We start from the raw sequence: 245,103 nt of genomic DNA on the forward strand, positions 1-245,103 counted from the left end.
TATATCACAGAATTATTATGAGAAACTAATGAGATTATATAGGTAAAATGTTACTGAATAACAGTAATAATAAATGGGAAGCCTGGTGGTAAAGTGGATAGAGTGCTGGATGTAGGGAAGACTCATCTTCTTGAGTTCAAACATGGCCTCAGACCCTAATTAGATATGTGATCCTGGGTAAGTCATATAATCCTATTTGCTTCATCTTCCTTATCTATGAGTTGAGATGGAGAAGGAAGTGGGAAGCTACTTCAATATTTTTGTCAAGAAAACCCCAGATGCAGTTGCAAGAGTCAGATACAACTGATACAACTGAACTGAGAGCTTATATTTATGTAATTCTTTAAAGTTTGCAAAGTGCTTTACAATTATTATCTCATTTTATCCTCCCAAAAATCTTTGGGAGGGGATGGGCTATTTTTACCCCATTTTAAAGATGAGGAAACTGGGGTAAATAGAGGTTAAGTGGCTTGTTCAAGGTCACAAAGCTAATTCATGTCTGAAATGATTTGAATACAGTTTTCCCAGGCTTCAGGTTCAGTACTCTACTCACTTTACAATCTAACAATAACAATTTCAATGGAAATGTAACTGAAGAAAATGTATTGCTACCTGCTTTACTGCTGTGCCTTAAACTCTACTGGGTCTTTCCTTCTGATTTAGAGCTGAAACCTCCTGTATATATTATCTCTTATTAGTATGTGAGCTCCTTAAGAACAGAATCTCTTTTGCTTTTCTCTTTGTATCCCCAGGTCCTAGGATAGATAGATTTATAGATAGAGAGATAATACTTTATCTTTTATATATACATATAAGGGTATTTATGCATTTATACACACAGAGTACTTTTCAAACCTTAAAGCACTATGTAAATGTTAGTTATTATTGTTATTAAATAGAAACGATCTGGTCCTGTTCCCCTTATTTTTCAGACATATAAGTTAAGATAGAAAGAGGTAAGTGAGTTTATTGTTTTATAAATAAAAGAGTCAGGATTTGAACCTAGATTCTAAATGAATTCAAGGCTCGACACTGCACAATGTTGAAAGCTCAGACTAGGTCATCAAGATGTAAGTGAGTCCCGATCTCTAATCCAAACTGGTTTCAAAATCCTTCGATCCTCTTCATGTTTGGTCAATATGGGCTAATATTCTGGTGAACCACCTTGTGAATCAATATAGGGCAATATAGATCATCACTTTTTAATGAAGCTGACCCAGACCCAGTATTTCTAGATTTAAAAAAAAAATCACCAGGATCAAAGGTCTGATGAACTTCTACAAAATGTTTTACAAATATTATCTCACTTTGTTTTCACAATGACACTGAGAAGTAAGTACTGTTATTATTTGCATTTTATAGATGAGGAAACTGAGGCCGTCAGAGGTGAAGTGATTTGCTCAGGTTCTTGCAGATATTAAGTGTCTGAAACTGGTTTTGAAGTCAAGTCTTCCTGACTCCAGATCCAGTATTCTACCCATTGTACCCCCTAGCTACTGCTATATTTCTATGATCTGATCTGCTCTTGACCCATGAAAATTATATCACATACTTATGGTACTTCATGGTATGTAGAATATTTACCTTAGTGAAGTGGAATAAAATGTGTGGATATTACTATTCCCATTTTACAGATAAGAGTACAGAGGCTTAGAGGAGTTAAGTGACTTGTTCTAGGTCCCACAATTAGAGAGCATTGAAGTCACACCATCTCAAACCTAGCTCTTCTGACTCCAAATTAGTCCTATTACACCATGCTTTCAAGAAAATATGGTCTTATGGAAGTGTTAGTTTATGCTATTCCCTGAAGGTTCTGGGATATCCTTGATGACAGGTTTAAGGGTCTTAGTTAAAATGAAAATCTTTCAGATATTCTTGAAAAGAACCTATTTTGCATTAGCACTTATGAAAAAAGAGCTCTATTAACTGCATTATCCCACTGACAGTAGAATATCTAGAAAGGCCAAAACAAATAGCTCCAGATCTCCTTTTGCCTCAAGGAAGAGCCAGGCAAGCCTTCATTTCTACCTAGGGTTAGTGCTTATCAGAAACAATGGACTAAATCTATAATTTCACTGCTGTGAGTTTTAACATATGTAGGATTTTCCTTGTGGCCACAGAAAGTGGAAACCTCTTTGAAGCTAGATGGGAAACAGAAGGAAGATCTGAACACACCAACATAGAGTTGAACCTTTTTTTCCCCCTCCATAATGACCTTTGGTTTTCATTTTTCTGACAGTTCTACTCCATTCTAAGAGTGTGGCATGCCAGAGATATACTTTAGTCATTTAATTAAATGAATTAAACCAAATTTTCCTTTGAAAATTTTATGACTATGATTAAGATAATTAGAAACACCTAGAGCTGACAGGAAGCCAGGATTAAGGGAAAATGCTTTGGAAGGCCTCACTCTCCATAGCTGGATTACTTTATCAATATTGAGAGGCAGCTGCAGGTTGTAGAAAAAGCTCTAGTATTTAGAATCAGATGAATTAGGTTGGAGTCCCAGTTCAGACTGGGGAGCTGTGTGGTCTTGGAAAAGTTTCTTAACCTGTCTGAGGCTCATTTTCCTCATCTGTGAAATGTCAGTATTTTTCCTTGTACTACATACCTCAATATTGTGGGAAATGCTTTTAAATCTTAAAGCTCTAACGTATTGTTAACTATTATTACTAGTGCATTTTGGGAAATTTTCTTTTTGCTAAGCTATGTTATTACATTATCGGGATGTTATCCACAAGTTTTATAAAATTAGAATGCTAGCTTTTGGGGAAAGTGGGGCATCACAGAATCTCAGATTGGAAAGAGACCTTAGAGACTATTAATCCCAAGAATTCTTGTTCAAGAATACTCTCTTTAACAGTCCTTCCATATACTCACCCAGCCTTCAATCAATCAATCAACAAGCATTTATTAAGTTTTGATTGTGTGCTTAGGTTAAGTTCTGAGGAAACAAGACCAAAACAGTTCCTGTCCTCAAAAGGCTTTTTTTTTTTTTTTAATGGGCTTACTTTTTATGAGAGGAGGGGGAACCACATGTAAATATAGAGGCATATACAAAAAAATATGATAGATAAAAGTTGTTTGGAGGGAAAAATACTGACATCTAGGGAGACAAGGAAAGAATTCATGTAGAATATGGCACCTGAGTTGAGTTTTGAAAGAAATTGAGTAATGATTGGAAGGCTATGGAAGTAAAGGGCATTCTAAGGGTGAAGAACAGCTGATGTGAAGGCAGAGATAGGAGACAAGTTTGGCTAGAACTTAGTATTTATGAAGGTAAATTGTATAAAATAATGTTGAAAATGTAGATTGCAACCATATCGTGAAGATTCCTAAAGTTCAAACAAAAGTGCATATTTTACCCATATCATTACTTGTACGTGATATTTTATCTTCTTCCTCTGTGCTCCTCAGATGTCCCCTATGCTTGGAATGCATTCTTTCTTCACCTCTGCTTCTCTGAATCCCTATTTTCCTTCAGGGTTTAGCTTAATTACCACTTTTACAAAGTTCTTTTACAAAGAACCATTCCTATTTCCCCCAATTAACAGTATTTTCCTTCCAAAATCATCTTGCATCTGTTTTATGTCTGCTTGTTCATACGTGTACATGTTGTCTTTCCTCTCTAGAAATCAATCTCCTTAAGGACAGAGATTGTTTCATTTTTGTTTTTATATTTATATTTTATTTATATATATTTGTTATATATATAACATAAAATATTATATTTATATTTTATATTTATATTAATATTAAAACAAAATATGTTTTGTTTTTATATTATACAAAAATATTTTGTATTTATATTATACATAAATATATAAATTTTATATGAATTTATATATATTTTTATATTATATATGAAATGTTTTATATATAATATAAAAATATATATTTCTTTTTATATTTGTAGGTTCTAGCAAAATGTCTGACACATAGTGGATATATAATAGATGTTTGTTGTTGTTGATAGATCTTAGAGGTACAATTGGTTTTTAATGAATAGGGAATAAAATGGTCATATCCATGCCTTGGGAAAAGCAGAGAGGATGGTTTGGAATAGGCAGAGATTTGAGGCCCAGAAACCAATCAGGTAGTTGTAATATTCTTAAGTGACACCCAATGAGGGCCTAAACTAGGTTGACCTCCATATTATGAAGAAATGAAGACAGATGTGAGAGAGATTAGGGAGGTAGAAATGATAAGATTTGGCAACTGATTTAACATGTGATGAGCAAAGACAAAGATAACCCCTAATTTGAGAACTTGGGCAATTGGGAGCATATCAACATTCTCAAAAGAACTAGGCAAGTTCAGAAGAGAAAAGGGTTATGTTTGGGATATTCTGTTTTGGACAAGAGCCCACTATTTACTCAGTCAACCTATCCCACTTTTGGATGGCTTTTATAGGAGTGATGTCTTTATATTGTGCCTATATGTACTTCTCTAAAATGTCTAATTATTACTCCTAGTTTTTCCCTTCAAAAGTAGTCTAATTTGTCACCTTCTTGTTAGGAATAGGACTAGTCCTGTGATTTCACTGACATCAGTAACTTCTGGAGTAGGAAACTCTCTATATCAATTTATATAAATGACACCTCTATAATTTATGGTCTTGGTGCCCAGAGCACTGACAGGCTAGGGTTAAATGACTCGTCTAAGGTCATTGTTGACATATGTCCAAAGTGGGATGGCTACTCAGGTCTTCCTAGTTGTGAGGCCAGCTCTCTGTCCACTATACAACACTGCCTCCCACTCAAATGTCCTTCAAATACTTGGAAACAATTAAAATGCCAGCATAAGTCTCATCTTTTCAAAAGTATACAAACCCAATTCTTTACTAGTTCATGCTTGACTTGGTCTAAAGCTAAGGCCCTTACCATCCTAGTTGTTCTCTTCTGAATGCCCTCCAACTTCTCAATGCCATTGCTAAAATGGGCTGCTATTAACTGAATGTGGTCTGACCAGAGCAGAGAACAATAGTAGCATGTCTCATTCATGGGCTGCTATGCCATCCTTAATACAGTCTAAGGTCTTGTTAGCTTTTTTTTTTCTTTGCAGACATATCACTCTATGGATTCACACTGGGCTTGCAGGCCACTAAAAACCCTATACCTTTTCCAGGTGAATAGTTTTTTTTAGTTTTGCTTCCCCTTTTTAATATTTGTAAAGTTGATTTTTTGAAACTAAGTGTAGAACTTCATTCCTAAGAAATGTAAAATTGCTAGACCACTTATAATTCTACTTTCACAATTATATAAAAGGATAAATGTAATACGTATGTATTGGGTTTGTCAATAAGATGGCAGTTCTGGGTTAATAAATAGAATACTGACATTAGTCAATAAATCTGACCCTTTGTCTCTCTTCTTCCACTAACTTGCTATGTAACCTTAGATAAATTACTTTACTTTTCCAGGCCCCAATTTTGCTTTTCTAAAATGAAAGGGTCACTTGGTGTCTCTAAGGAAAGCTTCTGCCACAGAGCAGATTTTCTAGGGCATTGAAAGGGACTGAATTTGGGCTCCCTCAAATTAGGGGCAAATGAAGTACCTTTTAAGAAGACTTTCCCTTCTCTCCAGGGACACAAACCAAAATGCTTTGGGTCTAAAATGCTTTTTGATCATGGATTTCCAACTGTTTATACCCCCAGAATTTCAAAAGAATCCCCAACAAAATTCCAAGTAATGAGTTTATTGTGGCTCTTTTTTTACTGACTTTAATAAGCAGCCCCTGATGACCAAACTCATTTGCAGAGTGTGCTGTCGTATTGTCCCCATGTTCTATTGTCTGAATCAACTGTCTCTGAGTTGTCAGGGCAGAATCTAAGGATTACCAAGTTATTCCTTGCTTTGGTTTTCCTGTTTTGAGATCCCCTTGGACCTGTCTCACATCAGTATCTTGCCTCAACTTCTCCTAAGTATAGTTTTTGAGAAATATTTGGTCTGTATCATTGTTTTGTTTGAGGTATGGTAAAGTATTTTTGTTAAAGTTCTTGTTAAGTTGTATTCACCCCATCCATACTGGGTCACTTCTGTCTGTGTCCCTGTGTACACGTGTGTATGTGTGTGCGTGCTTGTATGTATGATTCTTTTTAACCCTTTCTGTTTTTTAAAGGAAAATTTGAAAATAGACCCCAACTCTTAATATATTTTTTCTTAGTAAATTCTTTTCTCATTGGAATTAAAGGGAGAAAGGAAACCATTTTGCATTGTTTTTATTTATACAGTACATATAAAAGACACTGTTCAAAATAAATAAATAAAATAAAATGAGAGGGCCAGACTAAATGATTAAGATATCTTCTAAGCTGTAGCATTCTCTGACTCTGTATTCAGGTTTTTCTGAGGGGTGTAGGATACCTTCTAATTTCCTCCTGGGAAAGTCCAAGTCCATATCATTGCTTGTACTGCCATCTCTCAGTCACTAACTATTTCTCCCCACTTCTAAACCTTATTCAACTTTTCTCTGGGTCTTTGGCATTGAAGGGGAAATAAATGAGTTATTCAAATCTTCAGCCATTGAGTAATAAGGCAATATTGAAAAAATGCAAGCAGCAATTTCATAACTGACATTTGGAGTACATCAAGGTCATCACATCAGTAAGAACATGATTAATTTTTTTTCTTATTGAAGGTCAAAGAACCAATATTTTCTCAGTTGATTCATTTAGGGACCCAACCACCTGGCTTCTGACTTTATATGCACAGCTCCCCAGAGGATAGTGACTTTTACTTTCCAACAGATTCTTTTCCATTGATTTGACTGGCTACAGATTTATTCCTCTGAAAATAAGGAATATCTTTAATCTTGCATGTCATTTTTTCTTGGCTTGAATTTTCCTACAAGTTTTCTAATTTATCTCTTTAAATATTTCATGGTAACCATTTATAAGAGTTAATATTATGCTACCTCATTCATATAAGAATCTTAAGAGTGCTTTTTACAATATTATTTGATTACAAATAATACAAATAATAATTACATGATGAAGGAAGGGAGAGGGCAAATACAGAATCAAGTCTTATCTTACTTGAGGATAAACTGAATATAGGCAAACTAAGCTATTAGTATCTTAGGAGGCAAATTAAGAACAATACCTTGAATCCCTGACTTTTGTTCCCTGGAAAAGTATTGAATTTGCCCTGAGCCCTTTACACTCTTCTGGAAGCTGTCTGGAATCTGTGACATGAGGGAAGGTTTGAGAGATCTTTGGAAAGAAGACTAACAGATACAGTGTTTGCCAGAGAGTTCCCATTTTCAACTTGGTGATAACTTTGTCAAGGTTTCTCCAAATGAATGCAAATCTGCTGTCTTGAATTCCTCTGAGGTTATTTTGCAAATGTACTTTGGCTCATTCTTGATGCCTTGGGGGTGAAACTGCTGTACACATATGCAAATAAGATACCTTAAAAGTTGTTACCTTCAATTTATGGATGTCTCCTGAAAAATATGTTGGCTATTTGGTGATTGAAGAAATAGACTATGTGTTATCTGAATTGTCTTCCCCATTGGGTTATACATGAAAATAGTCTATTTATTTTCCCAAAATAAGAAAGGATACTTTGAGAAGTAGAAACTGCTTTCTTTTTTTTAAAATTAAGTTTAATTAATTAATTAAGAATATTTTTCCATGGTCACATGATTCATGTTCTTTCCCTCCCCTTCTTCCATCCCCTCCCATAGCTGATGAGCAATTCCACTGGGTTTTACATGTGTCCTTGTTCCAAACCTATTTCTTTATTATTAATATTTGCACTAGGGTGATCTTTTAGAGCCTACATCCCCAATTATATCCCCATTGAACCATGTGATCAAGCAAAAACTGCTCTTTCACTAGAGGTCTTCTAGTAGGGGATGAAGGACAATTTGTTGGGTGTTTTTTGAGGATTCTTTGGGGAATGTAGGCTGGAAGAGAAAAGCTCTAAGTCCCCTTCTAACACTGAAAAAAATATTTTTTTGGAAAAAATCACTCTAAAACAGTAATGAAGTCTACATTATTGTATTAGGTAGTATTGATCAAAATGGTCATGCTATGTCTTTGTCTTAAGATAGGAATCATTTCATCAAATAATTTCATCCATTAGTTCTCACAACTAGCAGTTTAGTTCCCATTCTTCCCTCCATCCCCATTAGACTTGATGAAAATGCTATACAAAACAAATAGATTAGTTCTTGTCTACAGGCAATTCTCACAGCTGCAAAAGATAATTAAATGGGTCGTTTCATTTTGAAAAAACCATCAGCATTTCAACACAGGGACCCAGAAAATCTACTGGACTTCGAATGAAAACCATTACCAATAGACATTTTTCAGACAGACATATTTCGTAATCATCCTGCCTATTTAGTACAAATGGTTATGATGATCTTTTTTGGCTCCCCAAGGACCTTTAAATCTGTCAGTCTTTAGCAATGCTGTACTTATGATGTGAAAATTAAAAAGTGTTATTATTTTAAATACATAGAATTATCTTCTAAAATTGCTCCTTATGTTCTTTAAAATGGAGGCATTATCTGGTTAACAGCAAATCACCAATGTCTAAACCATAGTGGCTTCTTTGGGTCCACCCCAATTTTATTCTGTATCATTTTTAGAGGTTTTTAGAAGGAATGAATAATCTGGTATAGGTTATATAGTGGGAGATTTAATATCATGTGATTGTGCATTTCACAAATAGCAGTGAATATTAGGAGGGAAGAGTAAAAGCCTTCCTTTCAAATGTTAACCTTTATGAAAGTGAATGTCATTTGCAAGGAAGTTTATAATAATGCTTTAAATTTTCTTAAAATGAGTTGAAGTGAAGTATTAAGGGTCTAAAATTTATTTTTTGATTTTTCATTTTAAACAACATGTATTGGACTTGATTCTTCACACAGTACTTTATAAATAATAGGAACTTAATAAATGCCTGTTGATAAATTACTATTGAATTGCATTGGGCATTGAGAGGAAAGGAGCTTTCTTCTAACCTCCTGGCATATTTTCCCTATAAGCCAGGTTAGTTTGTTAGATTCCCCCATTTAACTTATGTAGCTATCAGGAGAGTGCAACACAAAGCAGTACAAATTGTCTTTTTGAGACAATTCAATTCTTTTGAGCCATGATCAAGTGTTGACTTGAGAAAGGTATGTGGCACTGAAGTCATGTCAAAGTTTTGAAGACTGCTCCCATGGAATACGAGGTCTGACAGGTTCTAACATGCTGGAAAATCTTCAGGTATAGGCTGGGCTCCAGATTTAGGCTAGTTGTGTCAATATTGACATTATCAATATAAACAAAACCAGAAGAAAGAGAGGTGTGGCTCATGGGAAGTATGACTCAGGATTGTCTTTGAATAGGCAAATGAAAGAATTGATGGAATTACTTATTGCATCCAAAGGCAGTAAAAACTAATTTCATGGAACATTTGGTCATCATGCATTTCTATGCCCGTGATAAGTATTTTAAAACAGGATCACTTTAAAAACAACTTTTTTTGCACCAACATAATATAAAGAACTACAAATGACTCTCCAAGTAAAATCAGAATATACTTTGATACTTAGCAACATTAGTATAAAGGTAGGAATAGATGAAAATGGCAAGAAATTTATTGGAAAGAATGACTTGGGAATAAAGATTGTGAGAAGTCAAAGATTTCTAGGCTAAACAATTATCAGGAGGTAGACATGACAAGTGCAAAAGACAAAATAGATTTAAAAGTCATTCCTGAAACAATTATCTGTATATAATCAGACCACAGTCTTGTTAGAGTACAGATCAAAATTACTTCAAAAATAGAAGAAAGAATGAAATTTTTAAAAAAGAGGTATGGAATGCAATAGAAGCAACTCAATTATGATATCTTCAAATGTTATTGATTGATAATGGAAAATAATAAAGGATATAGCACAAACTTTAATAATAATTTCATCAAGAAGTTTAATATAAATCCATTGCCATAGCAAAGAGAGCAAGAGTCTAAAAAGCACCTTAGACAGCAATCACTTGACATATTTGCCAAGTAGAGAGATATGGCAACCAAAAACAACACTAGGTTGCAATGTAAACTCATTTGAAAATTTTTATGGGAAAGGATGATGGACAATTATGAGTAGTATTGCCTCATAACACAGAGAAGTAATGGAGAATAAAACCAATTTTAAGAAGCCTTGGTAATAAGAGACCAAATTAGAAAAAGTCTTCCCAAAGGCTTTTAGGGATAAAAATGGAAGAACAAATAAGAAAAATGAAAGAAAAAAACAACTTGTGAATATTTTTCTTTATTATAATGTTTTTTCAACATCAAATATACTATTGCTACTGCACTTGAATTCTAATTTCACAGTTTTGGATGAGATTGAAACAATATACACATACAAAGATGGAAAAAGCATTTGGATTATATCAAAAGTACATAGAGGAGATCAGTATTAGAGGTGACACAATGGTATCTGAATCATGGCCATATGCAAAGGGGATGGGGAAGCTCTCAGATCTTAATCATAACAGAAAAAGACCACTGAGAGAACTCCAACTTTTGTCCTTTATACTTCCTTTCCTATCTATATAAATGCTTTATGGGAATAATGAATGCACACATCAAGGTCATTAGTAGAGAAAAAGTAAGCATTCACAAGATATATTCCACTGTAGAATGCATCTTTACATTCTATAACAGAATGACATAGAGATTACAGTTATGAAAAGGCATTCAACTCAGAAGAGCACAATACTACTTTAAAATGCTCTCTTTCAACAAGGTGTCTCCCATTCATACACCAGAATCATTCAGGATTTCTTGACAAATACTACAAAGATAACTGTGTTTGACTACCTGCTGCTCGGGTGATGCATAAAACTTCCAGTTTTTTCCTTTGGTTGTTTTTTTTAACATATGGACAGATAATACAAATGAACCAAGCTGGGTCCAGAATATATAGAAGGAAGAGAGTGAGTTGGACTGCCTTCAGAAAATTGCAAAGCTCCTTTAATGACTCCCATAACTTCTTTCAGAGACAAAGGTCCCTATTTTTAATACCAATATTTTTACCAATGTTTTTATGTTGCTGTGAGTTGTGGAACACTAGTGTCCAAAGAATTTAAAATGAGTATCATACATGGAGAAACGGAGTGATAAGGGTGTGGTGAGTGTGAGCAGGCTGTGACATATAATAAAGAACTTCCAAGAACTGGAGTAAAGGATGTCATTAGGGACATGTATAATCAAAAAAAGAAGTATTGGTTATATGACAAGAGAAAGAGATAACAAATAGATCAGATATCCTCCAGATGTTAAGAGAAAGTAAAGAAGACCTCTGGCACATTGGGTAAGCCTTTTGTGGCTAACATGTGATGACATGGACAAGAACTTCCCATGTTAGCGATGCAAACTGTTAGCATTACTTCATTGCCTCTAGCCTAATATGCCCTTAATAAATGTTCATTGATTGATTGATCCTCAATTTCTTTATTTGTAATATCAAAGGATTGCAATAAATGACCTCTAAAGACCTTCCTTTCTAGCTCTGAACTTATGATCCAACTGTTGCCTGATTTCTTTAAGGCACTTATTCTTCAGGTGCATCGTAATTGTTGTCTTTATGGTTTTATCTACCCAGCATTTACCCTATCTATTTTGCTTCTCACAATCCACAAGTCCCCTATTTACCTTTTATTGGGGTATGAGGGGTGAGTTATGGACTTTTCCATATATTTGTATTATTTTCACCTCTGACATGAAGTATTAGAGTAAGTTCCTTGAGAGGAAGAATTAATTTAATCTGTCCATCCCTGCTATATTATCTTACATTTCTTCTTCCTTTTGTGGCTAAATCTCTACTGTTATCCCATATCTTCTTTTTGTGGCCACACTCCTTGAGAAGGCCACTTATAATTGGCACTTCTATTTCCTTTCCTTTCATATTCTTTCTAACTTTCTGTAGTCTGGCTTCCGACTTTATCATTTAACCAAAAATAGTCTCTCCAAAGTTACCAGTGTTCTCTGTGCCTTTGTGTCCCTGTCTGTCTGTCTGTCTGTCTCTTTCTCTTTCTCTCACCCCTCCCTGTGCCTCCCCCCAACCATTATCTTTTGCCCTATGATGGATGGTAAGTATTGGTCCCAAGGCAGAAAAGTGATAAAGGGTAGGCATTTAAGTTAAATGACTTGCTGCGGATCACATAGCCAGGAAGTGTCTAAGGCCATATTTTAATCCAGGACTTCCCATCTCCTGGTCCACCTCTTTATCCACTGAGATACCTAGATGCCCTGACTAATGATTTCTTAATGGCCAAATTTAATGATTTCCTCTTATTTATCATTTTTATATCGACCTCTCTGTAGCCTTTGATTCTGTTAATAACCCACTTCTCCATAATACCCTCTTTCTAGGTTTTATGACACTGTTCTCTGCTGTTTCTCCTTCTGTCTGACTACTCCTCAGACTGCTTTACTTGGATCTTTATCAAATTTTTACCCACTGTTCATGGAGGGCCCCTAAGTCTTTTTCGTAGATTTTTTCCTCTTTTCTTTCTCTACTATCTAGTTTGTTCATTTCATAAATTCCAGTGGATGCAAGAGTCCTTTCAATGCATCAGAGAGTTCTCAACTAGTTGAGAACTAACTTTTCCCCTCAGTTCTAGTCTCACTCTTCTAATAGTTTATTGAATGTCTTGAACTGAGTGTCACATAGACATCTTAAACTTAATATGTCCAAAATTGAACTTTTTATCTTATATTCCCCAAACTTTCCCCTTTTCCTAACTTCCTTATTATAAACAAGGAAACCACCATCCGATGCTCAGTTACCCAGGTAGCCAGGTGCTATCTTAATTCTTCACTCTCTCTCACCTTTATATTCTATCTGTTGCCAATATCTACCAATTTTATCTTTATAGCATCTCTCATCTATGACCCCTCTGACACATATACACACATACCTCTCTTCTAACATGTCTGCTACTCTCTTTCAGGCATTTATCATCTCATGCCTGAACTATTTTAATAGTTTTCTGGTAGGTCTCCCTGCCTCAAGTCTCTCCCCTCTTCAATTCCTCCTCCATATAGTTAGCAAATAGATCTTTTCTAAAGCAAAGTCTGACCAAGTTATACCACCTCACCCCTTTCAATAAACTCCAATGACATGTTGTTTCCTCAAGGATGCAATATAAAATTCTTTATTTGACTTTTAAAGTGTTTTGTAAACTGGTGACCTCCTTTTTAGTCTTTTTATACAATATATCCCTTCATGTACTCTGTGACTCAGTGACATTGGTCCACTGGTTATTCCTCAGACATGACACTACATTTCCCAATTCTGAGCATTTTCGCTGTCTATTCCTCATTCCTGGAATGCTCTCTTTCAAATCCACCTCCTCAATTCCCTGACATCCTTTAAGTTACAACTAAAATCCCACCTTCCATAAGAAGCCTTCCTCACTCTCCCATAAGGCTAGTTCCTTCCCTCAAAGACTATCTCCAACACATCCTGTCCATATCTTGTTTGTACATAGTCATTTATATGTTGTTTTCACCATTAGAATGAGAGCTACTTGAGAATAAGGACAATTTTGTTCTTTATTTGTACTTCCAACACTTAGCATAGTACCTAACACACAATAGATACTTAAGAAATGTTGTCATTTAAAAAAATTTGTTTTAAACCTTTACTTTCTGCCTTGGGATTAATACTGGGTATTAAAGGCAGAAGAGTAGTAAGGGCTAGGCAGAAGGGCTAAGTGACTTGCCCAGGGTCACACAGCTAGAGAGTGTCTGAGGTCAGCTTTGAACCCAGGACCTCCTGTCTCTGGTCCTGGTTCTCAATCCACTGAGCTACCTAGCTGTCCCCTTGAGTTGTCTTTTTATCAAACTCTGACTGATCTCCAAATCCCTGTGTATAGTCCAGATTTTACAATAAATATCTTAACTTATTAACTTTAAAAATATTTTTGATCACTGTACTTCAATAAAAATGATTACCTTTGTATTCCTATGCATCTTATTTTATACATTTAAAAACATTTTCAATGACATGAACCATAGGCTTCCGCAGACTGTCAAAGGAGATTATGACACAAAAAAGCTTAATTATGTTAATTATATTTTGTCATCAATAACAATGGGTTGATACCAGATTCAACCAATTTTCCTTTTTTGCCTTTGTTTTGCTTTCTATCCATAGTGCCTTGCCCTCTACCTAGTATGCTGGGTTATCAAATACTTAATAAATGATAATTAAATTGCATTGGAATCTGAAAATGGAAGGAGGAGAGGAGTAGAAGGGGGAGAAACTGAAGAGGTTTATATAGAAGATGAGACTTTTGACTGAAACTTTAAGAAAGTCAGGGAATATAGAAGGAAGAGATGAGAAAGGAGAGCATTTCAGGCATGTGAGACAATGAGCAAAAGGACCCACAGGAACAGAAAAGATGCTAGTGTCACTGATTTTAATATATTTGCATGTATATGTGATGGGGATTGGGCCAGCATAGAGCTTATAAAGTGTAAGAAGACTGGCAAAATAGAATGAGATTTTTAAAAAGGACTTAAAAGCACTTTTATGTTCCTGTTATGTGCTAGAGACTGTCAGGTGCTAAGGATACCAAAAAAAGTGAGGCAATCCCATTTCACCCAGACCAATGGAAACTTATATTCTACTCTAGAAGCATGATTGGAGCACTAAATGAAAACCACCAATTTTAATATATTCTCGACTCTTATTTTATTTCAGGTTTTGTGGATTTGACACTCCATGATCAGGTCCATCTTCTAGAATGTGCCTGGTTAGAGATCCTCATGATTGGCCTTGTTTGGCGCTCCATGGAACATCCAGGAAAACTTTTGTTTGCTCCTAACCTATTGCTGGACAGGTGAGTACTCTGGCTACTTCACACTGGTTCATGTAGCCTGCCCTTCTCGTATCAGCCTTTGTTCATGAATACTTCAGGAAAGCCAAAAACTATTTTTTTTTGTTTTATTCCTTTTATAGTTTTTGATGTGCTTATTCCAGTTTTCATAAGAAGCTAATGACCAAAAACAGACTTTTAAAGAAAGTTATCAGGTATCCAGATCATACTGATCACTAAGCCAGCATATTTTCGTGAAGTTTTCTGCCTCCACGGCCATGTGGTCTCTTATTCAGATGATGAATCACCCTCAGCTTAATTCGAATAAGTTTTAACTTTTCTTGTGTCCAAACCACTAAAATCTCTTTGTTTTCCCTCTCTAGTTTCCTGGAGGGTTGGACTCTGAGATTCCTTGCAGCTCTAAGCTTCTATGAATCTCTCTGTTTCCTTTAGAACATTCAGAATTCTATTTCAACAGACCCTCTGTTGTGAGCGAGCTGGTCTGGTATGTATAAACCCCCAACTCAGAAACAGATTGTCTACGACTGATTCATTTCATCAGGTTCCTTGTGAACATGCATTGCATGACAGGGGAAAGGCGATAATCTTTCTGACTGTTTCTGGCCTCCTAGAAATAGATGTCCCTCTGCCCCAGCTCACTCCTCAAACCCAAAAACTATATATTGGCCCCTTTCCCCATTAATATTGAGGGGAGCGTTGCTGTAGACCTCCACAAATAGGACCATTACCCTATCCTTAGCTAGGCTCTGCCACTGTTTCCTTGAAGTTTGGAGATGGCAATTATTCCAGCGGAGCAGAAGCTCTAGTAGATTTTTACCGACCTAAAAAGTGGTCTAGTGTAGGCTCAGAGATGAGCTGCCTATCAATTTTCCAAGGATCAACCTGGCCAAGTCAGAGAGTCTTATCGGGCTGGTCACAATTAAGATGACTTTTTTTAGCCAGAGCAACTTTTAGATATCTTTCTCTTATTTGTAGAAGAATGACAAACTTAATTAGTTTGAGTACCCCCATTGCTAAAGACAAAGATTCTAGAAGTATTAAAGTGTAAGGGTTTCTTAAGCATGGTATATTGGATAGAGAGCTGACCATGAAGCCAAGAAGAATTAGATACAAGTATAGCCTCTGACATTCTGGCTGTGTGACCTGGCAAGTCCCTTAACATTTCTAAGCCCCAGGCAGTTCTCTAAGTCTATTTTGTTGTTTAGTAGTTTTTTCAGTCATGTCTGACTCTCTGTGGCCCCATTTGGGGTTTTCTTGGCAAAGATGCTGCAGTAGTTTGCCATTTTCCTCTCCAATTCATCTTACAAATGAAGGACTGAGACAAACGGGGTTAAGTGACTTGCCCAGGGTTATACAGTGTCTGAGGCCAAATTTAAAATCAGGAAAATGAGCCTTCCTGACTACAGCTCTGGCACTCTATTCACTGTTCCACTTAGCTGCCCTCAGGAGGCTATAAGTTGCCCTCTTATACAATAATGTACAAAAATTAAGATACCTGCATGCTTTGAAAAGGGAGAATTTTCTCATTTGGGGACTTCCCTATACCATTTATTCTCATCCTTTCTGGTCTTGGGATCCTTCTTTGCACTCTTAAAAATTATTGAGGACCTGAAAGAGTTTTTGTTGATGTAGGTATATCTAACAATAGTTGATATATTAAAAATGAAAATGTCTTAATATTACTAAGAAAAGAGTTTTGGCCTCATGAATCCCACAAAAGTATCTTAAAGACCCCCAGGATTTCCTGGACGATACTTAAAGAACCCTTGCCCTGTATCAATGAAGGTACAAGTTCAATACTTTTCCCTACTCTTTTTTGTTACCATTTTAAAGATAAATAGCATAGTATAATATGTAACACAACAATAATATAAATACATATGATTTTTTAAAAATACATAATCAATTATAATAACTATGCTTATCAAAGAGAAACAAATTCTCATATTAGCTATATCCAAGAATCTGTCTCATTCTTTTTCTTTCCCTCCTACACCTCTCCCTTCCCTAAGAAGGCAGGCAATGATATAGGTTGTACAGATAATATCATATAATACATATTTCCCTGTTCATCATGTTGTGAAACAATGCATGTATTACTTATGCTACGGAAAAATTCATGAGATAAGGTATCAACTGAATTTTACAAACTTTAGAATACATTGTAAATAAGAATCATACAATTTTTTATAAGTCATTATCACCCCCATCGTCATCATCTTTGTGCCTTTACGGTTTTTTCGGTCACAATTTAGAGTAATGAAGTTTTGACATCTTTCTATCTGCTGCTCATGTCAAATTGCTACATAAACGTATTGTTAAATGACCCAGTCAACAAAAAATGTATTACGTCCTGCTATCTTTTAGGTATTCTGGTTAACTCTGGGGACACTAAATAAAAAATGAAGTAGTACCAGCCCTTGCGGTGCTTATAGACTTGCAGAGGAGACAATAAATAAAATGTTGAGAGCAATGTAGGAAGTGCAGCTTTGCCCACATTGTCAATAAATGTTGGAGTTTTGGATTGCTGCTCTAATAACTGCTAGAAAAAACTACCTGTTTACTTCATGGACATCAGAACAATTGTTCTTCCAAAGAGCCATCTCATTATGTCTCTGGGTGTCCTGTTCAGTCTGCAGATGCTCTTTTTCAGCAATCAAAAGACCATGCTGGAATCTGCAATCCCTTGTGTCTCTCTCTATCTCCCATCAACCATGCTTACTTCATTATATTTCAGCTTGCTAGACTGCATCCCAGACATCAATTGTCTACACATGCCCAGGGCCCTGGAGTCCTCATAGGCAGATGGATTTATACTTGTTGTGAAAAAGCTTAGTTACACATTCTCTTTATAATGTTAGATAATTCATTTTTAGTTGTAGCTCCCAGGTGAACATGGGAGCCTGCTCAAGAAGCTGATGGTTATATCTATAGAATGTCTTAAAGTCTTCGTGCATCACAACTTTGTGGTCAAGTCAACAAGCATTTATTAATCGTCTGCTATGCGCCAGGCACTGTGTGTTAAGCACTGGGGATACAAAGCAAAAACAGACCCTGCCCTTAAAGAAGTCTAATAGGGGAGACAATGTGCAGACAACTAGGTTACAAACAAGATATATACAGAATAAATTAGAATCTTCTCAGAAGGAAAAGGCACAGGCTTAAGGAAGATAGGAAAGGTTTCTTGTAAAAGAAGAAATTTTAGTCGGGATCTGAAGAACCTTGTAAAAGGAAAGACCTTCTCCTTCTGCCAATCTTTAGAAATTTATTTCTGTCTAGATCTTGAAACAGCAGCTAGTTCTCCACTTACCAGATGTCCAAAGGATTCGCTTAATACTTTTTTATGTAAACATTTGGTCAATAAAAAAATTGTATTTATATTTCTCTATATGCAATCCCTAAACACAAACACATATTACTCTCTTCTTTGTAACAAAAATAATTATTAGCATTAGCTTTTATCTTTTTTTTGTCTCATATCTCTGTGTGAGTGTGCTGCCCAGGTGACAGAATTTGAGGAGCCATTCATTTCTTTTGTAAATAAAGCCTTTGATTATATAAATGACATGTATAAGTCAGTCTTCACATTTCTGACCATGTATAGTCTCTTTTTTAAAAATTTTTTCTTGTTTCCCAGTCCTTAGCAAGTGGGTGCTTAATAAATGTTTATTGAATTGAATTGAAATTGAAGCTTTTGTCCAACAACTTTCAAAATTATTAAACATTTTATATTAACTATTTTATATTTTATATATTAAACAAAATTATCACACTAAATACTGACTGTAAATACATATTATCTGTAACAGGATTATATATAGGTACTGACTAAAGGGTTGATAATGCAAATTCAAAAGGGTCATGATAGAAAAAATATAAAAGCAATGATATGCTAGATATAATATATATTCAACATAATTACATTATGGGATGCTGAACTGATTAAGCATTTTAAGGTATAGACCAAATCTGTAGTATAGGTATTACTAGCTTATTAAGCCAAACATTCACAAAATAGCAAACTTGAAGAACAATTGAAGGAGAGGGAATAAAGTATATCCTTTTTATTGTTACCATGCTCTTTTAAAAACTTCCCCTTGTTGGAAGTCATCAATGATTAGCTATACCTGAAAATTTTTGTCTTGTTCTGCACCTCTCTTCTTAGACAGAAAAGGCATGGGAGAGTCGAGATGGAGAAGTGAGAGTCAAAATTCTTTTCTTTGTTCCTACACAGCTTTTTCTACAATGACCTATAAAGCATGCCATACTGAATTCTGATTTGGAAAACTAAGAAGAAATCACAGTCAGTTATTTTTTCTTCCCAGGAGAGCTTTGTAAAATAGACAGAGAAATCTAAGGGTGCTAGAGTAGGAGCTGATCAGAGATCCAGTGCATCAGTGGGCTGTGGCAGCCATGTATATAGTATCTTATATTTATTCTTATGGACACCCTTTCAAAGAACAACAATTATATCTTTGCATTTGAGAACTGATAGCATTATCTAGACTAGTCTACCATTATTTTTTTACAGGTTAGGAAAATGAAGCCTAGAGAATTTAAATAATTTCCTCGAGTTCATATAATTAATGGAAGAGCCAGAACTAAAACTCTTCTTCTCTGATTTCCATTGTTATGGTTATTTCCACTATTCTAGATTGCCACTATCTTATTGATCTGTAGTGTATCTAGGTAAGCCATGCTCAATTCTTCATGACCCCTTTTGAGGTTTTCTAGGCAAGAATACTGGAATGGTTTGCTCTTTTCTTTTCCAGCCCATTTTATAGGGAGAGCAAGAACTAAGGCAATCAGAGTCACACAACTAGTTAAGTGACTAATGTCAGATTTGAACCCAGGACCTTCCTTTTCTGGAGTCACTAGCTAGCCCTTTAATACCATGTTTTAGAATCTTGATGAGAATAAAAGGCAAGTTCACTAACATATGATTCTTTTTCTCCATTCTTTTCCATTTTTGAGAAGGGGTACATTTGCCTTTTTTTCTAATCCTACAGGAACTTTCTTATTCTTCATGTTCATTCACAGATCACTGACTCAGCAAACACATCTGCAAATTTATTCAGTACCTTACGATGTATTTCATCTGAACTAAGAGACTTGAACTCAATAACGAGAGCTAAATACTCTTTTCCTATTTTCTTGTTTACCTTGAATATCAGTTCACTATTTACTATTTTTGTTCTATCCTGTCCAGTCAAAAGGTCATTCTCTTTGGCAAAGAAAATAAGAAACTAAATGAGAAATAAGCAACTTAGCTTTCTCTCCATAATTGATTGTTTTCATCCTATCTTTCCCAAATAGATGCCTTGTCTCTTCTTTCTTTCTCCTTTCCCCCCTTTAGTATTGCTAAAAAACTCAAAACATCAAAAGAAATTCTTTCTTTATTACCCTGCCAACTCCAGCTCAATTTTGGATTTTTTGCAGTGACATGCCACAGGTTTATATTTACATTCTATTATGTACATTGTCTTCTGTACATCTCTCTTTTTTAACTTTTAAGATTCATTTTATTAGTGTCTTTAGTCTTTATATCATATTGATCCCATCTCAGGTCAAACCTATTCTTGTGAAAAAAGAAAAATTGTTGAACAAAAGCATTTGACTCAGAAGCACCTGACAATGTAGAGAATATTATGTCCTGGTAAGTATCCTACTCACTTCTCTGCCATAAAGAAAGAATTTTATTTCATGATCTCTTCACCAGGGTCAGCAAAGTGGTACAATGTAGAGAGGGCTGGATCTGGAGTTAGAAAAACTCATCTTCCTAAGCTCAAATTTGGCCTCCTAACACTTACTAGCTATGTGACCCTGGGCAAGTCACTGTAAAAAAGAGCTAAAGAAGGAAATGGCATACCACTCTAATATCTCTACCGAGAAAACCCAAAATAGGGTCATGAAGAATTGGACACTATTGAAAATAATTGAACAACAGTGAATCTCTTTACCAAGACCTTCATTTATTTTAAAAAATTATTTAATTTCAACTTGCTTCTAAAAAAATTCTTTCCCTTATACTTAAAAATAACCTTTACCTCCAGTCATTTCATTTATTTCTCTTCTAGTTTTGCTCTCCTTCATTTCATATAAATCTCAAATTTTGTGAATTTTTCATAGTCATCAACTCTCCATAAAATATAGAAAAGGGATTACAGAATGAGATTATATCATGGAACATTTAAATATGTTGCAAGTATGTCAAATAGATGCAAACCAAGTGTTATTGAGAGGTTTATGAATACATGCTTCAGACCTAACTATTCTGACTCATACTGACCATAAATACCTCTGATGGTCTACAGTACAACATAATGGATAGGGAGCTATATTCTGAATCAGGAAGTCCCGAGTTCAATTTCTGCCTCTTAAACATAATGGCTGTAGGATACTAGACAGCTCTCTAAGACTGTAAAGTACAGAATAATTGCTGGTCTACGTTGGTAGAGAGAGTTTCCTCATTGGGAATACTTGATTCCAATTGAAATTGTAGGTCGGAACATAAGTAGAGCCCATTTTCCAAAATGAACAATTAGTGACTGAGTATGGGCTTCTATAATGCCATGCTTAAAAAAAAGAATAATATGGAATTGGACTTACTTGTTTTCTATTATTCTCTTTTATTCTCTGTGTACCTGGTTTATATGGAGATCATGCCCTTCCTAGCATTTTAGGACTACAGGCTACAATTTCATTCAGGCTGAAGTACATCAGTGAGCTAGATGATGGACATTATGCTGAGTTTTCTGCTTTTCTTTCAAAAATCCTTATGAATTTGGTAGTTTTGAAAACCCACGGTATTTCCTTGATTCTTTATTTTAAGGGAATTGTCATGCAGATGTCCTACTTTGAAACTCTAACCATGTTTTTCAGGAAGTCAAGGGTTTTCCCACTCTTACAGGCTGGGATACTGCTTTGAACACTGATGTTAAGTCTAGTTGTCCCCTCCACTTGAAAGAAGTCCTTACAATTGTTTAGGGAGGAGGAAATGTGAGAGGCAGATGGAAACTCTGGTCCTCTTAACCAAGTTTGCATTCTTTATGGAAACTGCTGTCTCTTTGAATGTGATCTCCTGTGGGCAAAGAATAGTTTATTATATTATACTTGTACCTACTGGATCTGGCACAGTGTCTTGTATATGCAGTTGTGTATCAAATCCTTGTTGGACTAAATTGACCTAAAAGGATCCACTTCAGGAGCAAATAGAATTTCCTTTGGATTTCAGTCAGCTGCTTGTTTCCTTTTTACCTCCTCTTAGATATATTTACACGGCCATAAGATGGAAGAGTTTGCCCTCTCATCTCACTTTTAGTCACTGAAATGAGTTTTAATAACACAGAAATTACAGCATGTAAAGGTCTCTCTCTCTCTCTCTCTCTCTCTCTCTCTCTCTCTCTCTCTCTCTCTCTCTCTCTCTCTCTCTCTCTCTCCTCTGCAAGTTCCTTGAGGGTAGGGGTTATATAGTACCTAGCCCAGCACCAAGCACACAGTAGGTATAAATGTTTGTTGAAATATTTATTGATTTATAAGACATTTGCACTGCTTTCCTTTTTCTTTCCCTTGTACCCATTTAGACAGTTTTTGTCTGATATATTCCCCAGCAACCACTCATCATGAACTTGACTCTCCAGTTCATAATTTTCATAGAATCCTAGCTTTTCATTCTAGAAGGGGACCTTAGCGGGCAGCCAGTCCAATTTCCTCATCTTAAAATTGAAGTGAGACCCAGACAAGTTAAGTAACTTAGCCAAAGTCACACAGTTAATATTAACAGAGGCAAGATTAAAATTTGGAACCTCTAATTCTAAAGACATTAGGCTTTCTATTGAACTATACTACCTTTCTTGGTAAATATACTCAAGTATAATTTTATATGAGTTTCACTTTTTTTGTTATGCTTATCCTGCTCACAATTCTGAGGTTTTCTATATATCCTTCAACAATGAGTTATAAGCATTTACTGTATCTACATTTCTTTGAAAACTGAGGCTTTAGGAGTCTTTGTGAGGTATGAACAAAGGAGTACATTCATTTTGTGTGTCTGTATGTGTATTTGTATGTAAGAGGGGGGTTGAAACTATCTCACTTTGCTCTGGTTTCTCGACTGGATGAAAAGACATTTTGACTGGATCAAATAATCAGACCTGAATATGAACAGGGCCTATATATCTTCTTGAAACATTAAAAAAGTTTTGGCACCTAGTCAAGGTTACAGAGTCAAATGAAGTGGTTTCCACCCCATGCTTACATGTGTTAATATGAAGAAAGCATAGGAGAAAGAGAATCCATGTGAAATTAATCAGGAAAAGAAGAAAAATAATTTTGAGTTAGTCAAATCCCTCTTCAACTTACCTCTTAATACTAGCCTTTCATCGTTTGGTGTACTTTGGCACTGGCAAACACAAAATATTTTCTCTGCATAGACTAGAAATGTATCCCTTCTCTCCAAGTTGTCTAAATGCTCATGATGGAAAAATATAGGAGGAAACAGAAGCAAAAGTGTTCATGATGTCTCTTTTCTTGTGGGATCTCCTAGCTGCTACAGAAATAAAATTTATAGTGGTTGGAAGGCAAATGCCATTTTTGAGGAAACCATCTAAATTGCCTGTTCAGTAAGACCATCCAGTTTCCAAGGGACTGTCTCCTTCTACATTGCTGGCACCATCAGCACTAACAAATTCTGAGAAATATTTGTGGATTGCCCAATGGAGCCAAAGCCTCTCTCTACATTGCCCTTAGCTCTCAGAGGAAACACTGGTCATCCAATCAAAAAGCAGAGACTGATTTGACAAGCAGAATGTCCTCTTCACCACAGTCTCTGGCCAGTGTTGCTAATGCAGCTCTTTCCATAGCCCTCCCCATCATGAGGCAAGTTCCTGGACTCTGCCTGCAGGAAATACTCTTGGACGACAGAAACATCTTTTACTTGTAAGAATGGAATAGTAATAAGTTTCTGCCTTAGGAGAAAAACAGGTTGTTGTAGCCGAGAGAGCATTTCTTCTGCCTTTCAAATAATATTCTTTTTCCTGATAACAAGTTCATTTTTTACTGGAAAGTAATGTTTTCTAGATATATGAGCATTTTTACTTAAAGTTTACCTTTGGGGGCGGTTTCCTGAGGCATTAAAGATAAAAATATTCAAATGACAAGATTCTTCAACAACACTTATTTCATTAAACTTTCAATCCGTGATCTTTTTTTTTTTAATGTAAAAGAATTATGTGTAGAATTCTTTTCAGGTTTATAGCAGAAGATTCTAAGGCTCTATATGGCTGTGATAAAAAGCTCATGAATACAGTGTAAAATAAATTAGCATTTATTAAGCTCTCACTATGTATTAGGCACTGTGCCAGGAGCTGGCAAAACAATGACAAAAATACAACACTCCTAGCCCCTGTGCTTGGCATATGTAAGTTCATCAAAATTAAATACATATATAATGATCTCTGAGTCAAGTCAACAAGTATTTATTAAACATCTACTATGTGCCAGATACTACACTAAGTGCCAGGGAAACAAAGAAAGACACAGATTTTCCCTATACTCAAAGACCTCACAATTTAATGAGAAAGACAATATGAAAACAACTATATATGAACAAATTAAGTAAAAATAGGTATTTAGAAGTGGCTACTAGGAGCTGGAGGAATATAGAAAGTGGTATTTGGGTTAAATGTTATAAGGAACTCAGAATTCTAAGATCCTTCCAAGAGGTAAAAGGTGAAGGTAGAAAGGGATCAGGGTTTGAAGATTTTTAAAAACCAAACAAATGATTTTATATTTGATCTTGGAAGTAAAGGGGAATCACTGGAGTTTATCAAATGGGGATGAGGTGACATCGAGCAGTGCTTTTTTATATATAAATTTTGGGGTGTGTAAAATGATACCTTCCCTCATGTGAGGAGGAGAGGGGAGAGAGGGAGATACCTGGGAACTTTAATGTAACAAATAAATAATTGAATGAAGTGTTAAAAAAAAAGTCAAGGTTAGTATGATGTGAATTTCAGATATAAGGAACAACCAGGGCAAAGGTCTAGACACAAGTGATAGAGTGAGTAAAAAAAAAGTCAGTTTTAGGACAGGATGAGGAGAAATGTATAATAAGCCTGGAAAGAGGGTTTGGGGACAGGTTGTGAAGGTCGTAATTCACAAACCGAAGTTTATATGTGGTTCTTCAGGAAATATGGAGTAGCTGGAATTTATTAAATAGGAAAATGACACAGTCAGAGCTGTGAAAGAAAACCCCTAATCTCTTGACTAGCTACCACTATGGGTAGGATCAGAATTTTGGTATCTTCCCAAAACAGTCCTGGAAACATATTTGATAATTGTTTGGGTCATCCATTTCCATTGGCTTTACTGTCTTTACATGTGAGTCAGGACAATATGTATGACAGGTAAATTTTGAAACTATTTTCCCATGTTTGGAAATTAAATCCCTTTGTATAATATCATACATAGGAATGTTACTCAACTCAAAGCCCATTAGTCTGTTACACTCTCCTTATTGGAGAAGATAAAAAGACAGGTTTCTTCCACTCCCACCAACTCCACCCTTGTACTGGGCACGTATTCAACTATAATAATTTAGAACAGGAGTTACAGGAAGATTCACATCTTTACTATAATGCATGAAGAATAACACAAAATAAATACGTATATGCCATGACAAAGAGAATTTTCAGAAATTGAAAGGATGTGCAGTTGAACAAAGTTTTATTTAGAAATGTCCTTTAAATGCACTCCTCCGGTATACTGTCTTTCCAAGTTTGTACCATATTGAAACAAATACTAATTTGTGCTTGCCTTGTACAGTGAATATGAAACTAGAGATTGCAAAGGAGCAAAATTGTAGTAAAAAAGGAGGAGTCGGCCTAAATGTCTAATTGAAGTCATGATATAAATTAGTATAGGAGCTTTGGGAAAATTTGGTTTGGTTAATAAACAAATCAAGCTAATCTTTGCGAGTCTCCTATTGGATAACCCCCCCCCCAAAAGTACTTGGAAAGAGGTAGGTCATTTTTTCAAAATCAAGAGTTTTCTTGACAAGTCCTAAAATTCAGTCTATAAATAATATATTTGATATATATCTCCATAAGAGTAAAAGCTGTTATCTCAGCTAAAGAATTAATGTTATTTAGGAGGTTATTTGAATTTTTTAAATATTTTAATTAACTCCATATTAGTATTTAATATTTTCTATATCTTTTTTCCTATATATCAAATGAAAATTAATGGGGCAGCTAGGTGGCTCTGTGAATAGAAAGTCAGAGCTAAAGACAGGGGATCCTGGATTGAAATCTGGCCCCAGATATTCCCTAGCTATGTGATCCTGGGCAAGTCACTGTTTGCTAGCCCTTCTTATTCTTATGCCTTGTAGTTATTGCTTAGTATTGATTCTATGACAAAAATGAGGGATTGTTTTTTTTTTTTAGAGAACATTAATTGAATTGATCTATCTAAAATATGGGCTAAATATGATAGTAGGCAAAAGCTAGTTTAAGAACATCTTAATGTATATTAGCATGCTATTCAGAGACAACTAAGTCCTGCTCTGTCCTCTCATCACCTTCATTTTACCTCTTTTGAACAGAGCTAAGTCCACTCTAGTTCATATTAGAAGAGTAGTCATTTATTTTAGGTCTCTTAACAATCGAGGGAAGCAGCCATTCCTTCTATACAAGCAGACTCTGTAACACACTTTCCTGATCACTGTTTCAAAATGTGGTCATTAAAGTATTATGACTCTATGAGTACATTTCCAATTCCCCACTATGACTTCAGAGGAAGAGCTACTCAACTTAGCACTGATGCTCTGGTTCCCTACTCATCTGTCCTTGGTTTCTCTCGTCTCCCCATCCATGTCTCTCCTAGTCCAACCTCTGTCCCAACCACGAGTACTCAGTGCTTACCCCTGAACCACTCTGCTGAATTCAGGTCAGCACCATCCACCCTCCCGGCTGGTTTCCCTCAGCTACATTCCTATAGACTTTCCCGTAGCATTATTTTGTCTAACATCCTGTTTTCTTGGAAACGATGAACCAAGTTAGTCGGGGTGCATCTGTACCTCACTTCATGAATTTTTCAAGGTGATATCCAGTCTGTGCTGATTTAGATAGGCATCTGTTCCTTTTGGATATAGCTTCATGCTGATTTGCCAGATTTGTTATATATTGTCCATTTTAATTTTATCTTTCTCATTTTCTGGCAAGAGAGAGGTTCAGTTTGAAGATTTGCACCTGCTTCATCCTCAGCACTTACATATTGGGAATGACCCCTTGCTCCTAAACTATTACTTTTAATTTGTCTCCCCAAAAGAAGTTTCTAAAATATGTGATTATGAAAGTAAGAACATTTGGCTCATCAGCACCAACCAGGGAAATCATCAAAGAGTTTAGCACACACACTAGATTAGCAAAAAGAAGATTCTAGACTTTGAAACACTGGCAATATTATGAGCTCATCTTGTATAGCCATTTTCCCATTATCACGACGTCTGGTTGGCTTGAATGAAGTAAAGTCAAGATGTTTATTTCCTTTGCTTATTACAAGTTAAAACTATCATTCAGTGTTATGGTTATGGGGTCCTGAGATCTGGAATGAAGTTCTCATTCCTAGTTTGGCATGACTGATTTGTTTTCCCTTAGGCTCTCTGCATTAATAGAAAGGAAAATATTAATCTTCGAAGGCATCGGTTTATTAATTATACCAATTCTCCTCTCCCTTGCAGAGGCAATAATAAGTATGTCAAAATGTATGCAATTTCAATCATTGTCTTTATGTTGTGAGGGACAGCACTTCCCACTTCTATTCTTAAGTGCTGTGATTCTTTCTTACTAGGACCATTGCAGAGAGGGGAACCACAGTACCTAGCTCCCTGGCAGCAACTTGAAACAAAAGCTCAGAAATCTCTCTTCTACTTATATCCCCCCAAGAGGTCAAAGACAGAAAAAAGGTCCAATGTACTTCAAAATACATATAATGATAATTTTTGCTGTAGCAAAACAAAGAAACAAAGTGTGCTATATGAATGGAGAATAGCTAAATCTATCAATCAAGCAATAAGGATTTAATTATCACATGCTATGTGCCAGATACTATGCTAGGCATTGGACAAATTTTCATATACTGATGTAATGGAATGTTATTTAGTCCTCAGAAATGTTGAATATGAGAAATTCAGAGAAACAGAAAGAATTTTTGAACTGACACAATAAATTAAGCATAACTGGAAAACAATATACATAGCTATAATAATACAAACAAAAAATACTAAAATGAATCATGTGTAAGTGTAATAACCAGTTTGGGTCCTGAATAAGAGATAAAGAAATGTTTCTTTCATTGGAGAGTTAAGAGATTCTTAGGTGAGAGTATTGCCTAAACTGTCAGATGCACTTTCTGGGTCATTCTGGGTCAATAATTGCTTTTATTTTTTATGCAGGAACGTTCATTTGGTGGTGGTAGATAGTGGTTACAGAGAGTATATCTGCAAACGACTGTGATATTTTAAAAAAGGGATCAATAAAACTTAAAACTAAATGGATAATTGAGATCAGGAGGCCATTTGGGCAAACCAAAGTCAGAGTTCTAGAGACAGGTGCTAAGGGAAATGATCATTTGGTATTCCTTGAGTCCCTGCTCATGTGAGACTGTTTCTGTCTATTGAAGGTAGCACACATTCTTCCAAAGGAGGAAAAGGAGGGAAGAGCATTTATTTCATTCTCTGGATGCCACTAAGCTACCCTGGGAAATTTGAGAGGGAGGTGAAATGAGGCTCTTTAAAAACTGTATTTCTGAGGAGTAGAATCAATTCAAGGGAAGTTCAAAATGGAAAATATGAAGAATTATCCTGTTTTTAAAAATTATAAAATAAAAACTGTGTATAAAATTATTCATTCAACAATTGAGTATTTATTAATGAAGCAAGTTTATTTTGCACTTCATCCAAAGTTAGTTTCTGAAGTACTGAATAACCTTTTATAATGTAATTCCATAGCATGAAGGGTACTCAGGGATGTTCAAATAGAGAATGAAATTGAGGAAGATGAGGAGCTTACTTATTTAAAGATTGATATCTTTTATTTTTACATTGTATTAATTTCTAATATATCTCTCTTCTCTCTCCTACTATCAAAGTCATCCCTTTTTAAAAGTAAATAAATCAAAAGGATTTAGAAAGAAAGAGGTGTGTGTGTGTGGGGGAGGGAAACAGTTTGGGAAAATCAACAAATACAACTAACATGCCTGATAGTATAAGCAATATTCTACTATATGCAAAGTTCCCCTACCTTTGCAACGAATGGATGGAAGTACATTTTTAAAAAAATGTCTCCAAGCCTGGTCATTATAATTTCATGCATTATTTTATTTTATTATTCTTTTTGTTTACATTGTTGTGGCCCCATTGTTTATATCTTTTCCTATCTCTGCCTACTTCATTCTTTATCCATTCATAGAAGCTTCACCTTGCTTGGCAGAATTTTTTTATATTTATCCTTTCTTATAGTTCAACAATATTCTATTACTTGAATGTACCACATATGTTTTGCCATTTGCCAATCAGCCAGTGCCTACCATGTTTTTCAGTTTTTGTTTCTCATGGGGGGGGTGAAAATGCTGTTATGAATATTTTGCTATACATGGAACCTTTCCTTATAGCTTAAAGATCCTTAAAGCATATGTCTAACATTAAAAACACTGAAAAGAGACATATTAGTTACCTTGTTGGCATAATTTCAAATTGCTTTCCAAAGTGGTTGAACCAATTCATAGCTCTAAAAAAAGTATTTGAATGTGACTGTTTTCTCACAGTTCCTCCAGCATTGAATCTTTCCATCTTTTGTCATTTACCTTTTGGAAGATTTTTAGGTAAGACCTCAGAGTTGTTGTGATGTGTTTTTCTCTGTCAAAGTTATTATTTGTAGTTCTTATTTTGAAAACATTGTGTCCCTATCCTTTGATCCATTTGGCAGCAGGTGTCAATCTTAAGCATTTCTGTTAGTTTTTTATGTATCTTAGGTTATCAGACAATTATTAGAAATATTCAATGTAAGGATTTTTTCCTCAGCATAACTTCCCTTTTCATCATAGTCACATTGATTTGTTTCTTTAAAGTGTTCATATATATGTATATTTGTGTGTGTATGTGTATGTACATATATATGTGTATATATGTCTTGAGTATATCATGGTAAATTGAGTCTCAGATTTAAAAAATTTTATAGCAATTTTGAATGAAATTATCTTTCTCTATTATTTCTTCCTGAATTTTTATATGGAAATATGAATTTTTAAATTTCTTTTTTATAATGCAACTTTATTATAGCTTTTAAATGGGCTTAGTTTATTCATCCTCTGGGGTTTTCTAAGTAAATCAGAATGTCATATGCAAATAGGAAAAATTTTGTCTCCCACTTGCAAATATTTATGCCTTTAATTTCTTTATCTTGCATTATTAATTCACTAGGATTTAAAAATCATGACAAATATAATTTTATTAAAAATAAGTAAATAAAAGAAAAAATTTTAAAAGAAAAGGCAGAAGCAAATCTAGGCCCAAACTGCCAGAAAATTTTATCTACTTTAACTGCAATACCTGTTTTGCAATAGATGATTCAGAAATAAAATGTGTACAAGAAAAAAATCACAACAAATATTAACAATTATTTCAATATTTATTTATAAAACTTCTACATTTTCCCCATTGCAAATAATGCTAGTTTTTTATTTCAGTTATAAAGGCTTTTATTATATTAAAATGGTCCTTTTGTGGCTGCACTTTTCAGAGCTTTTAGGATAAATGACCAAGTTGTACTTTTTAAGCAGCCAATTTACATGTATTTTCTAGGAGTTACCAAAATCAGGAAAGACCACAAGGAGATATTGTTAGTTTTGAAGGAAATTATTTTAAGGTGTAGAAGAAGTTTATTTCAAGCATGGGAGATAGTAATTGAAAGACCTAGAGATGAAGTGTCTTAGATGGACAAGAATAAGAAGGCCTGTTTGACTTGACCTTAGTGTATGGGAAGAAGAAGAAGGTATAAGCAGGCTCAAAAGGTAGCTTGGAATTAAGTTTTGAAGGGCTTCAAATGACAAAGAGAAGTTGATATTTGATTCTAGAGGCAAAAGAAGGATCACTAAAAAGTTTATTGAAAAGATTAGTGATATGGTCAAACTCTGTGCTTTAGGAAAATCACTTTTTCAGATTTTGGGATGATGATCTGGTCAGGGGAAAGACTTGAGGAAAGGAAAATGATGACCAAGTTAGAAGTGATAAAAGCCTTTTAAAACAGAGTGGCATCTAGGTGAGTAGATAGAAGGCACATGGAAGAGAACTTGTGGAAGTAGAAATGACAAGACTTGGTAACCAGGAGGTGGGGGAAGAGTAGGGGACAGAGAGAGAAAAAGGGAATGAGAAAGAGAGGGGGTGGAGGGGAGAGAAAGCCATAATACTGATCCTTAGAGTATGCCCACAGTTATGTGTGATGACCCACCATGATTTCTCAACATCTATTGCAGTTTTAGTTGTTTTTAATATGTAGTCTTACTATGTAGTCTTAGTTGTTTTTAATAAGAATAATTATTTTTCTAACATTGGACTAACTTCATATTCTAGGAATAAATCAAACTTAGTTAAAGTGAAAAATTGATATTAGAATAAATTTGTTGCTGCAGTTTTTGTCTGTAAGATATTATTTAAATGTTGCTATCAGTATTCACTGATGACATTGGTTCAGTTCTCTTTCTTTTCTTTATCCTTCCCTCTTTTAGATAGTACCATTTTTTGGTCACATAAAAGAAGACTGGTAGGGTATCTTCTTTCTTACTTTTTGAGAATAATTTGTCTATTACAGTTCTTGATTAATTTTTAATGTTTGATTGGGACAGCCAAATGGCACAGTGGCATGATTAGAGTATGATCAAAATGACTAAACAACAACAGTTTGAATTCTCCTATAACTCTGTACCCTCTATTTAGAAGTTCTTTATGACTCAGTTGATTTCATTTTCAAATTTGGATTAACATTTCTTTTAAGTGTTGTTAAATTTGGAATTTTTTACTTATGTAGGTAATTATCTATTTCTTCTGATTTAATTTGTTCTTTTTTATAAACTTAATTCTCTTCCTCCTCCTTCTCCTCTTTTTCCTTCTGCTTCTTCTCCTCCTCCTTCTCATTTTCTTCCTCCCCTTTTTCCTCCTCCTCTTCCTCTCATCTGTGCACACACATGCACTTTCTTGGGTTAAATAGTTTGTGTACATTTAGGAATAGCTCTACATAATAGGGTTACCTTTACTTTATGATCCTAAAAGCTAATTATTGTTGCTAGTTTTTTACTCCAAAGTCATATGTTTTTATGAATATAGGGAACTCCTACATGCCTAGCTTCCCTTTATAAATGCTGCTTTAGAGTAGGGATGGGCAAACAAAGACTCAATGGTCAAGTTCAACATGACATCTATTTTTATATGACTTTCAAGCAAAAATGGTTTTATATTTAAATAGTTCTAAATCAAAAGAAGGATATTTTGTGACAAGTGAAAAACAAAATTCAGATATCATTGTCCACAAAGAAAGCTTTATTGGAACACAGCCATGATCATTTGTTTACATATTGTCTATGGCTGCTTCCTCATTATGATAGCAGAGTTGAGTAGCTGTGACAGAGACTGTATGCAGCATGCTTCCAACTGTTGATCAAAAATCACAGTGACACAGTTATAACTGAACAGCATTCCAAGTACTATGTTTCATGACATTTAAAAACATTACCAGCACATACTCATCATTTCAAAACAAGAAAAGTGGACCTCAAATGTCACCATTTTAAGGCACAATGAAATATGGATTATTTGGTTATTGAATTAGATGGCTAAGGATTATGCAATGACATTTTATCTGTGCTAAAAGACACAATATATGTCAGCATTACTAGACTAAGCACTCATCACAATTTTCCAAACTCATAGGAAAATAATTGCCAGAATACTTAGAAAAATTAAAACCAAAATGTTTCATCATAGCAGAATTTCTTGAGAAAAATATGAATTAAAAAAACTGTAATCAAAATAAGTTTCTAAGTGGCTTATTTGTTAAACCAGGCAAAGTAAATCTTACTGAAGTTAAATTAATTAAACTGTATTTGATTACAGCAGCAGAATAAAAGTGTCCAGAGAAAATAAGTTTGTTTAAAACTATTAGGCTTTTGGTTCAATTAAACTCATATGTTCATGGATTTTTATTAGTATTTGACAGTACCTGTCCTATGAAAGGACATTTTCAAAGGTGAAATACATATTTTTGTTTATTCATCAACATTAAGAGATGAACATTTATAATTGATTTTGAAAATGGGGAAAACTAATTTTACCCCTAATTTTAAAAAATGCTCTCCCCCCAAAATATTCATTCACTTCATTTGTAGACATATATTACAAAAATTAATGCTCAATTGTATTATTATGTTTTCAATTTCACAAATAAAAATTTTGTTGAAATTTGTTTTTATCTCATTATGTAAGTATTTACCTAATATCCCTGATTTTTGCCTCAGCCTGAAAAGTCTAAAACTTTTACTATCTGGCCCTTTACAGAAAAAAGTTTGCCAACCCTTGTCTTAGAGAGTTGCTTGTAGCCCACAGAAGTTCAGTGACTTGCCCAAAGGCATAGAGCCAGTATGTTTCAGAAAAGGAACCTCCTTAATCCAAAGCAAAACTTTCTCTATGTCATATTTCCATGTCCCTCAGACTAATTTTATCACATTTAAATGTATAATCATTGATAGAAGCATTTTGATAAATACCTTTAAAATTCTGAAAATAATTTGCTGTCTCTATAAATAAACTTTTAGGACTACTGGTATTATAGTAAATTATTTTTAAAATTCAATTTAACTTTATTATCTTTCAAGTTTATATTGATATTTGAGTTTAGTTTTTAAATTTTCTCCTACCTCTAACCTCCTGTAAAAATGCCATTTTTATGTCTCTTATGATAACATGATTCTATCTTATATTTTAAATATTAGCTGTATCTTATCTCCCCTTCTAGAAAGTGAGTGTAACCGGGGGCAGCTGGGTAGCTCATTGGATTGAGAGCCAGGCCTAGAGACAGGAGGTCCTGGGTTTAAATCTGGCCTCAGACACTTCCCAGCTGTGTGACCTTGAGCAAGTCACTTGACCCCCATTGCCTTAAAAAAATAATGAAATTTTAAAAAAAAGTGAGTGTAAGCAAAATCCCATACCAATATACTTTAGGTCTTGAATTATAGGTTACATGAAAAAATGGGTATAACCAAAGTCCCAGACCAATGGACTTTGGAATTTGGGTTATAGGTTACATAAAGAATAATAATAGTTAGCATTTGCATGGAACTTTAAGGTTTTCAGAGTCTTTTACATATATTTTCTCATTCAGTACTCTAAACAACCTTGTGAAGTAGGTAGCATTCTTCCCATTTTACAAATGAGAAAATTGAGGCTCATGGAGGTTAAGAGACTTGCTCAGGGTCTCACATGTATTTAGTGTCCCAGGTAGAAGGTAAACTCAGGTCTTCCAAACTCTGAGTCTAACACTATCCATTCTGCTACTACTTGCCCTCAAAATGAATGGCTATGTCAACTCTGCCTATAATATAGCACCTAATACCATGCCTTATTGAACCTCCTAAATGTCTACAATCACTTTTTAAAAATTAACCTAAGTATACACTCTGGAGAAAAAAAATTAGATGAAAGATACCTATTTTTTTAGAAACTATGTTATGTATTTGGGTTCATCCCACAAAGCCAGTCCTTTAGTACCTATATCTTGGATAGACATTGATGATGGACAATGAACTGAGCTCAGAATTAAGTAGGAGAAACAGTTAACTGTTGTATTGCATTTAGGAAACTGCATGATGCTATTAGTGATTCCAAATTTCTTAAAGCAAATGAAATAAATCTTTTTTAAGCATTAGTAATCTTCCAGCAATGGCATATAATAATAAATTGTCAAATTCTACTATCTCTGAAAAATCAAAGTTGCAGATTATCGTATCCCAAAGAACAAGTAGGCTTTGATGAAGCATTGATCAATTCAACAATTTTGTAATTAACTGAAAGATCTATTGGTAATGATTGCTCCTCTAAAATGAGGAAACTCATAAGGAAGAAAGCACAAGTCTCTCTATAATTCTTTAGAAATAAGTGTTCATTTACATGTGTCATGCATTTAAGATAATTATCTTACGATATTTAAATGCAAGGATGCAATTAAAGATATTACATACTTAAATATGCAATAACTAATGACCAAAACTACTTAGAAATGGAAAAATGTTAACATCCCTAGTTAAAGCAAGAAAAATGGATCTACCCAAATGCAGACAAGATGCCAAGTTTCTGTTGTTGTTTACCAAGATATAAATTCAGAGCCTCTTTATAAACAAGCAAAAGATAATGACCCTACCTCCTTGCCCATCACCAGCCAACACGGCAGCCTGTATTGCCTTAAGTTATCTCAATTGTGAAATGGAAATACTTGTTGAGGGTGAGGGCACTCACTGCTGCATTTAGAGATTGTATGTTCAAGTAAACAGAATTGAAATCTTTCAGTAAGAGTCATGGGCCCAATCCTTGAAATGGATGTTTGTCGAGTTTTCTATGGAATGTAATTGCAATGCAGTAATAAGACTCAAAAGCATTTCAATACAGTAACAGGCCCAAGAGAAACTTGGCATTTCAAGAGCTTCATTAGTTCTCTGCAGACTGATGCACTCGATGAAGTTAAAGTAGGAGCCTTGTTTACCTTGCTTCAGAATTACTTCTGAAGTTTAGGGGGTTTTCTGAGTGCAAGATGGAGCCCTCAGGAATAGACCAGGGAGAAACTGAGAGGTAGAGAAAAATATTTTTCTAAAAGCTTACCATTGGGTTCAATTTGTACTTATGGGCTTGTTTCCTTGGCAATAATATGAAGTACCAATCACTGATGAAATAGTAGGATTTCATCTCAGTCCCCCTTATTTTTGCTTCTCAAATAAGCCATTGGTAAATTAGCACAATGGTAGTTATTTATTCTCGGTCATACTTTTTGTCATGTTGCTCTTTAAATCTACTGTCAGGAGATCTAGAAATGCCATGAACTGAAACTTTGGGAATGATTTATCAATACAAAGAAAGGCACCAAAAACAACAGCCCTTTAAAATTAGGACAATCAAGGAGGTCCATCTTACAGAGAAGGTAGCTAAAATAGCTTTTTATTTTCTCTTTTGCTATAAATGTCAAATCTTGAAATCATAAAAGCTAAAATATTCCGAAGTCAGACAAGGGTAAAACTATAAACAAACATCAGACACTGAAAATCACATGGACACCACTGAAACCTCATTTGTAATGGTGACTAATAAATAATTTATTTACTTAACTCTTTTTTTGTTTTCTTTTCTTTTTAAACAAATACTTATAAGCTCCTTACATTCTCTAAGGTTAGATTTGAGTAAGGATAAAATACAAAATAATGAATTGTGTGTATGTGTTTAAGCATATCATTATGAAAATATATAATGCGTACCTTTTGAAAGTTACTGTAACAGAAGAGAATATTCCTGATTCCTTTAATTCCAAATTAAGTGCTCTTTTGAGTTAGGGAAAAGTGGCCTGCAAATAAGGATACTAGACAGTTAGTATAGTCACTGATATTTTTTAAGAAGCTGAGTCAGTGAGAAGAATGGTCTATACAGTCCTGAAAGATTTATGATAGAGAATGCTATCCATCTCTTGAGAAAGAACTGTTGGAGTCAAATGGATATGCAACAAAGCATACTATCTTTCACAGTAGTGTATTTATGGTTTTATTTGGGGGGTTTTATTTTGAATGAGTTTGCAATTACAACAATGACCAATATGAAATTGTGTTTTGCATTAGAATTTAAAAGAAAGAAAAAGAATATTCCATAAAGAATAAGTAAAAATCTGTTCAGAGAGTCCCAGGAGGCCTGGGAAAAAATCATCTTGCAAGACAGAGAAACTGAGAGCCAGAACCATTTACTATCAAAATTTTTGTAACATCAGAGCTATGACACATTATGATCTCTAGTCCTGCTTAGACCTGGGAGATCATAAATCATGGAAGGGATGCTGTCTGTCACTGGCTTTTCATGGCACATCCAAACACATTAACACATCATGGTGTGGGTTAAAGCTGGTGACATGGAGAATAAAAACTACTCACAATCAGTACCTTACAGTTTCCAGATATTTTTCATGCAACAATGCAAAAATCTTCTGATGCAGGGAATACAAAAATAATCATTTCTATTCCTTAGATGAGGAAAATGATTACTCACAGAGATCATATTGACTTGTGTGTGATGGCATAGCTTTGAAGATATTCAAGTTGTAACATGGGCCTACATCCCCTGATTACAAGCCAAATTCTCTTTCCACTAGGCCAGAATCCTTAGGATCTACACTACACAACTGACCTCAGGGTTCATTCAATACTTGAGCTCCATGTTATGCAAATAATGAATAAGTACCACAGCATTTTATTACATTTTTAGCTTGTGATTTAAGAATAACTACAACTACAACTGAGACCTTCCCATGAAAGAGATGATAATAAAAAGATTGCAAATTTGTGATACCTCAAATAAATTTTTGCATTGTCAAGGGTGATTTAAAAGAATCATGAACAAATATTTCTTAAACAAAATGTGCAGACTTCTCACTAGTTTCCTCATATGTAAAATTAAAAGATGTTTGAGTTCTCTTCTGTCTCTAAAATTCCCTGGTTATATGATTCAGATACATTTCTGAACTAGATACTTATATCCCTAGCATCCCTCTAATACACAGTCTTGTGATCCTATTAACAAAAAGAAATGAGGTAGATTTGGCATAACTTATTGTCACCACTTTTATTGGATCCTAATAACTACTTCCTGTTTCTCATATTTGCAAACCATTGACTTAATAATCCATAAAATTGTGTTGGGGGCCACTGTCAAACTCACCAGCTGCTTCTGGAACCTACCTTCTTCCTTTAAAAAAAATGATAACATTTTACTTATCTCCAAACTTCTGTTCTCCTATCCCCATTATTTGATGGTATCTTAGTAGAGGAAAAAGCACAGTAGGTTCAGAAGAATCTAGGTGGCACCTACTTACTAGAGTTAATGTGAGAATTAAATGAGATTTGTAAAACAGTATAGTCCCAGTCACATCACAGAAGCTTAAATGTTTATTTGTTTTTCCCTCCCTCACTTGCTTCCTTGCTTTGTTCCTTCTTTCCTTCCCTCCCTCTCTCCTTCCTTCCTTCTTTCCTTTTTTCCTTCTTTTCTTCCCTTATCCCATCAAACTAGAATCAAATTAAGTTTCTGATTCTGGTGGCAAAATGTTCAAGGGCACAGATAAGCCTCATCACCAGCAGGCTGGCCTTTTAATCATGAGTCCTTTGAAGATTTTTGACAGTCCTTGGCTATTTTGAATGCAAAATGTCATGGATACTTTTTTTCAAGGTTCTTGGTTCTTATACTTCATTAATCAGTTCTCTATTAAATTCAGAATTGAATTAAATTAAGAATAAGTGTTTCCTTCATTCATTGTTTTCTCATCTTGTTATGAGATGGTATTGATGAAAAAGCAACTAGGGAATCTGTTAATCTGCTCTTAATAGAGTGAGTTCTCTGTTAAATTCTCAGGATTTGGTCTTATTATCATCTGATATGTAAACTCTTGTACCGGCTTTGTAATCTGTACAATGAAGTCATTGTTCATATCTTCCATCAGACCAGGCTGTCTGTAATATACTTCTATAATGATATCAGTACTGTGTTTCTCCATATATCCTCAAGGTCCCTGCATCTACCATGTTTGACTTACATGGTCATGTACAAATTTCCTTCTCTGAATCTTGTTTTAGAACAAAATATTCATGTCAGATGCATTCTACCAAACCTTTATAATACTTATGAGTTTTTAATCATTTTTTTGGATAATGTTTCAAACACATTTGCCTGTTACCTCTACTTTCATCATCATCCGTATACAAACTCTAAATCACAGCAAAGAAAGTCATTTGTAGAATGAAGTATTATTTGGAGGATAAGAGTTGAAGGGATTGACTTAGCATGGGCAAACCTAGTATCTGGAGAAGTATCGAGGTTATGAAGACAACAATATAAGAAGTGTTCCAAACAGAATATATAGAGAAAAATGATCAGTTGGATGATAAGGAAGCTCTCTTGGGGCCCAGTGGTTACTATACAATGGAGTAGAAAATAGAGTTTGATGGTTTTTGCATATAGTATAAATTAAGAAAAATAATTCTAGGATTTATTTTACTTAATGTGGTCATATTGGACTATGAAGATCAGCATAGAGTAAGTTCAAACCTCTTCTTTTGACTCATAAGGCAGGAATATTACAATGCCTGGGTGCTTGAGGTACCCCAAACTGCTCCTCTTTTCATCATAGATCTCCTCTGTACCAAAAGATGGAGATCCTCATAAGTATAAAGTATATTAGTCTGTAGTTCTATTCAACAACTAGTAAGCTGCTCAAGCCCAAGTGCCATCATTCCATGTTTCCTTCCCTTTTCCCTTAAACAACTCCGAATTCCTGCTACTCATTATTTCTACCTGGTTAGGCACATTTCCCCCCTCCTTTCTAGTCTTTTTACACAGTATTGCCCTCCATGTACTCTGCTTTCCATACTACAGTAACACTCACTTCTGGTGTTCTATAATGCAACACGCTTATTACCCAACTTTGTATATTTCCACTGGCTTCCCCCATGCTTGAAATTCTTTCTTCCCCCATCACTACCTCCTTAATTTCATAGCCTCCTTCGAGTCTCAAACTAAAATTCCACCTTCAGCAAAAAGCCTTTTTTTATTCCTTGTTAATGCTTATGGTTTCCCTCTAAGATTATCTCCAATTAATTTTGTATATATCATGTTTATACATAATTCTTTGCATTATTATCTTCCCATTAGACTGAGCTCCTTGATAGCAGGCATCATGTTTGTCTTTTTCCCCCCAGTGTTTAATACAGTTCCTGAACATGATAAGTATTTAATAAAAACTTGTAGACTTGACTTTATAACACCTTCCATGCTCTTTGCATTGCTTGCATAGATATTATCCCAGTTCAGGCCATAATCATATCTCATATAGTCTATGGTAACAGCCTTCCAATTGTTCTCCAATATCTCCTTTTCCCTACTCTCCAATTAGTTCTTTCCCCAACTGTAAAATAGTTCCCCAAAGGAACAAGTCAGTCAGTTAGTCAATGAGCATTTACTAAATGCCTAGTATGTGACAGGCACTATTCTAAGCAGTGGGTATAGAGGAAAGCAGATCTCTGTTCCCAAGGAGCTCACAATCTAATGGAGGAGGCAATAAGCCAATATAAGCCAATATATATAAATGAGCTATATACAGGATAAATAGGAAATAATTAACAAAGGAAAAGCACTAGAATTAAAAAGAATTGGGAAATGCTTCCTAAAAAAGGTGGGATTTTTAGTTAGGACTTCAGGAAAGTAAAGAGGCAAAGATGAGGAGGGAAAACATTTCATGCTTGGGAGATAAAACAGAGAAGATTATTACCACAGAGAGAACAGCAAGTAGATTGTCTCATTGGTTTGAAGGGATGTGATAAAGAGTAAGATCGAAGAACACTAGAAATGTAGAAGGATTCTGAGTTATGAAGGCTTTAGGATGCCAAACAGAGGATTTTGTATTAATCCAGGAGGGATCCCTTAGAGTTTATTCAGTACAGGAGTGACATACTCAGAGTTTCACTTTGGGAAAGTTTGGTGGTTGAATGAAGGATGCTTTAGACTGGGGAGAGACCTGAGGCTGTCTATTGCAATAGGTCAGGCATGAGATGATGGACCGCACCAGAGTGGTGGTACTGTCAGAAAATAGAAGGGGAATATTGAAGTCATGTTGAAAAGATGAAATCAACAGGCCTTGATCACGGATTGGATATAGAGAAGGGGTGAGAGATAGTAAGGTATTAAAGATGATACCTAGGTTGTGAGCTTAGAGGATTGGGAAGATGGTATTGCCCTCTGTAGTAAGAGGGAAAGATAATGAGTTCAGTTTTGGACATACTGGTTCACCAGAAAGTCAAGGTGGGGAAAAGAGGAAATAATGGCTAATGGAGGGGAAGTGATCTTGGAGAGAACTGAAAGATCAAGGGATTAGAGGCTACAGAGCTGATGAAGTAGGGTTTGGCATGAGAAAGATGACAAATTTGAAGGGAAAAAAAAACCCAAACTTGGTTGCCTCCCATAATTCAAGTTAAGAATTGCAGATTACCTCTGATTGAGTCATTTCTCATGGAACAGCTTAAAAACTGACTATATCATGGAAAATGGCATGTATATTGGATACCATTCCAGTTGATATAAAGGAAAGTGCTGCTGGGATAAAGGAAGATGGTTTTGCTCATGCTATTTTCATTTCACCATATTGAGTTACTTGCATGACTTGGCACAGGGCTTGTGTCACTATTGGTTTTTTAAAAAAACCTTTTGGGTTTCAAAGTCTAAAAAGCTTTTATAAACGCAGTAATCAATCATCCCAATAACTACAAACATATATTTATTACCTAGAAGCAAAATAGTCTTAAAACTCCTTTAATGAAAAAAATCATGATTCCAATTGCCTTGAAAACAATCTGAATTATGCTGAAAAAATGAAAACATGAAGATTTCTAGGTCTGCTAATATTTACATGTCACAAGGTGATTAAAATAGCATATATTGACCCTACCTTTGGAGAATACTGAATATTTAAAAGGAAGGAACAAACCCCTTCATTTCTCTTCATTCATTTCCAAAGCCAGTGTTGCTACTACATTTTCAAAGTAGTCTCTTATTTGCCCTCTCTCTTCTCCCTCTCCTCTTTTCTATGTTTACCTTCTCCTCTCTTCTTTTTTCCAATCCTTTATCATCTCCTATTCTTTTCCCTTGTTTACTTTTCCCACTCCTCCCTATTCTCCAGTCTTCCTCTCTCTGCCTTTCTTTTTGCATCATTCTCCCTTGTCTTCATATGATTTTGCCTGTTATCTCTGTCTCTGTCTCTAGTGCTGTCTATCTCTGTTTCTGTCTTTGTTTTTTTCTCACTGTGCTTTTTTTTTGGTACATGAGATAAAACTTGATATCTAGAATTATTAAGAAATAAATACAGGACTTTTTTTTATTTCCCTTTCATTTCAACTGGGAATCTATGTAAGAAATCACCCTTGATAATAAGCTAATGCTATTTTCTTCTAGAGACTTAAATTTTTTTTCTTGTTATAAGGTGGTTTATGAAAGATGGATATAAGAGCTTAATGGATAATAATTGTCTTGTTTTTATTTTCTTTACTTTTTATTTTGTTTATATAGAATATTCCCATAAAATTCATTTTGTATCTTTTCCATGGAGGAAAGACTAAGCTATGTTTTTTGCAATGACCAAACACCTAGGGGAAAAATAAGATATTCAGTTATTCATTTATTGTCCTCCTTTTACCTACCTAGTCTAGTCAAGTATCAGGACACTTTGAAACATCTGAATGACTGATTGATTTTTTCCCCTTTGCATTTGGATGTTTTAGCATTCTGTAGGCAATTTCCCACACTGCCATTAGTCCATTTTTCTCCCTGGGAATTATAGAGATGGAGATAGATTCTACTGCGAAATTTTATTCATTAAATTGAACAAAGAAATAAATTTTTGTGGCAATGCAGAATATCCTCTATCTTTGGCAAAGGATTCTAACCCAGGAAAAGTTTATGTTCTGCACATTCTAAGACAAGTTGCTATGGCATTGAACTCTAACCTCTTTTCTGATACTTTAGCAAAGAAAAGTACAGAAAAAGAACATGGGTTAAGAATTACTCCTCTATTTGAAAACATTCTTTGGCTCACCAAACCTTTTGACCAATACTCTCCTAATGTGAGAAAAATAGGCAGCAAGGATTCCCTAGACTGTGGCTCCTCTTTTCCCAGTGGTTTACAATGTGATCTATAGCCTAATAAAGGTAATCTAACAGCATGTGATCCTGTTTTTGGAACTAAAACCCTGAAGTTCTTTCAGGCAAGGTCAAAGCAATGTTCCCTGTGTAATTCCTGCTACAACCATCTGTACCAGCGGAAACAAATAGGGCTAAAAATCCTTCTGGAGTTAGTAATGAATTTATCCATGAGTCCTTTGGAGCCTGTATCTAGAAAGATAGCTCATAGCAAACCCCGAGGGGCAGAGGGCTATGTCATGCCTGTGACCATTTGCAGTTGAGTGGAAGCGGAATGGAAAGGAATCTTTGAAGTAAAGGATGTTCATAAGATATGGGTTCATAGGCTAGAATGGGATTAGAATGGGGATAGACATGAATATACCTGGAAGTCAACGTGCCCTGGCCTCCACATATTTCTAGGCTAAGGAGGTCTCTGAAACAAAGAGATTTTTCTCTTAGTGATAATGATATCTTACATTTTTATAACACTCCAGGTTAGGAAAAGGTGTTTTTTTTTTTCGTGCCTATCATTTCATTTGTTCCTTAGAATTCAGAAGTATTTCATTTGAGCCCATCTGCTCAGTGAGGTAGATAAAGCTGATACAGGTACAGAGAGTTTAAGCCAAGTCAAAACCCTTTCATTAGGTATCAGCTTCTGTGATAAATACTGATTAAACAAAGAAAGAAGGGGGAGGAAACAACAGCCACCATCATTCCCTGCTCTCAAGGAGCTCACAGTCTAATCAGAAAGACAACATGCAAACAACTACGTAATGTCTGTAAACACATGTACACGCAGGTACACATATGTCTATGCATGTGTGTAAACACATATACACCCAACACACACATATATGCACACATGTGTACAAATACACACACACACACACACACACACACACACACACACACACACACACACACACACACCCTGATGCACTGGTGAAAGAGAGCTGAAAAAAAGCCAGAGAAGCCACGGGGCAGAGAGATGAGAAGGAAAAACATGCTTGACAAGTGGAGAGACAGCTGGAGGGCAGTGTGATGCAATGGAAAGGAAAGAAGTACCTGACGACATATTAGCTAGGTGACCTTGGACTACCAACTTTCCTTCTCTGAGCTTCTCTGAGCTTCTCTGACCCTTTATCTGAAGGGACTGGACCTAGATTGTCTGTGAAGTCTCATCTAGTTTTAAATTCTATAATTCAGTTATGTGCCTCGGGTCACCCCAATAATCCCAATGTGTGGGATTGCCCCTAGGAAAGCTTCCTTTTTTCTCCCTCCTCAGAAAACATGCATTCTTTAATTCAAAGAAGACAATCCAGATGGACATCATTTGCATTGTTTCTTATGTAAAAAGTCAATTTAAAGAGAGATTTCATCCCATAATACATTCCATGATGTTGCTAAACCAAGATAAGAAGGAAACATTTACTCCCATAGGTGTATTCTGCTCAAACTCTTCAATAAGGTCTCCTTGACTTGGAATATGCCTTCTGAGAACTTTACATTTCAAAAATACTGTCTAAATTGCTCAGTGCATTTACTCCCCAAACTCCTAGTACAGATAGCGCCGGTTTCATTGTCACTGCCAATCTCCTCTGGGTAATGGACCAAAAGTCATTTCCACTCGAGTGCAGTTCCTCCTTCTAAATGAATCATACATCTTGATTTTTTAATCTTTTTTTCTCAGAATAAGTGTTCTCAGAATATACTATAAATGGTACTCCTGGCATTTCCTTAAAATCTTTCATTTTGGGGTAATTTCTTCTATCTTTTCCTCTACTTCCCCACATCAATACTACTAATAGGTTTATCAAATTGGGAGGGCAATGTTACGGGTTACTTTGTTTTCTTTTGATCATCTAATTTCTTTCATGTTAACTGTATATTATGTTGCCCCAGTATATAAGCTCAGAGTTACACATGCCTGCCTCCCACTGGGGGTCTGTTACAAAAAGATAAGACACAGCATTTTGGGGGAAGGTTGGGAATGGAAGGAAAAGAGTTCGCATTGTTGGAAAATCTTAGCTTAAAATTCGTGGTTGTTACTTTCACAAATACCTCTCTTAAACTTCAAAACTCCCGACAATATTAGTTGTCATTCAGAGTAGTATTCTTGGAGGAAAGGTTTTTTTAATTTCAATTTGAAGAGGAAGGACCTAATGTACCCAATTTCATTTACCTAAGAAATTGTCCTAGTTATTAACTCTTTAATGGACTTGATCACAAACTATCTGTTTCTTTTTTATACTTTTTTATTTTATATTTTTGCAGATAAAATGTAGATACAATTTTAATAAACCTTCTGACATTTTGTGATCCATATTCTTCCCCACCTTTCCCCACTCCCTGAGACAGCAAGTATTATGATATAGGTTATATGTATGTTATCATGTAATACATATTATTTCTATTTGTCATGTTGTGAAAGAAGACACATATCACTTATACTAGAGAAAATACATGAAGGTAGTGAAGTAAAAAATGGTATGTTTCAGTCCTCATTTGGACTCCAGTATTTCCTTCTATGTCAGTGGGTAACCTCTACCATCATGAGTTATTGCTGTTACTGTGTGTGTTGTTCTCCTGGTTCTGTTCACTACATTTTTATCACTTCGTATAAGACTTTCTAGGCTTATTTGTGACTGTCCTGTTCGTCATTTCTTATGACACAATAGTATTCCATTACAATCATGTACCGCAACTTCTTCAGCTATTTGCTTTCAGTTTCCAATTCTTTGCCACCACAAAAAGAGCTGCCACAAGTATTTTTGTACACATAGATCCTTTTCACCTATCTGCTCTCTTTGAGAACCAGACAGTAGTGGTACTGCTGTGTCAAAGGGTATGTATAGTTTTATAGCCCTTTGGGGCGAGATTGTGCCAAATTGCTCTCCAGAATGGTTGAATCAGTTTACAGCCCTATCAATAGTGTATCAATAACAAATATTAATAAATGTCTAATAATAAAAAAATAGTGTATCAATGTCTCAATTTTCCCACATCCCCTCCAACATTGATCATTTTCCTTTTTTTTTGGTCACATTAGCCAGTCTGATATAAAACAACCTCAGAGTTGTTTTAATTTACATTTCTCTAATTAATAGTGATTTGTAATATTTTTTCATTTGACTAAAGATAATTTTAAATGTTTTGCTTAAGAACTTCCTCTTCTTATCCTTTGATCATTCATCAGTTAAGGAATGCCTTATATTCTTAATTTGATTCAGTTCTCTATACATTTGAGAAATGAAACCTTTGTCAGAGATAATTGCTATAAATTTTTTCCCCATTTTGTTACAAACCATGTATTGTTACTTTAGATGAAATCTCACCAGGGCAGAACACAATTACTATTGTAGGTACTATCACTTCCTTTCTTTTTGATATTGTGTCTCTTTCAATGTGGCTTAAAGTCATATTAATTTCATCAGTTACCAGATTACATTGTGGATTAATATTGAAATTTCAGTTCATTAAAATCCACAGATATTTTTTAGAAATGCTTCCCAGTCACATATTCCTGTATTTTACTTGTCAAAGGATGGCAGCATAATCCAGTGGAAAAGGCAAGAGATTTGGTGTTAGAGGAATTAAATTTGAATCCAAGCTCTTTCACTCATTGCCCATGGGATATTGGACAAGTCATTTAACTCCACTGGACCTCAAGTTCCTTCTCTGTAAAATGAGGGGATTGGTTTCAATTACTATTACAGACAGAGCTTTACATATCTAAACCTGAAGTGTTTTTGTTTTTGGAACTGAAGTATAAGAGTTTACATTTCTTCCAACAATATTTAATTTTATTAGATTTAGAACTATGGTTAAGGCTGTCCTTTAGGATCCTGGCTCCTGTCATCTGGTGTGTTAGCTACTTTTTCCAACTTCGTGTCATTTGCAAATTTCATAAGCATACCATTTATGTATTCACTTAAGTCACTGATTTAAAATGTCCCACAACACAAGGCCAAGGACAAATCCCTGAAGGAGTATTGGAATCTTCTTCCCTCTTTTGTTGATAGGGCCCTTTGGATCTCATCATTCAAGTGGTCAAAGGGTAAAAAGTCCCTATTCATATTGTGGCATATCTCCCTCTTAAGTCACCCCTCATATCCCTGGGGTCAGAGTAGAAGGAGTTGTACAAAAAGCTCATGATGATTTGGCTTCTCCACTGTAGTCCTCCACTAATAGCTCCTCTTGTGGAAGTGCCTCTGAGTTCTCCATAGTTAGGTCAGAGGAGTGTGAGTTAATGGAAGATTTCACCATTTTGGAAAGACCTGAGGTATAGGATGATCATTTGTCTGCTGCCTAAGACCAGTCCCGCTAAGTTTGAGAAGCTTGTCAGTGATTTCAGATGATCCTTATTTTTCAAAAACAAGTCAACAAACATTTATTAAGCAATTACTATTTGCTGCTTAACCACTTTGAGCCCTGAAATTATTATCAAAGGGGTAAATGGATTATGATGGAGGTAACTATTCACACTGACTTAGTTGAGTAGCTTTAAACTACAGTGACATAAACTCAGTAACCTATAATAATACATTCTATTATATATTTATACTAATTTCAATTAAAGCAAATTAAAGCATAGAGAATCATATAGTCTAGTATAAGGAATAAGGTGGGAGAATTGGAGTCAAGGAGAGCAGGGTTGAGATTCCATCTCAAATACTTACTAACTGTGTGACTCAGGACTTAACTCTTTGTGCCTCAGTTTCCACATCTATAAAATAAAGGGGTTGTACTTATTGACCTCTAAGATGTCCATATATGATCCTCTGATTTATTCTACCATGACATCCTCTTTTCCATTCTCCTTTATCTGAAGAGAAGCACAAGATATTAGAACTGGACCTGAACATAATGATCATCTCTTCCATAACCCTCATTTTATTTTATTTTTTTTTAATTTTTATTTTGAATATTTTCCCATAGTTACATATTTCATGGTCTTTCCCTCTTCCCCAAGCCCCCTTAACTCCCCTTAGCCGACACACAATTCCACTGGGCATAACCTTCATTTTTAGAGATAGAGAAACAAGCCCTAGAGATGTAAAATAACTTGTTCCAAGTCATACAACTAATGACATATTTCAGCAGTTCTTATAATCATGCAACTATTGGTGGTCCCAGTTTACTTCAAATGGTAGTGGTGGGAGTGAGTACAAATGGAGACAGGGGTGAGAAGAGTTGACTCCAAAGAGCTAGAGGTCTGAAAATGTATAGATTTTATATAGCACCGCAGCTACCAATATTTGCAACATTTTTTTTATCCAAATAAATTATGTATTCTCTTTTTGCCACTCTCCCCGTTTTTCTCAACCTTCTGTTTACTATAATCCTTTTATACAAAGAATTGGTCTCTCATGTCTTCATTTATCTTTTTGTAAGATGCATTTTCCAAGAGGTATAAGTGTAGGTGTCATCTGCAACCACTTTCTGGACCTCTTGATATCCTATATAGAGTAATAGGTACCTGAATGCTTCTGAAAAACAGACAAACTGACTTGCTTTCTGTAGAGGAGAAACTTTTAGTACGTGCGTGCCAAGAGTGAATGCTCCTTCAAATTCTGTTCTTTGGGTGTTCTACCTTCACTTAAGACTAAATCAACTATATTTGAGAGGATAAGTAGTAGAACAAGATTCCCCCACAAGGGGATTTTGAGAGTCTCTGAAAATCAGACTGATAAAATACTTGGACGAGTTAATCATTCCAGGCTGTCACGTCTCACAGTAGGAGTTAGAGGCTGGGGCTGCTTGGTAAACCTCTGTTCTTCTGATCTGTGACTGAAACAGTGTTTCCTTTAAAAATAAATCTTGTTTTTCTGTGCCCCATGTGTTTCACAGCCACAGAAGCAACTCCTAAGTTGAGACCTATCTCGTCTTATTATAGTATTGTTATCTCAAGTTCCTCAATAATTGTCTCCTTTCCAAAGCTGTTGATTAAATCATTTCATCTAACACCCTGTTAAATACTTTATTCCTGGTTGAGTCTGGAAATGGGATCTGGGTATTAAATCAGTGGACTTTCAAGAAAGGGAAGTTCTGGCAGTTGCAACATATATCTTCTGGGTGATTTTGCTGTGTCAAACAAATAAGTATTTATTGAGCCCTCCAAAAGGTGCATGGCACTCAAAAAGACTTAGGTTAGTGTACCAACCTCTCACCAACTCGAATATCAATTTTATCACTTTGTGTGTCAAGCATCACCTAAAATGAGGGAGAAGGGCCTGCAGGCACTATGCAATGGAACCACTTGACTCAGCAGCCAGGCTGCTAATGGTTGAACACTCATATAACTTGAATTTTTTAGAGTAAATCTCTTTTAGAGAGGGAAAGAACCTTGGAGTGAAGACAAAGACTTGGTTGGGTGGGTCTTTAGACTATCTTTGAATTTTGCTTAGTGATATAGTGGGTCTAATTTTAAGAGGTGGAGAGTAAATGGTTTATCTACTATTATTAATAATAACTAATATTAACAAATTGCTTACTATGTGCCAGGCATTGTGTTAAGCATATATTATCTTATTTGATCCTCTCAACAACCCTGCAAGGTAGGTGCTATTATCATCCCCATTTTACAGATGAGGAAACTGGGGCAAACAGAGGATAAATACCTTGCCATGGGTCACACAAACAGGAATAGGAATCTCCTAAGGCCAAATTTTAACTCGGGTCTTCCTGACTCCAGGCCTAGGATTCCATTCAATGCATTACATAGATGTTTTTAGACTATTGTGACAATTTAGCAAATTATAGGGACGGCTAGGTGGTTCCGTGGATAGAGCACCAGGCCTGAATTCAAATCTAGCCTCAGATACTTACTAGCTAGGTGACTTCTAGCAAATCACTTAACCCTTTTGCCCCAGTTTCCTCATCTTTAAAATGAGCTTGAGAAGTAGTAAATGGCAAGCCATGTCAGTATCTTTGCCAAGAAAATCTCAAATAGGGTCACAAAGAGTCAGACACAACTGAAAAATAACTAAACAACAACAATAAAACAAATTATAATTCAACAGCCCTGAATGCTTTTCTCAAGAACCATACATTTTCTAAATCCTTGGGTATCTTTCTCCTCCCTTGATGGTAGGGTTGGATATATTATTTACTATACTATAAAGACCAATAGCAGATTGAAAGGATGAGAGGACAATCAGATCAAGTCCTGATTTTACCAAGAATTGGTTGTGTGACCTTTGGCAAGTTATTTAAATTCTCCAAACCTGAGTAAAATGAGAGAATAGGTCTAGATGCTGTTTATGTTCCATTCTAGGTCTGGATTCATGATAATGTGTGTACTGATCCCTCCAAAAAGAAGTGACTCTACTTTCTTCATCTTCCATTCCTCTTTTTTTGACCTTTCTACTTATTTGTGGAAGTCTAATGAAAATAATAGTTAAATGAGTACTTGTCCATCCCGACCCCACCTCCCAATATTGACCTGCTATTCCACTAGATTGTAAGCTCTCTTGAAGGCAAAGATTGTGTTGTTTTTCATCTGTGTATCCCAAGTCTCTACCACAGAATCGGGGCACATGGCAGATGTTTAACAAGTATTTGCTGGGTTCATTAAAATAATTGAGGACTGAAGAATTAGGAGTGAGGCCAAAGCCCAGAGGTTTTAACATGATAACATCCCTCAGGGCATAGACTACTTGGCATTTCATGTTTTTCAAAACCTTTCTTTACACTGTGGGCACTTAACATGTGCTAAACCTTCTTAACAATAAAGCCAGTGAAAAACAAAAAAGAAGAAGACTGGGGGAAACCAACTTCTGAAGAAAATGAAAAAAATGGCTCCTCATGGGGAAAATGACAGAATATTCAAAAGGGATCAGAAGAAAGGGTGGTTATTAAGATACTACTTTCTCAGTTTCTAAACTGAACTTTTGCTCACAGCAGGTGAATGATGGTTTCCTCCTACACTTAAACTTCCTCCCCTGCCGGTGTACAGTCTGTTAAGTAAACAGAGACTTTATACTGAGAAAGGAACATTTCTCTATTTTGGCTATGAGTTGTTATTTTTAAAGCTTCATTCTCCAAGCCCCATCCTTGTTTATTTTTTTCACTAGAAAGAAAAATTGCTACTTGTAAAAAAATCAAATGCATTGTGTGCTCTCTCAACACGAAAGGCTACCTCACTATTGAGAGTGACCATCTTTACTAAGTGACCAGCTATTGGATATTTTCTCACATTTCTCAACCTATCTGTGCCCCAGATAATTCTTGTTAATATCTGCATTCAGTTTTATAATCAAAGCAAAATTCAGAGTTAAGAAACCTTTTCTGGCAATTTTAGGCAAGGAACCACACTTGGATTAAATTACCTGAAAAAAACAACAACAAATTTGTACTATTAAAAACAATCTGAATTTGAAAAAGTTAAATTAAAAATGGTATGACGCATATCACATATTGAGATCTAATCAAATCTACATGGGCTAGGAGAAATAAACCAGATCTTCCCATTACAATTCTTTCTTCACATTAAATGTGAGACATTGTTGATCAGCTATAGCTTGATTAAAGCCAATATCTTACTGTTTTTGTATGATTTTTGTTTATGTATGAAATCTGTCATTTTGTTGATATAGAACAGCGATGGCAAACCTTTTACAAAATGCATGTGAGCTGCCCCTTAACCCCAGTCAGGGGAAGGAGGAAGTGCTCCCATTGGGCTGCTGGGCAGAGGGGCTGGTCATGTGAAAAATCACCAGAGCAGCCCTTTCCAGCATACTGCCATAGGTTCACCAACACGGATATAGAAGAACTCTCAGAGTAGAAACCTTTTTACCAATGGAACAATTTATAACATCAGAAAGGTGCTTGGGGAAACTGAGGCAATCTTTTTAGACTTTCCTAGCTTATTCTCTATCTAATTCACCCTTAACAAACCTTTTCATCCCTTCTCAAATCTCCAATGACTCCCTCCAGCTTCCTCTCAGTGATAATCTCATCTCAAATTTTACTGAAAAAATTAAGGACATTCTCTGGGAGCTCCTTCTTTTCCTCTCTTCCCATCTCACATCTCTCAAATTCTTTTGCTCCTATTTACTTCTCTATCCCTATCTCACATGAAAAGGTAACCCTTTTCCTTGTCAATGCAAACATTTTTACATGTACAAATGATGCCATTTTGTCCCTTCTTCTCCAGAAGTGGCCACTATATCATCCCTATTCTCTGACCACTCTTCTCTTTCTACTGATTGTTTCACTATTGCCTAAAAGCGTGTTCAGGTTCCCCCAATCCTCAAAAAGCTCTCACTTTAATCTATCCATCTCTTCTAGTTACTCTCCCATGTCTCTCCTCCGTTTTGTGGTTAAATACCTTGATAAAGTCATTTACAGTTAGTTCCTCCATTTCCTTTCTTTTCATTCTTTTATCTCTCTCAGGTCTGATTTCTGATCTCATCATTCAACTGAAAACCCTTTCTCCAAAGTTATTAATAATCTTCAAATCTCCAAATTTAATAGCCTCTTTTCAACATAATCTTTTATAATCTCTCTATGGTAATTGATCCTGTCAATCACTCTCTTCTCCTTGATGTACTCTTCTCTCAGTGTTTTTATGATGTTACTTTCTCCTAGTTCTCCTCCTATCTCTCTGACTACTTCTTCACAATATCTTTTGCTAGATCTTCATCCAGATAGCCCTCCTGGTCTCTTTAGGCTGGAACCCCTTCATTTTTCCTTGAATTCTTTTTCATCATTTCATCCTCTAAAGTACTTTACCATCTCCAGAGGTTCAATTATCATCTCTATGCTAATGATTCCCACACATACCTCTCTAGCTCTAACCTCCTGACCTTAAGTCTTGCATCTCCAACTACCTATTGGACATCTTAAATTGTATTTCCCATAAGCATCTTAAATGCAGAATGTTCGTATCTGAACTCACTCTCTTTTCCCTCAAATCATGCCCTCTTTCTAACTTTCCTTTTACTATTGAGAGCACTATGTTCTCTCAGTCATGCAGGCTTGTAACCTCTCTAACTTCTTCTACTCCATTCTTTATTCTTTATCATGACCCTGTCCCCACCCACGCCAGTCTGTTGCCAAGTCCATATAATTCTTTCTTCATATGCTTTCTATAAATCCTGCCCCTCTCTTCTCTGATACTGCCAACACTCTGGTTTAGAGCCTTATCACTTCATACTTTCTTTGCCTTAAGTCTCAGCTTTCTTTAATCCGTCTGCCACTCAGATGTCAAATAAATCATCCTAAATCACAGGTTTGGCATGTTTACACTCCAATCCCCATCTTAATAAACTTCAGTGATTCCCTATTACCTCTAAGCTCACATATGAAATCTTCTATCTGGCTTTTAAATTCCTTCTAAACCTGGGTTCTTCCTACCTCTCCAATTTTCTTATATCTTATTATCCTCCAAGCCTGTTTTGATCTAGTGATACTATCCTCTCTGCTCTTCCTCATAGAAGGTACTCTTTATCACTTCTGGGTTTTTCACCTAGAATCCTCAATCCCTGGAATTTTTTCTCCATCATCTCTATCAGCTTCTCTGACTTCTTTCCCTATAAAATGAGGACATTAGACTCAATGACCTCCAAAGTTGTGGCTTAAGAAAAAAAAATCCTTAGTTCCATTTCTGAGATGTCATATAAATACATGTTTCCTATGGCTACGATACTCTGTCATGAAATAATATTGCTAACAGACAGAAATTTCTTCTTCCCTTTGAACTTTGCTAACAGCATGAGGGAAATAATGAAAAGCAAGTCCTTTAAAGCCCCAGAGTTTACTTCCACAGTTGACTGACAGAATGAGACAAGCTATACTCTTCATTGAGACCATAAAGGGCAGAGTTGATCATCAGTTACCTTCATCCAGTGGTCAATGACAATAGCGATGTTAGCAAATTGTTCTCATTCTTCTAAGATTGTTTTTATAAATCTGTTGTTCTCTCTTATTGTGTTTAGGAAAATTTCCTAATTCAAATCGGTGTAGCTCTAATTCACCTCCTTTAATTTTTTTCTAGGATTTGAAAATATCTTTTTTCTTTTAATTGATAATTAGAAGCCTTTGTTGGTATCTTTACTTCTAATACTCAAATGATACTAAGGGAAGAATAGATCACACTTCTGACTTCTAACATAGATTTTAATTCAATTCTCTTCTGGGAATATAGATCTACAATGTAGCTCTATTTTTGTTTTCACAGGAACCAAGGGAAATGTGTGGAAGGTATGGTGGAGATCTTTGACATGTTGCTGGCTACATCCTCTCGCTTTCGAATGATGAATCTCCAGGGGGAAGAGTTTGTGTGCCTCAAGTCCATCATCTTACTTAATTCTGGTGAGTTGGTGATATGGGGAATAGAGAGTGCCAAGTTGAAGAAAGACAGCTGTCTTTGTTGCATTTTTCAACCAGACATAGTACACCCACTTGAAGGGGGAAGTGGTTTAAATTGAAAGAAGCAGCTAACTACTTCTTATCCGAATTGACTCAAAGAAATTGAAGTTGTACTAGTCATATCCAAGGAGTCAAATGGGCATTGAAGTACTGAAGAAAACAGATTCCTTTTTGTCAGAAAGATTACTACCCTTTTTTCAGCTATCAACAAAAAATTTTTTATGGGTACACATCATATATACTTTTGCAAAGTGCAGAGTTGATGATCCCATTAGGAAATGATGGACCACTGCAAGCACTCAGTCATAAAGAAAGGAGCATATTTGAGAGTGACAACAGTCTTGCTCAAAAATGTCGGGATGAGAAGCCTAGCTGGATTATAAAGAGGGCATTAGAAGGAACCAGAGCCTAAAACACTGGAATGCAGTGAATTGGTCCAGCTAACAGGAGTGTTTTTCATTTTGTCTATGGAGTCTAATTCCATGGTCCCCTCCTATTTATTCATTTTAGAAAGCTTAGCTAAGAGCGGCATCTGTTTTTTTTTTCCTTTTTTTTTTATGCTGAGACTGGCTGATATATAAAGAGTCATTCTAGGTCACACAGATGGAATCTACAGCTCAGCCCAAATTAGTGTTCAGGCTCCTCCCAAATCCTGATCTTTGGATGTAAGCACTAGAAACAATGACAGCCTCTAGAACATGAAAACCAACAGCTATTTATAAAATATAATATAAAAAATCCACCTCTTGGTTATGTATGCATCTCGCCCCCATGAATACCTCAAGAATGTCCTGTTTTGGGTTCCTTAAATCCGAATCAATTAATTTTTTGCCTCCTTTGCCAAAACCCACGGATCTATGGATTCCATCCATAAAGCTGTGGAGAAAGTACATGTAGCTCTTTCCAACCTGACATCTTTTTTGATGTTTTATAGCTTTCTGATCAATATCAATCCTTTCCTATCTTCCCTGAGCCATTTTCGAATGGAAGCAAAATAATTTTCCACTTCTCCTCACTGCCAATGCTAGTAGCCTACATCACTCAGTGGTTATCATGGCAATCACACTCACTTATCAACTGATAAATGGAAATCTACGCTATTACCTTAGCTGAGGCATGAAATACTGGACCAAAGTTACATGGGTAAAAAAAAAAAATCTACTCTATACTAAGGAAGTGATTACCACTTGATTCAAGTTTCTGGTTCCACTCACATACATTGTGATTTTCATTTTGATCATTTGTCCTGCATATTGAAGGGTCCAGATCCCACAATTGCTTTTTAGTGGGATGAGAGTTCTGGGAGCAGTGCCATTCGGCTAGACAGTGCCAGGTCTTGAACCTGCTCCTTCTTAGATGGAGAGCCTGGCAAATACTGATAGGTTCTGAGTGGGCAATCTGGCTAACTTGAGTGAAAGCAGGCTTTTTTCAGGTGTTGGGCTTTCTCCCCCCACTCCTCCCATTAACCAGGAAATAATACTCAGATAGGTAATGAAATTATCCAGGACTGGCCAATCAATGCTAGCTTATGTTCTGGTCTTGGGGAATCAAAAGAATGGATCAGAATCAATCTAGTCTTTTGCCTGCACTGTTGTTTTGTTCACATGAAAGGTTTTCATTTCATTTCATTTTAATGCTGAATAAGAAAACGAGTTATTTGCTATCAGGAGATCAGATTGTATTTGTTTTGGAGCTACACAAAGTCTAGATTTTTAAAAAGCAATTCTTTATGTTTTTCTAAATTTAAAAAAAAAAGAAATGCCAAAGCAAAGGCTTTGCTAAACTCAGAATCATTGATCACAACTAGATTTGGAATTAACCTTACTGTCTTCTTATACAAGTCAAGGCTTCTTCATTCTTGCTAATCTTATTCCATTATCCATTCATTTCCCATTTCTTTGGTGCCACTCTGAGAGAATGCTGGAACTCCTCTGAGCTTCACTTGTGGTCCTCTAGAGGGATCAAAAGCCTGCTTTCAAGATATAAGACACTGTACATTGAGAAATTTTAAAAAATACATCACTGAGATACCAAGGCAACAGCTTGTCTCTCACAGCAAGGGCAATGCTGCTATTTCACTAGCTCAATAACAAAACAGGATCTATCCCTCTAGCCCCATAAAAAGTGAAACGAACCTTACCACTACAAAAACTTACCCTATAAAACTGAGCTATGATTTAAAAGAGTAGATTTTCTATTAAGTAACCAAGTATTGCTCCAAGTGCCCCATGCTGTTCCTGAAAATCAAGGTTAAGAAGAATAAGTATATGAATGACACAGGCAACTTACATGGTGTGGGACTCCTTTTCGGAGGAAAGAAAGAGTCAATGAAAGGTTAGGATAATCAACACTAGTTTTCTCACCTCCAGAAATGGAAAATTATAAGAACAAACATAATTAAGGAAAGAAGGCAAGGAGATCAGGGGTCTGATCCAGGAACACTAAAGGCAGGCACCTGAGATGGATCTGAGGAGTAGCCATCCTATATGCATACCTGGCAGAAACCACAAGAGAAAGGAAACAGGAAACTGGGACTTGAATATGCTGCCCAAACTCTCCAAATATAACAGACTTAGATTTCTCTGTGAGTTGCTATGACCACTCTGTGAGAATTTCATTTTGCTTTATTTATATTGGCTTTAACTTTGAATTAGAGGAGAAGAGATATCCTAGAATTAGTTTTCCTGAAAAGCAAGAAGATCCCTCAAATACCCAATGCATTAGGGCTAAGTTTATTAATCAGGGAAAGGACCCATCATGGCTTGATTGTGCTGTTGGGGAAAATAATTTAATTAATTACCCCGCCTTCCAAAACCAATTTTCGTCCACTGTGTGACCCAACCCTTCACTTTTCTTCCTTTCTAAGTAACAAAGCTTTTCCTGATTAGGCCTGAGATATATTCACTGACCTTTTACTAAGAAGGAAATTAATACATCCAAAAATTGCCCATAATATTTTTAGATAGCTCTACTTGTTAGAATGTCAAAGAGTCCATCAACTAATAAACATTTATTAAAGTCCTAATGTGTATTGGATGCTAGATATGAAGACAAAAGTGAAATGGGCCTTCTCTTCAATATGCTTACATCCTATCTAGAAACACAACATATACTTTCAAAAGGACATAAGAGATATTTAAATTTTCCAAGGGTAATTTGGATGGGAGAAAAGCACTAGATCCAGAAAGACTTTATTGTAGATAGTGTTACTTGAACTGAATTTCAAAGGCAATTGGGACTTTTAGGGGGTAGAAGAGAAGATAAAATGCATTTTTCACACAGAAGGTAGACTAGAAAAGGCAGAGATGGAGTGCCATGTCTGAGGAGTAGCAATAATATTTCTAAGTCTGGATTGTAAAGTGTATGAAGCAGAGAGATACATAAAATGAGGGGGAAAGAAATTAGAGCCGAGTTGTATAGGGCTTAAAATATCGAGCAAATGAATTTGTATATGAATCTAGGGATACTGAGAGCCATATTCTAATGGCAACTGTACATTAGTCTCTTTGTATCTTCTGCATATTTCTCCCAAATACTAATTTTATCCTCGTATGGAATGACTTTGAGTCCCCTAAGCATCCTTATCACCCTCCTCTACATGCTCTCCAGATTATCATTGCCCTTCTTCAAATGACTATTCAGAAGTAAATCCAGGATTCCAACAGTTTCTGATCAGGGCAGGTGCCAGTGGGTCTATCGCCTCACTACTCCTAAGATTCTCTGTTATGTATAGGCTAAGGTTGCATTAGCTTTTTTTGGCTGTAATATCAGACATTGACTTATTTCGACCTCATATTTACCTATAATCCTTACATCTTTTTCAGACTCACTGCTATTAAGGTGGTCAGTTTATTGATGGGCCCATCTCCTATTGATTTACCTCTCCATAATTCTAGGAAAGATATTGGAAAATAGGTTTAATTAGGCGTGATTGGATTGTGACCCGCATCATTTGATGGAACTTCCAAATCAATGGATCACGGATCCATTTGGTATAAAACCTATTTCTAGAACTACATGGAAGCACAGACTCTCAGAGTTAGAAGGGACCTCAGGGGCTACCTAGTTTAACATGTATCCAAATAAAATTTCTCTGTACAACTTACCTAATAAGAGATCATCCAGCCTTTATGAAGCACTATTTCCTGAGACAAGCCAAATTCCCTTTGGGACTACTCTAACTGCTTGGGATGTCCTGCTAGCAAGACCAAATTTTCCTTTTTGCAACTTTTGCTACTTACTTTCAGTTTTGTCCCAAAGATCAAGTAGAATAAAAAAAGTGTTCTTCCATGTTTTAGTCCTTTATATACAGAAAGCTATTCTGTCTCTCTTCTCCAAGTGTTCTCCAAGATTCTCTTTGGTTCTTTCAAATGATCCTGATTTGGCATTATCTCAACGTTCTTTATTGTCTGGATTCTTTCCAGCTTGTCAATGTCTTTATCAAAGGGTAGTATTGAGAATCTAATGTAATATTCAATAAATTATCTGACCAGAGTTGAATATAGTGAGACTCACCTTCCTACTTCTGGACACTATTTTCCCCTTTAGATCAACTAAGACTGACAATCCTTAGTACAGTGCCTAGAACATAATAGATACATAATAAATGTTAGCTAACTAATATTAGTTTTCTGCATTATTCTATCCCAGTAAATTTACACTGAGCATATTGCTTCTCATGCTTGCCAGAGACATTATATTCTCCTTCCTAGATTTATTCCATTTACTCTCCATTTATTCTCTGACTGTATAAATCAGAAAATTAATCTGATGATTTAGAAAGGAAGTGCCAACTATTTAGAACCCCTTGGCTTTGTCAAGATCAAGTCATGTAAAACTAATTTCATTTTTTAGATAGAATTATTGAAATATTAGATCAAAGGACTGCTTTAAGTCTAGACTACCTAAATTTCAGCAAGGCAATTAATTGATAGTTTCTCTTTATGAACAAAATGGGAGAATTGCCTTTTTTGGACAAAATGGGCTTGATTATAATGGAGTGTGTGTGTGTGTGTGTGTGTGTGTGTGTGTGTGTGTGTGTGTGTGTGTGTGTGAGCTGTTGCCAGGAAATGATAGCTATCTTTTAAATATTTGAAAAACTGTTATATGGAAGAAGGATTAGACTTATTCTACCTGGCCTCAGAAGGAAGAAGTAGGAAACAATGGGTAAAGTGGTAAAAAGATAACTTTAGACTGGGAAAAACTTCCTAACTTATAGCTTTCTAAAAGTGGAATGGGCTAACTTAAGAAACAATATCTTTACCAACCAAACATCTTCATCCAGAGGCTGGATAACCACATTTTAGGTATATTATGAAGGGAATTCCTATTTTTGTATGGTTGTCACGATCACTAAGATTTCTTCCAATTTAGAGATTCTGTGATTCTGCTTGCTTTCTTTTTCTCCATCTGTCTCTCTCTGTGAATATAGTAGTAAGAAAATATTGTAGACATATTCCTATATCTAGAAATTGAGAACATTCCTTAATATAGTATCTTACAAATATGCAAAACAGCTGGCCACTAGCCAATCTTTTGGATTGGGGGAAGGACAAGACCTTTCTGGAGCTGAGCAGTCATGGTCAAAGCTAGAAAAAGGAAACATAAACTGAAAAACCAGTCCATGTCTTCACCATCATGCCAAGACTGAAAGACTGAGATGGGCAAGAAGCCTGGGTCCTGGGCAAAGATTCAGGTCTGAGAGAGTTTGGAGGAGATTAGGAAGTTGGGTAGTTGACTATACATCTGAAACAACCTGATCTTCAGAAACTTTAGCCTTTTTATTATAGCAAATTGTTTTCCCTGGGAAGAACAACCACAGCCACCTTCTGACTCAGCCACTTCCATTATGCTATTGGCACCATTCCTCCTCTCCATAGTACCATGGGTCCATGTGTTGTGGAAGGATTTACCAATTCTGGGGCATAAATAATATTCACTGACTCCTATTTCCTCTCCTAGTTTCCAAACCACAACCATTCCCCTTACTATTAAAATTATTCTCATCACATCCATGAATCAGAGGTAACCTGAAAAAAACTTGTCTTTCTGTCATTATGGACAGAGTTTGTTGCAGGAAACAATCATAGAGTATGAAATAAGGAGGATAGGTTTAGCTGATAAACCACTAGGTAGATGGGTAGTATACCCATTGCCTTATCTGCCAGTTATAGGAGTGACTTTTGGCATGGAAGCAATAGGAGGATAATTTAATTTGATCCTCCTTGAAAGGGAAGATTCCATGATTGTATGTTCTTATGGCTTGTAGAGCGAGTCACAAATTAGCTGGGAGCTCTTCCAGGTAATCAGTGATTACTACCAGGGAACTGTAGTGCATAGGATGAATGATAGAAAAGTCCTTGACTGGAACCCTAATTCAAATAGAAGTATGTGCTCCAGTTGGTCAGATGGCCTAATTATCTTGAAAGGAGGTAGCAGAGTCAAGATATGATGTTCCTGGATTCAATTTAGGTGTTCTTTATGCCTGTCTCCTGGACCTTCTTCTTTACTCCCTCTGGACTGCTTCATTTGTAAATCTTATAAACCCCTCCCATCTTCCTTATTACTATAAAGGTCAAACCATTATTCTAATCCCCTAGACCAGTGATGGGCAAACTATGGCCAGCAGGCCAGATGTAGTCCCCTGAAATGTTCTATCTGGCCATGCCATTATTCCTAATCTGATGAATACAATTAGTAGGATACAATACATTGAAACTTCAAAAGGGTTGCCTTAGAAAGAGACTGACAGATGTGCATTTCCTTACTTTGGCCCCCTCTTTAAAAAGTTTGCCCATCACTGATATAGACTATTAAACTGAGTCGTCCTGGATTCCTCACTCTCTCTCCTCCCCCAAATCCCTTTGCAACATTTCTCAAATATGCTGCCATTGCTGCCACTCTAGTAAAGGACTTATCACCTCACCCCTTGATCATTGCAATACTTTGCTGGTGGGTTGGCCTGCCTCAAGTCTCTTCCCACTCAAATCCATTCTTCATTAGGCCACTAAAGTGATTTCCCTAAAAGGTAGGACTACTATTTCACCTCTTATTCAATGAATTCCAGTGGCTAATAATAATAAATTACCTGGAAGGCAGGTGGTGTAGTAAAGTGTTATTTTTAGAGTCAGGGAGTCTTGAATTTGAATTCTATGTAGACATTTACTATCTGAATGACCTTAGCCAACTTACTCAACTATTCTCTGCCTCAGTTTCTCCATCTGTAAAATGTAGGTAATAATAGTACCACCTTGGTAGGCTTTAGAAGGTAAACAAGGATGAGTTGAAAATTCAGATTAATTTTTTACCAGAATGACTGTTAAATGCTAAGACTCAAGGGTTGAGACAAGTATGAACAATAGGTTATAGAAACAAATTCAGATCTGGAAGAGTCTGTTCTGTGAAAAATATAACAAAAATAATTACTTATACAGTGCTTTGGGTTTGAAAAGTGCTTTAAAATTTTTTTAACATCTGATTGAGAGCATCTTTGATTCATTGAAAGCATTGCACATTTTTTGTGCCCATTACAATGGGTATAATCCAGTCTATTTTCCTCTCCTACTTATATCTGGATTGCTCATATAATTAGTAACTCTCCAAGATATGTATGAACTCAATGGCATAATTCCATCCAACTACATGTTATGGGCAATAAGCACTTTTCATCCACTTTGTTTTTCTTGTTTGGATGTCTGATTTCTTTTGAATCAATTTGGATCTTATTGGAAGGATCCTATAGTGACTTCTATTTAAGACAATCAGTGCAATGTTAACCACAGACAAGAACAACTTTAGAATCTCTCTTCTACTTCAATTTTTATTCATATATTCTTTATGACAATAAAAAAAAACCTCTTTTGCAAGCAGGTGTCTTCCTGCTTTGTATCTTCTTTGATGTTGATAATCAGCCACTTGTTGAACAAATTTATCTCCATGGTTACTTGTATCTTGGAATCTTGAATTATCTTAACATTTGCATAGAGATGTCTTGTTTCAGAAAAGCCTTAAAGAAGATCAAAGGACTCCACTGTGATTGTTGATGAGGATAAATTCCATAAAAAATACCAGATTATTTACTTCTTTCATGTCAATTTGTTGACTTTCTTTTAGTTTCATGGCCGTGCCCAATTTTCAGACCCCAAAGCTGGGTGCATGGTTTTCCTCATAAGAAATGAGGCTTCCAACTAATGAAATGGCAGATCTCAGATTTCTGTCCATTTTTTCATTTCACTTTATTAAAAGAGTCAATCATGTCATTTTGCTCCCTGGCTGAAAACACAAGATATCAGACCAATAAAATCCATTTTTGGTTTTTATTCCTGTTCACAATAGGCCAGATTCTGGCAAGAAACAGCATTTGTTTAAGGTTTAATTATAACCAGCTTTCATCACAAAGAATATTTCCTCTTTCCAGAGCTGAACTCTTTGACCTCCCTCTTTATTATTAGACCAGTTACTTAGAGCATTTATATTTTTAAGTTTTCATAAGGCAGTGATTCAAAAAGCCCCTATATTTAGACCAAAGAACATTTTTAAAAGCACACTGACTATAAACATAGTTCAGCTGCAGCAGCATCACTCAGAAAGAGAGCGGTTAATTCTCATCAGTTTAAAGAATCTGGGAGGAACAGGGCTTAGAACTCACAAATGGGCACAGTCAGGTAGGACTGCTATTGTCAGAGGAATAGAGAATTAAAAAAATTATTATTATATTATCAGTTGAGTTTTCTGTAATCCAAGCATCCTCTGTAAATACACTGCTTGTTGTCATTATTTTCTATTTAAATGGCACTTCATATTTATTAAGTGCTTCACAGTCATTTTGTTTCTTTTCCATGGCCTGACTCAATAAGAAGCAAATTAGACACTCAAATCTTTGCTACGTGATCTTAATCAAATTCTTGCATTCAATTATCAGCCTAGTTTTCCTAACTTAATTTCCTTCTCTAAAAATCTACTGCGGCAAACTCACTCTAATTTAAAATTGAGGTCAAAAACTGTTCTGAATGAAGCTGCTTATTGTCAATGGTGGGTTGTTGAGGAAACTGATAAGGGTCCTTGCACCTCTGAAGTTCCATGATTCTGAAATTCTGTAATAGCAACAACATGTTAGCCAGGCTTCAATATATGAGATGATTCTCAACTTCATACTTTTTCTCTGAACTCTTTTAGTGTTGCTAAGAAACTCAGAAAGCCTTGGATGTGGCCTCAGATGCCCTGAGTCTACTGGATATTGTTCCAAGAAGGGGTCCTTGGGAATTGTAGCCAAAGCTAGAAGCTCATACCTTTTGGAATGTGAGGGGGATCTCATCTTGCTCAAATAAAAGAAACTTCTACCATGAATCTAATAATTGGGATTTCTTTTGCAACCTAAAGAGCATTAATTAAAAACTTGGCATTAATTACATATAAAACAGTGTTAGGTTCTGTGAATAAAAAGGTAAAATAAGATATCTTTTGTCCCCCGGAAGCTTTAACAGTCTAATGAGGAATTTATACTCTGCGATAGAATGTAAGCTCCTTGAGAGAAGGCATCTTTCTTTATCTTTGTATCCTCAATGCCTAGTATAATGCCTAGTATATAGTAGGTGTTTAATAAGTGTTTGTGGATTGATTGACTGGTTTTATATATATATATATTTTTTTTTTCTGGGAGCAGAGCTACTGAAATCATGAAATCATGGTGAGTGGTTTCCAAAAAGAACCAGGGCCCTGATTCTCCCCCATATCTAGATTCGAGGACCATTTCTCTAACCTCATACTTGGCCATTCTCTCATGTGTATTAAATTAATAATATTGTCTCTATTTTCAAATTATAAAAGAAAGGTTAAGTAACCTAAGCCTTTACTCTACTTTGGGAGTCAAAGTAGAGAATGGTCACAAAATTCACTGTCTTAATCCTTAAACCAGGCATGCATATATCCTTCTCATCTGCAGACTGGGGTCAGCTAACTGTAAGTGACAAATATATATATTTTCCCATATACCCATTCCCAGAAAGAAAATCATCTACTACAGAACTGAATATAACTGAACCATGAACCAGGACTCAGAATGAACTGCACTGTTTTCTTTAACCTTGATCTTAACTGAACCTAAATAGTACTTTTATCTTAACTGAAGTTTTCCCTCTTAAAACAAACAGTAAACCAGTCCAAACCAGAATAGAATTTATGCATTTTTTAAAACTATTAAAATGGTACTTCAGAATAGGCTAGTGCATTTTCTAAAAGCATTATGCTGGACCATCAAAATCATCCCCAAACCAGGCCTGAAAAGCTATTTCATTCCAGAGTCTCCTGCCGGTACAACTCCCAGGCTCACAACCTTTCTCAACATTTCTGAAACTGTGGTTTCCCTCGATTTGTTACTATTAGGTAACAGAAGGGAAAGAAGGGAGCAAGGAGCATGACTTTCCTCTGTTTCTTCCCACCCACTACAGTAACTCCATTGCACACAAACCTAAATTTTTGAGCTTATTCCAGCTTCTTTCCTTAGGGAGCTAGTGACTAATCTTTGGTTGATTAATTTTCAAGATGCCTTGAGTCACAATGTCTCTCAGTTTCTGCTTCATGTCTGCCTTTTAGGTGTTATTTTCCTAACCTTCTTCGGTGATAATGTCCTATTGGATCAAGTGATTATATCCAAATGATATCCTTTTATTCACCCCTTGACCTTGCTCTAAATACAAGAGCAAAGCATAGGCTTAATTTTTTTTCAGTTAATATTATATTGGATTGCAAGAGAATATGTGCTTGAATTATTTTTTTAAACCCTTAACTTCCGTCTTGGACTCAATACTGTGTATTGGCTCCAAGGCAGAAGAGTGGTAAGGGTAGGCAATGGGGGTCAAGTGACTTGCCCAGGGTCACACAGCTGGGAAGTGACTGAGGCCAAATTTGAACCTAGGACCTCCCTTCTCTAGGCCTGACTCTCATTCCACTGAGCTACCCAGCTGCCCCCTTGAATTATTTATTTATTTATTTGTTTGTTTTTAGTTTAGTTTGTGAAGGATTTTCAGAGGAAGAGGAATGAAATGGGAATCTTTACAAGGTTATTATGCTGCTTACACAAAATCATTTTCACAAATCATGTAGGCTCTACTTTTAGTTATTTGACCATTAGACAAATCATCTTATTAGTGTGGCCATTTGTTTTCTACTAATGGTTTATAAATACTTCAGGTTTTATGAGTGCCTTGGTGATCATAGTGTAGTATCTACATTTGAGTCCATAAGCAATGTTTGCACAGATGTTGTTTATCTACCATGGTTCCAATTGTTCCCATGATATGGTTTTTATAAAAACATTTTTTACAAAAGAAAAGAAAGAAAAAGCCTTTAGGTCAAACAACTAAAAGTGTATATTTCTTTAACCTTTATAGCTTGAATGTTCAGGTGACCCTTGGAATTTTGGTGGTTCTACCTCAGGAATGATCTCTTAAAAACGTTTATGAAAATTATCATTTACTTATTTTAATTCATTAAAAAAAGTAAACAAAATCTTTGCATTATGAACAGTATTATCTAATAAGAAGCTTAACACGCCCCTCAAAAAACATCAAGCAGTGCCCACATATGGTTTCAAATATGATAGCTAAATGTCTTCAGGGTTATGGATATAACATTTAATTAATTTTCCCATAACACAAAACAAAATGTGCGAATGGGAGAAAGATGAAAGCACCATATTATAGGTTCACAACTGGAGACCAAAGGTGCACAACTTAGTTTTGAAAACAATGTTGCTGCTAAAAAGATTAGCTATAACCATTTGCAGGTTCTTCTAAACCTGACACTAACAGTTTCAGCAAAAGCAAAAGTGAGGTAGCTCTGAAACTTAGAAAGCAAAATTAATCAACCTCTTCAGAGGTGAGACTTTATAACCTATCATTTAGCTTTAGAAAAGTATGACTCTATTGGAGTGCCCCATGGCCCTTATGTTGGTTGCTATTTCTCCAAGTATCTTGGTGAAATTATAAATTCCCTTGAAACCTTGAGTTCCATGATCTCACTTTGTATTTTGTCCAAATGTCAGTCTTTCTTCCTTTTTTAAAAACTTGTAATTTGTAGATTTCTATACACCTTCATTTTTTTAGTCTTTTCTTTTCTTTTCTTTCCTTTTCTTTCCTTTCCTTTCCTTTCCTTTCCTTTCCTTTCCTTTCCTTTCCTTTCCTTTCCTTTTCTTTTTTAAACCCTTACCTTCCGTCTTGAGTCAATACTGTGTATTGGCTCCAAGGCAGAAGATTGGTAAGGGTAGGCAATGGGGGTCAAGTGACTTGCCCAGGGTCACACAGCTGGGAAGTGACTGAGGCAAAGTTTGAACCTAGGACCTCCCATCTCTAGGCCTGGCTCTCAATCCACTGAGCTGCCCAGCTGCCCCCATTTTTAGTCTTTTCTTGATAATTTCACTTATTTACTTTCATTGTGCTTTAGGGTTTTTTTTCAAGTCAAATAATCTCTTCCCCTGTCCCCCTGACCCTTGTAAGTACACCTCAAATGACTACGTTCTGTTTACTGTTAGCTTTTTAAAAACTGATTATTAGATTCAAGTTTTTAGGATATGTCATTTTAGATTGTAGCTTTAGCTTTTTGCTTTTTGGAACCTGTTATTTCTTTCCATTCTGTGGTTTCTTTTAAGAAATATGGTGCCATTTTTGCTATTTTTCCTTCATATTTGAAGGTCTTTTTCCTGCCATGATGCAAAATCTGTTCCTTGTCAATAAAATTGTTAAATTTAAGCACTACATGTATTGGAATTTGAAGCACCAAGTTCTTTTCTAGCAGTAGTCAGTGTGTTCTATTCACTTCTTTGTTATCTACATGTAGAACTTCTGGAAAATGTTTTTATGTATTTCCTGTATTATGAGTTGCAGTTTATTATTGTCGTTGTTGTTTTGCCTTGTTCTTTTTTGGAGACCTATAATCCTTAAGTTATCCCTGTGCATCTGCTTTGAAAGACAGTTACTTTGACTTTCATGGAATTCATATGCAGGTTTTTTTTAAACCTTGCCTTACATCTTAAAATCAATACAGTATATTGGTTCCAAGGCAAAAGAGTAGTAAGAGCTAGGCAATGAGGGTTAAGTGACTTTCTCAGGGTCACACAGCTAGGAAATGTCTGAGTCAAGATTTAAACCCAGGACCTCCTGTCTCTAGGCCTGGCTCTCAGTCCACTGAGCCACCCAGCTACCTCTGTGATATGTATTCTTTTAATGTTGTTGTCTTTTGTTTCTTTTATTCCAATTTTTCTTCCAGTTCAGTATCTTGTGTCCTAAATCTACTTATCTCCTTTGTATTTCTTTAGATATATTATCATGAATTCAGTAATAGATTTAGTTTTTCCTAGCCTGCTAATTGTGTTTTGTAATTCTGTACTGTGTTAAGCTTTAGTTTCTGACTTCAATTCATTCTGAACTTCTTCCTTATTAAGATTTATTTCTCTTTTGAGATTTTTTGAGATTTCTTATTATTGTCCCATGACTGAGATATGGGAATAGAGGGTGATGATGACAGTTTCATCCATGGGATTCTCTCTTTCATTAGGTATTAATTGTTCACTTTCCTATAAACAATTTAAAATAATGCATCAAATTGAGTTCAGGAGTGATAAGAGTCAACAAAAGTCAGAATGAGATATTTTTCAAGCTGAAGACAATTTAACAAGTTAAAAAAGAGGTTTATGACACCAGGTTAAGAGCTAGCCCTGAGCACAGAACACACTGTGTGTGCCAATGTCAATAGCAGGCTTTGAGGTGGTTCCTACAGTGGCATCAATAGCTTTGGAAGTTCTCAACACAACAACAGAAAAGAAGTCAAACACATAATCAAAAGGATATTATAGGGTAATCCTAGCTGGCACTGGGTACAGGACACTGTGGCATTGCATATACTCAGTTCTTGGTTGCAGTTCCAGGGCAAAAAGGAGTGCTAGCACTTGTGATAGAAAGGAAACAGAGAGCCTGATCATGGTACCATGGCAGAAAGGAGAAGCAACAAGGAAGCAAGAACTCTGGTCACCTTTCAAAGGCAGAGAAGAGTGTGTCTTGTCACTCAAAAGGGAGTAGGAGCTCTAGTCAAAGTTCCAAGGAGGAAAGGAACATTAGAGATTGTGTCCAGAGGAGATTAAGGGTCTTATACATCATGCTATGGCCAAGAGAAGAGCTAGCACTTCCAACTATAGGATAGTAGATCTCTTCCTGGAAAAAAAAATCTGAGTGCATGTCAATAGAGCAGTGACTACACCTCTCCTTGCATCATACCCCAAACTTAAAGACCTCCAGAACTAGCTCTGAAAAAAAAGTAGCAAATAAAAACTTGAAGTTTGAGGCAGTGCCCCCTCCATCCAAGGAAAGGAATCCAACTTTAACATAAAGTTACAAGTCAAGAAATAGGCTGGCAAAATGAGCAAACAACAACAACAACAAAAAGAACCTGACCATCAAAAGCAATTGTTGGTGACAGGGAAGATCAAAAACTGAGTACAATTCTTTTGGAGGAAAAATGGAGTTTTGTTGAAGTGGATCATTTTTAAACTTTCCTGAAGAAAAGACAAGAGTTGGAAAAAAATTGACATTCAAATATAAGACTTAAGTGGGTAAATATGAAAGATTAATCATAAGGAATTTAATATAATTAAACATTATATTCCTAGACAGGGATATTTTTGTAACTTCTAAAAATTAATGATGAAATGGTCTCAAAAAATTAAGGGATGAGAAAGAGGGATTCACTGAGGGAAAAGTGAAGGAGGAGGAATGGGAAGAATTATCTCACATAAAATAGCCATAATAGCAAAAGCTTTTACAAAAAAAGGAGAAAATAATGGGAGGTAGAGTCACAGATAATGCTTGAACCTTACTCTCAACAGAATAACACATATAATATATTTTAGGACTCTATCTTACTCAAATAGAGAAGTAGGAGAAGAAGAGAAGAAGAGAAAAAAGGGGTTGATAGAAGGGAGGGTGGATTAAAAGAGGCAGTGCTTACTGATAGTGCATACTGACTAAGAAAAAAAGACTTTTGAGAGAGAGAAGGAAAAAAATCGGGTGAAAGGAAATACCCAAATAATCACCATAACTATAAATGTGAATGGGGCAAACTCACCTATAAAAAAAAAGCAGATAGCAGAATTAAATAAAAACCAGGACCCAACAATATATCATTTATGAGAAACACATCTGAAGCAGAAAGATATACAGAGTAAAGGTAAAGGACCAGAGCAGAATCTATTATGCTTCGGTTAAGGCAAAAAAGGCATGTGTAGCAATCATGATCTCAGACAAATCAAAAACAAAAATAAACCTAATGAAAAAGAAATAAGCAGGGGAATTACATTTTGCTTAAAGGTATTATAGACAATAAAGTGATATCCATACTAAACATATATTCACTAAATGGAATAGTATCCAACTTATTAAAGGAAACATTAAATGAGTTACAGGAGAAAATAGATAGTAAAATGATATTAGTAGAGTACTTCAAATTTTCCTTTCTCCAAATTAGATAAATCTAACGACAAAATAAATAAGAAAAAACATAAAGGAAATGAATAGACTTTTATAAAAGTTAGATTTGATAGATCATGGAAAAAATGAATGGGAATAGCAAGGAAACATTTTTGTTAGATGTACATGGCATCTTCACAAAAATTACTATGAAAGCATAAAAAATTCACAAACCAATGCAGAAAAACAGAAAAATTAAATAAATTATTTTCAAATAACAATGTAATAAAAATTACATCCAGTAAAGAGCCATGAAATATAGATTAAAAATTAACTGGAAACTAAATAATTTAAACCTAGCAAATGAGTCAAAGAAGAAATCAAAGAAATAATCATTTATTTCATTAAAGAGAATGACAACAATAAGATTATAAATAGCCTCATTTCTCCAATATGACTCCATTTAAGTATATGTATATGTATTATACATATACATATATATATGTATTTGAGACAAATTCCCAAGTCATTTCCCAACTGATAAATGGCCAAAGCATATGAACAAGCAGTTTTCAGAAGAAGAAATGAAAGCTATCTATAGTTATATGAAAAAATGTTCTAAATCACTATTTATTTGAGAATTGCAAATTAAAACAACTCTAACGAATCACTTCATACCTATCAGATTGGCTAATATGGCAGAAAATAAATATGATAAATTTTGGAGGGGATATGGAAAAATTGGGACACTAATGCATTATTGATAGAGTTGAACACTGATCCAACCTTTCTGAAAAATAATTTGGAACTATGCCCAAAGCATTATAAAACTGGGCATACCCTTTGATTCAGCAGTACCTGTAATAGCCTTGTATCTCAAAGAGATCAAATAAAAAGTTAAGAGACTTATTGGTGAGAAAAAATTATAGCAGCTTTTTGTGGTGGCAAAGAATTGGAAATTGAGGAGACACTCATCAATTGATGACTAACTGAACAGTTTATGGCACAGAATTGTGAAGGATATACTATTTATAATATTATTGTGGTCTAAGAAATTATAAGCAGAATGGTTTCAGAAAAACCTCAGAAGACTTATATGACCTGGTGCAAACTGAAGTGAGCAGAGCCAGGAAAACACTGAACATTGATAGTAATATTGTATGATAATCAACTGTAAATAACTTAGCTTTTCTAAGAGATTTCCAAATTTCATCTTGGGATGAAAATGGCTTTCTACCTCAAAAGAGAGTATTGATGGAGTCTGAGTGCTGATTGAAGCATGATTTTAAAATTTCCTTTATTTTTCTTTCTTTTCCTTCAAAATGGCTAATCCAGAGACATATTTTGGATGATTTTACATTTATTATTAATATCACGTTTCTTGACTTCTCAATGGATGGAAGAAAGATAATTTTGAACTCAAAAAAATTTTTAATAAATGTTAAAAATAAATAAATAATAAGGCTGAAAAAAGAAAGAAATTATTTATGACTTTGGAATATCTTTTATGATGACTTATACATATTTCTGTTTCTCCATAGTACATGCCAGAACTACAAGTTACTCTAAGCATTTTTTAATTGTTAACTGCTTTATAGATGGCAGACATATTATAAAAAGAGAAACTGTGATGATATTGCTTCAACAATGCTACTTTTATCTACCATAACCTATTTTTACAGATTCAACAATCAATAAAGCATTAACAGTCAAAGGAATGAAAAGAATATTGAGAGGTCACACAGATTTCTTCATCTCACCTCCAATCTTACTAGTTTTGGAAGATAGGGGAAAGAATACTACTAAAGGTTTTCTTTAATATCTCTGTAGAAGTCCTTACACCCTCACTTCCACAATGCATTTTACTGTTTCAGGAACCTTTTGGTTGGTAAGTTCTCCTCAAGATCTATGTTAAATACTTCAATGCTACCTCTTACAAATTTATGATTTTATGCTAAGAATGGATTAAGATGAGCTAATCACCACCAGCCAGTATATATAATTCTTCTTTGAATTTGTTTTAAATTTCTATCTAATGTTGTAGGAGGCATAACCCAAGAAACTTTGATATATTTGTGATCACAAATGTTTAGGATATTAGACTTTTGTTATTTTATTTGAATTTTAGTTATAATCAGGAAGCATTATTATCCCTACTGTAATCTTTCAACCAAAAAAAATGGAAACGTGGGACAATGTGGCCACAGAAATGAATACAAAAGAGATAAGTACTAACCTTGGAAGGTATACCTGTCTTTTTCATCACCAGCTATTACTGATAGATTTTAACCAGTTCTCATAAACATGACAATGTGAAGGAGTTTCATTCAGTTGGATAAACTTTACACTTTTTACTCTTCTTGGGGAGGGTAGTAGACTAAGCAAATACTTACATAGGAGTTTAAGGGAGAGCCAGAAAAGAAACAACGTTGGTTTTCCTTTTTACCTAGAAATACCAACAAATCCATTCACCTTGGGTCCAGATAAATACTCGTCAGATATATCAAGTTGTGCAATCAATAGCTGCCTTCCAACTATTTTTCTTCTGTAGAAATGACTCAGATTTTCAAATGGCTCAGCCAGCCATGAAGAGAGAAAGAGGATTTCTCTCCCACTTTCCTTATGTCATACAGAGAAGCATTTGGACACGGACTTGTCCATGTTAAGTTAATTTTTTGTTCATTAAGATCGTAAGTTTGAAAATACTTTCAAACATGACAAATTTCAACCATTTGCTTAACAGAAGATAATAAACTAATGTTTATTGCTTGTTATTCCTAGACAGGTTGCTGCTGTTCAAAAATATCAGAGGTGGTAATTACTGGGAAGCAATGGGACATTTTAGTATCTATTTTAGATAATCAAATCACATTATTAGCATTTAAGACCAGTATGGAGATATGTATTCTGAGTCAGTTGGAGTCAAGAAATGTACTATTTGGCTCTTAGAACACTCAGTGGCTTTCATGAAAAAAAATTATTCCAAACTTTTAAATTTCATTGAATCAGAAACATATGGTTTCACTAGCAATCTGTACAAGAAGGATTCCAGTGGGTAAGTAATGGTGCCAGGCTGAACAGAATGATCATATCCCAGTATTGTATTGTGGTAACAGTACCAATCTCTGGTTCAAGTCACCATTGCTTAAGACCACTTAAAAGAGAGCCTAGAAGCTGCCATGAAATCTACATGTTATTGAGTTATGCAACCAGAATGGAAAACCAAAACAATATGATAATAGCTCATTTTCTAAGCTTAAGGCCAAATTCAAAGATGGCTGCTTCATATTTCAGGTGAAGAGTTACTAGGAAACTCTAGTATTAAAAATTTCCTCTAGCTACTTCTTTCTTGGCTCATCCACTAACCCATTCAAGAAAAGATAAACCAATTCCTGAAAGGTACAGAGCAATTCTTGTGAATCATTTAGAAATATTTGGATTTGTGCTTTTGAATAAGAGAAAATTAAATACTCAGATGGTTCTGGTCTTGTCTTTTTTGTCCTTTAAACTCATGGGTTACTTCCAAGGCAGTTAGTGTTTTGAATGAAAGACTAGCAAACTAAGAGATGACTATGTAGTCTCTAGATCATAATTCCTATGAGAAAAATCTAGTATTATTGTCCTTTGGGAAGGGAAAACATTTCAGAAAAAATTTAATATGTGGCCTTTGACCATCTCAAAGCAAAATAAGTTAATGAAGAAAAATAAAGATATTTGGTGGAGTAATTTTCCCTCTAAGGATTATTATAGTTGCATCCTAAATATGTTAATGTATTGTTTCTTCATTGTTATTTTCTATTACATAATTATTATTTCTGTGATTTGTTCCTCGACCCACTTATTATTTAGGATTTTGTAGAGACTTCATTTTGTTCCATGCTTTGTTTGTATTCCCTGAACACAAACTTTTTATTATATCATGGTCTACAAAAGATATGTTTACTAAGTCTGCATTTTTACATTTGTTTCCAATATCTCTGTCATAATAAATAGTTAATTAAAAAAAATAGATATTTGGTGGAAGCAGTCAGTAAGCTGAAAAATATTCTCTGCCTTCTCATTTCTGGCAGCTAGGTGGTACAGTAAAAAGTGTGCTGAGTCTGGAGTTAGGAAGACCTGAGTTCAATTACATCCTCATTCTCTTATTAGCTATATTAGCTTGGGCAAATCAATTAACCTCTATTTGCCTCAATTTCTTCATTGGTAAAATAATAACAACTACCTTCCATAGTTATGAAATGAAATAATAAGTGTAAAGTACTAGCCAGTGCCTGGCACATAGTCACTACTATATAATAATAATTTTAAAATAAAATATATAAAAGAAATAATAATGTATTAATTATAATTATTATTACAAAGGAGAAACTATAGGCCCCAAATTCTTTTTTGTCAAAAAAGATATGTTAAAAACAGAAGTAGCAAGGTTGTTTATGTAAGATTAAAATCAATATCCTATAACTCTAATTATTATATTTTATAAGATTTATTAATAATCACTTGAAGTAGAGGAAATAGAAAGAACAAAAGTAAAAGCCTGAATAAAGAGAAATTTTCCCAACCATATTAGTGGGGGAAGAAAGAGCAAGGGTGAGGTTACAGAAACTTTTATCTCCAAAATGTAAGGACTTAAAGTGAGGATGAAAGTTGGATTCTGGGAAATGGAGTCCTAGGGTAAAAAATTCTAATTGATTTAAGAATGTGTGAAGATTTTTTTCAGAAGAGCATACATGGAAAGTTCTCCTAAACTTAACACTGGAATCACAAACTTCTTGGATTCAGTGAGGAAGAAATATAACTACATCCATTTTTCTCTCCAGCTACACTCCAGTGCTTATTCTATCTAGTTACTTAGCTTCCACCAAACTAAAGATCCATCTCTATTACATCTTGCCACTGCTCTTTTTGAAGAGATGTCAATATTTCCTTAGAATGAGATAAAATTCGCCATGTTCTTCAGGGCTAGTTAGACAATATCAAAAAACATTGATGAAAACTGGAGAAAGGAACAGGTAAGCTTTTGACAATGGTCTCCTCAGGAGAAACTCCAAACGATAAAGTGAATGGTATAGAGAAGGCAAGATCTGATGACACTTTTAAAAAAAGTTAACCTTCCATGAGAAATGATATTAATCAAAATCATAATACAGTATGTCCCAAAAGTCAGTATAGTTTTCAGTCTTAACTTCATAAAGATAAATGCTACAAAATTATGAAAACAATTTTCAAAAGGTTAATTAGTTTTAAAATTAATTCTTCCTCAAAATTGACTATAAACATCTTATGTCATACATGTCTTTCTTATCAATTTTTGAACTTTGTAAAATGTTTTATCTGCTGCTTCTTAGGACTGAAAAGATTGCATTTGTGAATCTTAGTCTTAAGATCATCCCAAGAATGTGCTTATGATATATAAACAATAGTGTTATATTATCATAAGAGAAAAAAACTAAGAGATAAATCAATTGGTTGAAGTAGTGAAGTAAGAAGACCTCCTCTACCAATTCATTGACCTGGGAAAGTATTATGTAGAGACTGTTATACACACAATGTCTAATGTTATTGTGTTCTGTATTGTTAAAATTAAAAATAGGTTCTTCATAGAATTAAATAAATATAAACAAAATTCGAATAAACTTTCAAATGATATTTTTATAAGCTTATAGCATTTATAATTCTAAAATATTAAAACTTCAAAATGCACAGAGAATTTTGGGTTATTAGATATATGTATATATAATTTCTCTACCTTTTCTATCACCATTTTAATAAGTCAAGTTGAAGTCATTGCCATTATACATAGTGTGCTCTTCCTATTTTTATTCTTTTATCTTATGTGATATTGATTTTTGCTTTTGTTCATTAACTAGCATCAATAGTTTGACTGCATATAGTATCTAATTCTGATAGGAATTCCACATCAGGAACCAATTCTTCCTAACTGTTAAAGAAGGGTCAATTTTGTAGAATGGTGAGGGTGATGTGATTTGGTGCTTTTCATCCACAGAACCCTCCAACTTTCTCTTGAAAATAAATATATGTATATATATATATATATGTACACATATATATTTATATACATATATATGACATGAAGTTTTGAGATAGTCTACAATGAATCAAGAAGCACTTATTAAGTATTAAGTATGCTCCAGTCACTATTCTAGGTGCTGGAGATTAAAAAAAAAGTCAGGGGTGGAGGGGAAAGAAAAAGAAACAGTCCTCTCATGCAAGGAATATATATATCATTTGAAAAGAAATAAACATATGCACAGCATAAATATTTTTAATAAAAGTATGGATGATAAGGAAGTGAATTACAGGTTTGGGGGAACAACTGCTCAGAAATGAGACATGGAATATTATATTTGAGGAATTGTAAGTGAGTCAATGTGGCTAAAACAGAGTGTGTATATAGAAATGATTTCTAATTATCCTGGAAATGAAGGCTGAAGCCAGACTGTTAAGGGCTTTATCTCTTTCATTTCCAATATCTGAACCATATTATTCAACACACTTCCTGCCACCCATCCCTGTGCCCATCTTAGGACATTGAAATCATTATGTATTGGCTTTGATTTGGAAGGTTTCATCTGCATTACACGTTGGGTTCTTCATAGAAGTGCTTTATCACTCTATCTTCTATAATATAAAATGATTCATAAGCTACAATGATCTTTATAGTAGTCTTTTTAAAAAAATTATACTCATCCTGAACATTACAAGATGAAATGACCAATGTCTTAAGAAATACTGCAACATTTTGACCTAATGTGTACCATAAAACAAGTACTTCCAGCCCCTCTGTCTAGTCACTTCATGGAGAATTTATTAGTCATCCTTCCATTTTGCTAAAACTTCCTTTTGTTTCTTGGTTTCATATATCACAAGAATGTCCAAATTAATGTGGCTCAGTTCCATTAATATTTCATTTTTTGTCATTGGAAATAGGGTTACATCAGAAGTGCCAACTATAAAGTTAGTATTCATTGAACTGTATGATTCTTAGTGCCCACTGATTTTTTCCTATCACTCCGCCACTGGCTCTGAATCTCATTCCCTTTTGTGACAGATCATGTGTTGAGTGCCATAGTTGAGAGAAATAGAGATATTATTTGTCTTACTATCTATCAAGCTATTCTTTTGAGTAAGATGGAGAGATGTGGGCTATGTAGCAATATAGCTAGTTGGATTCAAAACTAGTTTCAAAAGCTGATCCAATGAAAAATCACTGGTGGCTCATTGTAATCTTGAAAATAGATTTCTAGTGAAGAGCTAGAAATCGGACCTGGTCTGGTACTATTTACTATTTTAACCAGTGATTTAGATAAGGGGATAAATGGAATGCTTATCAGATTTCCAGGTGGCACAAAGCTAAGAAGGATAGCTAAAACATTAAATGATGGAGTCAGGATTTTAAAAGGTCTTGATGATTTCAAATGGTGGGCCCATCTGACTTTTGAGCAAATCACTTAATCTCTGTGGGTGTCAATTTCTTCATTTGCAAATTAAGTGATTTGGACTAGACAACCTTGGAGATATCTTCATGCTCTAAGTCTATGACTCTAAAAATGAATTTGAATAGGGGTTAAAGTATTACATTTGGGTCCAACAAATCAGCTTTACAAATTTGATAGATATTGTTAGACAACAACTGTTGATCTGAAAAAGATGTAAAAGTAGCAATGGACTGCAAGCTCAAAATAAGTAAAGAAAGTGATAACTTACAAAAACAAGGTTGTGTAATATTAAGCTGAATTAAGAGACATAAAGTACACAAATTAGTTAGGGGATAGTCCAATTGTGCCCTGTTCTTGCCAGCCCACATCTGAAGAAATATATCCCATTCTGGTAACCATGTATTAAGAAGGACACTGAAAAGCTAACAAGTTTTCGAGAAAAATGAACATGATGGTAAAGGGCCTCAAGTTCACATTTTAAATATCTTTATAAAAGTTATATTTTTTTCACATTACATTTGATACACTTTTAATAATTATTTTCTGAAATTTGTGATTCATGTTCTCTCCATCCCCTTACCTTTCCCCTCCCTAAAGTGGCAGATAATATGTTATAGTTGTACATGTGCAATGTACATGTGCAATCATGCATGCTGTAAAAGATGACATATCACTTATACTAAAGAAAAATTCACGAAGAAAATAAAATGAAAAATGGTATCTTCAGTTTGCATTCAGACACTCTCAATTCTTTCTGTGGCAGTGGATAGTCCTTTTCATTATGAGTTCCTTGGGGTTGTCTTGGATCCTTGCATTGCTGATAGATTCACAGTTGTTCATCGTACATTATTGCTGTTACTTTGTACAATGTTCTCCTGGTTCTACTTGCTTCATTTTGCATCATTTCACATCTCTCCTGTTGCTTTGTGTGTGTGATTGTTCTGTTTGTCATTTCCTTTGGTATATCAGTATTTCATTTGCAATCATATACCACAACTTGTTCTGTCATGCCCAAATTGATGGATGTTGCTTTGGTTTCCAATTCTTTGCTACCATGAAAAAGAACTGCTATAAATATTGTGGTACAAATAGATCTTTCCCCCCTTTATTTTTGATTTCTTGAGTATACAGACTATTGCTGGGTCAAAGTGGGAAGTATTTTATTAAAGGGATTATTCCTTAAGTATGACTTCAAATAGATGATTTCTAAGGTTACTTCCAATTCTGAGATTTGGTGAAGTAGAAGGCAGTTGTTATAAGACTTTCCCATTATTTAATGGATTACCTTAGCCAAAAAATAGAAGTGACCTAAGTTTTAACCTACTATTTGATGATTCTCTCCATATTTAACTTGGTCAGGCTTCTTACAACAACCTCAGTTTGGTACTAGAATCATGATTGGTGTTTAGGAGACTTTGCCAAGGCTTGTGCTGCCATAACTTTTGAAAATCTAACTTAGGGTCACCTCCACAGCAGGAATCAGAATAGGATTTTATGGAGCCTATTTAAATACTTTACCATTTACATAACTATCCCACTGCTCAGGTTAATATAAACATTCCCCACTCCCTATCCTCATGTGCTTTTAGACTTTGAGTAATAATTCTGCTATCTATAAAGATTCAGAAAGCAGAGAAAAAGCAAGAGACTGGGATCATTTCCATTTGGGAGGTCCATGTGGTTTCACTCTATGTTAACGTCCACCACTGGACCTTGTCCTCTAGAACTAACAGATCATTTCTAAATCTCTCAGCTTTGGCTGCAATGTTCAAGATATGTCAAAGCTCAGGCATGCCAGCAATACTTCAGAAGTGGATAATGACATGCAGATTTTTTTCCTTGCTGCTTCAGAACAGCAGCCTGAGTTGCCAAAGTTTACTTTGTTGACTGAATATGTCTTAGGGCTCTCACTGTATAAGGGCTGGCATAAGTTAGGGGAAATAAGTATATTGATGCAGAGTGAGTAAAACAACTGAGACATGGAAATTGCCAGCAGCCTGTTTTGCTCTTATTTATTAACACTTACTGACAGAATAACTGCAATATTCTGGGAATTTTGAAGATTTGATTGTTTCTTTAACATGGTTCCATGGAGCTGAGGGTGGCAGAGGGGCATGACTGGTGAGCTTTTTTTTTTTTTTTGGCCAGACAACTCACAAATATGATGACTGGTCAACAGCTGGAGGTTCAACAAGATTGAAGAAAGTAGATGTTACATGAAGTATATTTATAAGGCATGAAAATATCTTTTGATAAGAACAAATTGATAATAATCTTAGCTAACATTTCTATAGAGCTTTAAGTCTGCAAAGCACTATGTATATATTATTTCTTGAACTTCACAATGACCTTGTGATGTTGAAAAGCTATACTTGTGCCAGAGTAGGACAACAAAAAATGCATCTTTTTCCTGAGAAAGTCTGAATTTAATGAGTCAGTGAAGAAAAACTATTTCTTCAAAATGCTGAGACTTTTCTTCAAAAAGAAGTACTTTCACTTAAATATAAAAAAGACAGATGGATAGGTAGTAGCAACATATAGCAACATACATAGGTAAATCCCTAGATGAATAGATACATAGATGGAGAGATGAAGGGAAGGACAGAAAGAGGGAAGGATAGACAAAGAGACAAACAAAGAAACAGACTAGTCTCTGTTCATCTGCATAAGAGAAAGCTCCAGTGCCAGAAGTCACAATGCCAAATCTTGCACTTGCATTGAAAGGAAGCACTGTGAAATGTTTGCACTCAGAATGTGCAAGTCAGGATAGTGGGCTACAGAGTTCTCACATTAAGGGTAAACAAACAGAAGGAACCACTCCTAACCGCTTCCAAGCAATTTTGTGTGAGCAAAATAGCACTGGACTTTGAGACAGAAGTCCAAATTCTGGGTTCAAATTTTGTCCTTTCCACTATCTCGTTATTGCTTGGCAACTTGAAGATATAAAGATAAAAAATTGTACAGTACCTGATTTCAAGAAACTTACAATATAATGGTTATTTATGTTGAAATCAATAAAATAAATAAATCAATGAAAAAAATGTGACTCCCCTTAGGAGCAGAGAAAGTCAGTATAGCATTATTGATAGAGTACTAGAATTCAAGTGAAGCAGATCTCAATTTAAATCTCATCTTACACATTTATTAGCTGTGTGACTATGGGCAAGTCATAACATTTCTGAGAATTTCCTTATCCATAAAATGGGCACAATAATCAGCAAAGATTATATCTACCCTTATTAGATCTTATCATTCCTTCAAATTATCACCCTATATTTCTTCTCCCTTTCATATCAAAATTAATTTAAAAAAAAAGTTCGCTTGTACATATTGTCTCCAATTCATATCCTCATTCACTTTTCAAACTTTTGTAATCTGGTTTCTGGCCACATGTCATTACTCAACTGAAACTGCTATCTCCAAAGTTCCCAGTAATCTCTTACTTTCCAAATCCAATACTTTTCTTGACTATGCTATTAACTACCATCTCTTTATGGATACCACTCTCATTTTTAGCTTTTGATAATGTCACTGTTCTATTTTAGTTTTCTTTTTTGGCTAATTATTCATCAGTCTCCTTTACTGGTTCATTATACTTCTTATATTCCAACTCTAGAGATACAGCAAAGTCCTATCCTCAGCCTTTTCTCCTTACCTCCCTCCTTCCATTTCATCTCTGTCACCTCGTCTCCCCATCAGCAACAGCAGCATTCATGGACTTATTATTATTTCTATGCAAATGACTCCCAAATCTAAATATTTAGTCACAAACTCTCTTCTGGATTCCTTGTATGTCCTTTGTATGATAAGACCTAGTGAATGAGAGAGACAACAGGTAAGTGGTAGGAACTAATAGTAAGATTACTGTCAGAGTTTCTCTTGACACCCAGCTCATTCCTGATGTAAGACAACTGGGAAACTGAGGGAGTGTTGTGTCATCACACTGGCCATGGGGGTATAGATTAAAAAGAGAAATAGTAAGAGGTGGAGTCAATAAGCAGTTTGGCAATGAACTTCATTTATTCCCCATTACGATCTTCCTTCACCATCCATCATCTATAAAAACCATGGACTATTATAAAATTCTCCAAAAATTGACCTATTTTCTATATTTTTACTAGTAGGCTAAATTTGATAAAAATTCCTTCTCCATAAACTGAATCAGAAAATTATAGTCAATTCTTTTGTCTCTCATCATTTGTCTAGTGCAGTGGTTCCCAAACTTTTTTGACCTACCACCCCCTTTCCAGAAAAAAAATATTACTTAGCCCCCTGGAAATTAATTGTTTTTAAATTTTGATAGCAATTAATAGGAAAGATAAATGCACCTGTGGCCATCGCTGTCTCCCTGGATCACTGCAGCACCCACCAGGGGGCGATAGCGCCCACTTTGGGAATCACTGGTCTATTGCTTTCTCATTATAGATTTGATATAGAAGAGAAACTGAAGAACTTGGAGGCAGAAAAAATTGAATTAAAATTTTGCCATATAAGTATGAATATGTTGATATGCATAAGTATAAACAGAGCTATACATACATTCACATGCACACACATATGTGTAGATGTATATACACATGTATATGTACTGACATGTATGTGGTTACTTTTATGTGCTTAACTGTATGCTTGTGTATTTGTATATGAATACATACACATATGTATGTGTTTATCTCTCAATTTCTATCTCTGTCTCTGTGTTTCTCTCTTTCTCCACTAGTCATGTGTCCCTAAGCAAAAGATTTAACCTTTCTGAGACTCAGTTAGCTTGTTTCTAAAGTGGACATAATAATAGCAGCTACTGTACCTTACAGGGTACTTGTATGATTCAAATCAGATAATGTATGTAAAATTCATTGACTAAATGTCAGGTACTTTTATAATTTTAGGTTAGTGGATCTTTGGGCACCAAATGGAAATATTATTGAACTGCACCTTACTGGCTTTCTAGTCATTCACTACCTGTGTGACCTAGGACAAGTTCACAGACCTCTTATCCTCAGTTTTTTTCATTTGTAAAATGAGGGATTGTACTAGATCACTGTTATCAAATTCAAATAGAAATGAATTCCTGGGGTAAGCTGCATTTTGACATAGAAAATCTCAAATTAACATTATCAGCATTTTATTGGGCTTTTATTTTCAGTTTATTCGGTTTCAGGACACTCAGGAGTTTTGCTGTGCCATGGCACAGAGGTAGTGAGTTGGATACCCCTGTGCTAGATGACACCTGATATCTTTTATTCCTATGATTCAAAAGTCATGTTATTCTATTGACCTTAGAGATCTTTACTTTGCATGTGATAGTTGCTGAGGGGTTTCATTTTCAAGATTATTTTTCATTTTAGGTAATAGTATCTTATTTATGATGGATTCCTATCAGAAGAGTAGGTGTTTTTCCTTTATCTGACCTACAGGTTATGGTGCTTTATGACCATAATATTTCAGTTTAACAGCAGTTACAAAATGAGAGATAGAAGAGGCAAGCTTAGGTGGAAAGTGAATGTCTTTAACATAATAGGCACCCAATAAATTTGCTGATTAAATAGTTGATTAACTAAAGGAGGCAAGTAGATTCTTTGAAGCACATAGTTTGGAGAAAAATAAAATTGCTTTCTAACATTCTTCTCTGTATCAAATACTATGTACAACTCTAATATATTGAATATGCCAACCATTATCCAAATAGTCTTGGTGAGATTAGGGGATCCTAAAGAGGAAGGAACACCTTTAGACCATATAGGAATTCACAGGTTCTGAGCTTCCTACTGATCTGAAATTGTGAGTAATTTATAAGGAATCAGTATGGCTCCATATAACAGGGAATTGTACCACTCCAATTTCTCCAAAATTATCTTCTGAGGTAGGAACTGATTTGTCATAGAGAATTCATTGTGGAGGATATATGCCTCAAGTGGTTACTTTAAAAGACTGTTGAAGCATTGCTATATTTTTACAAATTCCAAAAGCAAGGTTATTCTTGCAAGTAGAGCAGTATGAACCTATATAAGTTTTGGAGGAGGAAAATAACAAAGAGAACTTCTTGACTAGAGAAGAGGGTGTGATTAAAAATGAGAGCTATTAGGTAGGATTGACTAGTTGAAGCAGAGTTTATATGAGCTTCCCTACTTCCTTTGGGTTGCATCCATCCTGCCTTAAACAGATGATTTTTTATCCTCCCTAACACCTTCCTACCTATTAGTCTTTATCAGATAATATATGGCTTATATTGTCTTTATGGTCTTAAGGTATATGGTTTACCAAAAGAACCTTGCTTAAGATATTTAGGATTTTCTAGCATGATAAGGGCTATTTGCATTTCCCTTTGGGGATTTTTACAGAAATGTTTACTTTCAAATCTAATTGCTTCAGAGGGAACTCTAGGCTTTCTTGTTTCCATGGGAGGAAGGGCTGGGATAATGCTATTTACTTTATTTTTATATTCCTCTCTCTGAAGAGATACATCAAAACTGTCTGAAAATCTTAAGATACTTTCTCATTTGAGGGAGATTTAGAAAGAAGAGAATTTAAATCTTTTTTTTGAAAATAAAATAAAACTGAATTTTAAAGAAAAAGATGAGACTTCTAATCAACTTGGTGACCAATCATGATTTCAGAGGACTGGTGGAGTAGTGTGCCTCTCTGAGTATGGCAGTGAGGTGGTAGATTATAGGTGTAGAATGAGACACACACTTTCAGATATGGTCAAAGTAGTGATTTGCTTCACTTGATTGTAGTTATTTGTTATAAGGAAAGGTTCTTTGGGATGATGAAAAGTCACTGGAAAATAATAATAATTAAAAAAAGAACCAAAATAAAATAAAAAAGGAAAGAAAAACAATAAAATTTAGATATTTCTGCTATTGAAATTTGTTGTTGTTTATTCTCTTTGTGACCCCATTTGGGATTTTCTTGGCAGATTCAAGATTGCTTTGTCATTTCTTATCCAGCTCATTTTTCAGATGAGGAAACTAAGGCAAATAGGTTTAAATGACTTGCCCAGGGTCAAATAGTAAGTGTCCAAAGTTGGATTTGAACTCATGAAAATGAATCTTCCAATTTCAAGACTAATGCTCTCTTCACTATGCCACCTGCTGCCTGCTATTGATATTTAAATATTTATCCAGCTATTCTGAAAAGTATCATATCTTAGTAGATAGTAAAAAAAACTGGAGTTCATGTCCTACCTCTGATCTATACTAACTGAGTAACTCCAAGCAAGTCACTTAATCATAAGTCACAGTATTCTAGATAACTCTAAAATGATAAGAAAAAGAGTTTCTTTACTGGGAATTCCCGATGCCAATGAATTCACAACAGGTCTAAGCCTCTTCTCTAGCCTATTCAATTATTTTATATGCTATTTATCTACTTAACTCTTATTATGATTCTATCTTATGGAAATAAACTGTTCTTGGGTTGCTGAAGGTTATTTAGTCCAAATATAAGCTTTAGCTGGTTCTGTCAATCCAGGATGTTTTTTAGAAGAGGCCCAACAAGGGACTGTATTTATTTTATCATAGGACCAGTAGCCAGGTACAGAAAGGCTTAATCACCAAAAGGGGGTCACCATGGGAAACATTTTTTCAGACATAGCAAATCAAAAAGATCATATGTGTAGTGTGGATTTTAGAGGCAAAGTACTTGGGTTTGAATCTTAGACCTTCAATTTACTTTCTGTGACATATTCTGATTGAGCCACTTCATCTCTCCTTGCCCCCTTGCCTCAATTTCCTAATGTATAAAATGAAGGGCTTGAATCCCAGCCTCTAAGTTTTAACTTAAAAATAATATGATTGTCACCACATTTTTGAACTTTAATTTCCTCATCTTTTATAATATAAATATAATATAAATATAAAATATATTTTATTATATCTATAATATAACATACAATATAATATAAATATTAAATATTAATATAAACAAAATATAAAATAATGTAAATATAATATAATATAAAATAAAAATATAAAAATAAAATTACCAAATTGGACTTAATGACTTTGAAGGTCACTTTTACCTTTACTTCCATGATCCAATAAGGTGTGGAGTAGTTGCATCCAAGCCAATGAAATCACAAAGACATAAAGTATTCACCAGCAAGTATTAATTTGTAAGTAGAATAATCTAAAAGCCTTCCTAATATTATCACTAATATTATTTAATATAGTATTAGAAATTATAGCAATAGCAATAAGAAAAGAAACAAATTGAAAGAATCTTAGAATGGGTAAAGTAGTAATAAAATAATCTTTTTGCATATTATATAATGGCAGATAAAGAAAATCCTAGCCATTTAACTTTTTAATAAGATTTTATTTATAAAATAATTTATTTAAAATTTTATTTATAAAATAAACTCACATAAATCATCAACATTTTTATTAATCAATAGCAAAGACCTTCAAGAAAAGACAGTGGCATCTATTTAAAATAACCACAGATGAGATCCTAGCTTTTGGGACAAGAACTCACTATTTGACAAAAACTGCTGAGAAATTGGAAAATAGTACAGGAGAGATTAGATTTAGATCAATATCTCACACCCTATACCAAGACAAATTCAGAATGGGTAAATGACTTAAGTATAAAGAGGGAGATTACAAGTAAATTAGGTGAAAAAAGAAAAATGTGTACTATATAAATTTCAGCAACCCAAAGAATAGTATACCTATTAGATCTATGGGACTGATACAACTGTGGCACAATTGAATGCAACGAACTTCTTTACTAGTAGCAATGCAATGATTATGAGAAAGAAGGCTATCCACATCCACAGAAAGAACTGTAGGAGTAGAAATGCAGAAGAAAAAGATTTGATTGATCATGTGGTTCAATGGGTACATGATTGGGGATTTTGGCTTTAAATGATCACTATTGCAAATATTAATAATATGGAAATGGGTTTTGAACAATGATACATGTATAACCCAGTGGAATTGCTTGTCAGCTCCAGGAGGGGGAAGGAGAGAGGGAAAGAATATGAATCATGTAATCATGGGAAAATATTCAAATTAATTAAAAATAATAATAATAAAATAAAATGACTATAGACAGCCTAAAATACCTCAGAGTATACTAGCCAAAACAATCCTAGGAACTACATGAACATAATTATAAAACACTTTTTGCCAGCAGATAAAGTCAAATTTAAATATTTGGAGAAATAGCAGTTGCTCATGGGTGGTTAGAGCCAATGTAATTAAAATAATAATTCTACTTAAATTAATCAACTTATTTAATGTCATCCCAATTAAATTCCAAAACAATATTTTATTGAGCTAGAAAAAATAACAAGAATTATTTAGAAGAACAAAAGATCAAAAATATCAAATGAATTAATGAAGGAAGGAGATCTCCCAGTACCAGATTTTAAACTGTTTTATAAAGCAGTACTTATCAAAACTATCTGGCACAAGATAAGAAATAGAAAGGTAGATCATTGGAACAGCCTAGATATATAACAAACAGTAGTAAAATATTATAGTATCCTTGTATTGGACAAAAATATAAATCCAAATTTTGGGGATAAGAATCCACTATTTGCTAAAAATTGCTACAACAATTGTTTTGTATTTGTATTCTGCCAAATAAGTTATTTGGCAGAAACTAAGTATAGACCAATAACTTACACAATTCACTAAGATAAGATCAAAACAGATACATTGCCCAGACATAAAAGGAGATATCATTAGCAAAGTGGAAGAATAGGGAACATAATACCTATCAGGTTTTTGTATAGGAAGGCAATTTATGAGTAAAAATGATGGAAAACTTTGTGAGATATAAAATGGATAATTTTGATTACATTAAATCAAAAAGGTTTTGTAGAAACAAAATTTGCATAGCCGAGATTAGAAGGAAAGCAGAAAATTGGGGGGAGGGGGCAAGAATTTATATACAATTTCTCAAATAGAGGTCTCATATCTGAAATACATAAAGAACTGTCAAATTTACAAGAATAAGAGCCTTCCCCCAATTGATAAGTGGTCAAAAGATGAGTACAGATGGTTTTTGGTTAAAGAAATCAAAGCTATATATAGATATATAAAAAATGTTCGAAATCACTACTGATTGGAGAATGCAAATCAAAACAATTCTTTGATCTCATCTTACACCTATCAGATTGACTCAAATGAAAAAAAGGGCAAAATGACAAATGTTACATGAGATGTGGGAAAATAGGGTCACTAATACAATATTGGTGAGCTGTTATCCAACCATTTTGGAAAGTAATTTGGAATTATGCCCAGAGAATTTTAAAACTGTGTATATCAGGCAGCTGGGTAGCTCAGTGGAGTGAGAGTCAGGCCTAGAGACAGGAGGTCCTAGGTTCAAACCTGGCCTCAGCCACTTCCCAGCTGTGTGACCCTGGGCAAGTCACTTGACCCCCATTGCCCACCCTTACCAATCTTCCATCTATAAGACAATACACAGAAGTTAAAGGGCTTAAAAAAAAAAAACCTTAAAAAAAAAAAAACTGTGTATATCCTTAGACCCAGCAACACAATTTCTGGGTTTGTTTCCCAAGGAGATCAGGGCAAAAAGAAAAGAACCTATATGTTCTAAAATATTTATAGCAGTTTCTCTTTTTAGTGGCAATTGGAAATTAAGAGAATGTTCATCAAGTGGAGAATGACTGAACAAATTGTGGTATATGATTTTGATGGAATACGAATAAGCAGTAATAAATGATGAGCAGGTTAATTTTTTTGAAAGACCTACATGAATAATGAAAAGTGAAATGAGGAGAACCAAGAGAATATAATATATAGCAACAGAATCAATATTTGAAGAATGACTTGTGAATATTCACCTCTAGAGAAAGACCTGTTAAAAAGAAATACTTAAAGGCATAATTTATATATACATTTTGGGTGATATCTTCCACTGTGTGGGGAGGAGTTGAGAGACATGGGAATAATTCTATTAAAATAAATAAATACATAAGTAGATCTACCAACTATATATATACATCTTTATATACATAAAGATCAATAGAACAATGACTACCAGGATGTAAATGGAAATAACAGGAAAAAATAAAATCAAACTGACCCCTGTATAATTATGATGACCAATTACCCAGAGGAGAAATAAACAAATGTACCTTCCTCCTTTTTTATCAAGTTTGAGATGTTATTGGTATAGAACATTGAGAATATTGTCAAGCCCTTTTGGTGTGTTGATTAGCTTTGCTAATAGGTTTCGTTGTTTCTCCCTGTCTTTTTTTCAAGTAGTGGCTTACCAGATAGGGAAGGGAGGAGGGATATTTTTGGAAATGAAGGTGAAATAAAAACAAAAGAAATCAACGACAATTTTAAAATAAAAATCTTAATTTAAGTACCTTTAACCAACCCATGATCTCACATTCTGTTGGATTTTTGTCTTTCTTTTCTTCTAGGAGTGTATACATTTCTTTCCAGCACTTTGAAGTCCTTGGAAGAAAAAGACCACATTCACAGAGTCTTGGATAAGATCACAGACACTTTGATTCACCTGATGGCCAAAGCTGGGCTCTCTTTGCAACAACAGCACAGACGCCTGGCTCAGCTCCTCCTGATCCTGTCTCACATCAGGCACATGAGGTGAGACACCTTCATGGGCTGCTATTCACTGTATTGATATTAATTGCAAAACTAAAATCTTTCCTCCACTTTTTCCCTTGCTAAAAGGCAAGTAGGTAGTGCCATGGATAGAACACTGGACTTGGAATCAGGAAGACTCTTCTTCCTGAGTTAAAATCCAGTCTTAGACTCTTACTAGCTGTGTGACCTTGTGCAAGTTATTTAACTCTGTATGCCTCAATCCCTCATCTATAGAAGGAAAGTAGTCTAAAGAAGGAAATGGCAAAAAAATTCTAGTATTTATACCAAGAAAACCCCCAAATTGGGTCACAAATGGTCAGATACAACTGAAATGATTGAACAAGAAAAAAAGCAAGAGGATACTGCTTTTGGCATGGTTTGTCTTTGCTAGTCTGATATGTTGATCTGTAGTTGAATTGTAGGAAGCCTATTAAGTTGCCAAAAATCCTGTATTTCCATATCTTCCTTTATGTTGAAGCATAAATATCATACTGAAGTATCAATATCATAGTGGAATCAGACACCCAACAATTATTTACTAAGAGTTTGCACTGGAGATACTAAAAAGATAGAAATGTTCCTATCCTGATTCTAAGGCCAGTTGTCTAGCCACTATAATCTTTTATCTCCTTATTATCTCTAAGGTCAAATATAAACTTCTTGTTCAATAGCCGAAGTACTTCACAACCAAAATCCAATCTTCATTTCTAGTCTTGTTCTATTTTTCTCCCTTTTAGCACTCAACTATAAAGACAAAGTGGCTACACATACCTGTTCTTTTCTCCAATGCATCATCTCCTTTCCTCTTTCTTGTGTTATCTCTCTAGTTTCCTTCTTTATGGAACACTTCCTAAATGAGGTCTTTTTTAATCCCACCAGGTATCAGTCCCTTTCTCTATCACCATCTTTTTTTTCCTTTCCTTTCTTCCTTCCTTCTTGCCTTCCTTTCTTCCTTCCTTCATTTTTCCTTCCTTCCTTCCTTCCTTCCTTCCTTCCTTCCTTCCTTCCTTCCTTCCTTCCTTCCTTCCTTCCTTCCTTTTTTCTGTAATTAGTCTATATATATTCACATAGGCATATGTCTTTTGTGATAGGAGGAAAGTTCTTTTATGGGAGGCATTGTTTTGTATCTTTATTGCCAAGCACAGTGCTGATTACATAAGAGGCACTTAGTAAATATTTGATGATTGATCCTGGATATAGTGGCCAATAAAGTTGCCCGGCCTGATGTTAACCAGATTCTGAAAGTGCAATTGCTGTGAGAACACTCCTCTTCCAATGACCTTGACCATGCATTTGTCCCTCTTTCCTATTTTTACAACTTACATGTCACTGCTGCACTTCAGGAAGTCCTAGAATAGTCATTCTACTGACATCATACTGACATACTGACAGAAGGAAGCCCTATTTCATCAAAATAAAATATAGTGTATATCTGAAGGTGGTAGTGCCCAGTTTTAAGCCCCAGGTCTAATAAATGTTCCTCTTAGAGTTCCCAGAGAATGAATTGGGTACAACTTAAGTGAGTGAATATTCCAACTGATCAGAAGCGAGTAAGATACTTTATTACTTCATAGACTCCAGGAAAGCTAAAGTATTTCATCAGTAATGTGGGAAATATTTATATATATTTTTGAAGCACCAAGAGGAAAATATCCTAGAATAATAACTTCTTTCCCCCCTTCCAGAGACTGTAGAAAAGAGGCAAAGACTTGTGTGTTTGATTGCCCTCAGAAAAGTCAGAAAACATTATTTATGCCTCAACTTTTGGTAACCTTCCTGCCATTTAGATTTTTAGCTCCTTGGAGGCTAAGACCATGTTGTAAACATCTTTATAACTTCCACAGTGCTTAACATAGTACTTTGCAAATAGTAGGTGCTCAAAAAAAGTGTTGAATAAATGACATTCCACTTAAACCCTGAAGTCCTGTCCTGAGCTGTGACTTAAGGAAAAAATGGAATCTACCATCAATGCTTACAACTATGCAATGGGAGCAAATTCTCTATTCATTCCCAAAGCATTCGTGAGAGAGGAAAGACAGCCAGTTGAAATCCAAGAGGTTAAAGTAATCAATCTTAGTAAACTCCCATTTACTTAAATGCTTTCTTCAGAAAAATGATATAAAGAAGCTCCTGGAAATATCATTTCCCCATTTTACTGATTTAACAGAGGCTCAGAAAGATGATTTAATTCTGGTGGCCACAGTTTAGGAAGATCCATTGTCTATCTGGAGTGCATAAAGGAGAGTAACAAAGATGGTGAAGAGATTAAAGCCAATGTTATTTAACAATTAGTCCAAAGAAATGTAGATAATTTTCTTAGAGTAGGCTAACAATATGGCTGTCTTCAAGTGTTACCACATGCCATGTTGGTGTTACCACATGAGAGAGAGATTATCCAGAGTTTGTTCTACTTGGCCTTAGGGAGTTAAAATGGTTGCAATGGGTGGAAACTGGAGAGACAGATTTTAGGTTAATGTGGCAATTTCTAACAAGTAGAATTATTGAAAAATTGAATAAACAATCTCAAAAGGTCATGGGTTCTCTCTCCCTCACTTGAAGTTTTAAAGTAAGCCATTTATTAGGGATATTACAGAAGTGATTACTGTTGATTCAGCCACTCTGAGTGTGAGGACCCTTCTTTAAAATCAAAAAATTTCACAGCCTTCCACTAATAAGAAATGTACTATTCATATTTGTTGTGAATAATGACAAAATGTCCCTTTATTTATTTTAGTAAGATTTAGTAAGATTTTAGTAAGATTTAGAATTTAGTAAGATTTTGAAATGAAGTTGCATTTTATTTTACAGTAGCATCTACATACATTTGAAAAAAAAGAGTAATATTCTTTCACAACATGGTAAAAATGGAAATGTATATTATATAATAATACATCTACAACCTATATCAAATTATCTGCCCTCCTGGGGAAGGAGGAGAAATGGGATGGAGAGAGAACATGGATCATAGAATATCAGAAAGTGATTATTAAAAATTGTATTGACATGTGTAATCTGGAAAATGTTTAAAAATAGTAATATTTCTAGGCATGTATAATCAGGAATATTTGCTTTTTAAAATATTCATCATACAAATGGATGTCCCCTATATATCTTTGGGGAAGTTATTTAGTATCCCTGGATCTCAGCTTCCTCAGCTGTAAAGGAGGGGTTTGACTACATGGTTTCTGAAGTGTCTTCCAATTCTTAGTCAATGAAGGTATATTTTGCAACAAGTCCAGCAAGTTTGGATTTAATAATAGTCTGGAGGATACTAGACTGGACTAAATGACCTCTGAGGTCCATATTAATTCTAAGGAAATGCCTATGGTTCACAGAAGTTAGGGAAAGAGAAGGCTCTGGTTTCTTCAGTACACATTTCTAACCGGTGAATCCCTGTTTATTTTTCTTCTCTTGATAAAGAGTATTAAAGGGGGATAGAATGGATAGGGGGAATAGGATTGGAACTAAATGTTTTCTTCCCAAACCTGCCTGTTGAGACATTGACCCCAGCCTTAAAGAAAGTACATTCTTTTTTTCCTTACACTAAAATAGACCTATAGTATAAACCATATATTTTTTCTTTGTCTTCTAGAAGGCCAACATCTTCAATGCTGTTAATATCTTTCTAGAACTTTTAGAATTAGAGAATAAACTTGGGTCTTCATTGGTATAGGTAACTACTAGTTGAGGAAACTTCCCTTACCAATGGAGACTGGCATTTTTTCTTCAACTATTAGTCTCAGAGAGTTGCTTGGGAAACAGAAGTTTAAGTGATTTGCCCAGGGTCACACAGCCAGTATGTGCCAGAGTCAGATCTGGAAATCATCTCCTTGACTTCAAGGCTATGTTGTCTCCCTTGACCATCTTAAAAGATGCCTAATTAGTTGGTTACATGATTTAGACTTGTACTTTACATGTAACGTTTATTCATTCCAAATTCAGGCAAAGGGATTATGGAGTCAGGAAACATGGGTTTGTAAAATTGCCAGCATTCTATGAAAAGCCACAAACTACCATCACTTACAGGAAATGTTTAAAGCTTTAAATGTTATGATATGAGAGAAAATGAAATAGCATTTTGATGTCCATCTAACCTATAAAATATATTGGGTTACAACTTGACCCCTATCATATGCTGTTTCTCTAAAGGCTTATACTAAATTTAACCTGACTGTGAATGGAATCCATTAGCTTTTACCAGGAAGAAAGCTGCAAGGCCCAGAAGGCATTTGACAATACTTTAATTAAAATGACAAAACAAAACAATTTAGGAAATTGAATTTAGGCCCAAGTGGTGTTAACGGTTTGGTTCTACTTTTCAAAGGCACTTCTCTAGTTCCTTGCTGGATTTCTGACAACTAAGGATGCATACACTTTCTGCTCTATTATCTTGATGCTATTCACCAGAGACCTCTAAACACTAGCTATAGAAGATTTTTAGTTGGATTTCTTTTGTGGGGAAAGAGATAAAGTAAGGGGAGTAGAAAGGGGGTGGCAATTTATTGATTATGTTTTATTACAAGATGTTTTATTTTTCTCTCATAGCAATTTAATAATGGAATATCATGAAGTAAAAAAAAATATTGCACTGCTACTATGTACAAGCACAGTTAGGTATGGGAGATACATGGAGAAAAGCTGTACGATCACTATTCTCGACAAACTCACACTGATTATGGGAGACAACAGAAAGAGAAGATGGAAGGAGCTCATTTGTAATGACTTGGCTCCCGGAATAAACTCAGAGAGTTTCTTATTGAATTGGATGATTAATCATAGCAATTGTAAAATTCATTTTGAGTCTTGTCCCTCTTAAGAAACAAAATAAGAAAAAAGAAGTCATTATATATGTCTATTGCTTGGGTGTACAAATACAGACAAAAAAGAAAGATAGTCCCTTCGCTTCAGTATTTTAAATTCTAATGAGCAAAAATAATACTTAAAAGGGATTTGAAAAGCAGGAAGGAAAGGTAAAAGAAAGGGATGGTACCTAGAAGGTCAAGGTAAAAAAGTAGTCCTAGGAATTTAAGAACTGTGCTTGGTTTGAAGACCGACTAGTAGAGTTAACCTTGGCTTTCTTTTTTCTACTCTTGGCTAGCTGGTCTATAGCAAATGCTAAATAAAATGCTTTTTGATTCATTGATTAATTGATCTGGACCTTTGCTGGGCTAAACTCATCCCCATCAATTTGTCTTCCTGTGAACCGATAGCAACAAAGGTATGGAGCACCTGTACAGCATGAAGTGCAAGAATGTGGTTCCACTCTATGACCTGCTCCTGGAGATGCTGGATGCCCACCGCTTACACGCACCAGGGAACAGAGGATCTGCCCCCATGGACGAAGACAACCAGAACCAGCTAGCCACTGCGTCAACTTCATCGCATTCCTTGCAAACCTATTATATCACAAGGGATGAGGAGAGTTTCCCCACCACAATCTAAAAGCTCTTGAGTCCCAAATCCCATGAGGTCCTGAGAATCCCAGCAGCATAATACCTACTTCATGCATCACTTAAGCTGAATAACGTCACACAAACACACTCCAGTATGCATCCATCACCAGTGATTTTGAATATCAGTGGCCATTCATTCGCTTGCTACCATTCTCAACAGCAAAATTCAGTTGTTGCAAATAAGCCAACAGGGATTCCAGGGCCAAGTTACTTGTAATTTTTTGCAATGGCTCTTTTTACCCCCTTTGCTGCATTAATTAGCTTAAGGATTCCTGTAGCTCTTCACGACTGAGCTCAGCCTAAGAGCTGGGTCTCAATGGGCCCTTTGCTTTAAAGCCATGTTGAAACCCTGACCTAGGAGGTAGGCAGGTAACAGTTCTGTTAACACATGCCTTTTGTTGGCTGGCTCTAAGAAAGAATAACTTACACAAATTTCAGCTAGTTTCTTTAATTGCTGGCTTAGGAAAGGATAGGTCATGGGTTAGTTATAACCTACTCTTGTATTCCTATAGAACTGTATCATTTTTATTAAAGTCATATTCTACAGCTTTTGCTCTATTGCATGGTGATAGTAAAACGTTCCTGTGATTATCTGTTTGTTTCCACTGTAGCAATACAAGATGCATCCAGTCTTATATGTTGATCCTCGTTGCCAAAGCTCTTTGGGCTTAATGTATCAGATGCTTAGGCTCGCTGAGAACTGCATCATTGAAGAGAGTGTTTTAGAGGATACATAAATTGCATTTGAGGCAGTGGTCTCTGGTTAATTCATGCTTACCATTGCCAAAAGTTAAATAAAGGGAAGTTTGTTCCAGTTGAACCCCCATGCACATACTAAACTCCCCTCCTCCCTTTTTTTGTTTTTGTTTTTTATTTTGAGGAGTCTGAACCTTCTTAATGGCTTTTAATGAAATCAGTGGGAGGACCTGCCTTGGTATGGGGAGTCTCATTGACTGGTTAGAGAGCTTCATGTGAACATTTTTGATTTTATGAATATCAAAAATCTTCTCTCATGTCGATTATCCTCTAGCAGTATATGAGGCTCCATAGAAAGTACAATGACTCATTTAGTCTGAAGACATCTAGCTAACAACTGGCAACAAAACAAAACAAAACAAAACAAACAAACAAAAAATTACATCCAGGCATTAAAAGGTTCCAGGAGAGAAAGATGGAGAAACAGAAAAGCATGGAAGAGATTGGGCTGAACCGCTGCACCTGCTTGGTGTTCCTCAGCCACACATGCAATGGTTTTCTGAGTTCAAACCCAGCTCTAGGGTTGCCCAGTCACTAGTGAGCAAATTCATTGTCCCTTACATTTCTCCCATGTTTTCCTTAGGCAGGCTCAGCTTGGGTCATAGTGGTTTTGTGTTGTCCAGACAAGCAACGTTGGGCTTGCTGTGTCCCCAGAATGCTTAGCCCGCTAGGACTGTATCAAGTTAGTGCTTTAATGCTCATGGAATCAGGCTGTAGGCTTAGATGCCTCAGGCGAGATCATTTGGGAAAGGGTGGGATGGCTGGCTAAAACTTTATCAAATTATATTTTCTTGTTTATTTCCCAGAGCTCAGCCTAGAAAAAGTCTTCTCCATGGCCCACTTTGTTTCATAAGCCAAGAATATGAAGTTAGCCCAGGGCCACAGGAATCCTTCTAATTAAACTAAAAAAGAAATGGTCTCCCAACCTTAGGACAGCCACTCCAGGAACTGTTCCCTTGGCAGTCTGCAGCATGAGGGATTTTGATTTCACAACAAATAGGACACACATGGGCCCAGGGCACTAAGGAAAACATTTGCTGTTGTTAGCCACCTTCTTCCCCAATGGGTCTGGAGCCTAAGATTCAAAACAAGACTGAGAGGTGACTTGGCAAATCACAACTAGGATCAGATGCTTGGGATTCTCATCATATGTAATATATAAAGCAAATCAAATGTTTTCATTTCCAGGCACCCAGTATGAGCCATGATGGAAGTGTTGGGAAATGGGAGAGGGACAAAACAATGTTGATTTTTGGTATATGTGCATTTAACTCTCTGGGCAATTTTACTTGTCTATATCACTAATTTGTTCAAAAATATTTTTTTCTTTTTTTCTTTTTTTGTCATTTTGTTGGGGGGGGGGAAATGCACCTTATATAGTGTAATATATTTTTTAAATTGCATCACTTGCTTATCAGACGATTGAATGTAGCGATTGTGTTTTAGATTTTGGTTGACTGGGTTACCATGTAAAAAACCAACCAACAAAATGTTTAGCTCTTAGATACTCTTCAAGCTACCTTATCATGTACACCGTCATTTAAGGCCTGGTGATTGTTCATCTACATAAGGATCACATTTCATATCAACTTTTATATCCATAGTAGACAAAAGCAGCATGAATCTAGGTGCCTATTGCTGAAAATGGGAAGATGGTCAATCTCATGTAGCAAAGCATAGACCTGAGAAGGAAGACTATTCAGGGCAGCTAATTTTGCTTTTACCAAAATATTAGTACTGATATTTGTGGACAGTAGCCATTGGGATGATGGATTCTTTTTAATGTTTATACTTGGGTTTCCTTTTTAAAAAAACACCAAAAAACAAAAACAAATACAAAAAAAAACACAAAAAAAAAACGTCGCCCTAGGACTATAGATGACTTAATTCCAGCTGAAACCAAACAAAATTGAGTGGAGGATTTTACTTAGCTCATCCAAAGAGTTTGTATTCATGTCAAGATCCCACTAAGCTCAAGACAGGAAGAAAACATTGAATGGACTCAATAGTAGCCTGCTCTATATGAGTCTTGAACAATTTTAGACATTTCTTCCTGGCCTTTACCGAAATGGCAATGAGTGAGTGATTGACATTAGCTTAGACAGCTCTTCCTTTTTCAGGCATGTGCTGGAGATCCATCATTAGTAGTTTCCTTTCTGGGAAAATTAAAGATGGAAAGGTAGGATCTACTTCTTCATTTCCTTTTGGAGGACAATACAAAGATTGTCAATTGCCTAATGCTTTTTAGGGTAGATTAGTAAAATGCATATTAAGGATCTGCCATTAAAACTCTGACCCATAAACTACATGCAGATAACCTGCTCAAATGAGCAATCACTTAGAAAATGGTAGTTTTAAGGCTTTTAGAAATAGGGAATGAAGAACATGACTTGCTTCAGGCCTAAATAGGCGAGCCATTTTCTAAAGAAATAAAGCTAAAGTAGGAGACGGACCACATTTTCTTTTAATCACAGTCTAGCTATGGACTTAATGGAGTATCATACAGTAACAAGGGAGTATAAATAAGTCAAATCTAATATTCATTATTCATTGCAAAAGCCAGCCCCTGAGGAAAAGCACTCTCAGATTTGATTTCCCTGATCCACTTTTAAAGAAAGCTAAAGCTTGTGTCGTTAGGTAAGTGAAAAGAGAAAACACACACACATTTATGATTCAGTTTTAAATACAGCAATGTGACATTGTTTCCCCCCAGTTTTATTTTGTTTGGAAAGAGTTGGTTTGTGGGAAGGATAGCTCTTAAAATGAAATTGCTATTCATTGGAATGGCAATGATGTAAAAACCATTGGTCTAAAGAACCAAATGACATTTATTTATTTAGGATTTATACTATGCCCACTTCCAAAAAGGATTTGAGGCAGCATCACTTGAGAGGAACAATTCAAAACCATTTTCCATTCATAACAATTTTCCCAACTCTGAGGTGTCTATTCAGGGCCTGCTCATCCTCTGAAAGTGAGATTAGGTGGCTGTGGATGCTGTGAACAATGTGTTATCTATCCACTGGCAAATTTGCAAAGGGAAAGCCTTTTTAAAAAAATCAGTATGGTCATTGTATGCCTTTACTCGTTGATCATCATTCTATTTTGTCCTGGGAGCTGGATGCATATATCCCTGGATATTTTCTTTGCCAACATCCCAGAAATTTAACACATTTTCAACTGGAGTCAAATGACTTAAATTGTGGGTACCAAATATCCATTTTTCCATTATTGCAATTTTCTTCTGTTTTCTAGCTGCATTTCTGTCTTAATTAAAACTGTGGACTATTTTTAAGTCTGAAGGTTATTTTCTAAGTGATCGCTGCCTTTATTAAGCATTTCAATTTTGCACTCTTTCAGAGATTAAAGAAAAAAGTTTCTATTATCTTTTTTGCATCCAAATGTGCCTGAATTTTTAAAATATGTAAATGCTGCCATGTTCCAAGCCCATCTTCAGTGTGTATGTGCTGCACAGCAGGCACCTGGAAAACCAACACACAATCCCCTCTAGAAACCAGGTGCCACAAACAACCGACCCCTCTGTGAGTGAAGAGAGGTCATTGGTCATAGAGACTTGAATTAACAAGCGACTTTATGCCAGTCTATGTACCCTCACAGCTTCAGATAGCGATGCTTTTTTTGGTGTGCTCTACATAATCTTTCCTTGTAGAGCCTTTGTTTTATGGGAGGAGGCTCAGCTGTCATGATGTGTTGGCTGGATTATTCTGCTTTTTCGCTGATGCATACTGTTTTTTGATGTAATTTTGTTTCGTTGCTGCCTTGCTTTGTTAAATGAAACACACATGTAAACCTCTTTTGCACCTTTAAGAAGTAAAGAATTTGGTGGGGTACCCGAGAACTTGTAGACAATTTTCTCAACCTCTTTGATGTTCAAATAAACAATTAAACAAAAGCAGTTTAGTTTGGTTTGCACTTGCTCTCTTTCTTGCTAAAAGCTCAACCCTGCTCTTTTTCCCCTTGCTACTACAAAGCTATACCCAGACCAAACCCTAGTTTCTAATGAGTAAGAACTACTAATTGTCTCAGCTATGCTTTTGGTGTGATGGAATTTGGGAAGAGGATTCTAGAATATTACAATCCGGTGAGGCAAGAAATTGGGAGTGATGTGGGAAACAAGTGGTTCAGTCCATAAAGTTTTCCATCATAATCCTTTCTTTTACTTCCTTTTTTCCACATATATTTATCAAGCTTCAGGTTGCCTTGTTGTGGCTTCTTTTCTTCTTCAGAGCTCCCTTTGATAATTCACATTATTAAATTAATTTAAATTTGTTAATTTAATTTTTTGGATTCTCTCAGATAATAATCAATTAAACTATCATTTATACAGCCCTTCAATGTTTGCGAAGTGCTTTATACATATTATTTCATTTGAATTTCACATCAATCAATGCTGTGAGGTAGGTGCTATTATTATCCCTGTTTTACAGATGAGAAAATAAAGGCTGGGAAAGGTGAATTGACTGCCCGGGATTATTAACTGATAAATATCTGACACTATATTCAACTTCAAGTCTTCTACTTTGCTTCTATAGCCCTGTCTTCCTGGGATAGTCCTGGGTTAATACACCTGAGGAATAGATTTACACATATTTTCATGGAATTGGCTTCACTGTTATGTAGGACTTAGATCTTTTTGAGACTTGATGGAAATCTCCCCCTAAAGTAGCTTTTCAGTTTGACCAGGAAATAAAGTACTTAAGAACTTTATCACTATTAGAGCAGTGAAAAGTTACATATATTGTAAAAAGGAAGGATGCTAAATAAGATGGAATGATATAAAAGCAAACAAACAAACAAGGGATGGGAAAGAGGAAAAAGAGAGATATTAGGGGTAAACCATTTCTCATTAAGAGCCACATAAGAAGCAAATACAATGGAGAAAATGGGGGAAGTGGGGAGCGGCTGGCTATGATTGAACATTACTTTCATCAAAATTAGCTCAATGTGGGAATAAAGCTCACACTCAGTCAACTATAGAAAAATATCTTACACTATCTGGAAGTATAAGAGTAAGAATAAAGGAAAATTGAGGTGACGGGGGCAGGAATGACTAAAAAGGATAATGGATTGAGGGAGGCAGTCATCAAAAATAAAACATCTATGAACAGGGAAAGGTTAAAAAGAGAGAGAAAGGAGAGTCAACGGGGGAGGGGGAGAATAGGATGGAGGGAAACAATTATTAATCACAACTGAATGTGAACGGGATGAACTCACCCATATAATGGAAAAGGATAGTAGAGTGGATTAAAAACCAAAATCCTATAATATGCTGTCTACAAGAAATACATTTAAAGCAAGAAGACAGACACAGACTAAAAGTAAGGGGCTGGAGCAAAATCTACTATTTACTATGCCTCAGCTTATTTTTTAAAAAGCAGGTGTAGCAATCATGATCTCAGTTAAAAGTAAAAGTAAAAATCAATCTAATTGTAAGAGATAAGGATGGAAATTACATCATGATAAAAGGTACCATGAACAAAGAAATAACATCAATATAAAATAGTTTGACCTGGATGAGTAGTGTAAACATCATCTTTGTTGAAGCATATTTACTTCTGGATCTCAGGAACCATATATACAACCTCCTGGTGAAAGCTCAAGAATTCGACATTTCTAATTGACAATGATTAGATTTAATTCAGAACTTAATTTCTATATTTGATGCCCCTTTCATCACGTGTGGGGTAACCCTATAAAATAAATGTCTTATTATTTTAACTTAATTAAAGGAGTATAGACATCTTTGGGAATTGTATGTTTAGAATTGTCTATTACTTATACATCCTTTGCTTGTCTTTCTGGTCGATGGGGTTTTCAATTCAATAGGTGCCTACCTAAAGCAGCTAGGAGATATAGCTGAAGATCAGGGCTCAAACGATGAAAAAACTTTCTTAGTACTCTAACAACAGGAAAAGGGCAATGAGACACACCAAGAGAGATCCAAAGCCTTTGAAAAGTTACTTCCCCTCTGCAAATTTCCTAAGCTATAAAATGAGGAGCCAGGATTAAATGATCTCTAAAATCACTTTCAGCACTAAACCAGCTAAAAAGTTAATATGGTCTTGGATTGTATTAAGTTGTAGCTTCTAGGAATAAAGAGATGATTAGAATAGCTATATTCTGTCCTGGCCAGATGGTATCAGTTAGCAAAATCAATGATAATCTCTTTAAAAATGATAAACAATGACAACCAAGATGATGAAAGCACTTGAATTTATGTCATATGAAGATTGATTTTTAAAACTGGGGGTGCTCAGTTAAGGAAGAAAAGACTGGGGGTTAATGGGTGGGGTGAAATGGGAGAATGATAGCTCTTTTCAAGTGAGTGAGTGCTCTTTCTGATCAGAGGGCCTGAGCTTGAAACCTGGCTGTGACATTATGTGTAAATTTGAACATTTTACTTAACTTCCCTGAGAGCCAGCTTCTTTAAGTATAAAATGAAGGATTATATTAGATGAGAAGTGTCAAATACACTGTCTGTGGGCTACCATGTGCAACCAATAGTAATTTCCAGTGTGATCCAAACCATATTAAAATATAAAACTACAATAAAATATAAATGATATGTGGTTTTCTAAGTCAATGTATTGCCTACAGGGATCTTTATGTATGGTTTAATGGTCCCCATTTTCTATTTGGTGCAGTTAGGTGGCACAGTGAATAGAGTACCAGGCCTGGAGTCAAAAAGACTCATCTTCCTGAGTTCAAATCTGACCTCAGATGCTTACTAGCTGTGTTGCCATGGGCAAGTCACCTAACTCTGTATGCCTCAGTTTCCTCATCTGTAAAATGATCTGGAGAAAGAAATTGCAAACCACTCCATTATCTCTGCCAAGGAACCTCCAAATGGGGTCCTGAAGAGTCAGACGCAACTGAAAAAATGACTGAACAACAATTTCTATTTGATTTCTAATTAAATGATCTCTAAAGTTACTTTTCACCTCTAATCCTTTAATCTTAAAATAATCCTAAATAATTTACGGATTGTTAAGTATTAAAAAGATTCATGGGTGCTCTTAAATGCTAAGCACATAGGTTAGAATATCATGCCAGTAGTAGGAATTCAGAAGAAGGGATCACAGAAAAGCAATGCAATGTTGGAAGTATGGTGTTAAATTTGAAATATTAAATAAAAGGTAAAACAAGACAAAAACATCCAAAGCTATAAGTAGCGGGGATTCAGAACTTCATATGCAAACTAATTTTTCTGTCCTTTGTAAAAAGAAATGTTCATGTTTGTTGATGGTTGTCAAATTCATAATGATGTAAAGAAAAAATTTAAAAGGGAAATAGTACCAGCTAATTTAGACTACTTAAACTTTGTGGTATGATCAATGCTTCAATGTTTCGTCAGTAGGGTAGAAAATGGGATGGGATGATTAAATCATGGAGCTCAATTTTTATATGACTTGAAAATTGTCTCTGGAAGGTAGTTCTTCAGGAGTTCCAACTTGTTGGAAGCAAAGATAGCCCTGTTTGAATAAGCACATAGCCTGCCATAATAACTACATCAAAAGATAACATGTACTTGGGTATGTAAATTCCAGTAAATTTTTTTCTTCTCCCCAAGATCATTTTTCTTGGGTTACAGTCACACTGAATTTACACAATTGGCACTTTTCAATCAGTCTATGCTATAGAACAGTGATGGGGAACCTTTTAGATATAGAGTGCCAGGTCCTGCCCCTACCCCATTCCCAGACCAAGTGCCATGCCCCTCCCCTCCACCACATTCTGGGTGTCCACCCCTCTTACCCCAGAGAAGGGAGGGAGGAAATGCTCCCATTGGACTGCTTGGGCAAGGGGCAGATGAAGTGAGGAATGTCCTCAGCGAATGTAGAGAGGGGTAGGGGAGTGGCCAATGTGCTCTGCTCCCCTCTGGCTCTGCCACCTGTGAGCTGCCCACCTTACCCACTGTGTTCTCCCATTGGGCTAGTGGGCAGAGTGGCAAATGATGTGAAAAAATATCCTTAGGCACCATGTAGAGGAGGAGGGGAACTGCCCAAGTCCCTCTGCCTTTCTAGTAATGGACTCTGGGGGGTGGAGAGGAACAGCCATGTGCCCACAGAGAACTCTCTGTGTGCCATCTTTGGCAACCATGCAGTAGGTTCGTCATCACTGCTCTAGAAGATGACCTACTCCCATCAGTTGAGTAGCTTTTGAAACAAAGAAATAAGTGAGCTAGAAGATGTGATCTAGCCTAACCTCTACTTTAGGGTAAACTATGGCCAGTTATCTTAGATAGAAGAAAAGGTTTACCATTCTCAACCTCATTGCCCTGTTTGCTCTTTAATTAATCATCAGGTTTGGGTTACAACAAAGTGATAAAGGAGAAAGGGAATCAATTAACACTATTTAGTAGTAAGTATTTATTAACCCAGACTAGAACCAGGTATGTCCTGAGAGACAAAGAGGAAGAAGAGTCCATGGAATGAGGCAATAGAAGTACATATTATTCAACTGCTAAACTGAATAGTATACACATTTTGTGTCCACATTCTAGATGTCTCTAAGTTAGGAAAAAAAAACAAACAAACAACACAACACACTTAGGCACTAAGGGGCCACAAGCAACTCTTGGTTCTCTTAGTTACCCTGTAAGACCTTTTCTAGTTCTCACTCCCTTCCCCTTCCCTGCCAGGTCCCTGTCAATAGTATGGAAATGAAATGAAGGAAGATTTTTGTATGTGCCTTGGCAGAGAACGTGGCTCTATTTTAGGCACTGATGTTAAGGTTTTGAACTCATTAACAACTGTGCCAGGATCAGAGCTTGGTGACACTTTAGGCATGTATCTCCTCAGCTCCCAGTCCTCTCCTAACCTCAACATGTACTCAACAACAAAAAAGAAAACTGAGAAGAAAGAGAGATTTTAGTCCACAATCGTGATATTCATTCATTCTCTGCAAATCATAGGAGCGAAGTCATAAGATTTAGACTTCATAAGGACTCTAGCGATCATCTAATCCAGACATTCTTAACCTGGGGTCTACGAATTTCCTCCCCCTAGAAATGTGAACCTGGATGGGGAAATAGACATTTTTATTTCAATGTATAATTGATCAAGGGAGATAATGACAGAAAAAAAAGAATGTTATCAATCCCCTCATCTAATTTAATAGTGACTTCTCTAAGGTCACAGTATTTAGACTCAAACCACAATTCTTTGCGCCTGCTATGAAAACCATGACAGATCAATAACACCACTAGTTAGGACAAAAAGGAAATGAGGCTGGGAACTCATAAGCATTTACTGTACTTTTTCAATACCTCAAAGATCCATAATTCCATTATCATGTTTTCCTCCACTAACAGCAACCCATATCATGTCTATAACCAGGGAGATAGTCTTTAGGCTTTGAAACCAAAAATTCATCATCTCTGACTGCTGCCAATGTGGAGATAAGCAGCTCCAAACTTAGCTAGGATGATCCTTACACTAGGAGCATGCTTAATGGCTTTTCCAGCTTGGTTTAGCTCTTCCAAAGCTTGTGTTCTGTGACAATGGCCTTCAAGGACCCAAAGTCTAGCATATACTACTATTGGGCACTGGAGCTTTCGTCATAGACTTAGAGCTGGAAGGAACTTTAGAGGTCATTAAATTTGACTTCTTTATTTTACATGAGGGGTATGATAGTAAATATTTAACAATAACATACTCTCTAGGGTGAGCCAAGGTGTGCTTGGAAATAACTAATAAATGTCTAAGAAAAAAAATAACCAAAACAACATACATAAGTTTAATTTTAAGTTTAATCTGAATTATTAACATTTTCTTTATTAATTTTTAAAGTCTAGACAATCAGCAAAACAGTAAATTAGGGTCTGATTTGTAACAGTTACCTTTCTGATCTCACTGAAAATTTAACATTTCTGATCTCATTTTAACACACTCTTAAAACTGAAGGCCAGCAAGATTAAGCAATTTGCCCAGAGACACACAGCTAGTAAAGTATTTGAGGTGAGATATGAACCCAGAGTTTCTTAATTTAAGGTATCTTCTCTACACCAGAGGTGTCAAACACATGCAGGTTCACGACACTCTCAACTGTTGCTGGAACTGGATTAAAATGTAATTGGGAAATATTTGACACAATAAATAAAAAAAACAATAGAACACAGATAACACTAACATAAATATCTGTTGCCTGCAGAGATCCTTATGTATAATTTAGTGACTTCCATTTTTCCTTTGAATTTAACACCAGGGCACTGCATGCCACCATGTTTTCAAATATATACTTGAAAATACCTGTGGTCATCTATAAGCATTCATGTGTATATACATATGATAAATGCAGACATATGTGATAATGTAGTACAGATATATATGTATACATACATACTTATCTATAGATGTATAAATAGATAGATACATAAGTAAATAGATAAATGGGGTTAGACAACCTTCATGAAATTCACTGAACAAAAACTCTGGCCAGAATGTTTGGGGGAGTTTCCCAGGGAAGTTGGTTCTCTTCAAAGGATTACTGCTTTACACCTCTCTCTCTATTGGACAGATGGCTGCAAGGACTCTTGAGGTGGTCAGGGTTGATTTTCTACTTGTCTGATCCTCATTTAGGGAATGCAGTTACTGTCATAAGATGCCTTTTCATTAGGAAATCAGGTTTACAAACCAGTAAACATGTTCACGGATACCAGAAACCTTGACCTTCTTTCCAACACCGATAGACTCCTCGTTGAGAGCTTGGCCTTTAAAAATCTAAAAGAAATGCATCCCGCTAGAATCCCCACCAAGTATAATCCAGAGATAATGGGGAGAAAGGAAAAGGGACAACCTCAAGGAAAGGAAGGAAAAAAAAATGTGCATTGTCCCTGATTTCGCTTCAGCCGCTCTGCCTGAAATGGGAATCCCTCCCCAAGCTGTGTGCTGGAGCTCTGACCCAACTTGAAGGAGCTGAGTCGTGGTGAAATCAATTCTCACCATCCCTCTTCACCACATGTGCCCCAGTCCTCATCTATGGCAGCCTCTGGGGCTCGTGCAGGGAGAACGAGGACTTTTCTCCCAACTGGAGTGAGAGGGCCACCTTCAGTCTTTACTGGGAGCAGGCTTTGCCTCCTTCTTGAACACAAATTACACTCCTTGAGACACTGTTTTCAAGCCTATAGTTTAAAGTAGGCAGTTTGTGAGAGTTTCACTTCTTGAAAACAAATAGACAGATCAATCCTAGGAAAATAAAGGGTGGGAAAAGCTTGCCCTGGATTGGTTGGCAGAGCGTGGGAGGAGGAGTTCCGGTTTCCTTGTCCTACAGTGACTACAGTTTCAAGGTCTCTTAGTGCAGCACAGCAAATAAATGCATACCGAGAGCTGATGCCTTTGTATTTGGGAGGTGAGCAGGGCTTAAGGCTTGGAGAAGATGCAGTAGAGGGGCTCCCTTCATCTAGAAGTTCCTCATGTTAGAGAAATCACAGGGCCGGCCCCTATTTCTAATTTCATTGTCATGATTTTACCCTCTCTTAGCTTCTCTAATCCTAACTGCCTGAATGGTACACTGGGACACATTTCTTAGGAGCCACTAGAATCAATGAATACAAAGGAGCGGCAAGTAGGGCTTGAGCATAGGCAATTTTCAGCTTTGTAACTTGTAACACCAGGAAGTCCATTCTGGGAAGTGAGGAGGGCTCTTCCTCTAAGAGAAGCTCCAACCATTTCAAATCTAGTCATACTGAGAGTTATGCCTGATGAACAATGGGAGGAATAATTCTTAAAATAAGTAGCTTTTAGTCTTTTTTTAACTTCTTGTTCTTATGTCAGTTTTTTTCTTCCTTTTTTCTCAACTCAAACACAAATCTATTTAGGAAAATCATAGGGATGCTTAAAGCAGGGACAGGGAAGCCTAGAGATGCAGCACATCTCAGCGTACATCTTAGAGAAGTCACTAAAATGAATTTTAACTAGAGACAAACCAAGAAGAACATTAGTAAATCTGAGCAACTGTTCTTCTAAAGTATTTCCTAGGGCTTCCATCTATTCCCTTCTCTTTGCCCCCTCCCTTTACCTATTCTAGAGCCTCCATAGGACAATAGAAATTGCAATGAAAGGCAATGTTGCTCCTATGGTTCTAAGGCTCTAAGGCAGTGAGTGGGAGGTAGAAGGGAGACACCAAAAAACAAAAAAACAAAAAAAAAACCCAACAGATTGAGGCACTAGATAGAGATCGACAAAAATTGAAGAGAAAGAATGAGAGAGATAGAGAGATAATAGGCTAGCATAAGATGGGGGGGGTGGGGAAGAGTGAGACTATGAGATGAGGAGAGGAGAGAACATGAGAGGAGGGGAAGAGATGTAAGGGGAGAAGAGAGGAGAGGAGAGGAAAGGAGAAGAGAGGAGAGGCACCTTAAGACCTTCTCTAGTTTTCACTTATCTTCTCCCTTCCCAGCCAAGTCCATGGGGGAGAAAATGAGTGACTAATAAAAGATAGTGAGATCTCTTGTGAGCTATAATGCAACTCTGTTAAGCATGAGGAATCTCATCCGGGAAGATGAAGAAGCTGGTTAGGACTTGCAGTCTTCCCCCCCCCCCCCAAACTATGAAGGTCAGGGTGAAAACTGATCAGCTTCCCTAGTATTTTAACCTGTTACCTAATACAGGGGCAAGAAGGATGCAGAATTTGAGGGCTATAAATTCTTGTCAGATGAAGGAAATGCTTTCGTAGGCTGTGCCATGAAATCTTAAATTTACTGCAACAGGTAGTCAATCATGACGAGGTCACAGTGAGGCTGCTGAATATTAATATCCACACTCACAGATGTGTATGCCCAGGTCCTGTTGGACACATTCTTGAAGCTGTTCCTGCTCTGACAAAGGGAAGCAGCCAAACCCACTGCCAAGATCAATTAGAGGTGCCAGATACCCTGAAACTCACAGCTACAATTACAGCTACTAGGGACAAAATTTATTACCTAGCCTCCCTACCTCTCCTGGATGCCCTTCCCTGGGAGGGGCTGCTAACAGCCAGGGAATGGCATTCTCCTTCTTACCCATAGATTTTTCAGCAATAAATATTGCTCTCTGGGAGAGAAGGGTGAGCAGCCAGACCTAAAGCTGTGGAAGAATTTCAGAGGATCATTGTAGATCATGGGATTTTCTATTCAGACTTAGAAGGGGTGCGGAGATCATTGGTTCCCATGTCTATATTTTACAAATGCTGAAACTAAGGTCTAATGCCAGTTCAAGAAGGGTTAAGATGAAACTAAGGTCTAATGCCAGTTCAAGAAGGGTTAAGATGAAAACAAAATAATCATTGCCTCCGACAGTTTGAACTTGAACTCATATTCTTTGACTCTGCATTAGTTGTATTTCTTCATCTCAGGAAAACAACTATCCATCTAGGTTTGGATGGAAATGAATATAAATAATTTTGGGGGGATTTGGGGAGGTACAAGGGAAGGTGCCCTGGATTTGGAGTCAAAGGTCCTGGATTTGAATCTTGGTTCCAGATAGAGCTTCACAGTTGGTTATTTAACCTGTCTGAGTTCAGTTTTCTGATCTGTAAAATAGGGAGGGAGGGAAATGGAAAAGACATATCTTTAAAGTTCCTTTCAGTAGTATAATCTATGATCCTATGAGATCCTGTGACTCTGTGACATCGTCTCAATTTAGCTTCTCCCAGTTTTGGTGCTGCCCCAAATAGAATAGAGAATTCTGTAGAAGAAAGGGAAGAGTTTGAATTTGAGTCCTCTTTAGCTCTCTTTCAGGGCAAAAAAAAACAATAGCCAATCATAATGTAAGTGAAATCCCAGACTGACATTCTCAGCATTCTTTCTTTTCTTTCTTTCTTTTTTCCCTTCCTTCCTTCCTTCCTTCCTTCCTTCCTTCCTTCCTTCTTTCCTTCCTTCCTTCCTTCCTTCCTTCCTTCCTTCCTTCCTTCCTTCCTTCCTTTCTCTCTCTCTCTTTCTTTCTCTCTCTCTTTCTTTCTTTCTTTCTTTCTTTCTTTCTTTCTTTCTTTCTTTCTTTCTTTCTAACTCTTACTTCTGCTTTAGAATTGATATTAAGTATTAAGACAGAAGAGCATTAAGGGCTAATCCAATGGGATTAAATGACATGCCCATCATCACATAGCTAAGAAGTGTCTGAGACCAGATTTGAACCCAGGTTTTCTTGACTCCAGGCCTGAAGTTTCATCCACTGAGCCACTTAATTGCCCCCTCGGTATTATTTCAATGAGCAAAGGGCCATCAACATTGAATGTGGTCTCTCTGAAGTTACCTTGAATTAGGCATACTTCTAGTCCCAGAGCCATCATCTAAGAAAAATATTGTTTTGAAACTCACATGTCTGAACAGTATGCTGCCTCATTCCCCCATGCTACAGATATCTCCCCTTAAGAAGATTCTATTTGGCTCTAGTTTCCCTGGGAATTTCCTGAGACATGGAAGCAGACACTGAACCATTTGTTTCTGAGAAATTTCTGCTTTATCAGAGGTGCTAAGAATCTCTTGGGACTAGGTTGTTTGTGTGTATGCATGTGTGTCAACTACGAGTTCCACATAGTTTCCAGCATCAGAGGGCAAGCAGGAGAGAGGACTTGTCAACAGGCAGTTAGAATTCTATGCAATATCTGCATGTGCCAGGAAAATCAGTCCTTCAGATGAGAAGTCTTACTTCCAAATGGTCACCAGACAGCCAGTCGTATTAAATGAAAATATTATCATTATACAGAAGGGTAGCGAGATTACTTCCCCCCCCCCCCAGATTAGAGGAGTGTGAGGAGAGAAGGGAAAAGAAAAGATGGGTGAAAATATACTATTTTCCCAGTAAAATCCCAAATATTTGCTTAAGAAGAGCCCCATAAAAGCAATTTTCTGGCAACTTTTATAGTGGAAAGAACCCTGAATTTGGAGTTGAAGATCTGGCCAAGTTTTGGCCCTACCATTTATTAGCTGTGTAATCTCGGGAAAATCACTTAACTTGTGAATCTCATCTGTTAAATTGATATCTGAATGACCTTTTTCTCAGGGCTGCTTTGGGGATCTGATGAGATGGGATGGGTAAAAACATGGTCGACTTCAAGTGTGTTATATAAATTGTATAAATGTGTTATTGTCATAACCTTTGGAACCTGTGAAACTGATTTTGGCATCCCTTTGTCATAAGTACATCCTCCCTCTTTGCACAGCCATGGAGTGATATGGTTCTCAGAAGACACAGGCAGTGGCCCAAACTCATTCCCTTTGGGAGAATGACTTTCTTGCTAAGGTGGCTTAGTCATGCACAGAATATGGGCCAGATGTGCACAGCCTGTTAAAGGAGGAAGTGAATCATATTTCCCAACATTCGTAAATAGGTAAAATCAGCTAGAGGTGCAGGGGATAGAGTGCTGGGTCTAGCAGACTCATCTTCCTGAAGTCAAATCTAGACTAAGACATTTACTAGCCGTATGTCCCTGGGCAAATCATTTAATCTTGCTTGCCTTAGTTTCCTCATCTGTCAAGTGTGCTGGAGAGCTATCTTTGTTAAGAAAACCCCAAATGGGGTAATGAAGGGTCATACGTGACCGAAAAGACTGAAAAACAGCAACAACAAAATCAGATTAAAGATTACTGTCAAAAGGGGGATGGATGAAGAGATCCCAAAGACAATGTTCATCTAAGAAAAAGGATATTTTGAGGATATGAGGGGATTTTTACCAAATTAATCAGGGCAGAGCTAGGAGAGCGATGGATTTCAGATTTTATTTTTAAAGAACAGCTGGTGAAACCAGTTTTCCCTTTTTCTCCCCCACCCTGAGGCACTTTCCAGCATCTCCCAAGTTCAAAGACTAAAACATTGGCCCTCACTTTCATTACCTGAGTAAATCAACAGACCGGCTGGAGGCCTGAGACAAAAGTACTGTGGTAATGGGTCAACAGGGTGAATAAATCAACCATGCCTCAGGCCACTATAGCCAGTGAGTGCCCATATTTGAGGGTTTTTTGCTGCTTGGTCACTTGACCCAGGCCTTTGCTGTGGCCATCCAGTTACCTGAACTAGCCAAGGACCAGAGTCTTCCCAGAGACTGCTTAGCGCCTTCCTTTTCCCTGTCAGTTAACAAAATCAAATGAGGAGCATGGCTAAGAACTTGGTCAGAGCAACCATTGCTTAGCCATGTCTTTTTGTCCCTTGACTAGCAAATTCTGTTCTCCTCTACACATTCCTGTGATTTAGTCAGTTGGGTATCCAGGCAAACTTGCTTTGTCTGTGCATTGACTCCCTGATCCCTCATACCAATTCCTTTTAGACCTGCCTTTCCCAAGTTCCTAAGCCCTACTTGGCTTGACCTCTGCATCATTCCCTCTGGTTGTTGTTGTTGTTACTGTTCAATCGCATCTTTGTGACCAATTTAGGGTTTTCTTGGCAAAGATGCTAGAGTGAGTTAACATTTTCTTCTCCAGCTCATTTTACACATGAGGAAACTGAGGTAAATAGGGTTAAGTGACTTGCCCAGGATCACACACAGCTAGTAACTCAGGTCTTCCTGACTCCAGGCCCAGCGCTCTATCCATTATGCCACTTACTTGCCCATATCCTATGGAACCCCATTCTATTGTTAACAAATTGCACTTTTATATTTTAATTCTATCTAATTCACTACCTAAATCTATTTCACTATCATCCTCTCTAGTAATAGATACACCTTTTCCCAGTGCCTCCATTAGACCATGAGGGGCAGGCTTACTTCTTACTTCTAACTACTATTTTTTGGTCTTTTATCTTTTGACATCACTCTCTCCTTTGAAGTTCATTCCAATGGTCTAGGACAGGTCAACATGGGGCAAAGGTTCTTAAAAACTATTTTTGTGATATGAACCTCTTTAGTAGCCTGGTGAAATCTATGGAGCTTTTCGAATGTTTTTAAATGCATAAAATGAAATGCATAAGATTGCCAAGAAAACCAATTATGTTAAAATATAGTTGTCAAAATATCTAAAATCAAGATTATAAACTCTGGGTAAAGAAGTCTTGCCCTAGTCAGATTCTGGTGACATTTACTGATTGGTTACCATCATTTCCTTCTCTTCTCTCAAAGAACTCAGTACTAAAATAATTTCCTTTCCAATGTTTGCTTTCAGAATTAGAGACTTCACTAAGGAAAATCATGAAGAACAGATAAATTTAAAACTAGAAAAAATCTAATACATCCATTCCATATTTCCCATGTTTATGTCATCGTCATTTTTATCTCTTACTTGAGCCTCTTGCTATTACTTGTACCTTCACCTCATCTACATAAAGGTATGGTCCTACTCTTGATCTTGCCACTACCCCTAACTTTTAGACCTCCATAACCCAGAAATCCAAAAATCATCTCTATTATCTCTTATACCCTGCCATTTCCCTACCTACCTTACTGCTCTCAAACCTTTTTTTTAATCTTTATCATATTTTCATCCTTCTCTTCTTTCCTCGTCCACCCTTCTCTTGCCTTGAACTCTCTCTTTTGTAAACTTGTTCCTATAGCTAAAGTCTTTGTTCTCTCCTCTACCCTTAAATCCCTTGCTGTCTTGTCCTGTGGATACTTTTCCTTTTCCCTGATTGACGAGTATCTCCCTCAGCAGAAAATTTGGACTTTTACTTTTCCAAGAAAATCAAGGGGAAAGCATACCAGATTTCAAGCTGTACCATAAAGCAACAATCGTCAAATAATCTGGTACTGGCTAAGAAATAGAATGGTGAATCAATGGAATAGATTAGATACACAATATACGAAGGTATATGATCTTAGTAATCTTGTGTTTGATAAACTCAAAGACCACAGCTTTTGGGATAAGTACTCGCTATTTGACAAAAACTGCTGGGAAAACTGGAAAACAATGTAGCAGAAACTAGGTATAGGGCAATATCTCACACCCTACAAAGGCAAAATGGGTATATGATTTTTGATATCATAAGTAAAGTAAGGGAACATAGCTGCATTACCTGGCAGATCTATGGAGAAAGGAAGACTTTATGACCAAACATGAGAGAGAGAGCATTATAAGACGTAAAATGAATAATTTTGATTACATTAAATTTAAAAGCTTTCATACAAAACAAAACCAATGAAACTTAAATTAGAAGGGAAACAACAAACTGGGGAAAATTTTAAACCAATTTATCAGATAAAGGTTTCATTCCTCAAATATATAGAGAACTAAGTCAAATTTATAAGAATACAAGTCATTCTCCAAATGACAAATGGGATATGAAAAAGCAATTTTCAGTTAGAGAAATCAGAACTATTGATAATCATATGAAAAAGCTCTAAATCACTCTTGGTTAGAGAAATACAAATTTAAACAACTCTGAGGTACCACCTCACATCTATCATATTGGTTAATATGACAGTAAAGGAAAGTAATAAATGTTGGAGGGGATGTGGCAAAATTGGGACACTAATGCATTGTTAGTGGAATTGTAAACTGATCCAACCATTCTGGAGGGCAATTTGGAACTATGCCCAAAGGGCTATAAAACTGTGCATACCCTTTGATACTGTAATACCATGACTGGTATTCCAAAGAGATTACTAAAAAGGGCAAAAGACCTACTTGCACAAAAACATTTATAGCTGCTCTTTTTGTGGTGGCAAAAAACTGGAAATTAAGGGGATGTCCATAAATTGGGGAATGACTGAACACATTATGGTACATATTGGTGATACAATACTATTGTTCTATAAGGAATGATAAAAAGTATGATTTCAGAAAAAGTTGGAAAGATCTACATGAACTGATTCAGAGCAAAATAAGCAGAACCAGGAAAACATTGTACACAGTAACAGAAATTTGTGGGATTATCAACTACAAAAAATTTAACTATTCTCAGCCATACAATGATCTGGGACAATTCTGAAGGATTTATGAAAAAGAATGTTACCTACCTCCAGAGAAAACTGTTTGAGTCAGGTACAGATCAAAGCGGTTTTGGTTTTATGTGAGTATTCTCTTATAATAATGGCCAATATGGAAGTGTGTTTCATATGATAATACACATAATAATATTAATAATAATAATGCAGATCAAATTTCTTACCATCTCTAAGAGGGGGGAGGGAGACAATTTGGATCTTATAATTTTGGAAAATATATGTTGGAAATTTTTATTATATGTAAGGTAGAAGATAAAATATCTTTGAAGAAAAACAAAAAGAAAACTGAGGCTATCTACTTTGTGTTCTACCTTTCCCTTAATTTTATAATTCAAATGGCCTTAACATCATCCCTCATTTTCTCCATCTTTGTGCCAGTATATAAGGAAATCTTGGGAAAACCTACCAGAGAATTGCACTCTTTAAGAGATTGCCCCTTCAATCATCCTTTCTTAGCACTAATCTTCAGTCTTTCTATCTAAGGGTTCCTTTTCTTCTGCTTACAAACATGCTGAAATCTCCTCCAGTTTATAAAAATACTTTCTCTTGAAATTGTCATCATCTCAAACTATCTGTATTCTCCTTTTCTCTCAGAAGAACCCCTAGAAAAGCTATCTATATTTTTTGTCTCTATGCCCTTATCTCCTGTTCATTCCTCAAGTTCTTGTGATCTATCTTTTGGTCCCACAACTTAACTAAACTTTTCTTTACAAGGTCAAAAATTGATCTTTTAATTGCTAAACCAAGTAATTATTCCCTAGATCTCATCCTTCTTGCAATGCTTGAAAGTATTGATTACTTACCCAAATTTTCCCCCAACCCCTTCCAATTGCTCTCTCCTCCCTGGGTTGTCAAAGCACCAATCCTTCCTTAGTTCTCTTTTTATGTTCCTGACATCCTTCTTAGTTTCCTTTCCAGTGTTCTCTCTATCTCACTTTTTCTGCATAGGTTTAGTCCAGGGCTTCATTTTTAGTCCTTTTCTCTTTTCTTTCTACACTACACTTCACTTTGCTAGGTCATCTCAATAGTTCCTATGGGTTAAACTATCATCTTAGTGCAGGTGCTTCCTGAATCTCCATATCTACTCTAATCTCTCTCCTGAACTCCATCATTAACTGCTTGTTGAATATCTCTACCTAAAGGACTCAAAGGTAGCTCAAACTCAGTATGCTAAAAGCAATCATTGTCTTTTCCCCTAAATCCATCGTGTTTCTCAACTTCCTAATTTCTGCCAAAAGTACTATCATCTATCTAAGCCACCAAGTACACAAATTCAGGGTTATCCTTTGTTCTTTATTCTTCCTCAATCCCTCACATCCAGTCAATTGTTTGATCTTGTCAATTCTGCACATACAGTGTGTTTCATATTGATTTCCTTTTTTCTTCTTTTCTGGTTTCCACCCTAGTTCAGTCCCTCATCATTTCTGGATGATTTCAATAGCTGGACAATTTCAATAACACATTAATGTTAATGTTAACTGGATTCTTTCCTTCAAGTGTCTCTCCCTCCAATATATCTTTGACACATCACCCGTTTACCCCCAACTGATTTCATGTAAGTGAATCATGAAAGCTGTTGTCTATCCAAACTAGCCAACTTGAGAACAGGAATCATCTTATTCTTTGTATTTCCATCACCAGCAGCCAGTGCTACGACTGTTGATTAAGTATGACTGATTGATCAATATATAAATCATATCTACCCAAGAGAATGTATTTTGAGAGTATACACTACCTAATATTTGTCTTTCTATCCCCATTAGCTAAGCCAATGCCTCAAAAGTAGTAGAAAACAATACCTAATATTTATATAGCACATACTCTATAACGGGAACTGTGCTAAGTGCTTTACAATTCTCTCATTTGTTCCTCACCACAACTCTTATCCTCATTTTTACAGATGAGGAAACTGAGGCAAAGAGTTAAATGACTTGCCCAATGTCACACAATTTCTATGTGTTGAAGACTAGATTTTAAATTACATCTTCCTAATTCCAACCCCAGCACTCTATTTACTGCACTACATACCTGATTAGTGGGCACTTAATAAAAACTTTGTGAGTATAACTGAAAAGGATGGTCTGAGAGAGTTTGTTATTCACACAGCCGGGAACTGTTTTCTCATTTTATGTTGGCAAAGAAAATGGTTGCATGTTTTCCCAGAGGAGTATGGGAGTGGGAAGTTTGGGGGAAAGGAGAATATTGGATGGAGTTTGGCATATAGGGAAGTGTGTTTCTCTCCTACAGACTTTTTTTTTTAATTGTCACTCTTGGGCTTTCTCTTATAGGCACATTCAACTTTCTTGTATTCTAAGGGCTTTCAAAAAAAAGCTGTCAGAACTCAAGTTGGAGAGCTAGGGAATGGGGAGGGAGAGAAAAGCTTTGAGGAGAATCATGATGCTCCTCCACTAGCCCAAATGCTTTAGGCAATGATTTTTCAATTCCAAAGTAGGGAGGAGGTCTTAATGGCCTACAGTTCAATCCCCTGCCTTTACCAACCATCCAAAAGAGACAAAACCAAGAGATCTCACTTTTAGAATTTTCCTTCATTCACATTTCATCCCAAGCTAAACAATTTTTGCTGCAGAGCTACCCTGAATCCTACCTGTAGTCATTTCATCCCTGAAGCTTTCAGTTTCAGAAGCCTAGGTACAGTTTGTTATACCTCAGCTTTGGACAGTTTTCAGGGCTGACAATGAAAGATTATTCCTCAAAAACATTTCTTACTTTAATAACTAAATAGTTAAGAGAAGTTGAAAGGGGAAAGATATCTTCCATCAGAATATGATAATACATTTAATATAATGGTACACTTAATTGCCCCTTCCTAATTTCTCTAATTAGGTGTTCTCTACTTTTTTTCAGCCTGTATACTCTCCTCTAGGTTTAGTCCACCTTCTAGTGGCCCAAGAACCCCCAATTACATTATCAGATTCCAAGTCCTAGTGGAGAAAAATTCCTTAGTATAAGCCCCTCATTTTTTACATAAGAAAGCTTAAAGAGGTGAATATCTTATTCCAAGTCACAGATTCCTTTAGTTGAAGAGGAGTGGTATGATTAGCTGAATTAGTTGGAGGAGTGGTAGGATCTGAAACCAGGCAGACCTTCTGGTTTTAAATTCTATTTGCATTTCATCATATTTCATATGATGTTTTCCATCATACTACTCTCTCTAATCTCTGGACACTGTTGGTGGGGTTCAAAACAAGATAAAAACAACTCATTCATAGGTATTCTCCGGGCCCAGATGCCAAGTCCAAGTTTTTTCTCCCCCCAGAGGCTATTTAAACAAAACACTATGACCTCCCAGGAAAACACAAACTAATCAACCCTTTTCAATCTTACTAAACTCTTTAATGTAAACTCTGAGAACATTTGCAATTCTCTCCAGCTTGTCATGGGCAGAGAATGAAGAGGAGGAGGTGAGGTGGAAACAGAGTTAAATTTTCGGAATCATTCCCATTCCCATCCATTCTGATTATATAGAGGCTCTCGCCTTTGGTACTTGGAGGCCAATTTTTGCACAGTAACTACCAGTTATCCAACTATATCAATTAAAGATATATAATCCAAGTTATACCTTACCCCTACAAATGCCATTTATGCTTAATATGGATATTGCTTCCATGTAATCTAGATATTCTATTACTTGCCATTTGTTCTATGATAGCAGGCTATGAATCCATCTACCTAAAATTCTTCCTTTTTTACTCAATAAGTGGTTGTTGTTGGTTTTTTTTTTTGTGGTGACAAAGAACTGGAAACTAAGGATGCTATCCATAAATTGGAGAATGGCTGAACAAATTGTGGTATATGAATTTAATGGAACATTATTGTGCTCTAATAGATGATGAAAGGAATGGTTTCAGAGAAATCTGGGAAGACTTGTATGAACTAGTGCTGGCTTTTCCATTTTAGCCTTTCTTCAAACACTCCCTTTGTTACTATTATCTTTTTATAGAAAACATGAAGATTTGGGGTTTACTATTACTTTGATTTTGGGGAAATTAGCTACAATGATGTCTTCTTACAAAGAAATAACTTTCTGTGCTAAAACATACTTTCCGGTAGACCTTTTGATCCTACCTATATTTTTCTTGTTATACAACCATTTTCCACTTTCTAACACCATTTTTTTCTAGATTTGAAAATATTTTGGTACCAAAAATCCCAAATGGTTCCTTCTTCCTCTGGGTTTTAAATTGTTTTTCCATTTTAAACCCTTTTATGATGCCTGTTTTATTTCTCTGAACTACTGAGAAGCAATGTCTTATTCAATTGATCTTACCTGTTAGATCAGTGGTTCCCAAAATTTTTTGTCCTACTGCCCCCTTTCCAGAAAAAATATTACTTAGTGCCCCTGGAAACTAATTTTTAAAATGTTAATATCAATTAATTTTTAAAATTTTAATAGCAATTAATAGGAAAGATAAATGCACCTGTGGCCATCACCATTCCCCCGGATTGCTGCAGCATCCGCCAGGGGGAGGTGTTGCCCACTTTGGGAATCACTGTGTTAGCTCATTTCTCTGGCCCTCTCTTCCATTTTTTCTTTTATTCACTTGGATTTTTACCTCAGGTCATATAATATTTTCTCTTCATATTAACTGTGCTGGAAATGAGTTCATAGTTGGTGGCCATCAGTTTTCCTTCTTCAGCCAAATGCTTTATCAGTTCCAGAAAGCACTTTGATGAAAATGAAATCGTCCCTATCCTTCCACAATGCCAGAATACTGCTGTGCACATGTATTTAACTCTCTTGAACTGCCTTCCCCTCAGTGTATCCAGTTAGGTGGGTAGGTCTCTGGATATCTCATTCCCATCTATGCTCTATAAATCACTAGTGATTCCCAAGTTTACCCTCCTCATGACTTCCCATCTACTTCATGTTCCAATGTTACTCTATTAAGGAAAAAGCAAAGTAGACTTTGAACAAGGATGTTTTTCATTATGTATGGGCTATCAAATAACCCCCTACTGGGGATATCCCTTGCAAGTTTTCTTAATCAATACCATATTCCTCTAAACCATGACTCATCAATGATGCAAGAAGCCTCCAACTACAAAGTAGACTGGTTCTTAGAACAAAGGTTGAGGAACACCCACTAGGTTATCAGTGGCTTTGATTCTCCCATGATTTGTGCTTGAATGTTGATCATTTTTTGTGGCAATGGCAGTGCTCCAGCTTCAGAAAAGATTCACACAACTGACAATCCTGAGCTGCCAGGAAGTATGGTCAGCTATTGTCCAGATGCATAGAGCAGAGGCTAAGAAAAGAATAATTTCTCCCTAGACATTATTGTGGGAGTTTCCCACACTGGATTCCATGAGAACCCAGGTAAAATTTCATCTACTATTAGGTTTGCAAGGCTGGGAGTCAAAAAATTAGTTGCCAGACTGAAAGGAAAACTAATTTATTAGTGCACTAAGGTAGATTGCTCAGAATGGTAGCTGTTGGATTAAAAAAAAAAAAAACGACTTTTAAGATTTGATTCTGGTATATAGCCAATCAGTGGCATTCTGATGTATAAATGGAGAAGTGTGCAAACCTTAGGGTAACAGGGGTTACTAATATTGGTCTTGAGGGAAATGCCTTTCTCTGTGGTTAGTCTTATCGGAGTTCTTTGTGTCAACAGGAAATCACTGAAATGGTGGAGATCCTTTTAAAATACACATTTTTGTTCATCCCACTGTTACCAATAAGGAGGGAGTGTGATTATTTTATCTGGGAAAACCATGCTTGCTCCAAACTCACTGTGCTCAGGTTCAGCTACCTCTTTCATTCTACCTATCAGTTCCAACACCAACACCAACACCAACAGGAGAAGAGTATGACTACCTCTCTCTCCCGGAAGGAGAAACAGAACACATATTGAACATGGCTGTGCCTCCTCTTTGACAAGAACAGCACCCATTATCATTTAAGTTCCTCAGGAAATTTATACTTTTACAAGCAGCATAGATTTAAAGCTGGAAGGGATAGGCCTTAGAGGTTATTTAGTACAACTCCTCCTTTTTACAAATTGGAAAATTGAGACCCTGATAGGTTAAGTATCTTGCCTAAGGCAACATAGGAAGTGGCCATTGATATTAGAAATCAGGTTTCAAAGACAATTATATCATTTTTTGCAGTAAGATACACAAAATATTGAGCAGTGCCAACTTTCACATATCTAAGTATGTAGTGATCAAAGTTTCCAAGGCATAAGTATCAGTTTAGGATGTGGAAACACTTGGTTTAATCTCCTCATTTCAAGCTAGTCCAAGTTCTCCATTAAAGTTAGGTTCCCTTATTCAAAACTCAACTCATCCCTGCTAGGAGAAAGATAAGAAAAACAAAACAAAACAAGTGAAGAGAAGATAAATATCTTTAAGGAGAAATAGGAAATACTCAAATCTACCTGATGTCTGGGAAAAGATAGTCAGGCTCATCCTCCTATGACTATCTTCATCTTGGCTCTTCCTGTTCCCCCCAGTTGCTAGTGACTTCCCATTCAATGTTACCTTGTGTGTGCTTTGTGTCGTGTGTGTGTGTGTGTGTGTGTGTGTGTGTGTGTGTGTGTGTGTGTGTGTGGTGTGTGTGTGTGTCTTGCTTGATTGCATATAAGCTTAAGAGCAGGAACTGTTTCATTTTTGTCTGTACAGTAGCTGTTACATAGTAGACATTATTATTAATAGTAAATGCTTGTTGATTAATTCCACATCCTCTTTTCCCCTCTTCTCAATGCTGTATGTATGTTTCTCTAGTGACAAAGAGCTCTAGGCTGTATCTTCCCAAGGGTCTTCTATGCAATCTCTAGAAAAATTTCATGATCTAAATAAAGGAATATATCTTTAATATTGAAGCAGCTTGGAAACCTCACCATTCCAGTAATATTCTACCCTTCCCATTTGTGTTGTCTTGTTGTCTCATCTTGATAGAATATTAGTTCTTCAATGGCAGACTGTCTTTTTTTTTTTTGCATTTGCATTTGCATCCCCAAAACTTCTCATAGCTCTTGGCATAGAGCAAGCATTTAATAAATGATTTTCCTTCATCTTTTCACTGGAACTAAAGCTAATTTTAATACATTAGAGAGGAACAAACAATTTTTCTTTTAGAAAAGAACTGCTAGTTTTATGATGACCAACATCTCTATCTGTATTTTGAAAGTCTTTGCTGTTCAATTAGTTATTGACTGTCATCCTAATGTGATTTTTGTGAGGAAAAAAAATGAGACATCTGTAGATACATATGGTTATATTTTAATTTCCCCTGCTTAATCTTGAAACTTATATTTTTCAATAGTTTCATTAAAAAAGAAGAGACAAATATTTTAAGGTATCCATAATAAATGCAAATAAATCAATACAAACAAAACTTGGCTTTAGCAAACTGTACATACATAAATATCTTCCTTTTTTTTACTTAACATTCAATAGTTTTTTCTCATAAAACCTTCCATGATCTTATTTATTACATCCAGTTTTCTTTAAACCTTTTTTAAAAAGTGCTTTTTAGATTTACAGCCTGTGCATCCAAAGCAAAGGTTAGAACATCATGCCCGAAATGTAACCAAGTAAGCAGCCACTGAAGCTCTTTAAAATCATATAGTACAAGATTCTAAAATCTCTTAAGCACTGGTTGATTGGTAGATCCCAGATACTGATAGGGTACTTTGGGAAAATTGGCTAACAGAGCCAGGCAGCGGCACATAGGAAAGTTACTCTGACAGTATAATAAAATCCTTGGCTATGCAGAGAACCAGGGAAAGGCTAGAATTCAGGTGGCAAGTGTCCCAGGCCAATGTCCCTGGCAGCTACTACTTAAAAGTCTTCTTAGTGCTAGGATTCTGAGTATGGAAATTGAGGTTTCTTCCAAAATACTGGCTCTGTTCTGGTTCTCCCTCCCTATGACCTATTGCCAATTTGATGACTTGCACACAGGGTTTAGGAGATATAGGAAGCTGCCACAATAAGAGCATTCCACTTGGCAAAGATTCTTTTTAAAGATGAGTTTTAAGTTTTTTTTCTCTTTTGTGTATTTGTGTTTGTTTACTTATCTTTTCTGTTTTTGTCAGATTCTCCTACTAATTGTACATGTACAGATGAATACTAGTCTTCTGTCTATTTCATAGAGGAGGTGGGCCATTGGTATATCTGAGCATGGGGTGGAATGATCGGGCAAAATTATTGGAGAGAGCACAGCTGTAGTCTTCCTCAGACATTGGTACAAGGCAAGCAAGACCAATTAAGAGCAAAAGGAGAAGCTGAAGAGGTAAAGCAGCTCTGAGGACTCTGAGGAGAAAGGCCTGGTAGGATTGAGCTGGCCGGATCTCAGAAGGGGAGGAATCGGAGCCACCTCTTATGGACCTGAGGAAAGAATCAACAAAGAGAATGAGCAAAAGCATTTGTAAGAGACATTGCTTCTTGGTTTGGTTACTCTTCCTGGAATCTACAGGAATATGCCAAATATAATTCAGTTGAGCAATTACCCTTCACTGGTTTGCAAAGAGCCCATGCTATTTCCCCAATACTAACAAAAGAGTTGTTTGAAAACTGTACTGAAGCAAAATAAACATTTAATCAATCAACTGAAGAATAACTAATTAGTGGCTCAGATTCCACTAATTTTTTCTCTTAATTCAGCAAAACATTTTCCATTAACAAAGATAATTGCTCTACACAAATTTATGAAAAGAAATTAACTAGCTCTAGAATAATTAAAACATGAATACGTGAGGTAATGCATATTGAGTCTGAGAACATAAGGGATATCTTAGATAGGGTTACTCATCTTGTAAATTCATAAATAATCTCTGACATGGGAAAACCCATATAACAAGTGTAAAAGTATATACCTAATAATTTGGAAAGACTTTTGAAAGCCTGATTAGGTCTAGAAAGTATGTATATTTGATTTTGCACTGAATCAGCAATCTTGCCCTGGCAAGATTTCACTATAGGTATATAACATAACTATTTTGGTTTTGGATTTAACTATAGTGATTAATTCAATGTCCACAACTGCTTTGAATTTGGGTTGGTAAGGAAAAAAAAGTTCAGATTTCAGGATCTCTTGGGAAAGTATATTTATTGGCTATTGGATCTTATGAAATCGGATGCTGGTTTGGATGCCCCAAGATCTTGGAATGGAAAATTCCATTGCTCTGTTTTGTTGTTGAAGATGATTGTTTTTTTTTTTTTTGTTTTGTTTTGTTTTGTTTTGGTAGGGTAGTTAATTAGTGGTAACTAGAAGTTCACAGAAATATGATGAATGGAAAGGTCAAAGGAAGCTATGTGTTATCAAAGATGCATTGGATAATAAAAGATCTTCTGCTGGGATATCACTTTACTGTTCCCACAGCTCCCTTCCCCACAGAATACTCATCATGGGTGTATGTATTGTTTCTAAAATATTTAAGGAAACATGTTGAAGAGGTAGAAGATGCGTATGTATGGAGAGATACATTCATAAGGTGCAACATAATTGCCATACATTCATTTGGATTCAATGACGTCACTGTGGTTCAACTGTTTTTAAAAGTAGGTTACTATGTGTGTTTATAATCTGGCAGAAAGAAAGCGAGAGCGAGAGAAAAAGAGAGAGAGCGAGAGCGAGAGCGAGAGCGAGAGCGAGAGCGAGAGAGAGAGAGAGAGAGAGAGAGAGAGAGAGAGAGAGAGAGAGAGATATGGAGTAACAGAATACTATTGTGGAACATGTATAAAACTAGCCCAGACTTGCCTTGAAGTGGAAACTAGGTCTTGTCCATAGTTTTAACACTAGTCTAATAAACACAGCTGGGAAGGGGAACAGTGTGACTACTGTGGAGCTCAGAGTGTCTACAGAACATCCCATACTGGAGTGGGAATCAAGAGACAGGAGGAGGACAAACTCTGTTTATCTGCTAGATAACCTTGGGCAAGTTATTTATCCTTTCTAGCCCTTGGATTCTTAGGAAAATAAGGAGATTGTACTAGATCCAAAAATCCAATTCAACAGACATTTATCGCCTATTTCCTATGTACAATGGAGTGTGTGAGGCACTGGATAGACAGACAAAAATTATTTTTTTAAAAATAGTTCCTGTTCCCTAATACATCTACAGTCCCTTCTAGGTCAAAGATCTTTGTCATTCAATGAAACTATTTTTCTCTCATTGATTGGCCAAATTAAAGACACTTCGTTTGAGTGTCCAGCTCTAAATCCTATGATAGTATGAAAGAAGGAAAAAGAATGTTTGCCATCTACTGGTCAAACCAAGAACAGCTCTCTACGCTGTGCAAAAGATACATGTCAAAAGTTTAGGGAACTGTGATTCCATAAATATGCTTATTCCATCTATTGACCCAGATTCAAATCTCTTTATAAAATATCAGTTGATCTCTAAAAATTACTAGAATCAAAAATGGATCACCTTCAGTAAGCCTTATGAACCTCCCAATATATAGCTAGGCTGGTGCATACAAAGACCCTTACCTAACAAAACGATTCATTCTGTGGTAATGTCACAGAATATGATGACACATTAATGGAGAACAGGCAAGACTTCCTCTTTAATTTCTGCTTCTGAGTCATAGATTCAAAGAGTCTTCAAACTAGAAATCTCTTGAGCCAATCTCTCATTATAGATGAAGAAAAAAGAGAAGCAGGGAGGAAACTGAGGATCTAGGATAAAGGCTTTTTTGGTGAGGTTACATGGGTAACTGCTGGCAGAGGTAGCATTAGTACTCCAGCATCCTGACTCTTAGTCCAATGTGGTTTCCAGGGTCTTCAGTTTATTTAGACTTTTTGGTTTGTGACAGAACAGATAAGAGCTTCTGGCTCACATTTGTGTCATGGCTGTCTCACACGCAGAAGGTTATGAGGTGAATTTAAAATGAGTATACTCATAGTTGAAAACATTTGGGACCATTGGATTCCTCGCTGATTAGTCACTACTCTTCTCTCTTGTTTCGTTTCCCTTGTTAGAAGACAAGCTCCTTGAGGATAGTGCTTGTTTTTGCTTTTTTATCTCTAGTCAAGTACAAGAGCATGGAAATGTTTGCTCCCTCCCTCCCTTTCTCATTTCCTCTCTCCCTTCCTTTCTCCTTCTCTCCTTTCCCTTCTTCCAATAGTCACAGAGGTTATTAGATTATTTCACAGGCCTACTTTAAAGTCTCCTTAAACTGATAGGCTCTAGCACCTATGGATATCAAATCCAAAATTTTTTTCAGTCTAGACAGCCAACTTTCATCAGTCTTCAGCTAGGATGATACTCCTTACTTAGAACCTGCTGATTATGGCTAAGTTAAAGATCACTAATAATACTGTAATTATTAACTTTCAACTAGAATGACAGATAATTTGTCATGATTCATTTATCACAGAGGATTCTTAAGCCTTCCAGAGATGGATTGACTTATACACATAACTGGTGATGAAATTTGGCTGGCAGATTTGAACTATAGGAGATGGGGGGGATGTACTTTTTTGGATTCTCGGGTCAAAGTTTAAGATCAAAAGAAAAGCTGCACATTAAACAACAGTATACTCTTGATCCAGAAGAGAAAGTTGCTTATTCTTGTGTTATATCAAGTCATATATTGTAAAGAGCCCCCTGAAAGGACATGGCACATTTAACAGCATCAGAGCATTCCTTATTAAAGTTCAATTAGACCAGGCCTTCTACTGTCTAAGAATGCCCACATCGAGAGTTAATGGACTGAGGTAAGGACAAAGGGAACATACAGTGCTTAATTACCTTCTGAGAAGTTGGCTTCTCTTGAAAAACTGCAATCTACCTTCTTACAGAACTCCTCTCTCCTTTTTTTTTGAACCACTAAGTTTCAAGACTGACCAAAGTCACTTCTTGTCTATAGTGAATCTGGTTTTTACCTTTAAAGTCCCAACAGAGTTAATGATCCTAGGGTGAAAAGTACTCTTTTAATATTTATCCTTGGCCTTAAAGACACCTGGGTTTCAATAGAAGTTTGGGAGGATTTCCAAGAGAAAGAACAAAGGCAGATTTTTGACCAGCCTCTGGCCCCTTTCTTTCTTCTCCTTCCCTTGGAACTGCTACCTAAATGAACGTGGCTAGTGCTCTGCATTTAGGATGTGTCTACGATGACACAATAAAAATGGAAGCTGAACCAGGAAATCTGATTGAAGACAAGCAAGATAGATAGTTCTGATAAAAAAAAATTCCCCTTCCTTTCAAAAGTAGTCCCCTCCCCCCACTTAAATTACCTGGAAATTGCTTCAATGTCCTACATTACTTTGTCAGTGTAAGTATGAGTCCAATGGAAAAAACAAAACAGCACATAATGCTGTGTTGGGGCAAGTCTGAGAAGCATTTGTTTGGGGGAAAAAGTTGCAATCAAGGCAATGAGAAGAATCCAATCCGTTTCGCTATCATTCAAAACAAAGCACTTTGCTAGAATGGTTCTTAAAAATAATTTAAGGAATTTCATAACCTATTAGTCATGGGAGATAGGTTAACTAAATAATTTATCATGAGAAGACAATGTGGCAATTATATTTGGAGAAAAAATATGTGATTCAGACTAGAGGGTTTTAGGAAAAGAGACATTATTCTCCTACCTATAATAACTCTTGGAAATTGTGTTGTTTCTAGGAGTAACCTGAAAGCTGGGATCTATTCTAGCTTCAGACCCAACATTCTGTCTTGGTTAAAGGCTATCACAGACTCACCATAGGTCCTATATCACCTTGACTACTAAAATTTTTTATTACCAGGGATGACCAAGATCTTGGTCTGGTGTCAAGAGATGTCCAACAGACCAGAGGTGTTAAACAAGCTCCCAAGTAAAGACTAAATCATATTGAAATGGAATTGAGAAATCTTTAGTAAATTAATAATATATACATATGTAAACAATGGTAATATTTCAAGTCCTTATGTATGGTTTAGGAACCCCAATTCTGTTTAGGCTTGACTTTAGAGTTGTCTAGTTCTATTTAGTTCTATTTTAGTTCTATTTAGTTCTGTTTAGTGTCTAGTTCTGTTTAGGCTTGACTCTAGGGTAAGGGATAGAAAATGAACCTGTAATTTCCTCAGTATAAGGAATTTCCCTATTGAGAAAACTCTCTTTGCTAGTGAGATTAGAACCTTATCTTAAGGGGGGCAGCTGGGTAGCTCAGTGGATTGAGAGTCAGGTCTAGAGATGGGATGTCCTAGGTTCAAATCCAGGCTCAGACACTTCCCAGCTGTGTGACCCTGGGCAAGTCACTTGACCCCCACTGCCCACCCTTACCACTCTTCCACCAAGGAGCCAATACACAGAAGTTAAGGTTTTTTTTTTTTAAAAAAAGAACCTTATCTTAAATTTATAGTCTTATACAAGTGAGAGGTTAAGGTTAGACTTCCCCAGGATCACTATCAAGTGGATATCAGAGATAAGAATTGAATCAAGATCTTCCCAGCTCTGAGGTCAGGTTGCTAATCGTTATACTATCCTGCCTCTTGAACTGAAAACAATAATAATAACTAGCATTTATAAATGAACTTTAGAGTCACAAGGTGCTTTACAAATATGATCCTATTTTATCAAAACCTGAGAGGTAGGTGCTTTTATTATGTCCATTTCACAGATGTGGAAAATGAGATTGAAGGCTAGGCAATTTGAATAGGGTTACAGGGTTACATATAGAAGAAATTGCTTTTTGAGTTTGATATTACTGCTGTAGACAGTAGGGAAAGAGTCCTATAGTTTTACTGGTATAAGGAAATTCCCCATTTATCCCTTGTTAAATTAATTTCTTTTGGAATTAAATAGGGCTTCCTGCATGGATCTGAGACTGACATCAACTTTTACTGAATGCCATTCTGTAGGTTTTTACAATGAAGTTCTAGTGTGAGTCTATGTTGATCTTTACACAGTGTAGCTAAATTCATGTATTAGCCATTTGGAGTCAATAATCATCCTATCTTTTTGTTATATCATCTTTGTGGAATAGTGGAAAGAGCTCTGATCCATGTAGTTGGAGAATCTAGGTTCAAATCCAGGTTTTCTCATTTACTCTACCTGTTAAAGTTTGGGCAAATCACTTAACTTTGCTGGGTCCTGGTGGATATCCTCATCTATAAAATGAGGGGGTTGAACTAGTTGATCTCTAAAGTCATTGGCTTTTAGCAATAACCAAGTTCCTAAAATCGAAGAATTGGATCATCACATCAAAATCTGATTCTAATTCATGAAACACAATATTTTGTGTGTTTGTTTTTATTTTTTGGAGTCTAGTTCTCCCTGGATTATCCAGACTGGAAGTGCAGTGCCCACTGATGGGCACAATCCCACTCCTGATAATCACAGAAGTTCTGACTTGCTATTTCTGACCCTTCAACAAGCAGCCAGGTAGATCCATATTCCCAAGGGATGGCAGACTTGATTGGCTTTAGCCCCTATATGTCTCAGAACTCCTGAGTTCAAGCAGCCTTCCGTCTCTCTCTGAGATGGGATCACAGGCATGTGCCACCATGACTAGCAACAGAATATGTTTTAAAACTACTGAAGGATAATGTTTGTAGCCATTGTTAAGAAGGCATACAATTTTTTAATGGTCTTGGAATATGAAGTGGAAAGGAAAGCTCTGTTTGTATGTGTGTTTGTGTGTTTGTGTGTGTGTGTGTGTAAAGAGCGGACTCTCATAAATTAATTCAGCATAACATTCACTATGAATCCTGGATTTGTTAAATTTTCTAGCTGTGTAATAGACTCAATGGAATACCATGCTCATGGAGCAGACACATAATGGCTAATGCAAGACTAAACTGCATTACACAGGAGATGAACTGACAAAACAAGGAAATGATATTTGACTTCAAACAGAAAATTCCACACCAATCCCAGACCCTGCCCACTGTGGCTACCTCATCTCTCAAATTAAAAAAAAAAACACAACAAACAACCTGGTTTAAAAATTTCCACTTTAAACTTATGGGGTCAACATTCCTAAACTGTTGGGGTTTTCTGTCTGCCCTAACAACTGTAACCTCTCAAGTTTGCTGATCCAGTGCAAGATCAAATACGAAGTACTCTGATGTGAAAATATTCAGGAACAATGTGACAGTGTGTACTGTGAGTTAATCCTTTCCCAGCAGGAGCTGCATTCATTGCCCACAGTGGGTGCACCCCAAACAGTGGCGCCAAGGAGTTAAAAAACCCAATCCATTTCAACCACAACCTGTCTGCCTAGTGTATTTGATTAAGTTTACCATTCAGGTGAAACTCATTTGTATTCCATGCCTGTCTGAGTAACAAATTGAGCATTGTGTTGTACTGCTCAGGAGATGTGTTAATAAACAGTGCTGGACAGAGCTGATCTGAAAGGTGCCGCGTAGATGCCCCAGCTAGAAGGGGGGCTGCTCCCCAAGCTGCAAAGCACTGGTAAGATGCGTGTTGAAGCACCTGCTCAGCCCTGCACATAGAGACATCTGAAATCCTGAGAAGAAAAGTGACGGGAGGGGGTGGGGGTGAGGCAGAATCCATTTCTGCATGTGCTCCAAGGGCAATGGATGTCTGCCTGCATTTAGTTTCCAGTTCTCGTCAAGGGGGAGACCGTCTTATGCTGTGACTTTGCAACCCTCCCCTCCCACTTTTGTCTGAGCCACACTTGCTCTCTTGCCTCCCAAAGGGCTATGATGTTCTCCAAGCTGAAATCGATGATAAATCATTTTTCTTTGGGATGGTAGAGGAGTGTGTGTGGGATGGAGGAAGGGGGAGGAGAGGGAACACACAAAACAATTATCTGCCAGTAGAGCTACCTTTATTAGGGAGGCTGAGGGATGGATCATGGGTATTGTGAACAAAACCTATGAAGAATTAGGACTGAAGGTACAGAATTATACTTTGCCAATTGTATTTATTCATTGCAATCTTGTTAGGAAAATCTTTGTTTTCAAACCAAACAGAGGTATGTATGTGTAGGTATATATACAACCATATGAATCTCTCTATATATTTGCCTATTTGTGTATCATCTTTTGTGGCATTTCAATACCTCAGGGCAGCTGAGAACTCATATACAATTGTCACAACTGGCAAACTGATAATATCAAAAAAAGAATTGTTTACATTTCTAGACTTCCTCCTAACCCTCTCCTTAGGAATGGAGAGTGCTGTTGTAGCCCAAATAAACTGCTAGGGGGCTGAACTGTACTAACAGTGAAGTACCTAGGACTGGAGTTTGGAAATGGCTGGGATGGCATCGTTTTCTGTCTGTCTGTCTTTTTAAAATTGTCTGGGGTTGGAGGAAAGGGGAAACATGAACTAATCAGTGAAGGAACACAGACACATCACACCAACAAGGAAGAATGCAAAAGCACTGTTAGCTGCAGAAATGATAAGACTACCGGAGACAAGGTGGAAAGCAAAAAGCGGCAGCTGTAAGTCTGCTCTCTAGTGGTCACATGGTAATGGACACTGGTCTTGCTCCCAGAGCAAAGCTGATGCAAGCACTCTGCCAAGTGTCAAGGGCAGTTAGTGACTTAATGTGTTGACTGAAGAGGAGCTGAAGGCAATGCTGAGGAGATAAGGTGCTAATGATTTTTAGATGTAGCTACCCCAATTCTGACTTTCTCATTTTTTTAGTATCTCAAAAACCCTGAACCCACAAACTGAATAAAACGTCCAAAAAATCAAAAGCTGGGGATAGGGGTAGGGTGGGGAGTGTTAGTATGCTTTATTCAGACTTGTGGGTTTTGTAAATGGTAAAATATTGCATCATTCTATCACCTGTCTTAATGTAAAATCTAGAACTAAGAGGATGATAAAAATTATTTGCCACAAATCCCATGGTGTTATGTTCTAGTTGGCTACATGGTCTTTATGTTACACATTTAATAAAAAGGATCACCATCTGGTAAAGTATATCAGAATGGTGCCTATGTTGGGGAATAAATTTCTCTTGTGTATGTGAGTGCCAAGAGTTTTGTGATATAAAATTCACAAGTATCTTGGTATTCAGAAAGCAACCCAAACTTTTGCCAACCTGCTTCCTGAGGGCAAGGGTGAGACTAAAATAAGTGACTCCTTTACTCCTCTAAGGGCAGATTTGATGCAGGCTGATTCCAATTAGGGCATTTTCCATCATCCTCTTGCAGTTCTAGAACAGTGTGGAAACCAGGAGAATAAGGTACCTGCTATGTGGATTGTTGACAGAGGGTCCAGGCTGTGAGAGACTACATTTGCCCCGTGGCTGTTTGCAATGAACAGGGGGTAAAGAAAGAAGAATGTTCAGTCCAGGCAAATAAAGACAAAGCTACTGATGAAAATTAAACTAAAAGTGCAGCAAAGGAAAACACAAATCAAATGAAGTGATCAATACCCATGAAACAAGGAAACTGGCTTTTCTTCTGTTGAACAAATGAAAGTCCAATTGCTTTAGCAGTCATTAAAGAAGCATTAAATCTATTGCTTAAACCACTTCCACATCAGTGGTAAAATTTTACTTTATTTTTAGTCACATATTTTGGTTTAGAGTATACATGGTCTCACATTATTAATTTAGTTTTGAGTATTCATTGATATCATCTTGCAGGGTAAACAAAGGATCTTTATAGTCTGGTCTGGAAAATGTGGATGTGGACATATACAAAATAAAGCAAATAAGCCAAATGGCTAGATGATAAAGGTGAATAGAAGAGCTTTCTAGTTGGTATGTTTTTAACTAAGTGCTTGCCCACTTAAGCTTCACATGATTCACTTTATCATCTCATTCAGCTATATTTTTCATCTTCTGGAATGTCAAGGTGTCTATTTTCCTTCTCTTGTTACAATAATAAAACAATAACATGAGGTTGCCTTATGAAAAACTGTTTTTTAAACAACAAACAAGTGAAATCATTCTAGAGGCTGAAGTTGAATTTACTGAAAAGCCAGTGTTCCTTCACATTCTGAAACTAGGATCTACAGGAAACTAGTGAATGTTGCAAAAATCAATTTCAAAAAGATCATTAAGTTCACCAGGACAGAACTTAGATGCTTATAAAAGTGCAAATGAAATTAATAGTATTCTAAGAACTAAGAAGAATGGGATAATAATAAAAACTAATGGAACTGTAAAGCAACACAAAAAAAATCTCTTGTTACATACAAAGATCAAGGTATAGAGGGCAGCAGGGACAGAGTTAGCTTTGTTTGTTTTTCATTTGTTTCAGTGGTGCCCGTGGTCAAATCAGGATCACCTGCAGTGTGATTCTTTGGCCAGTTAGCCACCATTCATTCACAAGTCTTCTGGATGACAACCCAAGGAACAACTTTGAAGAACAGCTTGCCTGGTCACTTAAGATTTTTAAAAGTGCATTAGGCAGATTTATAAATAGCTTAATAAAATCATTAGGCTCATCATTCAAAAGCCTTCTTAAGACTTTACAAAAAGGTTTTGATGAGTATTTTTCAGTTGGCAGCCTGATCTTTTAACTGAAAAAAAAAATGGTAAAGGGTTAGGGAGGAGACAAACAAAAGGGCTGCCAAAAGGACAACTGAAGACCTTGCTAGAACTGGTCAATTGAGCCTGCATACCAGCCACACTTTGAGCCCTGATTTTTTTTAAATTTAAAAATAAAGATACTATCTTCCATTACTGATTTCATGCAGGGTAGAAATGCAGCAAGGTTGGGGAGCAATAGTAAACTGTAGGAAAACCTCCTGTGGGGGAAGGGAGTGACACCTTTTGCTTTTCCCTCAAGAAAACAGTGAACCCTCTTGTTGACTGCAAATACTGTTAGTTCCTAGTGTTTCCTCCCTAGAGCTGATAGAAGACAGCCAGTATCAATTTACCGTTTTTTGTCTGTTTGGGGTGCTTCTTCCTGACACAGGACTCACAGATCCTGAGGTGTCCAGTTCATCAGCAGAAGACCAAGAGGATAAATCCTATGTGTAAGATTGAATTTGATTAGATAAATCTCAAGACTTTCTCACTATCACCATAGCTCAGCAGTTAGGGTGTGGGAATTTCAGCTTCTTAGTACATTTTAATAAACTTCAGCTTCTAATAGTGAGGTTCTTAGGACTGGAATCTGAAATGGGCTCTGAAGATAGTCTATTTCGCTTCAAAATTTTATGGGACAAAATTTATTATCTTACATTTTTTCAATCCTACTGGGGTTTCCTTAGTGATCTTATGTTTTAAAACAATAAATGTAGCTTATGAAAGATGACAGACTGATAGCCAGGCAGTGGCTTAGTCTCTGAGGGAATCTTACTCATCTGGGCTTCGTGACAAAAAAAATCACCTAGTAGTCCATTTGTGATGTCAAAGATGTTATGTTATTTCTGGCATTGCTATTATTTGGGATTGATTTATATGCTTATAAAAAAGTAAGAGATATTTTATATTCTTGATAGAAATTTATAAATGAATCTTTTAACAATATACCTTCTCTATTTCTCTCTCTCTCTCTCTCTCTCTCTCTCTCTCTCTCTCTCTCTCTCTCTCTCTCTCTCTCTCTCCCCTTCCACCCCAAAGAAACTGATTTCTCAGCCATAAAGGAAGTCAGGTACTTTGCATGCTATAGTTAACTGGTTCTTTCATGAAGAGAAAAAGAGAGGACTGGTTCAAAGAGGAATTCTCTGTGTCACTGGCAACAATTTTACTTCTAAGATGATTGGTGCTTATAAATAAAATATAGCTAGCCTCCTTAGTGAGTAAAAAAAGTATTTCTTTTGGACCTAACAAATCACTACATCTATTATACCAGTCTGTTTCTGTTCTGATAAATATTTTTGACATAGCTGGATTTAAAAACATTTTCAGTTAAATGGAGATAATGTCTTCTAGATACAAACTATACAAAAACTGATAGAAAAATAAGTTGTTTGCATATTGATAAATCAGAGACTTACCAGTTGGCTGCTTGATATATCTAAGATCTTCTCAAGGTCCTTGATATGACGACTAACCTCTTTCAAGAGAAGTTTAAGTCGATTTCCAATGACATGGACTTTTTCTTTGGCTTCTAAGCAGTCTTTTCCTTCAGCATTAACTAAGAGTTGGCAGGACATGTCTTGCAGTGATGCCACTTTTAGTTGAGACTCCAGCAACTCTCGCCTGATTTGCTATTTACATAGTAAAACATTATTTTTCCATTATGTATTTTCAACAGATATAGTTTCCTAAAACTTGGAAAAATTGTCCTTTAATTTAGGTCAATTTTGTGCCCATGCAAAGGAAGAGGGAAATATGGTGGAACAGTAGTAAGAGCACTGCTTCAAAAGGAGTAAAGAGCACTAAATGGTTGTTTTGCCCATCACAACTTGCTATATATGACCTTAGAAACAATTCACTATATGTATCATTGATTGTGGGAAAAAATTTTATAATAAAAAGCATAATGTAGATGCATGGTATTTTTATTATAAATTTATTTTTTGAAACCTGTCAAGCTGAGAATACAGGAATTATTCAGGACAAATTTGTATTCCTGATGTATAGTCAAACATTTTTAAGATGGAGTGGAAGATTCACCATTCGCCACTTAATGACTAATGGTGTCTGAAGGAGTGAGGCGGTTCTCAGTGAAGTCTGGTAGGTGTGTGTTCCCTTGCTTGGATCTGTCTAAACTCTAGAGGTGATCGTTATCATCAATAATGCATGGAAAAAATGCCAAGGTAAAACTATGTAGTTTCCAAAGTCTGTATTAACATCCAATTGATAGTTACTAAGTCCTTAGGTTAAGTTAACAGGTTGTAAATGAGTTATAACCTTTTCAGAGATGCAGAAAGTTGCTAACACAAAATCGTTTTCTCCTAATGGAACATAAGAATTTATTGCCATCACGATCCACTACTCCCTACCCCTCTCCCCACATAAATAGGAAAAATAACAGTCACAGAAATTTTACAAATTGAATCAAGAACACTGAACCTCCATTCCAGTTACAGGAAATGGCATCCCCTGTGAATATATTTAGTTGCAAAAACTAGGGAAAGCTTAGCATTAATAGGAGATTGAACTCAGAGGCCAAAGTACAAAGGGTAGAATCGTGTATTCTATACTATCTCTCCTTCCAATGAAAGGAAGAAACCTTTCTAAATCTCCCCAGAGACCAGAGTCAAACATCTTACCATAAGCATCTTGTGTTGGTCCTGAAGTATTTCTGATTCAAGGTTTGGATTAATAGGAACAATTTCATTTTTTCTCCTATCAATGTTCTCCAACCACAGAAGCAATCCATGACTCATTTCATGGAAATCCTATAAAAAGAATGAGAGAATCTATGGGCTCAATGAGCAATACTGCTATGACTCCTTTCAGTCTACCTGCTCATGTACCCATATCTACACAGGGATTTGGGGCACATTCCCCTTCTATAATTGATGCACCTGGTATTTAAAGGGCTACTTCAACATCTTAGCATCATCATTTTAATGGGGGGCATACCGTTCTTTCTGGACACAAGGCTCTAATTGCTGTCCTAATGCATCAAATGATTTGAAAGGTTTCATGTATCCAACTTATTTTGTCCAATCATTCAGTCATATCCAACTCTTTGTGACCCCATTTGGGGTTTTCTTGGCAAAAAATAATGGAGTACTTTGCCATTTTCTTTTCTAGCTCATTTTATAGATGAGGGAAGTAAGGAAAACATGGTTAAGTGACTTGACCAGGGTCACATAGCTAGTGTCTGATGCCAAATTTGAACTCTGGTAGATACATTTTAATGACTCCAGCCTAGCACTCTATTCAATGGGCCATCTAGGTGCTCTCTGATCAGGCACCAAATTCTCTTAATTCTACTCCACAATTTCTCTTGCACCCACTCTCCTTCTTGCTATACACACAGATACACACACGCACAAAAACATGTATACACAAACACACAAAAACCCCATTGTCCTTGCTGAGCTCAATTACTTATTGTAAGAGGCAGCTTGGCTTATCTACTAGTGTTGAACTTGGAGTCCAGGCTAAAAATACTTCTTTCTAACACCATCTGGTTGTGTAATATATACAAGGTGATGATAATTCCTATTAGAGCTACCTTAAAAGATTATTGTGAAGCTTAAAGAGAATCCCAACAAAAACAAATAAAAAACAAATGATAGCACAGAGATACATATCAATCTCTCATCAAAATAATTTGGGAAAAGTTTAAAGTACTGAATACATTTCCTTTATTGTTGTCATCTTTTAATAGTACCATTTTATTAAGGTAATTCTATAACCTATCTTCCTTTAGAGTAAAGTCATTTAACCCCCATTGCCTCTCCCTTGCTGTTCCTCTGCGTTAGAAATGATAGTAAGTCAAAAAGCAAATATTTTAAAAATTGTATTGACATGCAATCTGGAAAAACATATCATTAAAATTTAAAAAATAATAATTGATACTAAGATAAAAGGTAAGACTTTTAAAAAAAACCTTTGCTTTTTTCTGTCTTAGAATTGATACTAAATATTGATTCCAAAGCAGAAGAATTATGAGATAGACTTGCCAAGTGTCTGAGGCCAAATTTGAACCCAGAACCTTCCAACTCCAGGTCTGGTGCTCTATCCACTCAGTTACCTATTTGCAAGTTCTTTGATCCTTCACTTTTCCCCAACATGCCTTGTTTAACTTTCTCCTTTCTCTCCTTAAAATTCTACCCTATATTAGACTTATTTGTGGATATACAGAAATTTGAGTAACAGGGACTATATTCTTTTCCATTTTTTTTTGTTACCTTCAAGGTCTAGCTCAGTGCTTTGTGTATAGTATTGTTTAATAACAGCTAACTAAACTGAAACATCATTTCACATGCTTTCTAGGTAAAGTAGTGGACAGAGGATGCCAGGCCTGGAAACAAAAGGTCTTAGGTTCAAATCTTGTCTCAGATACTTCCTACCTCTGTGACTCTGGGCAAGTCACTTAACCTCTGTTTGCCTCAATTTCCTCATCTATAAAATGAGACTAAAAATACCAGTTAACTACCAGGGCTGTGATGAGGATCAAGTGAGAAAATATTGGTAAAGAGTTTAGCAAAGAGCCTGGCAAATTGTAGGGGCTATATAAATGTTAGCTATTATTTTTACTATTATTATTCAGATTTAATAATTACAATACTTATTCATGTGCAATATTGATTTATTATTTAAATAATATATTTATATAAAGTTAGAACACAAACTAAACCAGGTTTAGGGGACAGGGACAGAGCTTTGACTTTTCTTGAGTCCCCCATAGCATTTAGCATACTGCCATGCATTTAAAGAGTGTTCTACTAGTATTTGTTGAATGAAAGAGGAAATTCATTTCTTTAGAATATTTAAAACTCTTGAAATTGGCCTTTCAATATCCCGTAGAAACATTGGCAGTTCTTCAGCCATATTAGAAGTAAACTAAGTATAGTATACTAGAAGTATACTAAGTCATGCCATAAAGGTGATTATGCTTTCTGGAAGGCTTTACTGATTGGAGCTAATACTTCTGTGCTTGGAGTTGGAATGAGTTCAGTTCAAATTCTGCCTCAACTACTTAGCTGCATCCATCTCATACAACCTCAGTTTCCTCATCTATTAAATAGGGATTAAAAAAAGTATCTACTTCATAGACATGTAAGTATCAAATGAGATTGTAATCTTAAAGTGCCATGTAAATGTTGGATACTATTGATATAGTGAATAATTACAAGCTGAAACAAGTCTTACTAAACTAGTCTGACTTAAATAGCTTTCATTTAAGGAGTGGCTTAGCTAATGTGGGAAGATCCATCACGCAAAGTTTGACCACCTGATGATGAATCTTGAGGCCAAAATATTTCATTAAAGACTCTATTAAAAGGTATGCAGAGACTGTGAAATAGAAGGATCCGCAGTGATGAACCCACACATTTTCTAAGCATTGAAATATGTAAGTGATGTATCGATGCATTTATGCCCTCAACTCATAGGGGATTTCACCAGTTTTCATATGTGGTACTTTTACATGATTATGAAGGAATAATGGACCTTTGACTAAAAGAACAAAAACAGGATAAGATCTGGACAGCTACAATCGTTGACTAGACTTATAACTTAAAAATACTCAATTAAAGGGAAGGATTATGCCACAGAAGTAATCATATCTATGTTGGTTTTTAGGGATCAGTTGTAATCTTGTTTACTTAAACAACCTGACACATGTACATTTAATTTAGGGACTGTTTTCTCAAGTGACATTTTGAAAGTATTTTGTACTGGTGGAACCCAGAAAGTTAGGAAGCCCATGAAAATACTCAGCTTTTAAAGCAATTAGTAAATAGAGAAGAACTTTTTGCCCCACTCAAAAGCCCTGCTGACTTCAGAGACTAGAAAGAAGTCTGATACAAACCTGACATTGCATTAAGGCATCCTGCAGTAAGCCACGCCAGTCTTCTAGCAAAGTACAAACTCGGTCCCAGCGCATGTTCATTTGGGCCAGCCGGTCTTGTAGTTCCTTGCTCTCCTCACTATCAGATTGTGTGAATTCAGAGCTACACAAATTTATGGAAAGAATGATAGCTTTGCGATGATCAACTGCTTTCTGAAGCTCCTATAAAATGAACCAAGACAAAAATCAAAATGAATACTTGAATAATGAAATGCACATGGCCAAGATTATTGGAACCTCGTTTCATTTTTCTTAGTGGTTTTTTCAGGTTCAACTCTCAAGTATAAAGAGATGATTTCTAAGTCTTTATTTCTTTCTCAATGTCAAGTCCCACATTAGCCCAAAGGTATCTCAAATTTTGATATGTGTCTAAAAATAAAAACCATTCTCTTTCTCCCTAAAGCTTTACCTTCTCTATTACCCTTCCTATTTTTCTTGAGAGCGTCACCATTGCCCAGTTTTGCAATCTAGAAGTAATCCTGGACTCTTTACTCTCCTTCACTGCCCATATCAGTTGCTAAGTTTTATCACTTCTACCTCCACACCATCTCTCACACCTTCTCTTTCATATACCCCAATGATACTTGTTTAGGCCTTAATCTCTTCTTGTGTGAATTACTAAAATACTCAACTAAGTGGCCATACTTCAGTCAGCCTCTCATTTTCCGAAGCCATGCTACACAAAGGTGCCAAATTCACACATATAAAGCACTGGTCTAATCAGATCACTCTTATGTCCAAAAGTATTCTGTGGCTACTCACTGCCCCTACAATAAAACATAAACTCCCTTTTTTATAGCATTTAGAGCCATTTACAATCTCACACCAATGAATGCTCCAGGTAACTACTCTCTATGACCATAAGTTGCAGAAATGTTGCAAGTTTGTATTGAGAGGAAAAGAGGTAGAAAAGGGCAAGAGAAGGAGGAGGAGAAAAGAAAAATAGAAGAGAGAGAAGGGATGGAAGGGGAAAGAATATAAGGAGAGGGCCGGGCGAGATGGAGAAGAGTAAGAGAGAGAAACGGTGTAATGGACAAAATCTACTTTTGTCAGCAGTAAATACATACTTTTCACCTCTGGCTTCTCATATTCTATTGAGATTAAGGACTGTTTCTATATAACACCAAAGAGGTTAGCCAAATTCATTATTTTATCTTTTAATCATTTCAGTTTGTTGGAAAACAAACAACAATAACAAGTAACCCTGGAACAAATTCTTTTTCTGGGTCTTTGAAGATTAAAAAAATGTGGCATCTGAACTTTTCAGTATTCTATTATTTAAGTATTGTGTAAGAAAAATTCAAAGGGATCAAGCATCAAGCTTACTAGGTGATACTCATTAGTTCTCACCTGATTTCTTTGAGGTCTCAGGCATCATATTAATTTTTTTGTAACCCTTGTACTTCGGTGTATTGTCTCATAGGTGGAAGATTGGCAAGGGTGGGCAATGGGGGTCAGGTGACTTGCCCAGGGTCACACAGCTGGGAAGTGGCTGAGGCCGGGTTTGAACCTAGGACCTCCTGTCTCTAGGCCTGACTCTCACTCCACTGAGCTACCCAGCTGCCCCCTCGTATTAATTTTTATGTAATTTCTAAAGGATCTGGTTGCAATAGCATTTTAAAAAATTCATGTTTAAGACATCAACAAGCTATAAGTAGGAGATGCTGAATTATACTACTTCAATCTCTACTGGAAACACTCTTAGTTTTGAAGTTTTTTTAGGGGTAAGAAGAATCATGTAGCCAAAGAAATCTACTTCTCTATAAGACCTGTCTCTCTTTAAGTCACCCACACCACAGGTTGTCAAACTCCTGGCTGCCTCATGCAGCCTCAGCCTGATTAAATGTAATTGGGGAATATTTAACAAAATAAATAAAAATACAATAGGACACAGATAGTTTAAATACAGTTTTCTGTGTTTGTAGTGATCCTTTTATGTATGATTTAGAGGCTCCTGTTCTATATGAGTTTGACAGTACCGACTTAAAATTTTCTTTTTCTTTCCATAGTTCCAGCTTTTGAAGATGAGTTGACCCATCTCCTAGGTAAAGCTAGTCCTTCTTCTTATGCCCTTGGGAATACCCAGTGTCCTTTGGCAATTTATCCCATACATTTGTCCCCCTTCTCAATCTAATTTTCAATTTTTCCTTAGCCAGTGGATCCTTCTCTGCTGCCTACAATCATGATACTTTCCCCTTTTTTAAAAAGCCCTTCACTTATCCCTACCATTTCTTCAAGCTACTTTATTTATTTATTTATTTTATCAATTACATGTAATAATAATTTTCCACATGAGTTTTCTGAAATTACATGATCCAAGTTGTCTCCTTCCCTACATTCCACCCACTTTTCAGAGCTGGTAAGTAGTTTGATCTGGGTTATAAATGTATTATCATGCAAAAACATTTCCATATTGTACATTTTTGCAAGAGAATATTCACTTAAGGCCACCACTCCTAAATAAAAACACAAATGAACTAAACTGAAAAATGTGGGATTTGATCTGCATTTCAACTCTAATAGTTCTTCCTCTGGAGGTTGATGGCATTCTTTATCATGAGTCCCTTGTGATGAACTGCTGTAGACTTTTTGCTAATATTTTTTTAAGATTTTTCCATGGATAGTCATTAAGGAAATTGGCCTGTAATTTTATTTCCTTGTTTTTTGCTCTTTCTGACTTAAGTATCAGCACCATATCAAGCTTTTATCATACATCTGTTTTCAATTTCTCAGTAAAACTCATACTAAAAACTACCTATACTCATTTTTTGCCCTACATTCTCCCCTGGCAGTCCTATTTCAACTCTTTTCAATTTAGCTTCCAATACCATTAAAAGATTACTTACCACCTCTTAATTTCCAATTTCTCAGTTTTTATCGTTTTTGACTTCTCTGCAGTTTATGGCATATCAATCATCCTTTCTACATATTCTTTCCTCCTTTGCTTCTCTTGGTATTTTGTCTCCTGGTTCTATTCCATCCTGTCTGTTCCTTCTCAGTTATATTTGCAGGATCATTATTCATTTTTTATCCACTAAATGTAGATGTCTCCCAAGAACCCTCATCTAGTATCTCTCTCTCTCTCTCTCTCTCTCTCTCTCTGATCTTTTGATGTTCTGAACAGAAAAGGGTTACTGTTGTTGTTTTATTGTGTCTGACTTCATCATCCCTTTTATGGAATTTTCTTGACAGAGATACTAGAGTAGTTTGCATTTCCTTCTCTAGCTCATTTTACAGATAAAAGACAATGAGGTCAATTGGTTTAAGTGGTTTAAGCCCAGGGTCACATAACTGGTGTCTGAGGCCAAATCTAAATTCAGGTCTTCCTGTCTCTAGGCCCAGTATTATCCACTGTGCCACCTAGCTCTCCAATGGGTTTAATTAACTATGATCACCATTGAGTAGATGAACTCCAAATGTGTATACACACACACACACACGTATATATATTCTTTTTTTCTCTCCTAAACCCCAATGTCACAGTACCAACTACCAGGTGGATATCTCCACTAGATATCCTAGAGTTCTTTTGAACTCAACTTGTCTAAAGTGGAACTTAATATTTTCTCTTCCTCCCAATGTCCTTTTTTCTGTTCAGGGTACTCTCAATTTTCTACTTTCACAAGTTTGTAAGCTCAGTTATTCTCAATATTTCTCCTTTGCTTACTGTCACTCCCCTCCCAACCCATAGTCTTCTACCTCTGCATCTCTGTCATTCCCATGGCCACTGGTGGTATAGTTGAAAGACAGTAGAATTTAGAGCAGGACTCCTTGGTTTTGGTCTTTTCTTCATTATTTATGACAATTGTGGTTTTAGGCAGATCATTTAACTTTCCTTGGCTTCCATTTCCTCTATAAAATTAAGCACTCATTACCTCTCCCTTAAGACGATTGTAAAAGTTCCCTAATTGGTATCTCTGCCTCTAGTGTTTTCCTCTCCCCAGTCTATCAACCACACATGTATTTCTAAATTGCAAGACTTAGTGTGCCACTCCCATACTCTATAAAATTCAGTGGTTCCTCACTGCCTCTAGGATAAAACACAAACTCAGCTATTTGGCATTGAAAGCCCTTCCAGGACTAGGGCCTGCCTGTTTTGACAGACTGCTTTCATATCCATCTTCACGTTAATGCTTCTGACCACTGCAATTTTTTACCCAGTCTTGAAAAAGCTATTATCAAGACATTTGCTATTATAGGACTAAGACGAAGTCACCAAACCAATCACTAATTCCCAGTTTCTTTATTTGATTCATGGTTTTATCTCTTTTATCATTAATCAGTAATTATCATCATTAATAATCAAAAATCATTAAGTAAAAAGCCTATCTTTTGAAATAATAATCACAAGACATTGATCACAGATTTAAAGTGGAAACCATCCTTTGAGATTACTAAATGCAACTTCCTCGTTGTATACGTGAGAAAGTTGAGGCCAATGACTTGCTCAAGATCACAGAGTAATAATAATGACATACTATTATCTATAATAAATAGTGATAATAATTGCCCAAGGTCACAAACCATTATCATTATTATAAAGAAAATTTATATATTACTTACTATTTGTCAGACATTTAGCCAAGAGCTTTACAATTATTATCTCACTTGATCCTCATAATGACTCTGAGAGATAGGTGCTATCACTATCCCTATTTTACAGGTCAGAAAACTGAAACGAACAGAGGTTGTGATTTGCCTAGGCTCACATAGTTAATAAGTGTCTAAAGTGAAATTTGAATTTGGGTCTACTTGACTCCTGGCTTGGCACTCTGTCCATTGCAACACTTAGCTGCTAAGGTAGTGAATATATTCAAATAGGAGAGTTTTGAGGGCCAAAACTGCATTCTTTCTGCTATGGTAGATCAGGAAGAACAATGGACTTCAGAGTTAGTAATCATCAGTTAGAGCAACTGATCCTTCATTTATTCTAGAACTTGGGTTTGAGTTTGATCACTACCACTCAGTAGCTATGTGAAGTCACTTTTTAAGCCTCCGCATTCTCATCTATAAAATGATGCAGTCGGACAACATGTTCTCAAAGTTTATTTCTGGCTTTAATAGGCTTTTTTTTTTGAATCTCCAAAACTATATTAGTAATTCCTTCTGAATGAGAATTTCATGTTTCATGGATGTCTAGTTGGCTGACTGCCACTTTGAAAGAGAGCTACCTTTAAACTTGAATGGAATGATTCTAAATGAAGAAAACAGGGCTTGGAAAATCATCATCACAATGTCTATGATAATCTAAAGAAGTGGTTCCCAAACTTTTTTGGCCTACTGCCCCCCTTTCCAGAAAAAATATTACTTAGCCCCCTGGAAATTAATTTTTTAAAATTTTAATAGCAATTAATAGGAATGATAAATGCATCTGTGGCCATCACCACCCCCCTGGATCGCTGCAGCACCCACTACTTTGGGAATCACTGATCTAAAGGATAACTGTAGGTGCTATGAGAGATTGTACTATGATGAATGATAATGAATATTTTCAGTCCTGGAGAACTGATAAAGGAATATTCTTTCTTCCTCTCAGTAGGAGAGCAGAGTGAGGACCATGGATGTAGAGCATATATGAAATACATTGGGTAGACTTTAGCCTGTTCTGATAAATATCATTGTAATTAATAGGGTTGGGGTACTGTTGAATCTTTTTTCAAAATTACTATGTAATATGTATTGGGGAGCCCCTAAAATGCCTTGAGGAAGTGAATTTTTGTTTAAAAAAGATATATTGCTTCTGTTGGAGTAAAAAAAATCCATGGTAGCTGGAAGTTAAGATAAAAACAATCAAGAAGACAAAATGCTATAATCTTGATGAAAGAATAAATTATATGTCAATGGGGGGGGACATAGTCAAGAATAGTCACCTTACATATCTTTTGCCTTGGCTGCAATACTTTTGTAGGTATGGTTATAAGCGGTGTCTAGTGATGCGATGGATAAAGGGGAAAGTGATGAATATGAACAGAAATGGCAATCACTGCAGCAGCTAGGCAGCTCAGTGAATAGTGAGGGCCTCGAGACCAGAGATCCTGGGTTCAAATTTGACTTCAGACATTTCCCAGCTATGTGACCCTTAGCAAGTCAGTTGACCCTACTTGCCTAATTTACAGCTTTTCTGCCTTGGAACCAATACTCAATATCGACTCTAAGATGGAAAGTAAAGGTTTAGGGGAAAGACAATGATAAAATTTTGACATTTTTCCAAAGCTACCTTTAGTTTTTTGATCCGAAGCTCAATGGTTTGAATATCAGTGCTGAGATCCAGACGCTGTAGCTGTTCCAGTTCCTCTTCAGTCTCCCCCAGCCAAGCCCAAATGCTGTTTAGGTCCGAGTTGAACTGCTGCCATTGCTGGAGGTGTTGCTTCATTCGAAGCTCTTTGCTCAGAGCCTGAGCCTGGATTAGTTCCCAGCGATCAATCACCCCTAGAGCAAAGCAGTTTGGGAGCATGTGAGCTTTCTTAGCACGTAAGCATTTTGGGCAAACACGTTAAAACCTGCTAATTGCTCTACTTGAACCTAAAAGAATAGCAAAACTAATTAGGAACTGAAGCATACAGGCACCAGGGCAACATGGATAAGACTTTGGAATTGTAGGCAGGAAAGCCTGGATTTGAATTCCTCTTCTGATACTCATTAGTTGTATGGTTCAGAGCAGTTCTTTTCAGCTTGGGGTCATTGGACTCTGAGACTTCTAAGTCATGTAGCTGGTGGAGTAGAGTATTGGTCTAGAACCCCGGACAAGTCACTTAAACTCTACTTGCTTCAGTTTTCTCAACTGTAAAATGGGAATAATAATAACATCTCCCTCACAGAGTTGTTGTGGGGAAGAAACTGAGATAATATTTATAAAGTATCTGCTACAGTGCCTAGTATATAATAAGTGCTTAATAAATACTTATTTAATCAATACATTTATGAATTATGAATTAACTATAAATTAAATTAAATGAATTAAAGTAAATTTAATAAATGCTTATTTATCTCCTTTTCTTCTTTTGTGCCTCAGTTTCCTCATCAGTAAAATGAGGTGGTTAGAGTCAATGATCTCTAATGTCCTTTCCAAATTTAAATGTATGCTCCTAGGATTCTTTGGGTATCTAAGTGGCATAGTGGATAGAACACCGGGCCTGAAGTTGGGAAGACCTATTCAAATCTCAACTCAGATGCTTATGAACTGTGTGATCCGGGGCAAGTCATATAACCCTGCTTGCCTCAGTTTTCTCATCTGTCAAATGAGCTAGAAAGGGAAATGGCAAACCATTCCAGGGCCTTTGCAAAGAAAATCCCAAATGTGGTCATGAAGAGTTGGACATGACTGAAAAACAATAAAAGGCTTCTTTGCCAGTCATTCTGTTGAATGCTTATCCTACATATAAGCAACCTTCCTTCCTTCCTTCCTCCCTTCCTTCCTCCCTCCCTCCTCTGTCTCTGTCTCTCTCTTTCCCCTTACCTTCCATCTTGGAATCAATACTAGATACTGGATCCAAGGCAGAAAAGTGGTAAGGACTAGTTAATGGAGGTTAAATAATTTTCCCAGGGTCACACAAATAGGAAGGGACTGAGACCAGATTTGAACCCAGGATCACCTGTCTGTAGGTCTGGCTCTCATGAATTCTTCTTTATGAAACTTTTCACTCAAATAAACTCATGTTTAGTTTCTTTATACTGAATTTTTACTAATTACAGAAATAGACAAAGGATCTATGATTTCACCAGTGTGTGGAACTCTATGGAAACCCTTTCCACTAGTAAATCACAAGCAGTCTATGACTAAATAGAGACATCTTGGTGGACAACTCAAGACTGCTCTTTTAGAACAGGGATGGATTTCAAATTTTTTTTAAATTTTTCTTTGCATCTCCAGTGCATAGTAGGCACCTGGCACACAGTAGGAACTTAATCAGTGCTTGTAGACTGAGACACACAGAGGTGACACAATCTGCCAAAAGGTCATATCTCTTATAAATATCAGGAGAAAATTTCAATGTAGTTCTCATCTGTTTAGATTAGATGGTTTCTGTGGCCCCCCTGTAGATCTACAGCTATGATCCTATGATTCCAAGCCCAGCACTCTAAACACTATGTCCATCCATCTCTATAGAGATGCTAAAAATAATTTAACAGCATGGTAATCAAGAAGTCCTACTATGAAGTATAAATAGGGTTCTCGATGAAGGAAACATAGAATTCCTGGTCTATACATTCAGTGAATCTCTCGGGGTAGGGAATTGAGTAGGGAAGTAGAAGGGGGAAGTTTGATCAAAACTGGTCTTGAATGATACATCCTCAGCTTTCTCTCCCTTCTGTATGGAGGACTAGAGAATAGAGCTCTAAACTCTTCCCAATACCTTCCTTTATTGAGGGCAGAAACTGGTCTCTCAATAAAAAAAATATAACAAAATACAGATAATACTGCATTTAAAACTAAATCAATAGGAATTTGAAACCACTCCATTTTGTACCTTCTCCTCTGCCTGGATCCAATTACCTAGAACAAGATGCCCCCACCTAGGGTAACTCTTAGCGTGCCCTTCTCACTTTTTTCTTGCTTCCTTTTGGGTATTGGCTTCTCCATTGAATTGAAAGCCCCTCGATGATAGGGGCTTCAAAAAAATAACTGTACCTCCAAGCTCAGCATAGTATCTAGTACACAATAAGCATTTTTGGATCAGATGGGGTGAGATATGAACAATGTAGGTAAGCATAAGGATAGGGATAACATATTTGAATGACTGAAACATGGGAGAGAATGACACGCTGCTTTTTACCTCTCCTGGGCAGTCATCAGAGTGAGGACAGAAGCTCATAGCCTTGCCTTGTGCAAAGTGAGAGCAAGGAACATATTGGAACCTGTACTTGGGAAACATTTGTCCTCTAAGGATCTGAAGGGCTTCCTGGTATCCCGTTTCAATCTCGCTTGTCAAGGCAGTGCTACATACCGGATGTTTGTGTTTCTGTGCTATTCAGGTTAATGAAGCCGGATAATTTCTCTTCTTCTTCCTTCAGTTTGTGCCCCAGCCTCCTCACAGAATCAATGCTGCCGCTGCACTCACCCAGCAATTTCATCTGTTTAAAAAAACACAGTCTCAAAACACGGAAAACCTCACAGGTCTTATTCACAAAGAATATTCTGGAAATAAGAACAGTAGAAAGGACTGACATAAAATAGACACTCTGAAGCAGCATGGTTATCAAGATCTGCACCTTCTCCATGTACCTTCTTGAATGCTAAGTACTAGTAGGTGTTCAGTAAATAGCTACTGAATAAAAAAAGATAAATAGAGATAGAAGAAGGGGGCTGGACCTGTCATTACATTGGTTATAGGGAACTCCCTGGTGGGGAAACTCCCTCCCCTCTACCAAAGGATATTGGAACCTTCTCTTCAATTTAAAGTTTTGGAAAGTTGCCTAGGCAACAGAGAGGTCAAGCAGGTGGCCCTCCAACTGCAATGCTCTTGATTGGGTTACAAATCATATTCAATTGGAATTGGGAAGCATTGAACAAAATAAGTAAAATACAATAAAGCACTACTACTACTACTTAAACATAACATTTGTGATATAACATAATAAATGTGATATTCCGATAATAATAGATCTTTAAACTAAGTCAATAGGCAGCCTGCAGATAAATATCCTTGTACACCTCAATGGTCCCTGTTTTTATTTGAGTTTGAAACGGCTTACCTAGACACTTGGAGGTTAAGTGACTTGCCTAAAGGCATAGTCAATAGTGATATAGTATCATAGTGTCAGAGGCAGGTCCTTCTGCCTTCAAGACAAGCTCTCCATTGACTATGCCATGCAGCTAAATAAATACTTTCAAAAGTAGTTTTTGGCATTTTTAGTCTACTCTTTGAATGACACACAGGTAGCAAAATATGTATGAATGTATGTATATTTCCAAAGACAAATAATTTTCTTTTAAGCATATTTCAGTCATATTATGTTGCAATGATATATACTCAAAACTTTCTTTAAAATTAGGGACTGAGGGCAAACTAGGGGGGTCAGTGGATAGAGCACCAGGCTTGGTAACTGGAGGTCTTGGGTTCAGATGTGAAATTTGACACTCCTTAGCTGTGTGACCCTGGGCAAGTAATGTAATTCTGTTTGCCTAGTCCTTGCCCTTCTGTCTTAGATTTGTTGCTAAGTGAGAAAGTAAGGGTTTAAAAAAAGAAAAGAAACATGAACTCCAGTACATACTACCAAGGCTGATTCTTACCCATTTCTTTCACCAGTCAGTCAAAAAACATGTGTTAAGTATTGATTATGTGCCAGGCTTAAGAAGGACAACCAATAAACATTGGAATAGCTACTATGAACTTGGAGAGTCTATTTCCAAATATATTTTTCTGAGGAGTCTTTTAGAGGAAGCAAGAGTTCAAAGGCAGAGAAGACAGAGGTTCTTTTATTCCCTAGTTGGTGACATACAAGGAAAAATTCCCTGAAAAAAATAAATGGTCTTGATTATAACCTGGGTGCAGGGCTATTAAGTGATGATACTGTAGAATTAACCAAAATGGCATTAAAAAGAATCAGCAGCAAAAATAGCAGTGCATTGTACTGTTTTTTACCAACTCCCATGGTCCATGATATATTGCAAATGTCAATTTTCTTTGACACATGGAAGATATTGAAATATTTGGTAAAAACATTTTTTCAGGGTCATTAAGTGAATTATTATAGTAAGAAGAGGAAGCTGAAATTTCATGCCTCATTCTTGCCTTTAAACCCGTGAAACTATATTGAATCTCTGAGGATAATCTTGGTTTAGTAAATTATCATTTGAGCAGGGAAATGAACCAAATAACAACTTTGTCCTGAAGCATCCTGTAGCTTTCATTAAAATAAATCTCAAGATATAGTGAACAAGTAGGAAAATGATGATGATATATTTAATAAGATTAAAAGTAAAGTTAAGGCGTACAAAAAGGGGACCACATAAGGTTGTTTTTTTGGTTGACACTTTATGCTTGGGTGACCAAGGGACTCATGGTATTGAGAGAACTGACCAAGTCCTTGGACTGTACTTTGTCACAGAACTTCTGTCTTCAAGGGATTAAGAGTGGTGATAGTCACAATACTCACATATCCTTTATAAGTAGCATCCAGTTCAGGTCCTGTTGGTGTTTTGCTGCGGATAATATTTTCTGTTTGCTGCATCTGAAAACGGCTGGCATCTAGAGCTTTATCCAGCTGCCGGATATGTGATTCTAAGGTTCCTGGCTCGCCTGAATGGAGTGTGACCACAAAAAACTGATCTTTAGCATTATTTTTATATTTATAGAAAACTATAAGGATTTATTCTCAGATAAGGAAGCATGGAAATGGCATGTGAGGGAATTACAAAGCAGATTTAGTAGTGACATGCTTCTGTGTTAGAATTTTTATTTTTCAAGAGAAATGGTTAAGCTAGTAAATTATTATTTTTTCTCTAACAGCATTGGTGAAGACCTTGATATTTGCAGGTAGTTTTGAAATGTTCTGAAAACACTTGTGACTCTTCACCTTTTCTGATTCGATCCTCAAAGAAGCTAGATTCTCAATGTGTTTGGTAGGAGGCCTTATTAAATACTTCAAGGGAGTCCATATATCCCCTTCCAATCAAGGGAAAATTGCCTCCCACCAATTCTTTCAGAGAAGTGAGGGAGTTCACATCTTTCATTATTTTGTCCTTACATATCAGTCCGAAGAAAGTGCAACTGCATCATTTCTTTGAGGGGAAAAAAATTCTGATTAAGCACTCAAAAGTAGTCATAAGTGGCTGGTATTCAAAATCTAAAAGAAGGTCAAGAGGAAGCAAAGCTTTTACCAAGCATACCGGCATGCTTTCCACATGCTTTTGGTAACTCTGGCTTATTTGCCTCTTCTATTTGAGTTGCAACACTTTTTTGCAAAGAAAAAAAATGAAGTAGCTCTTTGCGATTGCCAGTGATCTAAACAGTAGCACTGTTCATCAATATAACTGGCATTTTTAACTGAAAATATATTTTTAAATGTAGGGGGAAAAGGGTCTAATGTGGAATCAGTTACATGAGACTTTAGATTTATATCTGTAAGGGACTTTTGAGATCATCTAAATCCCTTCATTTTGCAGATAAGAAAAATAAGGTCTAAATAACAGGTATAATAATAACTTGTTCAAAGTCATACTGATATTAACAGTAAGAGCAGTCATCTACTCTCCTCTGATCCCAAAGTTAGCACTGTTACCACTAAACCATACTCTTTATCCAAAATCAAGCTGTCTTTTAAAAAATTAAATTATGTTATATGATTTGGGGTGTATTGTCTCCTGTCACTGTAATTCAAACCACATTTTACACCCTGCTGAAAGTTACTCAATCTGAACCAGTGTTTAGTAGACTGTTAAAAAATTTTTGTCTTTCTTTATGGCTTTCTCTCCTCTTTTTCTCTTCCCTCACCATAAGAATTACTTTAAGAAATCTGCTTCTCCTTAAAAGAAACCCCAAGGCTCCAGATGTTGCCAAATGGATCACTGAAGTTGAATTCTTTCACTTAATAGAATTATTGAATTAAATTTTTAAAGCACCAGTGGACCATTAGGGATCCAAGGTTAGCCCCTCTGATTTTGCAGATGAGATAACTGAGATCTTGAGAGGCTGATTTTCCCAAGCTTCTAAGAGTAGTTAGAGCCACCTCTGGGAGAACTCACCCCTTAGTCCATTACTCATCCCACTACACTCTGGAGCCTACTATTATTATAGCTGAAGAGGGCTAAAGACAATCTTTGTTCTTAATAATAGTCATTAGTATCTAATAGCTAGATGGCATAGTTGATGGAATGCTAGAACTGTAGTCTGGAAGACACCTTTCTGAGTTCAAATCTGGTCTCAGACACTAGCTGTGTGACTTTGAGCAAACCACTTAACCCCATTTGCCTCAATTTCTTCATCTGAAAAATGAGAGCTAGAGAAGTAATGGCAAACCATTCTAGTATCTTTGCCAAGTAAATCTCAATTGTGGTCAAGAAGAATCAGAATGACTGAACAATAACAAAGATTTTAACATGTGGAGAAGGTGCCACGTTTTATCTGATTATTGAAAATCTATTCTCTTGATAATGAGTAACTCGACTAGTATCTTTTAGCAGAGCAATAAGAGAGTAAAGTTCTGCATTAACATGCTTGTGCTATAAGCTGAGCAAAGTTTGGCAGATGTGCTAAGAGAAGAAGATTGTTACAGGTTTGGGTGAGGGACTTGGTTCTCAGTATGTTTCAGCTGTTTTCATGCCTACCAGAGGTATTTCTGATTGCATTTTCTGTGAGTTTTACATAGGCCTCAGGGTTTTCAGGTATCACTACATCTGCAAAAAAAGCACAGTCTAGGTTGATTTCTAAGCACTGGAAAGGTCATTCTCCTTACAGGAAGAAATACTTTTCCTGGGGGGAGGGAAGAAAGCACGTTATCAGTTCTAGATTATGGTAAGGGTCTTTTGGATTACAAAGAAAGAAATATAATTCCAGAATCCCTACTATAAGGAAAAACTGTAAATCAGAGAAACGATTTCTTTTCAGAGTAGTCAGACATCTGAGATACCAAATGTTAGCCATCAAAGAAAATAAAGAGAGTCATGGGAATCTCCCCTTAGAATAAATTTAACATTTAAAGAGGTGAACATATGATCATTCTCCTTTAGTAACTGCTCATTGAATAAAATGTTCATTTTTTCCCCATATTCAAATCCCAGTGATTTTAGAGGAAAGAAAATGGTGCTAGACCTCTAAATCCAGGATCATTTATACACTTCTCTGGGATTTGGATTTCTTTCCACTTTCTTTAAAGTTGCCTAAAATAAGTTCTCTTACCTCCTAAACCAATAGCTCCCCGGAGATAGAAGTCCTTATCTTCTTGACCCTCTTCATCCTCAGAAGTCAGAGTTCTCGAAACTGCTGATTCTAGGTCACGACTGAGGTCATAGTCATGATCCCATTCGAGAGGGATGGAGTCCACACTTGCTGGAGTATCCCGTCCTGACCTCTCACTTCGGAGAGGCTGGGCAAGTGAAAGGGAGAAGTTGGAGAATGGATGTGGGGAGAGCACACTATCTGCAGACTTGTCATGCCAATGGATATCAGAGAGATCTGCAGATTCATCCAGGTCCAGCTCTCTGTCAGATAAGTCATGCTCATCATCTGTCAGCTAGAAATAAAAGTGATACAAGTTATGTTCATTTTGTTTTCAAACCACCCCCATTCTTATTTCTCTTTTTCTTAGCTTCCAGTCTTTACCTTCCTGGCCACAAATATTCCTAGCTTAATCTGGAAATTATAAACTCAATACAAAGAAAATGAACAGTGGCAATCTTCATCTTAATACTCAAATTCATAGAACACAGATACAACAAATAGATATGCTAGCATAATTCATGCTCATTTGTCTTAACACTTATAGATTACCACCATCTTTCTTGACACCTACATACATCCAATTTCAGCAGTAAAATTTCAGTTCCAAATGGGAAAAGATTCAACTAAATTTAATTTAAAAAAGATTCTTCTACTGGGTTACATATTTTTTCTAGTCACTTATCTCTGTATTTTGATTTCCCTGTAGATTTCCATATCTTTCTCTCACCAGATTTAAATCTTCTTCACAAAATGGACAGAGGCATTAATAAGAACTCGAATGCTACATACAGGAAGGCGAATTAGTTTCTTATGGTATCGTTCCACACGACCAAAGACTTCCTGACAGTAACGGCGGAGTTCATCCAATTCTTCTTCGATGACCGCTGCATCCAGTGGTTCGCTCTTTTCAATCAATTGTTCTCCTTGGACAATTATCTGGTCGATTTTATGGTGGTTCAGTGAAATCTCCTGCTGGAATGCCTAAATAGCACAAAAATTACATGTAAATGTCATTGTTCAATTTCATATGAAATCATTATGAACTGTTTACATATTTCAGTTCATTATACATAATTTAGCCCTCATTCTATATTTACTTTGCACAGACATAATTGGAGACTGTCATCAACTTCCTAGACTAGACAATGCAAACATAAAGCTAGATTAAATTGTCAGGAATTGAAACCACCAGCTTTCATTAAGTAGAACTGGATTTGGACTTGAGCACCCAAATGGGGTATATATATCCAGGAGCAATCTGACCTCCGCAGAACCAGGACCAATTATGTTCCTCCCTCTTATCTTAAACTTGACAATACCCCAGGCTAAGGTCCAGACCTTCCTGAATATTTTTCCCCTCAATAAATATTTTGTTTGATTAAGAAATAATAATAATGAGCAAGAGGGGAAAACAAAGTAAAACCAAAAAAAAATATCAAAACAAAACAAATTAATCATAACTACTAAATATACTTTTTGATAATAGGGGCATAGATTCAGAGATAGAAGGGAACTAATTAGTCATCTACAGTGCAAGCCTCTGACCTTGTAGTAAAGAAACTGAGACCTACGGTGTTATGTCACTTGCCGAAGTCACATACGTAATAAATGGTAGGACTGCATCTGGCCAGCTAGCCAGCACTGGGTCTTCTGATGATAAACAGAGTGAGGATTCTTCCCCCTATGCCATGCTATATCAAGATCTATTTCCTTTCCTCGAGAACAATAGAAAAATAGCTTTGAAAGTCAACTAGGGAACATTTCAATTAACTCCTCTGATGTAAAGCAGATATTCATAACAATGTAACTAAATTTGAGTATTTTAGAGAAATAAAAACCATGGTTAAAAAAATGAGACTTCCCTACAAAATACCTGCAATAAGTGGGGGAGAAATCAGTTGAATGATAACTAATACCAGAAAGAAAAAAAAACATTTTCAGAAGCTTTCAGAATAGAGAAAACATATAATTCATCATCTTATTATTATGTAGATTTAATTTTTGCTATCCTAGACCATTAGGCACTGAGTCATTTAAAAATTCCTTGGAAAGAAGACACCATAACCCTTCTAGATAAATCATTAAAGTGCATATCAACTCTTCCTATCAAAATTCTTCGCTTACCTTATTGAGATCTTCCTCTTCCAAATGTGGCTAATTTCCCCTTATTCTATCATTATGGTAATGTAGAATTACAAGGTTTATCCTTGAATGGAATGATTATTTTGCATTGCAAATATTTGAAATGATCAAGAAAAAACTAGTAATTTAGACCCTCCTCCCAAAATTGTGACCTGAAATCCCAATGAAATATTGCAGAGAGGTTAAAAGAATTTTTCCATGCTTGTTCAGTGATTCAGTAGATTTCATTTTAAAAATAACTAGCAGATTGCTATCAGTCCTGAAACCAAGTAAACAGTTAGAGGCCTGTTTCCATTCTTCTTTATTCTGCCCTATAAAAGAGGCAGCAAAACTAAGCATTCATGAATTCTCTTTTTATCCCATTCCCATGGAAGAACTGCGCCACACATGACTCCTTACCCTGAGTTGTTTTATTTTGGCTTGAACATCACACTCTGAAAAGTGTTCAATGTTTGTGAGCTGCAGATCCATCTCTGTTAGCCACACCAGAATGCTATCACGAGCTGTCTCGAACTCTTCACGCTGGCCAATAAAATGCTGAGAAACAAAGGAAAATAATGTTGATGTGTGGTGTGTGGTGAATTTCAATCTTCTTACTGAAAGCCTCTAGATAAGCAGTTTTTAACTTCTTGTTGTTGTTATCATAGAATGTTTTGGCAGTCTGGTGTAAATGTATAAAGCCCACTTAAGAATAATGCCTTATAATAAATTAGGAAGGACTACAAAGAAAACCACTTTCATCAGACTATGATGATCAGAATATATTTTTTAAAAAGTTCCAAGTTACTCTAGACCAACAAATAGAAATTTCCCTACCTTTATCTTTCTTGTTCCTTAATCCATCCCAATTCCCTCTAATATGGCAGAGTTAAAGAGGTACATAACACAAACTCCTTTCTGATGGGTTAGTTCCCTAACTTTGCCCACAGCATCTCCAAGTTAAGAACAAAGCATGAGAAAGACCTTGAGTCTGCGCAAGATGGAGGTGACACGCTTTTGTAAATTGTCCCATCTTTGGTTGCCTTCGTGAACCATCTGTTTCAAGCTACAAGCAGAGTCAGTACGATTCTCACGGGCCAAGCGTCTATATTGTTTGTTGATGAGTTCCAGTTGGGTAAGAGTTTCATGGACTTGTCGCTGGAAAGCCTAATATCACAAAACAACAAATAAATATTATCAAAATGCTACTGGATGAAAAATACTCTCTAAAAGTCTATTGATTTTCCTCTTATTGTCACAAGTAAAGGGGCAGATTGAATTTTACTATTAAACTAAGAGCATAGGAAAAATTCTAAAGAAAATGTGTTTTCATTACCAATAAAGTGTTAAGACATTTAATAAATAATTAAAATGATTTTTTTTTGCTTATATGTGATCATGATTTCTTAAAGGCTTCTCTAGCTAAAGGCAAAGTATGGAAGGTGCTAGAATGACTAAGTATGGGTACAGTAATGGAATCTATGTCTACTTCCTGAGCAATTAACTGAGCTAAGTTTGATAATGCCTATCACCAGAAGACAGGCACAAGAGAAATGTCTATTTTTTCCTGCCACTGAAAATAATCAAATTGTCTAATAATTATAATATATATTACTAGAGATAATATCCACACTGATAAAATCATAGATCCTTGGAGTATTGAACAAGGTATTAATGCTATACCTTTCATCTCTTACTGAATGTCTGTTCAAAAATGTTTGCTTCATGGAGAAAATTATAGAATATTATCCCAAAATGATACCTCTAGCCAGTTTGAAGAATTTAACATCTTATTAGAACTTGAAGAGAAAGAATGGGAAATCAGGTCATGAAAGAAGACTACTTCAATAAATAAAAAGGTAATGTAGGACTTTTTTTGAATAGTTATCACAATTCAATTTCTTTTAGAAAAATATGTCAAAAATAACAATTGACTGTTTCCTTCTAAAAGATTTTTAAAAAAATGAAAATTCATTTTGGACAATAACTTTGTTCGTACCAGGAAGCATACATATCAGAAAAATGACCTAATAATTGAGTGAATTAAAATTTTTAATATATGATTTTAAAATGCCTGGCATTTGGGGATAGCAAATCAGGCAAAAGAGATGACTACAAAACAAACACTTATTTGTTCAACAAATCTGCAACAAATCAGGATGTGATTCAGAAACTCCCTCAGTTCTGGAATGTTCATGTACATAAATGAAAGCTAAATGGGCATTTGGAGAAGCTACAATTATTTATAAATTTATACATAGATATATGAATTAATTTTAAATTGTGATGAAATTTAAAGATAATAGTTTCTATGGATAGACCATTCTTCTGGCTTTTAAAACGTTTTAAGTATACCCAATCATTTTTCAACCACGGATATTTAATTGCAATTAATTTATATTCTAGTTTATGTCTGAAGAATCCTTTTACATATCACAGAATATGTTGTCAGACATTCCTTCTATCCTTTAAAAATGTAGGCCTTACTTTAATTTAATTATTAGCTTAGGATATTCTAACATGAAACCAAAGCATCTAACTTCTGTTCCTCCTTGAACAGATAAGAGGAAGATAATTCAGTAATTAATTAGTGTGAACATTTGAATTTTATGACCACTATTAATGCATCTTATCATTTAGGATTCTGCCAAATTTCTATTCTTCTTCTAATGACCCTCCTTCCAAGACTCTTTAATAGTCTTTTATGTGCATTCCCTCTACTGGATCCTATATCCATTCATATTTCGCCCTTGCCAAAGATTGGGAAGAATATAGGATCTGCTACCCTTGAATGGAGAAAGTGATCTATTTATTACAGAGAGCAATGATGCTATGTAACTGGCAGGCAACTTCCACATCTCATGGGACCTTCCTACACACTTGACTTCCCTCACCAAATGGTATTACACATTTTCCATAAGCAAAAATGTATTTCTTTCCTTTTGTTGTTTATTTAATTTTTCAATTGCTTCTCTTTCTTAAGACAAGATCCAGAGCTCAAGCATGTTTATTTAATTAAATTATTTAAATTAACCACAGAATAACATTTCACAAAAGAAGCAAGAAATAGTAGAGATACAACTCAAATTACCATTATACTATGGCAGAAATTTACAAAAGGTTTTATCTTTAATGAAAACTGACTACAATGTAACTTTGTACAATAGAATCTCACAGTAATTTTAGGGTTCACATGAGATGGCACAAAGCTTTGTAAAGAGTTTGACATAGTTTCCAAGTAGGAAAGCAAATTTTCTGGGATTTAGTGGTACAGATAAAAATTATTGCATTCACCCAAGGATCCTACAACACTTAATGTGTTACATTCCCTCTTGGTGTTTATAGATTTCCTTTCTATGCATTCTCATATCTTTACATGCTTATCTGTTACATCTTCTCTATTACCTTTTATGCTCCTCAAAGAAAGTAATTTTACTCTTTCTGTCTCTATAGTAAACAGTCAATAAATATTCAGAGAAATGAAAGTAACAGGATTTAGGCTTGTAGTCTTTTTATTTTTTTTAAGTATCTTGGTCAGAGGCAAAAACTTCAATTACAACTGCTTTGAGTCAGATTAATGATTTAAACTATTTGAAGAGGGTCCAATCTTCTTTTCTTTTTTAAAGTATAAATTATTCCTTCATATCTTTCCATTAATCTCAAGTGAAGGGTGGAGAGACACATGAAATTTAAATAATTAAATAATATTCAGCTGTGAAAATGGGAGACAGCTGAGGGCTTAGAAAACTGGATGTTTCATTAAATAGTGATTGATGGAAGGGACCGAGTGAGGTTTGAGCAATTGGCAACAGACTTGGAACAAATTATTGAGTGGTTCTAATTCTTTAAAAAATTATTATTATTAACCTTGCTTTTTTCATCTCCATTTTTTACCTTAACTTTAATCAAAGAAATGCCACGTACAACCTAACTTTTCTCATAAAAAGTGAATCATGTCAGAAATGTTTGGCTCAAAACAAGGGGAAAAACCTTTTGTTTTATCTTTGAAAACTTTAAAAAAGTATGCCAGCTACAATTAAACAAACAGTGAATTTTATTTGGGATATCTATCTTTATAGCACTGAAAAGTTTTTTTAGAAAAATGATGTGGTATTTTCAAAAAGGACAGCCTTGTTTCTGTCTATTTTTGCGTAATGTTTCCTTAAAAATCTTTCTTTAAACAAATACTGCAGTAAAACATCACGGTTCTCATATTTGATAACTAGACCAAACAACTTACCAACTTTTATGAATTTTAATAAAAAATGTGTCGTTCACACATACAAGACTGTCAAATAGTACAGGGGAGAGGCTGCAAAGCTATCTCACTCAGTTGTATGAATAAACAGGGCATTTAGTGAATAATCTCTGCCCTGGATCAGAGAAGCAACCAGTTGGCTGCTGTAACCGGATAAGCAGATATTAAATTTCAAGCTTTGTAAGTCACCTCGAATTTCTTGAGCTCTTCCTTAGCAACTGTATATAGAACCCCAGAAGAGCTGGGAAAGGCAGCAGTCTTTTCAGAAAGCTTTAGCCAATCTTCAAAGCGAGAATAGTCATCCAGAAACTTCTGCCATAATCTCCAGGTCTCTTCAATTCTGTGATGGGGGAAAGAAAAAAAAAAGGACCAGAGTTTAATTGTTCAAAATTGGTTTTTTCACACATGAGTATTGCTTGGGAGTAAGACTACAACCACAGAATTGAGAGCAACTAAATAAGCAACAGTTGTGCCAAACAAGAACTGTGCCTTAACCCAAATTTGACCATGGTGAAAATAGACAACTGCTTGAGCTAAAATAAAGCAGCTGTGTTTTTTCTATGTCCTCAAGCCCTGGATTTGGAATTTGCAGAACAGAATAGCGTAAGCAAGAAACATGAGATGAGTCTGTACAAAGAGGTTTATAAAGACAACATCATGTTTACAGTCTACACTTATGTTGATGTTCCAAAGAATATAAAATAAGATTTGAGAATTGCAGTCCAACACAAGATCAGGCCCACCCTCACAAAAAGGATGTTTTTGCAACCAGATAAATAATCAGTTTTCACAGGCAGAGCCAAGCAGGAAGCACTGAAACTGGGGTTTAAAGTCGTTCCACTCTTTATTCAACACTGATGTTTTTCAGTACCTTAAATTTCTAAAATCTAGAATATAAATCATTTCCCAACCTGCTACATTTTCACTGTTAATAAGTGAACGTTCCTTGTTAGCAATGACCTTTTGTCAGTCATATTTTTCAAAATTTAAGTGATCTGATTAAAGAGGCCATAACTTATCTTGTTAAGGTTATGTTCCTTTTTTGCATGCTTTTATTACTCCTAGACCCCTTATAGGCTATAGCAAATTTGAAGTATCAAAATATTTTCCAGCTTTGCAAGAATTAGGGAATAGTGACTCATTTTATACCAATAACTTGTTTTGTGTGTGTGTGTGTGTGTGTGTGTGTGTGTGTGTGTGACACGTCTTTCTTAAACAATTTAAAAAAGCTGCTTACTTGAGTCTCCTTTCCATAGACATGGCACAAATATTTCTCCATCGTCTGTCTAAGTTCCGTGTAGCCTGCTGAATGGAGTCACATTCTGTTTCAGTGGCACATGCATCGCAGTCATGTAAAAGTACCTCACACAAGTTCAGTACTGATGCCACACCAGTGCTATGTTTCTCTATGTCTCTTTGAAGTTCCTAGAGGCAAAAAAGCATCAGGCTTGGTCAAGAATCAAAGAACATGCGTGCAAATGAGGCAACTGTCAAAATTCAGTGCTTTTCATATAATGACTACTCAACAACTCTTGGTAGACTGAGATCATAATTATCAGATTAAAAAATGAGTTTTGTTCTTTGGAAATTTCATAGGGATCTTGGGACTAAGAAATAGGGGTTGGGTTCTAGCATTCTGAAAGCTACAGAGCAGCAAGAGAAAGATCACTGTAGTACTTTGATATTTGAGGAATGTACTTTTTAAACTGGGAATTGTTGTCTGAATGTGGATGAAAATTTAAAGGCTTTTAGAATCCATTTTTAGAACTCAATTAATAGATACCAGAAAGTTGTAAAGTAAAGTAAAAACAGGGACATAGCCTTCTCTAAATTAATTCAATCTTTAAAAATGATTTATGTTTTCATATGTACACTAAACTAATGTTCATTTCCAACACTTGTAGGGTGATATGGTAGAGAACAGAGTCTAAATTTTATTTTATTTTTAAGCTCTTACTTCTGTCTTAGAATCAATACTGTGTATTGGTTACAAGGCAGAAGAGCAGTAATGAGGGTTAAGTGACTTGCCCAGAGTCACAGCTGGGAAGTGTCTGAGGCCAAATCTGAACACAGAACCTCTCATCTTCAGATCTGGCTCTCTATCTACTGAGACACCTACCTACTCCTAGACTATATTTTAGAGATCTGAATATTCCTGAGAGAAGAGCTTCTGAGTATGGTCATTTCTAATATATATACATATATATTTATGTACGTGTATATATATATATATATATATATGTATATGTATATATATACACACACATACGCAAAGGTAAATGATGAGTATGTTCGCATATATAATTTTAAATGCTTAAATAACTTTTAGGGATTGATAGAATAGATAATCATCTACCCTGCAGATGAATTCAGCTCCATGTATTATCTCCTGTAATCAGAATGTGTGCTTACTTTCCTATTTGTAGCCCCAGAACTTAGCATGATGCTTGACAAGAATACCTTATATGCTTAATAGATGCTTTTTGATTCACTCAAAGATAAATGAATTATAGACAAACTACCATAAAGCAAACATAAGTATAAAGACAGTACAGTTAGATAGACAGACAGAAAGTTATATTAGATACTCAAGATAGATACATAGAAAGATAGAAAGAAAGCAGGAATTCTTAAATCTTTTTGTGACTTACACCTTCCCATAGTTGGATAGAACCTTTGAGCCCCTTCTCAGAAAAAAATGTTTTCAATGTATAAAGTTAAATGCATAAGAGTATAAATTAAACCAATTATGCTGAAATACAACTCTCAAAATATTTTCATAAAATGTTCATAAATTCTAGGTTAAGAATTCCTCTACTAAATATATAGATGTTTTGACTGTTAGGCAAACCATTAAGATTTAGAAGACAAATAATTCCAATTTATAATTTATTCTGTCAGAACAAATATAACCCAAGTCCTATGAACCTCTGGAATAGTAATAGAGGAGTGGGCAGCCTGTATCTGCTTTAAGCAATCAAATTTACCACCAAATCTGGTAGTAATTATACATCAATTTTCCCCACATAATAACTATAAGAAGAAGGGAAATCTTCTTCCTCCTGTCTGCTCACTCAAGCAAACTCTACCCTAAAAAGGAGAAAGAAAGGAAAGGTGTTCCACTATCCTAGCTTACTTGTTGACAAATTTGCATTTTATTAAAATGATTCGCCTCTAAATGTTTTCATAATTATTTTATTATGGTTATATTCATGTTTAGATAGCATGTTTTCTTTAGGAAAACCAGGGTATTTTAAACATTCATACCTAGTTCAACTCTGTTATTCCCTACCTTATTTAGAATACTCCCATGGAACTCATCAAAAGGCAGCAGGGCATAATGGTTTAAGAACTAGCTTTGGAATCAAAAGAAGTAGGTTCAAAACTCATCTCAGACACATATTGGCTATATGATCTTGATCAAGTCACTTAACTCCTTGTGCAACCTCTAAAATTATAAATTGCAGAGCTTCTGCCTGCCTGTGTGAGTAGACAAAGTCTCTCTAGTAATAATCACAAGTTTAGTAAAAAAAATTTGTATACTGTCTAGATAGATTCACTATAGATATCTTTATGGATGTGAAGGTATAATTTCTGAAGAGTTTCATATTTTCTATAATCAACCAGAAAATATGCTTGCCCTACTAGACTAATGAAGATATCTAAAGGAAACTGTACTTGCTGGTCCTAAGAAGGCAATTTAAATTTAAATTAAAAAATTAAATTTATATTTATTTAGAGCATCAGAGTGAATGTTGTCTTTTTATTCTCTCTTCTGAATGATTTCCCTAAAATGTTCTTTCATGTGATAATCTTGATTTGGATAAAAAAATCTATAAAATACCAAATACCAAGAGGATACCAAGAAATGCTATATACTACGAAATAGCAAGATCTACCTTCCAGATATTTATAAAATGATCACAAAATAATATAATTTGAGAATTAAAAGGGATGTCAATGGTTCCCTAGTACAATCCTTGCATGAAAAGAATCCCTATATTATGACATACACAGCAAATTATTGTCCAGTCTCTATTTAAAAGCCTTCAAGGAGAGGGAACCTATGGCATCTTGAGATAATCTGTTCCACTTCTAGCCAGCTCTGACTATTTGGAAGTTCTAGGCGCCAAACCTAAATTGGTCTTTTTGCATCCTCCCATTGTTCTGTCATTGGGCCCAAACAAACAAAAAATCTAATCCCTGCTGTTATGTCAGCCTTTCAAATACTTGAAGATGGAGGTCATGGGACTCATAAGTCTTCTCCAGACTAAACACACCCTCTTCCTTTAACTAATCCTCAATTGACATGAACTTCATTCATCTCTTTGCCTTTCTTATGACACTTTGTTGCTTATCAATAACATTCTCTGATTATGGCACTCAGGACTAAACAAAATACTATAGATGAGTTCTGACAAGGGGAGAAGAAAGTGGGACTATCATCTCCCTCCTCCTGGAAGATATTTTTTTTCTCTTAATGCAGCTCAAGACTGCATTAGATTTTTAGTGGTCCCAGCACACTGTTGACTCATAGTGAATTTGATTTTTCAGTCCACTAAAATGCCCAAATTGTTTTCAAAACTGCTGCCTAACCAAGACTTATCAATTTCATACTTGTGAAGTAGAATTTTTTTTTACCCAATGACATGACTTTATACTTATCCCTACTGAATTTAATCTTATTGGACTCCTATTGGATTCTAAGTCTTTGAACATTAGCTATCCCATCCAGCTTTGTGTCATTGGCAAATTGAATGAGTATGACATCTATACCTTTATCCAAGTTCTTAATAAAAATATTCAAGAGCACAGAGCCAAACATAGATCCCTGGGATACTCTACTAGAGACCTCCTGCCATGATGAAATGTAAAATTATTTATTACTCTTAGAGTCTGTCCTTTCAAACATTTTGGAGTCCATCTAATTGTGTAATCCATATTTATCCATCTTCTCTCCAAGAATGATATGAGATATTTTATCAAAAGCTTTGCTAGAATCTGAGATAATTATATCTATGGAATTCTCATCTATCAATCTGGCAACCTTGTTGAAAAAAGGAAATGAGTTTAATATCTGGCATGATCTACTTTTGATGAATGCTAGCTAGTTTTTTGTTAATCATTGCTTATCTTTTTTAGATGTCTGCTATTTCTTGAGTGATCCATGCTAGAATTTTCGCAGGCATAGAAGTCAAGCCACTGTGGCCTATAAAAGTGATGGCAAACCTTGTAGAGACCAAGTACCCAAATTACAACCTTCACTCTGTATATGTGAGCACTTCTCCTTACCCCAGACAAGGGAGGAAATATGTGGAGAGGGGTAAGGTAGCACACACATGCCACAGATTCACCAACACGGGCCTATAATGTACAAATTTTGCTTGTCCATTTTTGGAAAACTAGGACATTTCCCCTTTTCTTTCATTTTCGATGATTTATTTAAATATCAGCTATGGTAGGTCAGCAATCACATCTTCCATTTCTTTCAGGACCCAAGGATGTAGTTGTTTGGGAACAGGAGAAAGGAATTCATCAAGGGCAGTAAAGGAATCTTTTACAATCTCCTTACAAAGTTTAGCAACCAACTCATTATTAATCATTTTTGTTTTATCATTTCAAGTCTAAAGATCATTCTCTTTGGCAGGAAAAGTTAAAAAAATGAAATAAACATATTTCTAGTCATTGATTTGCCTAGATAAAGAGTATGAAATCTATCCCTGACTCCCAGACCAAGAAAATTACATTTTTTGCGCTAAAGCATAAGAAATTTTTTCTCCTTTTTCTGGGAAGATGACTATATTAGTTCTTTTTTGCATGTAAATTAAGACTCAGAGAATCTAAAACAACATGAAAAATGATTTGTATCTCTAAATTTTAGGCAAAGCTGATCCCAAACCAAAGCATTTTCCTTCTTTCTCATTCATTCACGCCATTAATTTTCAACTATGTTCTTTATATAGATATTTTAAACATATTAATACATATTAGTTGAGTCAATATTTAATTTTTAATGAAGTGATTCCTTATAAAATATCCCAATTATATAGTGAGAGGACTTCAACAAAATCAACAGGTTCAATGAATATCTATCAAAGCACCATTGTGTGCAGAACAATGTACAAGGTATTGGGAATCATGAATTTTAGATAAAATTTAATCACTGATTTTGAGGAGCTTATGATTCCCTGATGAATGCAACATAAACCATAAAATATAATTTTAAGTGGTAGAGACAAACAACAGTGATATATTCATATAATGGTTTTAGTGCTTTCTCATTATAATTCCATGATGTATGTATAAGTAGAAAGATGACATAACTTGGTATCCATGATAGGAGTCAGAAAGCAGATGTTTAAGTGGGATTTTTGAAATTTATAACATGTGTGTCCATAGATACATCATTCAATTTCCTAGGCATCAGCCTCTCCAATTGTTAAATGGTTATAATAATACTTGTATGGTATACTTCATAATTGTATTTGGAAGAAATTGTTTTGAAAAGCTTAATAAATATGCATTATTAGCATTATAAATATTATTCTCATTTGACAGATAAGGAAACTGAGTCTTGGCTAGGCATCAGGGAAAATTCTTCCAAGTATATTCTTATTAATCAGTGTCATTACAGAGGCTTTAGTGATGTGTATGTAGGAAAAAAAGAAATTGTGTTTCACTTCTAAGACGCATTTTCTCATAGCTTAATGGCACATTTAGGGCATCAATGGTTTGCGTGAGCAAGGAGGTATGATCAATATCATTTTCCCACAATGACAAGTAATACTCATAATTTTTCCATTATGACATGTTAATGAAAGAGACTGTTATGGTTGGCAAAATCTGATATTGTATCCAGATTTGATTATATTCCAACGTATTAACATTCTAGCTAGAGGTGTTGTGAAGATGAAACTCATCTGATCATCTAGCTACTCTATACTAACAATCTTATTGCATTGTACTCTCCATATTCTGAATCCTTACTGGTTGAGAAGAAACCCAATGGCCTCTGATCCAATAATAATAGCATGAATTTTAAAAAGTCTAACGTGGAACTATACTGAAGAGCCCCAGCTAATAGGCAATTTACCTGACTTTCTTCAGTTTCCTTACTTTAAAAAAATATTGCTAGATTAAGGTCCTTTTCTAGTTTTAAATCCTATGAAGCAGCTAGGTGGTATAGTAGATACGGTATTTAACATGGATTTAGGAAGTCTTGAATTCAATCCTTTCTTTAGATACTTATTAGTGGTATGACTCTTGGTAGATCATCTAACCACTTTCTGTCTCAATTTCTTGAGCTAGAAAATGGGAATAATAATAGCACCCATCTCACAGGGTTGTTGGGAGAATTAAGTAAGATAATGAGTGTAAAGTGGTTTGCAAATTTTAAAGCACTCTATAAAAGTTATTATTATTATTATTATTATTACATTATGTAGGAATAGTTTTCTTTGTTTAAAACGGTTCTGGAGTATATGTGGCAGTTAGGTGGCTTAATGGATTTAAGAGCCAGGCTTGGAGATAAAAGGTCTTCGGTTCAAATCTGACCTCAGACAATTCCTAGCTGTGTGAGACCCTGGGCAAGTCATGTAACTCTCATTGCTTAGCTTTTACCACTCTTCTGCCTTGGAACCAATACACGATATTGATTCTAAGATAGAAGTTAAAAGCTTACCAAAAAAAAAAGATTCCTGGAAAAAAATCAAGGAAATAAATAAATTATTTTTATAACATCTGTATCTACAGATACAAATAATAATGAGATCAGTCCTTGAAGTCTTTTGGTGAATCCCAACCTCATTCTAGAACAAGGTGAAACCACACTTTGGTAGTCTTTTTTGCTCTTTGATATTCCACATATACTAATGTCTTATATTAACATCTACAATCTTACAGGTAATATAATGATATAATGTGCCAGGAACTTTTTCTTTTATCATCATTAACAAGAATCATATAATGTCATTCTTATTACATTAAACAAAATAACAAAATGATAAACAATTATTTCTAAAACAGAAATAGGGAAATGGTAACAGAGATAGTCTTTCAAAGAGATATAGTCTTATTCATTGGTAAATATTTTAAGTTATACTTTGGAGACTGGAGGCCTTGGGTTTAAATCTGGCCTCAGATACTTCCTAGCTATGTGATCCTGGGCAAGTCACTTACCCTCAAGTTCCTATCTCTTACTGCCCCTCTGTTTTAGAGCTAATATCTAGTATTGATTCTGAGACAGAATATAATGGTTACTAAAGAAAAAAATTGAGTGAGTAGTAAGAAGCCAAGAATTGATATACGTATTTCATAAAATAATAAACTTCTATTGAGTAATACTGAAAATCAACTTTATCTTCCTCTTTTAATATTTACGTGACTCAATCTCATATTTTAGTGCTAAATGCCACTTTTGCTATTGTGTATATTAGTTACATATCATAACATCAAAGGGCCACAGAGTTAGAGCCAGAAGAAACTTCAAAGACCACCAAGTCCAAACCTCTCATTTTATGTGGGAAAAAACCCTGAGAAACAGAAAGGTAGCTGGTAAGTATCTAAAGCAGAGTTTGAACCTAAATCTTCCTTACTCCAAGTACAGTACCCCTTCCATTATACACTGCTGTCTTTAAGAAAGTACATGGTAGCTCAAATATATTTCATGAAAAATTCTTAAAATAATCAAATTCACTTTTAGCAATTCCAACTATGAGAATCTCAGAACTTTTTGATTTCTAAAGTTTTCTCTGAACTCTGAAAGGAGTAGAAGGGTATATTTAATGTTTTTTTAAGTGGGAAGGGAATCTAAAAGCAAATAAAGCAAATATCCTTTTGGATGGTTCATGGCAGACATGCCTCCCTTATCACTGGGAAGAAATTCATGGGAGGAACTCTGAAGCTCCAGTGACAAAGACAATAGAAAGTAAACCAATGATGCTACAAGTGCCCTGTGTCTAAGAAACACCTTCTCTGCTCTGCAATGGCAGGAAAGTTGATTGCTCAAATATTCACTTTTTTGTGATCTCTCTGTGTCATGCTCCCAATGCCAAGGAGGCTGACCATTTCGGAAAACAATCAAAACAAATGATGTTTTTTGTTCTCTTTAAATTTGTTTTACAATGTCCTTCCATTGGGGAATGGCTGAACAAATTGTGGTATCTGTTGGTGATGGAATACTATTGTGCTCAAAGGAATAAAGAACTGGAAAGAATTCCATGTGTACTGGAATGACCTCCAGGAATTGATACAGAGTGAAAGGAGCAGATCCAGGAGAACAATTGTACACAGAGATCGATACACTGTGGTACAACTGAACATAACGAGTGTCTCCACTAGCAGCAATGTAAGGATCAGCAAGGCTGAGGGACTTATGAGAAAGAAAACTAGCCACATTCAGAGGAAGAACTGTGGAAGGAGAAACACAGAAGAAAAACAACTGCTTGAACACATGGGCTGATGGGGATATTGTTGGGGATGTAGATGCCAAATGATAACTCTAGTTCAAATGTGGAATTAGGTCTTGATCAATGATACATGTAAAAGCCAGTGGAATTGTGCACCGGCTAAGAGGGGTTAGGGGGGATTTGGGGGAGAGGGAAAGAATATGAAATATATAACTATGGGAAAATATTCAAAATTAAAACTTAAAAAAATAAATTTGTTTTACCTGCTGCTCATTAAGCTTCTTCTGTATCTCCTCAGAGTCACAAGAGTTATAGACGATAGGCTTAGCCAGCTCTGATTCAATATGTGCAAGCCAGGATCTGAGGCTGCTCATGTTCTTATCCAACTGCTGCACAGCCACCAGGGTCTCCTTGAGCTTTTTCACCCTATTGGAAGAGAAACAAGAGGACTGGATTTCATTAAAAGGCTCTACTTAGGTATCATTTTCATATAGCCATAAGCAAAATTGTTACTTTATGTTAACTAAAGGAGATCTGATAATTAGGTATTTCTTACATCCAAATCTGGTTCTTTCACCCCCTGCATCATCTTTCCCATAGCCAAATTTCAAAGCAAAATGGAACCTAATCCAGACAACATAATCACTGCATTTTACTTATGATGCATGTTAGACCACATTTTGATACTCATTCTTGAGTGTCACAAAATAGGATTACATATTTAAATACCACTTCACATATTACAATACTAGTCCAAAACCAAAAATTCCAATTTAGTGGGATATGCCTCAGCAAGTATTATGACTGAAAAGCTTATTTCAGAGGACAGAATGTAATACACCACTGTCAAATCACAACACACAGTTCTGTTGAACATCTATCAAGTATTTGACTAATGTGCTTTTTAAATTCAAAAGATCATATAATATGTCATTCCATCCACTGCCATTAAATCACATTTAGAAATATTCTAAGAATAGACTTGATAGGGATGAATCAGGACCGGAAGGTTGTTATTTTTTGGTGCAAAGCTTCTCCATATTATAGCTTCATCCAAATAATGTTTTTGGATTTACAAAGAATTTATATATAGTTTCTCACATTTGGTCCTCATAAGCTTGGAGAGCTTAATTATTTAGCTCTATAATCATAAGTAGCTAAACTAAAACTTCAGCCCAGGTCTTCTGAATTATCACAACTGATTCATTTAATTCTAACAATCCAACATAAGAGACTAACGCTATAACTCTATAAATTTGAAAAAGATGATTCCAAATCTGTTTATCTCTTGATCAAATACAACATAGACGGACATTTAACTCTTATGTGAAGAAGAAATCCAAGAACTTTAATTTTAATCATTTCCTCAATAGGATAAGAAATATATTTAATGATTTTTTTTAAAAAGCACACTGATCATGTGGTGGATGACACTGTACCATACCAGGAACAAAACATTTTTTTAGAGGCTCATAACTGGAATTCTTGATACCAGGAGTCCGCAAACTGTCTTTTATAAAGAGCAAACTAGAACTCAAAGCCTTGTTACCCTTCATAATATTTTCAGGGTAACAGGTATCTTCTTGACATGTTGTACACTTCAAGTAATAATAGGAGTATTGCATAGGTAGGAAGGATAGCATATTAGCCATATCATATTCCAGACTTTTTGCTGTCCAAAATTTAAGCATAGCTTAAGAAAAAAGCTATAGTAGTCACTTGTGAACTTGATTGCCAGGCAAACCACCTTACTGTGCTGGTCTGTAAGCAGCCATCCTCCTGGTTACCCATGAGACTTGAAAAAAAAAGCTGATTACCACCAAAAAATTTGGTGTTCTGTTTTAGGGCTTACTTGACAAAAAAAAAAGATAATCCTTTTAAATTTTCTGGTTTTGTGGTAGTTCTCAATTTAACATAAATTTTGTTGTTATAAAATGATAGATAACAAATAAAAAAACATTATGACATAGTTGATTCAAGTCCTGCCTCTTGACAAATAATAGCCATGTGTCCCTAAAGAAGTCACTTAACCTCTTGGACTCTAAGTTACAGAACAGCTGCATATATGTATTGGTAGAAAGTTTTCCTCCTAGAAGTTAACTAACAATGAAATCATTAAAACAAAAGAAAATGGGATATTTTTACATGTTGAAAAAGCTCACATTATGGGCTAGTCTTTTTTCCTGGCAAACACTGCAATAATTCTATAAAATTCTAAATGTTATGAATATTTAGATTTATTATATAGTATTAAAAATCTTATTACAGTGCAAACTAATTCTAGTAATACATGAAAAATATACTAACTTTCTGATCTAATGTTTCCTTTCAAGGCTCAGAACCTGTTTTATCCAATGTGCTGTGTTTTGTCAAAACAAAACAAAAACCAAACTGATGTTACAGATCCTAATTCATAAAACCATGTGCTTTGAATTGCCTTTTCATCAGAGGCTGGTTGCAATCCATTCATATTTTTGCCTGGTCATCCTTATTGCCTCAGGCACACATTTTCAGGAGCTGGCCAAGGTTCAGGATATAGTATGTGGCCAGGTTACTCTCAGAGAAATGGAGCCCATGGCATTTGCAGAATGTGCTAATCAAGTTAACTAGATAGCAACAATCTCATCCCTAAGACATGATTTGAAATAACAAAGCTAATATGCTTGTAAGCTCCAGTCTAAACCACTTCTTTGGGAAATGATAAATAATACAGATATCAAAAACATAACTGCTGGACAGTTTGTATAATGATGACATGGATTTTTTTTCTCCTCTTCAAATACATTTGGCAGAAATAGCTTATTTAATAACTATTCAAAATTTATCTGGATTGAAAATAACATTGAATCATAGTTTTAACAAATCCAGGAAATGAAAAAAAAGGCTTCCATTCAGATTTATTAATATTCCTACTTTTATTCATTCAATATATATTAGCTGAACATTTACTTCAACTTAAGCAAAGGACACACACAAAAAATGAATGTTATGCTTCTGACTAGGATTTACTTTGAAATAAATACAATTTCATTTTTTCAGAGTACATTCAGTACTGACTGCATATTGTTTTTCCAGGAAGTGGAAATTATAGGTTTGCAGCATGAGTTAACCATGATTCATTCATTCATGAGGGACTTCCCTTAACAGGTTTATTGGCACAAACTCCAAGAGCTTGACTTTTCATTATTTATTTAAAATCTTCCTATTTCTGTGTATACAAGAGCTCATTCATATTTCTCAGTTTTGTTATTTCCCTTTGGTGCCAATTATTGATGAAATTCAGTTTGAATGCCTGGTGGGTATAAATCTGAAAACCATAAGCACTGTAATTTAAAGAAAAAATGATGAGGTGCCATTCTACACGGGGGAAAGCACCAAATTCAAAAACAAGAAAATATGGTTTCAAACTTCAGCTCCACGACATCCTATTCTACCTGTATGGTCTAAGGTAAGTCCCTTAATTTCTTTGGGCATCAGCTTTTGTCATGTGTAAAATGAGTGGGGCTGGACTTGATGACCTCTAAACTTCAGTACACTTATACTATGTTTCCTATACAGTTTTATAAAAACTCAAATTTGCTCTTATATTAACATTTAGATTATCTGATTCAAAATTTACCTGACTCATAAAAAATAAATATGCAAAGATAAAACAAAATAAGATATATAAATGAAAATTGAAATAAACTCTTTAACCTGGTATTTAAAGCCCTCCATAAACTGGTTACCACCAATCTTTCCAGTCTTACTTAATATAACTTCTTTTCACAAACTTCCTTTTTAGTAAAACAGGTCTGCGCAAGTAGGTGGTGCAAAAGATAGAGTGCCTGGGTTGGAGTGAGTAATACTCATCTTCCAGAGTTCAAATCTGGCCTCATTGAGTCTGCTGGTCAAGTCTCTTAAATCTATTTTCCTCAGTTTCCTCATTTGTAAAATGAGCGGGGAAAGGGAATAGTAAAACCACTCTTTGCAAGAAAACCCCAAATATGTTGACTAAAAGTCAGACACAACTGAAAAATGACTGACCAACAACAAAATTGGTCTGGTGGCAGAGTCCCCACATACAATCTGCATCTTCAGCTTCTATGCCTTATTTATTTATTTATTCATTTGTTTGGGGTATTGGTTCTAAGGCAGAAGAGTGGTAAGGTCTAGGCAATGAAGCGTTAAGTGACTTGCCCAGGGTCACACAGCTAGGAAGTCTCTAAGGCCAGATTTGAACCCAGGACCTCCCCTCTCTGGGCCTGACTCTGAATCCACTGAGCCACCCGGCTGCCCCCCAGCTGTCCCCCAGCAGCCCTCCAGCTGCCCCCAGCTTCTATGCTTTTGAACAAGTGCTTCTCTTTTTGTTAAAGACAGCCTTTCTTTGCCCCTGAAAATATAACTTATGAATCTTTCCTCAACCTCCCCAAATTATTAGTGAAATCATAAATTATATACAGTTGTAAAAAGAATTTGAGAAGTTGTATTGCTCAAGTAGAGTGTAATCTTGAAGACAGGGAGTGTTTTTGCTTTTGTTTTTAGTCTTTGTAACCTTATTGCCTTGCATTGTTCTAGCATGAATTAGGGTGCTTAATATTTGCTAAACTGAACTGAAAGCCAAATTGCATGCAAATTAACCTCATTCTCTGTAAACAGATATACATCCTCAAAATGATCCAATATTAAATTGATTCTTGATAGCTCTGCTCTGCATAAAAACTACTGTCAGTACAGTTGGCATGCATGTTGTCAGAGGCATCATGGTATATGGAAATCCTTGTTCACAAGGTCTGTTAGGGACAGATTCCTCTTTAAAACAAGCACGAGTCCAAGGAAGATAATAATAATGATGTAAATATATAAATACATACAGATGTGTGAAAATATTTCTTTCTTGCCCAGTAGAAACTTGTGTTATTGCTGATGGCATAATACATTCAGTTTTAGGGAGGAAATGTCTTATCATCACCTTACTGCAAATTTACTCTGCTTTGAGTTCCCAGGAAGGACATTATTTTAAGATAAAGCTAAGTCATACGTTTACTTTTTGATGTTTTTTTTTTTTACAAAGCAAATGCTTTTTTAAAATGTCAAAGTGTTTTTACCTGTATATAAGACTAAGAAGTCTAGAGGACATTCCTTGTGGTGGCATCCAGGATTACAATCAAAATAGATACTTAGAGACGTCATACAGCTCAGTAAATTTAGCAAGTCTGATAAATCCATAAGCCCCTTGTTGCTTGTTTATAGCTATCCTCTCATAGCCACAAGTATAGCTTGGGGGCTTGACCTTCCTTAGGATACCATTATTAAGTCAATTCTTCAATTTGTCAACATGTCCACACTTAAAAGTATGTACAATAATAGCAATATTAATGTTTTTCACTTTTTTAGATGCAAAATTTTAAACTTATTAAGATTTTATCATTTTGAAAAGGAAAAAAATATGTTTCTCCCATTAGTTCATAAACAAAAATAAGGTATTCAAATACTGTTTCATTATGTTTTGATAATCAATTTAAAAATGTTCAAATTTGGAATGGCATGTTAAAATAGGGAGGAAAAGGATTTTTACAGAAACTATATAAGAGACTTAACAAGTTATAGATAAATATTTTATAATGTTACATGATTATTTGCATCTTTACATTATTTATTCCACTCAGATTTATTAAGAATTTTTTAATAAACAATTTTTATAATAGCTGAATATAAGTTTAATGATTTACAAGTTTCATAAACTAATAAAAAATAAGACATGACACAAATACTCCCCCTCCAACCATTCATTTTCCCTAGTCCCCTTCTCATACCCAGGAAGCATGAATAGATGTGCATATTATAGAGAGAAAATGTTTCCTAACTGTGGGCAAAGTTGGGTTTCACTTTCATCAAGACTCCCTGCTTTAAATAGATCGGGCAATTTTGTGAATCTTTTCTTCACGTCCAAGCCTCTCAACAAGAGCCATATCCCTTGCACGACACATACAGTATGCAGCCAACTGAAAGAACTAGTCATGATAAAATCCACTAACATTTATCACTTAGTCTCATTTCTATTAGGGATAAACTTTAAGAAAAATGTAGCATTCACCTTTCAGGATTTCACCTATGTGGCAATCAACTCCTGCCAATTATTTCCAATTACACCCTAGAACAAAACAATTATGCTAGTGTCTAGCCGGTGTCCTATAAACTATATACAGAACTACGAAAGCTATGCACAATGAAAGAAACTCAAGTAGATTCCTGCCTTGTGACATCGCAGTTACAATCTGGGAGATCTGAATCCACATTGCCGTCTTCCGTCATCCTCACGGTACACAAATCCCGTAACACCACCATGAAAGCTTCCACGGGCAAAAGTAACACCATGCAGACCAAAAGCCTATACAGATTGCAAGTGTATGACTTTTTTTTTCCTTTGCAAATGTACAGAAGTACCAAAATGTTCAGTGTAGACAAATGTTGGTAGCTTCTGTCTAATGACATGAGACTGAGCTGTGACAAGTGGTCATGTTTCTAAATAAAACTTACATTCATCAACATGTGCCAGGCTTGATCTCCTGGAATGTAGGCCATGAGTGTAAGAAAAAAAAAAGGGCTCAGTGTAATCTCCAAGCAGTGGGAGTCTAGGACCCAAAGGAAAGATAGATATGAAAGAGAATGCTTGTAAACCAACCACAAACGAATTCTTACTTATCCAGAGTCTATTTTTTGTACGTTTTCTACAAATTAGGAAAAGTTCTTTGAAAAGAGAAGCCACCTAAATACACTGAAAGTAATAAAGGAAAATTAGAGCAGACAGAAAGTAGTGTCTGCTTTACCCCACCCCCCATTGTTTACAACTCCATTGAAAAGGGAGGGGGTGCTGGAGCCAGAACCCCAGAGCCGAGTTGACTGTTACATTTTCAGTGTGTGCATTTACACCTAGAAAAATGGGCAAACCCTATAATTAGAGTTAATTTATTGTTTAGATAATTGTCTAGACTTAAGGAAGTGGTAGAGAAAAATTTGATAATGTAGATTAATCTTTAAAATGTTTCTTTCATACTTTTTTTGGAGGGTTGGTTAAATATTTACTGGCAAACCACTGGAGTGGACCTGGGTCCAAGTTATAGGAGGAAGATGCAGGAGGATATGGAATGAGGAGAAAATACTAGAAAGACTTAAAATGAATGTAGGAATAAAAATAAAGATATTGCTTGATTTTTGCTTGTTCATCTAAAATGTCTTATGCCTTCTGGCTGCTTAGAATGGGAAAGACCAGGTCAAAGAATATGACTTGAAAATTGTTATACTTGGAAGGGATCTAATAATCTAGGGCATCATAGGATTATAGATTTAGGGCTGGAAGGAAACTCAGAGTCCATCTATGACAATCTTGTTATTTTATAGATGAGGAAACTGATGCCTTAAGAGTTTAAGTAATTTGCCCAAGGACACACAGGTGGTCCACAGCCAGATGGTGGAATGGATAGAGTGCTTGGAGTGAAGTCAAGATGACTCGTTCTTGAGATCAAATCTGATCTCAGACACTTACTTAGCTACATAATTCTGGGCAAGTTACTTAACCCTATTTGCCTCAGTTTCCTCATCTGTAAAATGAGTTAGAGAAGGAAATGGCAAAATACTCCATCATCTTTGCTAAGAAAACCCCAGAAGGGGTCACAAAGAATCACACACAACTGAGACAACTGAATGAATGCAGATGGTCAGCATTTCCTTAACCCTATGATGGGCAAACTTTTCAAAGAGGGGGCCAAAGGAAAGGAAATGCTCATCTGTCAGTCTGTTTCTAAAGCAACTCTTTTGAAGTTTCATTGTATTGTATCCTACTCATTGTATTTTGTCAGATTAGGAATAATTTTGCGCTGCCAGATAGAACATTTCAGAGAGTTGCATCTGGCCCGTGGGCCGTAGTTTGTCCAACACTGCCTTAACCTATGCCTGAATAGTCAGCCAATAAATATTTATCAAATTAGGCACTGTCCTGAATACAGGGAATACAAATATGAAAAAGAAAGCCAGTTGTAGCCCTTAAGAAACTTATAATGTAACGAGGGGAACATAACAAAGGAAAGCTGAAAAAAAAAGGAGTGAGGAGGAAAGGAAGGGATATATTTTGATACTGATCATGCAGCCTTGATTTGTGCCCTCTAGGGCAAAACTAACAACCTTTCCTGACTTCAATTTGTTTCATCCATCAAACTATTTATTCAATGAAAATAGGTGACTAGCATGGTGAGAAATTCTAAGATATACAGCCACTGAGGAAAACTGAGAGCTAAATGATGACATATCAAACATCTAGTTACTATATAAACTTCTTTAAATTACTTGGAAAGAGTAGTTAGGAGGAAATGTTCTTAGTAAACACAAAGGCTATTTCTTTCTGCAATGAATATTTTCCTGAAAAGTTACATGTAACTGAAATGATTTTTTAGTTCACTAATAGAAATTGCTTTTTAAGGGAATTCTATTATGAATTATTTTCCAAAGCAGAGATTTTTAATTTCTTTACAGAAAACTGAAATTCATGTACTAATTTTGCTTAAAGTGGATTCCAGGGCAGAATTTTTAATTTATATTTTGGTAGATTTTATTATTTCCCTTGAACTTTCCAATTTCAAAACTGATTATTTGTTTTATTTTTATTTTCCTGAATTTTTAAGATTTCCATGTTTTACTAATATTGACTTTGATTCAATCACTTTAAAAATCATGGAGTCTCAAAGTTAAAAGTGATTTCCAGAAGTCATATAATCTAACTCAGTGATTCCCAAAGTGGGCACCACTGCCCCCTGGTGGGTGCTGCAGCAATCCAGGGGAGCAGTGATGGCCACAGGTGCATTTGGGGGCAGTGAATAACTGTAAGGGAGCAGTGATAGTATGTGACAGGGGGTGCTAGGTAATATTTTTTTCTGGAAAGGGGGTGGTAGGCCAAAAAAGTTTGGGAACCACTGGTCTAACTGATACTTTTTTCTTTGCATTCTTAACAAATATTTATAATTTATTGTTATTGTTGCTGAGTCATTTAAGTTGTGCTTGATTCTTTGTGACTCCATCTGGAATTTTCTTGGCAAAGACACTGACATAACTAGTTTTGCTGCCTCCTTTTTCTAGCTCATTTGCAGATGTGAAACTGAGGCAAATGGCGTTAAGTGATTTCCCCAGTCACAATATTAGTTAGTTAAATCTAAGGCCAGATTTGAACTCAGGAAGAGGAGTCTTTCTGACTCCAGACCCAACACTCTATCTATTGCCTTTATAAACTTAATACTGTCACATAGATATGAATTTTTATTTTATAAAGTATTTTAATTGTATTCTTAGAGGCTGGAATCATAAGATTTTAAAACTATAATCTATTTCTTAGTTTCAGAAGCTCTAATCTTTTTTTCTTACTTTCATGAAGTCTCTTTTGAGATTCAGCAGCTAGAACTCTATGTACGAAACAATCTAAGTTTAGGAGCCAAGAATGAAATAGTATGCTGACATTGTTTAAACAATTGGCTGAAGAATTGCAGGATCACAGATTCAGAACTGGAATGTACCTTACAGGTTATCTAATCCAATCACCTCATTTTACAGATGAGGAAATTGAAATTCAGATGGATTTTAACAGTGACCCAAAAGAAACCAGGGAAGTCAGTAAATAGTGTTCAGGCATTAGAGCATTCCAGTTGTGAGTGAATGAGAAAATGTCCAATGTTGAGAAATGGAGTATCTTGAGGAGGAATAGCAAGAAGGTTACTATTGCTGGATAGAAGAATGCCTATCATTATGTCTGTATTCAGACATAAAAATAGGAGGGGGCTAGATTATGAAGGAATTTGAATGCTAAACAGAACTTTTGTACTTGATCCTAGAGGCAACAGGGAGCCACCAAAGTTTATCAAGTAGGGGAGAGTGACATGGTTCAACCTGCATTTTAGGAAAACAGCTTTAGTTGCTGGATGAAGGATGTCTTGGAATGGGGAGACACTTGGGCAGACCCACAAACAAGTCACTACAATAATCCAGGAGCTAAGTAATCAGCACCTGCACCAGAGTGGTGGGATTGTCAGAGGAGAGAAGGTGACATTTTTGAGAGAAGTTGTAAAGATGAAATCGATAGTCCTTGGAAGCAGGTTGGAATAGGAAGGAGAAGTAGTGAGAGATGATGAGGATTTTAGTATAATTTTAGGGTTATAAGCCTAAAGGACTGGAAGTATAGTGCTGCCCTCTATAATAAGAAGGAAGGAGGGTTTAGGGAGAAAGATGGCTAGTTCAGTTTTGGATGTGTTGAGCTTATGATGTCTACTGGATATCTAGTTCAAAGATGTCTGAAAGTTGTAATTGGAGATTAGAAGGGAAGTTGGGGCAGGATGGGTAGATTTGAAAATTGTCACTTATGATTAATAATTAGGCAAGTTATTTAATCTCTGCCTCAGTTTCTTCATTTATAAAATAGGATAGTAAAAACACCCATCTCACAGGTTTATTGTGAAGATCAGAATAATATAATGATAAAACATTTCTAAAGAACAGAATATGCTTGTTTCCCCTTTCCCCTTCCCTCCAAGATCAGCTCTTTCTCAAGGTCTCAGCTCAAACTAGAATCCTGGACTCCTTAACAAAAATCTGCTTTCTCCTTTGAAACTACTGGAATTCTTCTGATACTGTGGTTAGCTACTTATGCTTTTTCTCTTCTTAAATCAAAAAGTTTTGTACTTCAGAGCATTTATACTTTATCTTCACTGATTGTTTCTGAAACTCAATCAAAAGGGCCCTTTTAACCAGAAGGTTTCTGGCAATAGTCTATACTGTTAATTGAGATGGAATGAGGTAGAATTTCATTTGTTACAAAGACTATAAATAACTAGAGGGAAGAAACTCCCTTCCAGTTTGTACCTGTATCGCCAGAGCTTTCTTAGCTCTTTGCTTGGCCTATAGTAAAATATCTCCATTCATTATAACACAGGTTTTCGGACTCCGTCCAATGTTCTTTCCACTATCCAGGCTGCCTCCTAGATCTGGATTTTGGTTGCTAGGAGAAATCTTTCAAGTGAATGGATAACAACAAATGTCCTTGAGTCATTGATGTTGGAAGTATAGTAACCTAATGTGAATAGCGCTTTCAAAGCATTCATAACAGAAATCATGTAAAAGATTGCAATCCTATTTTACAGATTTAGTCCTGGATTTGACAAGTTGGAGGAGAGTTGTGGTAGCTAAAATCAACAAAGTCTAACAAGTTGGAAGAAATTGAACATGCAGAGGCCTGCACTATAAACAAGCAAACTCCATGTGGCTAAAGATGCTAGAGATACTCTGCAGCTGAAAACTATTACTGAAAACTATTACTGGATATTGCTACTCAGCCAATATACTGTCTAATGATGCTCTGATAGATGAGGAAATGGAAAAACAAATTTAGAAGGTCAACATGTCCTTTGGGAAGTTGTTTAGAAAAAAATGGATCCAATGAGGCATTAAAGCTTAAAACCAACTAACTATCTACAGACTGCTATTCAATTTGGCATATGATTATTAGAAAAAGGGCAAATTTTAAAAATAAAGGTAATAGAAAAATTATGAGCAAAAGAAGCAGAGAAAATAACCCCAAAATGTGAAAAAACCCTCTAAGCCAAAAAAACAGTCCCCAAACAAAATAAGCCCCTTAAGCCCTTGAGTTCATAACAAAAGCTCACATTTAAAAGAACACATTACAGATTCAAACTCACTTTTTATATACTGTGCACACAAAAATGACCTTGTGAGGTAGTTAATATATAATAATAATATTAATTTCATGGGGATGGGATGTTGACCAATAATTTTATTAGCATAGAGAACTCCCCATGATGCAACCTCTTAGATCAATGCAGATAAGTAAATCCTGATAACTCTGACCAAGATGCTAGTGGAATGAAGATTTAAGTACAATACCCAGAGTACCAAGGTCATTAGTATGGGAGAGGAGACCTGAACCTATGTTTTCCCAATTCCAAGACTGGTTCTCTATTTGCTAAGTCATGTTCCCCTTCCCACCCCCATCTTACAGCTGAGGAAATTGAATTGCAAAGAGACCAGATGAATTATGTAAAATTACACAGCAAATAAACATTGTATGCCTTAAATGGAAGTCTTCTGTTGCTGGAGCTCATTCTACTATACTACATAGTCTCATCATAAGTACTAGGATTTTGAGTTTGTTTGTTTGTTGTTTTTTTCCTGCAGGTAGGGAACATACAAAAATATCTTAGCAAATGGGAGGGGGGGTGAGAGGAGGGAAGAGAAAGAACATGAATCACGTAACCAAGGAAAATTTTCTTAATTAACTATCAATTAAATAAAATTTAAAAAAAACAACAAAGTATATGTGAAGGGGATGGGAGATATAAATGTTGTTACATATAGTACCCAAACTTTTGGGAAGTAAGCTTGGTACTCATATAACATTTCAAAAATAAATAATTATTTGTGATCAAAAATATCTTAGCAAGTTTGAGAGGACATGGTGGATGCTTCATAAACATGATTTATTCATAATTGGTAATTTAATTTCACTTTTTAAAAATATGTGAATTATAAAAAAATATATAAAAAAAAGAAAAAATATGTGAAATATTTGAAATCTTTAAACCTAAAGCTTAGGAAAATCAATATAACATATAAAAATTCTTTTGAAATGAAAACAATAAACCTAATTTTTATTTGATAATTAATACTTATAGTATATTCTAAAATAGTAATATTAATTATCACATTAATGGTATTAATAATTATTACTAATAATACTAATTATTAGTTGTAGGATATTAATATTTGTAGGATATTTTAAGTTAATTTTCAAAATGCTTAAACTAGCCTTCATGCATCATGTCTCTCAAAACATCTCAGGTAATGGTATTAAGATATTTTTTCTAGCTTTAATGGGTTATTTTGAAATATCTTTCTTCTATAGATTTAGGAAAAATATTTCAAAGAAAGCATGCATATATCTCAGCTCCTCTAGTAGGTAGGAGTATTATAGTAGAATGTCTTCAATTTGACCTTCTGTAAAAAATTTGTTTTGATTTGAATAGAAATTAAATAAAGCTAAAATAGTAGTAAAATTTCTAGCCTCAATTGAGGTTATATATAATCAAGGTAAGCAAAGTAACAAATCGCATTCATTAAAATGAAACCAAATCACTGACTTCCCTTTTCAAGGAGTTCCTAAAATAATTTTGAATTATAAGGGTGTTAAAACAAACAAAAATCCTCAAATGTTGACATACATTAACTGCTTTTTTTTTTTTTTTGCCTTCTTACTAAGTGAAACCAAGAAAATCCTCCTCATGTACTTAACTACCTCCAGAGTTGGGTATCTTGTGATACAACTCTTTTGTAAATTAGACCTCTTGAATGCCATGAACTCAATAATTTTGTAATAAGCTATGAAATGCTTGTCTCCTCTCTGTCAGAAAGTCTTCGCTTCCACAAAGATTGTAGCAAAAAAACATGAACAAATAATGGAGTTCAGAGAAGAAATAGGGTTTGGGGCAGTTCTGGCACAGCTGGGAATAACAGAGATAGGATTTATTGCCATTTGAAATCCCTCCTCCCTTGTTAAATTAATAACATTCAATCCACATCAATATCTGCCTAGCAGTTGCCTTCAGGCAATCCCTTATCATTAGTATTATTGTAATTATCATACTTATGATTGTTTTTTATAGCTACTTAAAATCATATCAGATGCCAATACTTCTAGAAGGAGCCTTTTTGATTTTTTTTTAAGTGGGGGACAGAGTGAGGCTGGGGCTCATCACTTTTTCTTTTCTTAGATGCTTACCTTCCATCTTAGAATCAATACTGTGTATTGGTTCTAAAGAAGAGTGGTAAGGGCTAGGCTATGGGGATTAAATGAATTTACCTAGAGGCACAATCAGAAAGTCAATGAGACCAAATTTGAACTCAGGGCCTCCTAACTCTAAGCCTTGTTTCTATCCACTGAGCCAAATAGCTGTCCATTGAATATAAATAATATTTTAATAATAATAATAAAAATAAATTTAGCTTAATAGTTATACAAATTAAGCTAAAATTTTTTAAATTATGTAGAAAGTTTATATTTTCTGACATTTTCCAATTCATGTTCTTTCCCTCCCTCTCTCCCTCTCTCTTCCCTGAGGTGGTTTGATATAGGTTATATCAGTGTTTTCATACAATATATATTTCCATATTCCCCTCAATTCCTATATTCTTAAAGAGGTTTTTAGGTATAGCTCTTCTGGCCTAGAAGTAAACAAGTAAATCATTCAGATATGTATTTTAGGGAGGTTGATCGACAACTCCCTGATTTAATGTAATTATCACTAGGTTTATTGACTTAAGCTAATTAATTTTTGAGAAATATTTTAGAGAAACAGAATGGAATGTGGAAGTATAGAAAAGAATTTATGTGTTGTATTCTGAGAAAACTTTTTTTTAGATTCTGTGCACATAAACTCTAATGAAGGCAATAAGAGCGTCCTTTTTACCTGGCTGCAATCAGATCCAAGAGGTGTTGCCACCTGTCATTGACTTTTCCTAGCTTGTACTCGATCTCTGATGCTTTGCTTTCATGGCTAGCTTTTGCAAGTCGTTCTCCCATTTGCTGTAGTTGGATTTTGTTCTCTTCAGCAACTGCAATTTCCTCCTGATAATCCTGAGTAAGAAATAACAGTCATGAAGGTCAGGGGGGCTTATTTTAATGTATACACCAATGCACTATAAGGGAAAAAAAATCAATTTATTAGTGTGTACTTGGGAATAATTGTATGGAAGATCATTCTTATCTCTAAAAATCTACCTTATTTGCAAGTACAATTATATGCTTCTGTGGGTAGAGTGATATAATACCAAAAAAAGCTGTTTTGTTTTGTGTTTTTATTCATTTAAATGTGCTTATGTATCATTTAATATAATGGAATAATTTGTGAGAATTATTATAAAAAGTCACAATAGAGGATACTGAGGCTGCATCTTAGAGAAATCACTGTCCAAAAGTTTAAATGGTGATTATAATATCATTTTATTTTTCATTTGTTTCATTTATTAAATAATTATTAAGTGAGAGTGAAGGTGTTAATTTTATTACACAAATAAAATTAAACTTATTAAATGGGCAACCCACATGTTGCACTAGTATCCTAAAATAGAGGAAGGTATTCAGTGTATTCAGTAGAGACTCCCTGGAGGAAGGATATATAGAATTAAATGGAAAAACATTAAGCAATAGTAGAGGGGGTGTTTGGGTAGTGATCTAAGTAGTTGAAAAGCATACCAAATATCATGGACATGATGAAAATGAATTCTGGGTAAAAAAAAAATCACTACAAGCATCTGGGATGACTCTAATATTGAATGTTTAGAACCAGTCTCCATATTAATCAAATGAGAGAGTTCTTTTGTTAGAAAATTACATGTAAACTAAGAATTCATGTAGACTAAAATGTGCATAGGTAAAATAAAATCCTAAAGCTGGACATTTCATACCTTCTTAAGCTTCTCTATCATTTCTTCAATGAGGATATCTCCATTTTGAGAAACTTTGCTTTCCATTTGAGTTAACCATTCACAAAGCTCCTTGTTCTTTTCACTGAAGATAGCCCATTCATTCAATCTCTCATTTACCTGTTGCCGACGCAAAGATACCTGACAATGTTGGAAAAGGGAATATAGAAAAGGAAAATGGGAGAGAGGGAGTGAGAGAGAAAGAGAGAGAATATTAATAAATATTGAAATTATGATGGATTCATTAAGAGGAATTTAAACAGTTCATATAAGTCTTGAAGAACAGAATCTAAGATACCCAATGAAGTATTTAACATGGGATAAAGTGAGTTGTAAGAATTTTATACTAATAGTTAAGGTATGGGTTTTAGTATTGTCTGTGCCACTCAACTTCTTGTGCAATCTTTATCAAATCATTTTACCTTTCTAGGTCTCAATTTCCTCAATAACAAAATGAAAAGGAAGGTCTAAATAATCTTTGAGTTATTTTTCAATACAAAAAGCCAATAATTCTATGGCCCCCATTCTTTTCACAATATCAGGACCATAAACTTAAGAATAATTATTCTCAGAGGTCATCTAATACAATCTCTTAATTTTACATATGAGAAAACAGGTTAAACAAGTTGCTCAAGATGATGTGGAAGAAAAATGGAAGATCTGATACTGGAATCTAAATCTGACCCCAAATCATGTGCTATTTCCATTTTGTTAATGAATATCTTAAGAATATCAAAGACTAAGAATATCCAAGAGGCTCCATTTAGGAGAAAGAAACAAGCACTATACTTTGTTACATAGTACTTGTCTAAAAAAAAAAGATATAGGGTTTCCTTCATGGCAATTTACATGTCTTCTAGAAAACCACTATATATATGAATATCTATTTTACTAATTTTGAGCTACTGCCATAAATTCTACTATTAGGACTTCATTACTTATCCTATAGACTACTACAATAACTTTATAACTAGTGTTCTTACCTCTAGACTATTCATGTTCCAATCATCCTTTATGTCATTATTGATTATCTTTTCAATGTACCACAATGAATGAGTCATTGTGCTATCCCCAAATTGTCAGTGTTTCTCTACTGTCAAGCTAATAAAGTTAAATATCTGATGCTGGCATATCAAAATATATTTCTAATTTATTTTTGCAACCTTATCTCCTACTCAGATACTCTATGCTCATGCCAACTTCTAGTTGGAAGGTAGGTACTACAGTAGAGAAAGCACTGGATCTGTAATCAGGAAGAGAGGAGTTCAAATTCATATTGAGGTTCTTGCTGATCTTGAGCAAATTCACTCAAGCTTTGTTTCAGTTTCCATATCTATAACATGGTGAAAATAATAGTAGCTACCTCTCATGGTTGTTATATAGGGATCAAATGAGATATTTGGAAAGCACTTTGTATAGCTTAAAACACTACATAAATGTTAGCTACTTGCTCTCACCAATTCTCATTATCCCTTCTTCTTTCTTTATGATTTTGCTTATTTTATCCTTTGAAAATATATACTTCAAATACATTCCCTCTCCATACCCCTGCCATTCTTCTGCTTTCTTCAAGAATTGATTCAAGTGACATCACCATTTTGAAGTCTTTCTATTTTCCTATATATTTTCTCTTTCTATCCAAAGGTGAATATGATTTTTCCCTACTCAACTCACAGCACATGTCAAGATTTTCTCCTTTGTACTTATCTGGCTTTCCCTTGTACCATAGTTGTGTTTGCATTTCTGTTTCTCTCTTATCATTCCCTAAGAATATAGTAAGTTCTGTAAGAGGGAAATTATGAGGCTTGACATAAATTAGTAATTTTATTAAATCAAAAGTGGTAGGGGGACAAGATGGAAAAATAGGAGAGAGATACATATATACTGCTTCATTTAGCTTGCTATTCTGTGGCTGCCATTGCTCACAGGGAAGTTCAGCTAGAAATAAACATGGATGAGAAGTCAGTGAAATCCACCCTTGCCTCAGTTTACCAAACTTTTTCTCTGCTCACTAATTCTCACACATCACATCTCAGGAGCCAATTCTGGCTTTCTTTTTTTCCTGGGCTGCCCAGGGGGGCACCCTAACCCCGTCTCATGATCTTTTGACTCTATTGCTGACTTTTTCCAGCAATCCACTCAAAGATTTCCTTCAAACAGTTCCTTAAGAGCTCTAGTCCATAGCATATCTATAAAATATTAACTTTATTTAATCCTTTGTATTAGGAAAAAAACACTTTTCTCTTTCAAAGTCTTCCTTTAAAATTTAAACACTTGTAGACAGGGTAAAATGTTAAACCATTGATAGATTTCCTTCATAAAATATGAAAAAAATAGATGCTTAGGAGGTAAAAATCACACAACAGGATGACAAATAATTCATTCTGTGAATTTGCTTGGGAAAGTTCCATTTGAAACTGAGAGCTGGTTGATGTTACTATAGATATGGAACCTGAATATTGATGAATATTTTGAATATTCCTAGATGTGCTTACTTAAAGGAAGTATGTAGCTTTGTAATTACTTAAGGCTTTATATGTAGCTGGGAAACCCTCTAGGTCAAAATACCTCCACAATCACTTGTCAGAGGTGACAGATTCTTTGGGCTTAAGTGTGCTTCCCTCCTTTCAAAATGTAAATGCTTCTGAAAAGGGTGAGTCATTAAGTCACTACTGTAATGTAAATTGTTTTTTTTTTAAATTAGTTCCCTCAGTAAAAGGGGAAAGCTTAGAAAAGCATCAAAAAACTTGGTAGTAGGGGCAAAGGAATACTAAAAAAAGACAAAGGCACAAAGGCCATGCAGGGGTGCTAAGAATGAACTTTGAATACTTCATACTTTTGCTTGGAGTTAATGCCTATTGACTCTGGAGCAGTTTCAGGGACACTTTTGTTAGTCTGATGAAGCCTTCTCAAGATAACGTTTTTAAATGCACAAAATAAAATACATCAAATTCCAAAAGAAAACATATGGAAATACATTTATCAAAATATATTTTTTAAAGTTCACAGTCCTCTCCCCAGTTTATAACTCTCCTTATTTAACTCAGATATTTGACCATTAACCAGAGTATAAATAAGTAAGTTTTATGGTCTTCCAGCCCATTTTCACAGAATCCTTTCTTTATAGTTAAAAAGGCCAAAACAGACAATTCAATATAAAATAGAAACGATTCCCATTATGTAGATTTCCTAAAAGATTAGTTATAGAATCTTATCCTCAGTCATCTTTCTGGGTTAATAAACATTTCCCACTGTTTCTCAAAGAACTCATCACTTCTCATGGATTTAATTATCACCATTATGCTGACTGACTACCAAATCTACATTTCTTCTCTTGCATTCCAGTCATTTGTCACCAACTGCACTGCTGGACAGCTCCAGAAGATGTCCTATAATAGACACCTTACTCAACAGGTTCAAAAGGAAATATCTCTCCTGCCAAACCCACTAGCCCTTGTAGCTTCCTTACTTCTAACAAGAGCCAAGGCCTCCCCTCCCCCCCCCCCCCCCCGCAATGTCATCCCTTCAGTCATGTAGGATGGTAACTTCAACATCATCCTGCTTTTTTCCTCTGTCTCAGCATTCAAAGACAAGCACTTGCAAAGACATGTCCATTTTTTTTAATCTTATGTCATCTTTCACTTCTCTTCCCCTTTTCTCCACTATTTATTACGTTTCACTCTGACTTTTGGTAAAAATTCCTAATTGGTTCCTCTGACTCCAGTTTCTACCATTTTTTAATTTATTCTCTGCACAGTTAATAAAATTATCTAGGTCACAGTTCTGACCATGTCACAGCTCTGCTCTAAAACCTTCAGTTGCTCTTTATTACTTCTTGGATAAAATGCTTTCCCACTGATACTTAAAATTCTCTGTGTTTTTTAAAATTTTCAGGACATTTCATATTGCTATCATCGAAATAGTCCATTTTTCAGTCAAACTGTATGAACAGGTATTCCCTAAAGTTAGTATTTGTTTACTTGCTTCTGCCTTCATACAGACTGACCCTCATATGCCCAGAATATATTCTTTCCATATCCATCAACTAGAATCTGCTTTTGAGGTTCAGCTCAAGTAGCACCTTTTTGCAAAGTCTTTCCTGATCTTTTCTAGTTTATCTTGACTTTCCTCCCTAAATTACCTTTAAACTTTCTTATCTACATAAAAGGTATGTTCCCTAGAAATAGATCCAGATTATATTTCTTTTTTTCCTTTTCCTTTTCCTTTCCTTTCCTTTTTTTTTGTAGCTCCAGGGCCTAATAGAGACTAATCAATGATTTAGAGCTTGAAGGAACCTTAGAGGTCTTTTATTACAACAGCCTCATTTTACTTGAGAAAAATGAGACACAGATAGGTTAAATGTCTTTTTCAAGTTCACAGAGGTAAGAATTGGCAGACCCTACTCATTGTGCACAGGTCATCCATCTCCAAATTAAGAAAGGTCTTAATAAATGTGCATTTATTTTAATTGAATTCAATAACTTGAATGTACAAAGAATACATAGAATTATTTTTGTGGAAAATATGGAAAGATATAGTATAATATATAAAATAATTAAAACAATTCAAGTCTAGTCTCAGAGTAGATTCAAAGACTAGCCATTTATGGTTAAAGGTTGTATGAAATAACATAAAATATAACTCATAGCTGGCACATGTGCATTAAGGTAGGATGCAGGCAGGGTGACGGTACAGTTTCTGACTCTGGAAGAGGCAGATGGAAGCCCCCCTTGCATGGCAGGATTACATGCCTGGACTTCAGAACATATGACCCAGACTGTCCAATCAAAAACCTAGCAGATTTAATGTCATGGGCAAGATATAAGAGCCAGGAGAAGCAAGAACTGGTTCTCTTTGACCTGGTTCCTTCCTGAATTTGACCGGCCTTAATTTGTCTGGCCCAGCCATGTGGTTAGCTCTTTTGTGATATGAATCAGGGCCACTTGAGAACCTAAGACCTGATGAAACAGCAACTGAGCTGGACAATTTAGGTAGTTAGGCTGATAATACCTTCTTTCTCTTTACTAATGAATACTTACAAATTTAGCATAAAGTCTCCAAGATTAATTTTTTATTTATTAAAAGGTCAACTGGACAGAAAATCTTTAGTAAAGTACTCCAAGGTTCTGGGCTTAGCTCAGTGATGCTCAACAATTTTATCAATGACTAGAGTAAAGGCAAAGATTATATTCACATAAAATTTGCAAATGAACAAATCTAGGAAATATATAGTCAGGATTCAAATAAGATTTCACAAAGTCAGAGCCATTAGGCTGACTATAAGAAGATTCAAAGGATCTCCCAATTGACAAATGGTCAAAGGATAGAATGGGGAATTGTAAGATGAAGAAATTAAATGATCTTTAGTCATAAAAAATGTTCCAAATCACTACTAATTAGGGAAATGTAAATTAAAACAACTCTTAAGTACCTATCAGACTGGCTAATATGACAAAAAAGGGACATGATCAATTTTGGAGGGGTCTTAGAAAAATTGGGACACTGATACACTGTTAGCAAAGCTGTGAACTGATACAACCATTCTGGGGTGTGATTTGGAACCCTGACCAAAGTGCCATAAAACTCTGCATACCCTTTGACCCAGCAATAGTAGTAGGTGTGTTTCTCAAAGAGATCAAAGATAGGAGAAAAGGACTTATACCAAAATATTTATAGCAGTTCTTTTTGTGATGACAAAGAACTGGAAACTGAAGGGATGTCCATTAATTGGGGAATGGCTAAATAAGTGATATGATATGATATTATCTATATCTATCTATCTACCTATCTATACCTATATACTTAAAATATTATTTTACCATAAGAAATGATGAACCAGATGACCACAAAAAAATAAAACAGGAAAGATTTAGATGAAGTGGTTCAAAGTGAAGCAAGCAGAACCAGGAGAATGAATGTTATACACAATAATAGTAATAATGTTCAAAGATTGGCTGTGACAATTATTAACAGCAATACAAGGATCCAGGACAACTCCAAGAGGCTCATGATGAGAAAGGCTATCCACTGGCATAGAAAGATATTTTCATATTTTGTAGTAAATCAAGGATTCTTAACCTGGAGTTTATGAATTTGCTTTAAAAACTTTTTTATAACTTTATGGAATATAACTGGTTCCCTTTAAAAATCATTAAGCTGATGAGCTTCAACAGACTGAAAAAGGGATCCAGGACACCAAAAGGGTTCAGAATCATTGCTCTAAGTGCTGGAAGGCTCATGGGAGGCTAAAATAATTACAATGAATAAATTATAGATTCTTTAAAATGATGTCAATGACACATTACTTTTTAATTCATAAAGAATGTTTGAAAATTATTATATAATTTTTGGAGGCTGCTTATAGCCCAAATAAATTATGTTTTAGTTGAATGTATGATGGTTTTCATACTTGCCTTTACATTTAATTTAGGATTTAAGAGGGGCTTTTTTGTAATTGACATTGTACCAAAGAAGATAAGAGTTAGGTTGCAGCTTACTGTCTGAACCGCACTGACACCGGAAACACATATTTTTCTGCTTCAAATATGAGTTATATAATAAACATTTGAGAAAAAATATTAAGCCAATTCAGTAATGATCCTTCTATCTTTCCATGTGAAATGCACAAAACCCTTCAAGTTATAACTACATATACAAACAAATAAGCTATAGTTATATGCAGTACAACAAACTGCTTTGTCAGGTCTAAAAATAGATAATCATATACATTAACTCTGGTAGAATATATACTTACAGTAGTTTACTTCCTCATTATCATCTGCAGTTCTAAATACTCCTGAATTTCCATCAACTAAATTAGTTGGAATATAAAAACAGCAAGTCCCCTTCAACAGAGGTGTAATGCCATTTTCCAGCTATTTACATTTGATTTTTAAAATGAAACACGGATACCAGCCCATTTCCTTTTGTGGTTTTAAACTTTATGGCTGCTTACCGGAAACACCTAGTTCAAGAACTAGTAAGAAAAACATAATATTCTTGCTCAGTTACAAGTTGAACTATTATCTATGAAAAGAACACATATTAAAGAACCATTCTGTCTAACTTAGAGTTGGTAAAAAGATAAGGAGACAAAGGTTGATTTTCATTTTGTTCTATAAGACTCTACAATTTGTAAAGATATATATTTAAACACACACACCAAACAAAACCATCTATTTCAGGCCATCTCTTCCCTAATAAATCCTAGTCTGTTCCCATAAGCTAGTAACTCTAGTAACTAATCAACCAGCCTCTTCTCCAGATCATGACATGTAGTCACCCATCCCTGAAGGAGAATTCTAAATTCATCTGCAAACAGATTGGTGCCTAGATATTTATGTATGATAAATAAGTTTAACATATACCATCTAACAGTTAACATTAACATTTCCAAAATAACACCGTTATTCCGAGTAGCATATTTTTTTATATTTATAAGAATGGCCTTGTTAACTCTAGACTAGATCTGGAATAGTATTCTTTTTCAGAAAGAATGATCAGAAATATATAGAAGTTGAAGTTGAATGATTGCTTTTAGGTCAGAGACTCTTACCATCATCTTCATCATCATCAACAACAATAAAAACAAACATTTACTAAGCATTTGTTGAGTGACTATATAGCATTTAGTGGCATTTCACTAGACTCTGAAAAAATAAAGGGAATAAAAAGCCTGTCTTCTGTCCTCCAAGGGATATATAGTCAAATGAGAAACACAAGAAGGAATTAAAAGGTAAATAATATTGCAAGGTAGTAATGGCTAAGTGCCAGACAGTGAGTAGAGACTATAAGATCTCACAATAGCAGTCAGTTCATAATTAGATTGGATGGCATTTGCAATGAAGAAATTCTATGATAAAACTGGAGTTTGTGGATTTGAAGAAGATATCAAATAGTAGCTGGCACTTGTAGGAATAGTAGGACTAACAAAGTTTAGAAAGTAATTCACGGATATATATGGGGGGAGCTTGGCAAATGGCATAAAGGTCCAGAGGCATGAATGTGAATGGGATATTTAATAATATCTAGCACATATATAGTGCTTCAAGTTGTACAAAATACTACAAAATATTATTTTTATCCTTTCAACAACCTTCAGAAGTAGGTTCATTATTATCCCCATTTTACAGATTTACAGGAGACTGAAGCAGATAGAAGTGACTTGGCCAGAATCACAGCTAATGAAGCTCAGGCCACATTTGAACTTTGGTCTTCCTGACTCAAGATCTAGTTCTCTATACCCTGTAGCATATAGATGCCTAAACTATTGGGGAAAAAATATACAACAACCTACAAATATGTTATCTCTGAATGTTTTTTCTTGATATCAACTACTAAAAATGAGTCTGTCCTAGAAGTTGTTTTATATCATTCAATAGAATGATAATGATACTTTTAGCATGAGTTTTTCAAAATTGGGACAATCTAATGAAAATGATGCCAATAAGTCATCTCTGGCATGCCCTGAGAACATGAAACTTTATTAATCAATCTGATGGGCATGCATGCATGAAGTGCTTACTACGTTCCAGGTACTGTGCTTTAATGAGGGAGACAGTATGAACATATATAAAAGTGTGTTCGTATGATGTATAAAATGATTATAAGGTATTTTGGGGGAGAACTTGCACTATTCCTTGTTCAACATTCCATCTCCCACTGGTAGGTATTTTCACAGGCTGCCTCCCATGCCTAGAACTGTTCATCTCCATTTCCATTTCTTGCCTTACTTGGCTTTCTCTTTTTTCATTGCTTTTAATTTTTAATTATATTTTTCTTTTTCAGATTACATAGATACAGTTTTAATAATTGTTTTCTGAAAATTTTCAATCCATGTTCTTTCCCCTCTCTTTCTCTTACCTTTCTCCCCAAGTGTATGTGTGCTATCATGCACATTTCAATGTTCATCCTATTGTGAAGGCACGTGCCAATTATACAATAAAAAATTCACGAAGGAAATAAAGTGAAAAATTATGTGTTTCAATCTGCACGCATACTTTATTAGTTCTTTTACAGTGATTGATAGTCTTTCTTGTCTTGAGCCCCTTGGAGTTGTCCTGGATTCTTGCATTGCTTATAAAATTTAAGTCATTCACTGTTGATCGTTGTACATTATTGTAGTTACTATGTACAACATTCTTCTGATTTTGCTCATTTCACTTTGTAAGTCTTTCCAGGTTTTTGGTTTTTTTTTTAATAATTGTTTTTTTAATAATTGTTCTGTTCATCATTTCATATTCCATTACAATTCTATACCACAACTTGTGTCCAATTCTTTGCTACAAATATTTTTGTTCCTCCCTGGCTTTCCTGAAGTCACAACTAAAATTCAACCATTTTATAGGAAGCCTTCTCCCAATCCCCCTATCTAGTCCCTTCCATTTATTGGTCATGCCCAATTTATCTTGTAGAATACTTATTTATACATAGATGCTCCCATGTTGTCTCGGCCATTAAATTGTGGGTTGCTCAAGAATAAGGAACATCTGTTTGCTTTTCTTTGTACCTAGTATTGCCTGGCATATAGTAAATAAATGTTTAATAAATGCTAGTGAATTCACAAGACAAATGTAAAGGGTGTGTGTGGAGAGAAATCAGAGAAGGCTTCATGTAAAAGGTAGCATTTGAGTTGAATCACAAAGGAAATAAGACTTCCAAGACATGCAAGCAAAGAGTGCATTCCAGAGAAGAGGGACATGTAGTGCAGAGACAAGGAGACAGGAGATGAAATATAATGTGTGGCCATGACTTAAGTTAGTATGACTGGATTATAGAATATGAGGAGGGGGCTAGTATAATAAAAAGACTGGGAAAGTGGGAGGTGATCAAGGGATCAGGGAAACATAGATTTAAAGCCAGAATTTTATTGTAAGATCATTGAGACCAAATTTCTCATTTTACACATGTGAAAACTGTGACCCAGAGGTAGTAATGGACTGGCCCCAAGTTACCTAGCTGTTAAGTATCTGCAACAAGATTTGAACAGTGACACAGAGATAGAAACAAAGAGACAAAGAGAAAGGAGAAAGACAGAGAGACAGAGAAAAAGGGAGACAGAGAAATATTGTCAGATCTTCAATTTAGGAAAATCACTCTTGTACCTGTGGAGAATAAACTGGAGTAGGGAGAAACTAGAAGAGGGAAAGCAGTGAGGGTATGGTAGAATTATAGACAAGAGATGATGAGGACCTCGATTAGGTCCAATGTATACAAGGAATTCAAGGGAGTAAAGAGTAGAAGAGCGGTCAACAATGTCAAAATAGGCAGAAAAGTCAAGTCACTGAGAATAGGTCTTTAGAAAGCAGTTAAGACATTAACTTTAAAGAAAAAGTTTCCATTTATGTGATGGGGAGTCTAATTGTAGTGAGAAGGGAGTCTTCTCTTCACTAGCATTTATTAAACATTTATTTACTATATGTCAGGCAGTCTTCCAAACTTCTCTATTACTTACCCCACATATTAAGCCATTTGTCAAACTTTATTGTTTTAAATCTCCAACATCTCCTTTAGTGTCCCCTCTTCTTTACTCCTATAACTACTCCTCTAGTTTAGGACCTTGTCATCTCTTCCAAATGCCATTGTAATAGCCTTCTAATTGGTTTCCTGCTTCAAGACTCTCTTCTATTCCAGTGGCCTTCATGGCTGCCAAAGTGATTTTCTAAAGCCCACGTTTGATTATGTTTTTTGCATAGTGAATTCAAATGGTTACTTATTGCCTCTAAGATGAAATATAAACTCTTCTTTTTAACATATAAATCTTTTAACAGCCTGGAAGATTCTCACTTTTTTTTCTTTTCGTTTTAACTAATTATTGCCTTTCTGCCATTGGTGAATTCATTCCTGGGTCTCCAGTTTGGAAATGGGCTCTGGCTGGTTATGTTTCATTCCTCAACTAGCAGTGTGTTTGACTCTCTAGACTTTGCCATTATACTTTCATGTGGGTTTCTTTTATCCCATCTTGATCTCCTCTTACTATGACTTTATATTGTGTGCCTTCCATGCCTGGAATATATTTGCAGTGCCTCTGGAAATTCCTGATTTCCTTCAAGATTCAGCTCAAGCACCATCTTGTATGTGAAGCCTTTTCTGACCACTCCTCAATTACTAGTGGGTTAACTACCTTGAATTATTGTTGACTACTTTATGAATATTGTATATATATTCATATTAGAATGCTTGAGGATAGAGATTTTATTTTCCTGTCTTAGTAGTTAGCAAAGGGCATGGCATTTAATAAATACTAATGAATCAATGAATTATTTTCTCTCCTATCCAATCCATTTTCTACACAGCTAACAAAATGATATTCCCAAGGGCAGCTAGATGGATGGAGAGTGGATAGAGAGTCAGGTGTAGAGATGGGGGGAGTACTGGGTTCTAATATTACTACAGACACTTCCTAGGTTTGTTACCCTGAACAACCCGAACTGCCTGGCCCTTACCATTCTTCTACCTTGGAATGGATACTTAGGTTCAATTCTAAGACATAAGGAAAATGTTTTTAAAAATGGATATTCCTAAAACACAAGACAATGCCTCTTCCTTGCTCAAGATTATCAAGGAAAACCTGACTTACTATAGGAAAAAGAAAACTAAACCCCTCCATTTCCTATGTGAAGCTCTTTTCAAGATGGGTAATACTTTTTAAAAAAGAAATAATGTGAAATGTCTGGATATGAATTTGGAACCAAGTAAGAAAAGGTCTAAAGTTATGACTCAGATATCCTACTAGCAAACATATGCCGCAAGGAGGTCAAAAGCAGAAATAAAGGACCAACATATTCCAAACTATTCATAAAAACACTCTGTCATAGCAAAAAACTGCAAACAAAATATTTGTTCTTGTAGTGGGAATAATTGAAGAAATTATAGTATATGAGTAGAGGGCTGGGTGACATAGTAAAGAGAAAGCTGAACTTGTTGTCCCAAGGATATGAGCATGAATGTTGTCTCAGACACTGCAGGCTGTGTGACCCAGCAAGTCAGCTAAGCTCTCTCAGCCTCAGCTATAAAACGGGGATAATAATAGTACCCACATTTAAGCAATTTAAGCAATTAATAACTCAACAGTATTAAGTAAAGTCCTTTGCAAACTTAAAACACCATAAATAAATGTGAATGGTATGTTATTGGGCAGTGAGAAATGATAAATCTTGGAGGATTCATAGAAACATGGGAAAATTTTTTATCTAGAGTAAAATAAGCAGAACCAAGATAATTATCCTCGAAATGATGACTAAAACTATGTAGTCAATGATTATTAAAAAGCTGAATTCTTACGTTACTGAAAAGCCAACTGAAATCCTCTAGATGAAATAATAAAACAGGATTCTTCCCTCAAGGAAAGGGGACTACTTAGACTATTGTGTGCACTACTGAATATGGGCAAGGTAATGAATGGCTTTGCTTAATTGCTTTTCTTTGCCACAAGTAAGGTTTAGAAGGAGAAATGAATGACTAGCATAAAAAGATAGAGGACATCAATGAAAACAACTAAGTAAAAGCATGTGCCTTACCTGATGACAGAGTTCTTCCCACTGCCTTTGGAGCAACTCTATGCGTTCATTAAGGATAGAGATGTCATCAGCACTGATGTATGCTGAGAGAGTATCTTTCAGGAGTGCCAGATGTGCTAAGTCATCTGTCCAACCTCCAACAGCATTTTCTAACTCCTGCATGGAAATAAACAAGTGTGGATATTTATGTTTTCCCAACAAGAAAGCCTTTGTAAAACTCTAATGAGTTACATAAATGGTATTTTCACTTTGATCGTATTGTTACATATTCATTTTGGGAGAGTATATTTATGATAAATGTCTATTTAAATTTGGGTTTCTTTCTTCTACTCAAACTTGCTCTATTTCCATACTATTTGAAACAATGACACCTAATTTTAGTCCACTTCTTTATTAAACTACTACATGGACATCTGGGTGGTGGATACATTACTGGGCTTGGAGTCACGAAGACTCATCTTCATCAGTTCAAATCTTGCCTTAGACATTTACTAGCTATGTGACCCTGAGCAAGTCACTTCACCTTGTTTGCCTCAGTTTCCTAAACAGTCAAATGAGCTGGAGAAGAAAATGGCAAACAACTCCAGTATCTTTGGGAAGAAAACTCCACACGGAGTTGGACATGGCTGAGACAACGGAACCACAATAACGCAGGTCATTTGGCAGTTTTGCAGATTCTAATGGAAAAATGCAAAGTTTTGGAGGAAATTTTTCTACTCTGAATTTTGTAATGATTCCTCCCATCTCTCTTTACATGATACCATTTAATTCTAACTCTTCACTTAAACTGGATAATGCTGATGCTTTTTGAAAGATTCATTCCTAAATTCACCTTTACATCTTTAATATTTTTCATGTCACACATATTCAAAATATGCACACAATGAAATAGTTTCCCATTATACTATGAAAACATAAAATATATACTTAAAGGTGTTGCAGTAGATAGAGTGATGTACTTTAGGTCAGGAAAGCATGAGTTCAAATTCTGCTTCAGTTACTTAGTGTGTTATCCTGAAGCAAGTTACCTAACCTCTACCTGCCTCAACTTCCTCATCCTTTAAATGGGTATAATAATCTCACTATGAAGATCAAACAAGATAACGTATGTAACGTACTTAGCAAATTTAAAATGCTCCGTAAGTGCTAGCAGCTATTATTATATTTGTAAATATGTAAATAAATAATATCTTGCTATTTTAATATATGATGGAGAACCTAATATTATTGCAAATTTAATTATTTAAGCTACTTAGAAAACTTTTGTTTTCTAATGTAGGTTTTGACACTGTCCCAATAATAATGTTCCAGTGCTTTGATATTGTTTTTGGAATGTTTTTATAGGTTTTTTTCCTTTTCCACTTTGCATAGTTTTTTTGCTCTAATAACCTTAAGATTACAACTAATTGATCATATAAGCAATGTACTTTATATAGCCTTCTGGTTCTGTACAAAAAGGTCTGCACAACTGGAACAAAGCAGAAAATCCAGGAATGTATAGCTGGATCTAAAATTATAGGTAATGTGGATATATAACACTTTAGCCAATATCAATCCTTTAGTTGGTTGTTAAGGTAGTAGAGAATTGGGATTGTAGGGGGCAGTAGAGAGGGAAGACTGAAGAACATTGGTGAGGGTTTGGGGGGTAAGGAAGAAATTCCTTTCAGCTGAATAGAAATAATACTATTAATTTTGTTTATAACAAGTGACAGTTCTCTGATAATCATGACCCAAGGAAATAATAGTTGCCTCAGACACCAAATTCTCCAAGTTCCAATATTATCCTTAATAAAATAGAGAAACCTAATTTAATCTTGAAAATAAACTAGTCAAAATATCTCTCCTTTGTCTTTAATTCAAAGCCTGGAGTATCAAAGAATCATCAAAATGGAGTATATTACTTTTACCCTGATTTTTTTTAACATCTTCCCAAAACACCTGAAGCCCCTCTTCTTTTTTAGGTCACCAGTATTCCAAAGATGGTTATCAGTTTTGCATTTAAAGAAGAGCATATAATTTCCTTAAGTAGCTTTAAGCTTTCTTATACTAAAGGAATTCTTATTAATATCTAATATATGGTTTTCAATTGTTCTAAGTGATGAAGATGAACTACTTTATAAAGGAAGTCAGTGACAGATTCTAGGTATGCCAACTTGGTAGGAAGATGATTTATTCTGTTAACCTCATGTGATACTGTTAATAAATCTTTTTATTTCACACCTCTGGAGCATTACTTTCATATACAATGGGACCTCACAGATCAAATGTGAATTCTTACAAGATAGAATAGTTTTTATTTAATTTTTCTAAATAATCAGTAGGAGGAACTCGGGATAATCACTTAATCTATAGACTGTGGTGAACGTATTTCTATTAAGCTCTCCTAAAAAGGTTTCCAAAAGTTTATTGTTCAATACTACAGAGTATGTTAGAATTCTAATTCTTTGTTCAGATTTTTGAATTGTAATATCTTAGAACTATTTATGTAAGATTTAAAAATGTTTCCATGAGAAATAATAGCTTAGATATATATTTATAAAGTAGTTTACATAAAATGCTTTTCATTAAAATATTTAAACAATTTTTTTGCATCAGAAACAGATGTCTGTCCAAACTATTAGCTATCTTATGCTTCTAAGTTCACTATAAGTCCAAGAACAACAATATTTATACAGATGTTTAAGTTTTGCAATTCTTTTTAAATATGCTATCTCATTTGATCCTTAAAACACCTTACAGAGATCTGTGCCATATTGTATTTCAAAGATGAAAAAACTGAAGTTAAAAAGTTAGTAAATTTCTCATGGTCACACAGCTGGGGAAGAAGCCTCTGAAGCAGCAGTTGCTGACCAGTTCTCTATTTAATGGGTCACCTGTTGCTTGAATAATAATAATGTTTTGAATTTTAAAAGACTCTATAAATCATCCATATGTACCTTATCCCTGTTTTTTTGCTGTTTGTGGGTGAGAGGAGGGAAGCTGGGAAACTAGATTTGATTTCACAAACATTTACTGAACACCTGCAACAAGTAAGGCATTACATTAGGACTTGTTACAGCTGACTCATACACACAACTTTCATAATCATAGTTTTTTTCTCCAACTTTTGTTTTTATAATTCTGTCTTTCCTAATGATTAGTTGTGCAACCTTGGACAAGTCATTTTACTACCCTATTATTCAGTTCTCTCAACTGCCAAAAAATGAAGTTGAATTAGAAAGATCTCCAAGAGTTGTTACATTTTATTATAAGCATTAAGTGGGCACAGATGATAGAATATTGCACCTGAAGCCTGGAAGCCCAGAGTTCAAATCCAGACTCAGATATTTACTAGTTGTATGACGCTGGGCAAGTCATTTAATCTTGATCTGCCTCAGTTTCCTCAACTATAAAATGTGGATAATAATAGTGTCACCTTCATAGAATTGCTATGAAGATCAAATGAAATGATGTGTGTATGTATGACTGGCTTATAGTAGGCACTTAATAAATGAAAGTTTTCCTCTTTCCTACTAGAATGTCTGTCTCCTAATATAATAATGGTCTCTCAATGATGTTAATTTTAGGAGCTAATTGTTTAGGGAGGAGTCAGTATTAGTTCTGATTCATTTCCAAGTACAATTTAAGGTGCTCAATTTGTAATCTGTTAATGACTTTAGTCCTAGAAACTTGAAAACCCCATCTCACTTCAAGAGCTCTTGACATACGTAATATATATGGAATCAACTACTAAGTTCCCACAAACCATATAATAGGACCCAGGAGGCAGGGTGTGATCCTCAGAAGGTAATTGTCTGTACAATTTTTTGGTTTGGCTATCTTCCAGTTTGCTAATGATTAAGGCAGAGGAGAAGATACATTTCCTTAAATTAACATTTCCTTATAATAAGAAGTATTTGATTTCATTTTATGTGCTTGTTCTCTTATGCATATGTCTATACAAATGTTTAAGATTCATTTACGTAGTTTTACAAGTTCAAGAGGGGCATAATTTCATTAGTTGCTATAAACCAGATATAAATGATTCTCCCTAAAACAATTCGCCTTTGTGTAATGCAACAGCAACATGTTTATACTTGTGGATAAACGTAGGGATTTATATTTATTAGAAGCAAGGTGCTCACTTTGGCAACACCAATACCACAACTGGAAAAATACAAGAAAATTAGGATGGCCCCTATCCAAGTTTGATAAGCAATTTGGTGAAGTGTTCCATATTTTTTCTTATATAGTGTAGGAGGAGGGAAGTGGCAAAGAAAGAAGGCATAACTTTGTTTTGAAAAAAAATATGCAAAGAGATGTGAGTAGAGAAAACAATCCTTGAATGGGAGTCAAGAGAACTGGGCTGGAATTCAAATTCTGGTACATACTAGTGGGGGACCCTGAACAAATTATTTAAATTCTCCCGGTCTTAGTTTCCTTATTTGTAAAATGAAAATAATGTAAAAATAATGTAAAATGAAAAGAGTAATACTTGCACTGCCTTGTGAGGCAGTGTGACTCATCAATCCAAAAGCAATCCACAAATATGAGATACCGATTCTGCTTTCAATTTTATTATTACTGTAGATGTGAAAACTCAAAGGTTACCTTGCAACGCATTTGTTCTGCATGCAGCTCATCATGGTGATCCGGCAATGGTTGGGCAAGTTTTTTTCTGAAGGCTCTTAATTTCTCCAGAGAATCAGCTATTCCTTTTTCACATTTTTCCCAGTCCTATGTAAAAAGAAGAAAAAAACTGCATGAATCTCTCAGAAACATAGGTTTGAGGAGGATTAAAAGAAAGTAGTCTAATAAATCTTTCAGAAACTAGTTTGGAAAAAAATTTCTCTAAAGTTTTCCCTGTATGTTAAAATGTAACATTAAGATTTCAAAGGAGAGCACTATAAAGGATATAAGCCACACCAGAACACAAAATGGTATAGAGTACAGTCACAGTTCTGTGCTCAGCTCCTGAACCTGATAACATTGGTTTTTTTAGCAGTGGCATTGTCCATTTCCCCTCATTGTATAGTACCTTTTCCCCATATTTCTTCCCATTTTACAAAAAAAAAATCCTCTTTTTCCAAATAACTTTGAGCTTGATTCCAGGTAATAGATGATAAATCAACGCAGCATGTTCAAAGGAGGTGGGAAATAACAATAACAAAAATAATGCCCTTTCTGATCATGAATTTATATGCTTATATTAGGTATTTTTAATAAAATTTTCAAATAAATCAATACAGCTTATGTAAACTGAAATCTTCTAAAAGTAAATAATTTTTGCTTAGTATTAGTGTATTGGCTTTTTACTCCACTTAATAGGAAGAGAGATTTAGAGAGGTGAATATGTAGTTCAGTTTTTTAATCTACAGTGAATTGAATTATAATGAGTCCATTTTCTGCACTGCATATTCACTGCACTAATTTTATTCACATTTGCTTGGAGACAGTAACAACCAAAAGCTAAAATATGTTGGGTTTTTTAATGTCTATGATATGGAAGATAGCATTAAAATTTGGCTTTACAAATATCATCTTAGCCTAATAATAGTAATAATAATAACAACCATAATAAATGATCAACTGTTATACAAAATCAAATATGCTCTCACAAGAGTGGAATAAGGATTCCACTTTCCAAAGGTCTTTTGTGGTCTTTTTGCAACCAAAAATTTCTGCACCATACAAACTTTAAATAAATTCTTACCATTGGCTAAAGTCCTCCAGCTAAGTAGATATGTCATATAAATCAATAAATGGAGGAGCAGCATAAGGAAAACAAATGGGGTGAGTAATGTCTTCAAAATGTTTAGACTTGATAACAGATCTTAAGACTATGTGTAACTATCTGATCATAGATTAAGTAGTATACTAAAGTAAAAACTATCCTAGGAAATGCAATACTAATGAAAGCAAATGTGTGAAAGAAGAGTCAATTCCCACTTAAACACCAGATAACTGATAACTATAATCCTATAATTATATGTGTGTTACATATACAAATATTTACACACATATACTAAGTATTTTTCTTGATCCAGTTTTATATTTCTCTATACTAATATGTAATAGGTAAGATATACGTACATGAATTTACCTATCAGACAAAAAATGGAACACTCTACAATTTATGTAATCTGATTTACTCTAGAAGCAAAAAAGCAAAGCATTTTGATAAGACAGTGGGAATCTGAATGGTGATAAATCCATGGCTTTTCTATGCAGAACTTTCTTTATTGCTTTATTCTAGGAAAATAGTTTTCACTAATGCATGATGTAGATGACATGTCAGCCAGTTAACAAACATTTAGTAAACATTATGTACCAGAGTGCTAGACACTTGAGATTACATAATAAGGTAAAAACACAATAACAATGAAATCTATAGAGTATGCCTCTCTTTCCTCAGACCCTGCCACCAACCTGCAATAAGTCCTCACCATTCAAGTAGGCTGTCTAATCTTGTCTTAAATCTCTTCTTACTATCTTCCACTCAGATGTCAAACTAATCATCCTGACCATGTCACTGCACTAAATAATTAAGCCTCACAGATCTGTATTAATAGTAGGATCAAATATAAACTGTCTGTTTTCTAAAGCTTTTTCTAACCTGGCTCATTTCTGTTTTTTAGTTTTCTTATACTATTAGCATATTTCTATCCATTTAACTCTGAGATCTGGTGACAATGTCCTTTGGCTGTTTCTTGCCAGAGACACTCATTGGCCAATCTCATTGGTTTTTACTGGCTAGACTGTGAGTCTGGAATACCCTTATTCCTATTACCTTCCGATTTCTTTCACTTTCTTCAAATCTCAGATAAAAATCTACCTTTTGCCTTAAAGCCTTTCCTGATCTTTTTTTTATTCTAATATCCTCTCGTCTAGATGATTTCAAATTTATCCTGTCTATATTTTCTTTGTCTATTGTTATTTGCATGTTGTCTTGTCTATTATACAATGAGCTTTTTAAGGAGAGACTTTTAAAAATATTCTCTCATATAATATATTTTATATATTATATTTTAATATTTTGTATTATATTTTTATTTTATAATTTAAAATATAAATTCTAACTAATTAATTTATTTATATATAAATATAGCATAGAAACATAAAAATGATAAGTTAATAAGTTAAAATATAATTTAAAATATATAAGATATATTTTATATTTATATATTTTATATTCTCTATATATTATATATATTCTATTCCTTTAGCACAGTGCCTAGCACTTAATAAATGTTAATGTCATCTATACTCCTCTTCATAACACTACCTTCACTTTAACACTGGCTTGGTCCTCAGGAAGTTCACATTCTAAGGAGGAGGGAATATGCAAATAAAAATGTATATACAAGACATATATATACTATAAGTAGAAGATGGTCTCAAAGAGAAGAGACTGAGAAGGAAGAATATGGAAAACCCTTCTACAGAGGTGGTATTTGAGCTGAGTTCCATAGGAAATCAGGGAAGCCATTAGGTAAAGATAAGGATGGAGAGATATATTTCCCTATATATACATATAGGGAAAGACCCCTGTCAAAGCCCTAAATCAATCAGTTAACAAACATAAAGTTTTTACCAGGTAGAGGTCACTATGTTAAATATACACAAAAAAGCAAAATTTATTTTTGTTCCATTTTTTCAATTGTGTTCAAATCTTTGTGATCCCATTTGGGGTTTTCTTGGCAAAGATCCTGGAGTGGTTTTTCATTTCCTTCTCCAGCTCATTTGATAGATGAGGAAACTGGAATAGTTAAAAGACTTCCTTAGGGTCACACAGCTAATAAGTGTCTGAGGTTGGATTTGAACTCCAATCTTCCTGATTCTAGGTCTGGTGCTCTATCCACTGTACCAGCTAGCTACAAAAATAATACCTGCTCTCAAAGAGTTTAATGGGGAAGGCAATATCTATATATAATCTATATCTATCTATCTATCTATCTATCTATCTATCTATCTATCTATCTATCTATCTATCTATCTATCTGTCTGTCTATCTGTCTATCTGAATATCAATTAATTAACATTTATTAAATGCCTTCTATGTACCAGGCACTGTGCTGAGGGTGCATAAGACACATAGAGAATAAATGGGGTCTACATGATAGAAATGCTATGAGGCATTATGTAATGGGCTTCAGATTTTCTTTTTCAGAGAAGATTTTTTATTGGTCCATGATTTCTCTGGCATAAGGAACTACCAGTGAGGAAATTATTCTGCTCTTGATCAGAACCTGCTTTAAAATTAAGCTTAGAGTGTTTCCTGGGCTTACTCAGAAGGTAAGTGACTTGGCCAGCACCACACAGGCAGTATGGAGTCAGAGGCAAGACTTGAAACTAGTTCTTCCTAATTCCAAATTTAGGTCTCTGTTCACTAAGAGTAAGCTTTCTCTCTAATTGCTGTATTTATTATAATAATGGGCAAAGTGACACAACATTTATAAAGGCTTTAAAATTCAGAAGTCAAACTCTTTCTTCTTCTCTAGATGAGCATCTACACTTACTTTCAGTAGGAAGCCAAGTTTTTTCTTCTGTTCTTCAAGGCAGATGCTGGCTGATTTCCATCTTTCCTGGATTTCCATGAGTTCAGCTTGCAGGGCCGCCTCCGCGCCACTGTCAGCAGAGAGAAGCAGCTGTTTCCCAGCTTCCACAGTCAGAATGTAGCTCCCTTGTTGCCGAAGGAGGACTTTTTCTTTGAGCTGAAAAGAACAGATTTTTAATGTCTCCCCCCCCTTTTTAGAGAGGCTACAATAATCACAATATGAAACAGGATTCTTATATGTAGGACTCTGGAATTTACAGGAACAGAAATATGACCAACATGATTTAAACTACTTGAGTATAGGTAATATGTTATAATTATCTTATTTCTCCCAGGATCATATATAGGACATTGTAAATAATAGATATTTAAAACACTTTTGTTGTTGATGGTGAACAGAAATCCCTTCTTAGTTGGATGAAAGCAAAGAAGTCAGGATAGGAAGAAAACTGAGAGATGTCAAAGGCTTTGACAACTTTTACCTCTTCTGTAATATTTAAAATAAAACATTTCCACTTTAGGTGGAAAATATGGCCATCTTGAATTTCTTTCTTCATTTATAATCTGGTAATATCACTCTGTGAATTGTGTAGAAAATCCTTGGAATATGAAAGTAGTCTTTGGAAAAGGTTGCTATCTAAGTTGACCACTATTATTATTATGAGACTTTAAGAAAACATTTCAATTAGATTAAACTATTTTTTGGAAAGCAGATAATTATTGTTATCTAATTTGCTTTCAATCAAATAGGAGGGATTGTAGACATATGTATGTGATGATACTAAAGAAGGAATGAGAAAAGTTCCAAAAAGCTGGACAACTAAAATGCTATAAAAATTTTAGAAATTGTATGATTTTATTATCATATTGGACAATGGAAAAACTATAATCTTCCTAATTTCAAAGCCATTTTTGGAATAAATACTAGAAAAGCAAGGTGAAAGCAGAGGAAGAATACAGAGGATAAGAAAAAAAATTTGCATTTACCTGTACTTCATCAAATAGTGTCCTAACTTGTTGCAATGGTATAGGGACACTTCCCAGTCCACTCACAGGCTGATAGGACACTTCAACCAACCATTTACGAAGCTTTTCTGCCATCTCTCGATAGCGTTGCCACTGGCGAATCTGACTATCGATGATCCCCCTTCTTTGCTGAGCCCTTCGAATGACTCCCTGCCATTGGTTACTAAGAAGTGTAAGTTTCAGGTTGAACTCATCCCTGTTGAGAGAATAGCCAGATTAGCCATTGTGAAAAACCATGGCCAACACATATGTATTTCTCTAATCACACAAGAGTTTGCAGGTGCAATGAATTTAAAGATATCATGAGTGGCCTTCTAAACCATCTCTTTACATCTGGCAGGATCCTTTTTTATTTAAATTTTTACATATTTTAAATTTTTTCCAATTACATAGAATTACAATTTTTGACAGTTGTGTTACAAAATTATGAATTCCAAATTCTTTTCCTCACTCCCTTCCCTCTCCCTCTTCCTGAGATGGTAAACAATTTAATCTAGGCTATACATGTGTGACCATGCAAAACATATTACCACATTCTCTTTGAGATACAGATATAATAGTGTTATTGCTGGATCGAAACACATGCATAATTTTATAGTTCTTTGGGAATTGTTCCAAATTAGTCTCTAGATTGGTTGAATTAGTGCATACCTCAACCAACAGTGCATTAGTGTTCTAAAATTTCCACATCCCCTCCATCATTTATCATTTGTGTCATATTAGCCAACCTGATACTTGTGATGAGATACCTCAGAGTTGCTTTAATTTGCATTTTGCTAATCAGTAGAGATTCAGAACATTTTTTATATGACCATAGATAGAGTTTGATTTCTTTGTCTGAGAATTGCTTGTTTATGTCTTTTGACCATTTATCAATTGGAGAATGATTTGTAATTTTGTAAATTTCAGTCAGTTTTCTATATATTGGAGAAATGAAGCTTTCAGAGTAATTTGCTATAAAGTTTCCCCTTCGCCCCACCTTTCTACTTCCTTTCTATTTTGGGTTGCATTCATTTTTTTGTAAAACTTTTTAAATTTAATATACTAAGTTATCCATTTTATATCTCATAATGTTTTCTATCTCTTATTTGGTCATAAACTCATCCCTTATTCATAGATCTGACAGGTAAACCAGTCTATATTTCCCTATTAGCTTATGATAGCACTCTTTATGTATAAATCATGTACCCATTTTGACTAATCTTGTTATACAGTGTGAGGTGTTCATCTATATCTAGTTATATTCCTAGTATAATATCTGTCATACTATTTTCCAAATTTCTTAGCAGTTTTTCTTAAATAGTTAGTTCTTGTCCCCAAAACTGGGAACTTTGGATTTATCTAACACTAGTTTACTAAAGTATTTTATTACTGTCTATTGTGTACGTCATCTATACCACAGATCCACTATTCTCTTCCTTAGTCAGTACCAGATTGTTTTTTTTTTAAACCCTTGTACTTCGGTGTATTGTCTTATAGATGGAAGATTGGTAAGGGTGGGCAATGGGGGTCAAGTGACTTGCCCAGGGTCACACAGCTGGGAAGTGGCTGAGGCCAGGTTTGAACCTAGGACCTCCTGTCTCTAGGCCTGACTCTCACTCCACTGAGCTACCCAGCTGCCCCTACCAGATTGTTTTGATGATTACTTCTTTATAATAAAGTTTGAGATCTGGTATGGATAGGTTCGGAAGGATTATTCTTACACTTTTTTAAATGAATGAAATTACTTTTAAAAAATCAGAGTGACAGTCCATAACCACTTTTGGGCAACATTCTCAATGTAAGACAACCTAACTTCTTCAATTTTTTTCCCTTACCTAACTGAAATCTCCCACTCTATATTTCAGAACCAGTGAAAAAGAAAAACATTTTATTACCACTTTGTGCTCGATAGCACTCGATAACACCCAAAAATAATGTCAAGTTTTCCTTCTATTTTCTCTTCTTCAGGCAGAAGAACCTTAATTAAAGTAACTTCCTCATGTATATCTCCCCCTGAAACTTTCTTAGTTAAACCCAGGAAAATAACCTTCCTATGTTCCTTCATATTGACAATTATCTGCTGATCTCTCTAGAGAGCATTCATGCATCAGTTCTAGATAGCCTTTGATGTATCCTTCAAATTAATATACAATAATAATTATTTCATTTAGCTGATGATCTTTTTTTTAAAGAAAGGGAATCCTCCTCCCTATATACCAAAAATACCATAGTTTATATGTGATAAAAAAAACTGTAGAAGAACTGTCTGAATTATAATGTATGATAATGTATTATCTTATAAAAACTTACAAGTTTTTTAATGGATAGTCAGATACTATTTCTTCCCAGCTGAGTGGCCCCTATGCAACTAATTTAACCTTTCAATCTCAGTTTTCTCATCAGTAAAACGAGAATAATAATAGCATTTACTTTACAGGGATATTATGAAGAGGACCAAAATAAATACATATTTTAGATCTTTATAAGCTTTCAATAAATCAATGTTTCTTATTACCATAATATTCCTCCCCAACCACATTCAGGAATAGAATCAATATATGCTATGCATTCAATTTTCATCTTTATCTAAACTGTATAATCAGTTCATTAATTTCAATTCATTTTTTATATTTTAATACTCATTTTAAAACTTCTTTTCCTTCCCGTCTTTTCTTCAAAGTTTGTCCAAAATTATTCTCTACCTCTTTGTTTTTCTTTCTCCTTTTCATTATATTTAAAAAGATATGGCCTAATCATAACTACTCATAATAAGACTATACCTGGTGATATAACCTTGCCAAAGAAAATGAAAGCCTTAAAATCTGAATGAAATTAGAAGTAACTATTACAGCTAATGAAAACTTGGTTTAAAAAAGTCCCAAAGTCCAAATTCCATCCTTGGAATCTTCAAAAACATTTAACTCCTCATTCTTCTTTATTTAAACCTAACTTCTCCCTCAGAGCAGGTAAGTGACAGAGTGGATAGAGTATGGGCCCTGGAGTCAGGAAGACCTAAGTTCAAATCTAACCTATGATATTTATTAGCTGTGTGACCCTGGGAAAGTTACTTAACTTTGCTTACCAAAGTTTCCTCATGTGTAAAAACTGAGCTAGTGAAGGAAATGGTAAATCACTTCAGTATCTTAAACAAGAAAATCTCAACTGGGGTCACAATCAGACACCACTGAAATTAATGAACAACAACAAATTTCCCCCTTAACTACTAGCTTTCACAATAATCTTAAAAAAGAGAAAAACAAAAGCCCTCTCATTAAAAATTATTGTGTTTCTGTTTTGCTTAATTACTATTTTCTCAACACTATTATAATGTTCAACTATTTTCCCCCAAATATAGAAACATTCCACAAAAACCTATCATTTGTTATCAAAATATTTGATATAAATGTTTAGATTTTAACAAAAGTTATATTAATTCCTATAATAGAAATATGTATTTGTGTATATCAATAAAAGCTACAGCAGAAAACCATGAACTATTGCCACAAAAGTCTCCAAGGTCATGTTCATCTCTATTCTATAATCCTGTGGGTAATTTTAATAACATTCTGAAAAATAATATTATTTGAAAATACAGGTAAGTGAACCAGTTCATATCTTACTTATCTGGGCAGATATGAGTTTACCTTTGTATCCTCTAGAGAGAAGAGACTTGTTTTATAAAAATCAATAAAGCAAATATGATTTCAGAGATCAATGTTTATACTTAAAAGAACACTATTTTCTAAAATGTAAAGTATTTCAGAAACTTCTATTTGTATTAACACAGATAATATTTAAAAATCCTTCTATCTCTTCACTAAATCAAGTTGCTTAAGGACATGTAATAATTTGCAAACTTGTTTTTAAATGGGCTGGTAGGTGCCACAGTAGATAGAATGCTTAGTTTGGAGTCAGAAGAACTGAGTTCAAATTGATCCTCAGACACAGACACGTTTTATCACAAGGAGCTTAATATTCTCCAGGGTGGTTACATTAAGCCCGTGGTTAAATAACTGAAAGGTCATTCTGGGGAAAAAACAATGTGGGACAAGTAAAGGCTTCTCAGAGTACTCAGTACACAAGTAGGAAGCAGCAAAAGACTCTAAGAGGAAGAAGACTCCAAGAAAGAGCACACTGAAGGTATGAGGGATAGGCTGTACTAAGGTATGGAGGGAGGCAATAGAATGATGAGTTCAGAGAACATGATTAGGTCCGTGTGGCATGAGGATAAAATATAATATATAAAAGCAGCCTGAGAAGGTAGATTGAAGCAGATGGTGAAAAATTCTAAGTGGCAGGCTGAGGAATTCATCTTTTATCCTAGAGGCAAATGGGACTCCCTAAAAGGTTTTTGTTTGTTTTAGCAATAGTCAGCTCTTTGCTTTAGGAAGATTATCTTTGAAATTATGTTGGAGATAGAAAAGAGGGAGAGACTAAAGATGGAAACCATTTAGGAGGATACTGTAATAAGAGTCTATGAAAAAAATGAGGTTCTGATTTAGGATAGTGATTATATTGACTAGTGAAAAGCTTATGAATGCATGTAAGAAAAGGAGGTATAATGAAAAAGAACTGTCAGCTGATGAAGTATGGAAAAGAAAATACAGAAGAATAAAGAATAAATCTAAGGTCAAGAATTTATGGAAGGAAGGGAGGAAGGAAAGAAAGAAGGAAGAAAGAAGGAAGAAAGGAAGGAAAAGGAGGGATGGGGAAGAAGAAAAGGAAGAAAAAGGTGGGAGAAAGGAACAAAGGGAAAGGAAATCAGAGAGGGAAGAAAAAAGAAAAGAAGGGAGGACGGAAGGGGAAGTAAAAGATGGAATGATGGAGGAAGGAAGAAAGGAAGGTAAAGAAGAGATAGAAAAAAAGATGTAAAGAAAAGAGGGAAGGAAAGAAGGGAAAAAAGAAGAAAGGAAAAAAAGAGAGGAGGAGGACAGAGAGAAGAGAGGAGAAGGAAGGAAGGAAGGGAGGGATAGAGAGAGAGAGGAAATATTAAATGCCTATTATGTGCCAGGAATTGGGCTAAGTATTTACAAATATCATCTCAGTTGATCCTCACAACAACCCTGGGAGATAAATGTGATCACTATCCTTACTTTATAGCTGAGGAAAATGAGGCTGGTAGAGGTTAAATGACTTGTCCAGCATCACACAGCTGGTAAATGTCTGAGGCCAGATCTTAAACTTGTCTTTCTGAATCTAGTTCTGGTGCTGAATTCACTGCAAAGCTATTGGTACAAACCACAGTGAATGTCTTAAGAGTTGTAAGATGAAAAGCTTTGTTTTAGACACATTAAATGACTAGTGTCTAGCATACTTTCTGGTATACAGTGGGCACTCAGTAAATGATTATGGGATAAATGCATTGTTGAGAAGTCTTTAGATACCAAGGGTATCAGGGAATATTTTATGAAGAAGGTCATATTTAAATTAAATCTTAAATGATAAGTAACATAATTTTTGTTTATTTTCTGGATTTGAGCTTCCATATTTTGTCCAGGCTAGAAGCTACAGTGGATGTTGTATAGATCCCAATGTTAATGGGTATAGAAAGTCTTGAAGAGATTATAAATTTGAAGTTGGAGGGAAACAGATAAGTTCTCATTGAACAAATGAGGAAACTGAGGTTTTGAAGAGTTTGAGCAATTTTATCAGGGTCACACAGGCAGGAAGTGGCAGGATCAGCACCAAATACTTTTGAACACAAATAATTCACTATACCAAATTGCTTCTCTAGACAGGAATTCAACAGGTTAAATGGAAGAATATTGGAGAAGTCTGGGAATGGGGGTAGATGGGTCAGAAGGCAGGTCCAGACAGAAAGAACAGCTAAGGCATAGCATTTAGACAGTAGAAGGTAGTGTGAGTCGAGGATGAAAATAAAAGGCAAGACTGGGAACTTAAAATAGAATGAGATTATAAGGCCTAGAATGCTAGACAAAGCAATTTGAAGTTAATTTTAGATAAACTGGGAGCCATTGAAGATTTCTGAGGAGATGAGTTACATTTTCTACGTATAAGAAAAAAAAATATTCTGGCAGTACTGTAAACTTCAGAATGATGGCTAAGAGATTGAGGACAGGAAGACCTAGTAAGAAGTTATAATGTTTTAAATATATTGGCTACTCACTACTAAAGAATTTCATTGGCAACTTTCCTCACAAGTATTCAAAATCCTACCTGTCATCCACTTGACCTTGTTCTAGAAGGTGCTGCCCATCAACAATGATTGAATGCAAAATCTGTTGACGACTGAACATCTCTGCTTGAAACAACTGTCACAAAAATAAGTACACAAAAGTGAAAATAATGGCAATAATATGCTTCAGAGGCTTCCAACTCAATTATTTGTATTAAAAACTCAATTCCACCCTAATTTCCTAGACATTCACTCTTTCCTTTTATTGCTAGCTTCTAAGGCAAACACATTTTTAAAAAATTAATGATAACTGATAAAGTATATTAGAAGACAATTAGTAACATGTAAATTTGGAAATGCTAAGTTTTTAGATGAGGAAAGTCATGAGAATTATTTCTGCGTTAAAAAATATGATTCTGAGGCTGGCAAAAAATTAAAGCTATTTTTTAAAAAAATCACTGGAGATAAATATAATTGAGAAATGGAAGCTTTTGTTTAAGCTAATGATTATTATAAAGTTGAAAACAAAGCTCTTTGTTTTAATAGCAATCAAAATTGTAACATTTTCTCTAGTTTTTGTATTTATTTATGCTCCGTATAAAAAGGTTAGATTTTCTAATGATTCTACAGAATAGAAGACATCAATACGATAATAACAACAATAACTTGACTTATATGTAAATATATATATACATCTTTGAAGAATAATAATGCTCTCTCACTAATTCATTATGGATTTAAATTAAGGCATAACTTTTTACCTCATTTGTGTTTCTCTTTCTTCAGCTATAAAATAAAGGAGCTAACAATTATCAATAATGTTACTTCTAGCTTTAATATTGTATTTGCTTTAGATTACTGGCTTTAATAAAGTGTATAAAGAAATAGAATTCACAAATGCGATTATATGCTATAAATAAGGGAAAGAAAAGAGAATAAGCATTTATATGGCACTTTCTATATTCCAGGCACTGTGATAGATATTTTTTTACAGTATTACCTCATTTGATCCTCATTAACCAGTGTGAGATGGATGCTATTATTATTTTCATTTGTAACTGAGGAAACTGAGGCAAAAGAGCTTAATGATTAGTCCAGGGTCTCATAATTAGCAAGTATATGAATTAAGATATGAACTCAGATCTTCCTGACTCTAGACACAGTATTTTTCCCACTATGTCATCAAGTTGCCTCAGGTATAAGACTAGATATAGGAATTATTACATGTCCACAATTTCGATTGCTACTATATATTATCTTCCACTAAAGTTTTGCCCCCAAAACTCAACTTGTTTTTCAGAAGTCTATGCATATTGGGTCTAAGCTCTGGCATTTCTGACCAAGAGGATTAGGTCCAGCTATAGGTCTGGTGGCATACTCTTTTCTGAAAATTAGACTAGACTAATTAAGCTTGGGCATATTTATATCCAAAAGGTTGACATACTGATAATAATACTAGTTATTATTATTATTATTATTATCATTATTATTGCTGTTTGTAGTAGTAGTAATAGCAGTAGTGGTAAGACCAAACCACAGACTACTTACATTAAAGATCACAATTTATATCAGAGTATACACACCAATGAATGTCATAGGGCTTGGAAATATCATATATTTTACAAACTATGTGTGCAGCCATCTGATGAGGCAGGATCTAGTATGTATTTCATTAAACTATAAAAATAAAAAGCTTAGGAAAAGGAGATGCAATGCTAATGTAAACAATGATTCTTAGATTTTCAATAATGGCATCCTCAAGGCCTTTGCAAAGAGCTCAACATTCATATCTTCCAAAATTCTAATATCATTACCTACCTCATGTGCCCTTTGTTGCTCTAAAAGACGTTGATAATTGCCTGAAATCTCTACTGCCAACTTCTGTTCTGTCTGAACCAGGAATTCCATCCACGTTTCACATTTTTCCAAGAAGGTTTGATGTTGCAAAAGGAATGACTGTAACTTGCTGAAAGAACAAAAGAGAAGAATGAAAAAAGAACAAATCAGAAAATGCCTCCAAATTACAGAAATAAAGTCATTTGGTTTTTTTTCCCCATCGGCATTACAAATACTACCACCATCATCATATCTATATTGCCATAGAGATATATTTTACACTACATACTATATCTGTAGTCTAAGTCATCAATTGTTAGAAAAATAAATGAATACACTAAAATTTCATTTAATTATTTTAAAATAATTTTAATTTTTAAAAGGAAAGCAATCTTTAATACATGTAGAAGTGAATCTATTTCTTACTCAATTGGATTTCTTGAACTGTTTTCAAATTATGATAGTATAATGTAAAAGACAGAAATTTGACAAATCTGTAGAATTAAAAAAAACTATAAATGCAAACTTTACTTGACTTCAAATTTCTAAGATTTTGTACCTGAATCTTTCTGTGGTCTGAGAGGAGATTAAAGACCAGTGCCTATTCAAATTCTGTATCCTTTTTATTTCCTTATCATTTAGTGGTAATCTATATCCCAGCTCATTAAGACGATCCAAATCTGGAGCCATGCTGCTGAATTTTAGCATCTGGCCCTGAAAAAAGGAAAAAAAAAACAGGAAAACAACCTACTTAGACATGGATAGTGAAGCTGAAATACTACTAGCAGCCTAAGCATCCAGTTAGGTCATTATTACCTATATCTATTCTCTTTATTTCTTACCTGTTCAATTCTTTTGTCAAATTTAGATCACATGGAGAAACAGAAATTTCTGGCAAATAAGGGAAGAGATGACACTAAAGATTTATTGACTTGGTGATTTTACAAATATTCTCCTAAGCGTCAGGTTAAGGATGAAAATGGCACTAATGATAAAGATTTTTTTGCATGTTTGGATAACATATGTATTGTAATCTTGATTTCATTATTCTAATATATCTTTGCTAAATAAGAAAAAGCTCCATTGACCAGCAGAATAAATGGCACATCCTAATTAATTTTAATTAGTTTAATTGGTTTTATTGCTCTTTCTTTTCCCAAGGACTAAAGGAGAGATGAAACTTGTTTATCTTTTAGAGTGTTGCTCTTTCTCAGCATTGGCTTTGACTGGATTGGCTGGAGTACAGAGATTTACGTGATGGAGAATTTCTGATATTTATATTATAGAGAACTTATATATTAGAATTCTGTACCAACTCAACCTTATTTCCTCAATCACCTTCCAGTTCATTCCTCATCAGCCTTTTCCACATTTTTTGATTGGCATTCTCTGTAACCTCCAAAAGAATTACAAATAAAAAAGAAAGAACTTTCTTGTCTTCTCTCTATTCTTAGAAAAACTGAATTAATTGTATTTTAGGTAGTGAGGCAGCTTGTCAAAACAGATAAAGGTCTAGCCTTTGAGTAAGGTAGATCAAAATTAGTGCTTAACATATAGTAAGTACTTAACAAATGCTTTTTCATTCGTTTACTCATGATAATATCATTTGTTGTCTGATGATATGGAATAGGGATAACTTTTCTAATACTTACTTTCAGTTCTTCCATTCTGTCCTGAATTGTTGAAAGGTCAGATGAATGGTTGGGGTCCTGTCCTTTTAGTACTTCTTCAGCTTCTAAAATCCAGCCCTCCAGACCTTCTAAACTCTTGGAAAATGTTTCATAGTCAAGAACTCCAGCCTTTTGCAAAAAAAATTAACATTCTGAATTTTAGAAAAAAGTATATTTAGACAGTTTTTTGATTTGCTTAAGCAATTGCTGTATTTATTTCATTTTCTCATTGTACAAAATCTTTTCTGAAAAATACTCTAACAGTGATTTTTCAGGTTGAGTATACTTTTTATTGCTTATTCTAGAATATAGATTTATTTCTTTTCATAATTTGCTTTATACTATTTCCAAACATAAATATTTTTGTGTAATATACTACCATCTTTTCAGTCACCCAGGTTCACAACCATTATACTCCAACATTTCACTCTGACCCAGTTCACATTTCTAGTCAGTTGCCAATTCTTTCTATCACTATATCTTTCACCTATCTCATCTCCTCTCATAATTGAACTATTTCCCTATCTTCCTAACTGGTCTCTTTGATCTCTCCTCATAACAACCTATCTCCCCAACTTCTAGAGGCACTAAATTGATTTTTTAAATGGTAAGTCAGATCCAGCTATCTCTACTCAATTAATGCCAGCAACTCCATATTATTAATGAGGAACCATGTTTAGATTTAAAGCTTTGCATACAGATTGCCTCTATGTTGCTTTCATTCTTTTTATATACATTATTTCCTTCTTTACATGGTCTAGCTATACTGTCTTATTTGATGCTTCTGACACACACATATATATATATACACACACACATATATGTATATAATATTTCGTCCTTTTTGTCCTTTGCACTCTCTCTCCTATGCATGGAATCAATATTCCTATCTCTACCACAATCTCTAAGAATCTCTGATTTTCTTCAAGACTCAGTTCCTGTGCCTCCTCCTAAAGGATGCTTTTGCTGGTCCTTCCTTGTCCCCAATTCCTCCCTCATCCACCCAAATAAAAAAAAAGTACTCTAAGGTACATTGCATTGGTCTGTATGCATTTTGTATATGTCTGTATATGTACATGTTGTATGTCATCTGTTAAAAACGTATGCTCCTTGAGAACAGGGGACATTTCATTTTCATCCTGTATCTCTAGAGCTACAAAGCATAAATGCTTAATAAATATTTGCTTGCTTGACTAACTGATGCAATAGGAAGGAATGTAAACTACAATGGGCAAAGCCAGATTTCTATTTATATAAGAACATTCTAAAAGCCCTACTGATCTTTTAAGGATTTGATCATCTATTATTATTTATTTGGGAGACAGTTGAGGTAGATTTAGTATTGTCTAGATCAGGGGTCGGCAACATATGGCTCTTAAGCCATATCTGGCTCCACCTCCCCATAGGCCAGTCTGGGCAGAGCCCCAGGATGTGCCCCAGGGAGCCCTTCAGCCCCCGCCCCATATTCCAGCACCTTCCGCCTCCATCCTCCTTCTTCTGCAGGTGTTTATGGCTTTCATGGCCATAAAGGTTGCCGACCCATTGGTCTAGATGATTAATCAGTCTTCTATTTATAAATATTTCCATATTCAAACTCAAAGACATAAAGGCTGAGGTTCTCACATCCACTGAACAGATTTTTTTTTTACCTGTAATAATTTCTGCTGTCTGCTAAGAGCCTGTTCCAGGGCAGACAAGTGTTGACTCAGAGCATGCTGGTCAGACTGAATGGCTGATGCTGCAGAAGTATCCACTTGTTGTTTAAGTTGCTCTCCCAGCTCATGCAGCACAAACAAGGAATCCTGAACATTCCTTTGGCCTTTTAGAAGGTCCTAAAGGGGTGGGAGAAATGAAATATCTACCATGAGACCACTCTTCTTGGGCATGTCTTCACCTTCTTATTAGGACCATGTAGGCAGTAAGTTCACTTCTTTCTTGCAGGATAGATTTTGTATACACATGTACTTATTCAGCTAATCTAAATGTCCTTACTAATACTCAGGTATGATAGAGTAGAGCAGTGAATAATACATTCTGTGTGTGTGTGTGTGTGTGTGTGATATGTATGAATTGTGTGAACCAATTCAATATAATTGGTTTCCTTTGTAATGATGTGTACTTTATTTTTTACATCCAAAAATGATTTTCTGCAGAAGAATCTATTGGTTTCACCAGATAGACAAATGTGGATTAAGACTTCTACCACACATACCCAAACCCTCATGGGGTTTACATGTGGAATAAAATGAAATTGCTTACTTTAACTGTGATATGAGCATTACAGGAACTAATTGAAGTAGTATTGTTTTAAATATTCAAGATCTCTCTTGAACTTTAAAGAGGAATTATAAAGTGCGTGCCAAGCAAGGGCAAACCAAGAAGAAAGAAAAAAGGAAAGAAAATTTACATGAAAATCAGGCTACATTTTAAAGCAGTGAAGGTATAGACACTATGACACACTTCTCCTAAGGCAAACTGATATCTCATTCAAACACTTGTCTTTTCTCAGAAAGGTGAGGACTTCTTTGGTACTTTTACCTTGATTAAAAATAAAGTTACCTTATTTTATATTCTGAGGCAACCTTAAGTTGCCTCAGTACCTAATAGTAACTAAAATTTTTGAAGTTAAGCAAGCTTGAATTTTGATGAAAGGAAAGGTGGAGAAATACACTATTTGTAAACATACATTGCAATCTTGAATCCAGGCTGCAACTTCATCATCAACAATATCTTTATTATTTGCTGCCTTTAATAGCTCATTAGTTTGATCCTCTTGCTGCTGGATTGTTGAAGCACACTGTTTGGAATAATCTTTGTATCTCTGCCACAGTTGAAATAAAGCTTTACTGGAGTGTAACTGTTCAGCAATCTCTTCTAACAAATTATTCCACCTGAAGACAAAAAGCACACATACACATTGGTTAATGTAGATTCCTTGATGTTTCCCCATTTTATTTTTGTAGATTACTTGATCTTTCCCACTGTTTTGTTTTTATCTTTGTAGCCCCAAAGTCCAGCACAAAATGGGCTGTTATTGTCTATTGAATGGCTTGTTAAGTATGATTAAGATATTTTTACATTGTGCAAATGGAAATAATGTATAATCATCCATTTTTTTAAATAAAAAAGATAGAGTTTCATCAGTGGCCTACAAATTTATTTTGAAGGTAAAGAATTAGAGATGAAAATATTTTGAATAAGCGACAATTCCATTTATGTAGGCAGCAATTCCAAAGCAATTAATGCATTTTCCTCTTGCAAAACATTATTTTTGAACTTCAAAACAAATAGAATGAATGACCATATGTGAACAAACCTTACTAAACTCAATATAAAAAATTTAAAGACTTTCAATTATACAGTTGATAGGATTGAGAATGAGATCTTTAAAAAAACCACTAGAATTAGGCTATCCCATACCTCATATTCACTTCTTTCAATGTATTGGTAAGTGTTTCTGTCACGGGTGGATGACATTCTTTTAATAGTTGGTTTGTTACAGAGCCAAATTTCTGCAAGCTGCTCTCCTGCTTTTCTAACTCATCCTGTAGACTCTATTCATGAAAAGAGAAGAGACAAACAGCATGATAGTATCTAAATTTTAGTTTGTACATATTAGTACAAAAACTTAAAATTAAAATAGGCGTTTACTAGGTTCTTTTGAAAGAAGATGAAATGAGTAACTTTACAGTAAATTTTTATGTTTTTTTAGTAACTTTTCTTACAACTTCATATTAGCACTGAGGATTATAAGGGTTAGTGGGTAAGTCTAAAAAGAGCACATAAGAGTAGCTAGTTAGCTAGCTACTCTAATTTGACAGTGTAGAGAAAATTTTATATAGATAACTTCCCTGTCAATTCTAATTTTTGTTTTATAGATGTCACCTTAGAACTAGTTGGTCATTCAATAAATATTAGTTTATTTAGTACCTTCTATGTACCAGGCACTGTGTTAAGAGCTTAGCATACTAAAAAGGCAAAAGCTATTCCTTGCTCTCAAGAAGCTTAGGGTCTAATTGGTGGAGACAACATGTAAACAACTATAGAATAACAAGATTAGAAAGATAGATAGATGGATAGATAGATGGAGTAGAGAGAGGGAGAGAGAGATAAAAAGATAAGGATACGTAATAAATTGGGAAAAAATCAATTGAAAGAAAGCACTAGAATTAAGAGAGATTAGGAAAGACTTTTTGTAAAAAATATGATTTCACTTGGAACTGAAGGAATCCAGGAAGTTGAGATGAATATGGAGAATCATGTCTTGAAAGAGTATAGAACTGGACATAAGACTATTCCTATTTTTATCATTAATTAGCACTGGGACTCTGGTACTATTTCACTTATAAAAGAAATGGAAATAGATGATTTCCAAGGTTCCTTCTTGATCTAAAATGATATGATTCTATGGTTAAACCTCTGAAGGAATACTGACTGCAAGATGCAAATATGAAGCTGAGAAATCTTGCCCAGGGAAGCAGTCTTCACCTATATTTTTTACAAGACCTACCTATTGGGTAGGTCCCAGCCAATGGGGTAGGATTGAACATTATGACAGAGCTATGAACTGAAAAACCATAAAATATGGATTCCTCAGGCATTAGGACAATGGGAAATGGGGGATTGTTGGAGTGTAAATAATGAAATGGTCCTATCATGCTGAACCTACAGAATGAACTCCAGGCAACATGTAAATGCAGAAATACATTCATAAATGAACTGGTAAAATCCAATATCATTTTGATACTGTTTCTGATTTGTCTACTATTGTTTTTGCTATTTTAATCCAAAAAGAGGGTACCCTGTCATATAATGATTAAGGCAATATCAATAAAACTGCCAGTCCCACACTAGATGTTCAAAAGAACATTTTAATGTTTTGAATTATGAAATTATTTTAAATCTCCCAAAGTTATTATTAGTAATTGCATTATCATCAGCATAATCAGTTCTGACTAATAAGGACTTGCCTGGCATATTCCACTGTATGATGCATTTGGGGAACTGACTGCTAGTTAGAAAAAGTAAATTCCCTTCAGAAGAATTAGACATTGGATCAGAGATATTTGAATTTATTTTCGGTTGCCAGAATAGATTAGAAGTGGGGAAGGGTACATTCTGTGCTTATTAGCCCTTAAGTGCCCTTACCTAACCCTTAATACACATAGTACCTATTCTTCCAATTACAGATAGGAGCAGATGGAGGAGAGTGCCTGAAGTAGAATGGTGGACAGTGTCGAGGAGTCTGAGGCAGCAGTTTAGTGGAGGTAAATATGGCTTGGCAGGCTATCCTCATCTAAAAGTATGGTAGGAATGTCATTTTAGATGTTGTTATTGATAATGGATACAACAAAGAACAGAGCAATAAGGAAAAGAGCACATATTGAACTAAGCTATTAGATTTTTGTGGAAAGCAAAGAAAAACACATTAAAAGCTAGTTAATAGCTCTTCTTTTCATTGCGGTTGGCTTTATTTTTTAATCCTTTAACTTGTGGAGACTAACGAGAATAGAAAAGAAAGAGGAAGCTTGAGAGGAAGATGCCAGTGGTGGAAAGCAGACCAAAGGAGCATAAATTTAGAGCTGGAAAAGACCTTAGAGGTAAAAAATGAAGGGATTCTGGGGTCATCAGGAACATAGATTTGAGAAGAGACCTCAGAGGTCATCAAATCCAATTCACTCATTTTACAGATGAGGAAATTGAGGTTCAGAGAGTTTAAGGAACTTGTTCAGTCATATATCTTGTAACCATGTGAGGAAGGATTTGAATTCAGGTCTTGCTGAATTCAAATCCAGTACTCTTTCCATTAAGCCACCTAGTAATAGGTATAAAAGCAAATTTTGAAATAGTGCTGTCACAACCTTGTGAATACTCAGTGGTTATTTACTTTAGAATAGTTAGAAATTAGAATATTTATAAAATAGTACCACTTCATTATAGGATAACCTGATTTTAAAAAATGTCATCCAAGGTGGCTCAGTAGATTGAGAAACAGACCTGGACACAGGAGGTCCTGGGCTCAAATATGGCTTTAGATACTTTCTAGCTATGTGAACCTGAGCAAGTCACTTAATCCCAATTGCCTAGTCCTTACCACTCATCTGTCTTGGAATACTTAGGGGTTTACCAAAAAAAAGATGACATCCACAAAGAAATTTGGTTCAGAAATAAAAGTTAAATTAAAAAAGATTTAAAGATTTTAAAACTTTCACAAACGTCTCAGTTTTCTTTTTTCCAAAAGTTTAAAGTCACTGCAATGAAATATTTAACATTTGCTCCTCACCTGTAGATTCTCTACTTGCACTTTCACAGCCTCCAGAGAACCAGTCAGCAATCGGAAACGAGACAGAGAATACCTGGCTTCCATCAGGTAACTGTTAATTTCCTCATAAGCCACTTTGTACACATTCCACTGATCAAACATTGACTGTAGTAATATTTTGAGTTGTCCAACCTTTAAAAAGTATATGTGTGTGAGAATAATACATGGAAATTCCACAAAATAAATGCAACCCTCCTCCTCCAACCCAAACCAAAACCCTATGCAATAGCCCATGAGATATTGAAGACTATCTAATGAAAGTGATGCAATATACACATTAAAAACAGGAAGATGCAAAGCAGAGATTTTAAGATGCTCTTTTGTAATCTTTTGAGGATTTAACTTTCATAAGCCACTGAGTTAATGAAGTAACTATGAATATATTTACTATATGAACATGTACTATTATTTATAGCCCATTATTCTGGAGAGTATTTGGAGTCGAGGCTTGTTAAGAGAAGAGGAATTTTATGGATAAATGTGGCTTATGCTAGTATAACTTTTGCAGCCATATGTAATTTGTATGGGCAGTGCATAGGACTCTTTGGCTGTCAAGTCAGGTGGACCCACCAGAGTTTAGGGAAAGGTTTTAAAAATGCCATACTCTGAAATTGGAGCTGATAAGAATCAGGCATCCTGCAGAATTAACTCAACAAAAGTATGTTTTATTCAGCAACTAATTTTCTGAATCTCTTCAAGGGACTAAAATTTTTTAACCTAATTAAGGGGATTGAAACAAAAAACATAAACTATGATTTAATTAATCGTAATATGCCCCCAGGACATGACAGAAGACTGGTAGCACAGAACTTCTAGAAAATGAGAATCTATTACTATTTTTCCAGTACTGTCTAGGTTAAAGATAGCCATCTCAAGATCATTAAGTATCTGGAGGAAAAATATGCTCTAAAGTCTTACATAACCTTTATTATTTTGTTTTTTACACATTATTACCATGTGGTCTAAATTTGCCCAGGAATGGTTAAGTTCTTGCAGATTATTCATGATGACACCAGACACATCCTTCTTGTCCTTAATCAAAGAAAGTCCATTCTGTTCTATCTTTTCTATTTCTTTTTCTTTTGCTTTAATTAAGTCTTCCAGATCCTAAAAATTAAAAAAAAATGATTAATTTTTGGAATTTTACATTGGGCACAATATAACCTTAGGAAATAGAGCAGTAAAAATGATTACTTATGGAGCTCTCTAAAACCCTTTCACTAATCAAAAAAGCTACTACTTTTTCCTTCTTCAATTACTCTGTACTTAGCTTGTATGAATTTTGGATGTAGATATATGTAAACGTGTTGTTTCCTCAATAGAATGTAAGTTCCCTGAGAGTAGAGACTTTTATTTCTATTTTTGCATTCCTAGTGCCTAGCACAGTATTTGGCATGTAGTTAAAATTTAATAAATAATTAATGAGTGAAGGAATGAATAAGTGTATAGTAGTTTAAGATTATACACTAATATGTTAGTGTATGTTAGAGGTTAGTTTAGTATGTGAAAATTGTTTCAATCAAAATATAGTAAACTGAGGAACAAAGTTCTTAGAATGATTGATTAATTACTAAAGTGTGAATTTACCAATAAATAGGATTTCAGCTTTTAACAAAGTTAAGACTTTGAAAGAGGGGAACAGTTCTCTTTTATACTTTTGGGATGTATAGAATAAAGAAAAGGACTTTGTAGGTGGGGATCAATTTATGACTGGTTACAACAACTTGACATAATGAATGACAAAACCAATGTGCTTTTTTTGTATGTTTTTTTTTTTACAGTCATGAGAAACAATATGATTGGTTGGTAATAGGGAATGAGGGACTAGCAACAACCCTCTCCTTCCTGCCTATAACTAAGAAATGTTCATTGTTGAGTCCACATGCAAGTTTAGCAATAATTGACTAGATTTCTTTGGATAGCAAAGACATCCTTGAAAGATAGCTGGGTTCTGTAAAGATATTAGACCAGATTCCTTGGTGTCCATCCACATTCCTCAAGGATAAGAGATTTCCCTGAGGCAAAAATAGAACAATTAAGAGGAAACTGAATTTTTCAATATAATTAACTACAGGCAGATGATTTTCTGAACTAAGTTCAGAAACAAAGACACATGACTTAGGCAGTTAAAGAACAAAATCAATTAACTGAAAATAAGATCAATTAAAAGATGATATAAAATCAATCTGATCGATTCAAACCATAATGACCAATAAAATACTGTTACAAGAGTCAATAGGGACCAGACCAGGCAATGGGATAAGGTGCAGAATATGTACTCTCAATATCCATCAGACCCTTATCCCATTAAACATCAACATTTTATTGACCCTACCTTTAGTATACAATAGTAATACCATATATAACTTTCTTCAGTTATAATTTGTATTGAAATCCAAATTCCAAATAAAGTAGGAATAACATTATAGTGTATAATTTTTGAACAATAGTATGGTGAACTTTCATAGCTCTTGAAGAGTGCTTGGTTACAATATAATATATAATTTTTTTGAACAATACTACAGCGGACTTTCATAGCTCTAACAGAGTGCTTAGTTACAGTATATTAGGAACCCTTATGTAAGATGGGTCTGGGTTTCAATTCAAGTGGTGTTGTTCAGTTGTTTTGTTGTGTCCAACTCCTTGTGACCCTGTGGACCCATAGCAAGCTAATACTGTCCATGGGGTTTTCACAGCAAAGACTGTGAAGCGATTTGCTATTTCCTTTCTTAATAGATTAAGGGAAACAGAGTTTAAGTGACTTTCTCAGGGTCACATACAGTTAAGTGTCTAAATTGGTTTTTGAACTCAGATCTTCCTGATTCTAGCCACAGTGCTCTGACCACTAAGCCACCTACAAGTTCATCCCTCTATTCACTATGCTACCAAAAAGTTGGATATATACAAATATAACTGATATGGGACAATAAAAGTATGATGAAGTAATATTTTTTAAAAGTAAAATTTTAAATTTTTATCAATGTACAATGTACTAATTTCATTAATTGGATACTTGGAATCAAATCCTGTGTGACACAAGACAAATCACTTAAATTTTCTTGGTCTCAGTATCTTCAACTCTAAAACATGTATAACACCTATCTTAAAAGATTGTTGTGAGGATCAAATGAAATAACATTTAACATATCCTTAAAGTGCTGCATGAATGCTATCTATTATTATAAATCAAATGAAAATACAAATGGATAATGCTTAGAAAAGTATGTGAAATGCAGACAAACCAAAATCATTCCAGTTTATGTTCTCTAATAATCAGTTCCTTTTTTCAACTCAAAATATATTAAAGATGTCCATCCCCAACCTCTACTAACCATGTTTTGCCTGAAACATTATTCAATCATATTGATAACAATGGATATAAATCATGTATTGAAAATTTAATTTTATTCATTAAATGATGTAATGTTAAGTGAATAATGTTATTTATTCTCAGAATTGCTTAGAAACATACTACTAAAATTCCCCAGACACAGTTTAAGTCATTAAAATTCATGGTCAAATATATTTGATTATAATAGTCAATTAATACAGCCATTAATAAATATAACCACAAATAGGTGATAGTTGAAATGAAAAACAATATACTTTTACTTTCAACCAGTTAATTAAATTAATTCTTATTTTGAAAAATGAAAGAGGAGTTAATCCTAATTTGTGAATAACTCCACTCCAACTTCTATCCTGGTTTATTTTTTTTAAACCCTTAACTTCTGTGTATTGGCTCCTTGGTGGAAGAGTGGTAAGGGTGGGCAATGGGGGTCAAGTGACTTCCCAGGGTCTCACACCTGGGGAAGTGTCTGAGGCCAGATTTGAACCTAGGACCTCCCGACTCTAGGCCTGACTCTCAATCCACTGAGCTACCCAGCTGCCCCTTCTATCCTGGTTTAAACAAATAGAGTTGTCACATTTTTATGTGTGGGAAATATTAAGGAAATGACTTTATTTTTAAAAAAGAATGTGAAATTGACACAATTAACTTCAGTATATTTAATCATATACGCTACCTAGAAAAAATGTCTCAATAGAAATAACAAATCATATAAAGAGTTCAGGTATTATCAAATCAAGCTTTCCAGTTACACCATGATGTGATGAGTGATATGATATCTTAAATTAATTATGTAGACTACTTTCTTTCTGTCACATATTTAAAAGAAATATTTCTGGCTTAAATAACCACATTTAAAATTATCAACTGTTGACACAGCCATTAAGTTTGATTGAAATGTTTAAAGATTATTTAAATACTATTTGGCAAGGGTTCTGTTGTGTCTTACAGAATAGAAATAAAAGAGAAGGAAAAAAGAAAAACATAAAAGAACAATCATGGTAAATGAAAAAGTTAAAAAAGACGCAAGAAAGCAAAAGTAAGAAAATGATAGAATTATAGCAATTTGAATTTTGAATTTTTTGGTAATATTACATCAGAGAATTATCATCTTATTAGGTATATAATACAATAGGGATATTAAGTTTGAATACTACAAAGGAATTTGACTCTCCAAGTTCTAAATCATATTTTGGAATATCAATTTACTTGTACAGTTCAAATACATAGTTCTATTTAAGATAGTCATGTTATTGATCAATGATAAATGAGAAAAAATTATTTCAGAGTACTTTCTCTTTTCCCATTTACATGGTCATTCCTGTTATAGTCTTTAGTTTTTCTACATGCCCATTCTTTAGACAATGTACTTTTAATTTTAAGGATCTCCATGAAATACTTGAATATTAGCCTGTCTTTTTTCTCTTCGTGGTTTTATGTACTTTCATTTTCTTTTTGGAGCACCCTTACCTTTGCATCCACCTATTTTGGCAAAAAATGGAAAGCCATTTTCATGGGTTGTACATGTAGAAAATAATGCACATGTTCTTCCCAATCTTTACTATCTTAGTAAAGATCTGGGATTCGAGCTAAGATATTTATTTTAATCAATAAATCTCAGCTTATTGCCCTGGTTATTATTATTATTTTTGCTTTATATATTCCCTCATAAGAATAAAAGTAGTGGAAGGGAAGTTCTGGATACCATCTGGAATACATAAACTATACATTTTCCTTGGGAAACCTTTGCCTTTGAATTTTTTATAGCTAATGCTAATTTTACTGATTTTTCAAAGTGTTGTGGAGGCTGTCTTTTCTAAAATATAATTATATAGGGGCAGCTGGGTAGCTCAGTGGATTGAGAGTCTGGCCTAGAGATGGGAGGTCCTAGGTTCAAATTTGACCTCAGACACTTCCCAGCTGTGTGACCCTGGGCAAGTCACTTGACCCCCATTGCCTACACTTACCACTCTTCTGCCTTGGAGCCAATACACAGTATTGACTCCAAGACGGAAGGTAAGGGTTTAAAAAAAATAAAACTATATTTATTGTTGTTTATTGTCATTTTACTTTATGTATAAAAGATAATAGTAATGTGAAGTTTTTTAATTGAGTATAGGATGGGAGGGATGTAGTATTTCTAATTTATTAAAGTATATAATGATTTAAAAACTTTTATAATTGGGAAAACTGGTTGACAGGCAATAATATGACTAATTTTCAAGCTTTCAACAGAAAAGTCTTTTTGAGTCTTTTTGTTATATTATTCTGCAATATGTTTTCTCAGACTTATTCCTGATTTTGTGATGGAGCACATATGTGGTAAATGCTTAGATTACCTGACAGTCTTTCATTGCATTCTGAACTAAAGCCTGGTCTCCAATTCTATGCTGTTGTTTAAGTCTCTTTTCTTGAGTCTCAAACCAGACTTTCAGACATTGCACATTACTTTCAAATTCTGTCCAAGATTCCAATAAACCTTCCAGCATCTGGATCTGCATCAAAGGGAAAGAAAAGAACACCAAAATATTTAGAACATGAAATTATAAGATATTTCAGAACTGAATTTTTCAGAGAGTAATTAATTTTTTCATCAAAACTGGGTCCTGACAATTTAACATATTCCCCAAGACAAGACAATTAAATTGTGTAAAGTATAAAATAATGCTTATGTTTAGGTAGGTATTATTTAACTAAATGTATCCATCTTGTAAGACAAAATTCATTAAGATACATAAACAAAAATATTTGGACCTAGTCTTCCCGTTAGTTTTAATTAGACCCACTCATACAAGTTGACTTCTTCCTTTTGTGGCATCATTACCTTTGCAACTAATTATTTTAGAAAAACATAGAAAGTCATTTCCACAGGTTATACATGTAAAAAAAAAAGCGTATGTTCTTCTTAATCTTTGTGGTCTTATCAGTTCATATATGGATTTAATCTAAGATATTTATTTCAATTGATAAATCTTAGTTTGTTTTTTTTAATAGTCCAAATGGAAAAGGATGAATAGAGGGGATATTTTTGCCATATATGCAGTGGTTATTAGAATAAATACCCCACTCACTAAATTATTATTCTTGGAAAAACTTGTAATACTGCCACTGTTTTTGAGAAAAGACATATGACAATAGGTGACTTTGCTTACCTTTTCAGTTACTAAACTCTGTAAAATTTGCCAGTGTCTATTCATTGCTCCAAGCTGTTCAGCAAAATCTGTCTTATCACTTCGTTTAGTTTCCACATCCTGACTAGTGATTTGTAGCACTGACTGATTCACAAAATCAACTGTCAACTGTTTACAATTTATGTCAATCTTAAAACCCTAAAAGAAGAAAACAAAAAGCATATGTGAAATAAAGACACATCTAAAATATATTCTTCTCATAGTAATAGTTGTTACATTGTAAGTGCTGCAAAGTAGTATTGTTGCTACTATTAGTCCAAATGTTATAAAAAACGCTGAATCCTTATTTGAATAATTTGTAGACTGATATTTCTTTTGTTTTCTGTTTTTCATTTTAAAGTATAAAATGGGGGATTAGAAAAAGACATGCTTTCCATGTTCAGGTTAAATGTATTTTAGCATTCTGTTTTATTTTAAAATAATTGCTAAAAAGCCATTCTTAAGAGTTCATAGTAAATAATCTCCATATAACTATCACAATTGATGCCTTTTTTCTGCATTGCAAATTATTTTTTTACCATTTTCCTGGGGTGTTAAAAGTTTGTTTATTACTCAGAATATTTGGACCAGAATATAAAATAAAACTACATACACACAAGGATACGTGTATACATGTATATCTATGAATATTTAAAACATGCAAATAAATACACTACATGTTCATGCATGTGACCTCAGAGTGTATATATATGTATATACACACAACTACAGTGTTCACGTGTGTATATGCATATGTGTAAGCATGTGATTACATATACATGTCTGTGTGTAGGTGCAATATATGCATGTTTGTGTAGCTCATTAACATATGTACTATGATAATTTAATTATACATTGAGATCTGCCCCCCAAATCCAAAAATCATAAAATTAAACCTACAATTATCTGATACAAAGGTAAATTTTTTTAAATTACCTTATATTTCTGTAGGTATTCATTTATTGCTTTGTGTCCTACAGCATTTTTAATTTTCTCTTCATCTTCCTGAATAACACTTTCCATAAGAGAAATCCAGCTCATGACTTCAGTAATAGCATGACGAGAAGGTAATTTATCCATTTGTAGCTGTTCAAGTATAATTAAGAACAAGATAAAAGTTTTAGAATTCAAATCAATTCCTGTTAACTTGCAATGTTAATTTTGATTTATATATTAAAATGGATCTTCAGAAAGTTCCTAAATCTTAATTCCAATTATTGGTTACAAATTAAATATCATTAAAATAATGAACAATTGATGCTCAATAGGCATCCAAAATTTAAGTACTTCATAAACATTCAAGTAATCCTAACATCAGCATGAGGTAAATAACTCCTCATTTTTCCTTTAAATTTTTTTTATTTGAGAGGTATTAAAAACTACAGAAAGTTTAAAAGATGATATATCTTTTACTAATAATCTCATAAAATCTTTTGATATATCTCAGGCCAGTACAAACAAAAAAATACTAGAACAAAATTAAAAAATACACAAGTCATTTGATTTTTGGTACTTTGAAAGTAATTCTATTATTTTTTAGAATTCAATCAGATCTTAAAATGCCATTGTTATGCTAAACTGTATTTAAGATATTACTAATTGATGGAATCATTAAAAAATAACTCTTAGCTTCTGTTGTAGTATCAAATCTAAGACAAAAGAGTGGCAAGGTCTAGGCAATTCAGGTAAAGTGACTTGCCCAGGGTCAACCATCTAGGAAGCGTGTGAGGGCACATTTGAACGTAGGTCCTCCCAACTCCAAATCTGATGCTCTGTCTACAGTGCTAACTATCTGTCACCCCCATGGAGTCATTTTTCCAAGTAAGAATAGGGATTAGTGGAATAAAATAAGGTTTATTTGAAGGTAAGATAAAGAATAGTGCATGAATCCATGCTTTAATCAATATTTCCACCTGCCCACACTTTTGGGGAAATATTTTATTTGGTCTTTGAAGATTAAAGTAGCTTATGAGTATTTTCATCACATACCTGATGCAACTTTTCTTGTACTACTGGAATGTGTGCCAGCAGTTCTGTCCACTGGCTTTCAATCTGAGATAGCCCAGAACGAAGGGCTGCCGTGTCCACTTTCTTCAATCGAAGGAGCTGGTTTCCTGTGCTAAGAACTGAGGATTTCTGAGAGGATTTTGCTTCAACTTCTTTAGAAAATTCCTAAGTGAAGCAATAATCGATAGAACAAATGTGTTAGTTGCACATGTGTTATTTGCACAAATAGAAGTGCTCTATTTAAGACGTGTCTGCCATTAGATACAATAATTGGTTTTTAGACCTCCATATGGCATTGATGCTGTTTTAGACATTGCAGAGGCTGTCAAAACAAGCACTGAACGCCACGTATTTTACAAGGTTATTATTCTGGAATAGTATTAGAAGGGAAATATTTGAGAATAAAAAGTTAAGGCCATTTATGCTGACTAATGACTCCAGGCATTCCACAAGATAATAAAGCAACTGCTTGCTTAACTTTAGGGCCAGTTAATAGTAGTTTTTAACATGGTTTGATGGGATTATATGGACATGACAAGGACCATATCTGACTAAATGGCTCAGATTTTTAAAATGTCTTACCAGAAAAGAATTTAGGTGATCCCGAACCATTTCTAGTTCTTGTGGAACTGTTACGGATTGCTGATTCCAAAATTCTACCCTGTCCTTTGCAGACTGCAACCAATGAATGAGCTCAGCAGATTCACTCTGATATCTGTAAGAAAGTTAATGACAGCAAAATATATAAATGTCCATTGAAAAGGTGGTAGGGAAAGATCATGATACAGAATCAGAAGGCCTTTATAAAAATTTTAGCTCATAAACATATTGATGAATAATAATATATCGTTATAAATTATAATAAATTTCTATTTACTAATAAAATTAATGTAATTCACTAACAGCCAAGAATCATTGTCATTATTATGAATAATTATGATTCTTGCTTTTCTTTTGATTCCTAGCACTATTTTTCTTCATAACCCATATTAGAAGTTTTAAAAGAGAAGACAGCAGAGAATTAATGAAAAAGTACAGGGATGAGAATAATGATATCCATTCTTTGCTATTTGTGGTCAGTGTGATCTTGGACAAGTCATTCATTCTAACTTAGTTTCTTCACATATAAAAATAGAGGATCAGCCTGGATGATTACTAAGGTTGCTTTTGATTTAAATTTTTCTATACCTCTGTTACTTTGGGCAAGTCACAAAATACAAAGGTTCATTATATTTGAATTTCCTTTCCTATAAGAGAGAGAGAATTTTTTTTCTTTCTCTTCAACAGAGAGATGCCATTTTACTGACATAAAATGAAAAGATGATAGTTTGTAATACAATCTGAGTTTGTCTGGATTTGGGGGGAGGATAAGGAGGAAGAAGAGTTTGATAGACAAGTGATTTCACTGTTGTAGGAAATTATAAGTATGGAAACTTTTCTCCGCTATTATAGATTATAAAGGGGAAGCAATAGGAGAAAGATGAAAAGGCAAATTTAGGTTTGATTCTATATTTTTTAAAAACCAGTTGTTGATTATGTTGCAGAGATTTTTTTTGGAGCAAGGTATACATCAATTGAATTGGTTGGCCCCAGATATGTCTTTCAATTCTGAAATGCTATGATTCATCTGTAACTTAGAATCTAAGTGAGTTGCCAAGGATACCGAAAGCTTAAGTGACTTTTCATTGTCACATAGCCAGTATGAGTCAGAGGCAGTTCCAGGGCTTTCTAACTCCAACATCAGTCATCTATCTAGCAAGGGATTACAGATCCAGAATTAGAAAGGACCTCAGATGTCATCTAGTCCAATCCCCTCAATTTTTAGATAAAGAACTGAGGAGTATCAGAGCTAAGGAACTTACTGAGGTTACAAAGTGATTTTTAGGTCTTCTGAGTCCAAAATCAGTATTATTTCTCCTGTACCATGCTGCTTTTCACAAACTAAACTGCCTCTCACAAGATGGAATACAAAGAAAAAAATGTTAATTTATACAAAATCATTCTGCATAACCCTTATTCCCTCCTTAAAGCTATTCTCTCTGCTTAAAGATACTTTGCTAATCCATAAAATTTCCTTTCATTTCTTCTTTTGAAGTTTTATAGAAAGTACTCTTTTATTAAAGGAAACAGGTAGAAGAAGATATTAACTCAACACTAGTTGGTTTATCACTTCTATTAAATGTGCATTAACGAATGCCTCAATTTTAGTTAATAGTTCATTCCTTTAGGTCAAGGACCATATATGTCTTCCATAAGTTTTGTACCAACATAGCCCTAGAGATCAAATTATACTTACTACACAAGTTATTATATACCTGCTGTTTATAGAATAATCTGCTACACACTGGGGTGATGTGAAGTTTCAATAGCCTTTGATCTTATGGAATTTATATGTATATATTATTACCTTGTCCAGTGTTTCAATATTGTCTCCAATCTGTGCAGTTCTTTAGTAACCTTGCTGGTATCATTTAGCCAATGTTCTCCAAGCTGATTTAGCTGGCTTTCTAAAACTGAACAGCTAATGGAAATTAGCAGCCTTTTCCCATCATCCAGTACCTGGTACAATTTTGGCTGGTATTCAGACAAGCTTGATTTCAGCCGCTAAAATTATAGAAAACATTGGGTCAGGAATTTTACTGCTCTTTTTTTTCCCTTCTTGAATTCTATACCTTCTTCAGTGCTGAAAAATATCTATTATTGACACTAAATTCTGTTAACAACCACAATAAAAACTTTAACTTGACATTAAAATCTAAGGGTTCTAATCTCCTTAGTTTTCAGCTTGATTCAACAAACATTTATTTGGTAAATTAGGCATTTTTCAAATTCAAACAAACTTATTTAGCTAATGATTAGGTGCCAATATGAAGTGGAGCAAATATTCATTGAAGAAAAAATTCAGAAAATAGATATAGTATTAAAAAACTAAAAGTTCATCTTTATGTTGAATAATAAACATTTTAACTTGATACACATAAACACATATACATAAACATGCATATATACACTAAATATATAATGCATATATTTCAAATATTCAATTTAACATCAATATAAAGTTTCATTGCTTTTAGGGAAGTATAATTTAATACAAATAAAAGTACATGATCAAACTTATCTCAATTTTATTTTGATTCTATGATTCTTAAAAATGTCTAGTGGATATTGAACTAATTATAAAATTAAAAAAAATGTTCAATGATAACTAACCTGGTAGAGTGTTATCCGGTCACTTAGTCTTTCTTCACTTTCTTCTACCAAACCAACACTTGGGATACTACTTTCAACTGCTTCTAACTGTCTGGTGAGTTCTTGATAGTCATCCTCCAGATGGGACCAAGTCTAAACACATTTATAATATACATGGATTACATGTATGACAGCAAGTGCTGTTAAGAACTTATTTGTAAAAGATATTTTTCTTTTATTTTCCTAATTTCCATGAAAATGCCATGAACTTCAGAAATTATCATAATAGCAAACTTAAAAGCAATTTTTGATTTGTTTGTCACTTTGTAAGTCACTATAGAGGAAAGCAAAGTACTTATAAAATGTGATAGAATGTAAAATGTTGATATGTTAGGCTCTATTCTTCTGGACAACTGATGGAAGATGTTATAGATGCAATATATGAAATATTGAAACAAAAATCCTGTTTGAACATTAATCTGTTCACTGAGTCTACTAAATGCTTTAAAGTCTGGAGATAGAAACAGGAAAACTAAGAAAGAAGTCAGAAATTCAGACCATAAATAAATTTGGCATCTTTGTTCTTATTATGAGCTCATGACCACTTGTGAAGAGAGATTCTCAGAAGCATAGCCAAAGACACAAAGATCAAGTTCTTATTTCTATGGGAATACACTCAAAATTAATCTTCAGATAATCTATCCCAGTTACACTGGGCTATAAATATGATTCTTTAACAAATATTATTTGGAAATGTAAGCTTAGTGTGTGGGTTTTTGTCTTTTTCTCTCCGTGTTATAAATGCTTATTTGCCAAACATTTGGAGAGGACTTTGCTGCCATATGTAGGAATTAAAATGGAGAGGGTAAAGATAAACTGTTCAGGTCACCTCATTTTAAAATTTTAAAACTCCTACAAAGAGCTCCCATTTGGACTGTTCAGTAAGTGGTACATATTTAGACTACTATGATTCCAAACATTGCTTTTTCTTAGTTCTCTTCCTATCTGTCTGGCTGCTCCTACTCAGTCTTATTTGATGGATCATCATTTATGTCTCATCCTTTACTTGTTGATAAGACTCTTGTCATGGGGCAGCTGGGTAGCTCAATGGATTGAGAGTCAGGCCTAGAGATAGGAGGTCCTAGGTTCAAATTCGGCCTCAGACACTTCCCAGCTGTGTGATCCTGGGCAAGTCACTTGACCCCCACTGCCCACCCTTACCACATTTCCACCAAGGAGCCAATACACAGAAGTTAAGGGTTTAAAAAACAAACAAACAAACAAACACAAAGACTCTGTCATGGATCTTATTTCTTTCTCTCTGATTTCATCAACATCCATAGATTCAACTGTTATCTCTGTGCAAACACTTTATGGATCTATAAAGAACCTTCTAGCTCCATGTCCACAAGCTGAGAATTCATTTGTAGTTTCTTATAACCCAGTGCCTCACAGGCATTTTGAAGTGGATGTCATATATTTATCCGAAACTGTACTCATTATCTTTTCTCCCAAACCCACTGTTCTCCTTTTCTAATACTGTCAATTGTACCACCAATCTTCTAGCCACAAAGAACATTTTGCAACTTTGGAATTATCCCCAGTACTTCAATTTCTCTCACCCTTTCCCCCATATCCAATCACTTACCAAGTCTTTTCAACTCTGCCTTTCCAACATTTCTGACACATCCCATTTTCCTACTCACATAGTCTTCCCTTAATCTCCCCCAATCCAGGCCTTCATTACTTCTTACCTGGATTATTTTAATAGTCTCCTAATTGTTTTTCCTGTTTCAATTCTTTTCATTATCCAATCTATCATCCACCAAAATTTCAAATTCATATTTCTAAAGGACAAGTCTGACCATGTAAAAAACAACCACAAAAAATTCCAGGACTCCCAATTGCCTCTAAAATAAAATAAAATTGTTTTGGGGGGCATTTTAAGCTCTTTACACTCTAGACTCAGCCTAATGTCTTAGGCTGATTTCAAATTTATCCTGACCTCAAATTGCCCTGTTTGCTGTTCCTTATAGAAGCCATTCCACCTTCTGCCTCTCATACCAATAATTCATTCCCTTTACACTTTTGCTTTGAATTCCTAGCTTCCTCCAAATCTTAGCACAAGAGCCATGACCTCCACGAAGTCTTTCTTGACTCTGCCAAAACTTACTGCTTTCTATTGTCCTAAAATTATTTGTACAAAATTTTATTTAGTTCAGTATGCAAATATTGTTTCCTAAGCTTCTTGAGGGCAAGAACTCTTTCATCTTTGTCTCTGTAACAAAACCTATGATGCCGGGTACACGATCATTTAATAAATACTAGTTAACTATATACAGCTAAGTATATCTACTGTATTTTATATACTCTATGAACTGATGTATTATATTTGGGGTAATAAATTCTTTTTGGCAGGTATAATAAATTCTTAAAAGAGATATCACTATTTAAACTGAAATGAAGTTTTAAAATGAATACACAATACTAATCCTCCATTCACATCAAATGTAATTTCAGTTTCAATGTAAAAGATCATTGAAACTTATCTATAAGGCAGGTTTATAAGAAGGCTTAACAACATCTCAGTGCCAAGAACTCATTTGTTCATTTAATTTCAGGTTTTTAGTGTCAACAATGTTTCATTTCACTATAAATCACTGTGGATTAGAAAACTTCCTCCTTGGAAGCACAAGGAATTGTATATTACACTGAAGTCATACCAATGTTTGTCTAGAGAAAACAGTTAGAAGTAGCAAAAGTTAAGCATGATATCTATACTACCTAAATGGACTAATGATGCTGTGAGGGTATGGAAGAGTGTTGAAAATACCTGAAGTTTCAAAAAGGAAAAGGAATTAAAAAAAAAGAGGAACAACTTTGTGGAGCTAATGAAAAATAAAATGGAAAGATGGTAACCATGATGCCAGCCTATGATAGCAATATGCTAGCAATTTAGTTTTTATTCCACATCAAGAACTCAGTAGGGTTAATAGCATTCAAAATTACATTGTGTGCTTCTACAGTCATACTTAATAGGTTGCTGCTGCCATATTAATAAGATTAAAGGCACTATGTAACACCTTCTTAGGACTCACACATATGAAGAGCACGCAAGGACCAAACTTGTGCACAAGCCCATCTGTGGCAGAACCCCAGAGGAAATGTCAACAACAAAGATAAATGAAAACAATGATGCTCCTTTTTGAAGTATCAAGTAGACTGCATGGATACACAAACCTTGCCTTAATAAATACCCTTATTTTGTCTTCATTTTTTTACAACAGAAAAATAAATTAAAACCAAACTCTTACCTCTAGAATGTATTCTAGCTCCACACCCCTCTTGTGAGCTTGCTTTAATACAGTTGAAGCCTGAGCCATTAGTTCCATATGGAATTGGGTTTCCTTTGGAATGGCAAAACTGATTATCTTCCTGGAGAGTGTTTCAGTTAAGATCATATGGGATTCAAGGCTCTGAAAATACTCCTAAAATGTTTCAGAAAACAAAGGATCACTAATATATTCACATCTTACTTTTTCAATAAAATTTGCTTCAAAAAAGAATAACAAAATTGGTTTAAAGAAAAAGAAAATTCGATTTGATCAATGTAACTCTATTCTAATCTTACTGTCATCATTGTACTACATACCCCAAATCAACAGTTTTCACATTGGCCTCCCAATCTCTAAGATCTCTAAGTTATGCCATCAAGAATCCTGTTGCAATACTTCCAGAATATTTTAGAATTGAGATAACATTTTGTGGAGTACTTCCTACATGAAAACCTTCATGGCTCATAGTCTTCCATAATATAAAGTCCAAATTCTTTAGCCTAGTGCTCAAGGTCGTCGCAATCTAGTCACTACCTTATTCATCCAGTCTATCTTTCATTATTCCCTTATACAAATCTCCTTGCTCCAAACAAATTAACCTTGCATTGTTTTCTGGATACCCACACCAAGTACATTCTTGTTCTATGCCTCTGCTCAAATGCTCTTTCCCTGGAATATTTCATCTCCACATGTTCTAAGTTATTTCCTTCTTGCAAACTTTAACTCTCCATTAAAGATGAAAATATTTAGTAGCTGTTGATGATGTTGTTTTTGCTGCCATATCATGGTGTTAACCCATATTAAGTTTGTAGGTCACTAAAGCTTTCAGATATCAACTAATCCAAACCTAAAAATCTGTTATTGGAATTATTTCTGCAACATCCCTTAAAAAACAAGGTTATCTGGGCTTGGGCTGAGTACTTTCAATTAGGAGGAGCTAATTGTTCTATGAGGCAGCCCATTCAGTTGGTGAATGGCTCTAAAGGGGAGAAAGTCTTTGAGTCAAAATATGTCTCATAAATTTTATCTGAACTGAACATCTGAACTGACAGTCATCTTTAATTATTATGTTAAAGCCATGAGGAAAAAAAGGAGCTCTGTGAAAAGATGCTTTCTTAGTAAAATTATAAAACTTTGGTAAATCATAACACCTTGAACACCAGTTCCTACACAAAAATTAGATTTGAAAAAACAACAACAAAAAAACAAAAAAAACCCCCTCTGATCCTACCTTAACCTGAATGCGGCAGGTTATAAGGCACCAGAAGCAACAAATATATATTTTTTCTTTTTAAAGAAATTACTTCATATGTACAGAATGGTATGTGGTATTATATGTTTTACTTTTAGGATATCACCCCTCAGAAATAACTTTTGAACACTATCCCAAAGTGAAAATAGTAATTTTTCAGATTAGGAAAAGTTTATTTTTCTATAAAATATGAAAGATCCCATTACCATAATCAGTTTAGCAACTGTTAACTATTTTAGCACACAAAAAAACATTCATTAACTTTTAGTCAATTGGACCAAGTATAATTAGAATGAAAGAAGTACTGATCTTATCTGATTACATGCAGGCTAGAAGTGTTTATCATGAAGGTTCTTGAAATGAATGAACGGGTTATGCTCCAGTTTGTTTTGCCATCTAGTAATAGTTGTGATCTTGGTCTCACCTCAACCCAGTGAATGCTCATCTAAGAAATCACAGGGATTAATGGGAAGAAGTGGATCTCCTGGAGAGATTGTAGTATTTTAGATACAACTCATCCTTCTTATGCTTATTAGCTGCATAAATCTAGGCATTGTACTATTCTAAAAACTAGTTTCTTCCTCCATAACATAGAAATAGTAAGAATATTTTTATTGTCTGCCATATATAATAAATAAAAGTTTATAAGCAAAATCCATGTAATTCTTAGGTGCTTTAAAATGTGAATTACTACCTTGACATTTTTCTCACTCTTTTTTGGCTACCCTTATTCTTTGACTATATGACCATATGGAATGGGTATTTGGAAAAATAGGGATTATATTTTCCCAGGGAGATGTCCAGAAGGTCAAGCCAAGAGGAGGCAAAAACAAGAGGAGGTGGGCTACATTCCTGGGTTCAAGAGGGAGCTCATTGAAAGCCATTGTCCTTGGACTGGAAAGCCAAGAAGTGACATTTCTAGAACTGGGAGAAAAAAGTAATTAGTTTCAGGGGAAGGAATAGATTTTGGAGAGTATAGAACAAAAATAGATTCTAAAGAACTCTGTTTTGTCTATCATGCACTGACAGGACAGCCAATAAGGAATTACTCCGAAAAATTACTAAAAAAAAAGTATGCATCTCAACTTAGAATTTTCCCAAGATTTCATTTCAGTTCATCTGAGACAAATTTTGTTCTTTCCAATTGCAATGGGCTTTATCAACCTTTATTGATTACTTTAGAGAGTATAAATACAGTAAGAACTCAAAAATTCGAGTACTGTGTTTTAAAATATAAATAGCAAAGTGTAAGGCATTTAGGAATATATGTCTCTATTTGTTTATTTTGAACCTTGTGCTTGTCAAGTAGCTGTTGAACTTCCTCTTTGGAAGATACAATCATTTTTTGGTCTCCTGCCATTTTTTCTTGACCAGTTTCCAGCAGGTCAGCCAGGTCTTGCAGAGCTCGTTCATATTGACACTTAAGTGCTAGATTCTGGTTTAGCCCACTGCGTCGGGAGGCAATGACCATCATCAATTCATCATACATGTCCTAACAGAAAAAAGCAAAAGATTTTCATTTATTATACAGGCTAAATAGCAAGTTAACAACATATCACTTGGTTTAAATTTTGTTACTTATCCTCAATCTGCTATATTAGTAGGAGTGGCACTGAGTAGAATAACCGATTTGTCTTTAATGTATCTGAAACTATTTTGAAACCACATACAAAAAGGAGATCTTAATGTTTCTACGCCTTAATAAATTTGAATGTGGCCTATGGAGGGCGATGTAGGTCTGATAATAACTCTAACCAGTGATACCAATAGGGGAATATAGATGTGGCTTACATTATATGATTCTGGGAACACTATAAAGAGGATGGAAAAGGTAAATATTTGGCTGAAGAGCAATATAGCTACAGAGAGGAATGACAATTATTACTATTCTTTAAAGAAAGTGTATGCAGTTTCTTCAATATCTTGTAGACTCAATTACCTTATTTTATTGGGCTTCAAAAAACCCCCAAATTAGTTAAATGGAACAAAGACTTTAAGGTAATAAGAAAATATTTCTGTCATATGAATGGAGTAAATAGCTATTTGGCCTGGAATGACATTTTAGTAGAGGATTCAACCACAGAATTTGTGAAATGATGTTGAGTCAATTAATGTATCATAATAGTGTTTTTGGAAGAACAAAAATGTCTAATATGGTAAAATTTAAGGCTCACGATCAGTTACAAGTATTTTACTTGGCTTTATTCCTTCATGTTTAAAGTCTTTAGAATAATGACTGAAGAAGCTGTAAGCAGAACTCCATCCACATATGGCATTTTGAAATATTAGGTGCAGCAATGAAGCCAATTAAATGGGCACTTCTCTTTGTTTAATAAGGATGTATTTTATTTCCCTACAAGAGCTTGTGAACCTTATTTGAGTTTAAATATCCTCTTAACATTCTTGTACTAAGATGTAAAGATAACTCAGGGTTTTATTGGTAACCATTTGGAGACTTTTGGAATACAAAACTACCATGCCAACTTGGTGTTTAATAAAGTATGCCATATCATTGGCAAATGTGACAGCCTCATATTTTCATGTCTGTGTTGGGTTTTGGCTAACCTGCTAAGAATGCAGGTCTAGAAAAAGAAGCATAGTGTTTCCAGACCTCTTGGAATGACCCGGGGGATCAAATCAAGAGTTTTATGAATTCCATTCTGAAGGTTGCATTGGTTTTCTGATTGATGCAAGATTTGATACATTATAAGTAATTTAAATCTTGTAAAGAGAGATCTATATTTGTAGCCATCAGAGTCATTTGTAAAATGGAGTACATGACAAAGCACATGAGTGTTCCTTTTTCTTTAAAAATTCTTTGGGAGGAGGTAGGTAATACAGATGGAGAATTAGCTATATAAGCTACCCTTTAGTATGAGAATGCATTCATAAGAGATATTTTCCAGGGAATGTGAGGTAAATAACTGTCATTGTTTGTCCTTTATTTTGAAAGAGGACCAAAACATCAAGGGGTGTTATCTTGACTTGTGTGTGAATTGCATTTAAGTGAGACAGAGCTGCACAAAGTCCTCAGCCTCACTCTTTCTTCCAGAGTGATTGAAGTCCAGTCAAGATGACTGGTGATGGTCTGAGATGCAGTGGATGACCATAAATCTTTTTGGTTTTTTTTGTTTGTTTGTTTTTAAGATTTTTTTAACCCTTAACTTCTGTGTATTGACTTATAGGTGGAAGAGTGGTAAGGGTAGGCAATGGGAGTCAAGTGACTTGCCCAGGGTCATACAGCTGGTAAGTGTCTGAGGCCAGATTTGAACCTAGGACCTCCCGTCTCTAGGCCTGGCTCTCAATCCACTGAGCTACCCAGCTGCCCCCTGACCATAAATCTTTGAAGTCTTACCAAGCTCTAAGCCAGGGGTTCCCAAATTTTTTGGCCTACTGCCTCCTTTCCAGAAAAAAATATTACTTAGCCCCCTGGAAATTAATTTTTTTATTTTAATAGCAATTAATAAGAAAGATAAATGCACCTGTGGCCATCACCACCACCCTGGATCACTGCAGCACCCAACAGGGGGCGGTAGCACCCACTTTGGGAATCACTGGTCTAAGCTTTCCACAGCACCCGTTTCAACTCTCTTCATGGACACTGGAACAAATTGTTTTCGTCTGTCCATTGTACCAGGAGAAGTCCTCACATGCTTGAGGTGGACATCTCCTTACCACACCAGTGTGTTTGAGGTATGTTGGCTACTCTGAGTCTGGTTTAGCCCACCTGCCAAGATGGTTTTACTGGACTGTGGCTGCTGTAGCTGCTGAAGCTTCTTAGAGCCACAGATGGAAGTTGGATGTGACAGATGGATACTAAAAGTAGTTACTAAAAGTGGATGAGCAGCCTTGAAAAGTATAACTCATTTCAAATAAAATATGGTTTAAAAGTTCATACAGGAAAGAGCAATCCTAAAGAGACACTAAAAGAGGTTACAGAAAATTTGGTTCATCAGTTAGTACCTAAGTAATATGCACTTTATTTTCAAAAAAAGGAATATGTACTTTGTAAGAAAATTGAGGAGGTAATAGAGAAACTTATTTCTATTAATATGATGTTACTTTATTCAATTTAACTCAAGAAACACTAAGTATATATAGTGTATTTAGAGGGCTACATGAAGAATGGGGTGAAACATAAAATATGGATAGAATGGTCATTGACTGAATGATTACCTGAAGTTTGGAGAGTTCTTGCACCGAGGGCTGGTCAATCTGCAATTTATCACCACGTCTTTTTAATTCAATGATACTTGCATCTAATTCCTTCAGACCATCTTCTGCCTGTTGTATTGCCTACATCAAACAAATAGTATTTCTTTGCAACATTCATATAATTTCCATGGCTTTTTAATAGTTCTTTCCCTTAATTGCTTGTCAGCTCTGGGAGGGGAAGGGGAAGGATTATGAATCATGTAACCATGGAAAAACATTCTAAATAAATAAATTTAAAAATAAGAAAAAATAGTTCTTTCCCTTTCAAGTAATATTAATCTTTAAATGCAGGCCACAGGTCAAATATAGACTAACAGGAAGGGGACATTTTAGACAACTAGTTGAAATTATAGTTTAGAATGAACATTTATTGAAAATCATAACAGTTAGACTAAAGTAGAGTCTCTTCTTCATAACTGGTAAGCAGACACTACGTTCTCCAATTAAACAGATTAAAGTATTTTGAAATGTCATAGTTTTCATAATGAATTTGTCCGAGTGTAACTGATTTTCTAAAATGTGTTCCTAAGTTGGGAATGTTTGCATAAAAATAATGTTTTAAAAATATGCATGTTATAAAACATACATATATGTTAATCCCTTAGTCTAATAAAATAAAATGCATAAAATTATTACCTGGTTCTTTTGCTATTAGCTAAAGCAAAAAATAAGGATACCAGGAAAATATATAGTACAGGATTCTGAAAAAAAGAATAACCTTTGGCATTTAACAAATACATAGTTTTACTCAATTGCCTCTTATCTAGCATACAAGAATCCAGTTATAACTTCTTATTTATGCTTTAAAGTAATGAGATATTTTCAGTGGTATGAATAGTTATTTACCTTAAATAATTTGGTATTAAAATGCATGCTCCAATTGGGCTAGTTTTTGCTAGCATTTCCTATACATTTGAAGGTGCCAACACATGTCTTATTAATCTTTTTTATATTTATGATCTATTTAACATTCATAAGACAGATATTTTAAACACTATAACTAAGGAATGCACACAGGAACACAGGCTTTCAAAAGAATGTGATTTTGCCTGAATAAGACTACTTTCTTCAGTTCTAAGAAAATAAGAAAGCAGTGTCCATAATAGCACCTAAAATGTTATAAAGTTCTAGTTAACTAATAATTTCATGGAAGATGGCCATTAACTCTTTATCCTAATATAAGGCTTCCTGATTCTTGGAAGTGAATGTTGGAGACATAGAAGACTTATTTCCCCTCTCCCATGGACCACATATTGATCTTCGGGTAATTATTTGAGCTGATATATTCCATAAATTCTACTGTCTTTGTTTATATTTATTCTCTAAATGGATAACTATAAATACCTCTATTTGTTCTGCTGCTGGCTTCTCCATCACGTTGGCTAGTTGTTGCAGAATGATGTATTTGTTATCTGCTAGTGATGTCATAAGCAGTTTCAGATCATTCTGAGGGAGAAAAAAATGAATAAAGTGATAGTCAAGTCATCTTAAAGATCCACATCACTCATCTACTCACAGATAAAAATGGCAGCAGCCACTCAGTTTCTATTAAGATAAGGCACATCCAGGTTTTAGTATCTCTGTACTATTGAAAAAGGCACCTAATGATGGCTAGGGAATTTGACAAGCATTTGGAAATTTAATGCACACACACACACACACACACACACACACAAACAAACAAATAATATTTAACTTAAAGGTAAAAAAGTCAGAGCTTTTAATTCATTATGTCTGTATTATAAGATTATGGAACTATCCATTAGTTCTGCCTATTAAAAAATACCATTAAAGATTGGATTACAAAACTGTTACTTGAACAAATATGAAACTAAATATATTTATATGAAGTTCTGACTGAATAGCAGGTATTTTACAATTAAGTAAAATAAAAATTTTTGTGGCTTGACCTTTAAACCATATTCATATTGTAACTACTTTCTCCAATTATATCAGAATAAAGTATTTTGAAATGTCATCATTTTCACATAGGAACTTGTCCCTGTAATAACTGATTTTCTAAAATGTGTTCCTATGTAGAGATTATTTGCATAAAACATGATCTTTTTAAAACACACATGTTAAAAAACACAGAATACATATAGATTATCTCTTTAGTCTAATGAAATGTAATGCATACAATTATTACATGGTTCTTTTATTGCCAGCTAAAATTGTCTAAAAAAGAAAGGTACTAAGAAAATATATTGTACAGGACTCTGAAAAAAGAATAACCTTTGCCATTTAAAAAATACATAGTTTTAATCAACTGTCTCTTGTCTAGTATATAAAACTACAATTACTATTTATTATAAATGCTATAATATAATGAGATACTGATCCATGCAATGGTCAGCCACAATTTGAGAGGATTGATGATCTAACACATGATCCACCTCTTGAGAAAGAAGTGATAGATTCAAGATGCATAATAAAAACTATAGTTTTAGATATGACCAATGTGGAACTTTATTTAATGTGCATAATTGTGATAAAGCCAGCCTTCCTTCCTTCCTTCTTTCCTTCCTGATGCTGGAGATGAGAAGGAAAAGGAGCCTAAGTCTAGACTTGCACATAAAGGAGGTAGGGTGGTGGTCATTAAAAGTATTTAAAAATAACTTACAGAGGAGAAGAAGGAGCACTAGAAGGAATCATGGGGAAGTCAGATACCCTTGAAAGTTGCATATTGATTTCATTATATATATTTAAATGACATAATAGATATTCACAAATTCAGAAACTGGAGAGACGCCTATCAATTGGAGAATGACTGAACAAGTTGTGGTATAAAATTATATTTTATAAATATATTTATATAAAAATATATAAAAATATATTATCCTATAAGAAATAACAAGCAAGACAATTTCAGAAAAATCTGGGAAGACTTTTATGAACTGATGAAAATGATGAAAACTGAAGTAAATGGAACCAGGAAAACATACACAGTAACAGCAATGAGCAGTAATGATAGAATGATCAACCACGAATGACAACAATTCTCAGGAATACAATAATCTAATAAAATTCTGAAAGACTTCTGATGAAAAATGCTATCCACTTTCAGAGAAAGAACTGATGTAATCTGAATGCATATGGAAGCATATTTTTTTAAAACTTTATTTTTCTTGTTTGTTTTTTTTTGCCTATTTTCTTTTGTAACATGTCTAATTTGTAAACATGTTTATGTGACTTCACATGTATAATCCATATCAAATTACCTGTTTTCTCAAGAAGGGAAAAGAGAGAGACAGAGGA

General features: G+C 35.1%; 2 protein-coding genes and 1 non-coding gene across 7 annotated transcripts in view; 2 read left to right on the top strand and 1 right to left on the bottom strand.

Annotated features, from left to right (window-relative positions):
* Positions 1-94,722, top strand: part of ESR1 (estrogen receptor 1) — a 327,238-nt gene extending 232,516 nt beyond the window's left edge. For all 4 annotated transcript variants that reach the window (XM_044671713.1, XM_044671712.1, XM_044671714.1 and 1 more), the window contains 4 exons: positions 14,716-14,854; positions 54,043-54,176; positions 88,553-88,736; positions 93,947-94,722. In XM_044671713.1, the coding sequence (XP_044527648.1) occupies positions 14,716-14,854; positions 54,043-54,176; positions 88,553-88,736; positions 93,947-94,178 (689 nt within the window). In that variant the 3' untranslated portion in view covers positions 94,179-94,722. The remainder of the gene's footprint in view (positions 1-14,715; positions 14,855-54,042; positions 54,177-88,552; positions 88,737-93,946) is intronic.
* Positions 94,723-121,058: 26,336 nt separating this feature from the next.
* On the bottom strand, positions 121,059-243,288 carry SYNE1 (spectrin repeat containing nuclear envelope protein 1). Of its 2 annotated transcripts, XM_044671720.1 has the most exons (40): positions 243,190-243,288; positions 241,807-241,926; positions 238,922-239,122; positions 236,358-236,531; positions 233,065-233,196; positions 232,259-232,455; positions 230,434-230,566; positions 229,834-230,016; positions 228,781-228,930; positions 227,827-228,003; positions 227,014-227,169; positions 222,280-222,432; positions 221,287-221,457; positions 218,424-218,557; positions 217,690-217,894; positions 216,653-216,835; positions 214,986-215,132; positions 213,893-214,047; positions 213,316-213,463; positions 211,539-211,633; positions 205,341-205,575; positions 204,316-204,510; positions 200,408-200,533; positions 195,818-195,973; positions 183,282-183,440; positions 182,285-182,451; positions 168,053-168,215; positions 159,620-159,807; positions 158,572-158,722; positions 155,109-155,291; positions 154,545-154,682; positions 152,793-152,984; positions 151,962-152,295; positions 149,221-149,363; positions 147,069-147,195; positions 144,341-144,552; positions 138,085-138,285; positions 134,864-134,992; positions 133,643-133,855; positions 132,569-132,670 (listed from the first exon to the last, which is right to left on the bottom strand). In XM_044671720.1, the coding sequence occupies exons 1-40, from the start codon at positions 243,271-243,273 to the stop codon at positions 132,569-132,571; spliced, it is 6,612 nt and encodes a 2,203-aa protein (XP_044527655.1). In that variant the 5' UTR covers positions 243,274-243,288. The 2 variants fall into 2 exon arrangements, with proteins under 2 accessions (XP_044527656.1, XP_044527655.1); XM_044671721.1 differs by lacking the exons at positions 182,285-182,451; positions 183,282-183,440; positions 195,818-195,973; ... (21 more) ...; positions 241,807-241,926; positions 243,190-243,288 and adding exons at positions 121,059-122,167; positions 130,936-130,994; positions 151,391-151,459; positions 174,025-174,153 and having other exon boundaries at positions 132,578-132,670.
* LOC123248167 lies at positions 199,934-200,039 on the top strand. The gene has a single exon (XR_006506246.1). It is a non-coding gene; the product is annotated as a U6 spliceosomal RNA (small nuclear RNA).
* Positions 243,289-245,103: the final 1,815 nt, after the last annotated feature.

This window comes from Gracilinanus agilis, chromosome 4 (assembly GCF_016433145.1).
Source record: "Gracilinanus agilis isolate LMUSP501 chromosome 4, AgileGrace, whole genome shotgun sequence".
Classification (NCBI taxonomy): Eukaryota; Metazoa; Chordata; class Mammalia; order Didelphimorphia; family Didelphidae; genus Gracilinanus; species Gracilinanus agilis.

Excerpts from the sequence above, each read along its gene's own strand:
- SYNE1 (XM_044671720.1), bottom strand. The coding sequence starts at position 243,273 with ATGACATCACTAGCAGATAACAAATACATCATTCTGCAACAACTAGCC. Across the intron at positions 183,441-195,817 it reads GGGAAGAACTCTGTCATCAG|GTATCTTTGCGTCGGCAACA; the intron begins GTAAGGCACATG and ends CAACATTGTCAG. Across the intron at positions 159,808-168,052 it reads AGAAGCTTAATGAGCAGCAG|GAACTTCAAAGAGACATAGA; the intron begins GTAAAACAAATT and ends TTTTGCCTCTAG.